We start from the raw sequence: 288,358 nt of genomic DNA, 5'->3' as shown, positions 1-288,358 counted from the left end.
TACAACATTCTGTTCTTATGTTACTCCCTGAGTGAATCATAGCTCACGGTCTTTCAAGACATAATGGTAAAGTTATTATTCACTTGCCGCAGAGTTTTCTTGTGAACTTCTGAGTGATTTATGATTTGCTCATCATTCAAGGCCTCCCAGAATATTTTCAAGCAAGGACAGAGAGTTAAATATTAAAACACTATTGTATGACCACAGAAAAAACTGTTTACTGTAACATTTCCTCATTTCAAGGATCGTGTATATAAATAAAAAGATATTAACATATTTGATTTAAGAGTCTAACTCTCTTTTTCTTCAGAATTGCTACTGAAACTTTATCAGTGAGCTAAATCTCATCTGAATACTTTTTAAAATTTATTTTCTTATTGACCTTGTCCAGTTAAGCAGAACCAAAGTTGCTCTCAAATGAACACTGAGGGCAGTTCTGTCTCTGAGAAATGATGATTATTGCCTCTCCTCTCTTTCCAGCAGCTGGCCTTGAGCCAAGCCAGACGGCTGCCGGTTAAAATGTTCACTGAAGTTATTGTGGTAATCACTGATTAAAATGTAGACACATGCTGCTGGCTTAGATTGTTGTCCATCTTTCTCATCCTCTGTCTCTTCCTGCCAGCACACACTGATTCTATTCCTGGCAGCGCAATTCTAGTTTGCACCTGTCTTCTCAGTGGGTGATGGCACATTTTTCTTAAGTAGAGATAACTGGGACCATTAAGCACAGTGCTGTTTATGTACTTTACTAAAAGCTCTTTCCCAATAAAATGCTGAACTCTCCTATAGCCTCCTAAAGCCGTCACACAAAGCTGCAGCTAGCAGACGACATAGAGTAAAGGCTGTTAAGTGTTTCCTACTATCTGAATGTCTAAATGTTTGGTGGTTGAATGCAGTGATGTATAACAGCTAAACACTTAACAGTATGTAGCCCTCTGTAATCCTCAACTCACAGATTTAATTTAATGTGTGTGCGTGCGTGCATGCGTGTATGTGTTTCTGCCGCCTGGTGTTTTATTTCCTCTCTGCCCACTGGCAGTGCAGTGGAACAGATTGTCAGCTTTGCATCCCCCTTTGATAATGCAGCATTTGCAGTATATTTTTATCAGTAACAGAACAGACTCTGGCACTGTAGCTCTCATGATGTCAGCAGAGCCTGACATGGCACCACTGGATATTTGAATGGTTTGAATAACAGCATGGGCGGGGGGGGGCACAACAGCAAGTGCAGAGCAACGTTCTGCAACCACAAGAATGAATGTTTATTCAAGACTTTTCTAAAAGCTTAACCTTCTTCTTCCTGGGTATTCTGATAATGTGGCCTTTGAAAATAGTCTTTTCATAACATACAGTCAAAAAAATAATCTGTTGAATGAATGTAATTTTATCATGCCACCATATTTCCATCGGAAAAGTGATGTATTCTTTATGTATCTTGGTTTAGTTGTATGAACATGACAGACATTTGCCAGTTAAATTTCATTCATTTAACCATGTTAAATGTTCTCGATTCATTTCCTTATCCATTCTCCACCACAAAGCAGCATATCAAACACATTACATCTGTGCAAATTAACTTTCTCTCAATACAAAGTCATTTGTTATACTACTCATTATATTATTTTTGCGTTTCTTTGTAAATAATTCCCATTAAACAATATAAACCTGTGGCTTCCATCCCACACACCGATGCAAATCCCTTTCCTAATGAGGACACACATATGATCTTTCTCTTAGCATTTAGATATGAGCACAAGCACCAGCACAACGCAAAGATAAAAACCAGCACATGCAGACTTAAAAGCAATCACCACAGTGATTCTACTTCGCTGTGGTGATCCTGTCCTGTCTGCCAGCTTTTGCAATCAGAATTGTGATCTGCATGCACTGTTGTGCCACACACACTGTTTTTCAAGATCAGCTCTTTCTCTCTATAGGCTCCTCTTGGTTATATGTTTATTTCTTCATTTCTATTTGTGTTATTTCAGTTATTATATGTAGTAGACTGTATGACGACGTGTAAGGCAGGACAGGCAGGAGAAAAAAGGGGGGGGAGAAAATAGGGAAGAATGTAATAAAAGGATACAAACAGAAATGCACACCACAAGAAAGACTTTGCAAATGATGACACACGTGCAGACACACACACACACACACACCTAATATATGTTATTCTGTTTTATCTTATTTTATTCTATTGCTTTTTTCTTAATTTCTGCGGCTCTTAACTTGGATTTTCTGCCATGACCAAAAAAATTTCCCACGTGTGGGACTAATAAAGGTTTATCTTATCTTATATTACCAACTGACAGACCTACAAAAAAAAACATACAGCACCTGGAACACAAAAATTTGAGAATGCACAAGTACATATACCAACAGTCTCCTTGTGGTGCATGTGTGCATGCGTGTGTGCATGCGTGTGCATGTGCGTGTGCATGTATGCATGCGTGGTGGAGCCTGAGTCTGAGGCCTGCTGAGCCTTGGGCCAAGAAGCCTCCCTGCCACTCCCTGCTGGACGCTGCTGCCCTGGGATGAAGGTACTTGTTGGTTCGGGGCATGTGGCTGGATGTTCTAGTGTGTAAGTAACCCGCTCCCATGGGGGGCTGTGGTCCAGGGTGGCTTGGGCCTCGTCCATGTCAGGTGGGGATTCTGCTTGGACGCGATTCTCAGGCGCTTGTGACCCTAGGGCGCTGCTCTTGGCTCGTGCCAGGGTGGCCGGCCTCTGTCCGTTGCCTCAGGTTTTCTGGGACTCTCATTAATCGACATCCCATGTGGACCCCAACTCCTCCTGCCGGGATTGATGTGCAGTTGTTGCCCGAATGGCCCAAATCGCTGGGATCTGTCATGATCTGCAGTTGCAGACTGTGTGGAGGTTGAAGTGTGGACCCAAAAGCAGAGTGAGGCATATATTAGAAACTGGTGAACAATACAAAAAAAGGCAGGAGAAAACCAAAGCAAAACTAACTAAGACTAAACTGGGAAAACTGAACTAAACTAAACACTGGAAACATGTAACATGAAACCTGGACATGGAAACTTGAACATGGAATAGCCGAGTATGACACATGATGAACAGACCATCTGACGACAAACAAAAGGATACTCAACACTATGTACACATAGGGCCAGGGCCTTGGAGTAGGTCTATGCTTCCCTCCAAGTGTTTGTCACAACACAGAGATTATGTAGTCGTTTTTAAAGGCTACAGTTTGTTGAAATGGCTTCGTGTAGTTTGGTAATGTTGGGGTTAGTGGTCCTGACTAGCACTTGCTGATCTTTCCGCTGTGTCTTAAAGGCTACAAGAAGCACCAACAGGTTACCTTCTGGTAGATCAGACTGTGCTAGGTTGATTGACACTGCTTGTGAGAAGATAGTCAGTTATTCACAATAGTCTGTGCCAAACATGTGTAAGTGCACGTCTTGTCTTGGAAGGTAAATGCAACCAAAATTGGCTATCTGGATGCACAGGTATTGAGAAGAAGGCATTTCCTAAGTCTATTTGAATCTGGTCACAAATCATTTAGGAAGTGTGTGGATCAGGTACACGGGGAGCTCTTGGGAGTATCATGTTCTTTACTGCTTGGAGCTCATGCACTGTCCTCCATCCTTCGGGTTGGCTTCTCTACTAAAACAGAGGGGTTTTACACAATGAGTCTGGGCACTCCCATATAACCCCTGCCTCTAACAGATCATTTATGACTGATCCAATTCCCAGTTCACCTTCCTTCTTCAATGTGTATTTCTTTTGCCATTTAAGCAGACATTACACTGTGTTTGCATCCTCACAGCACACTAATTTAACATCACCTATGAACTTAGTCTCAGTTTCTCTCTCCCATTTGCTGCAGCAACTATCCATTTTAATTACATTAATCCATAGTTTTATTTTATAATAGGATTTTTACTTTTATGCTTTAATCCTGTAGGTTTACTTTTAGGCGTTTGTTTTACTGGACCTCTCAAAATAATATTTCATGATTTCATCTTTTTTTATAACTCTTGTCTTTTGCTGCTATGTCTAGTCCCTGCCTAGCGTAGGGACAGAGAAAAATCTGTCCTACCTTTACAGCATAGATCATGTGATACCTGATCACCTTCTCTGCCCACCACTTGTTTTTTTTTTACAAATGGACTTCATCACTCCTCTCTTCTTCATACCTCTGACACGGTGTACTGGGGAGTCTGGGAGTCCTGAGAGAAAGCCCTCCGCCACTGAGTGATTAATGCCTGTTAAAGGAAATAGGGAGGCCAGTGGGAAATGAGAGACCTGGGAGCGATGTTCAGATCTGCCTCACAGGACCAAGCTGTAGGAGAAATACTAAAAATACACTATGATACCTGAGGGAGCTTTCATATGCTCCTCCAGTATTGCTCCGTCTCCAACATTGGTCGGGCTGTTCTCATATTGTTCCCCTGGCACTGCATGTACACTTTGGATGGCCCTGTAGAGAACATCTGTGTCATTTAAATTGAAAGCCCTGCTTGCAACTTCTGGTGTCACTACTGATGGATCAGGAGGCTCACATTTTCCAAGCCCTCACAGACTCCAGTGCCAAACAGAGTTTAATTGGCAGCGAGTAAGCCAGGCAACTTAACATCCCTCTCCTAGAACTAGATCCACCCATTGCAAAAGTGGGAATGGGTGGCTAATTAGGGCCCGAGCACAAAAGTGCGAAGGCCCTATTGTATCTGCTCTGTTTCTTATTATTATTATTATTATTATTATTATTATTATTATTATTATTATTTCGGCAAATGAATCGGCCTTTTGAGGGCCTAAACATGCTTGAAAACTCATGAAATTTTGCAGACGCGTCAGGTCTGGTGAAAATTTACGTATTTTAATGTCCGTAGACATGTCCAGGGAAAATTGGCTCAGTAGCGCCACCTAGAAAAATGAGAAACGCGAGCCCCCGAGATGGGTATGACCTACATGTATAAAACTCGGAACACATATCTAACGTTCGGAGACGCACAAAAAAGTCTATTATGGCCATGTCCTAAACCCAACAGGAAGTCCGCCATTTGGAAGTGAAGGTGACATTTTGGCTCTAATTTTGCCATTTCCATGCCTCGAACTTTTGCGAACTCCTCATTGGAATTTCATCGTACAAGCTTCATATTTGGTCAGTCTCAACTACACACCTGGGCCATGTTAAATTGCGGAGCGTTTGAGTTTTCGGGTTACTGTGAGGCCGTGGCGCCACGGCGAATTTCGATGATTCGCCATGAAAATCTTATTGCCTCTCGTTCTGTCATACATTGTCCGACCTTGACCAAAGTGGACACATATGATAAGGCTCCACCCCTGAACATATTTCAACTGCCATATTTGACATCAGGGACAGCGCCACCTAGTGGGAACAGGAAATGTCATGTTTTACACTTTGGGGTACAGTATTGTAATGGGTGACATCTGCAGCCTCAAATTTCTCCAGGAAAGCCTTAAGGAGTTGGTCTTGGGTTACAGAGAAAACTGTGAGTTTTCGCTGAAGGGTGTGACCCCAGCAGCATGGCGAACATTGAGGTCTCGCCATGAAGAAACAAATTAGTGTAACTCAATGAAATCCAATCTGATCAGTACCAGATTTTACAGGGATGATGTCAGACCCGCCCTGAACAGATTGATATGCCCATTGTCAGGAATACGTAGAGCGCCACCTAGTGGCACCAGGAAATGTCATGTCTTACATTTTGTTGTACTGATTTTCACAGGTTCATCGTGGCCACCTCAAAAGCGGTGAATATCACCATCAGTCCCTCTTGATGCTTCAGTGAGAAAATTGTGACTATAAACTGAACGGCGCACCCTGGTGGCAACGCAGTTCACCATGAAAGATGAAGTGGCTTTTGAGGGGCTTGAAAAGTTTAAAAAGTCTTGAAATTTGGCGCACACCTCTAATGTGATGAGGGATTTCTTTTTATATGTTCCTTTTCCTTGAACAGCGCAAAATGGCTCCACAGCGCCCTCTACAAAATTTCAAAACAACAGCCCCTGCTCTGTGTTTTATGTATGAGTTTGAAACCTGGCAAGCTTATTGGAGATATCAAGATGTACAAAAAAGTCTCTTGGAGCAATATCCCAAATCCAACAGGAAGTCAGCCATTTTAAAATTAATGTGTAAATTTGGCGACATTTTCCCCTCTTTTCAGGCCTCATACTTTGACGAACTCCTCCAAGGGATTTCATTAGATTTACGCGATCTCCTGTGTGTGGAATCTAAAGACCTTTGTGATGTTAAATTGCGAAGCTTTTTACGTTCAGGGAAACGGGGTGGTCATGGCGGCACGTGGAGTTTCAATCACTCGCCAAAAAGCAGTAACCTGCTGTCGCTCAAAAACACAATGTCCAATCTCTCCCAAAGGTCGCAGGCGTGATGAGACTCGAGCTCGGAAATGTTTGTTATGCCATTTGTCAGTAATGGTTAGAGCGCCACCTAGTGGGACGACTATAATAATGGTTGAATGAGATGAAATTTTAGCTGGTGGTTAAATGCATGAATTCCATCAATGTGACATCAGATCGGAAGCGCTGGTTTTAGGTGTTGGGCTTGGCTCGACGCGCCGGGGGTGCGAGGGCCCTCATATCGCTGCTTGCAGCTTTAATTAGCTTTAGAGTTGATTCTCTACTGTATCAGGCACAATGCATTGGCAGTAGGAGAGCATGCATGTATATATTTCCCCTGTTTGCTATTTATTCCTGCAGTCTATTATTGGTGTGGAGCACCCACAATTTTGTGTACAGTGCCTGTTTAGAAATGGTATTACTGGCTGAAGAAAGTAAAAAAAATAACATTCACTTAATTAAAAGTTTTGGGGTTTTTTTGAATAGACATATTTATAAGCTGTATCACCAGGGCTGGACTGGAACAAAAAACTGTCCCTGAGATCTTTTTAGTCAAGGCGGCCAGCGTTTGTACAGCCGGCACTTCAGGCCAGTCCATCGGCCCAAAAGTGCGTCGGCCTACTGGGAAAATGCCCAGTATTCCAGATTACCAGTCCAACCCTGCGTACTAGAAACAACAATTGTTATACCTATGTAAAACAAATGTACCATATACACACTTCTGTTAATTGCCCCTTGGGGATAAATAAAGTCTTCTGATTCTGATTCTCACACACAGATTGGAAGACAGAAGCTAACAAAGCAATAATGGTTCAAAGAGCTGGGTTGCAGACACTGTATCATGCCTTATTGCCCACTGAAGGCAGTCATATTCAGGGGAACTACAGTCATAGCTTTATACTGTCGCTGTAATGAATTAAAGGTATTTTTAGTGGATTGAAATATGTGTGTGTTAATGTGATATGCACCTAGGCCTCCTGAATATGCGGTCCTATGAGGTTGCTGGTTGTGGCAGTTTGGATTTTTCTTTTTGTCTGCTTGAATTGTATTCATCTTTCCCCTATGCTACTTTTCTGCTTTTCTTGCTTGAAATGAATTGGCTCTGAAAAGGCTTTTATCAAACCTCACCTGACTCAGACTTTGTAATGAACCCTCCTCTTGAATTTACAGGTAAATGGGACAGAACAGACCTTGCGGCTGTTGAGGGAAACATCTGGATTGTCTAGATTTTGTTTTTTACATTATTAGAGTTCAACTGCAGCTTTTCGCTCTATGAAAATAAATCATTTGCCTGTCTTATTTCATTAAAGAGTCACAGCTGTCTTCCATGTGTTCCACTGAGAGCAAGCTCCATGTAAAAGCTAAATACCAGGACAGCTACTTTCACAGCTGCCTTTCAAATGTTTAAAGCAGAAATTACTCAGTCTTTTGGCTCCACTCTAAGCACAGACCTTATGACTGCGCTATCGACCTTTTACCTGGTGCTCCGCTGCCTTCTAGTTGGCTATTCAACATCTCCAGACCCAAAAGAGAGTCCATGGAAAAATATATCCATGAGTCACTAGCCGCAGGTATCATCCGCCCATCCTCCTCTCCGGTGGGCACCAGCTTCTTTTTTGTGGAAAAGAAAGATAAATCACTCCGTCCATTAATTGACTACAGAGGGATAAATGACATCACCATTAAAAACAAATTGTCACGGCCAGGCGGATCAGCTGCACGCTGATCAGCACTCTCTCTCTTCCTCTCTCTCTCCTCTTCTCTCTCGCCGGGGCGGAACTCACTGTGGGTTCACGCCCTCGGCCCACGCCCTCGGGAGATGAGACACCTGGGTCTCGTTAAGGTGATCAGCACTTAAGCCAGGAGGTGACTGCTGTTCGTCGCTGGATCGTTGTCTACCAAGCGTTAGTGAAGCCAAGCTACAGCAAGTTAGTTAAGAGTGTTTTCCTGTGTGCGTCGTACTTACCCTGTCTCCCTGTCTACAGAGCTCCCTGGATTTTCCCCCCGTGTGATTCCCGTGTGGCAGTGTCGGAGTGTGAGCCTGTGATCGTGTGAGTGGATATTCTGAAGAACGCGTGCTTTCCCCTGGACTTCCCTGGAGACCCCTTCTCCCCTCACTCAGCTGTATATAGCACCCCCCCCCCCCCGCACATTCTTGTATATACACCTGGTGCATTGTAAATAAACCCTTCTTGTGAGCATCAGAACCGGAGTCCTGCGCTTGAGTCCTCCTCCAAACCGTAACACAAATATCCATTACCCCTTATCAGTTCAGCCTTTGAAGCCCTCCATGGAGCCACCATATTCACCAAACTGGATCTCCGCAATGCCTACCACCTGGTCCGCATTAGGGAGGGGGATGAGTGGAAAACTGCTTTCAATACGCCCCTAGGTCATTTTGAGTATTTGATCATGCCTTTTGGGTTAACCAATGCCCGCACTGTCTTTCAGAACCTGGTCAACGATGTGCTCCATGATTTCCTGAACCAATTTGTGTTTGTTTATCTTGATGACATACTCATTTTCTCCAAAACCCCCCAGAAACACCATTTCCACGTCCGAGCAGTCCTCCAAAGCCTCCTGGAAAACAGACTTTACATCAAAGCCGAGAAATCTGAGTTTCATGTACAATCTGTCACTTTTCTTGGCTATGTACTTCCAGGGGGGCAAGAGAAGACTGATCCAGCCAAGATCCGCATGATTCTGGAATGGCCCACACCCACATCACGCAAGCCCTTATGCTTCCTCGGCTTCACCAACTTCTACCGGAAGTTTATTCACAACTACAGTCAGGTAGCCACTCCTTTCACCGCACTCACATCCACCAAGAGACAGTTCATCTGGACACCTGAAGCCGAGGCGGCATTTAATAGACTCAAACAATTATTCACCTCAGCTCCAGTGTTGTGTCACCCAGACCATTCCAAGCCATTCATTCTGGAGGTGGACGCATCCAACGTTGGCATCGGAGCGGTCTTCTCACAGCATTCAGGACCCAAGTCCAACTTACGCCCGTGTGCTTTTTTTTCACATCGACTCTCACCAGCTGAACGCAACTATGATGTAGGAGACAGGGAGTTGCTCGTTATTAAATTGGCCTTAGAGGAGTGGCGCCACCTATTAGAAGGAGCTGAACACCCATTCAACGTCTTCACTAGGGATGGGTACCGGTGTCGGTTCTGACATAAACGGTAGTAACCAGACCGAAAAGCAGCCCACATTTCGGTGCTTTATTTCGGTGCTTTTTTTTCCTGAGCCAATTCTAGCCAATCATTTTACGTTTCCGAGGATAGTAGGCGGGGCCAGGTACGTACGTTCTTTTAGAGCAGAGCTACAGATTAAAAATGCCGAAGGCGAAGCGATCAAAAGTCTGGCTGTACTTCACAGCAAAAGATGCAAACTCAGCAGCCTGCAACAAGTGCTTTAAGCTGATACTGTGATACTGTCAAAGGAGGTAACACCTCAAATCTGATGGAACACCTGGCCACGCATAGCGGTTTTTTTGTTTTTTTAAAAAGCCGAGAAATGCGCCGTGTTTGATAGCTTGCTGCAGACCTCACACCATGCACATCTACTGCGGGTGTGGTGCCTGTTATCGGACCCGGAGTTAGCAACATCCCCCAAAAACCCAAAGAGTAGAGTCCTGGCCCCTAGCCCTGTCAGCGTAGCAGAAATGATGAGGATGATGATGGCAGCAGCAGCCGTTCTCCTCTGCGTGAGTAGCTTCATGTTGTTCGTGTGTAATTAACATTGAGTACACTAACCACATTATTACATTAATGCATGTAAGGTGAACTAGCAAACACCGTCGTAGTTACATGCGGCTGTCTTCTTGTTTGATGGCAGATACTCCCTTCACCCTGGCCAAAAAGGCTAAAATGACCAAAGAAAAAGTGGAAAACAGTTAAACATGAGAGGTTTTTGGACAAAGTTTGTGTTTTTTCCATTGATTAAGCACTGCTTCCAGCCAAGAGTGAGACCATATATGCCCTATAGCTGCAGAAAAGGCTAACATTGTTATCTTTTCACAAAAAACAGCTAAACATGAGAGGTTTTTGGACCAATTTTGTGTTCTCCATTCTTTAAGCACCAGTTTGAGCACCGTTTAAGCACCGGCACCATTTCAAAAGTACCGGTTTGGCACCGGTATCGGATAAAACCTAAACGATACCCATCCCTAGTCTTCACTGACCATAATAACCTTACTTATCTCAAAACAGGTAAGAGACTAAGTGCCCGCCATGTCCTTTCGTCTCTGTTCTTTGATCATTTCAAGTTTGCCATCTCCTTCCGTCCAGGTTCCAAAAACACCAAGGCCTATTCCCTGTCTCATCTTTACGACCCGGACAAAGAACCCACTGAACCAGCTCCTGTGCTTCCTGCCGCCTGGCGTTTTTATCCTGGGGCATAGAGGAAACCATCTAGCGGATATTACAGGACGAACCAGACCCTGGCATGGGTCCTCCAGAACGCCGCTTCTTACCCGCAGCAGCCCGGTCTGCTGTGATCAAGTCAGTAATAACTATCTCATAACTCCAGGTTTTCCTGCCATCCCAGAATCGGCCACATCATCACATTACTACGGCACAGCGACTCTCTGGCCTTCTACAACCTCTGGCCATACCTCCTTTGTAAATCTTTCTGCTCTGCCTTAGGTGCACAAGTCAACCTCAGTTCCGGTTACCACCCTCAAACCAATGGACAGACTGAGAGACTCAACCAGGAACTGGAATCCACACTCGGCTGCGTGGTTTCCCATAACCTGGCTACGTGGTCAGCACATCTCTCATGGGTAGAGTATGCACACAATTCACTTGTTTCTGCATCCACTGGTCTCTCTCCATTTGAGGTGTCCCTAGGCTATCAGCCTCCCCTGTTCCATGAGGAAGAGGCTGATTTGGTGGTGTCTTCCATCCAACACCATCTCCGGCGCTGCCACCATGTCTGGACTCTGGAGGCACTGCAGAAAGGACTCTTGGTGGAGCTGTCACGTGGTGTTCGCTCGCTCTGCGGTAGAGTATCACTTCCTGTTCCTGCTCAAACACAGTGGTGTTTCTGAGTAGCTTTTCTGCTTAGCAATTTAATTTAAATCTTTTGATACATCCCTTCTTCATAGTATAATCTTCGCGTGCTTCATCTGAATCACCCTTTCTGTGTACTCACTACCTAATTTATAGCCAAAGTATTCACTCACTGTCTCTGTACTGTTTCGCTAGCTTAGCTTAGCTCGTAGCCGACTCGTTAGCACCATGGCTACTTCACCTGTCCCTCCTGCACTTTCCTGCTCATTGTGTCAGATGTTTAGCTACTCCTCGGCCTCCTTTAGCAGTAATGATACCTGTAACAAATGTAGCATATTTGCAGCTCTGGAGGCCAGGATTACTGAATTGGAGACTCGGCTTCGCACCCTTCATTCACCCGTAGCTAGCCAGGCCCCTGTAGCTGGTGCAGCCGAAGATAGCGTAGGCCCCGCTAGCTGTTCCCCGGCAGACCCCAAGCAGCTGGGGAAAGAGGGCGGCTGGGTGACGGTGAGGAGGAAGCATAGTCCTAAACAGAAGCCCCAGGTACACCACCAACCTGTTCATGTGTCTAACCGTTTTTCCCCACTCGGCGACACACCCGCCGGGGGTCAAACTCTGGTAATTGGTGATTCTGTTCTCAGACATGTGAAGCTAGAGACACCGGCAACCATAGTCAATTGTCTTCCAGGGGCCAGAGCAGGCGACATTGAAGGAAATTTAAAACTGCTGGCTAAGGGTAAACGTAAATACAGTAAGATCATAATTCACGTCGGCAGTAATGACACCCGGTTACGCCAATCGGAGGTCACTAAAATCAATATTGAATCGGTGTGTAACTTTGCCAAAACAATGTCGGACTCTGTAGTTTTCTCTGGTCCCCTCCCCAATCAGACCAGGAGTGACATGTTTAGCCGCATGTTCTCCTTAAATTGCTGGCTGTCTGAGTGGTGTCCCAGAAACGATGTGGGCTTCATAGATAATTGGCAAACCTTCTGGAGGAAACCTGGTCTTGTTAGGAGAGACGGCATCCATCCCACTTTGGATGGAGCCGCTCTCATTTCTAGAAATATGGACCAATTTATTAAACCCCCCAAAATATGACTATCCAGAGTTGGGACCAGGAAGCAGAGTTGCAGTCTTACACGCCTCTCTGCAGCTTCTCTCCTCCTGCTACCCCCCCCCCCAAAAAAAACCCCATCTCCATTGATTATGTTAGTTTAAATGAATCAACACCCCCGAGTCATTCTAACTACCAGAAACCTCGAAGCACAGGCCGAGGGGGCAGTGTGGCAGCAATTTTTCACACCAGCCTATTAATTAACGAAAGACCAAGACAGACTTTTAATTCATTTGAAAGCCTGATGCTTAGCCTCGTCCACCCCAGCTGTAAAACTCAGAAACCAGTCTTACTTGTTATCATCTATCGTCCACCTGGGCCTTACACAGAGTTCCTCTCTGATTTCTCAGACTTTTTATCTGATTTAGTGCTCAGCTCAGATAAAATAATTATTGTGGGTGATTTTAACATCCATGTAGATGCTAAAAATGACAGCCTCAACATGGCATTTAATCTGTTATTAGACTCAATTGGCTTCTCTCAAAATGTAAAAGAACCCACCCACCACTTTAATCACACTCTAGATCTTGTTTTAACGTATGGCATAGAAACTGAACATTTAACAGTGTTTCCTGAAAACCCTCTGCTGTCTGATCATTTCCTGATAACATTTACATTTACAATAACTGATTACACAGCAGTGGAGAGTAGACTTTATCACAGTAGATGTCTTTCTGAAAGTGCTGTAACTAAGTTTAAGAATATAATCCACCCACTGTTATCATCTTCAATGCCCTGTACCAACATAGAGCAGAGCAGCTATCTGAACGCTACTCCAACAGAGGTCCTTTTTTTTTACCTCCTCACTACGTACGACTCTGGATACTGTAGCTCCTGTGAAAACTAAGGCCTCAAATCCGAAGTACCTGACTCTGTGGTATAATTCTCAAACACGTAGCCTAAAGCGGATAACTCGTAAGCTGGAGAGGAAATGGCGTGTCACAAATTTAGAGGATCATCATTTAGCCTGGAGAAATAGTTTGCTGCTTTATAAGAAAGCCCTCCGCAAAGCCAGAACATCTTACTATTCGTCACTGATTGAAGAAAATAAGAACAACCCCAGGTTTCTCTTCAGCACTGTAGCCAGGCTGACAAACAGTCAGAGCTCTACTGAGCCAACAATCCCTTTAACGTTAACTAGTAATGACTTCATGAACTTCTTCACAAATAAAATTTTACTCATTAGAGAAAAAATTACCAATAATCATCCCACAGATGTAATATTATCTACAGCTACTTTTAGTACCATCGATGTTAAGTTAGACTCTTTTTCTCCAATTGATCTTTCTGAGTTAACTTCAATAATTAATTCCTCCAAACCATCAACGTGTCTTTGAGACCCCATTCCTACAAAACTGCTCAAAGAAGTCCTGCCATTAATTAATGCTTCAATCTTAAATATGATCAACCTATCTCTAATAATCAGCTATGTACCACAGGCCTTCAAGGTGGCTGTAGTTAAACCTTTATTCAAAAAGCATCTCTAGACCCAGCTATCTTAGCTAATTATAGGCCAATCTCCAACCTTTCTTTCATATCAAACATCCTTGAAAGAGTAGTTGTCAAACAGCTAACTGATCATCTGCAGAGGAATGGCTTATTTGAAGAGTTTCAGTCAGGTTTCAGAGCTCATCACAGCACAGAAACAGCTTTAGTGAAGGTTACAAATGATCTTCTTATGGCCTCTGACAGTGGACTCATCTCTGTGCTTGTCCTGCTAGACCTCAGTGCAGCGTTTGATACTGTTGACCATAATATCCTATTAGAGCAATTAGAACATGCTGTAGGTATTACAGGTACTGCACTGCAGTGGTTTGTATCATATCTATTTAACAGACTCCAATTTGTGCATGCAAATGGAGAGTCCTCTTCACACACTGAGGTCAATTATGGAGTTCCACAGGGTTCAGTGCTGGGACCAATTCTATTTACATTATACATGCTTCCCTTAGGCAGCATCATTAGAAGAATTTTCACTGCTATGCAGATGACACGCAGCTCTATCTATCCATGAAGCCAGGTAACACACACCAATTAGTTAAACTGCAGGAATGTCTTAAAGACATAAAGACCTGGATGGCCGCTAACTTTCTGCTTCTTAATTCAGATCAAACTGAGGTTATTGTACTCGGCCCTGAAAATCTTAGAAATATGGTATCTAAGCAGATTCTTACTCTGGATGGCATTACCTTGGCCTCCAGTAATGCTGTGAGGAACCTTGGAGTCATTTTTGACCAGGACATGTCCTTCAATGCACATATTAAACAAATATGTAAGACTGCTTTCTTCCATTTGTGCAACATCTCTAAAATTAGAAATATCCTGTCTCAGAGTGATGCTGAAAAACTAGTTCATGCATTTATTACTTCCAGGCTGGACTACTGTAATTCTTTATTATCAGGATGTCCTAAAAACTCCCTGAAAAGCCTTCAGCTGATCCAAAATGCTGCAGCAAGAGTCCTGACAGGGACTAGAAAGAGAGAGCGGATTTCTCCTGTTTTGGCTTCCCTTCATTGGCTTCCTGTTAAATCCAGAATTGAATTCAAAATCCTGCTCCTCACATACAAGGTCTTAAATAATCAGGCCCCATCTTATCTTAATGACCTTGTAGTACCATATCACCCTATTAGAGCACTTCGCTCTCACACTGCAGGCCTACTTGTTGTTCCTAGAGTATTTAAAAGTAGAATGGGAGGCAGAGCCTTCAGTTTTCAGGCCCCTCTTCTGTGGAACCAGCTTCCAGTTTGGATTCGGGAGACAGACACTATCTCTACTTTCAAGATTAGGCTTCAAACTTTCCTTTTTGCTAAAGCATATAGTTAGGGCTGGACCAGGTGACCCTGAATCCTCCCTTAGTTATGCTGCAATAGACGTAGGCCACCGGGGATTCCCATGATGCATTGAGTTTTTCCTTTCCAGTCACCTTTCTCACTCACTATGTGTTAATAGACCTCTCTGCATCGAATCATATCTGTTATTAATCTCTGTCTCTCTTCCACAGCATGTCTTTATCCTGTCTTCCTTCTCTCATCCCAACCAATCGCAGCAGATGGCCCCGCCCCTCCCTGAGCCTGGTTCTGCCGGAGGTTTCTTCCTGTTAAAAGGGAGTTTTTCCTTCCCACTGTCGCCAAAGTACTTGCTCATAGGGGGTCATATGATTGTTGGGTTTTTCTCTGTATTTATTATTGTCCGATCTACTGTACAATATAAAGTGCCTTGAGGCGACTTTTGTTGTGATTTGGCGCTATATAAATAAAATTGAATTGAATTGAATTGAATAGAAAGCTGCTGCCCGTCATCGCCATTATGCGGACTGTCTACGATCACCAGCTCCTCAGTACACTCCTGGGCAGAAGGTATGGGTGTCGGCTAAAGACATTCCCCTTAAGGTTTCCTCCCGCAAGCTGGCTCCTCGGTTTATTGGGGCTTATGTCATCCACTCTATCGTCTCACCCACTGCTTTGAAACTCAAGCTTCCCCCTAGTCTACGGATCCACCCGGATTTTCACATTTCCCAAGTCTGACCAGTACGGTCACAGCTCATCGATGGTCATCCAGCCTATACGGTTCGGAGAGTCGTTGACGTCCGCCGGAGTGGTAGGGGTCGCCAGTTTTTGGTCGCCTGGGAGGGGTATGGGCCTGAGGAATGTGTCTGTGCTCTCATCGCTAGCTTTTACAGGTCATGTCGCAGGCTGGGGACCAATCGGCCGCCAGGAGGTGTCCCTTGAGGGGGGGTACTGCCATGGTCCGCGGTGGGTGGCTGGAATTTCCATGAGGCTCCTGAACCTACCTGGGATCCTGGGCAGGGCCACCTCCTCCAGCTCTTGCACACCTGGAGCCAATTGGGGACAATCAAGCCAGAGTGATTTGACCCTCACGCTGACGGTCATCAACCAATTTTCTGGATTCACCTTGGCTCAAACCTTTGGCTCACGCTTTACCCTCGGACTCAGGATACCAAGCAATCATTCTGGAAATCACTCTGTGCCTCTTCTTGTTTTTTTGCCGCCTGTCCCGTTTGGTTTTTTTGCCATCAGAATTATTGCGTAAGTGGTTCTTCATTCTTGGCTAGCTGCTGTTAGCTGTAATGTTCAGGTTCGTAGAGCACTTGAGTAATATAACCCCCAATTATCTCAGGGTTAAGACTTCTAACCCAAAGCAAACCCAAACAGTTGCAAATGCACATCACACAGCAAACATAACTAAGTTTCTTACTGAAGTATGATCAATACATCAACGTTCACAAGAGTCCTGATCGAATCTTGTGAACATTTATTCAGCCAACCCACCTAGTGACATCACATTCTGTATAAGATGGCGCTCCACAAGCTCTAAAAACTGTTTAAGCTTTGATTTTTTTTAATCCAGCTTCACTGTCAGAGTTAAATCTGTAACTGTTTTTTGATATATGGGCTCAATAGTGTAAATCAACATTAGTGTGTGTAGTGTTTCATGTCTTATTTAATTCTATGTTCTTCTCTGACTGTCAGGTTTTTCTTCACAGAAAGATCAGTATGTCGCCACAGTCATAATAAGCAGGCTGGATTCAAACACAGCACTCAAAGCATTCAGTGAGTTTATTTACAGTGCACGTTGAAATATAACTATTTATATAATCATGCAGGGATTAATGCAGTCTCTATTTACATAAGTGTTCTTCAGCATAACAACAGGGAACCAGACCTACAGATTAGCAGTGATTCACTAATGCAGACTGAAGGTTTGTTATCAGTTTAAGTAGCAGCCAGCTGATCAGCCGATGACAAACAGGTGAGATTGATTGTGCCCAGCAGGAGGGCTGAGATCCTGGAAGGATCCTGCCGCTGCAAGGTAAGCTGTGGTTACCAGATGTACACACATCACACATCCATACAGGAAGAGAGAGAAACCAAAGTGAGAAAAGAACAAGAGAAATGGCAGAGATGCACAGGAGGACCATGACATCCTGCTAGGCTGAAGCAGTCTATTGCTCTGTAGTGATAACCATATATTGTGGTGTTCTGTTTTTTCTATCCTAACATACACCAACAAAAAAATATCTCACAGTTTTACAGCCTTTGTTTTTGCTGTGGACCAATGTAAAGTTAAATTCGTTCCCACAGAAATATATTGCCTTATCAATTATGTTAAGAGGTAGAAATGTTTTTTTCCTGTTAAACACAGGGGTAGTGTGGGCAGTCACCCTAGGTGTAATTCTGGTGTGAGACCAATAATTTTTTTTCGTTTCTTTATATATTTTTTTCTTGTTAAAAAAGGCCCTTTCACAACATTAACCATGTTAAACGTTTCTCCATCATTTTCTGAATTCCAGGAGTGGACCCGTGCACCCGAGATGGGTGTTTTTTTTAATATATATATATATATATATATATATATAGATAGATAGATAGATAGATAGATAGATAGATAAAAACACCCAGCACACCCCTACGGGCGGTTTATCCTTCAAGCTCAGGTCCTCTACCAGAGGCCTGGGAGCTTGAGGGTCCTGCGCAGTATCTTAGCTGTTCCCAGGACTGCGCTCTTCTGGACAGAGATCTCCGATGTTGTTCCCGGGATCTGCTGGAGCCACTCGCCTAGCTTGGGAGTCACCGCACCTACTGCTCCAATTACCACGGGGACCACTGTTACCTTCACCCTCCACATCCTCTCGAGCTCTTCTCTGAGCCCTTGGTATTTCTCCAGCTTCTCGTGTTCCTGCTTCCTGATATTGCTGTCATTCGGAACCGCTACATCGATCACTACAGCCGTCTTCTTCTGTTTGTCTACCACCACTATGTCCGGTTGGTTAGCCACCACCATTTTGTCCGTCTGTATCTGGAAGTCCCACAGGATCTTAGCTCGGTCATTCTCCATCGCCCTTGGGGGCATCTCCCATTTTGACCTCGGGACTTCCAGGTTATACTCGGCACAGATGTTCCTGTACACTATGCCGGCCACTTGGTTATGGCGTTCCATGTATGCCTTGCCTGCTAGCATCTTGCACTCTGCTGTTATGTGCTGGATTGTCTCAGGGGCATCTTTACACAGCCTGCACCTGGGGTCTTGCCTGGTGTGATAGACCCCAGCCTCTATGGATCTTGTACTCAGAGCTTGTTCTTGTGCTGCCATGATTAGTGCCTCCGTGCTGTCTTTCAGTCCAGCTTTGTCCAGCCACTGGTAGGATTCCTGGATATCAGCCACCTCCTCTATCTGCCGGTGGTACATACCGTGCAGGGGCCTGTCCTTCCATGATGGTTCCTCGTCTCCCTCCTCTTTCTTGGGTTTCTGCTGCCTGAGGTATTCACTGAGCACTCGGTCAGTTGGGGCCATCTTCCCAATGTATTCTTGGATGTTCGTTGTCTCATCCTGGACTGTGGTGCTGACACTCACCAGTCCCCGGCCCCCTTCTTTCCGCTTAGCGTACACCCTCAGGGTGCTGGACTTGGGGTGAAACCCTCCATGCATGGTAAGGAGCTTTCTTGTCTTGATGTCAGTGGCTTCTATCTCCTCCTTTGGCCAGCCTATTACCCCAGCAGGGTACCTGATCACGGGCAGGGCGTAGGTGTTGATAGCCCGGATCTGGTTCTTACCGTTCAGCTGACTCCTCAGGACTTGCCTGACCCTCTGCAGGTATTTGGTGGTTGCAGCCTTTCTAGCGGCCTCTTCATGGTTCACATTCGCCTGCGGGATCCCCAGGTACTTGTAACTGTCCTCTATGTCTGCAATGTTGCCTTCTGGTAGTTCAATCCCCTCAGTTCTGACTACCTTCCCTCTCTTTGTTACCATCCGACTACACTTCTCCAGTCCGAACGACATTCCAATGTCATTGCTGTATATCCTGGTAGTGTGGATCAGTGAATCGATGTCTCGTTCACTCTTGGCATACAGCTTGATGTCATCCATGTACAGGAGGTGGCTGACAACTGCTCCATTCTGTAATCGGTATCCGTAGCCAGTCTTGTTAATGATCTCACTGAGGGGGTTCAGGCCTATGCAGAACAGCAGTGGGGACAGAGCATCTCCTTGGTGGATCCCGCACTTGATGGTGCGGGATATATATATATATATATATATATATATATATATATATAGAGAGAGAGAGAGAGAGAGAGAGAGAGAGAGAGAGATGGCATGCCGGCTCGGGCGTTGCCCGGATCAACAAGGTCCGTGTCAGGTGTTGAGGAACCAGGACACCCTGACGACAAGTGGGCTACTGGAACAAGAAGGCATCGGTGGGCAAGAGACGAATGGAATGCTACTACGCAAGTAACCCTGGCGGAAGGGGCTACATGAATATGATGAGGGACCTATGGATTCTTCGATACCCAACATCCACAATGTCGGCGAAACAACTAGTAGCTTAGTGTTCCAACATTTGAAAGAAGGGACTGCTCTCACAGCTAGAGATTGACGAGGTACAACATAAATGCTACAGCAAGGAGGAGTCAGGACGCCAGGTCAGGGGGGAGATATCATCACCCCCACCCGAGATTGGGTACATAGCCCCAAGTGCGATAGGAGAAGCACTACGGATGATACCTACAACCACGATTACCGACACTAACAAGCTGATCTACACTACGGCAGCAGTGATCAGTGAGATGCTTGGCTACAAGTTGAACAGCCACAAGGGGCAGTACCCTCCATGGAGAAGGAGGCTAGAGGGCAAGATCAAAGTAGCACGGAGGGAGGTTAGCCAACTAACGGAGTTGCAGAAAGGTGCGACAAAGAAGGTGCATAAGAAATACAGCAAGCTGTCCATACCTGAGGCCTTGGAAACTGCCAAGCAACGACTCACAGCCTTGGCCAGCCACTTGAGGAGGTACACCAGAGAGATAGAAGGCAGGAGAATAAACCAGCTGTTCTCCACAGAACCAGAAAAGGTGTACTCTCAGTGGCACGGGAACAATAAGAGAACAGCACCACCAAGGCTGGACATGGAGCAATACTGGAAGAGCATATGGGAGAAGGACGCAACCCATAACGGCAATGCTCAGTGGCTAGTGGATCTGAGGGTAGACCATAGCAACCTCCCTGAACAGGGTCCAGTAACCATCACAGTGGCAGATATCCAAGAAAGGGTCTCCAGTATGAAGAGTTGGACAGCACCAGGGCCTGACATGGTTCATGCCTACTGGCTGAAGAAGCTGACTGCACTCCACGAGTGTCTGGCAGCACAAATGAACCAGCTGCTAGTTAACGAGAGACACCCGGAATGGCTAACCGAAGGTCGGACGGTCCTGATCCCCAAGGACCCCAAGAAGGGACCGGTCCCATCCAACTACCGACCAATAACCTGCCTCAGTACTACATGGAAGCTCCTGTCAGGCATCATATCGGCTAAGATGAACAGGCACATGGGTCAATACATGAGCAGGGCACAGAAAGGGATTGGCAAGAATACCAGAGGTTCAAAACACCAGCTACTGGTAGACAGAACAGTCTGCCGAGACTGCAAGACCAGACTCACCAACCTGTGCACTGCCTGGATTGATTACAAGAAGGCCTATGACTCAATGCCCCACAGCTGGATACTGGAATGCCTAGAATTGTACAAGATCAACAAGACCCTAAGAGCTTTCATCAGGAACTCAATGGGGATGTGGCGTACAACACTAGAGGCCAACTCCAAGCCCATAGCACAAGTCACCATCAAGTGCAGGATCTACCAAGGAGATGCTCTGTCCCCACTGCTGTTCTGCATAGGCCTGAACCCCCTCAGTGAGATCATTAACAAGACTGGCTACGGATACCAACTACGGAACGGAGCAGTTGTCAGCCACCTCCTGTACATGGATGACATCAAGCTGTATGCCAAGAGTGAATGAGACATCAATTCACTGATCCACACTACCAGGATATACAGCAATGACATTGGAATGTCGTTTGGGCTGGAGAAGTATAGTCGGATGGTAACAAAGAGAGGGAAGGTAGTCAGAACTGAGAGGATTGAACTACCAGAAGGCAACATTGCAGACATAGAGGACAGTTACAAGTACCTGGGGATCCCGCAGGCCAATGTGAATCATGAAAAGGCTGCTAGAAAAGCTGCAACCACCAAGTACCTGCAGAGGGTCAGGCAAGTCCTGAGGAGTCAGCTGAACGGTAAGAACCAGATCCGGGCTATCAACACCTACGCCCTGCCCGTGATCAGGTACCCTGCTGGGGTAATAGGCTGGCCAAAGGAGGAGATAGAAGCCACTGACATCAAGACAAGGAAGCTCCTTACCAAGCATGGAGGGTTTCACCCCAAGTCCAGCACCCTGAGGCTGTACGCTAAGTGGAAGGAAGGGGGCCGGGGACTGGTGAGTGTCAGCACCACAGTCCAGGATGAGACAACGAACATCCAAGAATACATTGGGAAGATGGCCCCAACTGACCGAGTGCTCAGTGAATACCTCAGGCAGCAGAAACCCAAGAAAGAGGAGGGAGACGAGGAACCATCATGGAAGGACAGGCCCCTGCACGGTATGTACCACCGGCAGATAGAGGAGGTGGCTGATATCCAGAAATCCTACCAGTGGCTGGACAAAGCTGGACTGAAAGACAGCACGGAGGCACTAATCATGGCAGCACAAGAACAAGCTCTGAGTACAAGATCCATAGAGGCTGGGGTCTATCACACCAGGCAAGACCCCAGGTGCAGGCTGTGTAAAGATGCCCCTGAGACAATCCAGCACATAACAGCAGGGTGCAAGATGCTAGCAGGCAAGGCATACATGGAACGCCATAACCAAGTGGCCGGCATAGTGTACAGGAACATCTGTGCCGAGTATAACCTGGAAGTCCCGAGGTCAAAATGGGAGATGCCCCCAAGGGCGATGGAGAATGACCGAGCTAAGATCCTGTGGGACTTCCAGATGCAGACGGACAAAATGGTGGTGGCTAACCAACCGGACATAGTGGTGGTAGACAAACAGAAGAAGACGGCTGTAGTGATCGATGTAGCGGTCCCGAATGACAGCAATATCAGGAAGCAGGAACACGAGAAGCTGGAGAAATACCAAGGGCTCAGAGAAGAGCTCGAGAGGATGTGGAGGGTGAAGGTAACGGTGGTCCCCGTGGTAATCGGAGCAGTAGGTGCAGTGACTCCCAAGCTAGGCGAGTGGCTCCAGCAGATCCCGGGAACAACATCGGAGATCTCTGTCCAGAAGAGCGCAGTCCTGGGAACAGCTAAGATACTGCGCAGGACCCTCAAGCTCCCAGGCCTCTGGTAGAGGACCCGAGCTTGAAGGATAAACCGCCCGCAGGGGCGAGATGGGTGTATATCCAATTGTTTACAATCCCCCTGAACCATATCAGATGAATAACTACACAGCTCTCCTTCATCGGTTTTCCTCCAGGCAATCGAAAAAACCCAAACACTCTGAACGTCATGGCGGCTCTTCCATCCAGTTGATCCATCCAGTCATCTAATTCCTGCCACTCCCCACCACCGCAAAATTCAGGAAGATCACCCACCAGCAAAGCTCACAGCTCCACTGGCGAGTTAGCCAAAAAGCCCACAGAAGTCAGCGCCGGACTTTCGTAGCATCTGAACCTCTCTCTTTTAAATGTCAATCGAAAGTCTTCTCTGTGCAGAAGCAAAATTGCACCTCCAACAGCAAAAGCTACTGTGTAGCTCCACCCACCCGTCAGCGCCAGGTAGCATGGGCGAGCTCAGTTCTGTGCACTTGCCTCCGACCACCATTTAATGTGCAGCTGAAAATCAGTCCCTAGTGCCATGCTCTGCTGCTCCTCCATTGCCGTTTATCTCTGCTAGCCATAGGATGCCAGCTTTCATGTTTTCTATCCCTCCTTCCACAAAGTGCACAAGCAAGTTTGGCAATGGGATGCCAGGTTCTTCTTTAACTGTCATTCAAAAAATGCAGCAAGTTTCCTACTCCCAAGTTTCCAGTTTCTTTTAATCTATCGTTGCAAAAAGCAGCTGAGCCCTTCTGGCACTGCGATGCCAGGCTACTTCTCTTTCCCTCATTTGCAAATGCAGCAGCAAGCTCACAGAGATCCTAGTTTCTCTGCATCTGTCATTGGAAAAAGCAGCTGTGAACCCTTCTAGCACTGGGATGCCAGGTTCATTCTCTATCCTTCCTTGGCAAATGCAGCAGCAAATTTTTCTACCACTGGGATGCTTGTTTTTCTGCATTGATCTTTCATATGTAAAGCAGCAGTGAACCCTTCTGGCACTGCGATGGCAGGTTCTTTCTCTATCCTGCATTCTCAAAATGCAGCAACAAGCTTCTCTGCTCATATCATTGCGGAAAACCCCTCTGCCTTCATCATGTCAGTTCTCTACTGTCTATCGTTTGCCCCCACAAAAAAACAACAAAAAAACAACAACAAAAAAAACATTACAAACATTACAAATGTTGCAGTAAGCTTTCCCCACTGGGATGCCAGTTTCCCTGCATCAATCCATCTTTCACAAAATATAAGAGTGCACATTCCTGGAACCGTGTTGCCAGTCGTCTTCTCCATATCGGTCATTTGCAAACACAGCAGTAAACATTTCTTACACCGGGATGCCAGTTTCTCTGTTCTCTATCGCTCCTTTTAAGACATCTCATGTGCTTTCGCTAGCATCATCTAAACCCTCCCTCCTTGACACAGTCATTCAACATCCCAAATGGCAGTATCATCCTCTATGAGGCTCAGCCATCTTGCTTGGTGGAACTCTACTTGGCTCTCTGCTGGTTTTGGGGGTTTTCATTATGGAAGGCGCTTCTCCCTTAATCAGTGTTTCAATTCAATCAACCCTTTCAAAACTGCTCACCGTCACTTCTGTTCATTTCAGAAATGGGCACAGTAATCATTGCTACCTTACCCAAAGTAAATTAACCAGCCAGGTACCCTCTCCCCATCTTCTACTCCAAGACAAGCTCACATAAGAGTTTACAAGCCGTCAAGCCATCACCTCAAGTCTTAAAATCCCAGCATGAGTCACTGATCGAGGGTTTTCCACATCAATCTATCAAGGTCTTTCATTGTCCAAAATTTCCTATGTTCTCTTCTCCCGCCATTTCTTCCTAATTTTCTGAGCTAAGCCACTTCCTCTCTATGGAATCCTCGACCACATTATTTAGGCCATGGGCTACTTACCTTTGCCTGCTTTCCAGTTACATTACTGCAGAGGTCTTTGACCATTATAACGCACAGTTATTACTGCTCTAGGGGATGCCTTCTTTGGGGATCTGCCAGTTCCCTCTGAGGCATTCCCCAAACCGCAGCTCAATTCATGTTTAAGCCACTCACCTTTATCTACTAAAAAACACTGTGAAACCTAAAATGAGGACGTGGGCCAGATAGTGAATATTTGACTATTGGCAGCTAATCAGAGATTAGAGCAGCTTTAAGAGCAGCATTAGGAAATCGCATACATAAATGTGCTTTCCTACTGCTGATCTTAAAGTTACTCTTGCATCTCTGTTAAATACGACGATGGAGCTAGGAGACAGTTTAGCTCATCACAAATCAACAGAAGCAAATAGTCCCGAGTTTTATCAAAATCAAATAATTAAATAAAAGCATGCTGTCTTGGTAAATGGACTGGTTCTTAAAAAGCACTTTTCTACTTTACCTGAACACTGAAGGCACCTTATATAACATGCCTCATTCACACAAGCACTTTTTAAGTAACACTGACACTCCAGTGAATGCATTCGAGAGCAACTTGGGTTTAGTATCTTGCCTAAGGCGTGAAGAGTAGAGCAGCAGACCAGAGCTGCCATGGATCAAACTGCCAACCTTCCAGTTTGCTGATAACCTGCTGTACCTACAAATCAAAATACTGTTAACATAGAGAGGGAAAGAAGCAGCATCAGCATCATTAGAGGCAAATATCAGAAGAATATCTTTAGGCACCCACACACATTCATATGCACACAGTTAACAGCCCACACACACCATAAATCCACGAGCTTTACATTGCAAACTGTCATGTAAAGACTTTTAACTGCTTTAGAAACCAATAAGAAAAGTTGGTCTACAAAAATGTTTTTTGGTTTGATATAGAACATGTCATAGTACTTTGTGTTTCAGGTCCTGGACTAATATTCTTTGATTTAGTGTTATTCATGTTCTCCCTGTTTGTCTCTGTGTGTCATATTCTTAGTTTCTAGTCCAGGGGTGGGCAATCTCAGTCCACGAGGGCCGGTGTCCCTGCAGGTTTTAGATCTCACCTTGGGTCAACACACCTGAATCACATGATTAGTTCGTTGCCAGGCCTCTGGAGAACTTCAGGACATGTTGAGGAGCTAATTTAGCCATTTAAATCAGCTGTGTTGGTTTGAGGACACATCTAAAACCTGCAGGGACACCGGCCCTCGTGGACTGAGATTGCCCACCCCTGTTCTAGTCTCTAGTTTTCTGTCACTGTGCCTTCCCTGTGTTCCACGTTTAGCTACTCTTGTCTCCATGTTTCATGTTCCCTCTGTTCTCTGAGTCAGTCATGTCTCCATGTCACAGTGTTGAATCCACATCTTGGTGAAGGCCTCATGTTTCCTGTTTTATTTTAAAAGCTCCTCATCCTGTGTTCAGTGTATTCAGTTTTGCTTCCTCCCCGTCTCGTTATGTCTGATTAGTCCCAGCTGTGTTTCCCTCCTGTTTCCCATTCCCTCGTTACTCCCATGTGTATTTAAGCCCTGTGTTTTCCTCTGTCCGTTGTTGTGTCGTACCCCCTCATTGCTGTGGTTTTTCTTCGTGGCGCCTGAGAAGTCTTTGCTTTGTGTTTTCTAGTTTATTTTTCCTCATGTTTGGGTCATCATCCTGCCTGCCCCAGCATGACAGAACAACTCTCCGTTAGGTTTTACACTGATATGAAATCTGATTTAAGATTTTTAAGATACACATCACTGATATTTTGACTCTTTTAAATATGAATAATTTTTTTTATTTTAAATATTATTCACCCCCAAAAATGTTTAATGCCTTTATTATAAAAATGGACCTAAAAACAATAATAGAGACATGTTAAAGCCTACTTTCTCTTAATTTAGCTCAAAATAAAATAAGGTCAGTGTGCTCAAAAAGGTTAAGGCACTTCCTTTTACACTTGTTATCTGTCTCTGCAAGAACCAACTGCAGTCTCCCATCATGCTCTGATTAAAATTTACCTGACATCAGTTTTTCATCACTTTTAAATCTTGATGAAATCTTTCCCATGCTTGTCGCTGACAGTTGCCGAGATCTGGTGGGAAAAAAGTCGAGATGACAATTTCAAACTGCATCTTCAGTGACATTCTGCCACTCATTAGCTGCTATGCTTTCACCATGTTAACCGCAAACTCATCACAATTCTCTCCTCTGTGACTGCCAAGAAAATGCTGGACAGTCTGCACGAATGCGTCCCATGCTGCTGATTCAGTTGGCTTCAGTTTCCTTTTTGAACCCATCATCAAGAAACAGTTCACAGATTTCAGGACCAACAAAACCTTCCTGAATTTCAAAAATGCTTGTTGATCTGTATAATCTGAATAATAAGTCTGAAGTTTTAGGTTGAAACTAGGTAGAAGTTGAAGTGTTTTGGTAGGATTTCAATCGGTTTGTTTTTGTTAAAGTACGTACTACACCTCACATCTGGTGTGCATGATAGGCAGTCAAGTAGTAACACTGACCCTAGCCAAATGTAAAAGTAGGTCAAGGTCAAGTTTATTTATATAGCACATTACCAACAGTCCATGCTGCAGAAAGTGCTTAACAATGTAAAATGCCATTAAAATAAATGAAATGCACAATAATGATTTAGTAAAATATAGAAAATAAATAAATAAATAAAATAAGTAAACAATAAACTAGTGAAATAAACTGTCAAAAAAGATGAGGAGGGAAAAGATGTCAGTCGCCTCCACCAGTAAAACCATTTTTGTTTAGTCTCACTGTTACCCTGTTGTGCACCTGTTGCAAGTGCTGCTATTACACTAAGTGTCTGAGAATAGCTTCATGCTGTGATGGTGAAGTCAAGGTTTGGCACTAATGAGAATAAGTTGCTGTGCTTCTATAGGGTCTGTCAGCTCCTCTGAGTCATTTTCATGCCAGTGCTGATCCTCTTATTTGTCTATATACATGATGTTAGCAGCAAACAAGCAGCACTGTGTGATAGGCTGGCACAGTCACTACACACTCTGCTGTAAAGGCTCAGTGCTCTGGCACTGACACAGGGATTATGCTGGCACTGAGTTTTTAACAGCAGCAATATCAACATGTGTCATGGAACCAAATCAGAGTTTACTGCAGCTCATTTATTGTTGGACATCCAGAGCTGTTGCTGTTTTATATATTATTCTATTTTTCCTCAGCCTGTGCAGAGAAAGAATTTGCCCTTAAATTGTAACTGTTTAGATTTTCAGTTTTTCAAAAGCACCTGTGCAGCCGTGCACGCCACAGGGATTGTGCTGATTACTTCAAATATTACTCTAAAGTCTTCAACAGGAGCACCATAGTGATAATGATGGGATCTGCTGTTTCTTGACTGAACAGAAGATTTTGATAAAGGCTTGCTGTGTACAGCAGTTAGCTTTCTGGACAATAACCACAAGCAAAGCTTTCAAGCATGCATCTGAAGTGTGCTGAAGCAGTTATTAGGGGTACCCAGGTGCTCCTTTGCAGCACACAAAGCTATGGTGGGAGTCTACAACTAAGTGTCACGTTGTGATCATAAGTTGTTTTTAATTTAAGATGATCAACTCTACAGTACTAGGGATGGGAATTGTTAATAATTTAGCAATGGGTAGAATTATTAGAAAGAATAGGAATGATTTATTGACAAACAGAATTTAGACAGGTGATTAGACTCCGATGGCCCGTCTTGGAGGAACAGAACCGCAGCTGTGATGGAGTGATGAGAGGTGGAGATGGGAAGGAGGAGGTGGGTTGCACAAAGGTGTCTGCGAAGACAGATGTGAGACCCTAGATCTTCCTTATTGAACTCATTATGAAGATCACTTATCAACTAGAAAGTGCATTTTCTGAAGAAACTGCAGTGTGAATGCTTGAATCTGAATGTATGCACTGAAATGAATTAATTGCTGAATTTAAGTTAAAAATTTTGAATGAGATGAAAAATACAAATTTTCACCTGAAAACAAAAGTGCTGAACTGCTAAAAGCTGACATCCACACAGAAGAAGTTGGAAAATAGTTGAAAATGTTTTAAATGTAAATTAGAAAAACCTAAGAAATGAGAAAAAAAATTAGAGTCAGAAAACATCTGAATAAATATTAAATCATAATTTAATATTCAGATCGTAATTTTAATAATCCATAATTATGTGGATATACATCTTAAATAGTTTTTAGTGAACTATAAGCCCTGCAGGAAGGCAGGAAAAGCCCTGTAACTAACTTTAAAACTAAATATGTTCCCTAAAACAGTGGACAGAGCTACAGACCCATGACCCATGTTGCATCAGTCTGCGTCTCCCTCAATTTGTGTTTCCCCGACAGCGCCACATGGCCCAGGCGGCAAAATGTGCATGCTCTCACGAGTTTGTTCCCGGCTCGTAACCAGCACGTTCTGCCGTCAAGGGTGAGCATTGGTTAATGGTCATCATGTGACTGATGCAAGCCAAGGTCCTTTTATTCAGTAAAATTGTGATTAATAGTTAATGTTATTGTTGAGGGAACGACTACACATGCACACACAGACGAAACCAAAAAGAAAAAAAAATCCTCTGGTGAGACAGAGCAGGAACAGGTTGCACCACGATCCTGGAGTCTCCAGAGCCCCCAGTGCAGGCAGGTGGCTGGGATGGCTTTCCGGGGGTACAGAGTATTCTGAGACATCCAACTCAGTCTCTGGGTTAGGCCCAGGCAGTCACAGACACTGGGAAAACCAGATTTGTTGTGTCGCACACAGTTTCAAAAAACACAGCCTTACAGTTTGCTAGTCTGGGAGAATCAGCAGTGTTTAAAATCCCAAGCTAAAGTTAGCAGACTCTGAAGAGGTTAGCTCGGGGAACCTGAACACAACGTAACACACCAGACGACCCGACAACTAATGACAGAAAACTCACACACTAAATAGATGGAGAGGAGACGAAGGGAGTGGACACACATGGGGAGCACAGCTGGACACAGCCAAATGAACGTGATGCCACAGGGGAAGCAAAACTAAACACACCAAACATGGACCGCGAGACTATTAGAATAAAACAGGAAACACTGAGACGTAGGGCGTTTCTCAATATGCGTACTTGTGCGTACTTGCGTTCTCGTGTACTCGTGATACGTCATCAGTCGGAGACCAAGTACTGTTCCAATTCGAAGTACGCATCAAGCCGAGAACGTGAAAAAGTCCCGGATGTGTCCTCGATCCGCCCGTTTTATCGAGCATGCATCGGTGTGGACTTGGGACAGCTATATATCCCAGAATGCATTTCGTCCAAAACTCAACAGCGGACTCCCGGCACATCGTTTTCTACCCCCCCCCCGAGTGTCCACTAGAATAGAAATAAAAGCGTTCTAACATCTCACCTGCTTGTTTTTATTAAGGTATGTACACGTATGTACATGTACACTATTTTTATTAATAGAGGTTTCACTACTGAGGTTAAAAATGATATATAAGTCACTTAGATCACTTCTAAATGTTAATGTTTGGTTTATTTCAGTGTTTTATTTGTTCCTGAGTAAACCGGTTTGGCTGTGATTAAAGTTAAGCTTCATAACATGTTACTCACAGTTAAATTAGGAGGGGACGGCAGTAAAAACTCCGGACCTGTGACATCATCACGTACGCAGGTGTTCCAATTGTACATATCGCGACTCCGTGCTCGCGTTCTCGGCGGGTACGTACTCCCGTGCGTTCTCGGCAAGTACGTACTCGCGTACTTGGGCATTGATAAACGGCCGTAGACTAACACATGAGCTTGACACAAGAGGAAAGGCAGCTGAGAGAGGGAGCGAGGGAACAGGAGAGAGAGAGACATGACAGACAGGGGAGACATGGAATGACACACAGGAAGGGGAGACGAGACATCTTGACAAGACAACAGGGAAATGGAAATATTACAGAACAATAAAGAGAATTCAATACACAAAAAATAGAAAACCCAAATTTTACAACACACAAAACACGATAAACTCAAAAGGTTGGGTCAAATGACCCAGAACCATGACACAGTGTTTGTACTTCCTGTTTTATTTTGATAGTGTTATGTTCACTTTTGCTTCCCCTGTCTCAGCACTCAGTCAGATTAGTGTCAGCTGTTCCTTCCTGTGGCCTGTTCCCTCGTTATCCTCCTTGTGTGTATATTGTCTAGTGATGGTAAATTTGATTCTTTTTACTGAATCGAGTTTTAATGAGTCACTCACCAAAGTGAATCGGGTTTTTTGAGTCATTTGAGTCACTGAGTCAGTTGACCAGAGAGTGCAAAAAATGTACATTTTCACTCAAACTTAATTTGTTTCTCTTTTAATGTAAATCCTACTGCTAAGATGAGTGATTCTTAAAGAAAACAACTATTTTATAGAGCAAAAAAGAGCAAAAGAATTTCTAAAGGGAACATTTCTTTTGTTTATTTTTATTTTATTAGTATTTTCCTTACATGTGTCAAATATATATTTTCTCATCTAAATGTCCACTGAGCTGTGAGCAAGGGGGCGGTAATGCGCCTTAACATTGGTTGCCAACCAAGAAGAAGAAGAAGTAGCTGCGATCCAGGAGGGAGGGGGTGAGTGAGTGAGTGATTCGTTCGCTCTATGATTCAGCACAGGAGGGAGGGGGTTAGTGAGTCCTGAGTGATTTGCTTACCCTACGATTCAGCACAGGAAAGGAGGGGGTGAGTAGCTCAAATGTGCTGTTAGCATGTTAGCAGAGCGATGCTACTGTGAACCGAGGAGCTACTGTCTTGATGTGAGCTTCTACTCAGGGTTTTTTCTTCCAGTTCAGAGCAGAAATGTTTTTGTTAAGATACTGGATGTTGTGTTTTTCTCCACAATTTGAATTATAAGCTAGATATATTTCTACTAATGAAATTGGTTTGCTAACAGCAACAGGGATGAGTCAGTGAGTCAGTTGCGCTTGTGAATCATGATTCACGAGTCAGCAAAGTGATTCTCGAGTATTGAACGATTTGTTCATGATTCGCGCATCACTAATATTGTCTGGATTCCCTCTGTTCTCTGTCATGTTCACCCTCACTGTAGGTCGTGGTTCTGTCTGTTTGGGCTCCTGTCTGTCAGTTAATTTTATGTTTTGTGACAGTTCAGTTGGGACTTTTGTTGCCTGTTTTTCAGCATTAAAGCTGTGATTTTAGTTCAGTTGTGTGTTGCTACATGCTGTGTTTTTAGGTCCACAACTCTGCCTGCCACACACCTACACGTCCACATATGATACACAGGATTTGACATTTAGCACAGTGAAGTTTGCCAGTTTATCTACAGCTCTTATTTTGTACTGTGTATCAGTGGATGTACTACAAGCATACACATGCTTATTATTTTTATTATTATACATGTGATCTTTCCATCTTTGAACAGCAGTTATAAGCTAACATTATGCCAACTAATGTTAGGCTCAAGTGTCATAAAAATAAAATTTTCTCTCTAATAAAGTTTGAACACATTCTTACATGTACGATACGCCAGTAAGCAGTGCTTACTGGCAGAAAGGTTCACAATATTCATTATGTCGCAGGATATACTCATCACTGTCATGAAAACAGAAGAGAGCTTCACAGACTCATTGACAGATGTTTGGCCAGAGCTGTTTGCCCTACAGTGGCCACTATAGCAAGGATTAATCGTTTGACTTGGGAGGGGCAGGAAAAACACAATTTAGCTGACTGCAGTTTGCAATGACATCTACTGATGACTAGCAGAGAGATTTTTGACACTGTATCTTTAAAGCATGGTTGCAGATTTGTCAGTTATGGAAAAAAATTCAACTCCTTTTCCTTGATTTGGAATGCCTCCAACTCTCAGCAGCTTGTTGGTGTAGTGAAGGAGAATATTGCTTCCATGTTGTTTCCATGTAGACGGAGGTATGGATGCTTCCATTTTGTTGTTCTGAGATGGTCATATCCACTGACATGCTTATAATGTAGACTACCTGTATGGCATGCTGCTTATTAGAAAACTATAAAATGATATATGGCTGATTTCACTCAGCTGAGCTATTTAATAAACTCTACATAATAAATTAGTTTCCACACTTCAGACTGCAGCTAGCTGAGAACTCGAACAGCTTCTTGTGGAAGAACATGTAAAATGGTGACTGTAGCAGGAATGGCCCAACCATCGGCACTGTGACGGCAGTGTCCTTTTTTATTTGCTGCAGTCTGAGCCCACTGCTCCACCCCTCCCCTGCAGCCGACCACGCCCCGCCACAGAGACATTATTTATTCTTTACTTAAAATCTGTGACTCTAAGGAGGTTTAAGTTTCCTTCCCGAGAATAACTCTGAAACACTTTATAAATACCAACTCTGTTGCTATCTGTGCAGTATCTATGTAGAATTGATAGCCTTATGTAAGACGACTGAAGGAGAGGCTGTATGGTGCAAAGACAAAGTGTAGCTTGAAGGGCAGACAGTAGAGAGAGCCCACTTTATTATTCTCTTTGAAAGGTAAAAGTAACTGTCTCTCTGCTCTGTGTGGCTCCTGCATTCTGCCTTTGCAAAGCTGGGATAGATTTATGAACCCTGAGACAACTGGTAAACATGTCAGTGATTCTGTTGAGCCGCTCACTTCTTTTCAAACTGACCACACAACACTCACTAAAAACTATAAATGGAAAGATATGCTCAACTGTAAACATAACTCTAGCTCAACATAAACAACCATAAACAGAGCATAACACAGAACAAAACCTTCCTTTAATTCAGCTTCAGCGTGTTTAGAAGAACTCGGTGAGCACCACCAATCTGTTCACATTTATTTTTCTCCTGACTGTGTGATATTTCTACTGTATTCAGTGTGCCTCTGCCAATGGTTGGGATGCAACCTCAGAGCCTCAAAGCAGTAGAATAATTCAACAGCATGTGGACTGTTGTTTTACAAACAGCAGTCTTCTCATGAACGCTTCAAGCTCAGATTATACTTTGCAAACTTCAAACACTGACTTTTGCAATAAGATAAGATAAGATAGCTCTTTATTGTCATTGCACAGTCATACATAGTACAATGAAATTGGAAAACTGTCTCACGTCGGCACTACGTACAACACGACATGACACATCACCACACAGTAACTTAACTTAGTAATAAAATGAAGAAGTGTATTAAGGTGGAGTCACTCATTCTAATAACTATTTTGTTTAGACCATAGATTCAGTTGTCACGGTCAGTGGGTTTGAGACCTGGGGTTTCAAGATTTTGTCCATTTCTTTTGGTTCCGAGTGTTTTAAGTTTAAGTTCCTTGTTTCTTTAGTAAATAGTGCTGTCAGGGTTTTTTTTTTTGTTATTTATCAATACTTTTGGCTTATTATTTGAAGTCCTTCATTTTAGGTTATCCCTGGTGATGAGAGCCTATATTCTTTAGTTAGCCAATATTTAGTTTCCACATTAGTGAGTTGTGTTATTTTCACTTGTGTTTTGTTAATACTGGTTATTTAAGTCTTATCTTTTGTATATTCCATTGTTGTCAAGTCTTCAGTCATTGTTAGTCTTATTACTTTGAGGTTGTATTTTCATTCACTGTGTTCATTATTGTGGCATCTCTCATGAATGGGTACTCCTAGTTCTGTATCTCCCCGCTCCCAGTTTCTCAGCACAAGTCTCTCCAGGTGATTCCTCCTGTGCATGATTTTTCTGGTTCTTTCTCCTTAATTTTTGAGCATTTAATCAGTGTTAAATGCTATTTTTTATTTTGAGCTTTGAATTTGGTCCCACAAATAAAGTGCTCACAGAGTCACGTATGACAGTGATACCAAGTGCACAGAGCAACTTTGGTTGCAAAAAGAAATCTGTTTGTATCGAGTCATTAAAGGTGCAAAAGGTACAATTTCTTCTTTAATGAAAAAAGAATATTGTATCCATACATATACATTGATTAGTGTGAAATTACAATGTCTAAACTGGTACAATGTCACAAAGTTAGAATTAGTCAATTGAAGTGCAAAGAAGTGGGAGCCGGTTTGTGTTACCAGCCATGTTGCCCATCTTGAATACAGCGGCTGAGATGCACATTGTCGTTCTACCATCACATTTTACATTTTACATTACCGTCACACACATAGTATGCCATACCCACGTAGCAAGCAGGTCTGGCCCGGATCTGGTATCAAGCCAGCACTGCTGGCTGACTTCTGGCATGATAAGACGTATGTCATCCAGATATGGCCAAGGCCTGGCGTAGATGGCACTGTCTATGTGATGGCATGCCACATCTGTCCCGATTGTGGTTTGGTTTATGTGGCCCAGGCTCATAGAAAACAGGTCTGGCCCGGATCTGGCATCAAGCTGGCACTTCTGACTGACTGGTGTCATGGCAGGGTGTATGTCAACCAGATGTGGGCCAGGTCTGGCAATGATGGCACTATTTATGTTCCTATTTTCCTATTTTAGTTAGAACACCCAAATGCCATGTTGCAATACTATACTGCTATGGTAGCCAACGTTTCAAATGCAGGGTTGACAGGTTTGTGAGTGTACACTTTATCCAAAACCTAGTGAGGGTTTACTCATGTTTACCACCAGGTGGCTGTAGCTCAGGGGGTAGAGCGGGTCACCTACTGATCAGAAGGTTAGTGGTTCGATCCCTGGCTTCTCCAGTCTGCATGTCAAGAGTGTGAATGTGTATGAATGCAGTTAGGAAGCACTCAATTTAGAGAAAGTGTGTGAATGTGGCATGTTGTATATCGCACTTTGAGTAATCTGGGATAGTGAAAAGTATTATGTAAGAATCAGTCCATTCACTGTCTGAACAGAGTTTCTTCATGTTTCTTTTGCACTATTATGTTCCTGCACATGTTGTTATTACATGGCTTAATTAAGGTACACATTAGGCTGACATCTGGGGCCAGAGCTGAAACTGTTCTGCCAGCACAGGGCCAGCAGTGTGTCTGCAACTGGCCCATGTGTGGGCCACATCTGGCAAACCAGGTCTGGGCCACCAAAGGGCCGTCATTCTTTGCGGTATGTGGCCCATGTGTAAGCACATTGTGTGGGCCAGATCCGGACCATACCAATTTTGCTATGTACATGTCATGGTCCTGGATCTTCAACCCAGTTTTTGAATTTTGTTCTGGACTTGTAATTTATTTCAGATTTTAATTATTTTATATTTCATTCAAAATAACTATTACTTATTTTCTAGTGCCTCTGAGTTTATTTATAGTTCTTGATTTCTGGTTTGTTTATGTTTGTTCTCCTTCATTTCCGATCGGTCCTAGTCTGGTCTCCTTTTAGGCTACGTTCACACTGCAGGTCTTAATGCTCAATTCCGATGTTTTGATCAAATCCGATTTTTTTTTTTGTCTAGTTGTTCACACTACAAATAAAATGTGACAGCAAACGCGCTCTAGTGTGAACAGTTCACGGCTCTCAAAGTGGCCTGCATGCGCAAAAGAAGACGTCACACACAACACGCTCTGTTTACGGAAGTAAAAATAGCGGCTACAGAGCCAGTAGGTGTTGTTGCAGCAGTCTATCAATTTCTCCCCGTATGCTAATCAAGTCCAAAACCTCAGTTTCTGTCCATTAACTCGCTCCGTCTCCAGTTTCCGCCACCATGCTTTCTTGTTTGTCTTCTCCGGCGCTGATAATTGGCGTCTGTCTTGTGTCAGTGATGTAAAAGACGGATTTAATGCGACATGACCGTTCAAACAGCAGTTGCTTTCTAACACATCAGATATGTATCGTAGCACATACGAAAGTGACCTAGGTCGGATTTGAAAATATCGGACTTGTGCTGTTCAAACTGTCATATCATGATCGGATATGGGTCGCATAGGGTCAAAGAAGTCGGATTTGATGCGCTTTCGCCTGCAGTGTGAACGTAGCCTTAGTCTCCCTGGTCATGTACCCATGTCTGTCTGGTCTCTCTGTGGCTGTCTGCGTTTCCTGTCGCTCTCTGTGTTTCATCCCTTTGCCTCCCCAGGAAGTCATGTCTCAGTGTCTGTTTATTCCCAGTAGCGTTCTCAAGTTCACGTGTCTTAGTCATAGCCTCAGTGTTTGTGCTATTTCCTGTCTCCCATGGGTTGCTGTAGGTCAGGAGGTAAGCAGGTCATCTTCTAATTGGAAAGTTAGGTTGTGGTTATTTTGCAAGACTGATGAGATATGTGAAAGCTATTTTTAACATTTTAATATTAAAATGTAAATAAAATAAAAAGTTTAATATGTTGACCTCTGACCCCACATTACCTAGAAGCACTGGCACCTGTCATATCTTGAAATAAGGCCAGGGGCCCTGGTTCCTCCATGGGACCCGGACTTGGTCCTCTGCACTCTTCAGCATCCCTTTTTTGAGCTGTCCCTAAAAACATCTTTTTTGCTGGCTCTAACATCTGAAAGAAGGATCAGTGAACTCCATGCTCTTTCGGTCCAAGGAGCATTGCAGGTCGTTGCCAGACAGGAAAGGGGCGATCCTCCAACCCAACCCTACATTCCTGCCAAAGGTCCTGTCCAAATTCCACCTGTCCCAGGTGGTTGAGCTACAAACAGCTCCCATTGGGGGCTTGGACCACGAGGCAGCTCGGCACCAGGTTCCCTGTGCTCCGTCCATGCTTTGGCGGTGTACGTCAGGCGTACCCAGCTGATTAGGATCACAGACCAGATCACAGACCAGACCAGCACAGACCAAGACAGACTTTTAATTCATTTGAAAGCCTGATGCTTAGCCTCGTCCACCCCAGCTGTAAAACTCAGAAACCAGTCTTACTTGTTATCATCTATCGTCCACCTGGGCCTTACAGAGTTTCTGTCTGATTTCTCAGACTTTTTATCTGATTTAGTGCTCAGCTCAGATAAAATCATTATTGTGGGTGATTTTAACATCCATGTAGATGCTAAAAATGACAGCCTCAACATGGCATTTAATCTGTTATTAGACTCAATTGGCTTCTCTCAAACTGTAAAAGAACCCACCCACCACTTTAATCACACTCTAGATCTTGTGTTAACATATGGCATAGAAACTGAACATTTAACAGTGTTTCCTGAAAACCCTCTGCTGTCTGATCATTTCCTGATAACATTTACATTTACAATAATTGATTACACAGCAGTGGAGAGTAGACTTTATCACAGTAGATGTCTTTCTGAAAGTGCTGTAACTAAGTTTAAGAATATAATCCACCCACTGTTATCATCTTCAATGCCCTGTACCAACATAGAGCAGAGCAGCTATCTGAACGCTACTCCAACAGAGGTCGATCATCTTGTTAATAATTTTACCTCCTCACTACGTACGACTCTGGATACTGTAGCTCCTGTGAAAACTAAGGCCTCAAATCAGAAGTACCTGACTCCGTGGTATAATTCTCAAACACGTAGCCTAAAGCAGATAACTCGTAAGCTGGAGAGGAAGTGGCGTGTCACAAATTTAGAGGATCATCATTTAGCCTGGAGAAATAGTTTGTTGCTTTATATGAAAGCCCTCCGCAAAGCCAGAACATCTTACTATTCATCACTGATTGAAGAAAATAAGAACAACCCCAGGTTTCTCTTCAGCACTGTAGCCAGGCTGACAAACAGTCAGAGCTCTACTGAGCCAACCATCCCTTTAACGTTAACTAGTAATGACTTCATGAACTTCTTCACAAATAAAATTTTTATCATTAGAGAAAAAATTACCAATAATCATTCCACAGATGTAATATTATCTACAGCTACTTTTAGTACCATTGATGTTAAGTTAGAAAGATCAATTGGAGAAAAAGAGTCTGAGTTCACTTCAATAATTACTTCCTCCAAACCATCAACGTGTCTTTTAGACCCCATTCCTACAAAACTGCTCAAAGAAGTCCTGCCATTAATTAATGCTTCAATCTTAAATATGATCAACCTATCTCTAATAATAGGCTATGTACCAAGTCAAGTCAAGTCAAGTCATCTTTATTTATATAGCACATTTAAAAGACATCATGTGTCGGCCAAAGTGCTGAACAGGGAATAATATAATGAAAGAATTAAAATAGAAAGAAAACATTTTTTAAAAAAGAATTGTAAAACATGTAAAGGTATATGGCATATAATGTAAGTGCAAATATGCACATACATATACAAAACTGTACGCATTCACACACAGGCACACATATGTGAACACCACCATCCAGTAAACTAAGAGACCAGGTAGACAAATTAAAAAGGATATTAAAGAGATCCGAAAGCCTTGGAAAATAAGTAGGTCTTAAGATTCGATTTAAAGACTTCCAAGGATGAAGAGAATTTTATAAAGGGGGGAAGACTATTCCAGAATCTCGGGGCGGCAATGGAGAAAGCCCTGTCACCTCTAGATTTGAGCTGTGAGCGCGGAACTGATAAAACCAACTGACTAGGGGAGCGCAGAGATCGAGTGGGTAAGTGCAAGCTAAGAAGATCTGAAATGTACCCTGGAGCCAAACCATGGAGAGCTTTACAAACAAAACCACAGGCCTTCAAGCTGGCTGTAGTTAAACCTTTACTCAAAAAGCATCTCTAGACCCAGCTGTCTTAGCTAATTATAGGCCAATCTCCAACCTTCCTTTCATATCAAACATCCTTGAAAGAGTAGTTGTCAAACAGCTAACAGATCATCTGCAGAGGAATGGCTTATCTGAAGAGTTTCAGTCAGGTTTCAGAGCTCATCACAGCACAGAAACAGCTTTAGTGAAGGTTACAAATGATCTTCTTATGGCCTCTGACAGTGGACTCATCTCTGTGCTTGTCCTGCTAGACCTCAGTGCTGCGTTCGATACTGTTGACCATAATATCCTATTAGAGCGATTAGAACATGCTGTAGGTATTACAGGTACTGCACTGCAGTGGTTTGTATCATATCTATCTAATAGACTCCAATTTGTGCATGCAAATGGAGAGTCCTCTTCACACACTAAGGTCAATTATGGTGTTCCACAGGGTTCAGTGCTAGGACCAATTCTGTTTACATTATACATGCTTCCCTTAGGCAGCATCATTAGAAGACATAGCATACATTTTCACTGCTATGCAGATGACACGCAGCTCTATCTATCCATGAAGCCAGGTAACACACACCAATTAGTTAAACTGCAGGAATGTCTTAAAGACATAAAGACCTGGATGGCCGCTAACTTTCTGCTTCTTAATTCAGATCAAACTGAGGTTATTGTACTCGGCCCTGAAAATCTTAGAAATATGGTATCTAAGCAGATTCTTACTCTGGATGGCATTACCTTGGCCTCCAGTAATGCTGTGAGGAACCTTGGAGTCATTTTTGACCAGGACATGTCCTTCAACGCACATATTAAACAAATATGTAAGACTGCTTTCTTCCATTTGTGCAACATCTCTAAAGTTAGAAATATCCTGTCTCCAGTGTTGGGCAAGTTACTTTGGAAAAGTAATTAATTAGCGTTACTAGTTACTTCTTCAAAAAAGTAACTGAGTTACAAGAAAAGTAAATTGTTAGAGTGAATTGTTAAATATTTGTCATTTTTATGTTTACCATTTGTACATTGTTTTAACTCTGTGAAAGGAATTCTTTCTTTCCTCCCCTCCCCAGATTCTCGAGGTTCTGGGTGGGGGGCTGAAGTGTTTTTATCACAGGCAACATCCTTGTGAAGGTCTTTTTGATGTTTGGTAGAACTTCCTGCCCTTTGTATGGTTTCACTGTGTTATCTATGGTAAACCATACATTGGGTGTGGGGGAGACTACCCTCTTTATGACCAAGGATGTTCCTCCTGCTTTTATGTTTTATGACCCTTTGATCAGCAGGAGGACACACACACACATACACACACACATTCTTGCATACACATACATACAGTGCCTTGTCTTTGTAACCAAAGGGGGTTGCGAGGGGAGGTGTTTTGTAAACTATTGTTTGAAGTTTGTCAATAAAAGCCAGCGAGAGGAGGCCATCGTCGGGGTCATTTGTAATGAGCTGAGATACCGACGAGGCCTCCCTTGCAAGTAAACGATCGATCGCTGTTGCCTTGTTTTTCTTTCACGGGAATAAGTCCTGGATACAGCGGGGTCTGAGTTTAGACCCAACAGTAATTAATTACTTGAAAAGTAACTATAGTGTTACTTTCAAAAAAATGTTTAACCCTCTGGGGTCCAGGGTAGAATTGGCCATTTTTAACTACTTTTGATTTTCCGTCTACATTTCACCTTTAAAAAACTATTTACTTTGTCTTGTTTGGTATCATCCTTTTCAGCACAACCTCACGTGTCTGAATTTACAGTTATGTTTTCATTTTGACATACTGTATTAACACAATTGATCTAAAATCAGGCAAAAAAACATAAAATCCGATTAGAAAAAGTTATACTTTTTACTGTAACAACCACAAACATGTTTATTAAGTCATATTTCACAACTTTAAATGCAAATATAAATTGTCAATTTTAAAATCCTATGCACAAGTTTTGCAAACAACAAAGTTATTTGCAGCCATTTACCTTTTACCCTTTGTTAATAACCACTTCAAACTATTTACATATCAGGTGTTCTGCATTTAATAAGATGCCACACAAATTATTTGTGCCACTCCAAAAAAATAATTTCTGTCCAGGTCTCCCCTCTTTTCATTCAGCAGTCGCCTCATTGTTCTGACACACAACACAAAACTATCCACAACACTACACACTAACTACACAAGGCAACACATCAACTACACACAACAAACACGCTAAACGTCACAAAGCTCTCACATCTCAAAACTCTCTCTCTCTCTTTTTCTGCTGTCTTTCTTTCTCTCTCTCTCTCTCTCTCTCGCTGTCACTCCTAAAACTTCCCCCTCTTCCTAAACAACCAAATGTTGCCATATCATTTTTTGATTGGTCGACATGGTACATTTTTCCACCAACATGAACAACTAGGTGTTTTTGGTTTTGTTTTTTTATTTTTTGGTCATAGAGTGCTTGCTAGCGATGTCCTTAGACGTTAAACGTGACGAAACTATTCAGGAAAAACGCGTATATATTGTTTATCATCACTGGGGTTTTACTTGGCCCATCAACACAATTTAAAAACTGGTATATATCACCTTGTTGCTTTGTCATCTTGAAGTGGTCATGTGATTGGCTTACCACGACTACTTTATTCTTCCTCAGTCAAACAGCAGCACTCATGCGATTGTTTTGCCCCCTTAGCTCCAGGTGTTGTGCCGAAAAGTGATCGTCTGCCAGAAAGTGATTGCCGTCCACGGGAGCGCGCACAGCTGCTTAAAGCTGTAGCGCCCAGATTACTTACGTGCAGTAAACTGAACACAGCTTCAAACGTCTGTTTGTTGAAAAATAGTAACGCGACCGCATCGCATTTTCTTGTAAGTAACGGTAACGGCGTAACGATAGAAATAGTAATTAGTTAGATTACTCATTACTGAAAAAAGTAACGCCGTTAGTAACGCCGTTACTTGTAACGCCGTTATTCCCATCACTGCCTGTCTCAGAGTGACGCTGAAAAACTAGTTCATGCATTTATTATTTCCAGGCTACTGTAATTCATTATTATCAGGATGTCCTAAAACCTCCCTGAAAAGCCGTCAGTTAATCCAAAATGCTGCAGCAAGAGTCCTGACAGGGACTAGAAAGAGAGAGCAGATTTCTCCTGTTTTGGCTTCCCTTCATTGGCTTCCTGTTAAATCCAGAATTCAAAATCCTGCTCCTCACATACAAGGTCTTAAATAATCAGGCCCCATCTTATCTTAATGACCTTGTAGTACCATATCACCCTATTAGAGCACTTCGCTCTCACACTGCAGGCCTACTTGTTGTTCCCAGAGTATTTAAAAGTAGAATGGGAGGCAGAGCCTTCAGTTTTCAGGCCCCTCTTCTGTGGAACCAGCTTCCAGTTTGGATTCAGGAGACAGACACTATCTCTACTTTCAAGATTAGGCTTCAAACTTTCCTTTTTGCTAAAGCATATAGTTAGGGCTGGACCAGGTGACCCTGAATCCTCCCTTAGTTATGCTGCAATAGACGTAGGCTGCCAGGGATTCCCATGATGCATTGAGTTTTTCCTTTCCAGTCACCTTTCTCACTCACTATGTGTGAACAGACCTCTCTGCATTGAATTCAATTGTTGTGATTTGGCGCTATATAAATAAAATAAAATTGAATTGAATTGAATTGAATTGAATTGAATTGAATTGAATTGAAGTGAATTGAACTGAATTGAAGTGAATTGAATTGTTTGTGAGTTTCCACTCTGGGATACTGGGCCGACCCTTGTCCAAGTCCTAGCTGTCCCACTGGGTTGTGCAGCCCAACCAGCATATGTAAGAGAGTGGAGTGAAAACCAAAGTCCCTGTTCCTAGTTCTTAGTTCTGAGTTGTTATTGTATTTCTGTAATTTTTGAGAATCACTGATAAAGCTGCCTTCTTTAGTTTTCTCCTGCTCCTGGGTCCTACCCTGTCTGCCACACAGCCAAAATTGATATTAGAATTTATTTTTAATTCATGAGAGGGGCCACTAAATGACAAAACAAGATTTAAAAGTTAATAGTAGTTAATAATAATTTAAGTCTTTAAGGTTTTTATTGGGCAACAAACATGAATGTTAAAGAATTAAAACATTGTCAAAGTTTGATACGATTCCAGATAAATTAAAAAAAAGATAGAAATGTCCTGAATAGCATCCTTATTAAACGTGGGAAGCTGGTAAATACTTGCACATAAAACCAGAGAAGACAGATCCATGTGCCACAGCACACATTAGATACAGTGTTTTTATCATTTTTATAGTCTGTGCCGCCAGTGTCCTGAAATCAACAGAGAAATCAGCCATGCCCCACTTACCTTGCTTCAGGTTCATGAGGTGCAAGAAGTGCAGGATCCCTCCACACACCCAGAGGGCCAAGTCATCAGGCAGTCCAGTGCAATTTGGATTCTGCAATTTGCTGAGTCCGATGGGGGTAGAGGGAATACCGGCTACCACAGCAGTGTGTTCAGTGGGGGTATGTCAAAACACCCCTAAACCTGACACAGAGATTTTGGGCAGAAGCACTGCTACCCCTGATACAGAGACTTTACACAGAAACACTCATACTAATGTAGAAGCTACAACCAGAAGTGATGAGCCAGATGCATGAAGGGCCAGGAATTGCCTTAACTCAAATGTGATGGGAGCTTGTGCTTGTGTTCGAGGCTTGTGTATGCACTGCCTGACCTGACACCGCAGAGCGAATGCGCAGTACTAATTATTGTTGTGGCAATTAACCGGAGAGTGACTGAACAATGTTGTAAGCTACAGCTAAGCTAGGCCAGTCACTTCAATAACCTGGTGCTTTCGTGGTTTTTCTGTGGTGTGCCTCATTACATTTACACACCCTTTCCAAAAAAATTAGAATATCATGGAAAAGTTTATTTATTTCCATAATTCCATTCAAAACATTAAACTTTCATAGATTATAGATTCAGGGCCCACAACTTAAAGGATTTCAGGAACTTAGTTGTTTATTTGTACATAATTTGGGCTTCCAGCACATAAAACCCCCCAAAAAAGGAATTCAAAAAATCAGAATACTGTGAAGACATTACCATTTACTTCTCAGTTTTTGCAGGAAAAAAAAGAAGGAAATTAGGATCACATCGAATCAATCAAACTGTGGTACTTTCAAAACGATATGTCAATCTACAATATTTGGTTGGGAATCCCTTTGTCTTAATCACTGCTTCGATGCGCCGTGGCATTGAGGCAATCAGCCTGTGGCATTGCCTAGGAGTTATGGAAGCCCAGATTTCCTTGATAATTGCTCTCAGCTCTTCTTTGTTTTTGGGTCTGGTGGACCTCATTTTCCTCTTGATAATACCCCATAGATTCTCAGTGGGGTTTAGGTCCGACAAGTTGGCTGGCCAGTCAAGCACTATGATGGCATTGCCATCAAACCAGGTTTTGGTGCTTCTGGCGGTATGGGCAGGGGCCAGGTCTTGCTGGAAGATGAAATCTGCATCTCCATACAGATCCTCAGCAGAAGGAATGATGAAGTCCTCTAAACATTCTGGTAGAGAGTTCCAGTGGATTTAAGAAAGCAGAGTTTATCAACACCTGCACCGGACATTGCCCCCCAAAATGTGGTGGTTTTTGAAGCTGTGACTCCTGCCTGAGAGAGTGCTGCTGGCCTACATCCAGAGCAACATCACAGACACTCTGGAACCCCTGCAGTATGCCTACCGGCCCAACAGGTCCACGTCAAACACCATCGCTGCTGCCCTCACTATTCCCTCTCCCATCTGGAAAACAAAGACTCATACATCAGGGTAGTTTTTGTTGATTACAGCTCGGCCTTCAATATTGTCATCCCACACAAACTCACTCACAAGCTGGCAACACTCGGCCTACATCCCACCCTATGTGACTGGCTACAGGACGTTTTGACTGGCAGGCCTCAGTCCGTCAGGATCGGCAACAGGACTTCAGCCAGCATTAGTACAAACACTGGCGTTCCACAGTTCCATCCTCTACACCCACAACTGTGTCACCTCCAATAGGGATAACGCCATACTAAAGTTACTAAAGTACTAAAGTTCGCGGACGACACTGCAGTGATCGGTCGCATCACTGGAGGACACAAAGCGGCTTATAGGAGAGAGGTGGCCGGTCTGGTGTCATAGTGTGAGGACAACGACCTCACCCTCAACACTGACAAGACAAAAGAGATGATAGTGGACACGAGGAAGAAGAGGAGGCCTCACCAGCCGCTGTTTATCCAGGGGCTCGAAGTTTCATGAATTCATTCATTTTCATGAATGAGAAGTAAATGAGAAGACTTAAATTACTTTAACAGTTTTGCGAAAGCATATAGTTAGGGCTGGATCAGGTGACCCTGAATCCTCCCTTAGTTATACTGCAGTAGGTGTAGGCTGCTGGGGGATTCCCATGATGCACTGGGTGTTTCTTCTTCACTCACTATGTGTTAATAGACCTCTCTGCATTGTATCACACTTGTTATTAATCTCTGGCTCTCTTCCACAGCATGTCTTTATCCTGTCTTCCTTCTCTCACCCCAACCGGTCACAGCAGATGGCCCCGCCCCTCCCTGAGTCTGGTTGTGCCGGAGGTTTCTTCCTGTTAAAAGGGAGTTTTTCCTTCCCACTGTCGCCAAAGTGCTTGCTCATAGGGGGTCATATGATCTTTGGAGCTTTTTTTTTTCGTATTATTGTCTTTATCTTACAATATAAAGCACCTTAAGGCAACTGTTGCTGTGATTTGAATTTAATTGAATTTAATTTTTATCAGCATAATGCAAAAGCTGTTTTGACACAGTTTGATGGTTGACACAGAGGCAAACAATCATTTCCACCTATGGTAACCTAACATGCATAACTTTCAACTGACAGATGGAGTACCGAAACAGAAAACACATATATGGTGAATTTGAACCCAGAACCTTCTTGCTGTGGTTTACTGTCCTAACACCGCACAGTCATGCTGTCCCCATTCAGTTACAATGAATTTAGATCGACCAAACATCAGTAGTGTTTGGTTAAGTCAAGACAGTTGTACTTTACTGGTATCAGTTGTTATGCTAATAATCTGGTGTAACTAATGTCACTAGTTATATTATTATTATGGTTATTATATTGTAGCATCCCTCCGACAGAAGACACAGACGATCGGCGTTCCGGTTACTGGTGTTTATTCAGAATAGTAACACGGGCTACTGTGGGCCGTAGCCAACGCCAAAACAACAGGAAAAAAAGCACGCTCTCCAGCAACAAAAACAATCCCCCTCTCTCCTCCTTTCTCCCGCCACACACACACCCACCATTCTCTAACCCCCGCCCCCCGAATACTCTCAGCCAACCACACACATGCTCTCCTCCAGACTCTCTGTCATTGGTAGCTGATCTGATTGACAGGCCAACCGGCCTCTAGACTACTGCACATTCAAGGACACTCAGTAAATCACCATGCTGCGGGTGTGGTCCAACTATGCCATAAGTAGCTGGCAATTCTGAACACAAAACACTGATAACACAAAAGTCAACTAACTTGTAACCCAGTCCGTTACACTACCCCGACCCCTCAAAGTCCCTCGCCCACGAGGGCGGATAAAGTCTCTCAGATGGCCTGGTGGTCTATGGTGCCTCCTTGGGCGAAGGCGTCCTGATGGAGGTGGGGGAGGGGCCACGTCCGAAGTGGCTGTGGGCCCAGGGCTCACAGGGCTCACAGTAGGGGCTGTCACAATGGTGGTGGTAGCGTCTGCAGGGGTGGAGTCCAGGTGTGTCTGTGGCCCACCCTGTTGTGTCAGTGCAGTGGCTGCACCCCGATAGGGGGCCAGTCTGTCCCGGTGCAGGGCGACCCTCCGTCCCCTTGGGGGCAGTTGTACCCTATACACCACTTCCCCCAGACGTTCCAGAACCTTACAGGGTCCAACCCAGTCACTGCTCAGCTTAGGGCATCTGCCCTTTTTCCTCTGGGGGTTGTACACCCAGACCAGTTCCCCCACGTTAAAATGTCGGCCTCTGGAATAGACGTCGTAGTTCCTCTTCTGCCGCGCCCCCGCACTTATCAGTTTCCTCCTAGCAAAGTCATGAGTAGACTCCATGCGATCCTGGAGCTTCCTCGCATAGTCAGGACCTGGTTGGTCCCCATCAGCATCAGGGGGTCGGCCCATCATCATCTCCGCTGGAGTCCTGATCTCCCTGGCCAACATCAAGAGGGCAGGGGAGCACGAAGTGGAGTCTTGGACCGCCGAACGATATGCCATGAGGACCAGGGGAACATGACTGTCCCAGTCACGTTGGTGTTTAGCCGTCACTAGCGCCAGTTGCTCTGCCAGTGTACGGTTAAATCTCTCAACGAGTCCATCACTCTGTGGGTGGAGGGGTGTTGTACGGGTCTTATGGGAGCCTAGTTTCTCGCACATGGCCGCGAACACACAAGACTCAAAGTTCCTGCCCTGGTCCGTGTGGATTACTTCAGGCACCCCAAATCTGCTGAACATCCCCTCCACCAGAGCATCCACAATTGTCTTGGCCTCTTGGTCAGGTAAACTGTATGCCTCTGGCCACTTTGTGAAATAATCCATAGCTGTGAGGATATAGAGGTTTTCCCTTTCTGTGCGGGGAAAAGGACCCAGGATGTCCATCCCCACCCTCTCCATAGGGTACCCTGCCGGAAACTGTTGCAGTTGGGCATGGGATTTGGCTGTCGGTCCCTTCCGTGCTGTACAGCTGTCACAGCGGCGGCAAAAGTCCTCTACCTCCCATCTATGTTGGGCCCAATAGAACCCCTGCCGGAGGCGGCGGAGTGTTTTGGTGACACCAAAGTGGCCAGACCCTGGGGCCCCATGCACTGCGTGAAGCGCCATCTCCTGCAGGGCCCGCGGGACAACCAACTGCCACCTCATCTCGCCCGTAGTCGGTTCCTTCCAGCCCCTTTGCAGCACTCCATCGTGCCGCCGCAAGGCATTAAACATGGACCAGAGTCCCTTTGTGGCCCGTGACAACATGGCGATTCCCTCCCATTGGGGTTGTCGCTGTTCCTCAATCCACCCAAGCACTGGCTTGATGTAGCGTCCCTCTGACAGAAGACACAGACGATCGGCGTTCCGGTTACTGGTGTTTATTCAGAATAGTAACACGGGCTACTGTGGGCCGTAGCCAGCGCCAAAACAACAAGGAAAAAACGCGCTCTCCAGCAACAAAAACAATCCCCCTCTCTCCTCCTCTCTTCTGCTTGATGGAGGGGAGGGCATGAAGCAGCATGGGGTGCAGTTGAGGTCAGTGTAAGTGGATCCTTGGGGGCGGCCGGACTACCAGTCAGGTCTGGGGAGGAGTCGGCTGCCCGCACAGTAAGGGCATGGGCTGCAGGGTGATCAGGTTGGGGTGGCCGCCTCAACATCCGAACAACACCACCGTCAGGCAACGAGAGCGTCCCCCCCCTCGTGTCAATAACACAGTCCAGTGCCCCGAGTACATCCAGCCCCAGTATACAGTCTTCCAGGTCTGCAACCCATACAGAGCAGCGGACTGACTTCCTCCCCACACTCAGGGTGAGCAGTGCTTCCCCTAGCACGGGGGCCCGCTCTCCCATCACAGTCTGCAGCTTCACCATGGTAGGGAGGATGCGATCCCCCCTTCCCACCACATCAGGTCTTAAAACTGTCGCTGAAGACCTGGTATCCACCAGGGCTGAGCAGCATAGTCCATTCACAACTAATGGGGCATACCAGCAGCTGCCAACCCAAGTCCTGCCCAACAAAACAAGCCGCTCCACCTGTCCATCCACAGCTCCGCAGGGGCGCTGTGCACCCCCATGGGCCCTGAGCCTCTTCTCGGCCTTTGTTCCCCACGTAGCGTGACAGCTCTCACCAAGTGGGTCAATCCCTCCGCCCATGCGGGTTCTGCGGCACCCGGTGTCGTCCCTCCTGTAGCCCCCGTCTGCGGTGGCCTGGTCAGCTCAGTCAGGGGTTTAGCAGCCCCAGTGCACAGTAACTCTCTCTCTGTAGCCAGCTGCAGGGCCTCCTGAAGGGATTTAGGGTGAACTAACAGTGTCTGGATCCGCAGCTCATCAGGAAGCAGGGCCTGGAGGAAGTGGTCACAAGCTAATTCACCCTGGATGGTGGGAGGCATGTGGGCATAGGTGCGGTGGACCAGCCCCTCAATGTCATTAGCTAGGTCCCTAATGGATTCTCCTGGTCGGCGGTGGTGGCTGCACAGTTTGGAGCGCAGCACGCTCAGAGCAGAGCAAGAACCAAACCGCCTCTTCAGAGCCCCGACCAAAGCATCATAATCCCCCCTGCCCTCTGGGCTCAAAAGCAGCAAGCTAGACAGGGCATCGCCAGTAAGGCACATAGCTAGCTGCAGGGATTTCTCTTCAGCAGACCACCCACCAGCCCTGGCCAACAGTTCAAATTGTGCATGAAAAGCTTCCCAGTCAGCCTTGCCATCATACCTGGGGGTCTTCATGGAAGCGTGGAAAGTGCCTCTATGCGTCGGCGTGTCTCTCTCCACACTCTCAGCCGCTGCAGAAGTCCCCAAAGAGCTCCGTCGGCCACCCGAACGGTGAGAGGATGCAAAGCCGGCTTCTCTCGCCATATCCGCGGTCGTTTGTCTCACCCGCTCTCTGTGTTCCGCGAACCTCCGGTCCCCGGCGGAGTAGTTGTGTCCGTGAGCTTCTGCTGTAGGTTCACGCTTGATCTTGGAGTAATCCATCGGAAGCATTCCGCAAAGTCCCACAAAAATCTCCAGCGTCCACAGCCGATGCCGTGAGTCGGGGCGGCACGAGCGCAGATAACTCCGGAGGCGAAGCTTCACTTTCACTTCTGACACCAGTGTAGCGTCCCTCCGACAGAAGACACAGACGATCGGCGTTCCGGTTACTGGTGTTTATTCAGAATAGTAACACGGGCTACTGTGGGCCATAGCCAACGCCAAAACAACAGGGAAAAAAGCACGCTCTCCAGCAACAAAAACAATCCCCCTCTCTCCTCCTTTCTCCCGCCACACACACACCCACCATTCTCTAACCCCCGCCCCCCGAACACTCTCAGCCAACCACACACATGCTCTCCTCCAGACTCTCTGTCATTGGTAGCTGATCTGATTGACAGGCCAACCGGCCTCTAGACTACTGCACATTCAAGGACACTCAGTAAATCACCATGCTGCGGGTGTGGTCCAACTATGCCATAAGTAGCTGGCAATTCTGAACACAAAACACTGATAACACAAAAGTCAACTAACTTGTAACCCAGTCCGTTACAATATTATGCTTGTGTGCATAGTCCCATAACGATATATGGACTAAGGCAGTGGTTCCCAAACTTTTTTTTCCCAGGCCCCTCTTTTTTACAAGAAAAATGTTCGCGCCCCCCACCACCTAACACCCCCCCCCCAAACACACACACCCATATTTTGTTTACAAACTCCATTGCGGTTTATTTCACACCTCAAACATTTAGTAAACGATTAAGCAAATACAAGTAAACAGCAATAAATTACAGGTAGTAATAAAATATACTACTAACTCTTTTACGCTACGTCCACACCTACACGGGTATTTTTGAAAACGCAGCTGTTTCTATGCGTTTGGGCTTTTCGTCAACACATAAACGGCGTTGCGATTCACCGAAAACGGAGATTATTTAAAACTCCTTTTTTGCGTCACGCAACGTCAAAGGTATGTGCCTCTTTTCACGTCACGCTGTGCGCCACGTTATTGTTTACATGAGATGAATTGCAGAATGGCAGATAGAGACAAAATACTGTTACTGTTAATCTGACTATCTTCAGGTTTTACACGCTTACATACACACGCAGTCCCTCCATTTAGAAAGGCAGAGGCGTCACGGTGTGATTATTTTACGTGTAGTTGTTTTTTTCCTGTGTAATAATATTCAACATTGCTGTCAATACATTTTTCAAAAAATGTCTCTCTGTGCAAAATGGGTTTAAACACATAAACAGCTGTGGGATACTGTTAGTCCGTGATTTGAACCGGGGGAACAAATTACGGCAGGATCAGCCTGATATTATTTGTATCCCGCTGTAACTTTACTGCATAAAGAGCTAACATGTCCAAAATGTCAGGAGTAGTTAGTTATTACAAGAAGTGTTTGTGAACTAAAAATCAAGAATGTGGGATCCTGTTTGTCCGTGATTTGGAGAGCCCAGCGCTGCTCCCGACACAGGGAAACTAATTTTGCAGGGGAGACCTACCTTGGCACTTGTGCAGGTGAAGCCAAAGGGAAGATATGCTTCACCATATTTTCTAGTCTTTGGCTTGGAAGGAAGTTGGTTTGGAAACATATTTGGCGATGCTTCATCTCCTGCTTTGCGTTTGTGTGGGAGCTTCGTCAAAAACCTGTCCACAGTGTCCAAGCGCTCTTTTTCTTTTTTCTTTTCATACCGCGCCCCCCCTGCAATGGCTCTGCCAGCCCCACACTTTGGGAACCTCTGGACTAAGGAACTATGAAATTATGTCAACAGGTAACCTGGTAAAAGCCTGTGTCTTGCTGTGTGTGCGTAATCTGTTTTCTTTGGTTCTTTGTTGCATTGTACTGTTTGTAGTGTTCATTTGCCTCAGTGTCTTGGATTTATTTCACCTCTGATTTCATCTTCTCTGTGGATTTGCTGCTAACACCCAAATAAAGGTCAGCTTTCTGTTCTTCAAGTTTGCCTTAAAGTTTGCATCTTTGGGTCTGTTTCCTGCCTCATCATGACAAACTAATTGTTGTTGCTTTTTAATAGTATATTCCTGCGTAGATTAGTTAGATGGGACATTACCAAATTAGTCCGTCCTTCCTCAGTTTAAAGGATGTTACAATATTTTAGATATTTGTGTTAAAACAATTTTTAAACGCGTTATATGAAATTAAGAAAGGGGGAAAAAGATTATGGATTTATGAGATTTGCATTACATCCCATGCTATTCACAGTATAATATGGAAAATATATCACAAGCTTAAACTGAGACATTTTCTTCATCTAATGCAGTAGTTACACCCTTTGCACTCGCTCTACAGTAAAATAACAATGAGAACGTTTCACGGGTTAGAGTTAAATGTCAATCATACATATTTCACCTTTGTAATATTCTTGATATTTTTAATTGAGCATTTTGTATATATTAGAGCTATTTTTTAAATTTGTAAACTCTGTAATATATTGTATTATTTAACCCTAGAACACCCTCGCTATAAATAGTAACACAATCACTAATGCCGGGTGATTTTTAACCGATATAATATGACCAACAAAAAGTACTTGTCATCAAAATATGTCAAAATATGACAACACATGACAAATTAGAATGGTCTTCTTTTATTTTCAACTGTGCCATGTCTAACAAAATGAAAAAACTGTCATGGGTGGACCCTAAAATAATGCTCCAAAATTACTGAAAAATTAGGAATTCAAGAATAAAAAAATTCCTAAACAAAACAATAATGACACTGGAAAGTTGGTCTTTGGTCCACCCATTCCTGGGACATTTGAGACTTCCCTGGTGAAGGTACAGTCTCCTCGACACGCTAACAGCGACAGGAGAGAGAAATCATGTAAATGTATTTGCTCAGGTGAAAATCTCCCAGCGATAGTGTTCTAGGGTCTATTAGTTCAGTCTGTTACTGTCTTGGAGTGACTGTAACCCACATCATTTCCTTAGTATTCTGATTTATTATTTCATGAAAAATGAGCTCATTTTCAACTTGATTTCATGTTTCAACATTTCTCAAACATTTTGGAAAATTAGCAACAAAAGGCTGGAAACTCAGTGTTGCCTGAAAGAAAAAGCTGGATGAACGAGTGGCATCTGACTGAGTTATTTAGCAGTAGGCCACTAATATACCCGCGCAGAAGAAGAGCATCTTATAGAGTACGTTTCTCAGAAGCAAAGATGGGCAGCAGTTCAACAGTCTGTGAACAAATTGTAGAACAATTACAGAATAATTCTCCTTCAGATAAAATTGTGAAGACTTTGACTATCATCTACAGTACATATCATCATAAGATCCTGATAGTCTGGAGGAATCTCTGTGCACAAGGGACCAGGACAAAAAATAATATTGGATGTCTGCGATCTCTGAGCATTAATCCATCAAAAACAGGCATGACTGTGTCATGAAAATCCCTGCAAGGGCTCAGGAACACTTAAAGACATCAATGTCTGTCTGAATGCAGCTCCTCATGCTGTGCACAAATGTGGGTTAAAGCCTGCATCTGAAGACCCTCAATGTAAACGTGATCCAGAAACATGGCTGTCTACTCTGAGCCAAAGTTCATTTACTGTACTCTGAGGCAAAGTGGAAAACTGTTTTGTTTAGAAAAACGATGGACCCTCCTCCACACTAAAGAGGACCTTTAGTTTCTTGACCTCTTAACCACATCAAAGAGTAACGCAGATTCCACACTGTACTCCAGGTTATGTACAAATCCTCCTCAGATGAATAGGATGTTCCCATGAATATCCCATGTATAATTTGGGAAACAGGCATGGTGACTTCCATAAAGAAGCAAGTATGTTACAAAGAAGCCACAGGTAAACATGATTCAGAAACCATGCAGCTTGTTTTCAGGGCTCAGCTACAAAGCCTGTCTGGATCAACAGCATCAATGCTCAGGTGCACATACAGGTGTTAGAGCAGCATATGTTCCTTCAGACATCTTTCTCAGGTTAGGCCTTGCATATTTCAACAAGCCAGTCCTAAACTGCATACTGCAACTATTACAACAGCATGGCTTCATAGAAGACCTAGGACTGCAGCTAGAATCTCATATTGGACAATCTTAAAACCTTATGTTTTTCTCAGTTTAAACATTTGATGTTTTCTGTGCTCTATTGTGAATACAATGTGTTGACCTATCCACCATTTGTTATTCACATTTAGAGTGTCCCAGCCTATTTGAAACCAAGCTTGTACTTGGCTTTTTTCCACAGCTTTCACTGCAGCAGAAAGTTGCAGCTTGCAATCTTGTGTAGTAAAAATCATTTTTGTTTTTAGTTTTTTTTCTTTTTTTTTATTGCTCTCCTCCTAATTGATAGCTGCAAATGCTGATTTAACAGCTTGGTCACAAAATCACAGAGGGGGGAAAATCCTAAGTGCTAAGTGCCACATTCACTGTAAAACACCTGTAGTTGCTTGGTTATGGGATAGCAGAAACATGATTTGCAAGAAACTGCAGCAAAAAAAACCTTCAATTCCGTTGCATTTATACAGCACCAAATCACAACAACAGTCGCCTCAAGGTGTTTTATATCGTAAGGCAGACCCTACAATAACACATACAGAGAAAAACCCAACAATCATATGACCCCCTATCAGCAAGCACTTTGGCGACAGTGGGAAGGCAAAACTCCCTTTTAACAGGAAGAAACCTCTGGCAGAACCAGGCTCAGCGAGGGGCGGGGCCATCTGCTGTGATTGGTTGGGGTGAAAGAAGGAAGACAGGATAAAGACATGCTGTGGAAGAGAGACAGAGATTAATAACAGATATGATTCAATGCAGAGAGGTCTATTAACACATAGTGAGTGAAGAAGAAACACCCAGTGCATCATGGGAATCCCCGGCAGCCTACGTCTATTGCAGCATAACTAAGGGAGGATTCAGGGTCACCTGATCCAGCCCTAACTATATGCTTTAGCAAAAAGGAAAGGTTGAAGCCTAATCTTGAAAGTAGAGATAGTGTCTGTCTCCCGAATCCAAACTGGAAGCTGGTTCCACAGAAGAGGGGCCTGAAAACTGAAGGCTCTGCCTCCCATTCTACTTTTAAATACTCTAGGAACAGCAAGTAGGCCTGCAGTGTGAGAGCGAAGTGCTCTAATAGGGTGATATGGTACTACAAGGTCATTAAGATAAGATGGGGTCTGATTATTTAAGACCTTGTATGTGAGGAGCAGGATTTTGAATTCTGGATTCAACAGGGAGCCAATGAAGGGAAGCCAGTATAATGACAACTGACATCAGCTGGTGTGGTAATAATTACTCGGCTCTTGTGCACATGCTGCTATTCAGTGCTTCCCAGATACTAATGTATTTGGCTACATTAGCTAATGGACAGTAACGATTATGTGCAAATGACTGTGGCCGAATGCTGAATTAACAAAGCCATTCACTCCAGAAGTCTCTTCCCTAATCTCATTGCTTTGGTTGGCAGTGTATAGACAGCTTAGAGAGACCAGCCGAGCAAATGACAACAAGACCTGATGTCTGGCACAAAAGTTCTAAATTATGATCTCATTTTTTACATCTACACCTTCTTGCAGTTCTGTAATTTTCTACTTTCCTTTACTTTTGCCACAGGGAACAGGAGGTCCTGCCTGCTAGCTTTATGAGCTGTTAGAAACCCAGAGGCCATCTTGTAAACGACCAATTAAATAAGAGGCGATCACGAGGGACTGCATACCTGCCCTGAAGGAACTATAAAAGCTAAGGAAGGGGGAGGGATATGGAGCTATACATCAGGCTTTGCGGAGGATAACTGCAACTGGGGAATTTCTCCCTCCCAAACCACCCCAGTCCTGCTAGAAAATACCAAACCTGTGCTGTGGAACAAGAACTTCTCACATTTCCATTCAGTTGATAAAGTGAGCATGGATTTCAAAAGTCCAGATCCCAGTTGTATGTTTTTAATATTCAAAGTCTCCTTCAGAGTGAAGAATTGGATTGTCAGTGATATGTGTAGAGAGGACAGTGTGAATAAATGAGATGACTGCAAAGATGTTACTTTTGCTTTGCCTTATATTTGTAACAAAGGAATGGCAATGTTGTATAATTTGGTGTCCAGTACAGGGCAAGGCAGTCATTGATTGTTCTGCCAGACCGCACATATTGCTTGGTATACATGTAGACATGTGGCATACAGAACAGGCAGCACAGACAAAAAGAAAACCAGAGTAGTGTTGATTCAAATATGGAGCACGGAGCGATGGCCCCTGCACATCTGCACATAAGGAGGCCCAGGAGACTGTAATTCATCGTCTTCTTCCTCTATGACACACACCCAGCTGTATGCAGTAACAGCAACCTTACTAAATCTAAGTGGAGTCACAGGGTTGCCTTGTCCGCACAATCCATTCAGTCCATTGATCATAGGATGATGTGACGAGAGTGGAAGATGTGTGGGGACTCGGTCACCCTCCTCATAAATACTGGGCACACTATGAAAGAGTCGACTGGACACCAGAAGAAGAGGGCATCCCTGTATTCATTACAAGATGATACTGCATTCACCAGGAGAAGCACAAGAAACAATTCTTCCTTCATTAATCTTTTTGTTATCTTGGATCTTATTGTCATAGGTTTGGTCACCATTTTTAGTCATGACAAAAACACTCACCAAATGCTCAGACAGGCTAGTTACTAAATTAACAGCACTTTGCTTTCATACACAATCATTTAACACAATATCTTATAGTCCCAAGCAGCCATAGATAAATGTTAACGTGGTTTAACATGCATCATAAACCATTATTAAATGTCTGTGAACTGCTCTAAAAGGTAAATAACGAGACATCAAACTGATGTACTTTTCCTTAATGAAGACACGTGTAATTAAAGTGTCATGTTTTGTATTTTATGGAGCAGCTAAAATAACAGAAAATTAGTCAAGAGTCATCAGCTGCAGCTGCAGGATTTGGATCGGGCGTTGATGACTTACGTCTGTCTCTTTGTTGCTGCTTTTTACCATTAAAGGTCCATTTTGAAGCTATCAGTGATGTGCTTAATGCAACACACTAGAACAGCAAACATGGAGTACAGGCTGACACTGCTGGTCTGATATTTGGTACAATGTTATCATGACTGATTCTGTAGGAAAATGGGTATACATCTATCTACACACACACACACACGAGAATAAGATCCAAGATGTTCTAAATCAGAATAACCATTTGTTACTATTTGTGCATATAAAACCAACAATGACATCACTTGCATAAGAATTGAGATGCAACATATTGCATATTGTACATCACTGCCATGCATTGCATTTGGAATAGGGAAAAAAAAGTCCCATGTTTATACACTGGTTGCATTTCTCTTTATGGACTCGGGAGTCCGAGTAGTTTGGTTCTGAACTGACTGCACAGTGTAAACAGTCTCTCGTCCTGCTCTCTCTCCTTTTACTGGGCCGTGCAAGCTGTGTTCCAGAAACAGGCAAACACATTTTGGCAACATACAACTTGATTTATTGCAATGCTGCCAACCCAAACAGCATAAGTAAACACTGTGATCCACTCAGCTGCAGCAGTGTAGGAGATGTATATTGTTCATCTCCTTGAATGATAGAAAACATCTGCCACATCCAGCCAAGCAAACGCTGTGTATCAATACGCCTCTGAAGCTTGGGAAAGAGCTCAACAAATCCTTCATAGAAATGCTGTACTCCAAATATTCCGGGGCTTGGTTATTCTCTGCCCTGCACAGAAGTGAAAGCTAAAATCAAAACATCAAATCGAGATATCAGTATTCCATGCTGGGTTTGCAGCCATCACTGGAAAGGCCCAGATCCAAAACTTGTATCTCCCTGAGAGCACTGGTGCTCCAACTGGTCCAGCAGTTTTTCCACCGAGTCTTCTTTGTTCTCCAGTTTCAGGTATCGTCTGCCGTTGCCCAGATCTAGCCGAGGCCAGCTTTGGTGAGTCTGCTCTGCAGAATCGGCAACCTGTCCAAGAACGTTTACACAAACCTGTGAGCTTGCCTCCATACGAGTGACTTCGAGCTGATTTGCCTGAATCTGCTCTCTCTCCATACACCTACCCGTTCGCTTTGTATAAGGGTTAGTCCTGTAGCTCATACTGTGGCAGCGCCTTGGTTGAGCAGCTGTGACAGCCACTTCATCCACCCCTAAGGTGGACATGGAGCCTGCAGATACCAGGCACACATTGGTCTTAACAAGTGGGCCAGTGTGTGAACTGCAGCTGGCTCTCTCTTCACATTTAGCACCCAGCTGTGCATTAAAGTCAGTCTGACTGGAATTACATGAGCTGGAGTGGGAAGCTTTGGCGGAAGACGGAGGCTTTGACTCCTGGTGGTGGAGGCCTTCCATCTGAAGAACAGCTTGCTGGTAGAAGCCCTCCATGCTGTGCTCCTGGTCCACGGTGCTTCTGCTCTGGAGCAGAGGCTCAGAGGTGGCCAGCTGCTGCAGACAGAGAATGTTGAGATGGGCAGCCGGTAGACTGCTAACCCACTGGTAGTGTTTGGCCATTGAATTGGCTGCTGCTATTTCTTTAAGGTCAGCTGAAGGCACAGCCGCAGACACGGAGCAAATAACACTACGCATCTGGGCCAGCAGCATCTGAGTCTCTCTGTCCCTGTTCTCGTACAGGACAGTGTTGGCACATATGAGGATGAAGAGACCCACCCCCATGATGACTGGTCCCAACAGCTTCATCCTCTCACTGTGAATGAGACTGGCTGTGGACAGGAAGCCCTTGGGTCCCAGACTCCAGCCAGAAGTCTGTGATTCAGAGGCGCTTTCCCCTTCTGCAGCTCCCAGGATGGACGACCTTGATATCTGATAGGGCCAGTATCCTGCCACAGCCAGAGCAGTGCCAACAACCACCACAACCACGCCAAGCACTAGGAACGCTCCAGGCATGGAGCGGATGCGAAGCTTGCCTCGGATCAACCTCTCCTTCTTCTTTCTACTTCGTAAGGTGAAGCGAGACTTTGGTTGACAGGCAGGTGAGCTTGGCCTAACTGCTTGAGATTTCTTGGTCTTCATGGCACAGATTAGTCCAGAGCTCTTGGTTTGAGTCACAACGTGTCAGAGTGCTTTAGGAAGAAGGAAATGTAAAGAGTTAATGTCTCTGTTCATTCAAACACATCCAATGCCTGCAACTATGTTCACAGTACAGAGATGTCTGAACTGTTTCATGGCAGCTGAGGTGACAGTGAACACATTCATTGTGGCTGTCTGAGTGGAGCTCAGTCTGGATCTCCCTGGTAATACTGTTAAACTGCAGCAGAGAGTGATACACACCACTAACCCACCTTTGTCACGCTCTCAGTCCTCGGGCTACAAAGGCTAATGCCAAAATTAATGCTAATCTAAACCTTCATGTTATCACTGCACAAGAAAACCAGAGACGGCAGCCTGAGGACAGACACGTGGGCAAATGTTTGAAATGAATAATATTTGAAGAGGCCTTCAAAAATACTTTGTAATGGGAGTATTGTTCAGTTTTAATATTATAACTTCTTCATATGTTTAGACCTGCTAGAGCTCACTGTAGTTACTCATTACTGGCTAACTGACAGTGGGTTTTTCCCCAGTGTTAATCACCAAAACCTTCCGATGTCCACATCTGTGGAGAGGTTGTAAATTAAATGAGGTACAAACAAAAGTACAGAAGCACTCACATACATGCTGTTCTTCCTATGTTCCTGTACAGTAATGAACAAAGAAAAGTGAAATGGAAAAGCCACCTCCAGTAGCAGTGACTGCAGCATGCACCAAAGAGCGTAAAATGTTCCCTTTGTCCTTCTGTGAATGTTTATGAAGAGTGCCAAATATACAAAGTAATAATGCACTCAGCTCTGAATCTTAAAGACATATGAGGGTGCCTGCTCTTAATAAAATATAAGACTGGGTACCTTAACCCATCTTTAAGTACATTATTGCTACAGTTCTTTTCTGAAACCACTGCACATGTCTTGTGTTGGTACTGCAAATTCTTTTTACTTGACCTGCCTGTTGTCTGTTGATACATTTCTTGGGTTTTTAAACTTTCTTGACCTCTGAAACACCTTAAATATGTTTTATTGTGAATAAAATATGGGTTTATCAGACAACATCCAGCTTTTTTTGGAAAGACTTGTATATAAAACATAAAATAGAGCAAACCAGCTTGTTGTTTACGTTTTACAGAAACAACTTTAATGTCCGACATCAGCCTCAGTGTTCTCATTGAACTTGTTTTATCAGGCAGCTGATTTCATCATAAAAGCTCAGATGAGGCATCTACGATAGACTGACAACCGCCTGCTGGGAGAATATGAGGAAAGGATGGATATCAGGAGGACCATAAACCTTTCTGTTCACGAAGAAGAACCTGTGTATATTTTTAGTCAAGTAATAAAGAGTACATGCATTAAACACATATTTCTGTGCTTTGGATTTTAAGCATGGTTACATGGATACTGTCCCAGTGATATTAAATTCTTTAACAACTGTATTATATATTAGATATTATATCAACAATCCCTACAATGGCTTCCTACATGAAAACGCAATGAATTCATTCATGCAAACAATCAGGAAAGTATTTTATTAGTACAGACGCCTTAATGTGAGATGTATGCAGGCTGTCAGTGTTAAAGAATCTCACTGTGGGAAAAAGTCATGTCACCATTTTATCCAAGGCCACAAACACGAGGAAGTCATGAAGAAGTTAATCATGAGGACGACATTCAGAATGCAACACAACAACATCCAGTGCCACGAGTTAGTGGCTGACGTCAGGCCGGGCCTTTGATTTCACACAGGGTAAATATTACACACAGTTACTGGTAGATTTCTGTTTATGAAATCAAACATTAAAAGTTTGAACAAATCATTTTATCTTAATGATCAAAGCCTGGATTTTTGACATCACAGCTATCCCCTGGTCATGTGATGACCAAATGTCGTTAAATCTCCATATATTAAATAAATGTGCTGACCAGTACACACACACACACACACACACACATATCTGTATTCCCCTCTGCCGTGGGATTAACGCTGCAGTAACAAAAATGAGAGGAGCAGCAGACTGCATTCAGCAGCTGTGGCACAAGTTTGTGTCGATGAGGGTGTGACATGCAGCATGGTTGCACATGACGGTAAATGCACGTCTGATCCTTATGATGCTCTGAACTCCGATTACCCTGCTGTCATGTAATTACGCAGGAACGACACAGACAGGAGCGCAGCGTCTGCTGGAAAGGACTTTCTCTACAGTGTGGCTCTGGAAGCCCGCACTCAGTGTGTCATTGACCCAGTCATACTGTGCATCTGCAGTTTACAGCCAGCAGAGGAAGCTGGTCTGGAGCCAATTCAATTCCCGAGAAGCCACAAGTTGTGATACATGACGAAAATGAACAAATGAGAAAGCGTTTGCTGGTGCACACGGGTGGAACCGTGTCTGTCAAATGCACCAGCTTGTTGAGCCCGTGGAGCCCAGACGGAGGGAAATGAAGCAGCTGCAAGAATGCTGTGGTGAAAATCAGCACAGCGTTATCAACTGACTGGGATAAGGCGTCCCTCAACTACGGATAGCCATGGACTGTCGTGCCGTGCCGTGCCGGACTATCTGCACTGACACTGTGCAGACATGGAATGTGTCTGATGACCGAGCTGCTGCATTCCTCTCCGACAACACAGCAGCTCACGGCACCGTTAACGACCCACAGAATGAAAGAGTTCATGTCACCCAGCTGCTCCGACTGCACCACCGCAGACACACAATCTCACATTCACACACTCCCACACTTCTGTGAACTTGCCTGGATTTCGGAGTTCCTGTTGCAGCCCGGTGGTAGTTTGAAGACACCTAACGTCCACATGACTCCGAATAAGCAGCCAAGGGCTGAATCGAGCCCAGCCCTAAACCCGTTCCCACATATCCGCCGCAGGATGGCAACTGTGAGGGACACCGCGCTGACTCCGTCAACTCCGCCGGACACAAGCCGAGCAGAGCCCAGCCCAGCCGCCTCCATGCACCAGCACCGCGGAGTGAGCAGGAAGCAGCCCTGCTGCACGCGCGCGCACGCATGCACGCGGCTTTGAAAATAAAGGTACGCGCGGGTGCTTCGTGTGACAGCAGCAGCGTCCCTCAACAAGTAGCGGAGGTATGAGTCACAGGGAGCTGTTTGGGGTGCACCTACAACACGAACCTCTGCACTAACCCTCTCCGCGACTCCTCTCTGTGCTGTCCTGGACTCTTGGGCTTGTTTCACCTTCACCCTCCTAACAGAGCTGTCACAGCACACAGTTACAGTACGCTCACAGAGGTGCTGGATACTTTACCATCAAAAAATGAGATGTTACAGACAGGGGCGATTCTAGGATAAGAGCTTTGGGGGTGCTGAGCACCCAGAGAGCTGCCCAGCCAGGCAAGATAAACTTTACACGTCACGATGAGACTTCTTCCCCGTCTCTGTCAGTCCCTGCATCCTTAAATGTCTCTAGTTGTCCCGAGTTCCCTCTGACTGTCTCCTTGGTGCATTTACACCCCTGTTCCTCCCTGTTCTCATCGTCTGTTGTCTTCATCTCCGCTATCAGTCATCATAATTTTACCCTCTCTGTGCAAGTCTGCAAATTTCTTTATTAAGTCATAAGATTCTTAAATTCATCAAGTCTCTCTCTGTGCCTGGGTCCTCGTCACAAAACATGACATCACTGTTTTGTACATTTTAACACAATTGAATCCCCACATTTGTGAAAGAAAAGCAAAACACTTTTTTGAGAAGTCTGTAACAAAACCATCAAATCTGATAAAGGTTATTTAAATGATGCTCATAGTGAGTAAGAAGTAAACTGAGTGCATGTTTTGGACAGAGATTCACTTTTAATGTGTATGTATAATATAATACAGATACATAAAAAACACTCCCAAAACAGAATAAATTATTACAAAATATTAATAAAAAACTATAAAAATGGAGGCAACTCTGCCTGTGGTAGAATGTATACAATGTATGAAAAAATCTTTACTGCAGATACTAATTTAACTAATTTAATAATACTAATCTTGTGTTGTAAGTTTTATGAGTTTCATGCTTTCATAGTGGTACTTGGGAGAGCTTGATATTTTTCTCAGGTGGTACACACTGTAAAAAGTTTGAGAAACACTGATAAGTGTTTCTCTGCCGCATAAGTCTGTATGCGGCAGTCATACAGACAACTGGACAGTCCAAAAGTTGGCCTACCTATTATTGGCTGAGGTTTTAGTAGAGTTGTGGCTGAACCACATAAAAATATATCATTAATTTTAATCTCCCCAATCAATGACAATGTTATGTTGGAATGTTGTTAAAGAGGGTCAAAAATGTTTCAACCCAGTTTGTTTTGCAGATTCTGTATAGCAGCTTTAATATAGGGAGGACAAAACTTCCAGACTGTGTGAGTAAAATCAGGTTTTTTCTCTTTGTCAGTTTAACAGTTTCTGTTTTGCCTGTCACTGTTCCCTGTCTGTTTCCTTACCTGGTTCTTCCTGACCTTGTACTTTCTCCACACATTCCCCTCTTTCCTCTCTCCCTCTTTGGACTGACAATCATACACAAATAGATTGTATTCAATTAGATGAAAAAATTACATTAATATGAAAAAACAAATTATTAAGATCACTAACGAAAAGTCCTCTCTCAGTGTACTTTCAACCAAAAGGCAAATAACCAAACCACATGAACATCTAATAAAAGATATAAATATTGAAACACTGATCCAACATTATCCTTTATTGATGGATCATTTGTTCTTACACTTTTACCTGAATGTGGCTCCTGTTTTTGAAAAAACTTCCTTATATCCATTATGAACCTGGCTGTCTCTCTCTCTACACACACACACACACACACACACACACAACAGGAGTTATAAGGTTAATGGGCATTCAGTCAGTCAGCTAGTTAGTATCCATTTCAAACAGGACAGTGGTAACAACAGCAGGCTACGGACAATTTTAAGTTTTAGATTTTAAATAGGCTGTATACATTTCAGTGGGAGCAACAGGACGGTCAAATGTCGCTGAATTTACTACAGAGCAGGACGGATTGTAGGGTAGCAAACATCGTCGGAAAACATGTTTTCAACACTGCAGGTTACCTGGTGTAAGGTTTTTCAGCTAAAAAGAAACATGACTCCTATCTAACTACATAAAGAGTAACTGAAGGTTAAATGCTGCTAATATGTCCTGTTTTAATCCGGGCACTCCACCTCCGCTCCGCTGCATCTCAGCTACCATCGCTCTGGCAGCAACGACCCTAGAGCCAGAGTGGGGGCGAGCTGGAACAAACCATTTGGGGGGGGGGGGTATCTATACTTTTGTTGTTAAAATGTTCCGTCTCAACCAAGTACTGTATGCTTTTTATATTTTTAGTAGTGTGTCACACAAACAGCAAATATTGTCATAAAAAGTAAGAAATCTTTGGGGGTGCTTTGATTCATTTTGGGGGTGCTGAAGCACCCCCAAAATGGGCTAAAATCGCCCCTGGTTACAGATTAAACACCTCAGCACCGAGTTAAGAGCCCAACTTCACCAGGTGATGGATTAGATTTTTGGATCAAATAATCTAAAGACTAAAGCATAGTCCTGGGACTCTGTGATGCATTGATAAACCTTTGTAGTCTGAGTCCTGTGCTAGACAGCACATTAGCAGAACATCAGAATGTGGAATAGCTTAAAAACATCAGCTCCACTGCTTGGTGGCGCTGCATTTATGTGACAGCACAGTGAAGAGTTATTAGTTAATGCATGAGGACCGATGGCTCCGAGTAAACTGTAAGGACTATCAAAGCACGTTTGTGTGTTTCATGTCTATGCACATAATAAACTTATTGCTGTTAATTACATTTAAGATACATAATGATCCCTGACTGCCGAGGGACATCTTGTGGGTCAGACCTCACGGGGGAATTTCCTTCAGCTGGCAGCCACAGCTCATCAGCTTCGTCTTTGTCCTCTGCAGGCAGTGTCAGTGAGCTACACGGAGTTTCAGCATGTGCCTGTATCTGTACCATTCTTCCACATGTCCTGGTGTCTTATTACACTGTTCTTCTCTTCACATGTGATCTGTTATTGTTCAACACATCTCAGTCTCAACAGAGTTAATATTTTTAGCTGTAGAACTTTTGAGGCCTTCCACATTATTCTTCTGCTCAAACTATTAGGGTTAGGGTCAGGTAAAGATCGTATTAAACTATACAGCCATAGCCATTACTCACCTAATCATCTGTTAGAAAACTTGGACTCATTGTTTATTTTAGCAATTGAACCGTTTGCCATTGCGGTGCGGTCCCATAAGAGTATAACTGGTCTATCGGTAAACCAACAGGAACACAGAATTGCTTTGTTTGCAGATGATGTTATTCTTTTCTTGAAAATGCTGAAGGAGTCTATCCCAGCCTTGCTGGATCTATTACATATATTTGGACGGATATCAGGATATAAAGTGAACAAAGAAAAATCTTCACTAATGATACTTAACTCAGGAGAGAGGGAGGGTGCTGGAAATCCTTTCCAATTCAAAATGGTAGACTGTTTTACTTATCTGGGGATTAAGATAGTGCCCTGTTTGAGAGATATTGTTGGAGTTAACTACACCCCTATGGTAGACTCAATCACCTCATCCCTAGATAGATGGAAGCCCTTGCCCTTGTCACTTATAGCGAGAATTAATGTTCTCAAATTAAACATAATGCCCAAACTTTTGTACCTGTTCCAGAACATCCCATTGTCACCCCCTGCTAACTTATTTTCACACCTGAAGACAATTTTTGTACGTTTTTTGTGGAATGATAGACGACCAAGGCTCCGTTTATCACTCTTGTACTTACCGTATGACAGAGGAGGCCTCAAATGTCCCAATCCACTTTGGTACTATTGGGCAGCCCAATTGAGGACTATGATGTATTATTTTACAGATAAATCTCCCCCGCCTTGGACAAATATGGAAAACAGTTCGGTACCTCTTCCCCTTCCCCAGTACCTATACTCAGCGAAAGTCAAAATGTTGAAAAAACAGACAAAAAATCCTATAATCAGAAATATGATTATGATTTGGTATCAGGTTAAAAAATACCTGGGTGAACCCACCTCCCTCGCACGCTTTAGCCCAATATGGGGTAATCAATTTTTCCCTCCAGGCAGAGCAGATCCTGGTTTTAGGAAGTGGGCTGACAAAGGCTTGAAGACAATAGGGGATCTCGCGGGATCAGAGGGTGAGATTTTGATGTCATTTGAGGAGTTGATTTCCAAGTATGATATCCCATGCAAACATCGGTTTAAATATCTACAAGTGAGAAACTTTATTAGATCATCTCAAAATCAGTGTTTGTCAATCCCTCCGTTTTCCACTTTGGAAACAGAAATGAAAAGAGATTGCTTTGGAAAAGGAATAATCTCCAAATTATATAATATGTTAGTAGAGGGATCCCCTGAATCTTCTTTAGGAAAACTTAATGCCTGGAGGGAAGATTTACAGGAGGACTTATCCTCCGAAGACTGGGAGAAGGCATGTGCTGAAGCACAAACACAAACTACCAGTACTCGTCTCAAAGTATTGCAATATAATTGGCTAATGAGGACGTATGTGACTCCAGAAAAGCTTAATAAGTATAATGGTGATACCCCAGACTTGTGTTTCAGGTGCGGTGAGGAGAAAGGGACGTTTTTCCACTGTGTCTGGGAATGCAATAAAGTACAACGGTTTTGGAAAGAGATTAAACAAGCTCTGGATACTATATTGGGTACACGACTAGTTCTTGACCCTAAACTTTTTATCTTAGGGTTATATCCTGATGGACATCTTATGTCTAGAAAGGTAATTACCGCCTTGGACCTATGTCTACTGCTGGCAAAAAGAGTCATAGCACTCTCATGGAGGAAGTCCAGTAAACCAAGATACATTGACTGGATTAAGGAATTGTCCACAACTTTACCTATGGAAAAAATTACTTACATTATCAAGGGGAAACTACCACTTTTTCAAAACATCTGGGGTTCCTTTATGCAATATATGGGAAATATGGATCTTGGCAGTATGGTGGATGGGGCAGATGGGGTGTAAATGTTGGTGGTCCTCTGCAGTTTCCTAAATTAATCTCTTTTATACTTGATCTTTAATGCTGTGTGATTTATACATTTGAGTTTGTAACTTTGAACCATGCACAATAGTGTAACCAAGTTGGTGTTGAGCAACCCCTGAAAATAGAGAAGCTTATTATTATTATTATTATTATTGTATGTTTGGTTTTTTTTTGGGGGGGGGGGGGTTGTTTTTCCTTTTCCTTTGTTTGACTAAGTTGTTATTTACGGGTCATATAGTTTGTACTTCCACTTAACTGTTGCTCTCTAACATCTTATAAGTGTTGGATTTGCCAGGGAGGGCGAGTGACTGTTGTACAATAATTTAGCTGCCCTGGATGTCCCCTTTGCTTTGGAAGCACTTCAATTTCTGTATGTAATTTTGAAACGCAATAAAGATATTGTTGGAAAAAAAAAAGAAAACTTGGACTCGCAAAGTAAAATTATTTCCAAATTATATAATAGCATCCTACGGTGTAAAAATGACAGCACTCTGTATATTAAAGCGAAGTGGGAAAAGGAGGGTAATTTGTCAATTACAGAGAAGTGTTGGGCTCACGCATGCAAGATACAATGGGCTACCACTGGATCTAATGTTTGGCGTGAATTTTGCTGGAAAAGCATTATGAGATTTTTCATTACCCCTGCTCAACAAAGATATCGAGGAATTGGTGATAAATGTTGGAGACACATAATTATGTGTCTGGATGTCTCCTTAAAAAAATATCTATACAAATAAAGTTATTATTATTAATCTGTTGAGTGATTGACAAAAAAAAACTTTGATAATCATTTAGTGGACTGTTGATAGGGTTTTTCACCATTCATTACAAATCAATCAATCAATGAAGGAAATAATGAGCAGATTCATCCATAATTCAGCTATAAACTGTAGTGAATGTAGTTATAAAGTGCGTTTGGCTACTCTAACTGAACACTACATCAGCCCACATTCACAGAGCGTTTTATTCTGTGCCTTTAAGCACCGTTTTCACTGTCACACTCTAGCTGAGGGATCGGGGCAGTGATACGTGGGGTCAAACGCCTGTTTCCTCTGGAAACTCCACCCTTTGGCACCCCAGCCGGGGCCTCCCTGCTTCTCCTGCTGGGGTGGGAGTGCGGATGTTGCAGAGATGTCTGCCCCCAGGCTTCTGGGAGTCATTGCTGCAGCTTCCCTCATTATCTCTCATTATCAAGTACACTGGTGACAAAGACACAGGCATTCTCACACACACACACACACACACACACACACACACCTTACAGGAAGATTTCTGATTTATGTATCTGTGCGTGTGTTTCAGGTGCTGTATGTTGGTTTTGTTTTGGTCTCTTGCCTTCATCATACTATTGTTACATCTGAAGTAACACAAAAACAATACATAGACAGATTTAAAAAATGCACCACTATGCATCCAGATCATAATTCTGACTGCAAAGCTGCCAGACAGGGCAGGGTTTTTACAAAGAAGAAAAAAAGAGGATACACTGATATGCTGGCTGGAGGATCAAACCTTTGGTACACAACCTGCTTTGCCTCTGAGCCACAACTGACAGTTTCAGCTTCTCATTATTACTCCCTGAATGATCTGTAGTCAGAGCTGGCATCAATAAATAAAGGCCCTGCCACAGAACAAAGGTGGTTTAGGAATCGTTGGAGGAGCACGACGGTGCGTCTTAAGGGTTGATGTGGCCTCCAGACCTCCCAGATCTCAATTCAATCAAGCATGTGTGGGATGTGTTGGACAAACAGGCTGTTCTTCACAGCTTACAGGATGTAAAGAGTTTGCTGTTGCTAACATCTTGGTGCAGACACTCTGGCACACCTTATTATCAGGGCATGGACTTCAGTGGTGTCCGTCCCTGATTGGTCAGGGCTGTTTTGGCAGCAACACAATATTAGGCAGGTGGTCATAACATTATTTCTGATGGGTGTACATGTTCATCATTATACTTACATTTATATTTTTTATAGTACTTTAAGTCAAACATTTACTTATATAATGTGAATACTTGCTTCACGATGGTCTGAACAGATTTTTTTTACGATTCAAAAAAATGACATGTGCTGAGTGTGATGTTGTTTTTACATGTTTGCTTATGCAGTACGGAGCACTGGGAGGAGTTCATATGTCCACTGGTATCTGTGAGCTTTGTCTGTGTTCTAAAAATACTATACAACTAAGAGTACCTCCTCAGTCTTTGAGAGCGATCACATCAAAATCAGTAATTATTTTTTATTGTTTTTTTCTCCTGCCTGTTATTCCACAGGCTGAAAATGCTCTTGTACTTTTTACTGTAAGTCATAGTAATGTTGTGCTGACTCTTTAGGACTCGTGCAGAATAAAGACACTCTTTTTAAAAAAAAAATATTATTTGTGTCACTTTTGCCAGTTTTGTGATCTTTTTGTTTTTACGCCTTCCATAATGATTGGCACTTTTCATATCTGCCTCTGTATTTTGTTTTATACAGTTTTATATAAAGTACAGTGGTACTGCATATAGTCTGAGAAAATATAAATGAAATTCATAATGAAGTTAAATTTATTAAAGCTCTGAACATTTCAACATTTGTGACCAACGACTTGTAGGAGAGATGATTCCACCTAGTGGACAGGAAGTGACATTACACCGTGCTAATATAGTTCATGGTCAATACACACGTTTGAACAGTCCAACAAACAAACCAGCAGTGGTGAGTGTTGCTACCTTTCCTTTTTCTGTTTTTTTATTTTCGCATGCAGGCGGCAAAGAAGAAGAAAATCGCTTTTTTAAATGGTTGGAGGCAAATATCAGCAGGTACCAATAAAAAAATTAGTAAAACTTTATTAATATGCCAAATTACAGTTATTTACTGCATTTCTCTGCAGACAAATGAGTTTCAAGTGGTTTCATGTTACGCTTGATTAATGTCAGAATTCTCAGAAAAGTCCAGTGTGCCAGCTAAAAACAGGGGTTTAGTATTTATTTATTTAAATGCATTTTGGAGCTTTCTGTTTCAAATATCTTTTATTAGGAGCAAATATCATGGTTGTTACAAATTAACAAAACTTATGCCCCTTTTTTCTCTAAACTAACAAAACGGGTAATTAAACAACAACAACAACAAAAAAAAAACAAAACAAAACAAACAAAAAAACAAAACAAAAAAAACACCCACAACCGCCCATTATGGGTCCCGATCCCCCGACTGCCAGAAAAGAAAAGTTTATATTTTCCCAAGGTATGCAAGTAAAGGGTGCCAGATTAATTCAAAATCTTTTACATTGTCATTCATAATATATCTTATTTTTTCAAGATGAAGAGTATTTGTAAGTTCTGTAAGCCACATCTTTAATACAGGAATCTCGTTGCCTTTCCAAAGCTGCAGGATCAGTTTCTTTGCAATAATCAATGCATATGACATAAACCTTTTTTGAGAGTGTTGTAAATTTTGTGTTTCTTTGGAAATCCCAAAGATAATTACTATCGGATTTGGCTCAATCTTACTCTTAAAAATATTAGACAAGTAGGTAAAAATGTCACACCAAAAACCCTGAAGCCTTGGACAAAGTGCAAAACAATGTAACAGATTTCCATAATATATCGTGCATTTTTCACAGAGGGGGGAGCAGTCTGGGTACATTTTGTGAAGTCTTTCCCTTGAGTAGTGTAATCTGTGTATAATTTTGTACTGAATTAAACAGTGACGGGAATTAATAAAAGGCGTGTTTATGTTGCGTAAGACCTCCTGCCAAAAATCTTCTGATAGGGGGATCCCAAATTCCTTTTCCCACTCCTCTTTAATTGAGAAAGTTGAGGGTATACTCATCTCCTGTATTGAGTTATAGAGTAATGAAATTCTCTGTTCAGACCCCCTTCTATCACTAAGGCATCTATCCAGAAAGTCAGACGGCATGTTTTCAAACTGCGGCAGATATGTACGGATATAGTTTCGTAATTGAAGATATCTAAAAAAGTGGCTATGCGGTAATCCAAATCTATCTTTTAATTGTTGAAATGACATGAAGGTGTCGTTTAAGTATAAGTCTTTTAGTTTACAAATTCCCAATTCCTGCCACACGTTGAAAGCTCCGTCTGCACATGATGGAAGGAAAGAGGGGTTAGCTGTAACAGGTGTACACATTGATAGTGTTTTCAGTTTAAAGTGCTTAATTATTTGTCTCCAGATTTGTAAGGTGATATGAATCACTGGGTTCGAATTATAATGTGCATTTGTCAAAGGAGTAGGAGAGAGTAATATTCCACCAACACAATAAGGAAGGCAATCCTCCCGCTCCATTTGCAGGCCATGAGGGAGTAGCGCTGTATCTTCCAGTAGAAGGGAAATTATTCTTAAATTTGACGCCAAGTAGTAATGCATGAAATTGGGTAGTGTAAGTCCTCCAAGGGATCCGTGTTTACATAGGTGGTCTTTTTTTATTCTATGTGTTTTATAGTTCCATATAAACGGCATAATGATGGCGTCCAACCTAAAAAAGATTTGGGCAAGAAAATTGGAATATTTTGGACCAAATACAAATACTGCGGGAGAAATACCATTCTTATTGAGTTCACTCTCCCTATCAATGAGATAGGGAGTGTCCTCCAATACTGGATGTTATTTTTAAGTTTCTCCAGTAGAGGGAGAAAATTTTCTTTCATTAGGGAACTGTATCTTTTTGTTATTGTGATGCCCAAATATGTAATTTTTTCATAAGTTATTTTAAATGGGAGGGATGTAAGCCATTCTTTGTGTTCTAATTTGATGGGCAATATTTCACTTTTTCCCCAATTGATCTTGTAGCCAGCGAAGGTACTAAATTTGTCAATAACGGAGAGGATTGCTGGAAGGGAAGTTAGGGGTTTTGTTATGTATAGTAAAATGTCGTCAGCATAAAGCGATATAGTATTAGAAGTGTATGCTGTGTCATAACCATGTATATCAGTATGAGTTCGAATTGTCTGTGCCAGGGGTTCAAGAGCCAGAGCAAATAATAATGGGCTAAGAACACATCCCTGTCTTGTCCCTCTGCTGAGCTTAAACTGGGTTGATAATGTTTGATTTGTAAGAATTCTGGCTGTGGGGTTCTTGTAGAGTAGTTTTATCCAAGAAATGAAATCTTGTCCCAGTTGAAATTTCTCTAAAACTGCAAAGAGATAGGACCACTCCACATGATCAAATGCCTTTTCGGCATCTAAGCTAAGTACAAGTAGGTCCTGTTGCACCTTGGGGGAATAGATTATATTAAATAAACGTCTGAGATTATTAAAAGAACTCCTATTTGGTATGAAACCTGTTTGATCTGGGTGTACCAGTTTATCTATTACTGTATTAAGTCTACTCGCTAGTATTTTAGCCAGGATTTTTTGATCTGAGTTTAGTAAAGAAATAGGTCTGTATGATCCCACTTCCTCCAAGACTTTACCTTTTTTTGGGAGTACTGTAATAATAATAATTGCTTCATTCAATGTTGGTGGTAGGGTGCCCATTTTATATGCATGGTTGTACAGTTTAGATAGATATGGACCAAGTTTAATCTTGAAGTGTTTGTAGAACTCATTCCCTAACCCATCTGGGCCTGGACTCTTGTTATTTTTTAATAAACCAATAGATTTAGTGATTTCTTCAGTTGTAATCTTGGCATTCAAAATATTGCGATTCGCCTGATCTAACACAGGAAGATCACACTTATCTAAAAAATCCTGCATATCATTAGGCCCTGCAGTGGGATGAGAAGTATAGAGAGATTCATAAAACTGTCTAAAATTATCATTAATATCTTTATGTGATGTGACCAGGTTTCCATTACGTGATCTAATTTTATGAATCGTTCTGTCATTTTCTAACTTCTTTAGTTGTCTAGCTAACAACTTGTGTGGTTTATCCCCAAATTCAAAATACTTCTGTCTTACAAAAATGAAAGTTCTATTAATATTGCTAGTTAATATCTGGTTTAGTTTATATTTTAATGCGCAAATAGTGTTGTACTTATCTAAAGAGGGAGCCTTTGCATTGTTAGCGTCCAAGTCATGGATTATTTTTTCTAATTTTAATTGTTCTAGTTTATTATTTTTATTCCGTGAAGCTTGATATGATATTATGGAACCCCTAATATAAGCTTTAAACGTTTCCCATAATATGTCCGGTGAGGTCTCGGCATTATCGTTTATATCGAAGAATAAAGACGTCTGAGAACTTATATACTGTTTAAATTTTAAGTCGTTCAGTAATTGTGGGTCAAATCTCCAATTCCTGTATGCTTTAGTGAGATTACTAAGTGCGAAGGAGCAGGTGACAGGACAATGATCGGAAATAATAATATTGTGGTAGGTTACATTACGAACTAGGGAAAGCATTTTTCCATCCACCAAAAAATAGTCAATCCTTGAATAACTGTTATGTGCAGGAGAATGGAAGGAGTACTCTCTACCTGATGGATTTAAAGTTCTCCACACATCACAGATGTTCATATTGCTCATGTATGTTTTAATAAAGTTGCTACCTTTACACGATGTAGTTTTTTTGGACAGGGATTTATCTAAGTATGGATCTAACACTAAGTTGAAATCACCTCCAATTATTAAATTACCATTAGGTATATCCGGAATTAAACTGAAAACCTTTCTGTAGAATTCTGGATCATCATGGTTAGGCCCATAAATGTTCAGTAGGGTAATCGGAGTAGCGTGCAGCTCCCCGGTCACTAATACATATCTACCATTCTTGTCAGCTATGGTGGAGGTATGCTTGAACGGGGTATCTTTCTTGATTAATATAGCTACCCCTCTAGTTTTAGCGGAAAATGTTGAATAATACACCTGTTTAATCCATCTACACCTAAGTTTATTGTGAGCCGCATTTTTCAGATGAGTTTCTTGTAAAAAAATAATATCCGCTTTAAGAGATTTCAAGTGTGATAACACTTTGCCTCTCTTAACAGGCTCATTTACACCTTTCACATTCCATGTACAAAAAGTTAAGTCCACATTCTTTACATTTCCATTGTCTTGCATAAATGCATTTTGGAGCTTTCTTGATGCATGCTCAATCATCCAGGTAAATAAATCTCCAAAAGTTGAATCTGTTCATCTGGACGTTTTCAGTGGGCGAAACGTTTCGTCACTCATCCAAGTGACTTCTTCAGTCTCAGCTGACTACAGGTTTCCACAATCTTATAAACAGTACATTTGCATAATGACTGAAACCAGCACCACTGAAGGAACAATGGGCTGGGAGGTCAGTTCCTTCATCATAATTATACAAATTCTCATGACCATTGGTCAGCAACCATTGATCAAACGCCACTGATCAATGTCCACGAGTCCCATTCACAGAGTGTTGGGGAATGGCTGCAATCACAGCATTGTAAGATGGCGAAAGATGTACCCTTAGGCCCCCTCCTCGATTCAGAGATGGTCTTTCCCTTTTCACGTAAATGGCCTCCTTGACTCCACACTCAAACCAGCGTTCTTCCCTGTCCAGGATGTGTACATCCTCATCGTTGAAAGAGTGTCCACTGGCCTGTAGGTGTAAATAAACTGCAGAGTCCTGGCCTGACGAGGTGGCTCTGCTGTGCTGTGCCATCCGCTTCGCTAGAGGTTGTTTGGTTTCCCCGATGTATAAATCCTGGCAATCCTCCTGGCACTTAACAGCGTACACTATGTTACTCTGTTTGTGTCGGGGGACCCGATCCTTGGGGTGGACCAGTTTTTGGCGCGGACCAGTTTTTGGCGCAGCGTATTTTGGGGTTTAAAAGCCACAGAGACCTGGTGTTTAGAAAAAATGCGTCTCAACTGTTCCGATACTCCTGACACGTATGGGATCACTACAGGTTTTCGCCTGGGCAGCGGTTGTCCTTCTCTCCTGGATCGGCTGGAGCTTTCTTTAGGTGCCTTTCCAGCTTTGACAAAAGTCCAGCTGGGATAACCACATTTACTCAGGGCCTTCTTGATGTGCTGTCCTTCTGCCTCCCTGGCCGCTGTGTCAGTGGGGATGGTGTTCGCTCTGTGTTGTAGCGTCCTGATGACACCCAGTTTGTGCTCCAGTGGATGATGAGAGTCAAACCTTAGATACTGATCTGTATGCGTAGGTTTACGGTACACGTCAGCTTTTAGATGTCCCCCATTACTGATGGAAATCTCACAGTCTAAGAAGGCCAACCTGCCACTTTTCATATCCTCCCTGGTGAATTTGATGTGTCGGTCCACCGAGTTAATGTGATCCGTGAAATGTAGTACGTCCTGAGATTTGATTTTCACCCAGGTGTCATCCACATATCTGAACCAATGGCTTGGTGGTGTTCCAGGGTAGGATAGCAAAGCCCTCTTTTCCACTTCTTCCATGTACAAATTGGCCACAATGGGTGAAACTGGGGAGCCCATGGCACACCCATGTTTCTGCCTGTAGAACTGACCCTTGTATGTGAAGTAGGTGGAATGAAGACACAGTTCCAAAAGCAAACACACTTGGTCGATGCTGAGAGTGGTCCTGTTGCTGAGGTTGGTGTCATCCTGTAATCTCTTACGGACTACCTCCAACGCTTCCGTGACTGGGATGCAAGTGAAGAGAGATGTAACGTCGTACGAGACCATGGTTTCATCTGCCTCCATAATGACATCTCTCACCTTCTCAACAAAATCCAGGGTGTTCTGGATGTGGTGTTCAGACCTGTTTACTAGATTGGGGAAACCTGAGACTGAAGAAGTGACTTGGATGAGTGACGAAACGTTTCTCCCACTGAAAACGTCCAGATGAACAGAATCAACCTTTGGAGCTTTCTAAAATATTTGTTTTCTCGTTTGATGGTCTAATAAATCTGACCTAAACAGGGAAAAGGCTCTCAGGGCACACATACCAATGTGACAGAGGCTTCATGTTTATTAAGAGGAGAAATGATATTAAAGCCGTCACAGTTTCTTACAGCATCATCCACCAACTCAAGAGTTTACTCAACTTTTCTATTCTGCTGGAATCCTGTTGACTTCTGCACTAAACGACATTTAACCTGCTCCTTCAGCTTTGGCCTGACAGAAATGTCGATCACACCAACAGAGCCCTGACTCTACAAAGTCTGAAACAAACAATCCAAAGCACAGTCAGGTATGAAAGTGACTCATAAGGCAGGTTGTGTACCAATGGTCGTGTTTAATTTTACACAGGATTACACACAAATAAAAACCATTAACTTATTTTTATTATCTTAAAAAAAACAAACAAACAAAAAAACGGGAAAAAAACCCCCAAACACACACACACACACACACACAATCCATATGGACTGGGAGAAAACAGTGGAAAGGTAAACTCCACAGAGGACGTGATGTCCCGGTTCAGCAGTAGATGGGCTCTGGCAGACTGGATGTCACATAGTCCTGCTGTAACTCTGTGGACTGCCAGTGACACTCTATCAGTGCATCGTACAGTTCCTCACTGTGCTCCATGAACTTCCTGTTAGCCTCCACCACGTCCACCTCCACACTTGGATCTAAGACACACAAACATCCACTTAGAAGGTATACAGGGAGTGCAGAATTATTAGGCAAATGAGTATTTTGTCCACATCATCCTCTTCATGCATGTTGTCTTACTCCAAGCTGTATAGGCTCGAAAGCCTACTACCAATTAAGCATATTAGGTGATGTGCATCTCTGTAATGAGAAGGGGTGTGGTCTAATGACATCAACACCCTATATCAGGTTTGCATAATTATTAGGCAACTTCCTTTCCTTTGGCAAAATGTGTCAAAAGAAGGACTTGACAGACTCAGAAAAGTCAAAAATAGTGAGATATCTTGCAGAGGGATGCAGCAGTCTTAAAATTGCAAAGCTTCTGAAGCGTGATCATCGAACAATCAAGCGTTTCATTCAAAATAGTCAACAGGGTCGCAAGAAGCGTGTGGAAAAACCAAGGCGCAAAATAACTGCCCATGAACTGAGAAAAGTCAAGCGTGCAGCTGCCAAGATGCCACTTGCCACCAGTTTGGCCATATTTCAGAGCTGCAACATCACTGGAGTGCCCAAAAGCACAAGGTGTGCAATACTCAGAGACATGGCCAAGGTAAGAAAGGCTGAAAGACGACCACCACTGAACAAGACACAAGCTGAAACGTCAAGACTGGGCCAAGAAATATCTCAAGACTGATTTTTCTAAGGTTTTATGGACTGATGAAATGAGAGTGAGTCTTGATGGGCCAGATGGATGGGCCCGTGGCTGGATTGGTAAAGGGCAGAGAGCTCCAGTCCGACTCAGACGCCAGCAAGGTGGAGGTGGAGTACTGGTTTGGGCTGGTATCATCAAAGATGAGCTTGTGGGGCCTTTTCGGGTTGAGGATGGAGTCAAGCTCAACTCCCAGTCCTACTGCCAGTTTCTGGAAGACACCTTCTTCAAGCAGTGGTACAGGAAGAAGTCTGCATCCTTCAAGAAAAACATGATTTTCATGCAGGACAATGCTCCATCACACGCGTCCAAGTACTCCACAGCGTGGCTGGCAAGAAAGGGTATAAAAGAAGAAAAACTAATGACATGGCCTCCTTGTTCACCTGATCTGAACCCCATTGAGAACCTGTGGTCCATCATCAAATGTGAGATTTACAAGGAGGGAAAACAGTACACCTCTCTGAACAGTGTCTGGGAGGCTGTGGTTGCTGCTGCACGCAATGTTGATGGTGAACAGATCAAAACACTGACAGAATCCATGGATGGCAGGCTTTTGAGTGTCCTTGCAAAGAAAGGTGGCTATATTGGTCGCTGATTTGTTTTTGTTTTGTTTTTGAATGTCAGAAATGTATATTTGTGAATGTGGAGATGTTATATTGGTTTCACTGGTAAAAATAAATAATTGAAATGGGTATATATTTGTTTTTTGTTAAGTTGCCTAATAATTATGCACAGTAATAGTCACCTGCACACACAGATATCCCCCTAAAATAGCTAAAACTAAAAACAAACTAAAAACTACTTCCAAAAACATTCAGCTTTGATATTAATGAGTTTTTTGGGTTCATTGAGAACATGGTTGTTGTTCAATAATAAAATTATTCCTCAAAAATACAACTTGCCTAATAATTCTGCACTCCCTGTATGCACTGCAATTACACACAAGGATCTTTATTAGGTACACCTACAACAAACATGCCCCCTTAAAAAGATTTACTGTTAAAAAGAACTACGCACCTTGGCTAGATAATGAACTTAAGGCTGCAATGTCAGAAAGGGATATAGCAAAAGCAAAAGCACATAAGTCTGTCAGTCCACAAGAGTGGGCAAGATTTTGCGAGTTAAGAAATCAAGTAACTAAATTGAATAGGTGCAAGAAGAAAGAATATTATCAACTTAAGCTCAAGGAGGCCAACAAGGACAGCAAGAAGGTGTGGAAAGTTTTAAATAATATAATGGGTAGAGATCTTGCTCTGGTGGTGTCTCACATCTACACGGGTGGTACGTTTATAAGTAAAGCTAAGGACATAGCCAATTATTTTGTGAATTACTACAGCAATAAAATATTGCTTTAATTTAAAATCTAATATGAGCAGAGGCGATCCCACCTTGTTATACAGGATGTTATCATGAATAATAAGCAATGCCAATTTAAGTTTGAGGCAGTGAGATGGTAGAGCGCTTATTGATATCACTTCCTGACGATACATCCTCTGGCTCTGATAACACAGACAGTAAACTGCTCAAAGTTGCAGCCAAGTTTGTGTCCCTTCCTATATGTCACATATTTAATAGATCTTTGGCATGCAGCTCATTTTCATTGCAGTGGAAAGAATCAAAAATAATTCCCATTCCTAAAAACAAGAATGACGTTTTTAATGGTGTCAATAGCAGACTATTAGTCTACTCCCCGTTCTAAGTAAAATTATGGAGGATTGTCTATGAACAAATTCAACATTACCTAACAGAAAATCAGTTACTCACTCAGTTTCAACATGCTTACAAACCTGGTTATTCCACCAGTTCAGCTCTTATTCACATGACAGATAACTGGTATAAATATCTAGATAATGGGAATTTGGCCGGGGTGGTATTTTTGGACTTTAGTGCTGCATTTGATTTGATAAATCATGATCTTTTGATAGATAAACTAAAATGTTATAGATTTTCACCAGCTGCTTTGTGCTGGATGGAAAGTTATTTGTCTGGAAGAAGGCAAAAGGTTTATTATAATGGTTATTTCTCGGAGGGCTGTGAAATGAACTGTGGTCTACCCCAAGGCAGCTGCCTCGGTCCACTTCTCTATTCAGTCTTCACGAACGATCTGCTGTACGTCCTGGATAAATCCCATCTTGTAATGTACGCTGATGATTCCACCATGTTTTATTCAGCCAGTAGCTACTCTGAATTGACCAGTGTATTACAACAAGATTTGCTGAACGTGTTTGACTGGATAAGTAAAAACAACATGATTTTAAACGTGTCTAAATCAAACTCCATGTTAATAGGATGTAGAGTACGTTTAGTCAACAGCCCACAACTAAATCTTTCCATAGCTGGATCGGTATTTGAACAGGTCACCCAGATTAAACTACTTGGTGTTACCATAAACCACCACCTTTCATGGTCTCAGCACATCAACTCTGTTATTAAGAAAATGGGACAGGGCATAGCTATAGCTAGGAAATGCTCCTTTTATATTACTTCAATTATGAAAGGTGTCATTAATGCACTAGTATTATCTCATCTAGAGTATTGTTCAATCATTTGGTCAGCAGCTAATAAGACAGATCTGAACAGACTTCAGTTAGTCCAAAACAGGGCGGCCAGATTAGTGTTAAGGTGTTCATATTATACAAATATTGATAAAATGCACGATAAACCTTCTTGGCTTTCTGTACAAGCTAAATTATATTATGGCTTACTTGTATTATTAAAGAAAGCAATACTGGCAAACACACCACACTTTTTTTTATGCTCAGTTGCAGTATCCAGATGAAATACATAATCATGCTACACGATTCTCAACCAACCACAATTTAGTAACTCCTCGAGTTAAAAGTAACTTTTTGAAAAACTCTGTTATATTTAGAGCATCTTTTCAGTGGAATAAGTTGCCTTATGCAATTAGAGAATTGGCTTCTATTCATAATTTTAAAAATCACCTAAAAGCCTATTTAGGCAGTTTTTAATTTATTTGTAAATATTGTAAGAGGGTAATGTCACTTGTAATGGAAATTGTGTATTTTGTTTGAGTGTTTTCTATATTTATATGCTTATATTTTCAGAATTGTAAAACCTTACTGTGGATGTAAGAGCCAAAGTATGTGGATATTTTGCATCCACTTCATTGTGTAACATTTTATTCGATGGTATTTGATGGTTTGGGCCCCAGGAAGACTAGCAACCACTGTTGTGGAAGCTAATGGGGTTCCGTATAAATAAGCAAATAAATAAACCTCCACCACTCCATAAAGCAAATATTTGTTTTGCCAAATCACATGGCAGCAGGATGACCTGTTGAAGACCACAACACCGCACCAGCTTTATCTGTAAAGCACCTTAAAACAGCAGCAATGGGCCAAACTGCATACAAAAGAATAAATAAGTAAGAATACTGCTAGTGCTACCCCTCAGCCTCCTAGGAGACACACCTATAATCTGTAATCTATAATCAATGTCAATGTTGTGTTATCACATTCACAAGACTTTCAGAAAACGTGACCTCTGACCTTTAGTTTGAGGTCAGTGACATTCAAACTTGTCTGACATTGTTAGTAGACGAAACGTTTCTCCCACTGTAAATGTCTAGATCAACAGAACCAACCTTTTGAAATTTCCGTACCCGGATGATTAAGCATGCATCGAGAAATTTTAACCCACTTTGACCAGAACTGCTTGAAGCTTGTACGTGAGCACGAGCAAGTAAGGACCAGTAAATGTGGTTACCCCAGCTGGACATTTGTCGAAGCTGGGAAGGCACCTACAGAATGCTCCAAACCCGTAGTGATCCCGTATGTGTCAGGAGTATCTAAACACAGAGTCTCTGTGGCTTTTAAACCCCAAAACACGCTGCGCCAAAAACTGGTCCACCCCAAAGATCAGGTGCCCCGACACAAACAGAGTAACATAGTGTACGCTGTTCAGTGCCAGGATTTATACATCGGTGAAACCAAACAACCTCTGGCTACAACACAGAAGAACTAACTTGTCAGCAGGACTGAAGACACGAGGGAAATCTAATATCACAATATTTTCTTCAATCACGAAACACGATACATATCACCATGTTTAAATAACCTCCAAATGTTATTTTCAACCATATAAACCTAAAATTTCACTGCTATACTCATACAAATCGACCATTCAATGATTTTTTTCTACTTTGAATACAAAAGATCTGAATGAACTGAGATGTTTAATTTTAGCCGTTCTTTAACCATCAGGTGCGCACAGAGGATACTGCCACAGTACATCTGTGGTCAACACCTTTAACAAAGGAATTTAAAGATTTCTTTGGTGTGTGGGGAGACGTTCACATGCAAAGTTTAAAACTGTCTTCATTTTGACTTTTCATCTGGTGGAATAATTTCGTGTTGCTGCTCCCTTTTGCAGCAATAGTTTTACAGCATGTTTGCGAATTGTCTCATTTTGTTCGACATCCTCTTTGTAAAATCCAAACGGAGAAACTCCCGCTGTCGCCATACTGTTCCCTGTCTGGTAGGATGTAAACATGCATGCTCAGCGCAGTGTGGAAAATCTTCCAGTTGGGAGGGGGGATTAATGATGCATTCACAGCATGTAGGAGAAAAATTACATCCAGACAGCTTAATATTGCCATGGCAACTTCAGGGCTCACAAAATCGCTAGCCCGACGTCCCGGGGCTAGCGATTTTTCCAGTCGGGCTACCAAAATCCATCTCAGCCCTGCCCGTCGGGCTATCATAGGAAGGAAAAATATATGTCAATGCTTTTGCATTCTCTCGCAAATGTAGCTGAGTATTTATGTCATTGGCATCGATGAGCCTCTGTCAATATGTGACATATTGAAATCGCATTTGAATTTGCGCTTGTTTTTTGCTTTCACTTTGGGATCGCGCGAACTGTGTGTAGAGAGCGGCAGCACTGATTGGTGAGTGACGATTAATTGCGCACCAATTCCTCTGACATCGTCTTATCACTCATTAGCTTACTATTCAAACGTGACAAGTGAAATCTCCCACAGCAAGCTTAAACGTGAGAGGTTGATTGCGCAGAGAATCGCTGACCGTTATGTGAGTACGTGTGTAAAAGCAGCAGGATTTACGCCGGTATTTTAGTTCTGCTGAGCCAAATAAGACAGGTCAGGGTGAAGAAGGGGCAGCCAAATAAAAGCCGACCACAAAACGGAAAAGTTATGACAAATCAGACTATGAGGCAAAAAGAAAGCTCAGCTTTTTTGGTTTCATGGACAAAAGAATTTATGTGGCTGGAATATGACAAGCTAAAAACAATGTTCTGCCAGGTGTGTCATGAGTTTCCCTCGATATTTGAGTCGACAAATGCCTTTGTTACTGGGACCAGTAATTTTAATAAAGACCCCATCAGAACCCATGAGAAATGCAAGAAATGCATTATTGCTCAGTCTGCAGCAGCTTTCCCAGAACAAACACCAATGGCAAAAACATACTAAAAATAAACCAAGCACAAGAAGAAGTCCTGAAAAAAATGTTGCAAAGAGTAACATTGCTACATTTTGCCTACTACCATTGGCAAAATGTAGCAGTCTTTGCAAACTTCAAAACGCAAATGGCCTCGATCTTGGTTCCACTTGCCTCTTACCTGTGACTTGCGTGGAAATTTCAGATTCAGGATCTGACACAGACTGATTCATGTTCTACAGTTCTTACAAGTTCATAGAAATTTCTGTTCAATTAGAAACAAGTATTTGAGTTGATGATTGTAATTTTTATACAGTTGTTGTGATTTGTCTTTTAACAATTTTTTGATTGATGTTTTTTTTCCTTTACAATATTATACTTTAATGTATAATATACTTAAATGTACTAAATTGCAAAAGAAACAAAACATCAATCAAAAAATTGTTTTCTTTTTTAAAGAAAATTTATTTTGGGCTACCAAAAACTGAAGAATGCCTGCCCGAAGGGCTCCCAGGGATTTTGAAATGTTGCGAGCCCTGAACTTATACTCGATGGTTAGGATTAGGGCTGCCACGATTAGTCGACAATATCAAAATAGTCGACGACTAATTTAATAGTCGACGCGTCGTTTGAAGCTTTGTAAGATCCCAAAGACGCAGGAGTAAGTAGTAGGATTTAAGAGTGTAATGACAGACTGAAACAGAAGATGGCAGCACTGCATGTACAAGGATGCCAGCTGCCGTTAAACCCCGAAGAAGAAGAAGCCGTGTCCCAGAATTCATAGCGCGGCCCTGCTCAGTTTCCAACAATGGCGGCAGGTAGTTAGTTTTAATATCACTCTTATTATTCTTTCTGGGTCACAAAATAAACGTTTAACATATTTTCAGGCGAGAATGTAGCTGTGTAAACTTCAAATTTCTGCTTGGTTTATCAAGACATCACATATTTTCAAAAGCGCTCCAACGTTTTCGGAGACGTCTGTTACCCACCAGCTCGATAGCTAGCTGGGGTTGACGGCTCACTAGAGCCGGTGAGAACACCGGACTCCCGGCAAATTGTTTTCAAACCCACCGCGGTCTTTCGCTACTCAGGTTAAACATGATATATAAGTCACTTAGATAACTTAAAAATGTTATTGTTTGGCTTTTTTTCAGTATTTTATTTGTTCCTGAGTAAATCGGGTTGGCTGAGATTAAAGTTATAGTTTTTACACAGCTGAATAAACGTCAAGCAGACAGCTGATTAAACAGTGTGAGATGCTCGAGAAAATACTCCAGTGTCCTGTTATATTTTAGATAGCAAGGAGCAGACGGCTGAGTTTATTAAACTCCACCAAACAAACTACAAATGTCATTAAAATTTAATAAACTATCATCTTGTCTTTAATTTTAGTTAGCACATACCTTAAACACTTAAAGCTGTAAGCTAATGATAGTTATATAAGAGCAGATGCATGCTGGTGAAATAAGCTGTACATTTTACGTCCAATGGATGCATGATCTGATTAGTCGACTAATCGCAAAAATAATCGGTGACTAGTTGACTATCAAAATAATCGTTTGTGGCAGCCCTAGTTAGGATAAAGCCATTTTAACCATTGTACGTGGAGAAACTCGCGATACATCGAATATGTTCGATATCGCCCAGCCCTACTCGTCAGGCCAGGACTCTGCAGTCTATTTACACCTACAGGCCAGTGGACACTCTTTCAATGATGAGGATGTATACATCCTGGACAGGGAGGAACGCTGGTTTGAGCGCGGAGTCAAGGAGGCCATTTACGTGAAAAGGGAAAGACCATCTCTGAATCGAGGAGGGGGCCTAAGGGTACATCTGTCACCATCTTACAATGCTGTGATTGCAGCCATTCCCCAACTCTCTGTGAATGGGACTCATGGCCATTGATCAGTGGTTTTGATCAATGGCCATGACCTCACAGCCCATTGTTCGTTGGAAACCTGCAGTCAGCTGAGACTGACGAAGTCACCTGATGATGATGATGAAATGTTTCTCCTGAAAACGCTGCAGCCAGGTGAACAGAATCAACCTTTTTAGGAACTGTGGCATGTGAAAATAACGACAAGCAACAAGTAGCTGCCACCCAGGCTAAATGCTTACCTTCCAGGCCTTCGTCCTCCTGAACAGTTTCGCTCTCCTAAAAAAAGAAAGAAAGAAGTTAGAATGATTCCCATCTGTGTAACAATTACTGATATCTGCACCGCTGGTTTAACAGAGACAGCAGTTACCTGTGCAGCAGAATACTGTGAGTAATCATATTGTGGATAGTTGTAGCCATACATTCCTCCAGTCTGGTCATAGCCCCAGGAAGAATAAAAGCCAGGATAGGTCTGCTGCTGGTACTGGGTGTACTGGTCATAGTTTTGTCTGTATCCAGAGGTGGACTGCCATGATTTGTTCTCGGACTGCTGCTGCTGCTTGTTCTTTAAGCTTAGAGAGGGAAGCACAGAAACACTTGTGAACTGAGCCAGTCCTTGGGGCTGTACTACAGGCACAAATACAGCAGCATGCTGACAAAGGGAGATAAGACCCTGAGAAGAACTCACTTGTTAGCAGCAAGGCTCAATCGCAGAGGCTTGCCACCCAGCCCCACAGCACCCTGACACTCCTCTAACGCCCGCTTCTGCAGCCGCTCATCAGGGAACTGAACGAAGCCACAGCCCCTGCAGAGAAACACTGCAATGTTAAACTCACGAGGGAGCAACTCGTCATCTTAAGACCACCAGAAAACCTTTCTTACATTTACACCACATTTTAAAACAGAGACTAAGAAAACGCTCTAGATTCAGTTTAGTTTGGATACTCCGGGATCATGTTTGAGTCTGGATAGGCACAGATAAAGACCAACACTTGCCGCAAACACTTAATTATACATTAGTGGTGCTGTTGATTTTGGCTGCCAGTTAAATTCACAGGCAGTATGGTCAGTGTGGAAAAAGGCTTTTTATACACAGTTACACAAAATACTGCAGAAAAATCATGGTTAGACAGACTGTGAAGTTAGCAGCACAGGTAGCAGAACATATAATCACAGCTATGGGGAGGAGCAGCAGGCTCTAGACTAACTTCTTGACATGGGCGCACCGGTGCGCCTAACTTTAAAAATTTAGGCGTACCGGCACAAAAGTTAGGCGCACTCAAATTTTTCAACCGCATCGCTTAACACCGCAGTCTTACATGTGCACTTTCTTTGGGGGGAAGTCCATACAGACAATATTCATTTCTAAATTATTAACTAACAAACTTGTGCTTAAATTGCTTTGTCAATATTGTAGAAAATGTTAAACTTAATCATCATCTTGGCTCCTCTGACGACCTGTTTGCTGCTGCCTGCTGCTGAAAGGCAGTGGGGGGAGGGGACACTTGGGCAGTGCATTTATTGCAGCATATAATGTGTTTTCTGGATACACTGCTGCTTTTTCAGCATTCAAAGATTGATGGCACCGTGTCAGAGCTGGCTATGAATTTCAGACAGATCAGGCCTTAACTTAACAGAAAAGTTATCAATAGTTCTTCTCATCTTTTCTTATTACCCACAGCTACATCCACTTCTGTCAGGCCTAGGCTGCTCACTAGGGCTGGGTATCATCACTGATTTCTATAATCCATTCGATTCTGGTTCTCAAAGTCCTGATTCGATTCAATTTAGCCTCAGACAGTCAGAAATTTTATCATTCTGATCATTTATCAGTACTGATACACATGAGACTTCATCAGAATTGTGAACATCACAGCAGATGCCTTTGTGTCAAAGTAACTGAGAATAAAACATGAAGGAGATTTTCCTGGTCTGGCGTTTTATAGCAGATAACCTTAAAAATATTCTGCAATTTTGCATAATTTTAAGAAGTTTAAATTTCTTCAGTATTGAACAGCAGAAATTAGGCTTTCTTGTCCGAGGACATTTAAGTGGAAAAAGAAAAAGAAAAGAAAAAGACAGCGGCCAACAGCGCTGTAAACAACGGTAGACTGGTGGGTAATAAGTGAATGAATAATGCAGAAAACAGAGATTTGAGACGGGAAACTGTTCTTGAAGTACACAGAGAGAGAGAGAGAGAGAGAGAGAGAGAGAGAGAGAGAGAGCGAGCTGTGCATGAAGTGGGATTTTTATCGTGGTGGAAGCAAAACAGCAAAGCTCAGAGGGAATTCATGACGATGTTTATCAAATGTGAAGCGTAGTTTGCTGCTTCTTTTGCTGCTGTATCAGCGAATTTTGGTTGAAGAGAGAAAACCTGCAGCTCAGAATCAGCGCAAAAAGACGGAAACACAGCGCGGACCCGACGCATCAGAATCGCTGAGCTCCGACAGCGTGTCCGTGTTCGGGCCGTGGGGTGAGAAAGCCGAGAAAGACAAAGTGTCTGTGAAGGTTCTCAGTCATCCAGGTCATCGTAGTCAAAGGAGTTTGCAAAGAAAAGCGTCTGGACTTCTTTAAGTTGCTTGAAGACGTTTCACCTCTCATCCGAGAAGCTTCTTCAGTTCTAAGGTCAAATGGCCGAGAGTCCCAGATTTAAACCCAGTGGGAGTATCCCCCCAAGGAGGGACAAAGGACCCCCTGGTGATCCTCTAATCACATGCGCCAAGGTGTGAAAGCGGGTGTGGGACCTAATCAGCCAAGGTTTCGGGTGAGCTCATTGTGAAACCTGGCCCCACCTTGTCATGTGAATTCCTGAGGTCAGATGGCCCAGGATGTGAGTGGGCGTTAAGGCGTCTGGGGAGGGAACTCAAAACTGGATTATAGATGGCAGACAGTTGGTGTCGTAAACCACCACCTCTGTTCAAAGATGGTCGCTCACAGTGGACATAGATGGCCTCTTTCACTCCTCTTTCAAACCATCTGTCCTCTCTGTCTAATATGTGAACATTGGCATCCTCAAAAGAGTGACCTTAAGATGCAGATGGACTGCTGAGTCTTGTCCTGTGGAGGTAGCTCTTCTATAGACTCTTCTATGGACTCAGCAGTCCATCTGCATCTTAAGGATAAAGGTCACTCTTTTGAGGATGCCAATGTTCACATTTTGGACAGAGAGACAGATGGTTTGAAAGAGGAGTGAAAGAGGCCATCTATGTCCACTGTGAGCGACCATCTTTGAACAGAGGCGGTGGTTTACGACACCAACTGTCTGCCATCTATAATCCAGTTTTGAGTTCCCTCCCCAGACGCCTTAACACCCACTCACATCCTGGGCCATCTGACCTCAGGAATTCACATGACAAGGTGGGGCCAGGTTTCACAATGGGCTCACCCGAAACCCTGGCTGATTAGGTCCCACACCCGCTTTCACACCTTGGCGCATGTGATTAGAGGATCACCAGGGGGTCCTTTGTCCCTCCTTGGGGGGATACTCCCACTGGGTTTAAATCTGGGACTCTCGGCCATTTGACCTTAGAACTGAAGAAGCTTCTCGGATGAGAGGTGAAACGTCTTCAAGCAACTTAAAGAAGTCCAGACGCTTTTCTTTGCAAACTCCTTTGACCCGAGAAAGACAAAGCTGATTCTGATGCGTCGGGTCCGCTCTGTGTTTACGTCTTTGTGTGGAATCCGTTAATGAATTGATATCGCTTTATTCAAGCTACTCACCTCTCTCTTCCACCTGCACTTTCAACTGGACCACGGCCAATCAGAGAGGTCCCGCCCCTGACTATCTCTGATTGGTTTAGTCCACGATAGGGGCATAATGTGTGTCTGTTGTTGACCACACGGAGAGTTGCAGAGATTTTTTTTTTTTGTCACCTGAAAATATTTGGTCGCACCGGTGCGACCAAATTTTTTTTTTTTTTTTTAGTCGCACCACTGAAAAATTTGGTTGCATTTGCGACCAAATTGGTCGCACTCTAGAGACCTGAGCAGTGTCTGTAACATGGGTTCATACACTGTCTGTCAAATTCATCACTTCAAAGTTCATCAACAGCGAGTCAATAATTGTCGCTTTTACGATAATAAATATGTGTGTAGGTCCCTGTCAGTGAATCACTGCCTTATCATGGTGGAGGGGTCTGATTGTTTGTTTGCTGTCAGGGGCTTTTTGCCCCCTGGAAGGGCTTCCTGTGGCAGACTGGTCCTAGGTGAAGGACCAGAGAAAGGGCGATTCAGAAAACCCCTATGACTACAACATCAAGGGAACAGTTCACCCTGCCGGGGATACCGGGGACCGGGAACCAGTCTCCTTAATAGGGGCTGGACTGGTCCCAGTCTGGAGTTGCCCTTGAGAGGCAGTGGGCTGCAGTGGGTATCCTGGTATCCACTTGCCTTGAGGTTTTTCTCAGTGGACGAGAGGGTTTGCTCCCTGAACGGGTCCTGACTGTCATCTGCATGCACCAAAGGACAGTTCAGAGTATCCAGCCTTCTTGGGAGTCCCTGGGTGGGGACTCTGTCATCCTACTGTGGGACTTCAAGACTTCGGAGTTTTGTTTGTCAGTTTGTCCATAACAAACACCACGTTTGAACATAAGGGTGTCCATAAGTGATCGTAGCACCAGGTTACCCAAGGCCACAGGCTGATGATTGATTGTGTAATCGTATCATCAGATTCGCGGCTGTATGTTCTGGACACTCTGAGAAGAGAAGGGCTGAGTTGTCAGCTAATCACCACCTGGTGGGTGAGTTGGACCAGGTGGCGGGGGAGGACACACCAACACGTATAGTGAGGGTGAAAATATGACTGGATGATGTGAGTCCAGCAATGCCATTCTGTAGATCCAAATGTGTTCTGACATGTTAATACTTACTTGGAGTTGCCCATGCTGTCCAGTACCACTTTTCCACCACGACAGGAAGGGTAACGATTGTAAAAAAACTCATAAAGCATCCCATCATCCACATCTGGAGTGAGATCTCCGACAAACAAAGAATACATCTGTCTACAACAAGAAGAGACAAAGTCAGAGCAGCACTCTGTGATGGTTTTGTCACGAAGACAGTTCCTGTCATCTTGGATAATTCTGCTTGTCCACCTGGACTCACCCGCTTTCCTGTTTTCCAAAGGTCGCTCGGTTTAACTTGAATCTTGTGGGCTATGAGAAAATAAAGTCCAATCAATCAATAAATGAATAAAATCTCTGTAATGATAAATGACGAGAAAAATCTAAAGATAAGGCTGCTGTTAGCAACAGCTGTTCTCCATACCGGGTTGGCTCCCGGTAAAGGTTTTCCATTGATTTTGCGGAGACACCTCTCGGCTGTGGCCTCGTCTGTCATCTCCACAAAACAGTAACCCAGAGCACCCCTGGGGGACGACACACTATTTAACGTCATTATAGAATAACTGCAAATAAGAAGACTGCATGTGAATTCAGCTCTTACCCTGTCATCTTGTTGCGGATGATCCTGACATTAACCACCTGCTCGCCCATGGTGGAAAAAGCTCTGGTGATGAACTTCTCATCCATGTAGGTCTCCAGCTGCAGAGCAGCAAAAACAGTTAGCTATGTGATCACTGTAGTGATTACTATTAGGAACGAGTCGGGTTTCAGCTAAATGTATGGGCTCAAAATGTGGTCATAAATATTTTGTACTTGTAAATCAGTTTTGTATGTGTAAAAAGAATTTGTGTGTGCGTAAAAAAGATTTGTGTGTGTAAAAAAGATTTGTGTGTGGACTTAGCCCCAAAAAAACCTGCAAGTTACAAGTACGCATTTTGACCCTATTTTTCTTCCTTTCATCTGATTGGTCAATGTCATGTCAATCACAAATGTAACAATCCAATCAGAGAACAGATGGGTTTGGCTGTCGGAGGGGCACTTTTTTGAACTGCAGGTCCTTGAAGGGAATAAATGCCCTTTTACATGCCAACCCAGCGTTTTCCTTCATCACCACGAAGGAAAACAGTCTGTGGTCGTCCGAGTTTGGTGATTTTTGTGTCACAGGTCTACGTGTTTAATACAGCGCTGCGGACCGCGGGGGGGGGGGGGACAGTATTTTGGAAATGACAGTCTTCGTTACAAAGCTTTCTTCGTTATGAATTAGCATACATGTTTTTATTCAACATTTGAAGAACCAGCAAAAAGACAGAAACTCTTGTAGAGGACATAAAGTCAGAGATAGAAACGACAAGGAGCAGGTGCATCTAGTACAGGTAGAGCTGCTGCAAAAACCCACAGAGCTCAGCAGCCAGCGCAACAAATTCTGGATCCTTTGCTTTTAGTTAGCAGTTAGCATTAGCAGCACATCCTGCGTCCGATGTGAAAGGACTTTTATGCTGCGCACTGTGACTCACAGCAATGGTCCCGGGTCAGCCCTGACTTTGTGTTAAACTAATCCTAAAGTAATAATGGTATTTCTAACCACTGATATGCCACAACTTTATCCTTTCAACAGCTGCTGAAAGTAAGGGGACCTAGCTGCTATCGGATATTTATATAGAGATCCTCCAGCTTCAAACTGTATTACCCTTCAAGGACCTGCAGTTCAAAAAAGCCCCTCCAACAGCCAAACCCATCTGTTCTCTGATTGGATTGTTACATTTGTGATTGACATGACATTGACCAATCAGATGAAAGGAAGAAAAATGGGGTCAAAATTCGTACTTGTAACTTGCAGGGGATTTTTTTGGCTAAGTCCACACACAAATTCTTTTTACACACACAAATTCTTTTTACACATACAAAACTGATTTACAAGTACAAAATATTTATGACCACATTTTGAGCCCATATAAATGCTTCTAGCAAGAGAGGGAACATAAATCTCCTTTGGTCCATAGAACTGTACAGTGCAGCCGGACTGGAAAGAGAAATAAAAATGTGAAATTCCCCTTTTTCTAATGAATCTGTCACAAATCTGGGCTCAAGGTAATGCTGGTCTAGTCAAAATCTGACTTATATTTACAATCACCAGTCACTTTATTCAGTAAACCCATTCAACTGCTCATTAACTCAAATATCTACTCAGGCCATCACATCACAGCTGCTCACACATAATCATCTCTACAGTTTATGAAGAGTGGGCAACAGTCAGACATGCCAGACAGGAAGGAAACTCAAACAGCCAATCATTTCGACTAAGGTACGCAGAAGAGCATCTCACATTGCACAACACATTGAAACTTAAAGCAGATGGGCTGCAACAGCAGGAGAGCACACCAGGTGCCACTCCTATCACAGAAGGAAACTGAGGGTACAGTTTGCACAGGCTCACCCACCGCAATTGGAAATATGCTGCCTGGTCTGACAAGTCTCGATTGCTGCTGCAACATTTGGAGGGGTAGGGTCCCAATTTGGCATAAACAGCATGAAAGCTGGGATGGATCATGCCATAGAGTTTAAACGCCACAATCTGCCTGAGTGTTGCTGCTGACCGTGTCCGTTTCTTTATAACCACCCTGTGGCATCTCTTGATGGCTGCTGACAGCAGGACAACACTCCATGTCACAAAACTAATTTCCGTTTTCTATGGAACCAGCTTCCAGTTTGGATTCAGGAGACAGACACTATCTCTACTTTCAAGATTAGGCTTCAAACTTTCCTTTTTGCTAAAGCATATAGTTAGGGCTGGACCAGGTGACCCCGAATCCTCCCTTAGTTATGCTGCAATAGGTGTAGGCTGCCGGGGATTCCCATGATGCACTGGGTGTTTCTTCTTCACTTACTATGTGTTAATAGTAGAGCTGGGCGATATAAGATTTTTTCATATCACGATATGTTTTTTCATTTCAGGCGATAACGATATATATCACGATATAAGCCAAATAACTATATTTGTAAGATTTAAATGTGCTGTTGCTCACAAGTAAAATGTGAAATAATCAGCAGCTTGTTTTGATTTAAATATTTATTTCCCATAATAAGTTCAACAGGGCAGATGTACTTAAGGAACATGAGACTTCAGTTTCAAATAAATAAAGGCAAATATTGCAAACTACACAAAAGGCAGCCGCTAAAGCGTTTAAGTTTCAAAACAGAAAAAACAAAACAGACTAAATTGTCAATCCCACTTAGAAACAAAATTTTAATTCTAAAAATAAATCTTAGTTTGTTTTACAGAAGAACAGACAAAATTGACTAACTTCTGTCAATATCAAATAAACTGAGAACTAAAAGGAAATTCTCAATCTCTCCTTGTTGTATAGCTTAGCTTTTCAAACAGTTTTAACAGTTACTTTAGTCCAGAGGTTCCCAAAGTGTGGGGCCCGCCCCCTAGGGGGGCGCGGTATGAAAAGGATAAAAAAAAAAAAAAAGAAGAGCGCTTGGACACTGTGGACAGGTTTTTGACGGGGCTCCCACACAAACGCAAAGCAGGAGATGAAGCATCGCCAAATATGTTTCCAAACCAACTTCCTTCCAAGCCAAAGACAGGAAAATATGGTGAAGCATATCTTCCCTTTGGCTTCACCTGCACAAGTGCCAAGGTAGGTCTCCCCTGCAGAATTAGTTTCCCTGTGTCGGGAGCAGCACTGGGCTCTCCAAATCACGGACAAACAGGATCCCACATTCTTGATTTTTAGTTCACAAACACTTCTTGTAATAACTAACTACTCCTGACATTTTGGACATGTTAGCTCTTTATGCAGTAAAGTTACAGCGGGATACAAATAATATCAGGCTGATCCTGCCGTAATTTGTTCCCCCGGTTCAAATCACGGACAAACAGTATCCCACAGCTGTTTATGTGTTTAAATCCATTTTGCACAGAGAGACATTTTTTGAAAAATGTATTGACAGCAATGTTGAAAATTATTACACAGGAAAAAAACAACTACACGTAAAATAATCACACCGTGACGCCTCTGCCTTTCTAAATGGAGGGACAGTAACTGCGTGTGTATATGTAAGCGTGTAAAACCTGAAGATAGTCAGATTAACAGTAACAGTATTTTGTCTCTATCTGCCATTCTGCAATTCATCTCATGTAAACAATAACGTGGCGCACAGCGTGACGTGGAAAGAGGCACATACCTTTGACGTTGCGTGATGAACTCTGTAATCCTCGTCCACACGTAAACGCAAAAAAAGGAGTTTTAAATAATCTCCGTTTTCGGTGAATCGCAACGCCGTTTACGTGTTGACGAAAGGCCCAAACGCATAGAAACAGCTGAGTTTTCAAAAATACCCGTGTAGGTGTGGACGCAGCGTAAAAGAGTTAGTAGTATATTTTATTACTACCTGTAATTTATTGCCGTTTACTTGTATTTGCTTAATTGTTTACTAAATGTTTGAGGTGTGAAATAAACCGCAATGGAGCAAAATATGGGTGTGTGTGTTTGGAGGATGTGCGAACATTTTTCTTGTAAAACAAAGGGGGGCCTGGCAAAAAAAGTTTGGGAACCACTGCTTTAGTCTGACAAAAGCCGAATGACGAATCAGCGCTTTCAGTCAGAGATTGAGCATGCACCGCTTTATTGTATTTCCAGACTTGCTTTCGGCACAATTTACAGTGCGCGCTACTCTGTTTTTCGTCAGACTTGAAATACCTGAAATACCTTCACACTACGGAACTTCTGTGGCCCTTCCGTTCGACAAGCTCTCCAGCATTGGAACCATCATCTGTTTTTTCTTCGGTAACATTCGCTCACGCTCTCGGTTGATTTTTCTCTGGTCGGCACACTCATTTCCTCTATTACCTGGGCAGCCCGGCTGGCTGCTTCCCAAACAAACACACATGTGCGCCTTGGCGCTTGTGCTGTACGTAACAAGTCACGTGACGTGACGCTGCGGCTGTGATTGGTTCGGCTCTGCGCTACTTAATTTGGATTGGCTGTTCTTTTTTTTTCTTTTAAGAGGACAAGAGAGATGAGGCCTATCGCAATAGTTTAATTTTTCTATCGAGAAAAAGTTATTTCGCAATACGTATCGTTATCGTTCTATCGCCCAGCTCTAGTTAATAGACTTCTCTGCACTGAATCATACTTGTTATTAATCTCTAGTCGTGTCCAAATTCATGGGCTGCATCCTCCTGAGGACCCGGCCTTTGCGGTCTACGTGGGCCGGGTCCTCAGAAGGTCGGGTAGGCCGGAAGTAAACAGCTGTGAAATTGGACCATCTAGCCTTCAGATTAACGTCACCGCTGTCTCGGTGGAGTTTAATAAACTCGGCCATCTGCTCCTTGCTATCTAAAATATAACACGACACTGGCGTAAATTCTCGACCGTCTCACACTTCTGTTTAATCAGTTTTCTGTTTGACGTTTATTCAGCTGTGTGAAAACCACCCGGGGGATTAATAAAGTTTTATTATATCTAATCTAATCTAATAACTTTAATCTCAGCCAAACCGATTTACTCACTAACAAATAAAACAATGACAAAAGCCAAACAATTACATTTTTAAGTTGTCTAAGTGACTTATATATTACGTTTAACCTGAGTAGCGAAAGTCCGCGGTGATCTGAAAATGATGTGCCAGGAGACTGCCGTTCTCGGCGGCTCTAGTGACCCTCGAGCTCTCGGCTAGCTATCAAGCTGGAAGGTAACAGACATCTCCGTAATGTCGAAGCACTTTTCTAAATATGTGACATCTCGATAAACCGAGCAGATATTTGAAGTTTACACAGCTACATTCTCGCCTGAAAATATGTCAAAAGTTTATTTTGTGACCCAGAAAGAATAATAACAGTAATTTTAAAACTTAGTAGCAGCCTCCATTGCCGGAAACTGGAGTTTGGCTGGGCTGCGCTATGAATTCTGGGATATGGTGGGCCACGAAGGACACACCCGACCCATCCTTCAAATTCGGGGAAAAGGAGGACGCATTTGTCGGCTGCATTCGGAGGAATCTAGGAATTTGGACAGCCTTCAGCGCGTCGCTGTGACGTAATCGGTCTACAAATGCGTCCTCAGGAGGATGCAGCCAATGAATTTGGACACCCCCTCTGTCTCTCTTCCACAGTATCTCTTTATCCTGTCTTCCTTCTCTCACCCCAACCGGTCGCAGCAGATGGCCCCGCCCCTCCCTGAGCCTGGTTCTGCCGGAGGTTTCTTCCTGTTAAAAGGGAGTTTTTCCTTCCCCCTGCCGCCAAAGTGCTTGCGCATAGGGGTCATATGATTGTTGGGTTTTTCTCTGCATTTATTATTGTAGGGTTTTTAACCAGATCTGTAAGATCCCGGATTTTTGACTGAGGATTTGAGCTCATGGTTTTATTCCACCTGTCGGACTGCTTTGGACACTGTCGCTCCATTAAAAACCAGACTGCCTAAAACTAAATCTGAGCCCTGGCTGAACGACATGACCCGAGCTGTCAGACGCGACTGCCGTCGAGCTGAGCGCAAGTGGAAAAAGGACTACAAGAACTACAAGTGTCATTCCTGATGCTAAAGAACTGTTGGCGTCAACATCAAAAAACTGTAAAAGATGGCAAAAGAAAACACTTATCTGACATTATTCTGTCAGACTGTCACAACGTGTTTTATTTAAAACTATTAACTCTGTTCTTAGTGCACCACATACTGACTGTATCGATCCCTCGTCTGAAGCCTGTGAAAATGTTTTACACTTTTTTATTGAGAAGCCCACAAGGGCTCAAATCTCTCCTTGTGCTCATGACCCCTCAGTCTCTGCTTCCTGATCTGCTGTCTTTGACAGGTTTGAGCCAGTGACTCTGTCCTTTTTAAAGGAGACTGTTGGTCGTTTTAAGCCTGAAGGGTCTCCAAATGATGCTGTCCCTCCTCAACTCTTAAAAGAGGTGTTACCTACAGTTGGACCTTTGGTTCTTGAGCTGGTAAACCATAGTTTGATGTCAGGTGTAGTCCCTAAGGATTTTAAACATCCAGTAGTCAAACCCCTGATTAAAAAAAACCTGCTCTTGATCCTACGGTTCTTGCAAATTATAGGCCTATCTCCAAACTGCCTTTTCTTTCCAAAATTCTTGAAAAGGTAGTTTACAGTCAAATAATGGCCTTCCTGGAAAAGCAAAATGTTTTAGAGGTTTTCCAATCTTGGTTCATTTTACTCTCTCGTTTGGAGCACTGGGTGGGCATTAGGGGCACGGTACTGGAGTGGTTTAGGTCCTACTTGACTGGGCGAACTTTCTGTGTCAGTCTCTGTGACCATGTGTTGTCCCCCGCTCCTCTCTTGTGTGGTGTCCCACAGGGCTCAGTTCTAGGCCCCCTCCTGTTCTCTATATATCTGCTACCTCTTGGTTCTGTACTGAGAAAACATGGCATTGCATTCCACTTTTATGCTGGTGACTGTCAGATCTATGTCCCTCTAAAGAAAAAAAGGCACATACTCCACACAGCCATTACTTCAGTGTTTCGATGACATTAAGGCTTGGATGTCTGTTAACTTTTTAAAATTCAATGATAAAAAGACAGAGGTGATGGTTTTTGGTAGCCCCACTGAGACCCCCAATGTGTATTTAGATACGTTGGCCCAGCTGTCACAAACCTGGGGGTCAAAGTGCACTGTGATCTGAAGTTTGAAAATCAGATTAAGGCAGTGGTAAAATCAAGCTTCTTTCAGCTCAGGCAGCTGGCAAAAATAAAGCCAATTCTTTCACGGCAGCACTTTGAGACGGTGATCCACGCCTTTGTTAGCACTCGGCTGGATTACTGTAATGCACTTTATATTGGGGTCAGTGCATCATATATTACCCATCTACAGAGGGTGCAAAATGCTGCAGCTCGTCTTTTAACTGGCACTTGAAAGTTTGAGCACATTTTCCCATTTTAGCTTCACTTCACTGGCTGCCCTTTTTTTTTTTTGATTCATTTTAAAATTCTTGTATTTGCTTTTAAAGCCCTCCATGGCCTAGCCCCATCTTATCTCTCTGAGCTGCTACAGCCTTATACACCCACCCGCTCTCTCAGGTCAGCTGATCAGCTGCTCCTGCATGTAGCCAGGACTGGGCGTAAACTAAGAGGAGATGGTGCTTTTGCTGTAGCAGCTCCCAAACTGTGGAACGAGCTTCCTTTAGAGATTAGACAGGCCACTTCCCTGCCTGTTTTTAAGTCACCCCTGAAAACCCACCTCTTTACCCTGGCCTTTGACACCACGTGAGATGTTGGTTTTTACTTTTTAGTTTTATTTTAGTTGATTCTATGCTGTTTTATCTTGTTTTCTTTTTTAATAAAGGGCTGTTTTAATTTTTATGTATTGTGTGTTTTATTTATTTATTTTTGCTGTTTTCTGTTATTCTATTGTTTTTAACTTATTTTCTGTACAGCACTTTGGTCCTGTGCTGGGTATTTTCAAGTGGTTTATAAATAAAATTGGATTGGATCGGATAGGGTCTACCTTACAATATAAAGCGCTTTGAGGCGACTGATGTTGTGATTTGGCGCTTAGGACTGGGCGATATATCGAGTTTTAAAAAAATACCGATATACTTTTATATGAGACATAAGATGTGACAATATCGTTTATATCAATATGTCTATGTTGCGTTATAGTTACACTTATGGAGCCGCTATTTTGCCTCTCTCTCATCTGGGTTTGTCTGCCCTGCCTCTCTCCCTCACTGAACACAACACTGCCTCCCCCATCACTACACCTGCAGTTGCCGACAAGATGGACACGGGAGCTAGCGGAGAGGAGCTCGTTGGCAAAAAGAAAACCAATGGCTCAATTATTTGGAGACAGTTCGGGTTCAAAGTGTCAGATGAGCAGCAGAATAATGTATTCTGTAGAGAATGTCAAAAAAGCGTCCCGACAAAAAGTTTGAGCACTACTAATCTTTTCCGATATTTACAACAGCGCCATAAAGTGGAGTATGAAGAGTGTGTGAAACTGCGTGCTGTATCCCAGACCACGAAGTCTTCCCAGGTTCCTGCCGCGAAACAGACCACCTTACAAAACTCATATACTCGTGCTGTGCCACATGATAGAAAAAGTGAGAAGTGGGAGGGTACTAAAGCAGTGGCCTATCATATCGCTAAAGACATGGTTCCCATCTCAACTGTGGAACAAGAGGGCTTTATACAGCTGCTAAAAACCCTTGACCGAAGATACCAGTTACCTAGCCGGAAATACTTCACCAGAGAAGCACTGCCAAAAATGTATACTGAAGTTAGAGAGACTCTCACTGCCCAGCTCACCAAAGTGTCTCACTTCACACTGACCACCGACATGTGGTCCAGGAGGCCATACATGAGTGTGACTATGCAATTCATGGAAGACTGGGAACTGAAAATTGCCTGTCTCCAGACCAGCTACTTCTTCAAGACCACACCGGAGAACATACAGCTGAAGCCCTACAGGATGTCCTCAAAACCTGGAAGCTCAACCCAACGGGACTGGTTGCTATAACAACTGACAAAGGGGCTAATATTGTCAAGGCGGTTCAACTGAACAAGTGGCTGAGGATCCAGTGTTTTGGTCACAGGCTTCATCTGGCCATTGGTGAGTGCAATACTGAATCTGCTGATTTGAAAAAAATTGCTAATAAATGAAAAGTTTATAGTCACTTGCAGAGCTAAACATGCCTATGCGTAAGTCATAGCCAGCATATACATCTATCACTTAGAAATTGAAAGTTTATTTATTTATTCAACTAACTATCCCTATTAAATCCAATAAACTTATTGGAGTGTATTTGTGCTTGTATTTTAGGATTGTGACACTAAACGAGGACCCCAGCTGAGACAAGACAGGGATATATTTTTAAATACATAGTGAGATTGAAAAGATGTAAAAATATACCCGCACAGCACAGCCACCAACAGTGGTTTCACAAAGAGGGAGGCAATCGAAAATGAATTTTCTAGCTACCTGTTGTCAGTTTGTTTAGAGAGTGATGCTGACCCTCTCAAATGGTGAAAGGAACATTAAGTTGCCAATCCAGCACTGAGCTGCCTGGCCAAGAAATACCTTTGTGTGCCAGCTACCAGCTCCCCTTCTGAAAGGATTTTTAGTTGCAGAGGAAACATTGTAACCTGCCACAGGGAATCCTTGAAGCCTGATACTGTTGACAGATTAGTTTTCCTGCCACAAAATCTGTAAGCTGTACAGCAGTTGGCCTTGCCAATTGTTTGTGTTCTTTCTATATGTTTATTGTCATTTGAGATTTTCAGGAATACACACAAAGAAGCACTTTAGAAAACTTTACTTCAGTGTAAGCCCTTTTTAAAGAGCAAGTCGCCTTTGTTATTTTTGCTCTGCATCTTTTTAGTTTACAGTTTAATTTACAATTGTGAGCTTTTTGTTATGCATGAAAAGAAAATTAGTTTTATTTTATTCATAGAGCATTATTATTAAATGCTGACAATTTATTTTTGACTATTTTTTTATGTACATCTAAAGTTGTATGTTAATAAAAGTGTCTGTGTGACATCTGGGACAAGCAGCTTTGACTAAAAACTCTCTTTTTATTCTTACTTTATGGGATTAAAAAAAATATTGAGATATGAATTTTGGTCCATATCGCCCAGTCCTATTGGCGCTGTATAAATAAAACTGAATTGAAATTGCTTGTATTAATAAATAGTGTAGTCAGCATGATCTGTGACAGTGTTAAATACAAAATAAAAACATTTCCTGTTTTGTACCCACAGTATAATTACCAACCTAGTCCACTTTACCCACTTTATAGAGCTGTTATATTTGTTGCTGCCCTCTTGCCCAGATCAATCTCAGAAAAAACAAAAAAAAGCATTTTTACTGTCATTGAAACTCTTTAGCTGCATTAAGGATATAAAATAACTTGAGATGATTCATGAGAGATTTGTCTCTTTGCCAGCAAGATATTTACAACAAAGACCGGAAATAGCTTTTTGGTACAACACTGGTATTAGCCAGCGACAGCGAGTTGCAGGAGTTTGTTGCAGTAGATGTGGTCTGATAAGGAAAAGTCACTGTTATGAGTAAAGACTGGTTAAAACGGTTTCCTGGGTTAATGCACATCTATGCTGTGGAACGCGGATGTATGCTAAATGTATGCTACACGAGAAAGCGTGTTTTGGTCTGTCCACGGTTGTTGTTGACCCCTGACTGCCACAGTAAACACAAAGTAACCGTCTTACAGGAACTCCTTACAAAGTTTTGTGCGCCAACGGAACATTACATAAAGTGACGTTGCATTCATTTGGCGTGTGCGCCTCGTTTACAGCTAGCTAACACTCACGGTCAGACCAAACAAGTTACCGCGACAACAAGCTGGAAGTAACTCACGTTTCCCATCCATAGCGTACTCATGGCGCTGCCGCGGTGAAGATCCAACCACGAATGCTGTTCACGGTCCAACTGCTAAACCGCACCGAAGCTTCCTGTACGCATTAGCCTAACGCGGAGCACGCGCCACCACTACGTCCTACGTCACTCTTCTTCTTCTTGTAAGTATTATTGGCGGTTGGCAAACAACTTCAGGTGCATTACCGCCCCCTTCTGGACTGGAGAGTGGATCGGAACAGCTTTACACCTATATTCTCTTAAAAACACCTGTTGCTCTTAAAAACCCAAATATCGCCCTGTAAACTACGTCACCTGGACTCCTCTGTAATATTTATTTGACACTTAATTGAATTTTACTTTTCTGTAACTCAAATTGGAGTATTTATTGACCACATTCTAACATTACACGTTCAAATGTTTCACACTTCCCTCTCTCATGCTTATTCATCTTTTTTAGAGTGTTATTTAAACCTGTATGACCAAATTTTACTCTTGAGATTACATCGTCTTCTCTTTTACTGCTATGACTTCTACAGTGTCCAGCTGCTCTCTGTATACAATAATAATATCTACATTTTCCTTCTCTGTCCCATGGTGCCTGACACGTGTCCTTTAGCATCATCTTTACTGTATTTTACATCCATATCTACATGACTTCTTCTCGTTGCACCTTGTGCAAATTTAGCGGCCCGTTGGTTTCCATCTACACCGATATGTTCAGGAATCCATAAAAATGTATTTCCATTCCTCTGTGTTTGATTCTACAGATTAAACTAATTGCTACATTAAAAAACAATATCGTGTCTAGAATCCAAACACATATGACATATACTCAATGGTGCTCTACTAGAGTCCGAGCAAATCAAATACTTCCTACTGGTGCCTCCTCCACCCAGTTTGCAGTGATTAAAACTGCTACAGTTCTTCAGTATGAACTGTTAAATCATCAGTAATTCTTTTATTAATCACAAAGCTTCTTTCTGGAATAACAAACAAAACACCCGCTTTATTATCTAACAATTATGATGCATCAGTATATTTTCCCACATGTTCTGAATAATTTTCCCTTATATGATCATATACCTGGTTCTTCCTTTGTGTAATGAATAAAATCAGGAGTTGTTTGGTCATATATCCATGACAGTAAATTTGAAAATGGTTCTGCTGGACTAATAAGTTTGTTAATTCCTGTCTTATTTATTTTTCCCCTATAATCCAACCAAAACTTCTTATTCGTTCACTTTTTTACTTTTTCTTAAACACGGTTTGATTATCTCCGAAAGTTGAATCTGTTCATCTGGACGTAGCATTTGGTGGGAGAAACGTTTCGTCACTCATCCAAGTGACTTCTTCAGTCTCAGCTGACTGCAGGTTTCCCCAAACCTTATAAACAGTACATTTGCATAATGACTGAAACCAGCCCACTGAAGGAACAATGGGCTGTGAGGTCAGTTCCTTAATCATAATTATGCAAATTCCCATGACCATTGATCAACAATCACTGACCAAAACCCACTGATCAAAGAACACTGATCAATGGCCATGAGTCCCATTCACAGAGAGTTGGGGAATGGCTGCAATCACAGCATTGTAAGATGGTGACAGATGTACCCTTAGGCCCCCTCCTCGATTCAGAGATGGTCTTTCCCTTTTCACGTAAATGGCCTCCTTGACTCCACGCTCAAACCAGCGTTCCTCCCTGTCCAGGATGTGTACATCCTCATCATTGAAAGAGTGTCCACTGGCCTGTAGGTGTAAATAAACTGCAGAGTCCTGGCCTGATGAGGTTGCTCTTCTGTGTTGTGCCATCCGCTTCGCTAGAGGTTGTTTGGTTTCCCCGATGTATAAATCCTGGCAATCCTCCTGCACTTAACAGCGTACACTATGTTACTCTGTTTGTGTCGGGGGACCCGATCCTTGGGGTGGACCAGTTTTTGGCGCAGCGTATTTTGGGGTTTAAAAGCCACAGAGACCCGGTGTTTAGAAAAAATGCGTCTCAACTGTTCCGATACTCCTGACACATATGGGATCACTACAGGTTTTCGCCTGGGCAGCGGTTGTCCTTCTCTCCTGGATCGGCTGGAGCTTTCTTTAGGTGCCTTTCCAGCTTTGACAAAAGTGCAGCTGGGATAACCACATTTACTCAGGGCCTTCTTGATGTGCTGTTCTTCTGCCTCCCTGGCCGCTGTGTCAGTGGGGATGGTGTTCGCTCTGTGTTGTAGCGTCCTGATGACACCCAGTTTGTGCTCCAGTGGATGATGAGAGTCAAACCTTAGATACTGATCCGTATGTGTAGGTTTACGGTACACGTCAGCTTTTAGATGTCCCCCATTACTGATGGAAATCTCACAGTCTAAGAAGGCCAACCTGCCACTTTTCATATCCTCCCTGGTGAATTTGATGTGTCGGTCCACCGAGTTAATGTGATCCGTGAAATGTAGTACGTCCTGAGATTTGATTTTCACCCAGGTGTCATCCACATATCTGAACCAATGGCTTGGTGGTGTTCCAGGGTAGGATAGCAACGCCCTCTTTTCCACTTCTTCCATGTACAAATTGGCCACGATGGGTGAAACTGGGGAGCCCATGGCACACCCATGTTTCTGCCTGTAGAACTGACCCTTGTATGTGAAGTAGGTGGAATGAAGACACAGTTTCAAAAGCAAACACACTTGGTCGATGCTGAGAGTGGTCCTGTTGCTGAGGTTGGTGTCATCCTGTAATCTCTTACGGACTACCTCCAACGCTTCCGTGACTGGGATGCAAGTGAAGAGAGATGTAACGTCGTACGAGACCATGGTTTCATCTGCCTCCATAATGACATCTCTCACCTTCTCAACAAAATCCAGGGTGTTCTGGATGTGGTGTTCAGAGCTGCCCACCAGCGGGTTGAGGATCGAAGCCAGAAACTTGGAGATGTTATAGGTGACCGAGTTGATCATGCAGACAATTGGTCTTAAAGGTGCACCCTGCTTATGTATTTTCGGTAAACCATACAGACTTGGTGTAGACTCCCCTGGGTACAGCCTGTGGTATGAGGTCCGGTCGATAGCCTTGTCTTGTTCTAACTGCTTCAGACAGTCTATGACCCTCTTCCTGTAGCCACTTCCTGGGTTTTGTTTCAAGGGCTCATAAGTATTTTCATCACTGAGTAGTGACAAAATCTTCTCATGATAGTCTTTCTGGTTAAGCAATACTGTGCGCCTACCCTTGTCTGCCGGAAGGATGATAATGTTGTTGTCATCACTAAGTGATGTGAGTGCCTTCCTCTCCTCCATGGTGATGTTGGATGCTGGGGGCTTTGCGTTGCTGAGACAGGCCGAAACTTTCGTCCGTAGTTGCTCTGCTTCCACTTCTGCAATATTGTTGTTACGAATTGCTGTTTCTGTGGCTGTGATCAGCTCCACTAGAGGGATTTGTCTCGGTGTGACGGCAAAATTCAACCCTTTAGCAAGGATGTTTTTCTCTGTTTGGGTGAGCTGTCTGTCAGACAAATTCTTCACCCACTTGTCCACATCCTCCATGTCGCATCCTTGTCTCTTCTGGCCACTGAGGACACTCTCCGTATTTTGTGGTGGTTTCCGACGTACAAAAAGTAAGTCAAACTTCCTTTGTTGCCTGGTCTTAGACTTCTTGTGCTGTACTAGACGAGCCTTCTCAGTGAAGTCAAACACCTTTTTAAGAGTATTCTCATCTAAAAGCATAGTCAGTCTCCGTCGGATCCGCTCCTCTTGAGATTTTAGCATGTCGATGGTAAAATTTGTCTGCCTCACCCGTTCATTAAGCAACTGATGCTGTGCCTTCTGGAGGATTTTTGTTGCCCGGAAGCCTTTAACTGAAGAGCTCATTTGCAGACTTTTAGGAGTAATCCTGTTTTGTCGGCATCTGAGGCTGAATCTCAGGTGGTTCCTGTAGTCCGTCATCTTACGTGCTGTTTGCTCATACTGACGTACAAGCTTTAGGCAGTCCTTGCCAAAGTGGGTTAAAACGTCTTGATTCAACTTTTGGAGATTTACTTTCCTGGATGATTGAGAATGCATCAAGAAGGTTTAATTATATTCTGAGCTTTATGATTTTCACTGTGTCCCTTTAACTTTGCCCAATAAGTTAAAGCTATTTCATGTCTTCTGATTTCTAGAGGTTGTTCACCCATTTCAACTTGCAGTGTGGACACTGGTGTAGTTTTAATGGCCCCACAACACAACCTCAGCGCTTGATACTGAATTTTATCCAAGTTATTTAACAATGTTTTATCCGCTGAACCATAAAGCAGAACTGATCTAATGGGATCTTTATATAAAGCTTTTAATGCTGTCCTATCTGCACCCCACTCGCTGCCTTTTAAACATCTTAAAATATTCAAAACCTTTTTACATTTCTCAGTTATTTCCCCAATATGTGTTTTCCATGTAAGCCTTTTATCAAACCAAATACCTAAATATTTAAAGCAATCAACCTTTTCCCATTTCATTTACATACAATTTGAGATTAAACTGCTAATCTACTCTCTGTAAGAAATATCCAAATGACTCCATCATCAGCAAACAATGATTGATCTATATTATTAAATACCTCATTAGGGTTCAGGGTTAGCCTAACCCTACAACAGGAGATGCTGGACTAGAGCAGCTCAGGTATTGAAGGACCCGTCCCTCATGGCAACAAACTGTTCCAACTTCTGCAATCTGGCAGAAGGTTCTGGACCATCCGGGCAAGGACAGAGAGACTTCTATTCCATCCCCAAGCCATCCGAGCCCTAAACCATGGCTAAGACTCACATGATCAATAGTGTGCCAGTGATCCCTCAGAATCACATGCAAAGGACGTTATTTTGTTATTGACTGTTATTTTTATCAGATTGTGTGAAAATGGCCTGATATTGTTTATAAAGAGATCCATAAAATCATATCTTCTTTATATTTTTCGTCAGCATGTTAAATGCCGTCTCACAGTACCTCCACACTACATGTAATTCTGTTCAAACACAGCGTTCCCACAGAGTCATCGGCCTTCAAGGCCCATGGACTACATTTCTGTTGCTGGTGGTTCCAAACGTAGAACCTTTTTAGAGGCTGCTGATGTCATCTTCAATCATTTGTGTACTCCATGTTTAAAAGATGGAAGCCCCACAAACATAAATGGAGCCTCTAAATGAACCATAAAGGTTGTTTTTGTAGTTTTTTTAAACAAACACCGAGTGAGTCTGTTCCTAAAACCCTCAGTAAGAAGTACTTTCACCTGATCTGATGTTAATGTGGAAAAGAGCAGGACACCAGCTCAGCTCCCATACAAAGCGTCCCACATGTCTGTCCCCGCTTTCCTTTCTATTTCACAAAGAAAAGAAACGATAAATGAAACTCCAGAAGCACAAGGGTGCTGTAACGTCTGTGTGTTCAGTTTATTAACAAAGATAAAGTCTGGTCCTGGAAGGAGAGTGCTGAAGAAGCACGAGATCATTTTCCACCACAAAACAGAGACAGGACGTGTTGTTTATAGCCGTACAATCCCAGTGTTCCTAATATGTGACGATTATCAGCAACAGTCAGACATAAAAACACCAAAGTCAGCTGTACTTCACAGAGATCATCGTCTGTGTGGAGAGACGATGTGCGTACTACTCAGAGAGCTTACAGAGTATTAAAGATCATAAAAGAGAGAATCTTGTTATTACTTCCTAACATGACAAATGTTTCTGAAATGTGTTTGTTGCATTTTTCTAAAACCACAACAGGAAAGAAAGAAAACGAGTGTGACTCGCCGCCTTCGCTGCTGAGCCGTGAAAACACATGAACCACATATTGAGCTCCTGTCACTGGCTCCACTGTTGGACAGAAGAAAGTACGGACCCATCAGATCGCTTTGAACCCGGGGCTGCATGTGGTCAGAGGAAAGACAGAGAGCTGCAGCGTCCAGATCAAACCATCACTCAGTCTTTTCTGCAAATACAAATGTCCTTTTCAAAATATACAAGGATGTGTTCAGAGTTCACAGCTGATTGCATACTGTATAAGCTGGTGAAGAAGTAGCTAGACCGGACATTGGAGCTCACTGGCAGCTCCACGGGAACGAGTACTCTCGGGTTGTGGACACACGATGAGGCGCGATCCTGTGCCTCATCTCGAACGAACGAGGGCCATAACCAAGGTAACGACTGGTTTAAGACGGTGTCCTGGGTTAATGACCAAGAAAGCTGCACCTTAAGAATAAATCCACAGAATGTTTTAACAATTAAATTATTTGGTATTCTCAAACTACAGTAAGAACGTTACTCTGTCTGTCACACCTGACTGTATTGGGGAAAAGGACCAAGGTTGTTATTTTTCCCGCTACATCCAGCACCAACTCTGAAAACCTGCAACAGTGATGCAGACATGCTGCTGCAGGCCAACCTGAAACCACTGCAGGTGAAGAAAACAACATAACCGCCTGGTTACCGTCGAACGTTCTGCCAGAAACTTTGGTTCCTGGCATTCATTTAAGCCAGCGAAACATGCACAAAGACCGAGGGCAAGGTTTGATCACCAAGGCAAGCCTCAGCCATGGAGGCCCAAAACCCACTGGACTCAACCCAATGATGATATCGTGCCATACAGATAAAGCAGAACGCTGTAGTGTGCTGTGCTGTGGTCACCTGCAGGTGGCTCAGATGAGACCCTCATTCTTAACCCTGTATAATGCTGAAATGGAGCAAATCAAAGATCAGGCTGAGATGTAGGAGCCTGTAACACCGAAGCCAAACGTTTACCACTGACGGCTCTGTCAGTTACAGGTGTGTGTGGCCGCAGTTTGTGCTTCTACAAAGAACAAGGTCACCGACGCTTTTCTGAGGTCGCTTCATAGGAAGACAGATTGGCCACATAGTTATATAATTAATACACAAGTAAGGCTCATTACATTCAAAACTCCCAGAGTGCATACTTTTCATTGCAATACAACATAGGTTTTAATATGTGCATGTTTCATCGCCACGACTGTTGAAGCTAACGTACGAGGAAAGAAAGCACAAACAAGCCCAACCAAAGGGAAACACAGTGGTAGTGTAGTCATGGAAACAACCAACACCAACAAAACCAAGCTAGCTAAACCAACGGCAAACTAAAGCCTGGGGACCAAGGGAAACGAAATTAAATGAAAAGCACGGTACGCAGTGTGTGCAGTACAACTGAAGGTGGTCAAATGTGCTGCAGACAGAAGACAGAGAGACTGTTTTGTATGAGAAAGTCCAGAGGGCAACACGGAGGCGGCAGGTCAACCCGGACTCCAGACCTGCCGAAGGTGAAGATGATGAGGTATACGAGCCCGCCGGACCCAGCTCATCCTCACATACACAAGCGCACACTTAGTCCATCTTCTCCTTGTGAACCAACTTGGGGGCGTCCACAAAGTCTTGGCCATTAAACAGGATGATAGTGGCTGTAATTGCACTTGCAGCCCCCCAGAACATCACATAAGCCAGGGTCTCTGTCCATGTATCACCTGGAAGGCAGACAGCAGACATCAAGTATCATCATCATCATCATCATCATCATCGGGAGCTAGGGAGCACTTTTAGGCTGTTACTCTGTAAACAAAGCAGCGGCTAACGAGCTGCTTTCACTACACAACTTTGATCCCTTTGGCCAAGTGTGCGGTTGGATTCTCACCCTGAAATGTTTTGCAGAACAAATTCAAAGTAAAGAATAAAATGATATTAATTATTAACAAATATCAAGAATATTCTTTAAACTCTTCTTTAAAATTATGATGCAATTAGTGCAATCTAGAAAAAGAAGACAAAAAAAAAGGAGGCAGTGACGAGACTTTATCCAGACAGAAACGGAACCTGAAGCTCCAGAAGTCTGGTCCATGTTTTACATGAAGGCTGTAATTGTTGCTTCAACGTGTAGTTTGGGGACTACTTTTACCAAACAACAGCAACACAAAGCTTGTGAAGCTGTTCTGGCTGAACTCAAAAAGACCTGAGATAAAGTTACCAAAATCCTGAAGATATTCATTTCACACGAGGCCTGTTTGATATTCATATTACACAGTGGAGGGCTGACAAACACTTTCCTAAACAAGCACGATGGCTGTCTCTGATGTATAAAACTCTGTTTGATAAGAACTGGATGTTGCACCATCAACACTCCTGCGTGCATGTTTCAGTGCTGACTGGTTGTGCTTCTTCCCAGTTGTATCGAGACACGTTGGTCCTTTAACAACTTAGGAATCACAAAGAAACTCAGCTTATAGACTTTGCCAGGATATTTAAGGTCAGTAGGATTTTTTACTGCCTATGATAAATCCATAGGCAGTAAAAAAAGATGGCTGTAGCTAGTGTGACATCACCTGAGTATAATTTTGAAGGCTCATGGTGAGTGTTTACATTGTTGAAAGCAGCTGTGAGGAGGGCAGATGTGACTGAGGCTGACACCAGCATGATGATGGTGTCCTTAGATCACAGGTGTCGAACTCCAGGCCTGGAGGGCCGGTGTCCTGCAGGTTTTAGATGCGTCCTTGATCCAACACAGCTGATTTAAATGGCTAAATGACATCATCAACATGTCTTGAAGTTCTCCAGAGGCCTGGTAATGAACTAATCATTTGATTCAGGTGTGTTGACCCAGGGTGAGATCTAAAACCTGCAGGACACCGGCCCTCGAGGCCTGGAGTTTGACACCCCTGCCTTAGATCATTGAACTTTATCTGTTTACTTAGTCAGGGTGCTGTTTTCCTAAAGAAGTCTTTTTGCAACCACGGGCCAGCTGTGGCTCAGGATGTGGACGACCATTCAGTACATGAGCAGCTTTTGCCTGCATGTCAAAGTATCCTTGGGCACCCTTTGGAGTGCCTCAGTGTCAGGTTAGAAGTGAAGGGCTTGTTGTTAAAGTGCTGCAAGTGCAAAACGCCCATGCATTTACCAGAGCACATACATCACCCCTTGATAGCCATTAAAATAATGCAAGTTTGGGGCAAGCTGCATGACGATCTGAAAACTACATCCACCTTTTATACCATCTATAGTTAAACCCTGGATTCATCTCTATAGCCTGGGAATCACACCAAGTTCTCAGTGAGCTCAGTCACTCACTTCATTTCATACTGAATAAAACATAAGTGTTCCAATGGAGGAACTGGACAGTGCTCGTCTATGCCAAACTAAACAGGATTAAGGATCAGCAGTTGTACATACCAGCCATGAGAAGACAGACAATGCACATGGAAAATGCCACCAGCATAATGATGGGCAGCTGCAAAAATAAAAACATGAGTTAGTCACAATGTCCTGCTGCTGGTGACGACAGGAAACGGTGCTGATAGTACTGACTGTGAGGAACTTCCAGTCCTTTTGCACACGAAGCGGAGTGGGTCCATCCGACTCATCGACTGCAAAGTTACCCAGGAACAGGTCGATGGAGTCCTGAAACCAGCAACAACGCACATGCATAAATCTGAACGTGGCTGCATTACACCTAATTTCTGCAACAATTAAGACCAAAGCAGAGCCAGTGAATGTGGGCTTTATGTGGACCCAGTTGTATTTGAGAAGGCAAGTCTGTCATTAACCAGTGGGACCATCCATCCATCCAGGGTCACGGGGGGTGGAGCCTATCTCAGCAGTCTCAGGGCGCCGTTACCAGTCTGTTGCAGGGCTAACAGATAACCATTCACGCCTATGGGCACCTTAGAGTTTCCAGTTAACCTGTCCCCACTAACTGCATGTCTGTGGACTGTGGGAGTAAGCTGGAGAGAACCCACGCAAACACGGGGAAAACATGCAAACTCCACACAGAAAGACCTGATGGAGGAACTGAACTCAGGACCTTCCTGCTGTGAGGCAACAGTCAATTATGTGTTTCCATAGAGCACTTTCTGCTCATCTCCTAAAACTTCGGGTTCAGAGTTAGCGATGTCTCAGATGATGACCATTAATATTCTACACCGAGTCCAAACTTTATCAGAATCAAGACTAAAATGGTCTGTTGTTCTGACACTAAACTTATTTCTTAAGTGACAAAGTGTGTAATAGTTTTCACACCTGTCTGAATCCATCAGAGAAGTTGTTTTTGTAATAGCGGATCATCGAGTTCCAGCCATCCATCATCAGCCCCCACCTGGTCCGCTTCCCTGTCCTGAAAGAGATGAACTCTGGTTAAACAGCAGTCATCAGAGCAGTATAACCAAGGGCTGAGTACATGTTAGTCAGTGTGGATGCTCCTGTACGTTACCTTGTGAAGTCTGTTTTTAAGGCTCCAGTTCCTGCATACTGTACAGCGCATGCATTGGCATTGTCAGCCCATGCTGGTTAGAGAGCACACACACAAAAACAACATGAGGCTACAGTTTCTACCAATCACACTGCACATGCAGCTGTGCTAACAGAGTATCCTACCATTCTTGTAGATCTTTTCAAACTCGGCCTGCTCTTCAATGCGCTGCCCCACATTCAGAACCCCCATCCTCTGTGGAGACACAGGAACAACACCTGTACGACTCTTCTAAAACTGCACCTTCCCAAGCTGGCCCAGTCAACCAGCTTATTTCATTTACATGTACATACAGTCTGCTCTCTATGCTAAAAGCATTACAAACCAACAGGGCAGAAGTGTTACCACTGCAGCATTACACCACACAGTACGACTGACAGCTGTGACCTTAAATACCTGGAGCTGAGACTGCAGCGAGCGTCGAGCCAGCAGGCTCTGGATGACATTGGTCCTGTCCAGGCAGTCCATGCAGTTACTGCGGAACACGCCTTTCTGCTGGGCCACCGTCTTTCCCTCCAAGTTCACCATGAAGTACCTACACACACACACACACACACACACACACACACACACACATACACACACACACACACACACGAGTCCATCATCACAGTGGACTGCTCGACATTAGCAAAGAACAGCTGCTCGTTTTATTACCCGTATTCATCTTGTTTGTCAGCAACAGCATCCACTAGGATCTGGAGACGGTCCCACCTCATGTGACTGCACTCTTTGTGGAAGTCGAAGGCTATGTATCTGTGGACAGAGGAGCAGGTCACACTGTAGGTTATAAAGGAGACAACTGGAGGGCAGACTGCTTAAAAAAAACAAAACAAAACGAAGACTAAATCTTTGAAAGCTTGTCACAGCACACTGACTGAAAAGGTTTGTAGAACAACTAAAACTGATGTAACACCAGTGTCGTTCTTATTTCTGTAAATATAAAGATGAATCAATAAAACAATAGTTTATAGAAGGCAGCCTCTTCTTATCAAACACTTTTGATGAGGAAGGTCAAACTGCTGAACCTGATTGATTAAGGTAACACTGACTCAGTGACCAGTAAAAAACACAGGGTGACACTTACTTGAGCATATCATTATTCATGCCAGACACCATCCTAGCAAAGGCCTGCTCCAGTGGCTTCTCTGAGCCCTTCTGATTCACCTGAGCAGGAAGAAGACAAACACAAACTGGTCAGACTGGTCTCCTGAGTGCTTCCATTTACCAGTAAGTGACTAAGGAAAGGAGGACGGCTCACCAGGTTCAGAATCGTTTGCTTCCCATAGATGAGGAGCTGAGAGTCGAAATGCCTCTGGAAGCCGTCCATCTGTACAACATTTCCATTAGGTTAGCCTAAGATTTCCATTTCACACGTTTGAAACGAACATGCAGATGTGCAGAAAGATCAGCTTACGTGATTTGTGGTTTTGCTGATTATAGGTTTGGGTTTGTATCTGAGGTTGGGTCTCTGACTCCAGTAAAAGGGCATCGAGCCTCGTGTCTGGTTGTTTCAAAGAAAAAAAAAGACAGCTGTGAAATACCATCCATCCGTTTTCTTCAGCTGGTCCTCATCAGGGTCGCAGGGGGCGGGACTCTGTCCCAGCCACCATAGGAGGCAGCACAGCGTGTGACGCAGGGCTAACACATCTTAAACCATAAATGATCCTCAATGCAAACAGTAAAAACATCGATGATATGATGAACCCTTAAACTTACCTGCACAAATGAAGCCTTTGCTCCCTCATACAAAACGATCTGCTCAGTCTCCACAAAGTTAGCAGCATGGCCTTCAGAGTCGATGCCTGCAGACACAGACACCATCAGTCAGCACCGTCTGCTACTGTACAGTGGAGCATGGTGATACTGCCACACAGCAGTGGACACAGGGTGCTCTTCATTACCATCCGCCGCTCAGTACAGACTTTTACACTGGTGCATGGTCACATTAAACAAGGCAGCAGTTTGAAATAATGAGGTCAGGAGGTATGTGCAAGTAATCCTTGTGAGCTGCAAGCTCCGGGTTTAAGCTGCACAAAGGTTTCATTCTTCGTACTGACGGTTTATAAGGAACAGCCAAGCAGCTAACATTAGACAGAGGATGATGCACCAGTGCTCAGTATATGACAAAGAAGGATTAGTTTGAACTGGTTATGCAAAGCCCCTCTAGGTCACCCAGAGAATAAAATGATGGGTGTGTGTCAAGAGATTTATTCTAAATAACACTTCTTCAGCTGAGAGTCAGAGAGGAGAAACACACACTGCAGTTAGTTTACTTGCAAGCAAGGGCAGCCACAGCGCCCGCACAGAAGTGAGGGCTCTGAGACTCGCGCCATGCCACTGCCCTGGTCTTTATTTATACATCATTGTGTGTGTGTGTGTGTGTGTGTGTGTGTGTGTGTGTGTGTGTCCCCATAAATGACTTCCCTAAACCTGCTGGTCTGGAAGTCCAACAGTTCATCTAAATAAAAGGCACTTAGCCTAAAACAGACATAGATACGTTTATCCTATCATAAAACAATAAGAGAAGGTACGACCTCTCCCATGCTCCCAGGATGTGGGTGTGAAAGCCAGAACACTCTGGAATGCACATAAAAGTCCTTGCAGCCTTCTACAGATCACACATCCTATCACTACACAATCGATTATACACCTCTAAGCATATCTGGAAACTTATATCATTAAAAGATTATACTGACTACTAAGTACAATTTTCCATTGACAGTGTGAAAATTAGCAGAACAGGCGCTCTTTAAGAAAAGTCTCGGCTGTCAGCCAAAACGTAACAGCACACTGCACTGAGACGACGCTTCAGCGCCACGCTCTGAGGTTTTTACCTCTCACGTAGTATCTGACGCCAGCCCGGAAGCAGCTTCTCCTCGATATGAGGATCCACTCAAAGATCTTCCCATTTATACGGCACGGTTTCATGACGATGACTGAACCGGGTCGGTCAAAGAAAAAAAGGCTTCGCTTACGATTTTAGGAAGAAAAAAAAACCTTTCACATTCAATGCAAAGGATACATCCATGGATGACGGGAAGGGCAAACTTGTGAAGCTATGGAGAGACAGTGAAGGTCAGTAATTAAGCACAACAAGTACAAACACATGCATCAGTGTAAGTGAGGCTCAGGTCACCTCGGGCTGCCCAGCCAGCTCTCTCAGCAGGTTCCCGTTCCACACAAACCTCTGATCAGCCTGAAAATAATCACAAGCATCGACACATGATCATTGGGCAAGACTTTACATTAATGTTGCATTTAAGTTTAAAACAAATGTCAAATTAAGGATGTGCGATTTAAAAATAAATAACTAAAATACTACTGTGAATACTTTACACATAAATGAATACCTCGAGCAATAAATACAGCAAAAAAACACAAAAGAAATATTTTATTTTGAGAAATCTTCTTTCAGCTGCTCCCTTTAGGGGTCTCCACGTCTGCCTCCATCTCCTCCTATCCCAGCACCCTCCTGTCACTCCACCCTTCACTACATCCACGAAGCTCCTGAGGTCTTCCTCTGTTCCTCCTGCCTGGCAGCTGCATCTTCATCCTCCTTCATCCGATATATCTGCCATCACGGCAGGTCGTAAACCTTCCCTTTCACAAACCACCCCGACACTCGACTTCAGCCGCTCCACCCTGCCTGTACTCTGTTCTTCACCTCTCTTGTGCAGCCTCTGTTGCAGTGGATGGTGTCCCAGGTATTTAAACTCGCCTGCCTTCACTACCGCTGCTCCTTGCATGTTCACCTTCCCACCTGTCTCACTCACACACTCTGTCATGCTTTTACTCATTTTATCTCCACCTCTCCTCCACCTGCTCCCTCAAAGCAAACGTCACATCTGTAGAGCTGCATATCGTTCCCTAGACCAGTTCAAAGTCACCTGTCTGTGTTTACACTGAGTGCATCGGCTGCTAACAGCTATTAAGACGACATGTTTCACCCTCTCAAGCAGACTCATCTCCTGGAAGTCGGGGCTGGTGTTGGCGAGCCGCTGCAGTGTGTGCGTCAGGTCGAAGTCTGTGCAGAAGTAGAAGCCGTCTGTGGTCAGCACGTTGTTCAGCATAGAGAGGAAGGTCTTATTCTCCTGAGACTAGACAAGGAAAGGAAACACACGTTTAGATGGCAGGAAAACTCATGACAGGTCACTTTGCTGCATGTCACAAATTCTACATTGTTAGGCGATTCACCAACTGTGTACCAAACGTGACAGTCTGTCAGGTACGGACATTTCAGTTCTCTGTTTTAAAAACAGCATGCATATCTGTCTCTCTTACAGGTCAGGTCATCGAATCAGGCCAGATTAGGCTCTGCTTTAGCCTGACGGCGTATGGGGCGCCTCCAGTTTAGCTTTTCTGAATCGCTGCATCACAGCTGGGCTGATGTCAGCACAGAGCAAAGCCTCACAACTACTTACTCACTGAAACAAAGACAGTGTTACTGGCTTACCACCGTCTGTCCCTGTTGCTATTCCTACACTGACTAACAAAGTTGATTTGTTTTGTTTCAAAACAAGGTGTCCTATTAAAATGAGCAGACTACAGCGACAGCAGCACAGGCTGCGTGCACTGGAAACCTCAGCATGAGGTCTGATGCATGTCAGACAGAGATGGTCTTAGTGTGACAGTCTGTCAGCATTACCAGCCGTGTGTGTGGATTAATCTCACTCAAAGCGAGTGAGCACACACACAAGAAAAACACAAGAAACAAAAAAAAAACAAAAAAAACCACGGAACATGCTAAATGTTTGCTGCACACGAGCATACCACGTATACTTTTTAAATATGAATGAGCTTTCCTCTTTTTTCCACAAATAATACTTAATACCTTTGAATTTTTGAATTTCCTTTGGGATCAGTGATGCAGTCTTACTGACCTGTATCTCAGACAGATGCAGCACTGTCTTCTTATAAGAGATCACATCAAAGTCCACAGCCTTCCACACAGCGTGGCCCAGAAGGCTGCCGACATTTCTCTTCCTGGTGATGACAACGAGGTACATCCCTGCGGTGGAAGCAGCAGTGTTTTACTGCACAGGTTCAAAGAGCAGCTCGGACAGCAGTGATGTGTGTGTGCTACATACCAGCTACCAAGCGGATAGTTCCCATGATGCCACAGATAGGCCTGGTAACTGCAGAGGGAGGAATGTCCTTTTTACCTGTGACAGGAACAAAAGTTTGGTTTTTATTCCTCTGAATTCTCCGTCTCAGTTACACACAAGGCTTCAGCTTCACTGCAACATATCGTTCATATTTAATCATATTTGTGGACGAATACACAGAAGGGCCAGCTGCTTTTGTCTGAAGAGAGAACCTCTTCATCACAAAGAAGTGACGGCCATTTGTGAAGCATCAGGGGCCTTTAAATTAAAACAAAGTACACCTGTCCTGGATGCTGTACTCGAGTCACCACAACATACAAGTTCAGAGGGTTGGTCTACAAAGCTGACCTGAACCTTTAGAAGCAGTGTGTGTGTGTGTGTGTGTGTGTGTGTGTGTGTGTGTGTGTGTGTGTGTGTGTGTGTGTGTCTGGAGTTTGAGCCCCGACTTAATCAGAGAATGAACAAAACAAAAAGGAAGTATTCAAAAAACTCCTGTGAAAGTACGAAGACGCTTTAAAGGAAACTATTTCAAAAGCAGGTCTACAGTATAACTGAAAACAAACAGTAATAATGTCGGCTGCTGGTGCCACTCCCACACATGGTATCGCCCTCACGCTCCAATGTCGCCTCATTCTCGACGTATCACATTGATAAACTTGCGTGTCCAACAGCACTCAGTAATGTACAGCTCAGGGGTAACAAGGAAAGCACAGAGCGTCATGTAACATTCATTTGAAATTTTTTCCTGATTTCACTAATCATTCACTTTGATGTGTGTATGTGCTCATATAACAAAACTACTTTACCTTTAAACCGTCCTGTGGAGAAACATTGAAATACAACTGGAAGAAAGAACGAGTGCCATTTCTCACAGGGAGTGCACAGGTGGGGGAACAGGGACAGGTGAGCAGGGACCTGCTTGGACCCGGGTGATTAAACAACAACCATCTGGAGAGCCAAGATGGCAAAAACCTCCAACACTCATTTGGTTCAGTGCTCGGTAATTTAGCACGAACTATCTTTAGCACTCTGATAATACAGAATCTTTAATCGTCTCCACTCTGAAGTCTTTTCTAGAAAAAGACGACTTGAGCTTGAACCAGAGTTTAAATGAGCCGGAGCAGAATCAAGAATGTTTGTGGACAGCAGCGTTGTTGTAGTGTTCAGGAATCAACTCAAAGTTTGTTTCTGCATTTCCACTTTCACCTGCCGTCCTGCTTCAAACTGAGAGCGCAGAGTTCTGGAAAATCCTGGAATCATTAGTTGAACCTTTTCAACACAGTACACAGTGGGAGCGTGCACACTTTTGTGGAAATCCACGTTTACTATTCCTTCTGCACTGATATGATCCATGTTAAGGCCAACAGGCTCTGACCAGGTTTATCTTAAGTCCTCAGGTGGACCTGATTTAGCTCAAGACTTCACTCACGAGAGGAGATACAGAACTCCAAACTAGGACAAATCTGAGATGACTTTGATCCATGACCGAGAAGGACAATTCAGTGAGGTCCCGGGTTAAAGTGCAGTTTACACTGGAACCAGCCCTGCACGGGAAACCAGGCCATGATGTTTAAATGGATCCAGTTTAAAGTTTTAGAGCAGAAATAAACAACAGCACTGAGAGCTCAACTCAAGTGGTTATATAATTATATTCAATCCAAATTCAAATGCTTACTTAACTGCTCTGTGTACTAATCTCTGATGCTTTGTAACTTTGTTGCATTTTACTGTTAATTTACTGAGAACTGATAACTGTTTTTGTTGAGTCAGCTAGAGCGAAGAAAGCCCAGCTGTGTTGAACTTGCTTCATAGTATAAGTGGGTGCTAAATGCAAACAATTAAAAAGCATATTTAAACATCCATAATGAAAACATCAGACGAGAGTTTGGAAAGATAAAACATAAAATCCCAAAAAGCAGCTTATTTAACATAATCTGCAAAAAATGTGCAGCACAGTCTTGTTTTTATGAGATAAAACATCATGACATGTAAATGCAGGTAGACAGGGCTTTACTAATTTTAACATCACCTTGTTTGCTTTATCTTCCCATATGGGGACGAGTGAGATGGACAGATCGCACAGAGCGTGTCAAAAGAGTTCATCTTATCCAGTAGACTATCTACTTCCTCTGAGGATGGGCTCAGGAGTGTGACTGAGCTTAGCTTGGACAGCAGTCCTGATGTACACATGCATACACACACTTAGCAGCTCTGTTTAAAATGACTTAAGACTTTTACAAGCAGCACAGAGCAGTAGGGCTCACAGTGGACGGTCTAAGCTTCTTATATCCCTGTAACAGTGACATGTAGTTACCGCATGCAGGCTAACACTCTTGAATGTGTTGTAAACATTTTCATGTATATCATGTGTCAGGCCACCTGGCTTTTTATTCTCATATAGTCTGAGAATGTCAGAAAGTTCTTTAGATGTGATTAGCTGACAAAGTCCAAACTGAGGCGCGTCTCAACAACAGCGATCATAAGCGATGCTCAGCACTTTCAAACACAGCCTACCTGTGAGGGTCATCTCATTCGAGACCCTGTCGATTGCCAGCACAGCATCGGCACCCTCATCGCAGGCCTCGATGAAGAACTTCTCAGGGGTCGTGTGCCTGAGAGAGGGAAATGGGAGGAAAGAGGAAATTTTCAGATACACATGAAAATATAGCCGGGAGGTGTTTAGTCAACAAATAATGTCAATTGTTCGACAGCATCAACTGTCAATGCTTATTATACTTCAACCAATCACTCAACTACAACCAAAGATCAGTGAAATGCCAAAAACAACCCCTTTGGTTCTTTATTGCTAATTTTCTTTGTCACATGTCCCTGGAAACACAATATTTCTGCCTTTGTTGGCTGAAAACAAACAAACAACTTGTCTGAAGTCATCTTTCACTCTACAAAGCTCCAATGCTCGTTTTTGTGACAGACACTTTCCCACTTGTTATTAATTAAACAATGACAAACACGCTGGCAGAGGAACTCCAGCCATCTTCCTCTTAAACAAAAGCTCAACTGTTACCAAAACCTACGATGCCAGGAGCAAGATGTTGTGATAAACCAGTGTTAAACACAAATATCAAAACTAAATATTTAATTCACGCTGCGTATTAGGAAATGTTTCAGTGAACTTTCAAATTGAGGCTTTTATTTAAAGTCAAAGTGCAGACTGTCAGCACGTACACTCTGTATGATGGAAATCTGAGAGAAGAGCACATCTGTAGTCTCATGTTTGCTTTGTGACCCCAGGTAGCCTCCAGAGCAGCACACAGGTTCAGAGTGGACGCTGCTCTGGGTTGTTCTGCTGACAGAACAGGCCACAGTTTAAACACAGCATATCTACGCCTACACACATTTAAGAAAGTTTCAGGGTCACTTAATGCTGCCATAAGCAGAGATATGCTTTGTGATTGACAGTCAGTGTAAAAACGAGAACAATGAAGGAGAACAAAGAGAACAAAAGAGACCAAATAAGGTCCCACAGCCAGGAGCCACAGCGTGGACAACAGGCAAGTGCGAATCAGGACAGGTTTCATCTGCAGTCCTTGAAAACTATGGCATCAAAAGCACAATAACACACACACACACACACACACACACACACACACACACACACAAAATAATCAGGTGGTGAACGTGACCCCCATGGTGGAAAACACAGAAAATAGACAGAGTTCTGTTTAACTGTGGGAGGGTGTACTCTGACCCCACACCACAGTGTGGACCAAACAGGGAACACGTTTTCAAACAGCCGGTTTTGTTCTGAGGTAACCTTTGTCAGTGTTAAAATGACCAGTCGTGTGAAGAGTAACACATGACTGTAGACTGGTCTAAATCACACTTCTAGGCCCACAGTGCTGGGATGCATCAGGTTAAGGTGTACCCAACACTATCTTTGTACACAGAGGCATCTTAAACACGTGGGGCCCCAAATTCTCCAGTGTTAAATGAAAGACTGGCATTATTGTCAATAATAACTGGACAATTATTTACAAATTACCAAGAAATGTTAGGTCTGTACTTTATTTGAAAACGTTCTTAGTCAAAAGTTTTTGTTTGTTTGGCATTTCCCCCAGTTAGATAATGCCAGTGCTCACTGTACAGTCAATGGTCCAAACTCGGAGGGTCCATTTACCTAACCTAACATGTATGACATACTACAGAGGTATGCCTCATTACATGCTCCGTGTTGGGAAAGGCTGAGGAACACCCAAAACCTTCACTCATGTAAGTAAAACACGCTGCAGGTAGAGGCAGGACCGGTAGGGCTGGGTACTTTAAATAAAGGGCATGATCGAGGGTGTGCCGGGGCTGAGCTGCCAGCTGCCGCACAGCTAATGTCACATGTCCGCGTTTATCAGTGTTAGGCTCAGTTACAGCTGAGTGACATTCACAAGTAAATATAAAACCTGCACGTCTAAAAACGCATCGCGGAACTGCCAGCCGTGAAGTGCCATTAAAGCCGGAGGGAGCAGCTGTGCAGCAGCTAGCTGGGTGAATGAAGCCTCCCTGAACAACAAAGGCGCCCGTCGGCGCTCTCACCCACGGCCACACTCGCTGCTGCCGGCTCCACACGGCGACACTGGCTAAGTGTTCATAATGAATGAGAGTGGAGAGAAACTTGGCTGGTTCCTGCTCCGCCGGCCGAGCCTGTCAGCAAACTTCAGCTGCTGTGTCATCTACCCCACCAGCACCGCTGAGCCCCCGCAGCTGCTTCACCTCTCACGGACAGCCACTCGTCTTATGTGCCTTTAACCGGAGCTGTGAGCAGAAGAGCCGCAGACAGAAACACTAAGCTGTTCCGTATGAACACTACTTACAAATTGTATCTCTCGTAGCAAGTCGCCATCTTCGCTCCTTCTGTCCGACCTCAGTGACGACAGCAATGCGAGGACCTGCAGGCGTTGCCAGATACGAGGTGTAAAGCACAGAGCAGGCGCGGGGCCTGAAGTGCACGTTTTTCCTGCCAAGCCCAGTGAACCTGGCACCCTGAGACAGACGTGGTGATGGGTGGTACTTGTAGTTTAATCCGGTTCGGTCGCTGCAACTGTCACTGGCTGTGTGAACAATTGCGCAGCCGCACGTCACATGGTTAAGGGTTAGTCGGACTTTTGCAAATGAGTCTTTTTTTCTTCTGTAAAAGTCTGCATTATGCACTAAATGAATAACTTGTTTCTACTTCACGGTTTAGATTTAAGTGCAGACAGCTGAATACACAAATACATACAAACCATGGCTCAAACTTCCTGTTTCTAACTTAATTCTTAGTCTGTGGGTATCAGATGAAGTCACAGTGTCACTGTAGTTTGCCGTTTTCATTAAGAAAAATAGGTGTGGTGCAGCAGGCCATCTGACCTCCTCCTTTCACCAGTAAAAGCCCTTTCAAAGAGCTTTATTGGTGGCCTAAGAAATTCGCTTATAATGAACATCTCGCCTTTTACACATTATTGACTTTACAATGAAATCAGATAGAACTTATTTGAAGGAGTAGGAGGTGGAAAAAAAGCTCAGAGTGCACCCGGCGTGGACTAACTCACCCATCGTGATTATTTATTTGTTCGTTTTTAAGTTTATTTATTTCGTGTGTGTGTGAGAGAGAGAGGGGGGGGAGCGAGAGAGAGAGACTTAGTGTATTGTTTTAATATCGTTGCTCTCTTGTGTATAGTATTTTAAATATATCGTATCTGTGTATTATAGCTTGTTTACACAAACTGACAGCGCTATGAAGTGTTCACATTTTCTTTGGGGCCTGACTTCCAAAAAGGCATTATTCAGGCCCAAACAGGCATTATTCGGGCCTCCAAAAGTCCGGTAGCGGTGAAGGACCCGGGTATATAAGCTGTGGGCGCGCTCCTGCTCAGCCTTTGGGTCCTGGCTGTGGAGGAAGGAGGAGCTGGTGTTTAAGACTTTAGCATTTACACAGATTAACGCTCTGAATTGATAATGGAGGGTTTATTTGGAGAGCTCTGTGGTCAGAGTCATGATGCAGAGCGTGAGGGACGAGCGGCACGTGATCCGCGGGTCAGGTGCTCAGCACGTGGCCAGGAGCTTGGCCTCGTTGCGGTCCTGTTCGTCTCCGTGCAGAAAACGTGGGGTTAGGTAGTGAATCTACAGAGCCTACCACCGGAGAAGCTGTTAGAAGAGGAGTGTGAGTATTACATCAAAGGTTCTGTTTTCGGTGGCGATTTTAATTTAAATTACTAGTAGGAATGAGTAATCATCTAGTATTAATCAGATACTTTACCGTAGTTTTAGGCTATGCTGCAGTAAGGCGTTATAATGGGACAGTATTAAAATGCTAAATTGTCCGGCTAACAGCTGATGGCCGCATCCACACAACTTGGTGCAAAGCAGGTGAAATATGCGTTTTTCCCACCTAAATTGTAATCAGTGCAAATGTGTAGAAGTTAACTGGGATATGGTAATACCATTTTACAAAGCAAGCCAATTAGAACAGTACATAGTAATGCTGGTGAGGTGCGGCTACCTACCCTAGCACAGTGAAGCTGTTATATTTAGAAATGGGTTAAAGCCCTGGGAATAAATATTGTTGGGATGTAAGGCCTTGTTGTGAAGTAGATCTTTCTGAAGATGGACTATGGCTCTAAAGGGAACGTTTACCATATAAAAACTTCACTGACCAGATATTGCATCCTCTTTTCCAGAAAGCTGCAAAGAGCAGATGCAGAACAGTGTGTGTCACAGGGACATAAGAGTGAGTCTGCAGCTGCGAGCTGACGGTGAGTGTTAAAAAGATCCTCTAATGTGATGGAGAAAATAGTATGCTGATATGATGATTCATAAGACTAGAGTCTCTGAATACACAATGAAGCTCTTTCACAGTGCACTGAACAGCATTTTACTTTTTAAAATGTGAATGCTACAATCAGAGCAGTTCTAAAACTCTCCTTTGTACTCTGCAGGCACTCCAGCACAGTCTTTCTGCTGGACATGGCTCTTCTGGGTAAGCCTGGACTCTAAACATTGTTCTGTGCCTTAATGTGGGATGATGATTGCATAGACTAGAGTCTCTGAGAAGCATGAAGTTGTTTTCACAGTGCACTGACCACAAAACCCACAGCAGCCCATTTACTGCACATTACACAGACATTAAGTCATGGCTGGGCTTTCTTCAAATCTGTCCAACAAAGAGAACGCACTTAAAGCTCTTGTGCTTCATTGCTTTGAGTAAAGGTAGTCATACTCAGGTATGCACTTGATTAACAGTCTCCAAACCTTAGCACATGTAAAAGATAAAAACACATTTACCATTTTAATACTTCAGATGTTTGAAACAAGTGTCCCAGTCATCTGGGCCCTTACTGATAGTTTCTCATGGGGAGAAGTTGTACAGTCATGTAACAGGTCTGAAGTGTTTGCAGTAAATGGGTAACGCATCCATATACATGGTTTCTGTGAATATGTTCACTGGTACAAATTAGGTGCTAATGGTGCTTTCTTTTGTCTTGTAGCTCGTCTGCACACAGCTGGTCTCCATGTCTGTAAGTAAGAAACGCATGTTCATTTTCGGGTGTTACATCACCTCTGTGACCATACTTGATCACGAACAGATTATACTAAGATATCGGAGCTAAGCCTGTGTATTCAAATTATCCAGGCTTGCTGAAATGGAGCTGCTGTTTTGTCTGAGTCGATGATGATTCAGTTATTCGGTTCTACTGATGTTAACTGAAGTCTACTCGCAGCGCACTGAGACACTCAGACTGGAGTGTTTGCTGAATATATGGATGAGGAAGCGCTTGTGATTTCATCACTGTTATCTTGTCAGGCATGACTGTAGCAGCCCCAGCTGGATGACCTTCATGAACAGAAAGCAGGTTGGTGTGAGTATGTGGATTATTCAAATGATCATTGCTGCAGTAGGAAAATGCAGTGTGTGTGCTGTAAGTTGGAGATGTACTACAATGTGTGACAATGAGTTTCCCCACCCTCTTAAATGTCTCAACTCATTTCTGTCCTTTGACAGGTGTGTAACTGCAGAGGTGGCACTCCCAGCACTGAAGATGCTCGTCTGTCATCTGATGGAAGCATCAAGCCAGAGCAGTGCAAGTCTTCCATCGCTTTAAGCAACTTGTCTTCATCAGTGTGAATGTTGAACTTTTTTTTTTTTTTAAACCACTGTATTTAAGGACAATAAAGGTTGACCACACATGACCAATGGCTCTTTTCTTCAGTGGATTGATCACAGTAAACTCTGAGCAGTGTGCTTTGGAGGCTAATCTCAGTGGGTGACAGTTATGCCATAAATTCTTCTCCTGCACTGATCAGATGGTTGTAACTATAATCCCCAAGCAGCTTTTAGGTTTAGGGTCTCTTACACATCAGTACAACATCATTTTACATGTCTAAATGTGTGAAACTTTACTGATGGGTGGCTGTGAATATTGCATTCTTAAAGTGCTGCACATGGCTAAACTGGAATTAAATGTTAGTGATGTGGCAAAATTATCAAACCCCATTAAACTATCTCATGCAAAGGAATAAAAGGCCGAGCTCAAAGCTGCTTGGTCAAGTTTTCTACACAGCTGCGATCAAAACAAAGTGTGTCCAGAACCTGAGACATTATGTAGTTTGACATGTGTTTTACAAACATCTCCCTCCGTGAAATTGACTGAATTGCGAAGCTACATTTACACATTGGCAACATATCACTGAAGAGGACGAGTGTCACGTGAGCCTGACCCGCTGACGGTAACCATGGTTTTATTTTGAAGGCTGAAAGCGACCCGGTAGTCCGTCGTCTTTGTTCTCGTAATGAGCGGGGAAACTGTTCAGTCGACCTTTTTGTGCTTGCTAGGAGTGTTGTTAGTGGTACCAGCCTTCCCTTAGCTTTAAGTGGACACGGACTTTCCTCCCCGCAGAAGACATTTGAGCCACGACGTCCTGAAGCAGAGCAACTTGTCTGTTTATACAGTAATCTCATGCTAACGAGTAGCGCTAGCTGGGTTCTGACAAAGCAGCTAACAGCGGCGAAGGTGAGCTTTTAGCTACTGACTTTTATCACTGACACGTTTGTTCACACCGAAAAATCATATGTGAGGTAAAGTTTAAACAGCTCGCTCAGTGGTGAGTAACCTGTAGGGCAGCTGATTGCTGTATGTTAGCAAAGCTGCATGATGTTGACGTGGAGCTGGATACCGGACTGCACGCGCAAACCAACGTTTCTACTTGTTTAAGGAGTTAACAAATGTGTTTCGAGAGACTGAAAAAAAGTTTTTGTTTTTTGTTAGGAAGGGCTGGTCAAAGAATAAGCTAACTGTTGGCTAACACTGAGCTGAAGCTTTCGTCAACTTTCCCAGTTCCTCTATGCTAAGGTGTCGCCGAAATACTGAAAGCACCCTCGAAGGTTGTCAGCTGAAACCGAACATGTAGCCTGTTCTTCTGGACTTTCAATGGTGGAGTCTCGTTAAGAGCAGAGCCCTGTAACTAATGTAGGGTGGGGGCGAGTGTAACCTTTTGTCTGCTGAACTGCTCGAACACACCCACAGGTGTGGCGATGACCCGAGGACGTCTCGTTGCTCAGGCCTGAGGCCTCCTGAACAAGTATTTCAACTTTATAGCTACACCGACAGCACGTGCATGCTTTTCTCTGAAGCTCAGGAAGCCAACAGGACGTGAGAACTGACGATTTTAACCGAGCTCCAACAAGTGCCGCGAGCAGACATGACAGCTGTGGTGGGCAAAGCGTGGGGGTGGGTGCGCTCATGGGGCAGCAGCGGTGCCAGGTCAAAGGACACTAACGTTTTGACAGCTGAGCAACAAAAGCTGCGTGGCAGTGGTGGTTGGGGCATCAAGGCTTGGAGCGCTTGGATCTGGGGTGCATGGGGACGTCAGCATGAATTAAGCAGTCCAGTAGAGGAGTACTGGGAGGCACAGGAGAAGCTTCAGCCTATTAAAATTGAAGATCTGGCAGCAGGGAAGCAAGAGACTGAAACTGTACTGGTTCCTAGGTGGTGGGATAGATATCTTCCAACTTCTTATCTGTGGCCAAGGAAAACTGAGCTAAGTGGACTACGACACAGGAAACGTGACGGTGGGACTGGAGATCCATGGGAACGTGATACTGATGGAGACTTTTCTGATTATGGAACCCCCCCTCCGTCCCCCACCCCTTCTCCCTCTCAGCTGACTTCTCCTTTTCGACTGTTTGCTCACAGCTGGAACGTGGAGATTGTACCAGAGCACTACGAGATCTGCTTCAACTTCCTACGCCACTTGTTTGACCTGTTTGTTGTTGGCTTCCTGTGGACTGTGTCACCTCCTGCCAAGCTTATCCTGGAGGTGCTGGGTGTCCAGGGAGCACTGAGATTGTGGTTTCATGGTATGGCTATGTTTTTTGTTGCCACAGTTGGAATGGCAGGATTACTCTGGTTGATCCAGGAGTATCTCCTGCAGTTTGCTCTGATCTATGGCATCATTCAGGCGTTGGTGATCTCTGTCAGTGTTCGACAGAGTGTGATGCTAGGTGTGGAGGAAGAGAATGACCAGACAAGAAAGGACACCGATGACATGAGAGACACTAAGGAACACAAAGACAAGCCTGTGTCTGTCATAGACAAGGTAAAGACAAATTAAAGGTGAGTCCCTTTATTCTTGTTATATTTGTCAAAGTTATCAGATTTAATTTTCTTCTGTAACATTATTGTGTTGTTTTTTGTCAAAGCTTCAGAATAATACAACTGTTTACTGAAGGCGTTTTAGTCTAGGGGCTAGCAGTTGTTACATAGTTAAACACTACGAGTCTGTGTAAGTTGATCAACTACTGTAAGAAGAAGAGAAAAATGCTCAGTGCTCTTTCATTGGGCATCCAACACAAACACAGCAGGGACATCCTGGATCTATTTTAACCCTGTTACCAAGTGAAACACAAAAAAACATTCTCTGAGTGGTGTGAAACCAGCTCAGAGCTCAGACCTGCTCTGGGAGGAACCATTTCCCTGTAAAGATTGAATGATTGTGTGTTGTGAGTAAGATCCACTATCAGCTGCTGGGCTTCACACAGCTTTAACAAACTTAACTGAGTGTGAACTCTGCAGCTAAGCTAACACAGCCAGAGCTGTGGTTATTTGTATGGAGTTTACCTTCTGCAAACACCTGGAGGATCAAACTACATGCACTCTGTCAGCTCGAGCAAAATAGAAAAAGGGCGCCAACTTGTTTACTTTCACTTTTAGTTGAAATAACTAAAATATGTTTGGGGCATTCTGTGACCAGTGGTAAGAAAAGCTGGTGTTGTCTGTGAAACAAAGCCTCGACACATTCGGTACAAGTTTCTCTCCTAACTGTGATGGAGTATTAGGGCCCCATTAAGAATAAAAATATATGTATTATTCAAAATGTGGAGATTAAAGTTGTTATTGACTCAAAGCAGGCACCAAAATAGCATTTCGAGATTAATCTCAAGCTTCTGACTTTATTCTCAACGTGGCCCTAATATTCCCTCATAGTTAAGTCTAACTGTGAAGCACCTATTAGCTGAGATAGTTAGTGCTGGAAAACTAACTTTAATAAACACTGGATGTGTCAGCTGCACATTTTGTTACACACTTATTACAGACTTCCAAAAAAACGTTAAAATCCAGCACTGAAGCTCTTTATGCTGCACTGAGGCGTGTCAGTCTTCTACTCTGAGATCAGCATTGGGCTACTGCACATGCTCACATCCAAGCCTTTCAATGCAAGTCAGGAAAGCTGACGGAGTTTACAATGTGTGAATATAATGAATAACTCGAGACTACGTTAAAAAATGATGGAACCGAAGTTTGGTTAATTAATAATTTTACACTGGTTATGTCCTCATGTTGGGATCTGCCTTTAGGATGGTTGTTGATTAAATGATTAAATTAGGATTAGTGGATGTTCTACTTCCTGAGTATATCTGCCATTCTGTGCTGTGTGTGCTCCACATAGGAAAGAATAAAGACTGAAAAGGATAAAGGAATGCCGGTGACCAGCCAAAACAAACCACAGAGCTGCAGCAGTAATCAGGAGATGTACAACAAGCTAAAGTGGCTTTTCTAAAATAAGCCCATGCTACCTCCACAGTCCAGCCCTGAAAACATACATGGGAAAATCTAGCAGTTATTACTGAGAGTTCATTCAGTGAGGAAGACATTGCATAACAGCAACTATGGATTGCATCCAAAGGAAAAAACGACTTGCTTTTCCATCCATCCATCCATCCATCCATTCGCTTCCGCTTATCCTTTCCAGGGTCACGGGGGGCGCTGGAGCCTATCCCAGCTGTTCTGGTGATTCTGGTGTTTCTGATAAAACACATTTATATTTAAAAATCGATTCAGGATTTAATGAATCAATATCACTTTATTCAAACTAAAATCGTTAAACCCAGCCCTAGTTGCTAGTGATGTGTCGGTCGCGAACGAAACAGCTCTTAGAGCCGGGTCTTTGAAGTGAACGACGCGAGCCGGCTCCTTATTGGGAGCCATGGGTTTTTTTTCTTTCTCTCACCCTCTCTCTCGCACTTTTTTTCCGCTTCACTCCGCACGCGAGCCTTGTGCTTTGCGCTGGGAAGAGGGGGGAGGGGTGGTAGTTACACTCGCAGTAGCACAGGAACAGAGCGGGAGGGAAAGGGAGAGAAAGAGTTTAAATTTGTTTAAAAGGAAAAAGCTGAAAATTTAAATAGTTAAAAGTTGAAATGTAAATAGTTGGTTTTTGTATTATATGATTTATTTATTACATTTTATGTGGAGTGAATAAATAAATACATTTACGGTGGCCGCTAGAGAGAAAGCACGTACAAACCCCGAAGCACGTACAAACTCCAAAACACGCAGTGTTGAGCTTTTGTTACCTAGTGGCTACACAAGCCAGGAAGTACCAACGACTGGATTTGGTGTGTGGTAGTAAAAGGTAAATTAACATTTTAGACACAATTCAACATATTTCTTTATTTTTATTTACTTACATAATAGTCAGACCACAGCCTTCAGTACCCAAACCAATGCTAAACATAATAGATCATAAAAAAACCGAGACCGCAAAGACTGGTGTAACCCAGTTTTTACTTTGAAGATGATTGATTATAATGTGTTGAACCAAAATATAAAAATTAACAGTGGCACTGATGGAATACCCTAAAGACATGCATCCCCTGCTAGGTGTAGGTGAACTGAAATCTATTAGCCCCAACTGTGCACAACCACAATAGGAAGTCTTTCCTTCTGGAACATTGTCCCGTTTTTGTTTTTTGGTTTTTTTTGATTATTTGAATATATATGAGTGCTTGTGTATAAATACACAAACAATACACATATGCTTTCAGTTGTGTAATTTAAGTGATCTAGTTAGCTCTGTTTTGGAAGTTCGGTTAACGCTAGAAATGTGTTTTGGAGTTTGTACGTGCTTTGTCTCTAGGGGCCACCGTATATATTTTTATATAAACATATATAAATAAAACGGTTTTTGTTTTTTACATTAGTAATTCGTTTTGTGCATAATTTTATATTGTTGTTAATAATAAATTAATTAAAGCAACAAAACAAGCTGAAGAGCCGGTTGGGAGCCGAAAGAGCCGGCTCTTTTTAGTGAGCCGAGCCGAAAGAGCCGGTTCTCTAAAAAGAACCGGAAATCCCATCACTACTAGTTGCAGCCTATTGGTGATTTAACTACATGTTTTTATGTGAACCAAAAGTGTGTTACTCTGTATGTAAGGTGCCTGATGTTGTTTTGTGTGAGACATACGTTTAAACGTTTGCTATTGAGACCATGTATTCCCCCCCAAGTAGGAAGGCCTCCAAAGGGAGGATTAAACTCCAACAAAGGAAGAACATCATCATCTTATGTTTACTGTGACATGGGAAAGTACTGAATACATCCGCCTGTTTCACAAATCAGGTTTAGCAAACTTTCATGTTTGACGAGATACGGATCTTTGACATGTTTGGCTCATGCCCGGTCTTGAATGAAGCAAAGTAAAAGAAAAACATGCACTATAAGAAGCATTTTAAACCTTACTTTGGGGAAAAGACATCTAACTTTTTAAGTGTCTTTATCAGATTTGACTGTACTTCTCAACATGGAGTTTTTATGTCCTGCTGACAGTGAAGTAAAAGTACCAGCATTCTTCTCATTCATGTAGATTGGAACTTTAAATTAAATTCTCAAATGACTACCAGAGGCAACATTAAGTAACAGTGATAAGCAGTGGTAGCATTGACAAGGCCTTTGGTTTAACTTTCACCTCTGAGATGGAAACATGTTCCAGGGCTCGCAAAATCGCTAGCCCGACGTCCCGGGGCTAGCGATTTTTCCAGTCGGGCTACCAAAGTCTATCTCAGCCCTGCCCGTCGGGCTATCATAGGAAGGAAAAATATGTGTCAATGCTTTTGCATTTTCTTTCGCAAATGTAGCTGGGTAATTATGTCATTGGCATCGATGAGCCTCTGTCAATATGTGACATATTGAAATCGCGTTTGAATTTGCGCTTGTTTGTTGCTTTCACTTTCATTTTGCGATCGCGCGAACTGTGTGTAGAGAGCGGCAGCACTGATTTGTGAGTGACGATTAGTTGCGCACCAATTCCTCTGACATCGTCTTATCACTCATTAGCTTACTATTCAAACGTGACAAGTGAAATCTCCCACAGCAAGCTTAAACATGTGAGAGGTTGATTGCGCAGAGAATCGCTGACCGTTATGTAAGTACGTGTGTAAAAGCAGCAGGATTTACGCTGGTATTTTAGTTCTGCTGAGCCAAATAATAAAGGTCAGGGTGACGAAGGGGCAGCCAAATAAAAGCCGACCACAAAACGGAAAAGTTATGACAAATCAGACTATGAGGCAAAAAGAAAGCTCAGCTTTTTTGGTTTCATGGACAAAAGAATTTATGTGGCTGGAATATGACGAGCTAAATAACATGATGTTCTGCCGGGTGTGTCGTGAGTTTCATTTCATTTGAGTCAACAAACGCCTTTGTAACTGGGACCAGTAATTTTAAGAAAGACCCCATCAGAACCCATGAGAAATGCAAGAAATGTATTATTGCCCAGTCTGCAATATCTTTCCCAGAACAAACAGCAATTGCAAAAAACATACTAAAAATAAACCAAGCACAAGAAGAAGTCCTGAAAAATCTTTCAAAAGCGTACTATGTTGCAAAGAGCGAACTACCATTGTCAAAGTTTACCATTGACTTCAGTGGAAATTTCAGATTCAGGATCTGACACAGACTGATTCATGTTCTACACCAGGGGTGCCCAATCCTAGTCCTCGAGAGCTACTTTCCTGCAGCTTTTAGATTCATCCTTGTTCCAACACACCTGAATCAAATGAATGTCTTGTTATCAGGCCTTTGCCAAACTTGATGGCATGCTGAAGAGGTCATCAAACCATTTGATTCAGCTGTGTTGGAGTAGGGATGCATCTAAAAGCTGCAGGACAGTAGCTCTCGAGGACTAGGATTGGGCACCCCTGTTCTACACAGTTCTTACAAGTTCATAGAAATTTCTGTTCAATTAGAAACAAGTATTTGAGTTGATGACTGTGATATTTATACAGTTGTTGTGATTTGTATTTTAACAATTTTCTGATTAATTTTTGTTTCCGTTACAATATTATACTTTAATGTATAATATTGTAAAGGAAACAAAACATTAAAAAATTGCTCTTTTTTATTCGGGCTACTTACATTTATTTTGGGCTACCAAAAACTGAAGAGTGCCTGCCCGAAGGGCTACCAGAGACTTTGAAATTTTCCGAGCCCTGTGTTCAGTTGTAGAACAGCTGAACAGGACACTGGTGGGACTGTCACTCAGAGCGTGCAGTTCCACCAGATGTGCCAATGCTTATTTCAGATGCGCCTCTACTGGTAAAAATGGCATCGGGTCTTTTGTTTTTAATGGAAGCCACGTCAGGCTGCACAGAGCAAATGAGGAAAGTATGAGGTTAGACACTGGAACAACAAAGAGAAGCGCTTACCTCTTCAAAATAAAAGACCCATACAGACTAAAGATTATGCTTCCTAAACACTGCTGGCTTGATTTTTCTTTTAAAAAAGCAATAATCAGTACAGGGGATCCGACTGACGGCATAACAGGTACTTCAGTGTCCACAGAGCCAGTTTTGGAAAGAAATGCTGCAAACTATGAAGAAATCTCTACAGATAGTTGTCTCTGTCCTGCAATTATAGGCTGAAAACACTTGTTGTGTATCAGACTGATTATTTTGGATTTCATTATTTCTAAAGACATGAACTGAGAGCTCAGAAAAGGAAGTTGTTTTAAACAAACTGTCAGCAGGTTGGTTTCACAGGCAGTTTCTTTAGGTTGGCTCTGTTTTTGGAACAAAAATCTCAAGTGTTTTCTTCATGTCACAGTTAACAGGATTTCATTAAACCTGTCCTCTTGAACAGAGTTTAGTTTTTGGTCATTTTAAAACAGCGGCAACAACCACCATGTTACAGTTGCCTCTTAGCTAATTGTTGAGACATACCAGGCAGCATGCACACACGTGCAGTGATCGCTGTAGTCTCCTGACTGGCTGTTTATTCGGTGTGTGTCTTCCACAGATGGAGAGAATTTGCTGGCATCACCAGTATTCCAGCTGTATCACACCTCCTCCAGCCCTCTGACATCACAGCGGTGGGACTGACACAGACTGTGGACTGCAGCGTGTGTTCTGCAGCGTAACTTAAGAATTGTATTGCACATTAATTTCATATTCAGAGAAATGATACTTGTGTCACTTTATGTCCAGCACTACAGATCTGCATCTGTGTTCAGCTGATCTCACTGTTGTCACCAGAATGTTCTCACTGGTAACTATGTTACTGTTGTAATCTACAATAGAAGAGCTCATGAATGTTCGGAGAATGCTTAAGTGAAAGGGGAAAACACCAGCAGGTACCTGTTTCTATTTTCTTCTTGTTTGTGGGACTACTGTTCCCATGAGACAGTCACTTGGTTTGAGACCAGCTGATTGCCTCCAGTGTGGTGAGTAGAACTTGGAACAGCAAATCTTAGAGAGGACAGATGCAGCATTTATGAAGAGAGCATCACTGAGACACTTGAGGTGAAGCAGAAAGATCTTTGGGTCTCTTGAACACAGCGAGGAGCAGGAATAAACTCTGAACAGAAGTCTTACTGAACAGACACCACCAAACACCAACAGTTTGCTCCTGCATCCACTGGCCAGTTTTAGTGTGCCTCCTAATGTTTAGCTCTTCTGACCATGTTCATTGTGTGTGAGAGGCAAATTTAAATCTGCCTTATGGCCCCATTCAGTTTGAACTCAGTTGAAGCTTGGCCTTGTAAATTTGCTTGACTTTAACCTTTGTTCCCTGTTCAGCAGTCTATCACTGCAAATCTGACCGGCTGCTGGGAAATCAGGAAGTTATTCCTGCATCATCCATGTCAGCAGAGTTCAGGAGTGGGGACCTCCAGGCTTTGAGGGCTGGTTCCTGCAGGTTTTAGATGTGCCCTTGATCCAGCACAGCTGATTTAAATGGCTAAATGACCTCCTCAACATGTCTTAAAGTTCTCCAGAGGCCTGCTAATGAACTAATCATGCTGAACCAGGGTGACATCTAAAACCTGCAGGACACCGGTCATCGAGGCCTGGAGGTCCCCACCCCTGTTTGGAGTCTGTGATGGTACTGACCTGTGACTTTGAGTTTGTATCCAGGACACAGTACTGGCTCACTCAGTTGGACAGAGAGCTAATGTGAATGTTTGTGTAGCCTGGACAAGGGCTGAGCTAGTAGCAAACACCACTGGTGAGCTATACCTACTCAAGCACATGCACACTACAGCATAGACTGTATTAAAGCCATGAGAGCTCCTAAAGCCAAGAGTAGTCTGCAATTTAAATTTCTTTTTTTAGGCAAAGAGCAAAAGATTAATGAAATCTAATTCAGATCTTTCATTTCAAGTCATAACGGAAGTAGCTTCAGCACGGAGATGGTTGCCGTTCATTTATAAGTGAGCAGATGTTCGGTGAATCAAACAGCAGATCTATCTGAGCTGTAGAGTCTTCTGAAACCTTGACATCCATTTGCAGCCGATGCTACATTCAAACTATGAACTCGTTGAAGGAGCACTACACTCATTGTTGCTTTCTGTGAGGGATATGTGAGATTTTAGGAACTGGCACAATACCAGCAGCTGACTTTAAAGTATTTTCTGTGTACACTTAGATTCTGCCTTTTGTTGTTTTCTGTGCCATGATATTGCTTTTTTGAAACTTAACTCACAACATAGGTCGCACTTTTCCTCCACAGAAATGTCACGGAGGGCTTTTCCATTTACCACTACTCTCGTATATATTACCGCTGAACCATTTATTCCAATAACACTTATGGACTTTGGGCAAAATGAACTGAAATATTCGTGTCTTATTTTTGCATGACATATAACAAAACTACAGAATTTATGTTGATGAAAATATAGCGTAAAATCAAACCCTTACTGACACTGCACTTCATGGCACAACAGAGTTCAGAGTTTGCTGATAGTTTAAGGTAAGAGATGTAAATCTGCTGCTTTTCTAACGTAGAAGAGTCCTCAGAGGATGCAGCTTTAAAGGGCATCATTGGATCCTTTGGCCATGCTATATTTGTCCATCACAATTCAAATAATGATATGGTATTTTTTTTCTATAATCTTACAATCTTAATTTTGCGTTTTTCCTGTTTTTGGCCACATAATGAAATATTTAAGTGTTTGAAAATGTTTGATTATATAATATTGTTCAAGTAAACAGGTTACACCAAATCTTACTCTGTGTATACTTCTTATTGTATTAATCACTTGCCTGTTGCTGATCCCTTGTATTAACCTGGAAGAAACAAAGCGGGGAAAGATTCCTAGCTGCCATCCGCCGCGACTGGTAGAGCCGTCTTTGTTTTTGATTTCCTTCTCAGCGTAAATCTTCAAACTCTGGTGGTCAGTTATGTGGATTGTGCTGGAATGACCTTTTGTAGCCAGAGTCCAGTACCACACTGAAGTCTTTGCATGTAATAGCCAGCTAAACTTGATTGTTTTAAATGGTTGATGCATTTGTTGTTTTACTTCCATTTGTTTCCATTCATGCTGGGAAATGTACTTGCACACAGCTGATGACCTTTTTTAACTGTCAGAATTAATTAAGTGGTCAGCGCGTTCTTCAAATCAGATGCGTAACACTCATGGTACTCTGACAAGTGGCCTAAAAGCATCTTAGGCTGTGTGAACATCTGTAGCCTGTAGTTAGTTTCAACAGATCACTGATACCTGCCACATCACGCTGTAAAATCACCAGGAGCCATCATATGAAATTAAATCTGCATTAAAAAAGACCTGAGTATTTTCAAACTATAAATTCTAAGGTATATTTTACCTTGGGATGTTGGCCAAAGTTAGCTGTGTTTAGTAGATCATGAAGAATGGAAGACGTCTGTTTTAAATGTCAGCTTTGATTTTGACTGTAGTCTGACAAACTAAGGCAGGGCTCACATGAAGGAGCAATCCTTATTTGTCCCATTTCCTGCGAGACACATCTTACTCTTTATCTGGTTGGTATTACACACACACACACACACACACACACACACGAGTTTGGGTTTTTTTTTGTTTTTTACACACTTTTACGAGTCCCATTTCTGTCTCTAGGGTCTAGACCTAGGAAAGGTACTCCCCTGTACTGTGATTGGTCAAAATACATAAATACTGCAGAGAGAGGGCCATTCAAAAACCTTTCATTAACATTTCAAATGTTAGTGCACATATCTCTTAATCTAGAGGTTCCCAAAGTGTGGGGCCCGCCCCCTAGGGGGGCGCGGTATGAAAAGAAAAAAAAAAAAAAGAGCGCTTGGACACTGTGGACAGGTTTTTGACGGGGCTCCCACACAAACGCAAAGCAGGAGATGAAGCATCGCCAAATATGTTTCCAAACCAACTTCCTTCCAAGCCAAAGACAGGAAAATATGGTGAAGAATTGAATTTTTTGAAAAATGTATTGACAGCAATGTTGAATATTATTACACAGGAAAAAAACAACTACACATAAAATAATTACACCATGACGCCTCTGCCTTTCTAAATGCAGGGACAGTAACTGCGTGTAAAACCTGCAGATAGTCAGATTAACAGTATTTTGTCTCTATCTGCCATTCTGCAATTCATCTCATGTAAACAATAACGTGGTGCACAGCGTGACGTGAAAAGAGGCACATACCTTTGATACTGCGTGACGAACTCTGTAATCCTCGTCCACACGTAAACGCAAAAAAGGAGTTTTAAATAATCTCCGTTTTCGGTGAATCGCAACGCCGTTTACGTGTTGACGAAAGGCCCAAACGCATAGAAACAGCTGCGTTTTCAAAAATACCCGTGTAGGTGTGGACGCAGCGTAAAAGAGTTAGTAGTATATTTTATTACTACCTGTAATTTATTGCCGTTTACTTGTATTTGCTTAATCGTTTACTAAATGTTTGAGGTGTGAAATAAACCGCAATGGAGCAAAATATGGGTGTGTGTGGTTGGAGGATGTGTTTGTGCGGGGGGGGGGCGCGAACATTTTTCTTGTAAAAAAGGGGGGCATGGCAAAAAAAAAAGTTTGGGAACCACTGTCTTAATCGTACCCTTCAAATGGAACAAATCATGGAGTCGTGGACAAAGACTTCACAGTGAAAAGTTGGCTTTTACACCAACCACTAGGTGGCGCTTGTGTCACTTGAGTGTTCACAATCATTGGGCCTTTAAAGGCCTAAAAAACAGAGCAGCCAGGAAACAGCTGCTTGCTTCTACTGGAAAGAAATAATGATGGCAACAGAACAGTGAAGCAATGTAGGAAGTCACAGTACTGAAAGTGCAAAGTTGCAAATAACTTGAAGCTGTAATGTTTTTGTCAGTTGATGTTGGACATATCTCCACCATCCACCAACAGGAAACTCCAGTCAGTCAGCTGTCAGCACAAACTACTGGCCAACCTTTAAACCTTAAGCCATTTCAAGGTGAGGCTCAGGAAGTGACTGAGAAGCATGACAACCATTTGTTTTCACAGTGGAAGCTACAATTTAGGTGTTTTTATCTTTGTCTGTTACTGTGGGGTCTTTGCCTGCTGTTGTGATTTGGTGCTGTATAAATGAAAGTGGATTTTACCTTGTCTGAGAGTTTATACACAGATTTGTTCTTTAGTCCATTGGGGAGACCTGATGGGGCATGACTAAACATTTATTCCTGTGTCACACAGAGCACACATCAGTAAGACAGTTTTAATCACAGTTCAAAACTTTAATTCACATTAAATCTGATCTCAGTGTATTCATTGTATATGTACAGACAGCTGCAATACTGTTACAAGAACAATGTACATATGTAACAATGTGTGTGGACAGTACAGGAAATGTTGGTGGAGATGATGTGAATATAACCCACGGTCTGAACCCATCCTGGATGAGGATGATGACGATGATGGAGTGTGTATTCGCCACATCTGGTCACAGCAGAGACGTCAGAAAAATAAGCCTGGGCCAGTATTCACGCAGCTTCACCCCCCTGTTCTCTGTGCCACGTTAGACAGTTACATATGTACACTCTGGTCAGCAATGAACCTCAAATCATATAAAGCTCTGTCTTTATTGATTTAGCTCACAGCGAGGAAACTGTAGCGCGCGCAGCAGGAAAAGCACAAACACCCCTCAACCTCACTGAGGCTTTGTTTATCTGGCTGACATGCAGCTCAGGAACGTGAACACTGTAGTGAATCAGTGCACACACACAACTTCTTACTTTTCCACGCTGCTGCTGACAACCACTGCTGAGCCTGTGAACACCACGCCTACCAAAGGAAAAGAAAAATGAAAAAGCAGTTGAACTCAAATCTCAAGTTGGCAGACTGGTTTTATCCAGTGGACACGAAGAATTTAAACAATCAAAAAAAACTAAACCCATGAAAGTGTTTAAAGGTTAAACAGACCCCCGCCTCCTTCTGTGTTAATGAGCTTTGGTCAGAATACAGAGTGATTGTAAATAAGAGTCGGAGAGCTAAACCTTTCAAGTAAGGCGACCGTGTATCTCCTCTCATTGAACCACACAAACAGCTAAACTACCCAGGACTCCATTCTTCAGATCTAGTCTGACTAATCCAGGTTTACATGATCCTGACCAAATCAGCTTTTTAATTCAGTTCATCCAACATAAACATCCTCATCACACATGAAACTGTCTTCAAGAATCCAACTAGTTAAAAGAATACCGATTTTCAAAGTGACTCCCAATGACATTAAAGGTTTTTTAAAAAGAAAAAAAGCCTATAATCAGCCAATTCTGTTAGAAATATATAAGCTTAGTTAATATTTGTATTTATAACCAGCTCACTGCCAAAGTCTCTGATAAAAATCAGACAATGGGACACAAAACAAGATGAATTTGTGTGACTAATCTGCAAACTCTAGTTATACAACAGTAGTTAGAAACTCATTTAAAACAGTTTTGTATGTAAATTAAAACATTTTTAGCATGCGTATGTACTCGTGATTAAACTGTGTTTATTTACTACATTTCAATAGGCTAAATGTTTGACTTTATTCTATTTTCCCATCACTTTGTTTTCGTAGAGCTACTTCCTAATACAGTAAAAGGTGGTACTGATTGTGGGGAACACTTTACAGAAAGGCACTAATCCTGCAAAATACTTATGTTTTGAATATGGGTCCATTTGAATGGGATACACTAATTCGTATCTGCTGCCTCCATTGGTTAGTTTGTGTTATTGTGAGCATGTCTTCCACAGCCCAATGATATGGAGAGAAATTTACCTGATAAGGGTTGCCAATGTGTACAATATTATCCACAAGAGAAAACTAACATTTACAAATCTGTACAATAATTTGTGTGCAACTTTTCATTAGCACATGCTTCAATCCACACACAAATATGAAGCAATCTGACCACATGTAAAACTACTTCACAAACTTTATACATTCTGATCATTTACACACAGTTCATTAACTTCAGCTTCACGAATTCTATAATTCCACCTTTCAAAAACCTTTGTGTGTAAAAATGTAAAAAAAAGTGTTTCTTTTTCTAAATAAATAGAACAGCTTATAACCCCTTTACCAGAAAACATAGATTAAGCAATTACAGACACTACACAGTAGCCTATGAAGGTTAATATATGGTTTAAATAATCTGCTGGGAAAAGTCAGCCAGTGCTCATCTGCAGACATAGTAACACCAGAGCTGTACATCACTGTGGATCATTCTCTGCAGTGAGTATATGCTAAGTAATTGCTGTATGTTCTGAATATAGATGTATTTCTCCTGTTTTGGCTTCCCTTCATTGGCTTCCTGTTAAATCCAGAATTGAATTCAAAATCCTGCTCCTCACATACAAGGTCTTAAATAATCAGGCCCCATCTTATCTTAATGACCTTGTAGTACCATATCACCCTATTAGAGCACTTCGCTCTCACACTGCAGGCCTACTTGTTGTTCCTAGAGTATTTAAAAGTAGAATGGGAGGCAGAGCCTTCAGTTTTCAGGCCCCTCTTCTGTGGAACCAGCTTCCAGTTTGGATTCAGGAGACAGACACTATCTCTACTTTCAAGATTAGGCTTCAAACTTTCCTTTTTGCTAAAGCATATAGTTAGGGCTGGACCAGGTGACCCTGAATCCTCCCTTAGTTATGCTGCAATAGACGTAGGCTGCCGGGGATTCCCATGATGCATTGAGTTTTTCCCTTCCAGTCACCTTTCTCACTCACTATGTGTTAACAGACCTCTCTGCATTGAATCATATCTGTTATTAATCTCTGTCTCTCTTCCACAGCATGTCTTTATCCTGTCTTCCTTCTCTCACTCCAACCGGTCGCAGCAGAGGCCCCGCCCCTCCCTGAGCCTGGTTCTGCCGGAGGTTTCTTCCTGTTAAAAGGGAGTTTTTCCTTCCCACTGTCGCCAAAGTGCTTGCTCATAGGGGGTCATATGATTGTTGGGTTTTTCTCAGTATGTATTACTGTATTGTGCACAATAAAGCGCCTTGAGGCGACTTTTGTTGTGATTTGGTGCTGTGTAAATAAAACTGAACTGAACTGAATGAGCTGTTCTGTTTATTTAGAAAAAGAAATGCAGGTATACACTTGAAGCAGTTTTACACTGGGAGCTGGGTGCATCTCATATTTGTGGATCTGTGCCAAGCTGGCACGGCTAAATCTGTCTCAAAACCACACGTTGGCATGCGAGGTGATCTGTGTGTATCAGGCGATTCCACACATATGTAATGTTTTTAAATGAGTGAGAGAGATGTTACATGCAGTTTTAGACGTGTACACACAAAGGTTTTTGAAAAGTAAAATTACTGGATTCGTGAAGCTGAACTTAATAAACTCTGCATAAATAATCAGTATTTATTCAGGTCTGGGTCTACGCATTTGTAAAATGGTTTTACATGTGGTCAGATTGCTTCATATTTGTGTGTGGACTGAAGCATGTGCTCCTGAAAAGTTGCACATAAATGATTGTACACATTTGTAAATGTTAGTTTACGCTTGTGAATCATATCATACACAGAGGCAAATTTCTCTCCATACAGTGAAGATATAGAAAAGCAGCTCACAAAAGCCCACCTCAGTGAACCAAACTGTATTCAGAGCCTTGGCTCATATGTTCAGCATTCACTGTAAATCTGGTGAACAGCTCAGAAACGACAAATATGAAGCTAATCTAAATGTCCAGTATTTAACCCGCTGGGCTCAGGTACATGTCAAATATGGACGATTTCAGAATTAAGAGCAGCAAATAAATTAGAAAACTACATTTTAAAAAAACAATATGCTGTATTATATACATTTAACTCTGCCAGCAGACAGCAGTTGATGGCCTCTCTCTGCTGTCACCTTTTCCAAACTGATGCCTTGCAGTCAGAAAGTCCCACATGCTGCTGGGGAGAGTCAGCACTCATCTGATGTAGTCAGAACCAATCACATTGCTGCTGATGACCACTTCTGGAATGATTTAAAGTTCTAGGAAGTAACAGGAAGTAATCCGTTTAGACTGTTACAGAGCTGTGAAGCTCTTCTGGGTGCACTGTGGAATCTGCAGAAATAACATTTCTGGAAAAAGGAAAATCGATTTTAAAAGTTTTATTTTTCTTTTCTAAATAATCATTTCAAACCTCCACATCATGGGGTTTATACGTGTCACCTAGGTGATGATCATAAAGGAACCCAACCTGACAGCACAACTCAATAAAACCAAATAAAGGAAAGAATAAAGTTCAAAGCTCAGTGCTTATTTTCCTAGTGTGTTAGGTCGACAGATCAGGCTGAGCAGTGATGTCATGCACACTGCGTGGAGCTGATTGGAAAAACGCTGAAACTGTTATTTGATTTCAATTAGAATCACAATGCGATTTGAACGAGTTGCCAGTCTATGCTTCATATTTAAGTTGGCACAATAGCAAGCACACTTTGAGGTCGGCAAAGTATCTTCCACGAGTCCGTGACGTGGCTATGACTTTCCCCGAGAGGAGCAGCAGCACAGAGGCTGCCGTCGTGCGGCAGCAGCTGGGACTTTCAGACTCTGGGCAGAAGCCCAGTCGTCAGGCCTGAACCTCAGTGATGAAACTAAACTAAAACAAGAGTGCAGTTTGTTTGTTTTTAATGTGTCATTGTCGTGGCACCAAAGAGCCCTCAGACCACACAATCAGCCCTGCTTTTTGTTAGTGCGAGTGCGATCCCCCAGAGTTTGGGGGTACTGTTGTCCCCCCACCCCCCGTCTGTCCATGGCCTCTCCTGCCGTGGCCCAGGATACAGTGAGCGCTGCCGCAGCCTTCATCGTCATCATCTCCCTCGCTCTCGGAGGAAGATTCTCCAAACTGTCGGGGCTTCTCGTAAATGCAGCAGCCTGAAACACAACAAGCAGCTCATGATGCTGCTGGCTCAGATGAAGCTCCAAGTTCATCATTTGAAAATTAAAAATACTTTCACTTCAGAAACAGTAACTGCAGGAGCATGGGATTAAACAGATATTGTGTCTTTGATGTAGTAAGCGTGCAGAAGGATGATGCTGAGGCAGGAGTCCATGGTCTACTCAGGGTCTTAGCTCCATTTTAGTGCACGTTACACATGTGCACGGTACTGAGAAAGATTAAGGCTATTAAAATGAATTAGTTGAGCCTCGATTATGTCATGGGGAAAATTAATGACATGCAATGCATCATGACACGCTGAAGCACGTTCGGTACAGCTACTACATGTTGTAATTACTTCATGCATGTCAGTTAAACAGGAAAACCACGTGTACCGTACAGTCACTCATTATATACACCTGCATACAGTCCAGGCTTTATAAATAAGTGTGCATCATTTGACTGAGAACAGTCTCTGCTGTAGACACACCGTTTCAACCATGCTGAGGAGGAAAATTTATGATGCAAAAAAAAAAATCATATGGAAAGCACTGATTCCAGGGGTGCAGCGCGGCAGTACAAACGGTGCTGGGCAGCATAGCCAGTGCACTTTATTGTCATTTCAAACTAGTTTTTGTTTTTCTTGTTTTTTTTTCCTGATAATAAAATCACAGAGTTTCTTTCAAGGACAAACTTCATGAAACATCAGAACAAGCAGCTTTTTCAGGACTGACTCTACAGCCCTGTGCCAAATATTCCATTGTTCCAAACTCAGCATAAGAGCAGAATATCAGTTGTTTTGTTTTTGTGATTTAGTTTTCATTTTTTTATGATGACTTTCAATTATTTCATAATCTGCAGAATCCCAACAGACGAGCCACTGGACGCCCACAGAAAATCCCACTGATAACAACAACCCCACTGCGAAACCACCAGCATCTTAAAACATACCACAGTGCTTGCCTGCTCTGCAGGCCTACTTGTTGTTCCTAGAGTATTTAAAAGTAGAATGGGAGGCAGAGCCTTCAGTTTTCAGGCCCCTCTTCTGTGGAACCAGCTTCCAGTTTGGATTCAGGAGACAGACACTATCTCTACTTTCAAGATTAGGCTTCAACCTTTCCTTTTTGCTAAAGCATATAGTTAGGGCTGGACCAGGTGACCCTGAATCCTCCCTTAGTTATGCTGCAATAGACGTAGGCTGCCGGGGATTCCCATGATGCATTGAGTTTTTCCCTTCCAGTCACCTTTCTCACTCACTATGTGTTAATAGACCTCTCTGCATCGAATCATATCTGTTATTAATCTCTGTCTCTCTTCCACAGCATGTCTTTATCCTGTCTTCCTTCTTTCACCCCAACCAATCACAGCAGATGGCCCCGCCCCTCCCTGAGCCTGGTTCTGCCGGAGGTTTCTTCCTGTTAAAAGGGAGTTTTTCCTTCCCACTGTGGCCAAAGTGCTTGCTCATAGGGGGTCATATGATTGTTGGGTTTTTCTCTGTATTTATTATTGTGCGATCTACTGTACAATATAAAGCGCCTTGAGGCGACTTTTGTTGTGATTTGGCGCTATATAAATAAAATTGAATTGAATTGTAAGTTTTGGCACTGAACCTAAACAGTAAAAGAAAAAGTAAAAGTCAACAGGCCATCTAAAAACACTGAAAACTGGTGGTGGCCATATTTGCTTAATTATGTTTCTCAGCCTGTGTGCTGGAAGAAAGATAAACTCACACTTTGAAGACCTTCTTCCCAAATGCTCGTTGTCAACAGTGTCACTGGACCACTCCACCTTCTTCTCAGTCTTCCTCTTCCTCAACTTGATTGTCAAGCTTCGTCCCTCCTGTAACATGTAAGAGGTCTACTGTGAGACATCACAAACAAACCACAGTATGAACTGTGAATCCTGCACTCACACTCCATGACATCTATCATTTGTAGGACCTTCTTGTTCTCTCTATGGCGTCATGGGCATGCTATTGTTTCTTGCTCTCTAAAACATGTCCTCACTCAGGTGATAGAGCAGGTCACCTACTAATCAGAAGGTTGGTGGTTTGATCCCTGTTTGCTCCAGATACTAACCCCAAGGACTTATTCCTCTGATGTATCAGACTCTAAATGTGTATGAATGTTAGACAGATACAAGCGCTAATGGGTTAAGTTGTGGAAAGTGCTTTGAATGCTCAGAGCAGAAACGTGCTATATAAGAACCAGTTTACATACCATGACCATCAGTCTGACAATATTTTAAAGGCCTAACTTAAAATAAATTGCAAACACTGAAATCAGAATCAGAATACTTTATTGATCCCTAGGCGAAATTATTTCCCCTATAAGTATTGAAATACTTCTAATTATGACAACATCTGCAGTAAACAGTCTGTATCAGTAGGACTACGAAGATTTGTGTAAAATGATACACAAAGTATGTTGTAGCCAAACACGAGTATGCCTCTTAATATCCTTTAAGACTTCTTCTTATTTAAAAGTCAAACAGGACTATGCACATATTTAAAAAGAAAAAAATGTGCAACAATTTTAAAAAAAAAAAAAAGTCAAGCCGTGAGGGTTGGGAGGGGTGAGGGGGTTTAAGGTACAAACTATTAAAGAGCACCTGCCTCAGAAATGACACAAAGCTGGGGTTACCGGGTATGTATGCTAGCAGAGACCAATCCCTTTGCCCCATGGTGCCAACAGATGGGCCTGTCTGCGCTACATCTTTTTCCCACTCTAACTGACTATGGGAATTTCAGGTAATGGAGGTCTGACTGTGTTTATCTGAGCAGTACAACTTGAAATACGATTTGAACAGAGTGTATTTAACATGTAAACCGGATGCTCCTGCTGCTTTAGACATTATGCAACAATACTACAGATTCGGGTTGTTAATTGAAAGCTGTTTAACTTTCACACAGCAACGCTGAGATATTCAGCACTTAGCCCGCTATCGGCTTTCCATAATGCTACCGCGCTACTAGCAGCCCTGTCATTTAAATAAGCCTAACGTAACTAACATATCAGGCCTCACGAAGCTTCCCGTGTAATAACATGAACGCTGATCTCTTTAATGTACACTGTCACTGGCTGCCAGAGCAGTCCAACTGTCTCACGAACAGCTGTCCATCGTTTACCTGCTGGGGCGGCGGCGGTGTGCTCGTCTGAACTGTCTCAGTTATGGTCTCACTGGATGTTCCTGGAACCTCCGCCATCCCTGCCGCTGCTTTGCTAACGCTACCGTTAACTAGCTTAAAGATGCAAAAGAAACGAAGCAGAGCGTCAACAATGAGCGACACCGCGTTAGTCGACAGCTAACCGACTAACCTTCCGCTCTTTAACTCCAAAAATCGCACTGAATGGAAAAAATGTCAACCCACAGTTACTAGGTGTGGGGCAGCGGTGGCTACAGTCAAAGCACAAAACGCGTTAGCCAGGGTCGGAACGGAAACGCACGGCTCCTCGTTAAAACTATCAGCTCTGGGAACCATCACCACACACAAAAATAATCACATGACAGTAGTCGCTGGGCTATATCATTATATAATGTGTGGAATTAAATGGTTTAGATAGTTAATTGGATAGAAAACTCTGTTTCCACAATTTATTTTATTTTTAAACTCAGGAAGGATGTTCCGGTTCCTCTTAGCTTTAACTTGAAACCAGTGACTGTAGAAAACACTACAGTCATTGCTAGAAACGCTGTGTGGGGAAGATATTTCCAGACGGACCAAGTGTGTTTCCTGTTGTCCGTGAAGATTTAATAGCCCGTCAACAAACAGCACAAAATCATACTGGAACATCGTTTCGTCACGGGTTTAATTTTGTGTAAAGCTTCCATACAAACGTCTGTCCTCAGGTTGGCAGGGACAAAGTAGTTAAGTTACACGGCTGTGGCTGGCATGTGTGGGCATTCTAGCGTGTAAAGTTACCGAGGATGTGGAGGACAGGTACTGGTCCGAGTCTGGGGAGGGCAGCCAGACTCTGTTCCAGCACCCCACCAAAAGCTTCTCACACAAACTTCACTGCACGGCCCCACGCCGAGAAGCAGAGGCGCAGACGAGTGCGGGAGGAGGGCATCCTATCGAGTCAGCATGGTGTAAGTTAGAGGGAGGCAAAGCACGAAGGCTAAAGCTCTCTGTCAAATCCTCCAAGGAAAGAGTACTAGTGCGTTTGTGTGTATTTTTACGGATATACTGGCATCGTTGTATTAATAATAGCAATAATAATGTAATAGTTTAATGCTGCACTCATTAGTTACCTCTGCCTCCCATTCTACTTTTAAATACTCTAGGAACAACAAGTAGGCCTGCAGTGTGAGAGCGAAGTGCTCTAATAGGGTGATATGGTACTACAAGGTCATTAAGATAAGATGGGGCCTGATTATTTAAGACCTTGTATGTGAGGAGCAGGATTTTGAATTCTGGATTTAACAGGAAGCCAATGAAGGGAAGCCAAAACAGGAGAAATCTGCTCTCTCTTTCTAGTCCCTGTCAGGACTCTTGCTGCAGCATTTTGGATTAACTGAAGGCTTTTCAGGGAGTTTTTAGGACATCCTGATAATAAAGAATTACAGTAGTCCAGCCTGGAAGTAATGAATGCATGAACTAGTTTTTCAGCGTCACTCTGAGACAGGATATTTCTAATTTTAGAGATGTTGCACAAATGGAAGAAAGCAGTCTTACATATTTGTTTAATATGTGCATTGAAGGACATGTCCTGGTCAAAAATGACTCCAAGGTTCCTCACAGTGTTACTGGAGGCCAAGGTAATGCCATCCAGAGTAAGAATCTGGTTAGATACCATATTTCTAAGATTTTCAGGGCCGAGTACAATAACCTCAGTTTGATCTGAATTAAGAAGCAGAAAGTTAGCGGCCATCCAGGTCTTTGTGTCTTTAATTGATGCTTTCATTTAATAAAATTATTCAAACCTACACAGCCATCTGTGAAAATCAGTTGCTGTTCGTGCTGGAAAATCTGTCCAATGTGTCTAACTGGAAACAATCGTGCAAAGCAGAGTGGGCTAAAATTCCTCCACAGTGATGTGAAAGAGTCATTGGTTGTTAACTCAAACACTTGATTGGACGTCTTGAGGGTAGCACTACCAGTTATTGGGTTTAGGGGACAATTACTTTACACACTTTTGTGTTTGAACCGTGTTGACTTGTGACTTGTTCAGTGCTGTTTTAATGGACTCTGTCCATTATGGTGTCATAAATACAGTTATGAGAGAATAAATACATAGCTGAAGCTGCCAGTTAGACCAGCTCTGATGTTTCTGTTTGCAGAGTGCTGAAGGTAAAGCAGTAAAGTGGAGTGAGAAGCAGAAGATTGCTTATACCGGTCCTACACCTCCTGGGGCAAAGAAAGGTGACTCTCCTGTAACCCCCGTTGGCTTGGCTCTCTCTTCTCCTTGCAGGCTCTGAAAGTCCTTTTTCTTTTTCCCTACAGACACTAGCTTACCGTTCCCGTCTTGTTACAGTCCAGAGTATGTGGAGTCCAGCTGGTATCAGTGGTGGGAGAAAGAGGGATTCTTCAGTCCTGAGCAACACGTAAACATGTGATCTTGTTAAATCAAATTATTACCATTGCAGTTAGAAATGAATTCACTTTAATGCAGTTTTTTGCAGTTTCTATGAAACAAACTAAGTGATTAATCAGCTAAGCTTTCATATGTGATTTCCCTGCAACGTGCACGCTTTTTATTAAGTGATGCAGAAAATGGATGAACAGTTTTAGAGCACTGATCAGAAAACATACATCTGTATTTGTCACAGACAGTTTTCAATACATACAATTACTTCTACTTTGGTCATATTTTCAGGCATCAAAAGTGAACTTTATGTACTTTCTGACCATTGTCCTGCCAGCAGTGCTCTCTTTATTTGCTGTACAGCAGTTTGTTTTTTCTACAATAATTATTTTTATTGTAGAAAAAATATTGCTTTGCTTCTCCTGTTCATTTGACAGGAGAAGGCAGGTTTCTGTGGTTTCCTCCTGTGTTGTTTTTGCTTTGCTTTTTCTTTTTCTCTCACCAGGTGATGAAGCAGATTTTCAGTGTTTGTTTTTTTTTCTCCCTCCCTCTTCATCTCGAGTTTTTCCTCCTCTTCTCCCCAACTTCTCTGTCCCTCGTCTTTCCTGTCCCCTGGTCCTGTCCATTCTGATTGTAATAATTCAAAATAAATAAAAATAAATAAATAATAATAATAAAGGTTGAATAAAATATGACAATCACGTGGACCGGTATGGCAAAAAGCCATAATGATCTATTTGGGAAGGCCTATTTTTCTGGGCCTTCAGACAATCATTGTGATTGTAAGAACAGAAAAGTGCATCTTCCTCAGATGTGATCACGCTGCAAGCCTGACCACCTCAGAGTTGGTCAGAGCAATCTGATTGTATTTCATTTTTAATGTATTCAAGTTATCCAGGTAAAGGTGGCACGACAAGGAGCAAAAAAGTCTTCACTCAGTCTCAAAAGTCCACCTTAATGTTCCATTTCATTTGAATCTGAACGTGTGTTTTTTTTTTTTTTTTTTTTTTTTTTTTTTAAATCATTTCATTTTATTTGGGTTTAGAAGTCAAGTTAATATTTTCAATTATTAGAAAATATACGTTACTAAAGCACGAGCAACAGTACTACGATATATTACGATATATTTGATTACAGCAAAGGAAAAAGTTGCTCTTCAGAGCGAGTGTGCACACACACAAGTCATGTGTTTCCCTTCCTGCTCTCAGGAACGGCTGCCCCACGCTGTGGATCAGACCTTCTCTCTGTGTATTCCTCCACCAAACGTGACTGGGACTCTGCACCTGGGCCACGCTCTGACAGTAGCTGTAGAGGATGCACTGGTTCGATGGTAACTATCAACAGCAGAGCAGCATGTTTTCTTTGTTCTCTAAGCTCATCTGTTGATGGTTTGTATCCACCAGGAGAAGGATGCAGGGCTGCAGAGTGCTGTGGGTGCCTGGATGTGACCATGCAGGTATCGCAACGCAGGTACGCGTAATGACGGTTTGGCTCACATGTTCTCAGGTGTCTCTCAGAGTAACATCAAAGTATGGAAACTGCTAAAAATCACACATTTATATCAAATTCCATTTTTAAGGCTGAAGATTGTCGTTGCAACGCTTGTGGCACATGCTCAGTGCTGTAGAGTGTCGATGTGCTCGTGTTTTAGACGGTGGTGGAGAGGAGACTGCTGAGGCAAACAGGGAGGCACAGACGAGACTTTAAGAGGGACGAGTTTCTGGAGGAGGTGTGGAAGTGGAAGAATGAGTGAGTCCTCACATCTGGACTTCTGAGCACATCTGCTGTGTGGCCTACACAGTGTTTGCTGAGTTTTGAGCTTCTGTTGCAGGAAAGGAGACGAGATCTACCACCAGCTGAGGAAGCTTGGAGCTTCTCTGGACTGGAGCAGAGCCTGTTTCACTATGGACCCAGTAAGACTCGAGTCACACATGTTCCTGCTCTGGTTCCTTACTCTACGATTCAACGTGTTGATGGAGATTTACATATGAAGCCATCCCAGGAAGATAATCTCAACCATCCTAATGAGCTGATTTATGAAACTGTACAAATAACTGCAGCGGTACAAAGGGAGATGAATATGAAACTCTAGTGCGATGTAAGCACATACACCACATATACACGATGGGTAGAGATGATAAGTCATTCCTAGCGTCCCTGCTTCCAGTAAGGCAGATTTATTTATTTTTAGCCATCTCTGCCTCCTCACCACGGCGCACACACAGGCTCGTCTAAATGATTCAGAGAAATCTCACCATCCCGTGGCCATTAGAATTGCAGAGTGAAACACTGAAGTTGAGCTGTACAATTGGCTGTAGTGCTGAATGGGGGAAACATGAGCACCTTTAACTGTTTATCCTGCTTTTGTGATTTGATTTCAGGGTTTTAGCAGAGCTGTAACAGCAGCGTTTGTTCGTCTGTGTGACTCTGGTCTAATTTATCGCTCAGAGGGTTTGGTCAGCTGGAGCTGTGCCCTGGAATCTGCCATCTCTGACATAGAGGTGAGACAGCTTTACATAAATGGATAGCAAATTCAACAAGTGGACAGAATAATAGAGACAGTAATGTGTCTTCTCCCCAACCTAAAGTTACTCGTATCCATGGATCCAGACAGCTTTCATATTTATTAATAACTTGTATGTAAGTGGCTTTTTTATATAAGAAAGTGTATAAGGTTTTATTTTGCTTGGTGTTCCTTAGCACATGGACATTAATGTCGTCATATCTAAAACTAAAAGTTATGGGAAGAATTCCACTCAGAGAGACCATCTCTGTGCTGAAAACAGTACAAAATCTGCTCTTTGCCTCCATGTGAGCAATAAAACCTTCAGCATGTGTTTGCATGTCTAATGCTACAGTCTGATAATGTGACCCGATACAGGTGAAGCTCACACATGAGCACTCACTGTACGTTTTTTAGATTAGCTACAGAGCAGAGCGTCCCTCTGATGTAATATCACTTGAACTCATCATCAGGTAGACTCGAAGGAGCTCTCTGGCCGGACCATGTTGTCTGTTCCTGGCTATGAAAACAAGATTGAGTTTGGAACGATGCTGAGCTTTGCGTATCCCGTAGAAGGCCACGGTGCGTATCCGGGACCATCCTGGGATGTGGTGCATCTTATATTTTGTACATTGATCCTCTTCTCTGTATTTTAGACACCGAGGTGGTGGTCTCCACCACCCGTCCAGAGACTATGCTGGGAGACGTGGCCATAGCTGTTCACCCTGATGATCCTCGATACCAGGCCAGTAGTTTGAGATACTGTGGGAGTGTCTCAGTGGGAGTGGAAGTGTTTAAAATATTGCAGGACAAGCAACAATAAACAGTACAGATCTCCTACACCGCTTAGTGTATTGTAACTAGAGATGGACCGATCCGATATTACGTATCGGTATCGGTCCGATACTGACGTAAATTACTGGATCAGATATCAGCGAGAAATAAAAAATGTAATCCGATCCATTAAATATCAAAAAAACGCCTCACAAAACTTGCGACACGGCGTAACTCGGCTCATAACCGTAGCACGTCGGAGCAGTATGCCTCATGTGATAGAGCGGCTGTGTGTGTTTGTAGCCTCGCTAGCAAACCAGCATTTCATCTCCGAGGAAGTGATCCCAGAGAGAAGTAAAGCAAGTGTGTAAGTTCATCTCTGAATGTTTGTAAAGCGTTCCCATGTTAAGCTTAACAACCGATATATGGAGCGACTGCCTCTCTCTCTCTCCCTCTCCTGCTGCTACTTCAATCATGAAACTGATCAGCGATCAGCTGATCGGCTTTTCTGTGGCGAGTCCGTCTCTCTTCTTTGTTTTTGGCCCACTTTGCACCAGTAAGAGGAAACCAGCGGCTGAACAACAGCAGCACGTTTAAGCTTGATAAGCTGTTGTTAGAATGTATTTAATATTACTTTCTACACCAGGATCCTTTTCTACGCAGCTGACGGCTGGTAACTGTGCAGGGGCGGATCTAGCAAAGTTTAGCCAGGGGGGCCGATAGGGCATGAACAGGGAAAAGGGGGCACAAAGACATACTTTTCTTTCTTATTCTCATTTAAAATGTCTAGCTTTTAATAAATAATTATCTGAATCTTACACCCAAAGTTTTAATCTGATGTAAATGTATAGAAGTCCATTACTGTATATAGTAACTATAAAGTCTAATATACCCTAGTAAGCTATAGTACTTTTTCCTTTGGGAAGGTACGATCTGTGCAGTCTGCAATTCTGTAGAAGAAAGATGTTGAATCCATTTAACTATTCTTGAAAAATAATTTATTTCTGTGCATTTTTTTTCACCCTGCATCAAATTAAAGTTGATTACGTCGATTAAGCATCATGAGGTGGAGGGTGGGGGGTGGTTCCCTATTTTCTTTTGCTGGGAGTTTGCAACCCTATTAGTTAGGTTGCTTAATATTTCTGCTAAGTACTCTTTAAAATACCAGAATAGGGAGGATGGAGCAGGTTTAAGTTTATTAGATTGATCAGTGTTGCTGAACTATGAAATATTTTGGGTGCAGTGTATTTTTTACATACAGGTATAACAGAATAGCTTTAGTGTTGTTGTTTATTTAAACTTGAGGATGAACTTATACAAAATGCAGCAAGATATTAAAAAAACAGTTTTATTGATTAAAAAACACACTATATCGGATTCATATCGGTATCGGCAGATATCCAAATTTATGATATCGGTATCGGTATCGGACATAAAAAAGTGGTATCGTGCCATCTCTAATTGTAACATTAGTGAGCTGAAAACACAACGACTGTTCAGAGAAAACTTTAAAAGGGATGTGAGCAAGCACCGTAACACAATGGTGAGACACTACATCAGGCGTCCGTTCTTCGTACCTCGCTAAGTAAGTTAGCTGGATTTGATTGTTGACGATTTCGCGTGATCTTGGATCGTTCGGTTCTTCGAAGCTCATCTGGGACTTGCTGTCATAGCAACAGATCCGTAAGCGTAAACCTGCTTGGGAGCAGGTTTACTTTATGTAAACAGGATTAGATCGCGGCCACTCAGGTATGTCCGCTGCATTTATACGAAAGGAACAGCGATATTTCTCCACTGTTTTACCATAAATAAATATTATCAATGTAACTAAAGATAATGCAGTATTTGATTCTTTTATTGATTTCATACAGATACATACAGGTCATTTCCTAAAATAAGGGAAATGTACTATTAATCATTCTATTTCATGTATTTGATTATTTCAGATGTAATTCATATTTTAGAGTAGTAATAGTAAAACACTTCGTGTAATCAAGATGAGAGACCACGGCTATAAAAGCGAAGGTGGATTTGGGAAGTCTGTCGCAGCCATGTCCTGTCCGTTTGTACGCGAGCAAGGAAGGTGCAAGATTGATAAGGAGAGTTTACAGAATTCAGCGTATATTGCGGGATAGACAGGATCCTTTAGCTCAGCGCGACAGTGTGCTCATAGAGAGATACCGATTTTCCCGTCAGGGTATTATTTACTTAACCAACACACTCTCTCTCTCTCTCTCTCTCTCTCTCTCTCTCTCTCTCTCTCTCTCTCTCTCTATATATATATATATATATATATATATATATATATATATATATATATATATATATATATTATATATATATATATATATATATATATATATAGAGAGAGATAGAGATATAGAGATAGAGAGATAGAGAGATAGAGATATATATATAGAGAGATAGAGATATAGAGATAGAGATATATATAGAGATATATATATATAGAGATATATAGAGATATATATATATATAGAGATATATAGAGATATATATATATAGAGATATAGAGATATATAGAGATAGATATATAGAGATATAGAGATATAGAGATAGATATATAGATAGAGATATAGATATCGATATAGATAGATATCTATATATATATAGATAGATAGATGGATATCGATATATATATATATAGATAGATAGATAGATAGATAGATATCTCCCAACTTACTGTGCATGCTTCAGTCACCCCTTGCATGGGAACAGGTAAAAGTGATGGAGTGTTATGTAAAACTACACACAAAAAAACCCACAATGTCAATAAATGTCACAGTACAAAAAGCCGGGGTGTGACGAGGGGGTGCAGGACCACCACCTGTCTTTATTTGCTCTGCCCTTTTCTTGGTTGCTGTTATAAACAAACAAACAGATTATTTCAGGGTCTCTTTTCAGGAGACTAAAAGCAATATAAGTGATAAATATTACCATTCTGTAGAATATTCTTATATTTCACTTTTACTTGTTCCCATGTTCTAGAGGGTCAAAGTTGGCGCGATGATTTGATCTTGGATGTAGTAAGCGAGGTACGAAGAACGGACCCCAGGGGTGGGAATGTCCAGGCGTGGATGGCCGGCGTCCTGCAGGTTTTAGCTGTGTCCTCGATCCAACACAGCTGATTTAAATGACCTCCTCCACATGTCTTGAAGTTCTCCAGAGGCCTGGTAATGAACTAATCATGTGATTCAGGTGTGTTGACCCAGGGTGAGATCTAAAACCTGCAGGACACCGGCCCTCGAGGAGTTGGACACCCCTGCACTGCAGCATCAGGAAGCCTGGAGGCCAAACGAATGAACTGCAGGCTGGAAGAGTGGAAACTACATGAACAGCGTGACGCTTGTTTCACAGAGTGGTGTCTTTGCTTCTTCCAGACTGTTCACGGGAAGCACTGCAGACATCCTTTCACTGACAGACTGTTACCCATCATCACTGATTCAATGGTGGACGTGGAGCTTGGAACCGGTGAAGACCACACCTGACACCTGACGGGACACTGTTCCTGCGGATGTGTTCAGCCCTCTGATCCGTGGTATCCGCCCACTTCCTGTTTGTCTTTTGCAGGTGCAGTGAAGGTGACTCCTGCTCATGACCACACAGACTTCGTCCTCTCACAGAGACACTCCCTTCCACGCCTGACTGTGATTGCTGGCGATGGGACGATGACAGGGTCCTGTGGACAGTGGCTGGAGGTGCTGTGTTACCTGTTTGTATACATGTGTGAGTTTGTTGTGTGCTGCTGGTGCAGTTTGGTGTGTCTTTGGTTTTCACTTTTCTTTTTCTTTGTGAAGGGAGTGAAGCGTTTTGATGCCAGACAGCTCGTTGTGGAAGCTCTGGCTGAGAAAAGACTGTTCAGAGGAAGAAAAGATCATGCCATGAGTTTACCCATCTGCAGGTACAGCAGCGCGTGCACGCTCAACGTCTGAGTGTTTACTCTAAAGGAGCTGGATGGACTGTGTTGTGTGCAGCTTCTTTTCATTAGAGCGTTTTGTGCCAGCCGACACCACGGTACAGAGTTTGAACTGGTTTTTGTGTTGATGCATCGATTAACGGCAAATTAAAGGGAAAGCCTGAATGCTTGACCCTTGCAGTGACCAGCTCAGAGGGCTCTGCTTTGCTTTTGGGGAATTTTGCTGTCATGGGTTAGCTTCACTTGTCCCCCTGGAGCAGAGGTAAGTAATTATTTTCCTACAAAGCCACATGAGAAGCTGGGACTGCTGTGAGGGGCGCACAAATATATCCTGATCTCTTTATATGAAGCTTATTAGCCCTCATTAGTCTCTCATGTGGTCCCGGACCCCACATCAGTACAAAGCTGTCTATATGAGCACCATAAGGTGCTCATATAGACAGCTTTGTACAGTTAATTCATCCATAGGACAGCAGGGGGCACTGCAGGACTTGATGCAGAGTAAACTGTGGAAATCGTAATGGTCTACATTGGGGGTTTCCAACTCCAGGCCTGGAGGGCCGGTGTCCTGCAAGTTTTAGATGTGTCCTTGATCCAACACAGCTGATTTAAATAGCCTCCTCAACATGTCTTGAAGTTCTCCAGAGGCCTGCAGGACACCGGCCCTCGAGGCCACCTCTTGTCTACATAGTCACCAGATCTCACATATCAGGGATTTTGGACCAGTATAATAGCCACGACTCTTCATCACCATCTTCAAAACACCAAATCAGAGAATTTCTTTAATTTTTTTTAAAGGAGCGCTTCCACAGCTTTCCCGTGACTTGAAATAATGCCAAGATGCACTGAAGTAGTTCTTAAAGTATGTTTTTGCCATTTTATGCCTTTCTTTCCTTTAATTTGTCACCTGTCTATAGCTTCGCTCAGTCAACTCGATCAGCCAAGAAAAACATTCAGTCCTCTTCAAAATTAATTGTTTAAACAAGTGAAGCGTGCAGCTGTCTGCCTCTTTACTTTATATCCATCAACAGATTTTTGAATGCTTCGCTTGTTTCCATGTACAAATAGTCTTTTTTTTTTTTTTGTAATTCAGTTTTATTTATACAGTACCAGATGACAACAACAGTCTCCTCAAGGTGCTTTATATTGTAAGGTCGACCCTACAATAATAAATACAGAGAAAAACCCAACAATCATATGACCCCCTATGAGCAAGCACTTTGGCGACAGTGGGAAGGAAAAACTCCCTTTTAACAGGAAGAAACCTCCGGCAGAACCAGGCTCAGGGAGGGGCGGGGCCATCTGCTGTGATTGGTTGGGGTGAGAGAAGGAAGACAGGATAAAGACATGCTGTGGAAGAGAGACAGAGATTAATAACAGATATGATTCAGTGCAGAGAGGTCTATTAACAGATAGTGAGTGAAGAAGAAAAACTCAATGCATCATGGGAATCCCCGGCAGCCTACACCTATTGCAGCATAACTAAGGGAGGATTCAGGGTCACCTGGTCCAGCCCTAACTATATGCTTTAGCAAAAAGGAAAGTTTGAAGCCTAAGCTTGAAAGTAGAGATAGTGTCTGTCTCCCGAATCCAAACTGGAAGCTGGTTCCACAGAAGAGGGGCCTGAAAACTGAAGGCTCTGCCTCCCATTCTACTTTTAAATACTCTAGGAACAACAAGTAGGCCTGCAGTGTGAGAGCGAAGTGCTCTAATAGGGTGATATGGTACTACAAGGTCATTAAGATAAGATGGGGCCTGATTATTATTTATTTTTCCTGCTCATTTTCTTCTTTGTGGTTTCTCTTTCCTGATTCTTTTTCCCACTCTCCTCTCTGTTTTAGCCGCTCAGGAGACATCATTGAACCCCTTCTAAAAAACCAGTGGTTTGTCCGGTGTGATGAAATGGCAAAAAAAGCTGTGCAGGTCAGTTTACAGCTGTATCGATTCCATGACTTGCTTTCAAAAGTAAAATTGATGAAAAAGTTCCCGGGTCACTATCGTCACGGAGGTGTTGTCTTTCCCGGTCAGGCTGTCGAGGAAAGACGGCTGGAAATCATTCCTGAGTACTACACCAAGACGTGGAAGAACTGGCTGTCCAACATCAGGTAGTGTGGCAGCGTGTGTCGTCAGTGACATGTGTGAAATGACACCGCTCTAACAATAATGCAGCTCTTGTCACAGAACGTGTGGGTTGTGAACAATGTGCCTCTGTTTGCTGTGCAGTGACTGGTGCATATCCAGGCAGCTCTGGTGGGGTCATCAGATCCCTGCCTACAAAGTGATGCTTCCTAATTATGAGGGCCAACAAGAGGTTAGTGTGTGGGAAAACTTCCAAAAATAGCATGCTTGTGTTGCCTGAGATTGACAGATTCATGCAGAGGAACCTTGAACCAAAAGAAGGACTGCACAGAGTTTGTAGATTGTTTGGTGAATTATCTGATAATCCCTACATTGTACACCAGTGTCAGTCTGTTCCAGTCTGTAGTATAAGTGTGTGTGTGTGTGTGTGTGTGTGTGTGTAGGAGCAGTGGGTTTGGGGACACAGCGAGGACGAGGCCCGTCAGAAAGCTGCTGTCAAATATGGATTGAAGCCAGATGCCGTCACATTGACTCGGGGTGACTCACCTCCTTCCTGACCTTTAACCTGCTGCTGTATCTACACACTGTTACCTTATTATTTGTTCCTATTGTTATTTCTGTAAACCACTAATATGACTGTGCTACAGCCGGCTAAATGACGAGGCCAAGGATTCGCTGATCTAATGAGACACGATATGGACCTAAACATGTTCATGATTATTACACACTGCTGTGTAAAAGTATTTGTTGCCTACTTGATTGTTTGGTAGTTTTTTGGTGCATGTCTGTCACATGTTTCAGATTGTCAAACAGGTTTTAATGTCAGGCTAAAATAACCCAGTGGCAGCAGGCGTTTGGAGTCTGAAACCTGCTGCCACCCTCACAGTAAGAACTTGAGTGTTGTGTTGCTAATGAGTCTTTCACACTGAGCCAATCTTCGTTATAGAATTCTTTACATCGAGGGTGTTTTTGTGAGGCGACCCTTCCTGTTCTTGTCAGCAGTGGTTTCCTCTCACATGGAGGCCATGTTTGCCTGCTCTCATTCAGATTGTTGAATCATGAGCTCTGACCTTAACTGAGACCGAGGTCTTCTTTAGATGTTGTTCTAGGTTCTTCGGTCACCTCCTGGATGAGTTGTCAGTGCACTCTCTGAGTAATTTTGGCAGACCGGTTGCTCCTGTGAAGGTTCGCACTGTTTTCTCCATGTGTGGATGACTGATGGCTCTCACCGTGGTAAATGCCTGTGTACCCGTGTCAGACTCACAGATGTCAGTGATTGGATCGCGATGTGCTGGTGTTTGACATCTTTTGGCTTACTTCACTTTGTCTGCATTTCTTAATTCAACAGCTAGGTTTGGATAGCTTTTTTTTTTCCTGTAATAAATTTAAAAACAGTCTTTTTTTTTATTTACTCTGGTTACTTATGTCTAATATAAAACTGTGTTTGATGATCTGAAGCATGTGTGACAAAAATCCCAAAAACTAAGAAATCAGGAAAAAAGCCAAATGTGTCACATTAGAATTCAGTGTAATGGGTCCAGTTAGTGATTTACTGAGTTGGACAGTTGATGTTGAGATAAAATAAAAGAGTGTGAGGTGTGTCAGAATTCAGCTTCTACAGTTACACTGTTCCCTGTTTCAGACCCAGATGTCTTGGATACATGGTTTTCCTCTGCGCTCTTTCCCTTTGCCATGCTTGGCTGGCCAGATCAGGTACTGGACTTCCTCTGACTGAATGTGAAAAGAAGCAACCCTCATCCCTAACCTACCCACTCTTTCCACAGACCGCTGACCTGCAGCAGTTTTACCCTAACTCTGTTCTGGAGACGGGCAGTGACCTCATCTTTTTCTGGGTGGCCAGGATGGTGATGCTTGGAACAGAGCTGACCGGGCAGCTACCCTTTAAACAGGTTACTTATAATAATGAGAAAATGGACTACAGCCTCAGGATATCCTGTTATTTTATTTTTGTCTCTCATCCCGTTTCCTTCCTATCTCTTAGGTCCTGTTTCATTCACTAGTGAGAGATAAATATGGCAGAAAAATGAGTAAATCTCTGGGAAATGTCATCGACCCCTTAGACGTTATACACGGAGTCACTTTGGAGGTAATAAGGCCGTAATGACTGTCTGACATCCGCCTCACTCAGGGAAGAGCCTCGGCATCTTTAAACTAGTATCAGAAACATCATGTTAGCGTGCTTCAGCAACCTGTCTGTTTTTGCGCTCTGTTTTAAGGAAATGGTTACATTTTATTCACTTTTTTGCTCATTCTAGACATCTTAAAGAAAAGCAGTTATTCATTTGTCTTTACTGCTACAGCGCGGTGCAGCTCTGGAGCTAACAACAGCTGGCGAAAGGATGCATTTTCATTTTATCTCACAAACCTCTGAGTTGCTCCGAAGATGCATAGCAGAGTTGAATGCAGTACAGCTGTCACCGCGGCACAGAGACAGCCGTCTGTTCTTCACCTTAAACGTTGTGTTGTGAAAGTTTTGCTGTCCTCCGTCCTCTTAGACACTTCAAGGAAAAGTGAAGGAGGGGAACCTTGATCCGAGGGAGCAGCTGGTTGCCATGGAAGCACAGGTCAGCTCCCCTCCCTCCCGTCTCGTTCTTTCTCTTTATTCCCACTCTTATCTGTCTGCTACATCTGCTTCCCCACAGAGGAAGGACTTCCCCGTGGGGATCCCAGAGTGTGGGACCGATGCTCTGCGCTTTGCCCTTTGCTCTCACAAAATGCAGGGTGAGTGAGTCCCTCCTCTTATCTGACGGGAAACCCTTTGTCAGAGCGAATGAATGTGGAAGACAGTGTCAGGGGAAAGAAGATGTGATGCATATGTTCACTAGAGTTAAAAGTGACTGAATAACATATTATTGATCCCTATTTCACATAAAAGCCAGCCGTCATTACAACACAGAAGGTTAAAACCATGTCGGGTACCTTCAAGTAGCTTATGAGATGTTATCAGGGTGATAACCATATCATCTTTCATCACAGTCAGAGGTTCCTAACTAGTAACTAACTGCTGGAGAGCAGAACATTCAAACAAGTGATCCATGTTAGACCAGTGGGCTGCTTCTTTATCTTTTTACTGTGTGTAACATTTTCACTTTTGCCTCTTGTCAGGAGAAGACATCAGTCTGTCCGTCTCTCAGGTTCTGAGCTGCAGACACTTCTGTAATAAGATGTGGCAGACCTTAAGGTTCACATTGGGAGTGCTGAGTGAGAACAGAGCAACAGTGGAAACCATAGCAAAGGTACAGCAAGAACGATCTTAGACGGACATTTCGAGCGCTTCTTTTTACCTTATAGACTTGTTGTTGTTTGAAAAAGGCTTCTCTGACAGGATATTTTTGTTTGCATGTAGGAGCCTGTGTGTGCGTGCGTGAGTTTTTTTTTTAAAGGATGCACTGAGCCTACATGTCAAAGAGTGAGCACTGTGAGCTGTGTTGAATGTAACACGAGTGCAAAAATAGAGGAAAGTGTTTTTGTACAAAGACTGTCAGAGGTTCTCTATAGCAAGGGAAAGAAGTTGGTCCCTTATAAACACTACTTTAGCATTTTCTTTCTGAGAGCGACAGGAATATTTAAAGTTTACACGACGTCCTCCTCTGCACTCAGGGAAAAGAACAGTTTGTGTCGCTGAGCAGGAACCTGATATGTCCAAGAACAACTGCAGAGGCCCGGGCTGGAGTCCCGGGGCGTCTCCATGGTCCTGTCAAAAAATAAAGGCAGTCTAAGGCTACGTTCACACTGCAGGTCTTAATGCTCAATTCCAATTTTTTGATCAAATCCGATTTTTTTGTCTGCTTGTTCACACTACAAATAAAATGCGACAGCAAACGCGCTCTAGTGTGAACGCTCAAAGCGACCCGCATGCGCAAAAGAAGACGTCACACACAACGCGCTCTGTTTAGACCCAGAGCAAACAATATTGTTTGACTGATGGCCCTTAATATAAAGACTTCGGACTTTACGTTTCCCAATTTTGCTTTAAGTTATTTTGTTATTTACATAATAATGTAAATAACCTAATAATTATCCTTATTGCTGTTTTAGAGGAGCGGTGCTTCAAAGGATAGTTGCAGATTTCTGTCAGAATCTGCAGATTATACAGTACAAATAAAATGTTCACGTTTCTCCAACGTTGTCTTCCCAACAGTTTCACTAACATCTACACTGGATGGCCAGGAAGCGTTCACGATGTCTTCTCCGGCGCTGATAATTGGCGTCTGTCTTGTGTCAGTGACGTAAAAGACGGATTTAATGCGACATGACCGTTCAAACAGCAGTCGCTTTCTAAAACATCGGATATGTATCGGATTCAGTACCACATACGAAAGTGACCCAGATCGGATTTGTGCCGTTCACACTGTCATGATCGGAGATGGGTCGCATAGGGTCAGAAAAGTCGGATTTGATGCGCTTTCGCCTGCAGTGTGAACGTAGCCTAATACAACAACACTGACTGACTCACACAGAGTGATCAGGTCAGCTGACCAGTTACCATGGAGCTCTTTGACTCAATAAGCTATCTCGCTGATCCTAAAACATCATTTTTTTGTTTTTTCCGTTGAGTTGGACTCAAAGCTGGAGGGAACTCGCGTTGTTTTTCTTCACAACAGAGGGACCAAACATGCACACCACGAGAAATACACCAGGTTCAAATGAACTACAGTTCTCCTCAAATATCAAAATACATCAGTATTACAAAGTTGACAGCTCAACTTTGTTTTAACGGCGTGGACACTGAGCATGACACGCTGACAGGAACACTCCCACTTTACAAACAGCTGTGCAGTCTCTCAGAGGTTTGAGGTGTGTGAAATCTGACATGTGTGTTTGTGTCAAACTGTTTTACACACTGTTTGACAACGTGGAGTAAAAGACATGCGAATTCAACTGAAAAATGTTTACTTTTATCATCTTCTTCTAGTCTGTGGCATCATAAACTTGACTGTGTACACTGGAAGCACCTGTAGCCTTTTACAGTGTTTGCCTCTCTGCAGACAGCTCCTCTGAGCAGCATGGACCGCTGGATCTGCTCCAGACTCCACAGCACGGTTGGACAGTGTGAGCAGGCCTTTGACGCTTATGAGCTCCACACAGTCACGTCTGCCCTGTATTCCTTCTGGGTCCACAGCCTGTGTGATATTTACATGGTGAGGAGCACAACTGTCCCAGGACATGCGTAGACTTCGATCATCCCAACAGACCAGATAAGATCGTTACTGGTATCCTTTGTATCTCCACTGATCTTCTTACTGCTCTGTCTGAAAAAGACAATGTGATATATTTATTTGGTTTCTCCATGGAAACGTGGAGGCTCAAAGCTTAATGCAAAGAGATTAACCTAATTAAGACTAAAGTGTTAGAGCTAAGTCAGCAGTTAGCCCAGCACTGAATGAGCTGCTGTCACTTTGCTCTGTGTGTATTTGCAGGAGTATATAAAGCCTCTGCTGACCCAGCAGGACCAGGAAGCCGTCCTCACCACCGACGCAGAGCACAGTGGTGACGTGAGGCAGGCGGCCATCGCTGTTCTCTATCACTGTGTGTCTGTGTCCTTGGCCCTGCTCTCCCCCTTCATGCCGTTCATCACTGAGGAGCTGTGGCAGAGACTTCAGCCATTTGCACCCGAAGCTGCTGCACAAACCAGCCTGTGTTTACAGCCGTACCCCCACTCTGCTCAGTTGGTAGGACTTTCTGAGGTTTTCAAGTGTTTGTAGCCCTCAAGCAAAGCACCTTTTTGTCTTAAATAATGCTTAAAAAAAAAAACAAAAAAAAAACCCCTGCTAACATGCATTAATGTCTGGATTTTTGAAAATTCAGAGTTTCTACCAATCTCAAATTATTCCAGTCACAGTAAACCAAGTACAAGCTTGGCAGAAATCTCTCTCCTGTCAGAGATGAAGAGCAGAGACAGATCCAAACCATGTTCAGGCAAACTTTAGACACTAAAACTCACAGCAAGCAGAAGGAAACAGAACGTGACTGTTGGTGCTTATTAGGTGAGCTTCACCCAGATAAATTTACTGTAATTATACTGTAATTCAAGATTTTAATAACATTTCAGTGACAAATATCACCGGAGAAGCAGATAATATTGATCACACTGCCCAGTTTGTACACCCACAGACTGAGGGACAGTAAATAAAGTCCAGCTGACAGCAGCAGTAATCTTAAGTCTAGAATTCTAATTAGCCACTGAGCCTCCTCCCAGAACAGCTCACCTAAGCCTGGTGTGGCCAAACACTTCATCTGGCTCTTCTGCATGTGGAAGAGCAGCAGCTCGACTCTGAGCCCCTCACCGAGCCCCTCACCCTCTCTCTAAGGCTGAACCCAGGATTGCTCTCATCTCATTATTTCAGTCATGACCCAAAGCTCATGATCCTAGGTGAGGGTATGAATGTAGATGGACCAGCGACACCTTTGCTTTCACATTTGGCTCTTTCTGAATGTGAGTGTGTCACCACAATACAACAGACCAGTTCAGAGTGTGCACTGTCACTCCTGCTCTCCTTACTTAAATCGTTACAGTGAGCACTCCACCCTTCTCTGACTAAGGACCGTGGTCTTGGACTTGCAGCTAATTTTCAGCCAAGCTGCTTCGATTTCAGCTGCAAACTCTGAGAAGCCAACAACACCACATGAAAAAAGCGAAGACGAGATTCTGAGGCCACTGAGTGAGGTCCCCTCTGTCCCACCTCAGAATTCAGTAAATAAAAATGCTGAACAGAAAGAATAAATCTGACTTATTACCAACAATGTGGACCAAGCTCTAGCAACACTTGTACAGAGCCTGGATAACTCTTAACATCGAGCCCAATACAACGTATTCCTCAGCAATTCCCCACAGGATACCCAGAGGGATGCGGTTGAATGCCTTCTCCAAATCCACAAAGCACATGTAAACTAGTTCGGCAAACTACCATGAAATCTCGAATATCCATGAGAGGAGGAAGAGTCGGTCCAGCATTCCACAACCACAATGAAAAGATGGACTCACACCTCCAGTACCCTGGCATAGGCCTTCCCAAAGCCTGAGGAGTGTGATCCTCGACTTCTGTGGAATGTTGCAGAGGCGTGTCAACCAAGACAGTCCTACAACATGACCTGAAAAAGAAAAGATGAAAACTTGCACAAAGCAAACAATAAAAAACTTATTTGTGGGACGAGCAAACGCAAATCAGTGGAGTCAGACGTGCCTGCAGAAAGGCACAGAGAGAAAGAGCCAAAGAAGTGGAAGCACAAACCGGGGAAAAGAGAAGGTGCAAACTTGGTAACATCCAGTAGTTGCAAATGAATGCATGCTGATAAAAGAGAGAAAAAGCTCTACTGTGGCATAACTAAGGTCACATGATCCAGCCCGAATAATAAGCTTCATCAAAACTTTTATTTTTTACTGAGGGTTTTCTCCCCACTAACCTGCACACTGAGATGCTTTCTTAGTCCAGGACTGAAAACTGGCCCAGAGTTATTAAAAGTAGCTTACACAGAGGAATGCACAGGATCCTATACAACACTGTCCATGTACTTCAGCTGATGTGTTAGTTTTCTAACCTCCCTGTCCTTTCCATTCTCACAGGCACACTGGCATTTTGCCGAAGAGGAAAGAGGTTTCCTGCTGGTACAGGAAGTGATCCGAGTGGCCCGTTCTTTACGAGCACAGTGTGGCATAACCAAAGCAAAACCTGACAGTAAGTCAACACAAGAAGACATAACCATTATCACACTGGCACTTCCACTGGCAAATGCTTGAAAGCAAATATAGCAACCCAGTTAAGTTTTGTTACTATGCAAAAGTCTTGAGTCACCCGTGATTTCTTCACTTTTTGCCAGGAAAATGGGGAAATGGCTGCAGCGATTTTTTTTTTTTAATTTATTTTTTTTAATATCTGCAAACCTTTATGGAGATACAGCACAGAAGTCAAAGTCAGAGTTTGTGCAATATTAACAGGCTTGAAAGTCGATATTCAGTAAGACCAGCTTTACTCTTCACAGCCTGAGCTCTCTGAGACAGGTCTCTTTAAAAGTATCTTCAGGAATAGTTCTCCAGGCTTCTTGAAGAACATTCAGAGTTTTTCCTTGGATATTTCTGCCTCTTGTTCTGTTATCTGTCAGGATGATCCCACACTGCTTCGGGATCTGAGGAGGCTAGTCCACGACCGATGATGTCCGATTGTATTCCATTTCATTTTTTTTCTATTCGTTAGACTTTCACTGCCTCACCAGTCTTTTGGGGATCACTGTCAGGCTGAAATGAAGCTCTTGCCAATTGGATGCTTTCAGGATGACGTTATATAATGGATCAAACTCTGATGGTACTTTTCTGCCTTTGCAATTCCATTAATTTTGATGTCCACACCCACTGGCTGAAACGCAGCCCCAGAGGTCGAGGGCCATGTTTTACAGATGGCTGTAGACCTGCACTGTTCACCTCTACCTGATGTTCTCTGAACAATTCAGTGATTTGAACCAAAAAGTTTCAGATTTGGATTTCTCTCCATCAGACACGTTTTGATTGTCAGTACACGTCTTGCATAATTTTCATGCCTTAGTTTTGTTTTGTTTTTCTCCGCTTCATTAAGAATGACTTCTTGACAGCTACACTTCCACTGAGACCATTTCTGGCAGTAGATGGACCAGTAAATGCATGATTTTTCAGGTTTTGTTTCAGCTCTTTGCTAGCGCAGTATGTTTTGCATACTAATATATGCCAAGTTTTTAACTTACAGCTTTTTAGGAGTCATCTTGTTTGTGTAAAAATACCAGTTGGACGTGTATTAAATAGTATCTTTGGTATTTTTCTTAGACTCGGCTCAAAAATTGGAACAAATTGTGTTTTTGGCACGCTGCTTGTAACAAAGTGCCAAAGGCCTCACTTAAAATTGGTTCTTTGCTAAGTTGCCTGTTATGTGTAGACACAACACTGGTTCTTAACTTTGGAGTCTTTTTTTGTTTTTGTTTTTTAATGCGTGAATTATTCAGAGGTCAGAGGTTCAACAAACAAACATAAAACATTCCTTTGAAAATGGTCAGGTATGAAGACTGAGTATGAATATGTGTAACAAAGTAGCCAAACTCTGAACGTCTTCTGAAAGCTGGAGAGCTTTTGTTCCAAACCATTTCAAACTTACAGCTGAGTCTAGCTCCTTGGGAGCAAATTATAGAGCAATGAGTTGTGGCTCGAGACTTGAGCACTACAGTCTAAAAATATTAAGAAAATAATAAAAAGGATTATTTAATTTATTTAAATCTTGATTGTTTCAGTGTGGGCAGTGTGTTCGCCCAGCCAGGCCGAGGTCCTCCTTCGCTTCGGGTCAGCGATTAGGACTTTAAGCCGAATCTCCGACCTTCACATCTGCTGTTCTGACACAGACGGTATCCCCCTGTCTGTTCACTCCACTTCTCCGCCCAAAACAAGCCTCGTTGGTGTGGTGGACCACACATGTCAGCTACATCTTCACTTTCAAGTATGTGTCGGGCTTCTTCTGCATGAAGCATAACTTCATTGTTAATGAAATAACTTTGTGTGTTGGACTGACTGACAGTTTAGTCTTTCATTTCTTAAAACAAACTTTTAGAAATGAGAGTATTGGGATTATCATCTGACATACTGTGAATGAAATTATATGAACCCAATCTGTAATGCATAGGATTTAATAAGTTAGGAGCAGTCAGGTTACGCTAATAACTTGATTGGTTGATCATCACCAAGTGTGCAGTTTTGGCAGTTTGCTGGCATGAACACCATGATCAGTAGTGGGTCAACTACCCTCTTACGCAGTACAGATTATAATATTAATATCTGGAACCCTCCACCTTTGGCCTTAAAACTGAGGAAGCTTCTCAGACGAGAGGTGAAATGTCTTCAAGAAACTTAGAGAAGTTTCTCTCCAAGCTTTTTAGATCATCAGGAGAGCTTTCAGATGAAACCACTGAAGACCATGAGCTCCTCTGTACACAGACGAGTCAGAGGTGAGGGCATCTGTCCCACAGCCAAGCCTGGAGTCATGCATCGGGACAATGTACCCAAACACAGTCAAGGTGCTGCAATATCCCAGTCACGGTGTGGACCTGAACTCCATTGAAATGCTGTGGCAGGACCTTATGAGAGCTGTGTTTAAATACATGCACGCACGTAATCTATGAGTATTAAATGTCATGTGACCTTTGCTTAAGCAAATCTAATAACTCTTCAGAGAAGCACACATTGTTAAAGTCATGTTTGCATTGTGATGAGAATCCCATCCTGTTCCTGTTGAATGTTTTTGCAGTGGTGGTGAGGATGTTGGTCATGTCTAACGTACTGTGTTGTGTCTCTCAGAGTGGAATGAACATTGAGAAACAGATTGTGCAGCTCTCTCAGCGCAGAGACAGGCTCGGCCCAAAGCTGGATGAAATCCTTGCCAGAGTCCAGTCTCCAAGCTACCTCACCAAGGTTCCTTCTCATATCAGAGAGCAGATGGACAGTAAGGTGGGCACTGTGCAGTAAGGTGAATGAGACCTGCAGCGGCTCTGTTTATAACTTCTTCACTATATCTGAGTCAGGTTTATGTTTTGGAGAGGGAGAATCAAAGCTCGGGGAATGGCACTGCTGCTGTGTCACACTCTAACCAACGGATGGTTGTAGAGTGGTGCACTGAACATTTCAAAGACTGATGCTGAGATTTGGCTGATAAAATAAAAATTACAATTTAAAATAGTAGATTATATCAAAACCACGTACATATACGTACATTCTTCCACTCTTTCCACACAAAAACCTCGAATCCTGCTGTGGCAGAATGAGGAGCCACACACCAGCTTTGCACGTTCTGGTGCTTTTTATTCGTTTCCTCCTTCAAAGCACGAGCAGCTGTTCAGCTGCCCTGCACACACCTCCGCCCTCCAGTCCCGGCACCATCCTTAAAGGGGGGGGCGTGGTTTGGTGATGGAGATCAGGTGCGTATGACACCACACTCTGAACCCACTGCTCCACCCGCCCACTGCAGCTGAGCCACACACACCCCTTACCTGCTAGGACAAAACAGCCCCCAACCCCCTTTTTGAGGCATCAGTCTGCAGAACAAAAGGGAGAAAAAGGCTAGGCGTGTCGAGCAGGGGTTCTCCACAGAGAGCTTTCTTTACCTGCAATAAACAGGCCGCGGCAGGATGCGATGGCTGCCGTTTTATCCACCTGTGCCCTCCCCACAAGTGGTTCCTCAGATACTGTACCTCCCTCCGTCCAACTTCACACACATCTGAATTTTTGTGTGGGCTTAGACCAGTTTTCTTTAATCATGTCCAACGCCTCCAGCAGCTTTCTCCCAAACAGTGAATCAAAGGGAGAAGACGTTCATGGCCAAACCAACAGCCACATCCAGACTGGTTGGGTGGTGGCAGCAGACCCACTCCGCGGCTTCTGCGGAAAGCCCTGCGATGAACTGTTCCTTATACCACCAGCTCTACGATGCAGGCCTCAGCGGGTAACCAGCCAGCTACCAGGTTCTCCAGTATTTTTGTCTGGGTCTAAGACTGGTCCCGCAGCTTCTCCCACTGGTGGTGAAACACTGCCACTTGCTCCCTCTGCTCTCTCTAGCCACGATCTCAGCCATCATCCGGGCCAGCGTCTCAGTTGGCTGGGCTGGTTGTGGTTCCGTCGTGCTGCGGCTGGGTTTTGGCATCACTGTGACAGGATGAGGACCCACACACCAGCTTTGCACGTTCTGGTAGCTTTTATTTCTAAGATTTTTCCTCCTTCAGAAAGCACAAGCAGGTATTCATCTGCTCTGCACACACTTGCATACACACCTCGCCCCTCCGGTCTCAGCACAATCCTTAAAGGGGAGGCTGGCTCACTGATGGAGATCAGGTGCATGTCAGCCTCCCCTGACACCACTCCTCCACCCCTCCCCTGCAGCTGAGCCACACCCCACCACACATACACGGTGGATCTCCTCCTAAGCCTAGGCCACACTCAATTTTAAAATGCACAGTCATCTTAAGCTAATATGTGGCTTCCTGCTGTGGTTATGCAATCCTGTGAGATTTTGCACAGTGAAAGCAAGGAAACACATGTAAATGCTAATGGTGTCATCAAGCTGTTGCTGTAACATTGTGCAGAACATTGTACATTCACTTTGTGAGTTCATACTAGCACTGTATCTGTGTATTTTCATATGTTTTACTCTGTGTGTGCAGGTGTCTGCTTTGGAGCAGGAACTGAAAACTGTTGAGGATCAACTGAAATTGCTGCAAGAGATGCAAACAGCAGAATAACTGAAGCCTTTACAGTAGCTGTGTGGACTGCTCGAGGAAAAAAACTGCTGTTTCATTATTTATAATATTATCTGAGTCAAAAATATGAACTTTATATTACTGTAATGGAGTTATACACTGTATAAGTACCAGTCCTGTCTGACTCCAGGTGTTTTGAGCATAGTGGAAGCATCTGCATTTGATCTGTTGCTCTTATTCCAAAAATATTGTCTTCTGTTCTGGCCTTTTAAAAACTCTGATTATAAAATAATTTTTATGATCAACCTTTCATTTTCATTGTGTTACCATGAATGTATTTCAAATCTGAATATTGCTGTGGGAAAGCACTTTTTGAGTATATCATCATTTAGACCCCAGAAGAATCATGGAGCGAATTTAGGAGGCTAAATAACTAACATGCAAACTAAAACAGCAGTTAATCTATTGATAGAAAATAATTATATCCTTTAAATTCCATTTTTTTTAAAAATACACTGATTAGAGACGAAATGTAGAAAGCTAACTTTGAGTGTTCATACAGAAATTCATCCTCTTACTTTGCTATAACCAGTAGGAACCAAGTCAGCACTCGTATCTAATGACAGAATGAAGGTTTTCCTGCACAGCTTCACCTTCTCACAAAGAGCATGGACAAGAAGAGCGGTCTGAGATCAAAGCTCAAGCAACACTTGGTATAAAGATCAGCTTTATTACTTCACCGACATGTTTCAGCCTGTGGGTTTCATCGGGGTCGTCAAGAACTGCCCATATTTCACAGCCATGCTTTCCACAGGTTAACAGTCCTAGTTATGGTGGTTTTGTGTAGCTGCAGACGTTCCCTGTTTGTCTGTCATGCAGGCGGTCAGTAGCTGTGACAGTTTGCCAGAAAACAGCTTTTACCCAAATTCTGAAAACAGACTATCCAAAAGTTATTAACCTCAACAGCTCACAACTTCAACAAGAAAAGTAAAAACACTCCCAGGGATTCTACCCATTCATGAGCAGGTTGCACCGTTGTTAAGAAGTGCTCAGCCAAACACCCTGAGTGAGTGTTGGAAGACCTTTCCAAGCTTCTCCCCCAGTTGCAGCTGGGACAGGCTGCGCACACTCAGATGTACATACTTCCTGGCACATTTGTGATTGTGCCGAGCAGCGAGCCTTAATTTTAGCTGGAACGTATCAGCTTTCCTAGAAAAAAAGAAAGAAGCTCGAGATTATGCCATAGTCCTAGTTCCAAACATATGCTGTTTGGAACTAGGTATTTGGTTATCTTGTTTAACCACTGAAGTGAGGAAACTTTTTTTTCACATTTATTCAAACGGTGTTTTAACTTAAAAGCTTTAGGGTTACATCTAGGTTACAGCTTGGCGCAGTAGTAGTGATGATTTAGCTTTGGAGTTGGACTACTGGGAATAATTGCAGTCTGTGGAAGTTGATAACAAAAGGAAACCGCTGTTGGCCAAGGAGAAGTCAAGAAGGTAACTGGAGGTCCATGACTTCCTGGATGAACACCACTGCCAGTACATGAAGTGAGTAAGTCTCCTCGTGCCCATGACCTTGCATAAACCCAGTCTTGTTTTGATTTGAAGGCTATGCTGTAACTACCATGTGATGGCCTACGTTCAGCTCTACAATCTAGTAAACAACTTCAAAGTTACTGACATGAGTTAAAGTCATCCACCTGATGACAAAGGCAGCAATGTAACCTTTGTTACCTTTGTAACTTTAGTTCATTACCTGCTGACAATCAGTGTAGTAAACAAATGTAATGATTCATACAAGCATGAGGAACACCAAACTACTGAACTAAGCAGTTCCTGGATCGCTGACAGTGTGGGTCCAAATTAGGGCAGTACAACCTTGCAGCTGTGCTATGTTCCATTGGACAGATCTACTGTAGTGACAGTCCCATCAGCGCTGCCTTGATGACACTACACCCTTACAGAATGACAAAAGAACTTCTGATAGGGCAAGACTTGTGTTTTTGTGTCTGTGGAGGTGAACCATCCTCCTGGAGTGATAAAGCTTTTCTCCTTTCTCTTAATTTGTGCGCCAAGGAAATGCCACTAAACCGCTCATATTAAAATAAAATATACATACAAACACAAAAACTGTAAGGAAAAAAAAGTGCAATGATTTACTGTGACAGTATGTCATGGTGAAGGATGCCTTCGCTCCTAAAATACATCTTCAGGAAAGAGGAGGCCTGCCAGGAGTTAGAGGAAAGGATGCACGTTTTTACTTTCTGTGTATAACAGAGGTACAGCACACAGCTGGAAAAACAAACCATGGTTGGGAGGACTTACAAACAATTGTCTGTATGCCTCAACCAATACTTATGCACATTAGTGCTTTTCACTGTGGTCACACTATCTTACAAATATCTAAGACTCTGTTCAACATCCACGGAGTCTTTTATCTCAAACACATATGCTTCTGCCGTGCCTCTAACACATCCCACATCTGGGGTGAAGCCCTCCAACCACAGACTCTTCTGTACTGCACATATAAAATACCCATTCCACAGTCTTTCTGTCAGGTCCTGAAGATATTTGAAAAAGGAATATATTTCAGTGGAAAAGTGGGAAAAAAAAGTTAGGACTGGGCTTTGGGTGAGTTTGCTTAGCTCCAAAACCGCTGTTTGTAACATGCCATCTGTGTCATCACAGTGCTGAATAGTGAGGTCCTGGGGCTGCTTCTCAGCAGATGGAGGCTCGGGGATCCATGGGCTTTCAGTGCTGATGGCCCACAACTCTGTGGACCCAGCTGAGCCCTGCTGGCTCTCAGATGTCGGTACAGAAGTTCATGATACAGACTAAATAAAAAGAGGTGCTACACCAAAAACAAATCGGTAAGTCCACAAATTATGAATAGGGATTCTTTTCAGCTATAGAGGGAGAGGTAACATACACTTTTCACCGGCTAGCTCCTTCAAGTATCATTAGTTTCCTCTTGTTTTGGACATGTGTGCTTGTATTTGTCCTCATTTCTAACTTTTATATTTCTAAAAATATTCAGCTTTATTCAACAAACATAATGTATTTAAGTGGAGAGACTCTTCAAATCTGGAAGACTTACTCTTCTTTTAACTCTAACTACTTCCACATATATTCACCTACAGACACCATTCAATCTTTAAAATGAAGCCAAGACATTTAACTATTCAGCTTGTCTTTTTGATATCTTGCATAGTTTTTCTTCAGTTCCAGTTTAGGTTTCATGCTTTTTTTCAACCATTTCAGTGTTTATAATGGTGTCTGTGGTTTCAGTGAGAAGATCAACAGGGTTATAGTGACAGGTTTTTGTTTTTCAACTGCTCCTGTGTCTACAGTGTTTGCCCTACAGCACAGGTGTCGAACTCCAGGCCTCGAGGGCCGGTGTCCTGCAGACTTTAGATGTGTCCTTGATCCAACACAGCTGATTTAAATGGCTACATGACCTCCCCAACATGTCTTGAGGTTCTCCAGAAGCCTGTTAATGAACTAATCATTTGATTCAGGTGTGTTGACCTGGGTGAGATCCAAAACCTGCAGGACACCGGCCCTCGAGGCCTAGAGTTCGACACCCCTGCCCTACCTACAGCCATCATTTTACAATCATAGCATAGCCACATTTGTCCTCTTTCATCCAGTGTTATTGTTATTGTGACGGATATTACCGTTCTCTCATAAATATCACCAAAGTGCAGCCTCCTCCCAATCCAACTCTTTCATCGAGAACTATTAAAGCTGTTAAAACGGCTCCCAAATTTGGTCTGCAAATCAGAGTCGTAGGTTGTCTTTACACTGTCACCGTGTCCAGATAATAAACTCTACAGATGTTTTTTTCAGACTGGATGATCAACCCCAGAGGTATAAAATACCATGTTATACCCGGTGAAATGCTGTGCTATGCTGCAGTTAATATACCAAGCTATCCTCAACCTACAAGAGCTACACACCAGCACTCTCATTCCCAATAGGGACCAAAGTGGAAAATTCGAGTGGTTTGACTAACTGTTCATAACTATAATATTTAACATTTAGAGAGGACCGTCGGTATAACTGGTGAGATGAACATTTGTTAAGATGAAGAACAGAGATTCCTAGTTTTATTAGTCGGTAACTTCAGAGGCTTTTGACCTAAACATGCCACCACACAATGCATCTGTGCTAATAAGAGCTGTTTGTTTGTGTTATCCCTGTGATAGACTGGTGACCTGTGCAAGTGGACCCTTCTTGCCCCGTGGCAGCTGGGATGGACCCTGAATTGGATAAGCAGTTATGAAAATGAAATGATGGCTTCATCACAGTTTATCCTTTAGCTGTTTCTGTCGGCAATCACATCATCAGTTAGGGTGACCATATTTTGATTTCCAAAAAAGAGGACACTTGGCCCAGTCATGAAGAACTTTAACAATACTGTTTGCTTAAAGAAACATATTTAATATGTTTAAACAATGCCTACTCTTTTCTTTTCCATAATCTTCTCTTCCCATGTTTCTTGGGGGACTATAAAAATGTTGTCATTCACAGAGCTGCAACATTTTGTTAAACTTATTGATTTAAAGCTGAGAGCCTGCACTTCAGTCATACATAGACTGATTGGGATACACGGGTCAAATGAAAAAAGTGCCCCCCTTCCTTCCAAAACATAGATAATGATTTGCTCTTGGGTAGAGAAATACGAAAGCAAGAACTATATCTTTACCTTTTGTGCCTCACTTAACATTTATGAAAGCAGTGTCTAAGAAAACCTGCGGCAACAAGTGAAGATTGGAATGATCAGAGAAAAGTGATTTTGTGAGCTGGAAAGATGTGACTTTGTCAGGGATTAGACTTCGGCTCGGTTCGGGTCAACTCGGTTCTAAACCAGTCGACAATCCGGAAGTGTAGTTTTGTGCAATCAAAAGAAAAATGCCATCAACACACATGGGAGGTAGTAGTCTGTGGAGTAAGTGAAGTCCCTGGCTGCAGGGACACGGAGAAGCGCTTCCCTCTGCAAAGTTTCACCGTGGAGCACAGACCGCCAGCAGTCTGCCCCCTGCTGCGGAGCAGACACTGTAGCCGGCTAACATAGGCAGCTGCTGGCGCTGGATACGGGAACGAAGCCGGGAAGATGACGGTACAGGAGGCGGATAAGGTGCAGAAGGTGATACTGGGGCCTCTGTGAACCCACTCAGAAATGTGCTGCTAATGTCACACCGTACAAATTAGAGGGGCTCGAAAAGCTAACGTCAGCTAGCTAGCCAGCTAGCCGGTTAGTGCTGCAGCTCGATGAGCCTCAGTTCATTTGGAAATGCAAGCCTCATTTAGCGGACCAGCACGGGATGAGAGAGGTGAGTGACCCTGGATCCTGCCGCTGCATCCTGTCGTTGACTGGGGCAGCTGTTCAGCTAAAACGCTATCATTTTGGCTATTTGGCGTTAGCCGGCTTGCTAACAGCACGTCAGCGCAAGTGAAGTGGTTAGCCGGCCGTGAGGATGATCGGTATGTGTGTGATGCACAGAGACCGCTGTAGAGGGGACAGACACTGGGCACGGCCCTGCTGCATTTAACACATACCGTGTCCTGTGCTTGAACTCAGCTTCAGCGACACTTGGCATATGAAGCGAACAGTTCAGCGACACAGACAGCTGCTGTGTGCAGAGTGGACGAGTCAGCTGAAAGCAGAACAACAAGCTTGTAGTGTTGGCAAACTAAGAGGCGTCGGCTGCCCTCTCAGTCCTTCCCTGCCAGTCCCCAGTTCACAGGAATCATGTGAGCCGGACACCGGTAAGCCCGGTCCGTGTCCGGTACTTCAGTAGGTTCGTGCCGCAGGCTGCTCTCTGTCATCCTACCAGTCAGCTCCACGTCGGCTGGCGGAGGGAGGAGGGGATTCACCGAGACTTTCAGCTGGTACACTTTGTGACGGGAGCAACAGTTTCTTCTTCTGCTCGGCTCCTCTTGCCAGCTTAAAGCCCTGCATGACTGAACAGGACCACGACTTCAGGTACAGTTGGCAGTGAGTTTAACTTGCTGGGCTTAGTCTCTCTGACCAGTTTGTGTCTGTCTGTTCTCTCAAATTTGAGGCTTTTTTAATTTCATTTGAGCTGATGATGTCTGACACTGTCCGGGACTGTTGACCCTTTCTTTAATAAGCTGTCTTTTGCAAATATTTAAGCTGCTTGATATATTAAACACACAGAGAGAGTCATCTGAGAAGTAGTCTCAGGAATATTTAGCACAGAGAAACTTACAGAGATCATTATTATAGGAATCAAAAATACTCATAGCTATCTAATGTCACAGTGCTGTTAGAAGTACCTAGAGGGCATGATTGAAAGCTTCAGATTGCAATGGTGAAGAGTCAAAGAGACAAACCTTACCTCTAACCCCATTATCAAGTCCAGACAGCATTGAACTCTAAATTGGTTTGTTTTGCAGATAGGTGGGCGTCTTTGATCGAGTTTTCCTTAGCAAACTGTTTTCATACACGAGTTCTTGACAGTATTGCAAAAATGAGGCAGAGACATGTCTTGATACATGTTCAAATCCCCCAAAATGCATTCTGTTCATCTGGACTTTTCAGTAGGAAAAATGTTTCGTCACTCATCCAAGAAGACTGGTAGTTCAGTCCAGGGCTGCTTTAGTCTTCAGTCTGCATGTCAAATGTCCCCGGGCAAGATACTGAACCCCAAGTGGCTCTCTGATGAAGTCAATGTTTGTAAAAAAAAAAAAAAAAAAAAAAAAATAGAAAGTGCTTGTGTGCAATAGGTGAATGAGGACTGTTGTATAAAGTACTTTGACTGCTCGAGTGTAGTAGAAAAGCACTGTATAAGAACCAGTCTAGTCCATTACAGGCTGGTTTTCAGCTCTAGTCCCAGGCAGATGGACAACTTTTTAAAAAGCTATAAACACAAATGTATTTAACAGTGACTTAATCACTACTACAGAAAATCACAACATATATACAATACAATACAATACAATTTTATTTATATAGCACATTTAAAACCAGGGGGTATACCAAAGTGCTTCACAATTTAAAAAAAAAAAAGGGCAAATGATTACACTGAACAGTAAGTCATTAAAACAAGGTAAAATAGAGAAAGTAGAAAAAACAAACAAAAAGCATTAGTAAGTGGGGATGGGGAGAGATCATGATTATCCGGAGAAATGAGTAGCGATACAGCAATTGATGAGCGGTGAGAATTAGCGAGTCGGGAAAGCCAGGTTGAATAGGTAAGTTTTCAAGCGTGCTTTAAAGGATTGAATAGAGTCAGAGGCACGAATGGTAGCAGGAAGACTATTCCAGAGGTTTGGTGCTACAGAGGCAAAAGCACGATCACCCTTAGTCTTCAGGCGGTGCCTGGGCTGGGCCAGAAGTAACGGACCGGAAGATCGTAAAGAACGGCTGGGAGTATAGAGACTGAGGAGGTCGGTGAGATAGTCAGGGGCAAGGTTGTTTAGGCATTTGAAAGTAAGCAGCAGAACTTTAAAATCAATACAAAATTGAATAGGCAGCCAATGTAAGTCAGAGAGGTGAGCAAGTTGGAGTCCAAAGTAGAGCGAGTTACAATAATCTAATATGGAGGTCACAAAGGCATGTAGCACTTTTTCAAGATCTTTGTGCGGAATTAAGTGTTTGACCTTTGAAATTTGGCACAATTGGAAGAAGATTTAACCACAGATGAAACCTGTTTATCCAGCTTTAATGAACTATCCAGGCAAACACCCTGATTACTTACAGTATCTGTAAGAAAGCAAGCAAAGGGACCAAATCGGGCAGCTAGCTGGTCTCGAGGAGTGTGACTATCAAACACCATAATCTCAGTTTTCTTCTCATTTAAAATGAGAGAATTGGCTGACAGCCACTCTGTGACCTCTTTCAAGCAGTCAGACAAACGATTCAATGAAGTTGGCAGGTCATCAGACAACTGGAAAAAGATTTGAATGTCGTCAGCATAACAGTGGTAGGAGATCTGATATTTGTCAAAGATAGAACCCAGGGGTAGCATGTACAAGGCAAACAGTAGAGGGCTCAGCACAGAGCCCTGTGGTACTCCACAACGAAGAGGGGCAGCGCCGGATGAGTAGCAGCCCATCCTGACAGAGAAAGTCCTACCCGAGAGGTAGGATTTAAACCAGTTAAGGGCAGAATCCTTGATGCCTATAACATGTTCCAGTCTCTCTAAAAGAATTTTATGGTCTTCCATATCAAAAGCAGCGGAGAGATCCAATAAAATTAAAATGGCAGGGCAACCTGAGTCGGTAATTAAAAGAAGATTGTTGATTACCCTCAGCAATGCCGTTTCAGTGCTGTGGTGAGGTTTAAAACCAGACTGAAATTTGTCACTAATGTTATTTGCGTTTAAGTAGGCCTGTAGTTGGGAGAGGACAATTCTCTCTAATATTTTAGATAAAAATGGAAGTTTAGAGATTGGCCTATAATTCGCAAGGTCAGTATTGCTGTACAATGTTAAGATTTAAAAGATTAAAATGCAGTTTGAAAGAGAATTAGTACTAACTAGCTGGCAGCCAAAATAGACTCTAAATCTTGATCCAGCTGTCTCCAGCTGTTGTTCTCACGTTCACCTTGGTTATAAAAAGTTAGGGTTGCTGTGCATGTTTGAAAATTGTTGTAGTGCTTTATACAGTTAAAGCAAAACTAAATTGAAATGAAATAAATATAAATGTTACTGAAGGAAATAAGATAAATGAAACATGAGAGAAGTTTACATTAGTCAATTAATACACTCATTTTCTAATTTCATGAGAGATTTACAGGAATAGTTTATATATTTCCAGAACATGTTTCCAGAACAAAAACCCTACAGTACTGTAAAGTATAATCCCCGAATATTGTGACAGTATTTTAAGCTCTATAGAGGGTTGTCACTGCATTCTGTCATGTCTTTACATGCCACGTAGCTGAAAGTCCTCCAATACAATTCTTTTAATAGGTAATTTTAACATTTAGACAAAACACATATAGACATATCTGAGCTCTTGGTACTTCTCCAGCTTCTCGTGTTCCTTTATCCCGATGTTGCTGTCATTCGGTATCGCTACATCTATCACTATAGCAGTCTTACTCTGCTTGTCCACCGCTACTGTGTCTGGTTGGTTAGCCACCACCAGTTTGTCCATCTGTATCTGGAAGTCCCACAGGATCTTAGCTCGGTCATTCTCGACCACCCTAGAGGGCGTCTCCCATTTTGACACTTCTGACACTGACTAGTCCCCAGCATACCTTCCTTCCGCTTAGCACACAGTATCCGGGTTCTGGACTTGGGGTGAAACCCTCCATGTATGGAGGAAGAGCTTTCTGTCTTGATGTCAGTAGCTTCTATCTTCTCCTTTGGCCAGCATATTATCCAAAAGGGGTGTCTGATCATGGGCAGGGCGTAGGTGTTGATAGCCCGGATCTTGTCCTTCCCATTCAGCTGACTCCTCAGGACTTTGCTTACTCTCTGCCTGTGAGATTCACAGGTACTTGTAGCTGTCCTCAATGTCTGCAACGTTGCCTTCTGGTAATGTGGTCCACTTACTTCTGATTACCTTCCCTCTCTTTGTTACCATCTTCTCCAGTCTGAATGACATTCGGATGTCATTGCTGTAGATCCTGGTGGTGTGGATCACTGATCATTTACTCCTTGCATACATATTGATGTCATCCATGTAGACGAGGTGGCTAATGATGGTGGCATGCTCCATTCCGTAGTTGGTATCCTTAGCCAGTCTTGTCAATTATCTCACTGAGGGGGTTCAGGCCTAGCATTTGACAGGACAAAGCATTTGATGGTGACTTGTGCTATTGGCTTGAAGTTGGCTTCTAGTGTTGTTCGCGACATCTCCATTGAGTTCCTGATGAAGCATCCTGTCATAGACTTTCCCGGGGAGGCTAATGAGCGTGATCCCCACCATAGTTGGAGCACACCCTCAGGTCCCCCTTCTTGACGATGGTAACCACTACCCCAGTCTGCCAATCCAAAGGTACCAGCCCAGATCTCCATGCAATATTGCAAAGACATGTCAACCAAGACAGCCCTATAACATCCAGAGCCATGAGGACCACAGGGTAAACCTCATCCACCCCAGGGGCCATGCCACCATGGTGGTGTTTAACTGCCTCAGTGACCTCACCCCCAGTAATGCGTAGGTCATCCCCAGACTCTGCTTCCTCTACGGAAGACGTCTCAGTGGGATTAAGGAGGTCCTCCGAGTATTCCAACCCCCGACAATATCATCAGTTGAAGTCAGCAGCACTTCACCTGCACTGTACACATTGTCGGTAGAGCACCGCTTTCCAAAGTCGTTTTTCCATGGCTTCACCAAACTCCCACCTGAATTTTTGTTTCATGCTGTGCGTTGAAGTAAACTCGACTGTATCTAGCCAGTACCTCTCAACGTCATGCACTAACTCAGGCTCCTTCCCCATCAGACAGGTGACGTCCCCATTTCCAGCCTCGGTAGCCGGGGATCGGTCCTCCAGGGGCCCTGCCCTTGGTTGCTGCTTGACAGACAATACACCCAACCTCTACGGTGCCTCCTGCATTTTGCCTGTTAGAAAATATTACAACCGTTCAATCATAAAGAATCAAACGATAAATGACAGTTTAAGAAACTGGTCTTCAGTAACTATAGTTTTTTCATCTTGAAAATCAATATTGCTCACTAAAGGGGGAAAATCCAGTATAATATAAAGTGAATAGAAGAGTCTGTTGTGTTGTACTGTAGTAAGTTTGGATCTGTTGACGGAGTGCACGTGGCCAATAACCATAACCATTTCTCACTCTGCAGGTATGGCGCTGCACTTTAACTTGTTTGGCTGGAACAAATGTGGGGTAAACTGAGAATGTGACAGTAATGGGTAGCACCTTTACCTACCCACCTCTTTGCTACCTTGGAGAACTGGCTTCATCCTGTTAGAGCACAGGTCTATGTTTGTCAGCGCTAATTGGTTTAGGTGTTTCTAATGCTAAGAAGTGACCTTCATCCGCTCACTCACTTACTAAATGTATCCCTCTGTTACTTTGAAATAACAGAAAAAGCTTGTCAACATTCAGGTTTATTGGACTGGACATTTAGTTTTAGATGTCTTTAATTTATGAATACTGTTTGTTTGTGTCCAATTGAACTTGTGTACAGGTCAGTTTCACATGTTGACAGCCCCTAAAACATCAGTTTAGCCAACTACATGATTGTGTCTTTTGCTCATATTACAAGAATCTAAAAGAAGAGCTTGTTTTGAAGGGTTTTTTCCCCACTAGGGCAGGGCAATATGGCCAAAAATATTTATCACGATATATATATTTTTGAAAATTTGTGATAACGATATAACTGACGATATAACTGATGCGAGACAAAATACTTTACAACTTCACAACTTTATTAGTGCAAAAAAACCCCATCAATGTATTTTCACTTAAACAAGCAGCTGTTTTTTATGTGCATTAAAGCTATATAAACATTTAACAGTTTAACCAAAAGGCATTTCCAGTGGAAACTGGCCGACATATCCTGAGCATAACCATGTATAATATCCACTAGGGCTGTGCGATATGACCAAAATCTCATATCCCGATATAAGAATTCTATCGTCCGATAACGATATAAATCACAAAAATGTAACATTTTCTGTAAATTCTGTGAATCTCGGGCAGCTCGACTTGCGGGAAGTGTTTCCAGCTGCGCGTCATGTAGCTGGAGTCCAGTATTTTAACAGATGCATGAAACTATACATTTTTAGACATAAGTTGTAACGGCCGCCGTTTTCTTTGTATTTATTACACAGCGTGCTGCGGGGAAAGCCTGTTCTAACGTTTGAGTCTAAGGTTTATTTTTTTAGCACCTGGTGACTCTTGTTTTGCTTCTCATCCGTAAATAATCTGCTCTTTCACGTGATTGAGTTTATTTTGAAAAGTCTCAACAGGATCTTGAGCTTTATTGTGAAAGGTTTATGTGGAACATAAACAAGCGGACACGCGATGGTGTTACCGTCGTTGTTGCTAACCGCAACGCATAAAAACAAGCACTTGTCCATCCGTAGTGTGGTTATATTAAATATAAGAGAAAGAGAGAACTTTAGGAAATTAATATAGCCACTACAGTGACCATCAAAACGATGAAAAAATATTGCCGTAAACAGTTTATTTTGCGACACCACGAAACAAACGATAGCGTAAAATGAAACGATAGATGTTTTTATATCGTCATCCGATATATATCGTTATATCGAACAGCCCTAATATCCACAAAACTTAGAAAGAGGTTATACACACACAATACGGTAATATTATGTTGAAGCACAGTACGTATCACTCCGCGAGGCTCCTGACTACGGTAGTCGTAATGCTCCGACAATCCATCAAGCGGTGCGGCTTTGTAGCTTTACCAAAGTCATACTAAAACATTTGACATTTGACAGATTTTTGAGCCCCGTGTACCACATAAAATCGGTTTGGTAATAACAACAGCCTGCTTGTATGCTCTACCAAAAATTGTGCTTTGGTCTGTATCTGACGGACGAAAGCCAAACCAGTTCCACAGCACTGAAGTTGCATCATTTTTACAAACCAATTCTGGTTCATCAGCTTCATTCAACGATCCGCTTTCGACCTTCTCATTCTCCGTCGCCGCCATGCTTTTTCCGCCATGTGCGTATGAAAACAAAGGCACTGTGCATGTGCGTTTTACCCACATTCTATCGCAATATTTCATTTTCTTATCATTGCCTAACGTTATACCGGTATTACCGTGAACGGTATGATATGGCTCAGCCCTATTTCCCACCATCTTCCTGTATCCTCAGCAGTGACACCAACCCTCTGCATCCCTAGTTGTCTCTTCCGCAGGACGAGGAATTGTCTTGATCTTGTTGAGGGTTTAACTGACAGTATAGCTGCTTTTGGTTTACAGAGGAGACACATAAATAGTACATTTATGAAATTCTTAAATGACCTACAGTCACCAAGCTGAATGTTTCCCTTCTCTCTTTTCAGGATGATGGTGGAAGGATAACATTCAAGGAGTTGCACTCCCTCCACCCAAAGTGACCTGTCTTCTCCTTTTGTCCACTTTCACCTGCAGTCCGTTTTGCTAGCTGCAAGCTTGCTGACCTGACCTTATGGGATTTCATAGACTGCATGTATTCCACAGTAACATCATGTAAATTCCTTTTAAATTAGACATTCTTATAGCAGACACCCCCCTGACTAAAGGACAGAATGAAATAAGTACAGAGTAGTGGCATATTAAGTCCCTGCACATCCAAAATAGTCACCTTGGTCTGTAGGATTCATACTGCTATCGCTTGTTCCTTATCAACCCCACCCCTTTTCTAGTGTTATTGGGCCATGGTTCGCAAGAAAAGCTCTTTTATACTATGCGGTGCTTTCCTGTTTGTCGCCTGGAATGCTTTGCTTCTACTTTACCTTTGGGGTCGCCCTCCCATGGGCCACCTAGGAGAAGGCGGTGGAACTGAACCAGGAGGAAAGGAGGAGTGGGGCATGGTCAGAGGTAAAGGAGGTCGAGTTAACCTTGCTGGGGAGGTCATCCGACTGGCCGAGGAGGTTGAAATTCAACTTGACACCCAGAAAAAGCTATTAAAGCAAATTGAAAGTCACAGGGCAGTGTGGGCTCGGCAGAAGGAGATTGGGAAGAAGCAAACTGATAATATCAAAGAAGTAAATCAGATTGTTCACCAGCAGCAGAATAATCCAGTTCCTCTCATAAATGACGTGTATGTTGGGGACCAAGTTGAAATAAAGCACACACAGAGGTCTGTTGCTACAGTAGCTGCAGGCTCCAATATAGAACGGCATCAGGCCACTGATGTAAAGGAAGAGGTTGCTGAGGACAAAGTGACAGCTTCTGTTTCCGGTCCACAAGTCATCATTCCCATTCTGGTTATTGCCTGTGACAGAGTGACAGTAAAACGGAGTCTTGATAAACTGATACAGTACCGCCCTTCTCAAGAACTATATCCAATCATCGTCAGCCAAGACTGTGGCCATGCTGAGACGGCTCGTGTGATTGGCTCATACGGAGAAAAAGTAACGCACATAAGCCAACCAGACCTGTCGGACATCAGAGTCCGGCCAGAACACAGGAAGTTCCAGGGGTACTACAAAATCGCCCGACATTACCGCTGGGCACTCAACCAAGTATTCCACACATTCTCGCAGTCTACTGTGGTCATTGTGGAGGATGACTTGGAGGTGAGTGCTCTCAGACATCCACATTATTATCATGGTATTGATGATGTGTGTTATTTTGCTGTCATTGTATCATTTTAGCAGCAAAGACTTCAGTAGACTTGTCATCCTCTGTCTCCATTTCAACCTATGCCTGCATCTCCCACTGTCACACCAACCCTATGCATGTCCTTTTGAGTTGACGCTTAAGACAGCATATGCTAGTTATAACCATGGTCGCACCCCAAAACCCATATCTATTGTATTTATCCAATAGTAAGGCTTGCTAAGAACTTTTTTCTTAATAATTGACCGCTTAAAAAGCTTCATGTGACACAGAAAAGTTGTGGTAAAAAGAGGCTCTGCAGTTACAGCAGTATAAAGTAATTTCAACCAGCAGCTCTGGAGAAACTGAGCCCTGGGGAAAAATCTGGCTTTACTTATTTAATTGGTATCTACCAGCTACATAAGTTTTGCTCTTTTCATGTTTCTGGCAGGTTGTGGAATGAGTCTGTGTTTTGCTAAATGCTTTGTCTTTAAGAATAAAGAGTTTAAGTAAATGGATCTTTTACACTTGCTGTAACACACCACTGGATTACTACACACTGTATGTGCGGCAGGTATTGTTCAGATTTTAGTGTTTTGTGGAATTTTGTGTTTAATAATAGACCGCAGAGGTGAATATGAATGATCAGGAATGATGCTGTGGTCCCAGGCTGGTCTCAAAGCAGAGACCCTTGTTCCTCTAGGACACCCCCCCCCACAAATCTGCTTTAGCTGTTTTGTGGGGCAGGGAAACTATTTACATAACAAGCATGTGATGTCTGAGGCAGCCCAGTTACTGATCTTTGTACATGGGATAGGGAAAGAGTTGGAGATTAAGGTGGAACTGGGACTGGAAGATCACAGATGCTTTTTGCTGCATGCTCAGATAGGTTGGGGCTGAAATGGGACAAAAAGGGAATGTTTATTCACTGATTAATTAAATTGTTGGTGTTTTTACTTTTATTTTTTTAATTTTCATTGTCTAACTGCAACATCTACCAGTAACACCAGTAGAGATAAAATTATTATTGAACTATTAATGCTGAGTTTAACTTACTGGTGCAGCCCTCCACAACAGTTTGTTTTCCTCTCATGTAGCCCCTTGGGAAAATTAATTACCCAGTCCTCTAAATTAATAGTTGGTAATTAATAACCGCTAGTGTGTTTGATCCCTAACTAGTTCAAGTCAAGTCAAGTGGCTTTGTCATTTCAACCATGTACAGTGGTACAGTACAGAGTGAGGCGACACAGCGTTCCTCTAAGATGAAGGTGCTATATATAACAGACAATCAGCACATGACTACAGAAAGTGCAATTGTCAAAAATGACAAAACCAGTGCAACACCAGACAGAACAGAACGATGCAGACACACAACAGTGCAACAGGACCAGGAGAGGTTCTCTGCCAGGTGGACACCAAGGAATTTGGTACTCTTGATGACCTCCACAGAGGATCCATTGATGTTAAGTGCACAGTGATCTCTCCGTGCTCTCCTGAAGTCAACAATCATCTCCTTTGTTTTGTCCACGTTCAGAGACAGGTTGTTGACTCTACACCAGTCCGTTAGCTGTTGCACCTCCTCTCTGTATGCTGACTCGTCGTTCTTGGTTCAGTTTTCCAATCAGGTGCTGAGGAATGATCGTGCTGAATGCTAAGCTGAAGTCTACGAACAGCATTTGTACATATGTGTCCTTATTGTCTCCATGGTGTGCATTATACACATATCAACCCAACAGACAGGTACACCTCTACTGCATGAATATCACGAAAGTGACCAGAGCAGTATAGGCAAGGTACATCATGACAGGATCAAGTCTTCTGTCATGGAGCAATCAAACCTTTGTTAGTCTGCTGCAGGTAGCCTCGTTCTCCTAAACAGTAATCAGAATGCTTTACCTTGAATAAATTGAAGGCTAATCAGTTTTGTTTTGTTTTTAGTTTTTTGTAGAATTAATAAGGTCCTTATGTAGGACATTCAAGCATGAGAAATTATGCAAGAATTACAATCAAAAAGTTGTAGGACTGCAACCATGAAAATCAACTGATTTAAGAAGTCTCAGAAATCAGTCTAGAAGTGAACATCAAGAACATCAAGATCTTCTCAGATGGCAAAGCAAAAAGTGAATGCTCGACTTCTAGAAGGGCAGAAGGAGGAAAACACAGAGCTCTCTGACAGCAGCTGGATTTTTCCCTCTGTTCTTTCCCCCCAAAAAAACAATTAACATGGAGGAAGGGAAACCAATAACAGCATTTGTAGGGTAATGCTGGGAATGAAAATGATGGGACTCAGCTCTCTGTGCTTCAGCTTTTGTCTGCTGTATTAGTTGGCTTGTTTATGCTACAGTACTTCCACAAATATGAATCTACAAAGCCAGAACATACGCTGTCATACACTAGAATACTCTTTTCAGGCCCGTTCGTTTTGTGGTGAGCAAACATTTAAATGGTTTCAGGTTGAACAGTAGTAGTTGTTGTCGGCTAACAAACTAGAAGAACAAAGGATATTTGGATTTGCATCTCGTCTGTGACCATCAGAGAAGAACAGATAGTAAAACAAATAAAGTATAATAAATAGGTAAATAATACCTGGATCGTTACACTTGAGGCAGTGATTATGTTCAATTCAATTTTATTTATATAGCGCCAAATCACAACAGCAGTCGCCTCAAGGCGCTTTATATTGTACAGTAGATTATGTGTTTGAAGCAGCAAAATTACTCTTCATCTGTTTCCTCTCTTTCAGGTCGCACCTGACTTCTTTGAGTATTTCCGAGCCCTGTACCCGATCTTGCGTTCTGACCCAACCCTGTGGTGCGTTTCTGCCTGGAACGATAATGGCAGAGACGCCTTGGTGGATTCGTCCAAAGCTGATCTCCTCTACAGAACAGACTTCTTCCCTGGTCTGGGCTGGATGCTGCTGAAAGAGATGTGGGATGAACTGGAGCCCAAATGGCCATCGGCCTTCTGGGACGACTGGATGCGTCAGCCGGAACAGCGCAAGGGCCGCTCCTGCATTCGGCCAGAAATCTCTCGGACTATCACCTTTGGCCGGAAAGGTGTGAGCTTAGGTCAATTCTTTGACCAGTACCTTCGTTATATTAAGCTAAACACTGAATTTGTGCCTTTTACCAAACTGGATTTGTCTTATTTGCTGAAAGAGAAGTATGAGGAAAATTTTATTAAAGAGGTTTATAGTGCCCCACTGGTAAAGATTGAGGATCTGCAACAAGGGGGCAGTTTAAGAGGACCCGGGCCGTACAGGGTGCAGTACTCCACCAGGGACAGCTTTAAAGTCTTTGCTCGAAATCTGGGAGTAATGGATGACTTAAAATCAGGAGTTCCTCGTACAGGTTATAGAGGTGTGGTCAACTTCCTGTACCGTGGTCGAAGGGTGTTCTTAGCTCCACCAGAGGGCTGGTCGCAGTATGACACCAGCTGGAGCTGAGAGACCCAGACGCGGTCCGAATGGTGTTGAAGAGGGGACAGAGCCTTAATCAGAGGAACACCCTCTCAGACCAAAGAATACGGTGGACGCAGGAGTTCAAAGTTGAACGTGGAGCTGGAAGGCCGAGCTTCTAAAACTGACGCTCATTGAGGATCGGCACATGTGGGCCACACAGACTTCAGAGCGGTCCCACTTTGGCTGAAGTCATACCATCCTTAAACTAAACGGCTGCTGTCGGCGTGCCTTGCTTTCTGGGCTCATTTTGTTTGGTGTATTTTCTCTTCTTGTGGCAAACTGGCCAAATATAGACTTGACATCACTTTCACATGTTTGCAGCAGCTACTGGTAATCATGTCATTATCAACAGTATGAGTGATGGTACACTGCAGTGGAGCCTGACAGGTATTAGATCAATGCAATTTTGTTTTTTTGGAGGGTTCTTAGTTTTGGCTAGTCTGTGATCCAGAAGAGTAAGCACCACTCTGCTAGATAAACTACGGTAACACATTTGTAATGACTCCCCAAGCATTTTGCTATGAACATTATCAATTTGCACATACTAGACAAAAAGTAAGCAGATACTGTGAAATCCTAGAATCGGTCAGACTCTGCGTTGAAAGCAAGCACACTAATCACCTTTCACACCTGGGAGAAATGAGTGTCCTATGTAACACCTTCTTATCCACCTCTTGGCTTCTGTAACACTTCTAGAAGGCATCACGCATTAGATTGTATATAAAAGATGGACACACTGAAGCCTTGAGCTGACCATTTTAAACATAAGCTGAACAAAATGAGGGGTCAGCCTGACTGTGCAGGGTTTTACGTCCACCTTCCTCCAGCTCACAGATGTGACTACAGAGACAAAAGCAGGGAAAAATGATTTGTGACCATGAACCGATTGAAGTAAATAAACAAAACTTCAATTGTTTTTACTTCTTTCCCCTTGATTTCCAGGCTGGAGATCTTGCTGCGTAACTGAGAACCAGTGCAGGCTCATGTGAAAATCAAAAGGTAGCCCAACAAGTAAAGCATGCTGTGATTTATCCTCCTCAGAATCATCAGGAAGGTTTTACTGAGTCCTTAAATCAAGAAACAGGTTTTTCAAGTTTTTGTGCAGCTGTCCCCTGCTGCCCTTTGGAAAGAATGCAGGCAACACGTGCATCTTTTATATACAGTCTGTGGTAGTAAACAGGCCATTTTAAGAGTTTAGGGAGATCAAAACAGTAGCTTGGATTGAGGACTAACTGACAACGGTGCAGTACTTGCTTTACTGTCTCTCAGTCATGAGGCTCAACATTTCTTACTGATCAGTGCTACAAATACAGAGGTGTGGATGCCAAATAACAAGATTTAGTCTGAAAAAGGTCTGAAGTCTAATAACAGTAATAATAGGTTTCAGATATAAAACAAGAGAGTACGCCTAAATATTGTTTCCACAAAGAATGAAGCTTTGGTGAGAAACCGCTGTTTTAATGAGGAGGTGACATTGTTAGAAGCATTTACACGGGACAAACAGCAGGTGTGTAAGTGCACGAAGTCTTCACTATCAAACCAACATAGGGTAACGAGACTCCTCAGAGGCCGTCATGCTGTCGAACTCTGATGAACTTCTGTGAATAATGTTAAAGTGTAGTTTGACAAGAAAGCCCCTGTGATACCTGCCCACAAACCCTCACGTAGGTCAGTCTGTGGGGATGGTTAGTGGCTTTCCTGGTTCAGAAAGCTGCTTAAAATTGGAGCTCTAATCCTGCTCAAGCAGAAGTCTAATCTTAAAAAGAAAAAGACAACTTTGAGTAGACCACCTGTCACTCCGGTGTGAATTACAGCCATGCTTTACTGGAAAAACACTAAATTTCAAAGGGTTACAGTGTTTTTCCACCACGCTTCCTTCAGGTGTGTCAATCTGTAGAAGGTTAATGAAGGATGTAAAGCTGCAAATTAACTTCAAATTTCACTGACATCATGATCGCCCTGAAACAGCTTCAAAGTGCAGTTTGTAGAAAAACCAACCAGTGTTTGATAGTTTCTGCAACAGGAAGTCTGTGAGGTAGCTACAGATGGTTATCACTGTACTGTAATTAGCTTTGGGAGATTATCTACATGATTGACTGATACCCATTTCTGTATGGTGATGTGTAAAACCACTGCCTGATGTGTTTATAACTTTATTACATTACAAATAAAATCCACTATTTTGATATTTGTCCACATATTGAAGGAAATTTTCAGTTCTCATATCCATGCGTGTCCACAGTGATCATTCTTCATTTGGAGCGTAATAGCGGCACTGACTGAAGATCACACTCAAAAGCACACAGGGCACTACACCCTATGTGACCAGACCACATCTAAAGAATGGAAAAAAATACAGACATTATTCTGTGTTGTGCCAAATGAGCTGTGATGAGACGTCTTCGTTCAGCTCCGTCAGTTATTTGGTTGATTCATAGAGTTAAGGTGGCCGACGCGCTGTGAAAAAACCTCTGTATGCAAGACTACCAGATACGATCGGGGCTCAAATTTAAAAGGCGCTGTTCACAAGTATACCTGGTCCAAGATGCTGTCTTCAACAAGGCTTGGATTTAAAAACAAACAAATATACAACAGATCGTACTAAAAGGTTGAAAGTAAAATCACAATGACTCACAAATCTAACCTAATTTTAACTCCAAATAATGATATTAAACATAAGAGATTCCTTTTGGAAACGATGGATGGGTGTGTGCTCTAGAGAAGGAATCAAACTTCCTGTCAGCAGTTAAAAATCCCACATGCATGATATTATGACGTTCAATTTACACCTATGCCGTAAATATTGGTGAAAGCACCATTAATGATATGTAGAGGTTTTAAAGAAAACTGTGCTGCCATCCTGACAAGTCAGTGTCAGACAATAACAAACACACTGTGCACGTATCCCAACAGCACGAGTGTGGATGTTGATTTAAAAAAAGAGGATGAAGAATAAAGGAGACCTTACCAGACAAACTTTATTCATCCACAGCAGTAAACAGTGCCTTTCTACTGTCAGTACTAAACTACCTCTGGTACTTCCACTCACACCTAAAAAAACAGATAACTTGAATTATATATTAACAAATACCGACATTAGAAACTTAAATATTATCATACAAAGTCTATTCTGAATCATTCCTGCAGAGGGAGCTGTGCCCCTGCTTTCTTCCTTTCAATAAGCACAGGCTTGGGTAAATATCTGCTGTTGGACATGCCAGGGTTTATACGAACAAAGTCTGCATCTTCCATCAGAGTAAAACTGCAAAGTGAATGGAAGTCCAACTGGAGCGTCCAGCTCATTTATCGTGCTGATTCAACTGCAGGAGCACACACACACACACAGTCAGTGTTGTTAGTTTGGATGAACCTTAAAATAATTCAAGAAACGAAAGAAGACTTACTGTACGAGGAGATGTCTATCTCTTCTGGCAGCTCGCCGATGTTCACCTCGAAGCGGTCCTGGACATCGTTGAGCGTGCGGGCGTCACCTTCATCAGACACAAATGTGATGGCCAGGCCTTTCGTTCCAAACCTGCCTGCTCGAGCAACCTACACCAACACACACCAGTGCAGCTGACCACTTTACCAACCAACCCTTCACTCCAGTGGCATCACAGTGCCCATACCACAGTATAAGACAATGTCGTATGGATTTGATAGAAGCCCTCTCCATGTTTTTCTTTCATCATTCTGGTACAGGTTAATGTTAGTGCTTTCCCAGAGTATTTGACCTGCCTTTTCTATTCTGAACCCGTGTTTGTCTTATGAAGTCCTATTTTAACAGAAGACTTCCTTCCAGCCTGGGTGCAGGACAGAGACCCTCCTTGCCACTCTTGGAATAAGCTACTGCCTGCTCAGCTGATTACAACATTAATAAATGCTTCACAACTGTGTCTATCTAATAAAGAGCTCAGATTCCTCAGTATCTCCTTAAATATGTATTTGTACATCCTCCAATAAGTCACAAATATGACCTTGTGCAGCTTTCACATATATTTCTATTATTCTTGTAGCCTGTCAGGTGAACAACACATGGATTGTCTCACCCTGTGAAGGTAAGTGTCAGAGTCTTCTGGCATGTCATAATTGAAGGCAATGTTGACTCTCTCAATGTCCATCCCTCGTCCAAACAGGTTGGTGGCCACCAGGATTCGCCTCTGGAAGTCCTTGAACTGCTGGTAGCGAGACAAACTACAGAGGACAATAAGTGAAGCTTGGTCTGTGTGCCACATATCCTCACATTGAAAAGTTTCATTATGTGTGTATTGGGCTGCTGAGTGCTGATCAACATCCCCACAGTACTGTGCAAATGTCCCCACACTGTTATCATCTTCAATGCCCTGTACCAACATAGAGCAGAGCAGCTATCTGAACGCTACTCCAACAGAGGTCGATTATCTTGTTAATAATTTTACCTCCTCACTACGTACGACTCTGGATACTGTAGCTCCTGTGAAAACTAAGGCCTCAAATCCGAAGTACCTGACTCCGTGGTATAATTCTCAAACACGTAGCCTAAAGCAGATAACTCGTAAGCTGGAGAGGAAATGGCGTGTCACAAATTTAGAGGATCATCATTTAGCCTGGAGAAATAGTTTGCTGCTTTATAAGAAAGCCCTCCGCAAAGCCAGAACATCTTACTATTCGTCACTGATTGAAGAAAATAAGAACAACCCCAGGTTTCTCTTCAGCACTGTAGCCAGGCTGACAAACAGTCAGAGCTCTACTGAGCCAACAATCCCTTTAACGTTAACTAGTAATGACTTCATGAACTTCTTCACAAATAAAATTTTTATCATTAGAGAAAAAATTACCAATAATCATCCCACAGATGTAATATTATCTACAGCTACTCTTAGTACCATCGATGTTAAGTTAGACTCTTTTTCTCCAATTGATCTTTCTGAGTTAACTTCAATAATTACTTCCTCCAAACCATCAACGTGTCTTTTAGACCCCATTCCTACAAAACTGCTCAAAGAAGTCCTGCCATTAATTAATGCTTCAATCTTAAATATGATCAACCTCTCTCTAATAATCGGCTATGTACCACAGGCCTTCAAGCTGGCTGTAGTTAAACCTTTACTTAAAAAGCATCTCTAGACCCAGCTGTCTTAGCTAATTATAGGCCAATCTCCAACCTTCCTTTCATATCAAACATCCTTGAAAGAGTAGTTGTCAAACAGCTAACAGATCATCTGCAGAGGAATGGCTTATTTGAAGAGTTTCAGTCAGGTTTCAGAGCTCATCACAGCACAGAAACAGCTTTAGTGAAGGTTACAAATGATCTTCTTATGGCCTCTGACAGTGGACTCATCTCTGTGCTTGTCCTGCTAGACCTCAGTGCAGCGTTCGATACTGTTGACCATAATATCCTATTAGAGCGATTAGAACATGCTGTAGGTATTACAGGTACTGCACTGCAGTGGTTTGTATCATATCTATCTAATAGACTCCAGTTTGTACATGTAAATGGAGAGTCCTCTTCACACACTGAGGTCAATTATGGTGTTCCACAGGGTTCAGTGCTAGGACCAATTCTGTTTACATTATACATGCTTCCCTTAGGCAGCATCATTAGAAGACATAGCATACATTTTCACTGCTATGCAGATGACACGCAGCTCTATCTATCCATGAAGCCAGGTAACACACACCAATTAGTTAAACTGCAGGAATGTCTTAAAGACATAAAGACCTGGATGGCCGCTAACTTTCTGCTTCTTAATTCAGATCAAACTGAGGTTATTGTACTCGGCCCTGAAAATCTTAGAAATATGGTATCTAAGCAGATCCTTACCCTGGATGGCATTACCTTGGCCTCCAGTAATGCTGTGAGGAACCTTGGAGTCATTTTTGACTCCACATGTCCTTCAATGCACATATTAAACAAATATGTAAGACTGCTTTCTTCCATTTGCGCAACATCTCTAAAATTAGAAATATCCTGTCTCAGAGTGACGCTGAAAAACTAGTTCATGCATTCATTACTTCCAGGCTGGACTACTGTAATTCATTATTATCAGGATGTCCTAAGAACTCCCTGAAAAGCCTTCAGCTAATCCAAAATGCTGCAGCAAGAGTCCTGACAGGGACTAGAAAGAGAGAGCATATTTCTCCTGTATTGGCTTCCTGTTAAATCCAGAATTGAATTCAAAATCCTGCTCCTCACATACAAGGTCTTAAATAATCAGGCCCCATCTTATCTTAATGACCTTGTAGTACCATATCACCCTATTAGAGCACTTCGCTCTCGCACTGCAGGCCTACTTGTTGTTCCTAGAGTATTTAAAAGTAGAATGGGAGGCAGAGCCTTCAGTTTTCAGGCCCCTCTTCTGTGGAACCAGCTTCCAGTTTGGATTTGGGAGACAGACACTATCTCTACTTTCAAGATTAGGCTTCAACCTTTCCTTTTTGCTAAAGCATATAGTTAGGGCTGGACCAGGTCACCCTGAATCCTCCCTTAGTTATGCTGCAATCCGGTTGTTCAGTCTGACGTCACTGGCCGTGTCTGGGCCTAAACTCCGCTGCAGGTCCATATATCAAACGATCACTGTGGCATTACTGAGAGTTGAAAAACTGTCTAAAGTCTTTCATCTTTAATAAAATGATCAGCGTTCTGCTCTACCAGGTGTAACAATTGAGTTTAACATCCAGGCATCCATGAAAACGGAATTTATGACATTTAACGGAGTTAGAAGTTAGCAGGAAGTTAGCTCGCTAGCTTCTATCTAAATACAATATAGCATGTCCTGACTGCGGGGTTTAGAAACAAATTCAAACGTACAGCTCTGCTATAACTTCCAACATAAATGAAGACAGAAAACTAAACAGCAGTGACGTTTGTAGGGTTACTGAAGTTGGGCTAGCTGGTATATAATGATGTGCTACGTGACCGCTAGCGACACAGCTATGTTAGCATAACATAAACAAGCTAACTTTTTTTTTTCCCACTCGATAAAAGTTAACGTGAGTGTTCTCGGTGGTCAGGAACAAATGTAATCGCATGGCAGGATGCTGTAAAAGGACTAAACTTCAGCCAGGAGAACAACTGAGATAATCCATCCACAATACCAGGTTAGTCATTCATATACTGCTGCATGGGCTGTGCTGTAGTTACATCGTAAGGTTTTAAAAACTGAGCTTAAATAAATGATTAGCAGTAATAAAAGCCGAGGGAAGTCAACAGTGATCACTGACTGTTTTAGGAGCTTTTTGAGATTAAATAGAAGAAAATACAAAACATTAAACATGTTAACAACACAAAAGCCATATTAAACGCAGACTACTTTAGGCCCGGAAGTAGGATTCGTCGCGTCATCACTGAACAACCGGATAGACGTAGGCTGCCGGGGATTCCCATGATGCATTGAGTTTTTCCTTTCCAGTCACCTTTCTCACTCACTATGTGTTAACAGACCTCTCTGCATCGAATCATATCTGTTATTAATCTCTGTCTCTCTTCCACAGCATGTCTTTATCCTGTCTTCCTTCTCTCACCCCAACAGGTCGCAGCAGATGGCCCCGCCCCTCCCTGAGCCTGGTTCTGCCGGAGGTTTCTTCCTGTTAAAAGGGAGTTTTTCCTTCCCACTGTCAAAGTGCTTGCTCATAGGGGGTCATATGATTGTTGGGTTTTTCTATGTACCTATGAAGCGCCTTGAGGCGACTTTTGTTGTGATTTGGCGCTATACAAATAAAATTGAATTGAATTGAACTCATGTCTTTACATTTTTCTTCCAATGACACACTTTCTTGGAATTTTTGAAGTGGTCTTGAGTAACAGCTCTCCAGCTTCCTGAAAGACTTTCAAAGTTTTTCTTGGACATCAGCTTTTTTCGAGTGTATTTATGGGATTTTTTCGTCACCGACATCAGTCAGACACTGATGCTGGATGAGAAGGACTGGCTCGTAAGTTTCCACATTAATTTTTGCCAAACAGAGTGTGGTTTCTGGCTCAGCTGCAGGAGAGGGGTGGAGCAGTGCTTAGAGGAGGCTGAAGGCCACCAGCTGTTCCTCATTGTTCCATCTTGTGTTTTGGTAGCACGCTAAGTCCATGAGTGTAGAGAGAGTGGAAGATGCAGAGACAGAGGAGGAGCTGAGTGTACAGTCATGTGTTCTGTCAGGCAGAGCTAAGAACTCTGTGCAGGCCAGTCAAGTTCTTCCACATCAAAGCTGCTTATTTATATGGACCTTGCTTTGTGCACTTGTTGATTATCTGACAGGAGGACCACAATATGTGTGTCTTCAACATTGTGTGTCTGACAAGGCGACGGGCACCACAAAGGACTGTCCTCTCCCCTTTCCTCTTCACCCTCTACACCACAGACCTTTTACTTTTAGATGATTCTGCGGTGGTTGGATGCATCAGTGAGGGTGATGAGTATCGGGCTGTGGTCGAGCAGAATCATCTGCAACTCAGCGTGGCAAAGACCAACGGATTTAGGAGAACCAGGAAACCTGTGACCCCTGTTTCAATCCAGGGGGTCGACGTGCAGGACTATAAATACCTCAGAGTACACCTGATAATAAATTGGAGTGGGTTAAAAACACCACTGCACTCTACAGGAAGGGCCAGAGTCGTCTCTGAGGTCTTTCAACATGTGTCGGACAACGCTCAGGTGTTTCTATGAGTCTGTTGTGGCCAGTGCCATCCTCTGTGCTGTTGCATGCTGGGACAGCAGGTTGAGGGTTTCAGATGCCAACAGACATGCTGTCACTCTACTTGTACAGTTTCCTCAAATTTTTGTGAAGGACCCAATGCACACTAGGCTAATATTTGTGGTCATCAATATTCAATTCAATTCAATTTTATTTATATAGCGCCAAATCACAACAACAGTCGCCTCAAGGCGCTTTATGTTGTACAGTAGATCGCACAATAATAAATACAGAGAAAAACCCAACAATCATATGACCCCCTATGAGCAAGCACTTTGGCGACAGTGGGAAGGAAAAACTCCCTTTTAACAGGAAGAAACCTCCGGCAGAACCAGGCTCAGGGAGGGGCGGGGCCATCTGCTGTGATTGGTTGGGGTGAGAGAAGGAAAACAGGATAAAGACATGCTGTGGAAGAGAGACAGAGATTAATAACAGATATGATTCGATGCAGAGAGGTCTGTTAACACATAGTGAGTGAGAAAGGTGACTGGAAGGGAAAAACTCAATGCATCATGGGAATCCCCGGCAGCCTACGTCTATTGCAGCATAACTAAGGGAGGATTCAGGGTCACCTGGTCCAGCCCTAACTATATGCTTTAGCAAAAAGGAGTGTTTGAAGCCTAATCTTGAAAGTAGAGATAGTGTCTGTCTCCCGAATCCAAACTGGAAGCTGGTTCCACAGAAGAGGGGCCTGAAAACTGAAGGCTCTGCCTCCCATTCTACTTTTAAATACTCTAGGAACAACAAGTAGGCCTGCAGTGTGAGAGCGAAGTGCTCTAATAGGGTGATATGGTACTACAAGGTCATTAAGATAAGATGGGGCCTGATTATTTAAGACCTTGTATGTGAGGAGCAGGATTTTGAATTCAATTCTGGATTTAACAGGAAGCCAATGAAGGGAAGCCAAAACAGGAGAAATCTGCTCTCTCTTTCTAGTCCCTGTCAGGACTCTTGCTGCAGCATTTTGGATCAGCTGAAGGCTTTTCAGGGAGGTTTTAGGACATCCTGATAATAAAGAATGTATGGAAAAGATCAGGAGGTCCAACAGTGAGTGCCTACAGCCATCGGTAAAACAAGGTAGCGACTCTGTCGTGGGCTGCAGTTCAGCCAGTGATGTTGGGGATCTTGTCAAAATTGATGGAATGATGAACGCAGGAAAGCACCATCATATTTTGATCCACCAGAAAGAGATTGCTTGGCAAGAGCTTCATGTTTCAGTTCGTCAATGATCCCAAACACCACGCCAATGCACTAAAACATACCTGGATATAAAAAACACACAATGGGACTATCAGTCATGGCCTCCCCAAACATTTGAATGTCCTTCAGGAAGCCTGGAGAACTGCTCCTGAATATTCTTAAAGGAAGCTGTCTCAGAGAGTTCAGACTGTGTTGAAGAATAAAGCTGGTCAGACTGTACAGACTCTGTGTTTTAATGTACTGTATTTCCTTTTATGGTATGTTTGCACGTTTCAATATATGCAATATAGACAGCACCATTGTCTTAACAAGTATGTAGAAACAATGGTTGGCTCAAGACTTTTGCACAGCACTGCATCTTAGAGCACATAAGACTATAAGAACTAATGCTTTACCCAATATAAAGAATGACCTCACTAACCAGTAAAAGTTATATTTGCTATGGTATAATCATCAGAACACATTAATTTAACAAAATAAAAGTGTCTGAGAGTGAAAAAAATAAAAGCCTCCTGCTTCCTTCTTCATAATATTATTATATAGTAGAAAGCATAAAGATGTGGGGTCCTTACTGTACAAAATAAAGTACCAACTGTTGTTGTGATTTGGTGCTATATAAATAAAACTGAATTGAATTGGCCACAAGAAAGAGACTGCAGCTGCATGGAGCTGTCAACTGAAAATGATTACATTTGAGCCATTTCCAAAAGGTTCACACTGAGCTTGTTATCCTCTGCCAAAAGAACAAGTAGAGTGAACACAATGAAAACATGGCAGTTCGGTGTTATCTGGAGAAATAAAATAGTAACAAACATTTATGGCGTCACCGCTCTCAGTTACCGTTCCTCCTGAGGCATCCCTCGATGGATGGCAATCGCTGGAAAGTTCTGCTCCACAAGCAGCTGAGCCAGAGCTACACACCGTTGGACGGACTTCACAAAGATCACCACCTGAGCGGCACAGCGACACAATCACTCAGCTACAGTGGACATTAAGTCCTGTCTGCTTCCTTTGTGTGTCTTTTTCACTGTGTGCGCCCCTCGTCAGCACTCAGAGACGATCGATCATTAACAGCTATTTATTACTTTACTACAAGTAGAATCAAAAAGTTTTCATGTAGAATAACACCAGGACAAAAGAGACAGAGAGAAACATGACAGGACAGCACCGTCAGCCATGCTTTTTGACACTCACTAGCGCTCGACTTGTTTCTTTGAAGTTCAGTGACAAGCTCGCAAACTGCGCGAGCAGAACTTGTTGATTAGTAGTTATGACACTGCTTTCCTGTTAGTTTCCTCCACATTCTGTTAGCTCTGCTGCTGATGTGGTAAAGACCTGTTGGCCCTGTTGTCAAATATACATGATTCAGGTATTAAAGTCACTACAGGGCTGATATCTAACATAAATACTGGGTGGGCGCACCTCTCACTCTAGTGGACCCTCACATACTCACATGACCAAAGTATATGGTTTCCCTCGCTCCCTCACACTGAAGCATAGTAAGGCCTTTAAGAGGACCATTATACTTTTCTGTCTGTACACACACATACTGTACATATCTTATTAAGTATTTCTTTAACTGTAAATGTGAGGAGATGTCTTCTGGCACACAGCCTAACCCTAACCCTTCTTTCTGAGAGGTGTAGCCAATCAGAAGAAGAATAGAGCCTGGTTTCAGGAAGTTGATGAGCTGAGGGGTTGCATACAAGTAACATTAATAACATTTATTATGATCTTTGAAATAACTAATGCTACTCTAGCAGGATCTGGAAGTGTGTACCACAGTAACATGCTTGTAAGACATGAACATAAAACGCAGCAATCTAATTCCCATCAACAGAAAAGCAAACAGACAAAACAAAAATGTCCACAGGGGGGTTAGGCTGTGGGGAAGGTATGGTGTGGGTACCTGATTGAACTCTAGTGCGTCCAGGAGGTCAAAGAGCTTTCTGTTTTTCTCATTATCCTTCAGCTTGACGTAGTACTGCTGCAGCCCATTCAGAGTTAGCTTGGTTTCATCATCTACAAAGATTTCCATCGGCTGGACCGGCAGGAGTTGGAAAGGGAGGTTGGCAAGATTCAGGGAAGAGCATAGTGTAAAAATAAGGAAATATGGAAGTGGGTTTATTTAAGGAGGTCAGACAGATTGTGGTAGCGTTACTGGAGAGTTTTAAAAGAGAGATAAGCAGTATACTGTATATATGTCTTACACTGCAAGACAGTACAATTATTTAAGGGCAGAAGGGAAACACATGAGACACCATGTGTCAGAGCGAAATCAGAGGGCACACAAAACATAATACAGTGGAAGTGAAAAGGAAGCAGTGAGGAGACAGAGGGAAGGCTTTGGTATAGGTAAGACACACACACACAGTTGTGTTTTCATATCTCTGTGGGGACATCTTATTGACATAATGCTTTCCCTAGCCCCTTACCCTAACCATGAAATATGAATGCCTGACCCTCAGCCTAAACCTAACCATGACCTAACTGTGACCCTGACACTAAAACAACATTTTGAGCCTCGAAAATCCCTTCAAATTTGTGGGGACGGGAACTTTGTCCCTATAAGAGCTGTTAGTCCCCACAAGTATAGTAAAACTCCACGTTTTGGTCTCCAGAAACATAAGTAAACACACACACACGCGCGAACACAAAGAGAACAGACTGGCTGGATCTCCCAGCTCAGTATATGAGCTGATTCTTAACTGGTTCTTTAAGCTACTCTACATCTAATATCACAGCAAGGGAACACAACCAGTGGTTGCTGCTGCTGCAACGAATCATTATTTCTATTATTGATTATCATTGATTAATCCTCATCTTTGCAGCTACAAGAAGATGACATTTACAGATAAGTACTGCTTACTAACTAGCCGAACCTTTCACAGTTACATTTGCATGGAAACATTAGTGAAGCACCAGGATTTCTGCAGGAATTGCTGGCAAATGTGGCTTAACTTCATCTTGTCACAATATGACTGCTATTAAAAGGGCTACCATATTTTCTATTGTAAGATCATTTGGTAAGTCATTCTGATTAAAGCATGTAAATGGCAAATGGACGGGTTCTCATATAACCCTTTTTTACTCTCCTAAAAACACAGCAGTGGTTTATTCAATGAGTCATCACTTTGAATGCTAAGGCTATGATCTACAAGCATCATACTATTGTTTCTTAGTTCATTTGCACTTCTTTGTCTTTATAAATCTTCTGTTTTCCTGCTCAGGATGAACAGGACACTGTGTAATATATATTTATTTTTTAAGTAGCTTTTCAGGTCGTATCAGTAGGAACCAGCAGTGAGTGTACGTTGTCAATTTGTATATGTGCTACATACATTTCGGCACTTACTGATGACATGGTGAACGTCATACAAAGTTGTTTTGATTTTTATTTTTGCATAAGATGAGTGAAAGCTACCACTGTTTCACTTTCATCTTACGCAAAAACTAACCAGGTTGGTTTTCAAATAAACTAGCTGAACTGCTTGAAGAGCCAGAAGATGAGTTCATTGGTGTCCTTGGCCCTTCTGAGTTATTGAGGTCTGATTTGAATCAATAAAACATCCAGCTATTGTGTTTTTCAATAGGACTGTTGAGGTCACTCAACAGTCCTATTGAAAGCCAATGTTGGGTTTTGAAGTACCTACACAACTGGAAATAAGAAGTCTAGTATCTTTGACCTGTAAAGGAGCTGCTAAAGTTAGGCTGCCCTCAGGCTTTAGATACCAGAATTCACAAGGTGTACTCACTCATATGATGATCCCAGTGTCTGAAATTTGGCTCTATTATGCAACATGTAACAGTTTAAAGCTACACTACCAGAATACATATCCCAGACAGGCCAGACAGTACTAGCTGAATAAAGTGAACTTGTTACAGGCATGTGGCTATTCCACAGCTGTTCATAAGCATGGCAATTTGGATATACACCCTCTGTCTAATCACCAGAAATTGTATGCCGCAGCTTTAAGCCAGGGTGAGCTACAGTTATGGTCATGTTTACAGGCTCTGTTGAAGGCTCAGTGCTGACCAGGTACAGCAGAAAAGAACTATCACTATGGCAGCAGACGTTTCCCCATGCAGTGAAAGGGATGTTTGGAGTAACACTTCTTTCTTGCTTGTGACTTGGACTCATGGAGGCTGAACATCGACTTGGACTTTGTTACCCACTGTTCCAGCAGGCGAAGGAGTAGTGGAGGTGTGGCGGGAACGGAAGATGCATGGCAGATGAAAGTGAAGGGGCGTATTTACATCTTGCATGAACTTTCTGCAGACTGGACGGATCTCTTTACTCAGGGTGGCGCTGAACATCATGACCTGCTTCTCGTGGGGAGTCATACGGAAAATCTCTTGGACATCTCGGCGCATGTCTAAGGAAGAGAACATTATTTACAGTGTATTACAAACTCATCTAGTTGCAGTGACGAAAGATTAAATAATGATGACTTAAGGCCCTTTCACATATGCACGCGCTGCACTCTGAAACCCATTTGTGTCTATTGTTTGCGCCACACAATAACGATTTCCCGCTGCACCGAGCAAAGTGCAGCGCAAGCACACTTGTGACGTATCTTTGTGTGAGGAACAGAAACGAAGCCTACTGCTGCGCTGAGTTCAACCACATGATGAAGGAGAACATTCTGTACGTATCAGAGTTCGGTGAACTGTTTGTCGCAGGTTCTGCAGACCTCAGAGGGAAGCAGTGTTGTGGAAACGACACACTCTTCAACAGTCGGGATAGTTACAAAGTTTCCTTTTTTATGAACCAGCGATACATGTTTTTATTAACATTTAAACATAATACAACACAAACTCTCTCGTACAGGATATAAAGTCAGAGAGACACATGTTTTGAAATGACAAGCAGTGAGTGCAGCGCATGGCCGATGTAAAAGGCCCTTCAAAAGAAAACGTTTTTGCTTCACTTCGCACCAAATGAATTGTCAAAAACACCAAGAAATCTATGACATCACATTTGAAAAACAATTAATTCCTAAAGTTTTTGTACAGTATTGAACAATCACATCACCCAACATCTAAAACTGCTGTTACACTGAGAAAAATAAACCCTAAGAGCTGCCAAGTCTAGGTTCTCGGTCATCCAGGTCATAGTAATCTAAGGAGCTTGGAAACAAATATGTAGGACTGCTTTCTTCCATTTGTGCAACATCTCTAAAATTAGAAATATCCTGTCTCCAGCTATTCGTATAGGGAAAAAAATTGTGTTTTGGAAATTGTGGCAGTCTCATGGCATAAATGTTATTAGTGACTTATTTAAAGATGGGGAAGTTATGTCCTATAAAGACCTTGTTCAAACATATATAAATTGGAAGGGAAGGAAAATTTCTGGAGATATTTGCAAATTAGACATTGAGTGATGTCGAAGTTCAGAAGGGGACATGAAAATCTTGTTCTAGATTTTATAAATATGCCTCAGAGCACCACACAGCATCATGTTTTTATAGGTTGGTAAACAATAATAGAAGTGGGCAATGTTTGAACATTAAAACCTTGTGGCAGATAGATTTAAATGCACCAATTTCAAATGAAAAATGGATGGGCATTTTGGCGGAAAATGGGAGTCATGTTAAGGAGGCGAAGAGCAAATGTATACAATATAAAATTTTGCATAGATATTATCATACTCCAACAAGATTACATTGTATGAAGCTTATGCCTGACTATCTCTGTTGGAAATGTAAAACTGAGGCAGGGACTTTCCTACATTGTTTTTGGGAATGTTCCCTTGTAGCTCCTTTTTGGAAGGAAGTCGTCACACTCTTAAAAGGTTGGTCAGGATTAGAAGTGCCCCTAACTGCCGAATTGTGTTTGTTGGGAGACCGTTCTCATATTCCAAGAATTCATAAAAATATTTTTACGGTTGTTATGGTCGGACTGGTAACTGCATCGAGGATTATCCTTAGGCACTGGAAGACTACAGTACGTCCTGAACTGAAAGATTGGATCAGAGCAATGGTAGCGACTGCTTCCTATGAGTCCATGCTGAATAAACTTAAAAATGATACAGAAGTCAGAGATGAACAGTGGGACTACTTCTGGAGCTATTTGGAGCAAACAGGAAATCATGACCATATCATAATTTGAAGGACTATTAACTGTGACCAATGTTATTTGCTTATTTCTGCGTTTCTTTTGTTGGAACTCATTGTTACTTACCCTTTTCTTTCTTTTAGACTTGTAAGGGCAGGGGTGAACACCAGCAGGTTTTTTTTTTGTTTTGTTTTGTTTTTGTCTTGTTTTGTTTTATTGTTGTTTTTTTTCTACTTCTCTTATATATATGTTTAAGTATGTGTTGCAAGATCAATAAAAAACTTAAATGTTAGAAATATCCTGTCTCAGAGTGACGCTGAAAAACTAGTTCATGCATTTATTACTTCCAGGCTGGACTACTGTAATTCTTTATTATCAGGATGTCCTAAAAACTCCCTGAAAAGCCTTCAGTTAATCCAAAATGCTGCAGCAAGAGTCCTGACAGGGACTAGAAAGAGAGAGCAGATTTCTCCTGTTTTGGCTTCCCTTCATTGGCTTCCTGTTAAATCCAGAATTGAATTCAAAATCCTGCTCCTCACATACAAGGTCTTAAATAATCAGGCCCCATCTTATCTTAATGACCTTGTAGTACCATATCACCCTATTAGAGCACTTCGCTCTCACACTGCAGGCCTACTTGTTGTTCCCAGAGTATTTAAAAGTAGAATGGGAGGCAGAGCCTTCAGTTTTCAGGCCCCTCTTCTGTGGAACCAGCTTCCAGTTTGGATTCAGGAGACAGACACTATCTCTACTTTCAAGATTAGGCTTCAAACTTTCCTTTTTGCTAAAGCATATAGTTAGGGCTGGACCAGGTGACCCTGAATCCTCCCTTAGTTATGCTGCAATAGACGTAGGCTGCCGGGGATTCCCATGATGCATTGAGTTTTTCCCTTCCAGTCACCTTTCTCACTCACTATGTGTTAACAGACCTCTCTGCATCGAATCATATCTGTTATTAATCTCTGTCTCTCTTCCACAGCATGTCTTTATCCTGTTTTCCTTCTCTCACCCCAACCAATCACAGCAGATGGCCCCGCCCCTCCCTGAGCCTGGTTCTGCCGGAGGTTTCTTCCTGTTAAAAGGGAGTTTTTCCTTCCCACTGTTGCCAAAGTGCTTGCTCATAGGGGGTCATATGATTGTTGGGTTTTTCTCTGTATGTATTATTGCAGGGTCTGCCTTACAATATAAAGCACCTTGAGGCGACTGTTGTTGTCATCTGGTACTGTATAAATAAAACTGAACTGAAAGCAACTAGATTTCATTAAGTTTCTTGAAGATGTTTCACGTCTCATCCGAGAAGCTTCTTCAGTTATGAAACAAAATGGTGGAGATTCCCAGGTATTAATCCCTAGTGGAAGTTATCCCTTAAGAGGGTTGTTGACCCATTATTGATCATGTCCCTCACCACATGCGCCATGGTGTGAAAAAAGGCGTGGATTATTATTGTCAGAGTTTTGATGCATGCTCAATCAACCAGGTAAGTAAATCCCAAAGGTTGATTCTGTTCACCTGGACGTTTTCAGTGGAAGAAATGTTTCATCATCATCCAGTTGACTTCTTCAGTCTCAGCTGACCTTATAAACAGGACATTTACACAATGAGTGAAACTATTGGTGGGTGAACAATGGGCTGGGAGGTCATGACCATTAATCAAAGACCATTAATCAAAGACCATTAATCAAAGAACACTGATCAATGGCCATGAGTCCCATTCACAGACAGTTGGGGAATGGCTGCAATCACAGATTGTAAGATGGTGACAGATGTACCCTTAGGCCCCCTCCTCGATTCAGAGATGGTCTTTCCCTTTTCACGTAAATGGCCTCCTTGACTCCGCGCTCAAACCAGCGTTCCTCCCTGTCCAGGATGTGTACATCCTCATCGTTGAAAGAGTGTCCACTGGCCTGTAGGTGTAAATAGACTGCAGAGTCCTGGCCTGATGAGGTGGCTCTTCTGTGTTGTGCCATCCTCTTACCCAGAGGTTGATTGGTGTCCCCGATGTAGAAATCCTGGCAATCCTCCTGGCACTTAACAGCGTACACTATATTACTCTAATTTTTATATTGGGGGACCCAATTTTTGGTGCAGCATGTTTTGGGATTTAAAACAGAGATGTGGTGTTTAGAAAAAATTTTCTGATACTCCGTACGGGATCACTACAGGTTTTCGCCTGGGCAGCAGTTGTCCTTCTCTCCTGGATCGGCTGGAGCTTTCTTTTGGCGCCTTCCCAGCTTTGACAAAAGTCCAGCTGGGATACCCACATTTACTCAGGGCCTTCTTGATGTGCTGTTCTTCTGTTTCCCCTGGCTGCTGTGTCTGTGGGGATGGTGTTCGCTCTGTGTTGTAGCGTCCTGATGACGCCCCGATTGTGCTCCAAATCACAACAGTCGCCTCATTGAACTTTATTAGGAAAAGACCTATCTCTCACAAACAACAGCAAAACTGCATTCACTTTCACACAAGTGGGTATGTATATTGAAAACATTCTGGAGACCACCACTGATAGCCCTCAGTGTTTTAGTAGATACTCTAGTGGTATCACACCCCATGTCCTCGAGTTATCACTTCACAAATTTGTCCAGGCCGCCCACCTAGCAGGGTTACGACAATAAAAGAAGCAGTTGTCATCAAAATAAAAGCAACAAAGTCATGCTGCATTTGTTTAGCTGCCCCCTCTGCCTTTACAAAGGTGGGAAGACACTGTTGCCATGATCTTTCACAATCCTCCAAATTTATCTTTAACCGAGAAATTTGTTTCTTAAGCTTTATGCTCTTTGTTGTCACACAAGCACAGCAGAGAAATCCACTGTGTACATTTAGATTTAGCTAGATATATGTCATGTATACGTTACTGTTTATTCTGTAATATCACACCAATCATGGTAAATGGACTGATTCTTATATAGCGCTTTTCTACTCTCCCGGAGTACTCAAAGCGCTGTATACAACACGCCTCATTCACCCATTCACACCCACTCATACAAGCACTTCTAAACTCAAGTGCAACTAATAAACATTCACACACATTCACACTCCGATGAACGCATCGTTCAATTGGGGTTAGTATCTTGCCCAAGGATATTTGGCATGCAGACTGGGGGAGCCAGGAATCAAACCACCAACCTTCCGATCAGTAGCTGATCTGCTCTACGACCTGAGCCACAGCCACCCGCAGTACACTGACTTCTACCACCAGCACCTTGGCCTTGAGTTGTCAGCTGTCAAACACTTTATTATCTCAGGAAAAGAAAAGATGGATAACTCATGATCCTTATAAAAATCACACAGAACAGGAAAACCACAGACTCATATTTACTGCTGCAAGCTCCCCAAGGGAGGCAGGAAACCTGGAAAGGAAACTGGACTGCATATATAAAAACCACAAGCTACCACAGTGAGACCACAAAGCTAATGAGACAGATGTTGGTTTGAATGTTATCTTATCCTTTTCTTTGTTTCTTGGTTTTAAACACTGGCACATATTTGGATCTGATTTTGCTTTAAAAAGTGGGTTGTGCCACTTACCAAGCTGCTCGAGCATCTTGTCACACTCATCCAGGATGAAATGTTTCATGTGACGCAAATTGAGCGTCTTGTTGCGCGTCAGTGCCAGGATTCTGCCTGGTGTTCCCACCACAATATGAGGAGAGTCTTTCTTCAGCACCTCTTCGTCCTTCTTTATAGGCAGCCCTCCAAAGAACACTGCCACCTGCAGGAAAACACAAGCATAGATCATACTGTTTGAGCCTGGGAGAAACTGATGTAGGAGTTCAAGCTGCTTTACCTTGACAGTGGGCATGTACTTTGAAAATCTCTCATATTCCTTGCTGATCTGAAACGCCAGCTCTCTGGTATGGCACATCACCAGTACAGAGACCTGCACATAAAAATGGCTAAGATTAAGATATAGTACCAACTTAATTCACTATGGGATGTTTTTACTGCACATGAACTTAAGTAGCACTATGGTCCTTGAAAACACGATGCATCTGTAAATCTGAATGTAAATGGTAAATGGCCTGTATTTGTATAGCGCTTTACTAGTCCCTAAGGACCCCAAAGCGCTTTACACTACATTCAGTCATCCACTCATTCACACATTCACACACTGGTGATGGCAAGCTACATTGTACACTGTTCTTTTTTCCCTGCACACTACTGCAAGTCTTTCGTTCACGCTCAAACAGCCCAAAACTCTTTACCAAGCATTCTGCCAAGTGGATGGTAATAATTAAGAGTGACTCGAACATTTTTTCTCTCATCTGGATGTTAGCAGTTGGTCAGTCAGGAGTTGTGCAAGAGCCCTAATCACAACATCATGGAGTCAACTGACTCTATGACTGTCAAGTAAAAGTCGGCACTTTACACAAAAGACACAACGCAATATCTCGAGTTTGCTTTCAGGTTTGTTTCTGAGCCTGTTAATCTAGATATGAAGGCGCCACAAGTACAGAACAAATGTGCTCATTAGCTAAAAATCACAATCAGCTGTAAGCAGAATCTAAAATAAAAATAAATGCAGAAAAGCAATTAAATGACAGCTGTTACAATATAATAAAACAACTTTTAGCTCTGACCTTTAATCCAGGCTGCTACACCTCACCTGTCCGGTGATGGGCTCTAGCTGCTGCAGGGTGGCAAGAACAAACACTGCAGTCTTCCCCATCCCAGACTTGGCCTGACAGAGCACATCCATACCCAGGATTGCCTGAGGGATGCATTCATGCTGAACTGGAAGGAGAACACATGAGCAGGAGAATTTCAGCTCATTCAGGATGCAGCAACCAGAAACCAGTACTCAAGTCACTTCTTTCACTCCCAGTTCAATACAAAGTTACCTTTATTACCGTTACCTTTAATTATTTCACAAAGCTTTCGGTGGTTTGTCCTCCAGTATACTTTCTCAGGGTCTTTAACAGAGTCAGACCTCTCAGGTCATCACATGCACATCTTTGAACTGTTCCCAGACTTAGATCTACGGGTGCTTTCAGTATCTGTAGTCCTGTTCTTTGGAGCAAGTTGCCTGCTGACCTGAGGTAAGTTATATCTATGACTACTAGGGATGGGTACCGGTGTCCGGTGCCATGATGGCACCGGTTCTGACATAAACGGTAGTAACCAGACCGAAAAGCAGCGCACATTTCGGTGCTTTATTTCCTGAGATGTCATACACTTTGGATTCTAGCCAATCATTTTACGTTTCCGAGGATAGTAGGCGGGCCCAGGTACTTTCTTTTAGAGCAGAGCTACAGATTAAAAATGCCCAAGGCGAAGCGGTCAAAGTCTGGCTGTACTTCACAGCAAAAGATGCAAACTCAGCAGCCTGCAACAAGTGCTTTAAGCTGATACTGTGATACTGTCAAAGGAGGTAACACCTCAAATCTGATGGAACACCTGGCGACGCAAAGCGGTTTTTTTAAAGCCGAGAAATGTGCCGTGTTTGACACCGTGCACATCTACTGCGGGTGTGGTGCCTGTTATCGGACCCGGAGTTAGCAACATCCCCCAAAAACCCGAAGAGTAGAGTCCTGGCCCCTAGCCCTGCCAGCGTAGCAGAATGATGAGGATGATGATGGCAGCAGCAGCCGTTCTCCTCTGCGTGAGTAGCTTCATGTTGTTCGTGTGTAATTAACGTTGAGTACGCTAACCACATTATTACATTAATGCATGTAAGGTGAACTAGCAAACACCGTCGTAGTTACATGCGGCTGTCTTCTTGTTTGATGGCAGATACTCCCTTCACCCTGGCCAAAAAGGCTAAAATGACCAAAGAAAAATTGGAAAACAGTTAAACATGAGAGGTTTTTGGACAAAGTTTGTGTTTTTTCCATTGTTTAAGCACTGCTTCCAGCCAAGAGTGAGACCATATATGCCCTATAGCTGCAGAAAAGGCTAACATTGTTATCTTTTTACAAAAAAACAGCTAAACATGAGAGGTTTTTGGACAAAGTGTGTGTTCTTCATTCTTTAAGCACCGGCACGTTTCAAAAGTACCGGTTTGGTACTGGTATCGGATAAAACCTAAACGATACCCATCCCTAATGACTACGTTCAAAAACAGGCTCAAAACCTTTTTATTCTGACTGACCTACAATGAGACTCAAAATGTGGTTTTAGCGTCAGGGTTACAATTAGGATAGAGTTAGGCATTCATTTGTCTTGATTAGGGTAAGCAGCTAATAATGATAATGTATACTTCTTTGATCCCCGTGGGGAAATTCCTCTCTGCATTTAACCCATTCACTCTTTGAAGCAGTGGGCAGCCATTGGGTGCCCGGGGAGCAGTGCGTAGGGACGGTACCTTGCTCAGGGGTACCCCCAACCTTCCGATGAGGGGGCCACCACTCTACCTACTGAGCCAGCCAAGCTAGGGAAAGCATTATGTCAGCTGTGCTATGTAAGCTATGAAAACAAGTCACCGGATCCCCCAAAAGGCTGCGTTCTCAGCCCCCTACTGTACACATATGACTGTGCACCAACCCAGCCACCCAACGTCATCGTCAAGTATCCTGACGACACCACTCTGATCTCTCTGATGGAGATGAAACAGCGTACAGGGCAGAAGTAAAGAACCTGTCCCGCTGCTGCTCAGAAAATAACCTGAAGCTGAATGTCCTTAAAAAAAAAGAACTCATAATGGACTTCAGGAGGAACAGACCGATAACAATGACCGCTTTTTATCATTTGAGGAAGATGATAACAAGGCTTTAAATGAATTGGCACCTTCATACCTCTCTGACCTTTTACACCTTTATGTTCCATCCTGTGCTCTCCGATCCCAGGACTCTGGCCTTTTAAAGGTTCCTAAAGCCAGAAAAAAGACAATTGGAGAGCGTGCCTTTTCGTTTCCTGCCCCATTTTTTTGGAACAACCTCCCTCAAGATATTAGGGAGGCATGCTCTGTGGAAGTTTTTAAAACTAAGTTGAAGACACATTTGTTCACCCTATCTTACATGTCTTAATTCTATGCCTTCTAGTTTTTAAATTCTTACTGTTTTTTACTTGTATTGCTATGTATCGCTTTTATTCATTTATCTTTTTAGTTTCAAATAGCTGTACAGCACTTTGTTTGAAAGCGCTTTATAAATAAAGTTATTATTATTATTATCATCATTATTATTATTATTAATGGACAGCGGGTGGAATCTGTCTCCACCTTCAGGTTCTTGGAAGAATAACCTTGATCACAAGCTGCTGCTGGCCTTCTACTGCTCCTCAGTGAAGCGCGTACTCTCCTACTGCCTGGCTGTTTGGTACGCAGACGCCACGACGGAGAACAGGAAGGCTGCACAGACTGTAATTAACACCGCCTAAAAAATCTGGCTGCCCTCTGCTATCCCTGGAAGCCATCGCCAGCTCCTCCTGTTTCAGAAAAACCAGGTCCATCAAAGGTGATGGTTACATCACCTCACTCACATCCCGTGAGTGTGAAGGTCCCAAACCTTCACACTCACAAACAGCTTCTTCCCCTTGATAGTTAACAAACACTATGCCCAAACCCCCCACGCCCTGCCAACCACCTCACCAATCTGAGCCATTATCTGAGCAACCCTCATCACTCAGGCCTCTCACATACATGCTCTACAGTCAGACCTTTGCACCACTTCCAAGCACTCCAATCTGTGCCTTAGTCTTTTTTTTTCACATTTTCCTCTAGATTGTACATATGGCTATGTTTGTCATTTATTCCTGCTGTCTATGGAGCACCTATACATTTGTTGTACATTTACAATGACAATAAATGGCATTCTATTCTATTTTGCTGTTTTCACGGTAGGTTTACAATGATTTAGATTGCAAACTGTGATGGGGCGTGGTCTGCGGTGCCGTGTGGACGCACCCCGCCGCGTCCTGGGTTTCGGCACCAGTGTGGTGGAATTAAGGCACGGCGGGACCGCAGATCTGTGTTTTGAGCCATCTTTATTCAACATTTGTCACACCACCACAACCCCACCAACCCCTGAGTCCCCATGTTTTAACACGGTGAGCGTGATTGCGGATGCTGTGCAGGTGCATCCGCACGGCACCGCAGTCCACGCCCCACCACATAAACCTACACAGATTTTCATGTTTTTATCTTCTGTGTTCAGCACATCGAGTTTGAGCATAATGAAATGTGCTATGTAACTAAAATTACCATTGCCAACACAAACCCACCACAGCTCTGTTAAAGGAGGAACTGACATTAATCTTTATCAGACACTTCAAATACAGAGAGAAGATAAAAAGGTGATTAAATTCAGCAATGGTTGTACCAGTTCCACATTTTCCTCCTGGCACCAATTACTTACCCTCAGACGGATGTTCAAACCCACAATCCACTATGGCTCTCAGCAGTTCAGGTTTCAATAGAAAGTCTCTGAATCCAGAGGAGTGAATGGACACATAAGAGCCCTTCACCCCCTCCTTTCTTATCGACACGTCACTTGCACCTCCAACATCTCCAGCCCCTCCGGCCTCCACCTCATCATCCTCGTAGTCCAACAGCTCGTTATCTACGTCGTTTTCTGTCATCCTGACCCTGCTGCGAAACGAGAAAAACAAATGTGGTGTATGAAACTTCAGGAACAAAGAGCTTTTAAACTTTCACAGTGCTAAAAGGATCAACATGGCCAAAGTTATAATTATTGGGGTCAGCATGTGTGCAAAAAGGAGCCAGCAGCTTAGACTTCAGGTTTTTTTTCACTCCTGGTTCGGAGACGTCAGTGAGAGCAAATGTCCTTAATCTAGCTATCTCAAGCTCATGCTCTGAGTGCAGCAGCCCAATCCCCCCTCCCAAAGTCAAGTCCTAATCAACTTCATTGTTATTATACTGACAATTAGACATACATCATTAACCCTGGTCTCCAAGTCCCTTGGAAACATGCAGGACATCGTTCCATACAATCCAGTGTATAAATGAATGACATACATGTGCAGCTCATCACTGTTTCAGAGAAGAACCATTTCTATTTTTACCAAACAAACTATAAACAGAGACCAAAATAGTGCAGAGAAGAATAAAAAAGATTCTTCACCCTCCTCAAAAAATACATAAAAATTAGAGAAAAAAGGGGAGAGAAAACAAATACACTGAAAAATGTCAACAATGTTGAGAAATGATGAATTGCTTTTTAGGCGTTTAGAGATAATTACTATGACCTGCTCCAGTTGAAACAGAGCTGTAGAATGGGGGAGAACGCTGATTTAAGTGACTTTGAACACACCTTGATTATTGGCGCCCTGTATCCTAATCTGAGTACTGCAGAAACGTCTCTGCTAAGGTTTTCCCACACAAATCCAGTGTAAACCCTTTGTAGGGTTTACAGAGAATTGTCCAATAAAAGAGAAAATATCCATGGAGTGCTTTGTTGATGTGTGAGGTCAGAGGAGAATGGCCAGACTGCTAAACTGCTTAGCTACTTGCAGACATGCATCATAACAAAACATAAGATAAATGAAGTGGGCTTACAGAGGCAGGAGAGCACACCAGGTGCCAGTCCTGTCCGCTAACAACACAACAGCAAGGCTACAACTTGAACAACATCATCACAACTGGACAACAGAAGCTTGGAAACCGTTGCCTGGTTTGATGAGTCTGCTACAACACTTGCATGGGAGGGTCAGAATTTAGCACAAACAACATGAGTGTAGATAAATACATATTTTATTGATCCCACATGTTTGTGTTACAGCAGCATGATAACAAATATGAGTAAAAATAGTACAGTCTACAATGGATGTGCAGCTGACAAATCTGCAGGAACTGTGTGATGTTATGATGTCCACATGGGCCACAATCTCTGAGAAAATGTTTTCTGCACTCTGTTAAATTGTTGGTACAAAGAATTCAATCAGAACTAAAAAGGTGTACAAAGGTTACAAAGTGTTTTGAGTGAAAGCAGAATACTTAACACCAGGTACTGTCACACTGGTGCCTATCCCAGCTTTCTTAGGGCAAGAGGCAGGGTACATCCTGGACAGGTCGTCAGTCTGTCACAGGGCTAACACATAGACACAGACAACCATTCACACCCATGGGCAATTTAGAGTTTCCAATTAACCTAACCCCACTAACTGCATGTCTTTGGAGTGTGGGAGGAAGCCGGAGTACTCATAGAAAACCCAGGGAGAACATGCAAACTCCACACATAAAGTGGAGTTGCCTGATGGTGGAACTGAATTCAGGACCTTCTTGCTGTGAGGCAACAGTGCTAACAACTGTGCCACCCTGCAAAATTAATTTATATTGCATAAATGCCAGAATAGTGGTGTGTCTAACATGAGGCACCAACTTGTACGGCAGGCTAGAATTTCTATAAGGACTCCAGTGATGTCCACCACCTCAGGTTGAAAACATGAACCAGTCCACTGTGCTAAAAAACAATTGCCTGGTTTCATTTTGAGCTTCTATTTTGAAGGAATATTCCGGAACTTTTATTTTTATTGTCGCTGAATATTAAATAGCTATAACCACACGCGCAGTTATGTTTTGACTTTTGAAAGTTCAAATCCAGCAGTACTGATATGTCTTTAAGATTTCTTCATCACACTGCAGATCATAACCGACATGAAACTACGGTCGCCATAAAACTGGGACCATCCCCGATGTCTGTTATTCACTCGGGCTCGTCTGATATTACGGCAGCTGACGTAAACACAGCGAGTGGCCTTTTTAGCAATAACCGTAAAAGCAAATTCCAAGTATTCTAAACAGCTAGCTGCAATTAGCTCAGCGGCTAACAAAGAACTCATCATATCCTCACTGGAACATCTCACGGCTCAACATTAAACTTCAGAGAGGTGACAGTCATGTTGCCGCAGGTACTGGTAACGTGCACTGCCTACAGTTCTTTTAATAATCGACATACCTTCACTACGAGAGAGAAAAGTCAACGGCTGTTTAAAGTAAAGCGCGACTGTTAGCGCGTCACAATGACGTGTAGAACGCGACAGACAACCAACCGCTGTAGGACCCGACGGTGTGTAACCATGCAGATGTCAGGCTGAAAGTAACAACAGAGAATCTTTGCTATAAACCGCGTCTTGTTTAGATTGCCAATCCTGTGAAGACATTAAACGGTAAATCATCAAAGTCTTTTGTTAAAGCCTAAGGCTGACGACGAAAGCTGAACACAGCGTTAGTTGACAGTTACAGATTTAATCGACTGCACTTCACGTGTTCAAGTGCCACGTGCGGTGTTTTGCTCCAGTGAGTGTTAGACAACAAAACAACATTACCGCTTTAACTTATTTTGGAAGGTAAGCTCTAAAATGTGAATCGACAAAGCAAAATAAGTCAGTCTAAATTTTTATTCGATACTATTTTACAGTTATTGATAATATCAAAATGTATAACAATAATACTTTACATGAAACAGAGATGTCGTGTTTTGGTGGTGGTCCCAACTTCTGCCCAGAGTGTGGGAATGTTCTTCCTCTCCCAGGAATACCGGACGTAGTGTGCTGCCCCGGCTGCTCTTTTAGGATCCCTGTATCAGGTAAATTCCATATCAGAGTTTATGCGAGTGTGAGCATGAGCAGCAGAGATTTTGCTGCTATCTCACTTTTTGTTTTTCTCATTTCACTTCCATCTTGATATTCCTGTGATATTTATACAGCTTGTACAAATGAAACGGCAAAGCAGAGTAGCTATCTGAGAGCTATCTGCTGTCCATCTTTGGATCATTTTAGTTTCTTGCAGCAAGTGATTGTATTTTCCTAAGCTCAATATACAGTATTGTGGCAAAAGAATTCACTCACTCATCCAAATCACTGAATTTGGTGTTTCAATCACTTCCATGGTCACAGGTGTATAAAATCAAGCACCCAGGCATGCAGACCGCCTCTACAAACATTTGTGAAAGTATGGGTTGTTCTCAGGAGCTCAGTGAGTTCCAGCATGGTAATGTGATAGGATGCCACCTGTGCAACAAGTCCAGTCAAGTCCTCAGTACTAAATATTCCAGAGTCAGCTGTTGGTAGTGGTAAGCAAAGCAGAAGTGATCGGAAACGGCAGCAACTCAGCCACAAAGAGGTGGGGCATGTAAAATCAGAGCAGGGTCAGCAGATGTTGAGGCGCACTGAGTGCAGAGGATGGCAACTTTCTCAGAGTCAATCACTACAGACCTCCAGACTTCATGTGGCCTTCAGATTAGATCAGAACAGTGTGTAAAGAGCTTCATGGGATGGGTTTCCATGACCACCAGCTGCATCCAAGCCTTACATCACCAAATGGAATGCAAAGTGCTGGATGCAGTGGTTTAAAGCAGTGGTGGACTCTACAGCAGTGGAGACCTGTTCTCTGGACTGATGAATCACGCCTCTTTTTCTGGCTATCCGATGGATGAGTCTGGGTTTGGTGGTAGCCAGGAGAGCAGTTCTTGTCTGACTGCATTGAGCCAAGTGTAAAGTTTGGTGGAGGGGGGATTATGGTGTGGGGTTGTTTTTAAGGAGTTATTTCCAGTAAAAGGAACTCTTAATGCTTCAGCAAGCCAGACAGACGATGCTGCACAAAGTGCTTAACAATATAAAAATGCCATTAAAAAGAGACAATGTAAAACAATAATAACAATATAAAACAATGATAGGACAATAAAATAATTAAAACAATAACTAAGACTATTAAAATAAGACAAAAATTTTTGGGTCATAGTGTGTTAAAAGCCAGGGCATAAAAAGTAGTGATTTAAATTGATCAAGTGTTTGTGCAGGTCTAATATTTAGGGGGAGACTATTCCAAAGTCTGGGACCTGCCACAGAGAAAGCTCTATCGCCACGAGATTTGAGATCAGTCCGTGGGATGGAAAGCATTAATTTTGAGCTAGACCTCATGGTTTTTCCTGGAGCATAAACAGAAAGGAGCTCAGACAGGTAAGAAGGGGCTCGGACGTTAAGTGACTTTAAAACAAAAAGTAAAAGTTTAAATTGGATCCTGTAGGAGACAGGAAGCCAGTGTAGAGAAGCTAAAACTGGGGTTATATGCTCTCTCCGTTTGGTCCCAGTTAGCAGGCGAGCAGCTGCATTTTGGACCATCTGAAGACAATGAATGGAGTTCTGGTCGAGACCAAAATACAATGAATTGCAGTAGTCCAACCTGCAAGTAAGGAAGAGGCGAATAACACGTTCAAAGACGTTAGCCGGGAAGTATGGCTTTACCTTGGCCAGCTGTCTTAACTGAAAGAATCAGAACTGGACTACTGCACTCACCTGCTTATTCAATTTAAAAGAACCATCAAGGTAGACACCAAGGTTTTTTACATGTGTTTTACAATAGGAGGAAAAGGGGCCTAGAGTGCTATCGATGTGATTATTGACAAAGTTGCCGAAAATGACAACTTAAGTTTTATTTTCATTTAGCTTTAGAAAATTTAACGACATCCACTGTTTGATGTCGTCAAGGCAGCGTAATAAGAGCTGGGGACGGTCAGACCCTGCTTTTAAAGGCAGATAAATCTGCAAATCATCAGCGAAACAGTGGAATGAAATGTTGTAACACGAGAAGATGGAACCCAATGGCAACAAATAGAGTGCAAACAGGGCAGGACCCAAAATAGAGCCTTGAGGTACACCGTATTTAAGAGGGGCTAGTTTGGAGTTATGGGGGCCATATTGACATAAAAAGACCTTCCTGACAAGTAGGACCGAAACCACTGTAGGGCAGATCCCTTTAGGCCAGCATGAAATTCTAGCCGTCATAACAGGATGTCATGGTCGACCGTGTCAAAAGCTGCTGACAGGTCCAACAATAAAAGGGCAGCAGGGCTACCAGAGTCCAGAGTTAAAAGAATATCATTAAAAATCCTTAAAAGTGCCGTCTCAGTGCTATGTAATGATTTAAAACCAGATTGAATTTTTTCAGAAATCACATTCAAATCAAGGTGGGCCTGCAACTGTAAGTAGACCACTTTCTCCAAAACTTTAGACAGTAAAGGAAGCTTTGAGATTGGCCTGTAATTGGACAGAACAGTTGGGTCCAGGTTATTTTTTTTTAAGAAGAGGCTGAACTATTGCTTGTTTAAAGCATGATGGAACACAGCAAGGGACAGATTAATTAATCTCAGGATAAAAGGCCCGACAGTATTAAAAGTGTTTTTAAGCAAACTTGGGGGGAGACAATCAGAGGGGCAGTATGATGATCTTAAGTTACAAACTACCGCACTCAAGTCATTCAGGGAGACAGGATCAAACTGCTCTAAGACAACTGAGCACATAGGAGAAAGACTAGGATCTGAGGCAGCAGTCGACGAGACAAGAGCCTAGGGGTGGGCGGTATAAACGGTATACGGTAGAAACAATATAAATTTGGCCAACAGTAGAGATTTTGACTATACCGCACTACCGCAATAGCGCATGTTGATGGTGTCATCAAGCTGCGTCTGTTTTGGTCGAAAGCATCGCAGCGGCTGCAAACAATATCATCTGCAAATTATGCCAACGACAGTAATAGCAAAGAGATGAAGCACTTTTGGAATATGGGGAAAGCCAAAAACTGCGCTTCCTCCACTTCCGTATCATTGAGTCATTAATGCTGAATTCCCTCGCAGCTGCTCTATTCCCATGTTGTTGCAGTATATTAATGACTAACCTCGTATTGTGGATGGATTATCTCAGTTGTTCTCCTGACTGAAGTTTGGTCCGTTTACAGCATCCTGCCATGGGATTGCATTTGTCCCTAACCATCAGGAACCTTCACGTTAACTTTTATCGAGTGGAAAAAAGTTAGCATTCATCCTTCAGCTTCACTGTGCTAATGTTATGCTAACGTAGCTGTGTTGCTAGCGATCACATAGAAGATCATTATATACCAGCTAGCCCAACTTCAGTAACCCTACAAAAGTCACTGCTGTTGAGTTTCCTGTCTCAACAGGAAATTTATGTCATTTATGTTGGAAGTGATAGCAGAGCTGTACGTTTGAATTTTTTCAGAAATCTCTCAGTCAGAACATGTTATATCATTTTTAGGTGGAAACTAGCGAGCTAACTTCCTGCTAACTTCTAACTCCGTTGAATTTAATAGATTCTGTTTTCATGGATGCCTGGATGTTAAGCTTAATTGTTACACCTGGTAAAGCAGCAACGCTGATCATTTTATTAAAGATGAAAGAATTTACACAGTTTTTAACTCTCAGTGATGCTGCAGTGTTCGTTTGACTTTGGGACCTGAAGGAGACGGAGTTTTGGACCCAGATTTCTCTGCAAGGCTCCTGACTACGGCAGCCATAAGGCTCCGGTGTTCTGGGAATTCATCAATCGGTGCGCCTTCATAGCTTACCAAAGTCTTACTAAAACATTTTTTGAGAGATTTCTGCGCGCCGTGTCCGACATAAAATCGGTTCGAGATCAGTGAGCACAACCAGAATTCATACATAAGGCACACTGTCGATTTTTGAGAAAATTAAAGGATTTTAAGTGTGCCTTATAGTGTGTAAAATGCGTTATACAGAAGAAAAGAATATATTGCGATATATATCGTTACCGCACATGCTTCAAATTATACCGTGATATGGATTTTAGGCCATATCGCCCAACCCTACAAGAGCCCTAATAAATAGAACCTTGTTGTTAAAAAATGCTAAAAAATCATCACAAATACTTGGTGAAGAAATGACTCCGGCATTATCACGTGAACTAAGAAAACTATTAAGGACATTAAAAAGTACCTGAGGCCTGTGACTGTTTACTGACACTAAGTTTGAGACAAACTGTGTCTTTGCAGTTTTTACAGCTTCTTGGTAAGCAGAAAGACGAGTCCTTAAAATCTGTAGAGAAACGTGCAATCTGTCCTTTTTCCATCTCCTTTCGGCGTGTCTGTAGTCATGTCTAAGGGAGCACGTATGTTCATTCAACCATGGCTCTGATAATTGCTTAGCGCGCACAGTCCTAAACGGAGCAATCGAGTCTAAAATATCAGTGCAGGTAGAATGAAGAATGTCTGAAAGGTCCTCAACACTTTTACAGTTGGAGTTCATTGTTCCAGAGTCCATAAAGGCAGCCGAAAAAGTGGTTGCTGTTAGAGAATTAAGCGCTCGCTTTTTGTGCGCTGGGGCACACGCTTATCTACCGAGCAGCGTTAGAGTGAACAACACAGGAAAGTGATCGGAGATGCGCAACTCAGATATTTCCGTGATGGACATATCCAGCCCGTGGGAAAGCTGTTGTGGCAAATCCACTTGGCCAAAAAAATGGATCGGACATCAGTTATAGAAACAATCGTCTTTATATAGGACTTCAAAAAAGGGGTGTACAGCACGTAAACTGACCGACATCAGAACAACATATAATGGCTTCCCGAAACTTTTCTTTGCTAGCTAAACATGAGTAACTTCCATCTCTGCACACGTATTAAATGCTCCCTTTTAGCAGAAAATTAAATCTATAATTAACAGCTCTCACTAAACATGTGGCTAGTAATTAAATCATTTACAAAATAACCAAAATGCTGTTATCAAGCAATAAACTGCAATAAAGTTACAGCAACATCCCCCCCCCGATGAACTAATTGTTCATCTAAAGCTCTAAGTTGTAGAACAGCTGAATCAGTCTTCTTAACAGAGTCCCTGTTGTCGTGCGAACTAAGCAAGATCTAACAAGACCATCTCGACCCGGAAACATTTCTTCAATTCTTCCAAGCTTCCACACTTGTCTGGAGAGGTTGTCGTGCCCAATGAGCACGACATCCCCTAGTTTTAGGGGTGTAGGCTTTAAAGTGTTATAGCAATGAGCTGACTTCAGCTCCAACAGATAGTCCTTTCTCCAGGTGTTCCAGAAGTTGGTCATGAGCTTCTGCCTGTATCTCGATCTCCGGGTAATGTCCTCTTTTTTTTAGGTGTTGGATGGTGTGTGTCCCTTGGGATTGACTTGGGTGGTAGAGATGTCAGTCATTTGTCCACCAGAAAGTGGGCTGGAGTAAGTGGTTGCGGTTCATTTACCTCGTTGTGCACAAAGGCCTAGAGTTCAGAGTAGCTTTGACTTCTGCCAACACAGTGCACATTTCTTCAAAGTGGAGTGAAGCTCTTCCTAACACCTTCTTGAGGCAGATTTTCACTGATCTGACCAGACGTTCCCAGAATCCACCCCACCAGGTTGCTCTTTCTGCAATGAACTTCCAAGTAATTCCTCTTTCCAAGAAAAACTCCAGCAACTGTGGGTCTTTGTCTTCCACAGCTCCTTCAAATCTTGGTCTGCTCTCTTAAATGTTCTGGCATTGTCAGAATAGATAACTCTGCATAGCCCTCTCCTGGCAATGAATCTCTTCAATGCTAGCAAAAATGTCTCAGTTGACTGATCTGACACAACCTCTAAATGGACCGCTCGTGTCACAGCAAAGGTAAATAGGGCAATGTAGGATCTTTTCACAGAATCCTCTGTTTTTACATAAAGTGGCCAAGCAAAATCCACCCCTGTAACCTCGAATGGTGGGGACTCGGATATATGGTCCCTAGGCAAAGGTGCAGTTAGATGCCCAGCCTTTGCCTTGAACATCTTACACACAGCGCATCTGGTCACAATGCTCTTAACCAGCTGCCGAGCACGGATGATCCAATATCTCTCTCTTATTTGCACAAGAGTGTCCCTCACTCCTGAATGCATCACCCTTCTGTGACGATCCTGTATCAGCAGTTCTGAGAATCTGTGTTTGTTTGGCAGAATCCAAGGATGCTGCTCTCTGAATGTGAAGTCTGACTGCTGCAGCCTCCCTCCAACACTAAGCAGCTCATCTTCATCAAGGAATGGTTTCAGTTCTTGAATCTTACTGTCATTCATCATAGGTTTTCCTGCTTTCAGTGTCTGGACCTCCTGGTGAAAACTCTGATGTTGCGTGACTTTGATCCAGTACTTCTCAGCATCAAGAAGCTCATTTGCTGTCAGCTCACCTTGCATCTTTGGTTGCATCATTGGTTTTGCATTAGTTATGAATCTCCTTATCCATGCTGTCACTCTGAGCACTCTCTTCAGTTTGCTGTACCTCTCAAGCTTCAGTATTGGTTCACAGATGTCAGTGTCATTAGCAGCAAACTGCATGGCTATTTGATAACTGGATTTAAGTTCTACATTCATTTCGTCTGAAATATTTTGATCTTCAGACTCATGTGTCTGATCCTCTGATACAAGAACACTGGGCCCATTCCACCATAGCTGGTTCTGTAGTAGGGCCTCCACTGATTGTCCTCTTGTGGGAAGGTCAGTGGGATTAACCTTCCATGGGTTGTGTGACCATGAAGATGGACTCGTAAGTGTCTGGATCTCAGTCACTCAGTTTGCAACAAACGGTTTCCATCTTTGTGCTGAACTGCAAATCCATTGCAAAGTGATCGTGGAGTCAGACCACATTTTTTTTTGGGCTTGCTCCATCTTCAGCGAGATGATCAAGTTGTTCGCCAGTCTGGCCTCAATCATGGCTCCCATGAGTTCCAGACATGGCAGCGTCATTTTCTTTAGGGGAGCCACCCTGACTTTAGATGCGACCAAGCTCATTGTTGTTTCTCCTTCTCGTGTTTTGCCTTGCAGATGGGCCACAGCACTGTATGCCCTTTCACTGGCATCACAGACCACATGTAGTTCCAATTCATCTTTGCTTTCTTGTTGCATATTAATTTGGTACCACCTTGGTATGGCGAACTCATGTAACTGAGTGAGTTCTGAACACCATTGTTGCCATTCTTGTGCCAGATCTGGTGGCAATTCTTCATCCCAGGAGAGCCCCCTCTCCCGCATTGCTTGGAGAACATGCACTTGACCCTAATGGTCTAGGGGTTCAGAAACCCAAGCGGATCATAAATTCGTGCTGAGGACTAGGGCTGGGCCATATTATACCGTTCACGGTAATAACGGTATAATGTTAGGCAATGATAAGAAAGTAAAATATCGCGATAGAATATGGGTAAAACACGCATGCGCAGTGCCTTTGTTTTCATACGCACATGGCCGAAAAAGCATGGGGCAACGGAGAATGAGAATGGGGGGGGGAAAAAGCAGATCGTTGAGTGAAACGGATGAACCAGAATTGGTTTGTAAAAATGGTGCAGCTTCAGTGATGTGGAACTGGTTTGTGTTTGTCCGTCAGATACACACCTAAGCTCATTTTTTGTAGAACATGCAAGCGGGCCGTCGTTATTGCCGTATTTGTCGGACTAAGGTGCTCGTAAATCTGGGCATAATCTGGGTCCTAAACTCCGTCCTTTAAGGTCCCAAAGTCAAATGAACACTGCGGCACATTGAGAGTTAAAAACTGTCTAAATTCTTTCATCTTTAATAAAACGATCAGCGTTGCTGCTTTACCAGGTGTAAGAATTAAGTTTAACATCCAGGCATCCATGAAAACAGGATTTATTACATTTAACAGAGTTAAAAGTTAGCAGGAAGTTAGCAGGAAGTTAGCTCGCTAGTTTCCACCTAAAAATGATATAACATGTTCTGACTGAGAGATTTCTGAAAAAATTCAAACGTACAGCTCTGCTATCACTTCCAACATAAATGAAGACAGGAAACTAAACAGCAGTGACGTTTGTAGGGTTACTGAAGTTGGGCTAGCTGGTATATAATGATGTGCTACGTGATTGCTAGCGACACAGCTATGTTAGCATAGCATAAACAGTGAAGCTGGAGGATGAACACTAACACTTTTCCACTCGATAAAAGTTAACGTGAAGGTTCCCGATGGTTAGAGACAAATGCAATCGCATGGCAGGATGCTGTAAACGGACCAAACTTCAGTCAGGAGAACAACTGAGATAATCCATCCACAATACGAGGTTAGTCATTAATATACTGCAACAACATGGGAATAGAGCAGCTGTGATAGAATACAGCATTAATGAATCAATGGTACAGAAGTGGAGGAAGCAAGAAGAATGAGTTGAATAAAGTTGGACTTATCTGACTGCTTTGTTTCGCTTAATGTGCCTTATAATCCCGTGCACCTTATGGTCCCAAAAATACATATTTGACTTTTTTATTTGGCACACTGCAGTTTCATGTTGCAAAGCACCTCTTTTTAGCTTTAGTGGATATTATACATGGTTATCCTCAGGATATGTCCTTTGCTTAAACTTTCAGCAAGGGATTTGCGTTTCCACTGCTGAATTTTTTTTATATAGCTTTAATGCACATAAAAAACAGCTGCTTGTTTAAGTGAAAATAAATGGATGGGTTTTTTGCGCTAGTAAAGTTTTGGAGTTGTATTTTGTATTTTGTCTTGCATCAATTTTATCGTCAGTTATATCGTTATCGTAAATTTTCAAATATATATCGTGATGAATATTTTTGGCCATATCGCCCTGCTCTACTGAGGACTGCAGCACGCTTCGTTTGGTTCTTTTCTTCTCTGTTAGAAGTCTCACTAGTGGCCTAAGGTCAAAGGCGAAATCATCAGTCTCTGGCCTCCACACTAATCCAAGTACCTTTAATGCTACTCCATTCATCTCAGGTGCCATCATGTAGTTTGTGGAGCTCTTCTGCCATTTCTGCCTCAGTTCAGCTGAGTTTGTCATCCATTTGCAGAGCTCCATACCAGCAACTGCCAGTATCTCTTTGGTGTTTGTTGTGATGTGATATGCCTCTTCCACTGAGCGTGTACTTGAAATGAAGTCATCTACGTAAAGTGACTCCCTTATTGTATTCACCACTTGTGGTTGGCTTGCTTCATATTGTTTTAGATGTCTTTGAATTGTCGCTGCAAGCAGAAATGAGCTTGGCGTAACTCCAAACACCATTCTCGTCATACTCAGAATGCGCGGGTGATCATTCACTTCTCCTTTCGGTGCACATGAGAACCACAAGAACCTGACTACATCTCTGTCCCTTTCTGCAAGACGTATTTGCAGGAATGCTTGTTTTATGTCTGCCAGAAAGGCGATTTTGTTTTCCCTAAATCTAATGAGAACACTGAGCAGATCTGGATTCAAGTTTGGCCCCGTAAATAAGCAGTCATTCAGCGACAGACGGCCTTCTTCATGGGACGATGCATCAAAAACCACTCTTAATTTCGTAGTTGCTTTGTCCTCTCAGCACTGCATGGTGAGGCATATAGTACATTACAGAGTCTGTGCCGCTGTTGTCTTGTGTCACTTCCTCTGCAATGTTCTGGTCCAAGTAGTCCTCCACCACTTGATTATACCAGCTGAAGAGTGTGACATCCTTCTTAAATCTTTTACTCAGACCTTCCAGCCGTTTTTTGGCAACTGTAGTTGTCTGAGAGCTCTACCCTTTCTGGCTACCTTGGCAACTCCACCTGGTATCGTCCATCTTTAAACATAGTCGTTCTCTCAAACATCTGCAGAGCCTCATCATCTTCTGGGTTCTTCTGGTTTAGCCATTTCGGAGTCAATTTGGTGTACAAGTCGTGTGGTAGCACCTCTTATCGTCCCACGTTTTCGTTTTGTTCTCTCTGATGCTTGTCATCTGCCACTCCCGCAGCTTCGGCGATGGCTCTGTGTGAATCCTGTTCGCTCATTTCTCCTGGGTTTTGGCACCAAAAAATGTTGTGGCAAATCCACTTGGCCAAAAAAATGGATCGGACATCAGTTATAGAAACGATCATCTTTATATAGGACTTCAAAAAAGCGGTGTACAGCACATAAACTGACCGACATCAGAACAACATATAATGGCTTCCCGAAACTTTTCTTTGCTAGCTAAACATGAGTAACTTCCATCTCTGCAACAAAGGATTCTGGGAAATGAAGTCTTCTAATGAAAATATGTATTAAATGCTCCCTTTTAGCAGAAAAGTAAATCTATAATTAACAGCTCTCACTAAACATGTGGCTAGTAATTAAATCCATCCATCCATCCATCCAGTAATTAAATCATTTACAAAATAACCAAAATGCTGTTATCAAGCAATAAATTGCAATAAAGTTACAACAAAAGCACCAAATCTAGTGTATGACCTTTTTCATGCGTGGGTCCGGCAACCCACTGGGTCAAGTTAAAAGAGTCAATAATATTTAAAAAGTCCTTGACCAGAAGTTTAGAGTCACAGCAGACATGGATGTTAAAATCACCAAGGATTAAAAAACTGTTGAATTTAAGAACAATTCCGGCCATAAAATCTGAAAACTCTTTGATAAAATCCTTATTAAACTTGGGAGGACGGTATAGGAGGGCACACAAGAAAGGCGCAGCAGAGCTCAGGTGTAATCAAACAGCTGGAGTTCAAAACTAGAAAATGAATCATGCTGTAGTGTTTGATGGCAATGAAATCGAGCATTGAAAACGATGGCTAAGCCTCCCCCCTACCAGTGGATCGAGGGAGGCTGAAGAATGAGCAATCAGGAGGAACCAGTTCCGAAAAAGCTACAGACTCACCGGGTTGAAGCCATGTTTCTGTCAGAAACAGAAAGTCCAGCTGTTGTGACTTTAGGAAGTCGTTTAATACAAACGTCTTGTTTGCTAAACATCTTACATTTAGTAGAGCCATTTGAAGGATGTAGATCCTAACATCTGATGCTCCGGCTCAGTTAAGCGTGTGAAGATTTCTGTGATCCACACCGCATCCACGGGTCCGAGGCCGCTTAGGGAAGTAAAATGCTGAGAGCGGGGGATCAAGTGTCGTGGGTGCTCCAGGGACAACAGGCAGGATCCATCTAAAGATGCACTCTGCTGGTCCAGTAGTTCCACGGGAAGCACAGAGAAGAGCTCTGACTTTGATGAGTGTACCAGCCCACTTTCCTCGTTTCCTCGGGCGCTTCTTCCAGGAAGTAGTGTAGGAGTGTCGGCACAGATGGGCCGGAATACAGGGCTCAAAAAGTGGTGGAGGAGGCCTATAATCATCTCCTGTCGCTGTTTGTTTAAGAGCCAGATCATAGGATGCTTTGATTTCTAAAAGTAGCTGGCGATTGTACACACGCAGACCAAGGGCATTTTGGGATAATATAGAAAAGGATAAAGCAAGCCAAAGCCAAAGCAAAGCTACAAGAGTTGACGGACGCAATGTCGACAGATGTGTCGCCATGCATACTGCTGGCGCCATCTTGTCACACACACAAAAATCTAGAAGGCTACAGCTGTTAAACTACACCGCGTTCCAAATTATTATGCAAATGATATTTTTCTGTTTTTCCTAAATAGTCGATTCAAATGACAGTCGGCATAATTTTCGAGTCATCGACAAATAGAGTATTATTCAAATGTTACTGAACAGAACTCCCAGTGAAAACAGTATGTTTTTCAAAAATAAAAACCTTAAAAGGCACTGTTCCAAATTATTACGCACACAGAGTTTCAAAACATTTTATAGATTGTAGAGAATTGAAAATGGTCATTTGTTGAATTTGCAGCATTAGTAGATCAATTTCACTGAAATCAAAAGCTATTTCAATCAAAAACATCTTTACGGCGCGTTCACACCAAACGCAATAGAAGCGACCGGAAATGTGTGAGGAAGTAGTGCCAGGCGGTATGTTTGCAAGATGGCAGCTGTCGATCTAGCGTTTGAAGAGAGAGTCTCCCTCCTCTATTTACTGTGGAGAGCAGAGCAGCGGTGCAAAGGACGTCCTCACCGTACCTGAGTCCATCAAGTCCTCCACAAGTGTGAGCAGTTTGGTGAGTTTCACCACTTGCTCCAGGAGCTGCGTCTGGATGAGGGTCGCTTTCAGCAGTACCACCGTCTGTCCCTCGCCCAGTTTGAGGAGCTGCTGTCCCACGTCGCTCCAAGCACCGCCCGCCTAGACACCAGCTACAGGTGCTCAATCCCACCTGCAGAGTGCCTGTCCATCTGTCTGCGGTTAGTAAAAGTTTATAATATGTGAGCGGCGTGGGACGTGCTGTGGTGGAGCCATCAGGCCTGGGTGTCCGGGTGAGGAAGCTGTTCATGGCTCACTTCTCGACAGAGAGAGCAGGGCCTTGGCAGCCACAACAGCTCTTTTAAGAGCCACCCACAAACCTCTTAAGAGCTTTCCTGTCTAAATAGTTTAACCTCTTTGTAATGTTTATTTTTTTTATTCCTGTCTCTGTATAGAAAACAGCTGGTGTCATGTAGCTCGGGGTGATTAGCCACGGTGTTTATCAGTACCCATGTCCTGCTGATGCTGTTACTCCATTCACTCAGTCACAGCATCACTGACACCCGTCACCTGATTGGTTGTCATGGCGCAACTTGACACTGGAAGTTCAGATTTTTCCAACTTGAGCGGCAGATGTGATAAGTGCAAATGCACAAAATACATCACATAAAATGCAGTGCGTATTTTACTTCGCGCTTCAAATGCATCAGTCGCGCTAATTGTTCGTGCGAATCAGGCGGAAAAGCGTTTTCGCGACGCAAATCTGCTTCTGAAGCTTCGCGGGATCCCCAGTCGCGCTTCATCGCGCTCCTCCATTGACTTTACATGTAAACCTGACTCTTTGGTCGCTTCTATCGCGTTCGGTGTGTACGCACCGTAACAGGTCAAGTTGCATATTAACATAGGCCCCTTATTTGATAGCAGTTTTACAATTCTTGCATCCATGGAACTTGTACGTTTTTGGAAAGTTTCTACTTGAATGTCTTTGCAGGATGTCAGAATAGCCTCCCACAGCTGCTGTTTGGATGTGAACTGCCTCACACCCTCATATTTTTTTGCTTGAGGATGCTCCAAAGGTTCTCAATAGGATTGAAGTCAGGGAAGAATCGGGGCCACACTATGAGTTCCTCTCCTTTTACGCCGATAGCAGCCAATGATGCAGAGGTGTTCATTGTAGCATGAGATGGTGCATTGTCTTGCATGAAGATGGTTGTGTTGCGGAAGGCACAGTTCTTCTCTTTCTACCATGGAAGAAAGTGGTCAGTCAGAAACTCCACGTACTTTGCAGAGGTCATTTTCACACCTTCAGGGACCCTAAAGGGGCCGACCAGCTCTCTCCCCGTGATTCCGGCTCAAAACATGACTCCACCACCTCCTTGCTGACGACACAGCCTTGTTGGGACATGGTGGCCGTTCACCCACCATCCACCACTGCATCCATCTGGACCATCCAGGGTTGCACTGCACTCATCAGTGAACAGGACTGTTTGAAAATTAGTTTTCATGTAGTTCTGGGCTCACTGCAGCAGTTTCTGCTTGTGAGCATTGGTTAGTGGTGGCGGAATAGAAGGTTTATTCACAACTGCAAGTCTCTGGAGGATCCTGTACCTTGATGTTCGCAGGGCTCCTGAGGCACCAGCAGCTTCAAATATGTGTTTGCTGCTTTGTAATGGCCTTTCAGCAGCTGCTCTCTTAATCTGATGTATTTGTCTGGCAGAAACCATCATTGTGCCTTTATCTGCACGAACCCATGTGTGCTCTGACTCAGCCACAAATCTCTTAACATTATGGTGATCACACTTACATTTTCGTGAAATATCCAAGGTTTTCATTATGTGTCCAAGGCATTCAACTATTTCACGCTTTTCAGCAGCAGAGATCATTTTTCCTTCCTATATTGCTTGAAAATGGTGGTCTGCTTAATAATGTGGAACATCCTTCTTTAGTAGTTTTTCCTTTAATTGGGCTCACCTGGCAAACTAATGATCACAGGTGTCCGAGATTGTTTTCAGTGATACAAAGAGTCCCAAGACACAATTCCATCCATGTGTTTAATTGAAAAACAACTTATTTAATCTTTATGACACTTCAACACAATTTCCATAATAATTTGGAACGCGGTGTAGTGTGTCAGATACATCAATACATGAATTAGTTGTATGAAGCACTTTGAGTGCTCAGACAGAGTAGAAAAGCGCTATATAAGAAGCAGTCCATTTACCATTTACATGGATGAACGAGTTTGGTGTGGAAGTACTCGAGTGTCGTACACAGAGTTCTGACCTAAAACTGAATGGAAACCGTTGGGATGAATTAGAATGGAGACTGTGAGCCAGACCGTCATCAGTGTCTGACCTCATAAATGTTATTGTTGTAGTAGCAAGGGTTTTAGATATAAACATTTGACAATAAGCATACTGCACTGATAACACATTCGTGAGTGATAAGTACACAGATGAGTTCTTCTCTGCTTATTCAGAGTTTTCAGGTCAGGAGATCCGTTCTGCCGTGGTGTTTAACCCTGTGGAGCAGGCGCCTGTGTCTCAGGATGAGGAGGACTCTGAAATGAAGGGTCCTGTGGTAAGTGCTGCCTGTCTGGTGCCTGCTAAGTGTACTGCATGATGCCAACAGCTCTATGTGCTGCTAATAAGCTCTTTGCTTCCTGTAGATTGACAGGCGCTGCTCTCATTGCAACAAAGAGGGTATGATTTACCATACCAGGCAGATGAGGTCTGCAGATGAAGGACAGACAGTCTTTTTCACCTGCATACACTGCAGGTAATCATCATGAGGTCACCATATGTTGCTGCTGTTGTGATTGTTTGCTCATCATTTCATTTTGTCATTGTAGGTATCAAGAGAAGGAGGACTCCTAAGAAGAGGGTCCTTTGCATCCCCCCCCCCTCCGCTTACTCAGATATTGCTCAAGACTGCACAAAAGTGATTTTAAACAGAGCTTAGACTAACCTTTATTTTAAACTTGAGTTTGTACAGTTAGGATTGAACATCATTTAAGTTTATGTGACTGTTGTACGGCTGACCGTGTCAAAAAAAAAAAAAAAAAACGTATTAAAGGAGCATTCCTGTTTTTCTCTGTGGCTGCTTGGATGCACAGCGCTGACATATAGTCAGCAGAAAGTTGTCACAGTGAATAAAATCATCCAGCAGGAGTTCAGCAACACCATATTCTTGTCCTGATGGAGCCCCCACTGATTCATGTAACTGAATCAGAACAGGTGAAACAATATTGTATGTATCAGCTTTATTTTGTATAGGGTTTTTTTCTTTGCTAAATAAACTTTGCTGAATAAAGTTTGTATATTGTTTACGTGATCAAAACAAATGTGTGTTTACAGCTAAATGTATCCGTATTTAATGCCTTCTAGGCTTTCTAGTATTAAACCTCTGTCTATGAGCTGACACAGCAGAATTGCTAACCTGACCCGTTTTGTTCAAGGTTGCAACAGATACAGGAATAATGTCCATAACCAAAGACATCAGTAACAACTCTGACTGAGGCCACTTAGGCTACGTTCACACTGCAGGTCTTAATGCTCAATTCAGATTTTTTGATCAAATCCGATTTTTTTGTCTGCTTGTTCACACTACAAATAAAATGCGACAGCAAACGCGCTCTAGTGTGAACGCTCAAAGCGGCCCGCATGCGCAAAAGAAGACGTCACACACAACGCGCTCTGTTTAGACCCAGAGCAAACAGTATTGTTTGACTGATGGCGACTTGTTTTGGACTTTACGTTTCCCAATTTTGCTTTAAGTTATTTTGTTATTTACATAATAATGTAAATAACCTAATAATGATCCTTATTGCTGTTTTAGAGGAGCGGTGCTTCAAAGGATAGTTGCAGATTTCTGTCAGAATCTGCAGATTATACAGTACAAATAAAATGTTCACGTTTCTCCAACGTTGTCTTCCCAACAGTTTCACTAACATCTACACTGGATGGCCAGGAAGCATTCGCGATGTCTTCTCTGGCGCTGATAATTGGCGTCTGTCTTGTGTCAGTGATGTAAAAGACGGATTTAATGCGACATGACCGTTCAAACAGCAGTCGCTTTCTAACACATTAGATATGTATCGGATTCAGTACCACATACGAAAGTGACCCAGATCAGATTTGAAAATATCGGATTTGTGCCGTTCACACTGTCATACCATGATCGGATATGGGTCGCATAGGGTCAGAAAAGTCGGATTTGCTGCGCTTTCGCCTGCAGTGTGAACGTAGCCTTAGGGCACTGATTGAAGGAATTAATAAAGATAACATGACCAGATAATGTGCGATTGAATACAAGGAGTCTTTTCACCTGGTTTCAAATATGAAAGTTTGTCACATTGTTTATCAAATATATAACGTGCCCTTCTAATTTTCTTCTATAATTAATGATTTTTCTCCATCTGCTGATCACAAATCAGGATTGTATGTAGGTGATTAACAGAATTGTAGGACAAAATACCCCCACGTAAACTCACCCTGGTTTGTCAGAAAAGGTGTCAAATAAAAGGAAAATAAGGTCACAATATCTTTTATTTGCAATAATATTTTGTTCTTGAAACCTTTGTTTACAGTTGTCACTCTGTGAAGGTATTCAGAGGACAACTGAAGAGCATTGTTGCCTTGAGACACTGGTGCGTCTTTCTGCAGTTTGTTTTGCTCAGCAGGACGTTTCTTCTTTGTAAGAATGTACCAGCTCTCTGATAGGTTTATTTTGTTGGCCTTCTTCACTTGTGTTGACATTGAAGACTTTAAATGAGTTAGCTCTTTATTACAAAAATGACTTGTGTTGGGCATCAGACAGTAATATTTGCTTTGATTCTGGCCTAGCTCAGGTTGGACGACGGAGGAGCTTTGAAAGGTATAAGTGCAGATTGGATTATCTATGGATTATATCTTTGTAAGACCTGTATCAGCTGCTTTACAGCCACAGCTAAGCCTCAAGTTCCTAGGGGTTTATCAGCATATGCGAGCGCTTGTTCCAGTAAATAAAGTATTAAAATAAAAATTAAAAACAGAGATAGTATGGAGAGATATTACCTTTACCCTACCCTGAGTATTAGATGACCCATTCTCTCATGCTAGAGTACTAGCATACGCATAGTGCACTCACTTACCGGATATTTGAACACTTTGGAATAAGTTGCTCACTAGTAATACTAATAATAATAAATTTTATTTATAAAGCGCCTTTCAAGACACTTAACAATAGAATAAAATATGTAATAGAACAAAGACAAAATGAAGAACAATAAAAACAAGCACAAGATAAAATAACAAACAAACTAAATCTACAAGGATGGGCGTAATTACCAGTTCATATTCCAGGTCCTTGTCTAACTGTACTTTAATATACAGAGAGTGATTTTATTATACAGCCTGCCTTCATTTGTATAACTGGGTTGTGAAAAAGAAGAAAACCCCCCCAACATAACACAACACAGTTGAACAGAACAGCAGACTGTAAAATATCCAACATTTTGACTCGAGTCTTCCGTAAAATACAGGTTTTACTTAGTTCTTCAGCAGTTTACCACAATACAAATCCACTTTGTAATTTTACAGCATCTTTTTTAAAATTTTCTCCCGGATGTCAGCGTTTCCAAACTAAATACAGCAGGCGGCGACATAGCACTTTTCTAATAGTACGACCTCAATTAAAAGCAACAGAAGAAGAAAACGACCAACGAGAACGTTCCTGTTCAGGTCACATGACCTGGAAACATGGCTGCTTCAGAAAGCTGAGAAAGCTATCAGGCAATAACAATTAAATTACTTTGAACAGCATAAGTACTTATCTATAGGAAGGCGTCGGTTTACCTTTACGGTAAAATACCTTTTTATATTTTTATTCACGTGGTAGCTTTATGTGGCTCAGCTGTCCTGGTTATAGTCCGGTTATACACGCAGAATATACATGTGCAGAAATAAAGCTGGAGCCACAGAATACGGAGTCTTCGCCAGATACTGTCAGATCCCCGTGTCTGGTAAAACGGCTGAAGGAAATCTGGGAGCCTCGTGGGTATGAAGTAGCTTTACCGTGTTTGCTGAAGTTCCTCTTTGCTGCTGGAGACCATGAAACTGCGTGTCCAGCTGCAATGCAAGAACCTGCATGAATATCTGAAGGAGCTGAGTCCGGAGATTTTGGACAGACTCTACAACCACCCAGCGACATGCCTGGCTGTGTACAGGTGCTTAACTGTGACTGGTTCTGCATCATCACCGTCAGAAGCCAAAAGCATTTCATGCCTTTCACACTTTAATCGTTTTTTTTGCAATATAACAAGTGTTGAGTGAATTTTCTTCCCTGTTTTTTATGTATTTTGATATTTTACAGGGAACTCCCCTCTCTGGCAAAGAATTATGTGATGCGCATGCTGTTCCTGGATCAGCCTCTCCCCCAGGCAGCTGTGGCATTGTGGGTAAAGAAAGACAGTCAGAAGTAAGTCGCCTCTGTTGTTCTGTTTGTCCTCTGTGTGTCGGTTTGTCAGTCAAGTACAAAACTACTCTGCTGATTCTCATGAAAATAGAAGAGGTAGAGCATGGGTAAAATAAGAACCTGCTAAACTTTGGTGCACATCACTGGTGGCTGATGCACAACAAACTCAAAATGTTTGTTTTTTTCCATTTAAATCACAGTAAATTTCTAAATAGCTCTGTTACACACTGGTCCTGTCAGCTGATGACCCCAGCCTGGTAGGTCTGAGCAGGAGAGCCCCTGTTTTTATGCCTCAAATATCAGTCTTGTGTCAGTGCGCTTGTTTTCTACTTTTAAACTATTTTCCTCATTGTTTAAAACTCAGTTGTCGTAAACTAAAATGAGAGCAGGATTTGTTGCCAAAGGGTCAGCAGTCTGTTTGGTTTGTGAAGCAATTAACAGCTTAGCAGAAGATATTAAAAACAAAGATAATGGTGCCTGCCATGAATGCTGAATTTATTAGAAGTTTGTTACAGTTTTATGTTCCTCATGTGTGGCTTAGAGGTGTTTCCTAAATGGTTGAATGTAGATTTAAATTTATTCTCTTCATTGTGCTCTTTGTCCCCTTTGTATGTTTGGTTCTGGACCGGCAGGTGACCAGGATAACACATGGTGCAGATCATTTAACTGCATGACTCGCTGTTCAATCCTGTGTCTGCCTCATGAAGTTATTGATAACTGTCAGAACTGTCAGTTGTGCTCTGTCCTTGGATGGCAGAGCATCCCTGTGTCTCTGAAACAGGAAATAAGTTTTCTTCAGTGTTTCCAGTTTTTCTTTGACGTCTTCAGGGGACTGCACATTTCAAAGTGATAACCAGTTCTGTTCATTGTTTTTTGTCTTTGCCTTCCTCCTGCAGGGACCACGATGAATGTATCTCAGTGTTGGCAGGTCTCCGCCTCTGGCACAGTCAGCAGCTGCAGGGTGGTCTGCAGGGATACATTTTAAATCCGGTGTTTAAAGACAACCTGAAGACAGCTTTGCTCGGGGGGTACGTCTGCCACAGCTTCTCTGTCTCTCTTTTAGGAACTGTTCCCTGAAAAGTGAAAACATGGTTACTGGGCCCAAAACTAAGTCAGTGAGGTCACCTGTTACCTGCTTGGTTTCACTTTCTTTCATTCCTGCAGAACCAGTATTAACCAAGAGAACCAAATCATTGTTGTTTCAACACACAGGGGGCGAGCTTGGGCTGATGAGGGGAGCACGCTCGGCCCTGACCGCCATGCACGAGACATTGAGAGTCTTGACCGCTACGCTATGGAGCGCTGGGAGATCATCCTGCAGTTTATGGTAGGTTCTCCCAGCGCTGTCAGCCAGGACCTGGCACAGCTTTTGGTTCAAGCAGGCCTCATGAAAAGGTATGCAGTAGTATTTATGTCACATTCACATTTTACATGTAATGCATATGAAAGTAAGAAGATTCAAGATCGTTTATTTGCCACATGCATAGTCGTACAAGTACAAAACACAGTGAAATGTGTCCTGAGCGGCTCCTTGACTGTGCAAACATAAACAATAAGTACATTTAAATTAAAAATCAGGAAATTTTAAATTAAAAATCTGCAAATGTACTTTGTGCCATATGAGCACTGCAGAGCAATGCAAGCAGAGTAAACAGAATGACCAGAGTAATGTAACAGTAAAAACAGGTAAAAACCTCTAAAACAGTTAAATCTGCATTTACGGCTCATGTGATATAAATGAAATTCAGCATTGTAATGTGCTCCAGTCAAAAACATCTGCATTCTTGCCAGTGATGGTTGTTACTGTGAGATATTGTTGGTTTTCTCTATAAAGAAGCGTTCATGTTTTTATTTGTAGCCCTGTGGCTTTTGTTTTGGCTGCAGTCGATGAAACAGTCAGTGTTACAGAAAATGAAACATGGCTTGAATCCACTGGCTGTTGTCTGATGGTGATTGGACTATTTAATACGGGGAAAAGAATTGGCACTCATATCCTTTAGAAGCTCCAAGGGATGGGGGAACGTAATAAAAAAGAGACATGAAGGCAAAATTGTTAAAATAGGTTTTTATTATTATTTTCCATCCATCCATCCATCCATCCATCCATCTTCATCCGCTTTATCCGAGGCCGGGTCGCGGGGGCAGCAGCCTAAGCAGAGAAGCCCAGACCTCCCTCTCCCCAGCCACCTTCTCCAGCTTATCCGGGGGAACACCAAGGCGTTCCCAGGCCAGCCGAGAGATATAATCTCTCCAGCGTGTCCTGGGTCTGCCCCGGGGCCTCCTCCCAGTGGGACATGCCCGGAACACCTCACCCAGGAGGCGCCCAGGAGGCATCCTTGTCAGATGCCCGAACCACCTCAACTGGCTCCTTTCGATGTGGAGGAGCAGCGGCTCTACTCTGAGCCCCTCTCGGATGGCCGAACTTCTCACCCTATCTCTAAGGGAGAGGCCAGCCACCCTTCGGAGGAAGCTCATTTCTGCCGCTTGTATCCGCGATCTCGTTCTTTCGGTCACTACCCACAGCTCGTGGCCATAGGTGAGGGTAGGGACGTAGATCAACCGGTAAATTGAGAGCTTCGCTTTTACACTCAGCTCCCTCTTCACCACGACGGACCGGTGCAGCGTCCGCATCACTGCAGCCACAGCACCAATCCGTCTGTCGATCTCCGGCTCCCTTCTCCCATCACTCGCGAACAAGACCCCGAGATACTTGAACTCCTCCACTTGGGGCAGGAACTCATCCCCAACCCGGAGTGGGCACTCCACCCTTTTCTGGCTGAGAACCATGGCCTCAGATTTGGAGGTGCTGATCCTCATTCCCACTGCTTCACACTCGGCTGCGAACCGTTCCAGTGCGAGCTGGAGGCCTTCACCTGATGAAGCCAACAGAACCACATCATCCGCAAAAGGCAGAGATGAGATTCTGAGGCCACCGAAGCGAAAGCCCTCCGCCACTTGGCTGCGCCTAGAAATCCTGTCCATAAAAATTATGAACAGAACCGGTGACAAAGGGCAGCCCTGGCGGAGCCCATCACCCACCGGGAACGAGTCCGACTTATTGCCGGCAATGTGAACCAAACTCTTGCAACGGTTGTATAGGGATTATTATTTTTTTCATACTAATTAAACTGAAAGAGACAACAAGCCACTGTCACCTTCAAAAGAAAGGAAACACTAAAAGTTGGTCACTAAACAGAAAGGCCAGTCACACACTCCTCTTCACAGACCAGCCCTAAGCAGCCACCACACACAGCTCACTAGCTGAAAACCAAAAAGGCTCTCTGGCAGCTCTCCTTTCTCTGGCCTCAAGTACTCTAGCTTAATTGCTGGGTAGAGTCAGGCGGCACCTAAAGCTAGACACACCCATGCAGTGTAAATGCATTCTACGATTAGTAACCACTGACGCCGTAGATTGGTACTGTAACCGTACAAGACCAGGAAGGCCAGGTCAGACTTTTCCAGAAAACATCAAAGAAAGCCTTCACAGTTGTGGAAAAAAACCCAGTTAAAACATGATGTTTATACCAGAGTGATGGGAAGAGAAAAGAGAAAACATTTCATGATCTGATGAGTCACAAACAAGCAACAACTGAAGGTGGCCGCGTAAAGGCCTGGCAGGAAATGTTGGGATGGTGAAGCACCTTACAACTCGGCACCTCTCCTCACCCAAGTGTTCCAGATTTTCCAGGTTTAGAATCCTTTTTGTTGGTGTCCAAAAGCAATATTACAAAAATTGTGCTATGGTCCAAATAGTTTTTACTGTACGCTGTGACATCACGTAGTTATGAGATGACTCCTCTGAAAAGAATAACCATGTTTCGATTTGGCTGTCATATTAACTTATTGTTATGTTATTATTAGTTTACATTGTTAGACTTCCTACGGTCACTGTAAACCTTAGCAGTAAAATAAAGGATAATGAGGTTTCTGTGACACTCTCTGTGGGCTGGAGGGGAATGATGCGTGCAGCCTGTGAACTCAGGTGAAATGTAAATAACATGTTGGGTGCGCCTGAGTAAGAGGAAATCCAAAGTGGACAGCTGTAACATTGTATGAAAGAAGTCTAATAATAGAATTTGTATTGGTAATAGTAAAGAGCAGGCTATGCTAAAATACATTTTCTTTCATCTCCATGGCATTATGGGAAACCCGCCATGGGGAGGGTTTGTTGGCGGGTGATGTTGGCGCTGTATCTCATGTTGTCCTGATTTATTCTCCGACTGTCAGTGAAGCAGGAGAGGCGCCCTACATCACCTCAGCTGGCTTCCAGTTCCTCCTTCTGGACACAGCCTCTCAGCTATGGTACTTCACCTTGCAGTACCTCAAAACTGCTCAGGTATGCCTTTCTACTATTTCAACCTGATTAGGTTTAAACAGGTTTGACGAGCAGGTCGTTGAGGCTCTAGAGTCTATAGTCTGTTATTACTCTGACTAACACGTGTTCAGGCAGACAGGGCTCTAGTCCTCGATGTGAGCTGCTGCAGACGCTGGCTGGACCTACTTTGGTTCACAGAAATCTTTACTAAGGATACCTGCTTTATGTAGTGCACGTACTGGCCTGTTAGAGCTGAGCTCTGTGTGGGAATGGAAATCTATTAGTGAAACAAAGTGAAACTTGGCAGCTGTGAATAACAATGAAAACTGGGCAGCATCTTTACTCAGCGTGTAAATTCATGTTGTTCCCACTCTGAATCAGCCATCATTTCCCTGTGAAGTAAGAAAAACAGCTTCAACTGAACCAATCAGGCTCTTCGTGTCACCAGACCCATTTAATCAAAATCATTAATCATCCTGTCACGCTCCAGGTTGATTAAAGTGAATAATGAATCCTGATGTAACATAATTAAAAGTATAATTATGGATAGAAATACATTTGTAAAGCTTGTTGACAGACTGTCCTCGAGGTATTTATTCACCAATCATTTTGGTTGTCAGTTGCCTAGCAACTAAAGCTAGACCTGAGGACATATATCCATACTCGATCCGTGCTGATGAACAGTTAACCAAACACACTCAGAAAGCTGCAGAGTGTGCAGAACTGTACTTGTTTCCTGTTGATGTCCAACAAGAAACACTACTCTGCTGGTAAGTTTGCTGTAAAAGACAATAATTTATGGTTACATTAGACTAATATTAATGACTACAAATAGTCATTAATTAATTAATTTTTTTAATTTAACCTTTATATAAACAGGAAGATCCCACTGAGATTAAAAACCTCTTTTTAAGGGAGACCTGGGCCAGACAGGCATACAGAAATACAAATTATGTCAATTATATAAAAACACTATGAGCCACATCTTAATTGTGGATCAATGTTGAATGCATCATTAATATCAATTTAAAAAGAGGAGATCAAATCTGTGCCCATAATTCAAGATCCTCCTCTTCTTTCAGCTGCTCCCTTTAGTGCTCTCCACAGTGGATCATCTTCCTCTATCTCCTCCTATCCCAGCATCCTCGTCTATCACACCAGCCCTCTGCATGTCCTACATGCATGAACCTCCTCTGAGGCTTCCTCTTTTCTTGCCTGGCAGCTCCATCTTCATCATCCTTTGTCCACTATATCCACTCTCCCTCCTCTCCTACTATGAGCTGTTCCTTATTTCTCATCCTGTCCATCCTGCTCACTCCCAAAGAAAACACCTTCAGCTCTCCATTTTTTGTCAGTGCTGCATCATACGTGTCTCGGTGTCCTCTGTGTTGAATTAAAAATGTTAGAGCTGAAGCCCCAGCCTGAAACGGACCAAAAGTGCTGATCTCACCAAAGTCCTGGTGAAAAGAAACTGTCCATTCAGGATCAAGGAGGTTGTAGAAATGACTCCGTATCAGAGAATGTTTATCTCACTGCTGTTGTAAGACCTCAGCCCTGCTGTGTAAAGTGCCATGTGGTGCATGCAATGATCCAAGATGGAGTTTGTTTGTTTTCCTTTACTTGTTATTAAATGCTTAAATGTGTAACTGAACCGATCTACTCATATCTCATACTTTGTGTCTTGTAGTCCAGAGGGATGGACCTGGTGGAGATCTTGTCATTCTTATTCCAGCTCAGTTTCTCTAGTCTGGGCAGAGTGAGTGCAAAGCAGTTAGAATCTGTTTGACTTATTTATTCATTTTTTTAAATTGATTATTTTTACTGGGGTGTGTGCAAAAAGCAATATAACTTTGCTGTGATACGGTGGTCTCAGGTCTTCCTTTAACGTGCTGCCTGTGTGCCGTAGGATTACTCGGTGGAGGGTATGAGCGAGTCATTACTTACTTTTCTGCAGCACCTGCGAGAGTTTGGACTGGTGTTCCAAAGAAAGGTGAGCTACTGAGAAGAGTATTTCTATAGAAACGTGTGTGTGATATGTTTTGTTTTTTAAATTTTGTGTTAAAAAATCTTACTTTGTGTGCAACAAACAACCCAACTAGCTGTTCAAATGGTTCTAGGTTTAATGGTTGTGGCTTGATTTTACTTAACCAGTCGTTGTTCTCCTTTGGATTGGTTTTCTTTCTTTTGTAAATAAGAAAGTGTAGAATTATTAAAAACAGTAGAATCGTTCCTACTGTTTGACAAATGTGGGCATTTAGAGGGAAAAGGTTAAATACAGCTTACAATAAACACTTCAAACTGAAACTCGTGTGTTCTGGACTAGAGTATGTAAATATCAACACTTCACCGAGTTCATTTGATTCCTCAGAGGCATCCGACGGAAGACAAAACTGCTCAGTAGACCATTTAACACTTTATTACTTCTAGAAGGGAAATGCATCCTGCATGACACGTTGCCGTTGATCTCAAAATGGTGGTGTGCCCCTAACAGTTTTATTACAGAAGCTCTCTCATTCTAGTCTAAACAACAGTGTCTCAGTAAATTTCCACTAGAGATGGTCCCCTCTTATCTACATTTTCTACTCCCCAAGGACACACGGTCTCATGCCTTTATTTTTCAGGGCTGTGTCCACTTAATACTACACTATATAACTTTATAACACTTATTATTAATAAAAAGCATAGCATTATTGAAGCACTGCAAATTATTTAATCCCAACAAGTATAACATTGACAGAGCATTGCATGTGAGACGTATTTTGCTAGCTGCTACCGCAGTGCAAGTTAGTGCAGTTACGTAGTAGGGTTGGACTGGTTTGATTACGCTGTCACCACAAAGAGCTGTGGAAGGGAAATGACCTAAATGGTTGAAATCTGTATAGAGTTAGTTACTAGAACACTATCAGTAGTTAGAAGTCTGTTTTTGGTTGTTGTTTTTTTAATGCTTCCATCTTCTGCCATTTAGAGGAAGTCCAGGAGATATTATCCCACCAGGCTGGCAATCACTCTGGCTGCAGGAGTCACCAGCAGCTCCTCCGTCTCCAACCTGTCTTCCAGTCCTGGCACTGGAGATGCAGGTTTCATTGTGGTGGAAACCAATTATCGTATCTATGCCTACACAAGTATGTGTGAACACCTCAAGACATCTAGTCACTATGTAACTATTAATTAAGAGGGTGTCAGGATGGTTGAAGCTCAGTTGTGAACTGCATAGAATTTGATCCTGACTTCCTTTAACTGTTTTAATACACATTACGCAGCTATAGTCAGCACTAAAACCTACCAGCATTGTTCTGACTGTACAACGTTCAGACAGATGTGTCTGAGCTGGAGCCCAGATGTGGGATAAAGAGTGGAAGCAGGGCCCAGCAGCTAGTCTGGTTCTGTTCATAAACACAGAAGCATCTCTAATTGTTCATGTGATTTGCCCCTTTGTTTCATTTGAAAGGATGCACAGCTATCATACAAAACCTGTCCAGACTTGTGTTTGTGTGATTCTCACAGATTCAGAACTTCAGATTGCTCTGGTGGCTCTCTTCAGTGAAATGCTCTACCGCTTCCCCAATGTAGTTGTTGCTCAGCTGACAAGGGAGTCTGTGCAACAGGCTATCGCCAACGGGATCACTGCACAGCAGGTACTGCTGCACTGAGCTCACTTATACACTAAAAATTCAGTTCTCATCTTTTCCATCCTCTTTCAGTCCCCTGTTGTGATGGAGCCACAGCAAAAACACAAACTGTGAACATTAGACAGATTGGAACAAAAACAGAAAGTAACTAGAAAGTGCATTTTCTGAAGAAACTGCAGTGTGAATGCTTGAATCTGAATATATGAACTGAAAAGAATTAATTGCTGAATTTTAAGTTAAAAATGTTGAATGAGATGAAAAATACAGAAATTTTCACCTGAAAACAAAAGTGCTGAACTGCTAAAAGCTGACAAGCACAGAGAAGAAGTTGGAAAATAGCTAAAAATGTTTTAAATGTAAATTAGAAAAACCTAAAAAATGAGAAAAGACTATTTAGAGTCAGAAAACATCTGAATGAATATTAAAAGTTCATATTCTTTGAATCACTGAATGACTAAAATATGATCACTCCACTTGGATCCACACAGTTTTAAAGGTTTACATCTCTGAGCTTTGAAAGACACGCTGTTGGAAAGAGAAGAACGATGGCTTCATTTTGAGGGTAAAATGATGGCTGTAGGGCAAATACTGTGGACACAGCAGTTGTTGAAAGAGAAGTGTTCAAGATGAATCTTGGCAGAGTGAGAGAGAGCTCGTTAGGCAGGCAGGTGTGAGCCTGGTTGCTATAGTGACTGAGCCAGGGGCTCCATACACACACACACAGACATGCACCTCACTTTTGCTGCTTAAAATGAACAGAAAAGTTAGGCCGAAACAAATCGTTCCCAAATGAAAAGTACAGGTCCTATTGACGAAATTCCTTCACCGTGAGCGGCAGCAATGTCCAGTCTACCTAATTCTCAGTTTTCATGCCTGTGGAGTTTATTATATGGACGTGGTGACAGTGTAAAAACACCATGCTCTTCTGATTTTCAAACGAACCTTCTGAGCTATTTTAACATTAGAGTCTATGGAGGAGTTGGAGGGAGGAGGCTGTGCTTTGGTGACATTTATGAAAGAACCATAACACCTAGTACAATAGTAAACACATTGGATGAAAGAGGACAGCGATGGCTACGTTTTGAGGGTAAAATCATACCTGTAGAGCAAACACCGTGGACACAGCAGCAGTTTTAAAAAATATTTTCAGATTAATTTTTTTGCTCCTCTCACTCTAGCAGTTCAGCTGTCTCACTCTAGCCCCAACATTCCGTCCCATACACACCCATTATAAACTCTGAAACGGCTGAAAAAACATCATGAAACTTAAACTGGAACTGAAGAAAAAGTATAACAGATATTGAAAAGATAAATACAAGTTGAATAGTTGAATGTCTTGTCTTCGTTTTAAAGTTTGAATGGTGGCTCTATGTCAACGTATGTTGAAGTAGATACAGTTTGAAAATGAGTAAGTTGAATGAGGATTTGAAGGGTCTCCCCATTGAAATACATGGGAAATTTTTGTTGAAAAAAGTTGATTAAAATTAAAAATATAAATGTTAAAAATGAGAAAAATAGAAGCAGTCATGTCCAAAAGAAGAGGAATCTAACGGTGTTTGAATGGTTTTTCTAAGTTGAACGGTTTTGAAGGAGATAGACTACAAAAAACGTACGGAATATATAATAAAATATAACTAGAAAGTGCATTTTCTGAAGAAACTGCAGTGTGAATGCTTGAATCTGAATGTATGCACTGAAATGAATTAATTGCTGAATATTAAGCCAAAAATATTGAATGAGATGGAAAATACAGAGTTTTTAACCTGAAAACAAAAGTGCAGAACTTTTGAAAGCTTATGTTCACACAGAAGAAGCAGGAAAATAGCTGAAAATGTTTTAAATGTAAATTAGAAAAACCTAAGTAATGAGAAAAGAAAATTTAGAGTCAGAAAACATCTGAATGAATATTAAAAGTTCATATTCTTTGAATGACTGAATGACTAAAATGTGATCCCTCCACTTGGATCCACACAGTTTAAAAACTTTACATCTCTGAGCTTTGAAAGACACAGTGTTGGAAAGAGAAGAACGATGGCGACGTTTTGAGGGTAAAATGATGGCTGTAGACCAAACACTGTGGACACAGCAGCAGTTTAAAGAGAAGTGTTTAAGATGAATCTTGGCACAGTGAGAGACAGAGCTCGTTAGGCAGGCAGGTGTGAGCCTGGTTGCTATAGTGACTGCACCCATTGGCTCCATACACACGCACACAGACATGCACCTCACTTTTGCTGCTTAAAATGAACAGAAAAGTCAGGCCCAAACAAATCCTTCCCAAATGAAAAGTACAGGTCCTATTGATGAAATTCTTTCACCGTGAGCGGCAGCAATGTCCAGTCTACCTAATTCTCAGTTTTCATGCCTGTGGAGTTTATTATATGGACGTGGTGACAGTGTAAATACAACATGCTCTTCTGATTTTCAAACGAACCTTCTGAGCCATTTTAACATTAGAGTCTATGGAAGAGTTGGAGGGAGGAGGCTGTGCTTTGGTGACATTTATGAAAGAACCATAACACCTAGTACAATAGTAAACACATTGGATGAAAGAGGACAGCGATGGCTACGTTTTGAGGGTAAAATCATACATGTAGAGCAAACGCTGCTGACACAGCAGCAGTTTTAAAAAAGATTTTAAGATTAATTTTTTTGCTCCTCTCACTCTAGCAGTTGAGCTGTCTCACTCTAGCCCCAACATTCCGTCCCATACACACCCATTATAAACTCTGAAACGGGTGAAAAAACATCATGAAACTTAAACTGGAACTGAAGAAAAAGTATAATAGATATTGAAAAGATAAATACAAGTTGAATAGTTGAATGTCTTGTCTTCATTTTAAAGTTTGAATGGTGACTCTACGCCAATGTATGTGGAAGTAGATACAGTTTAAAGAGGAGTAAGTTGAAGGAGAATTTGAAGGGTCTCCCCATTGAAATACATGGGAAATTTTTGCTGAAAAAAGTTGAATAATTTTAAAAATATAAATGTTATAAATGAGAAAAATAGAAGCAGTCATGTCCAAAAGAAGAGGAATCTAACGGTGTTTGAATGGTTTTTCTAAGTTGAACGGTTTTGAAGGAGATAGCGTACAAAAAACGTACAGAATAGATAATAATAAAATAGAACTAGAAAGTGCATTTTCTGAAGAAACTGCAGTGTGAATGCTTGAATCTGAATGTATGCACTGAAATGAATTAATTGCTGAATATTAAGTCAAAAATATTGAATGAGATGGAAAATACACAGTTTTTAACCTGAAAACAAAAGTGCAGAACTTTTGAAAGCTGATGTTCACACAGAAGAAGCTGGAAAATAGCTGAAAATGTTTTAAATGTAAATTAGAAAAACCTAAGTAATGAGAAAAGAAAATTAGAGTTAGAAAATATCTGAATGAATATTAAAAGTTCATATTCTTTGAATCACTGAATGACTAGAATGTGATCCCTCCACTTGGATCCACACAGTTTAAAAAGTTTAAATCTCTGAGCTTTGAAAGACACTGTGTTGTAAAGAGAACAACGATGGCTTCGTTTTGAGGGTAAAATGATGGCTGTAGAGCAAACACTGTGGACACAGCAGCAGTTGAAAGAGAAGTGTTTAAGATGATTCTTGGCAGAGTGAGAGACAGAGCTCGTTAGGCAGGCAGGTGTGAGCCTGGTTGCTATAGTGACTGCACCCATTGGCTCCATACACACGCACACAGACATGCACCTCACTTTTGCTGCTTAAAATGAACAGAAAAGTCAGGCCGAAACAAATCACTCCCAAATGAAAAGTACAGGTCCTATTGACAAAATTCTTTCACCGTGAGCGACAGCAATGTCCAGTCTACCTAATTCTCAGTTTTCATGCTTGTGGAGTTTATTATATGGACGTGGTGACAGTGGAAAGACAGCCTGTACTTCTGATTTTCAAACGAACCTTCTGAGCCATTTTAACATTAGAGTCTATGGAGGAGTTGGAGGGAGGAGGCTGTGCATTGGTGACATTTATGAAAGAACCATAACACCTAGTACAATAGTAAACACATTGGATGAAAGAGGACAGCGATGGCTACGTTTTGAGGGTAAAATCAGACCTGTAGACCAAACACCGTGGACACAGCAGCAGTTTTAAAAAATATTTTAAGATTAATTTTTTTCGCTCCTCTCACTCTAGCAGTTGAGCTGTCTCACTCTAGCCCCAACATTCCGTCCCATACACACCCATTATAAACTCTGAAACGGCTGAAAAAACATCATGAAACTTAAACTGGAACTGAAGAAAAAGTATAACAGATATTGAAAAGATAAATACAAGTTGAATAGTTGAATGTCTTGTCTTCGTTTTAAAGTTTGAATGGTGGCTCTATGTCAACGTATGTTAAAGTAGATACAGTTTAAAAATGAGTAAGTTGAATGAGGATTTGAAGGGTCTCCCCATTGAAATACATGGGAAATTTTTGTTGAAAAAAGTTAAATAAAATTAAAAATATAAATGTTAAAAATAAGAAAAATAGAAGCAGTCATGTCCAAAAGAAGAGGAATCTAATGGCGTTTGAATGGTTTTTCTAAGTTGATCGGTTTTGAAGGAGTAGTAGTACAAAAAACGTACGGAATATATAAAAATAATAAAATAGAAGAACTAGAAAGTGCATTTTCTGAAGAAACTGCAGTGTGAATGCTTGAATCTGAATATATGCACTGAAATGAATTAATTGCTGAATTTTAAGTTAAAAATGTTGAATGAGATGAAAAATACAGAAATTTGTACCTGAAAACAAAAAAGCTGAACTGTTAAAAGCTGACAACCACAGAGAAGAAGTTGGAAAAGAGCTGAAAATGTTTTAAATGTAAATTAGAAAAACATAAGAAATGACAAAAGACTATTTAGAGTCAGAAAACATCTGAATGAATATTAAAAGTTCATATTCTTTGAATCACTGAATGACTAAAATGTGATCCCTCCACTTGGATCCACACAGTTTAAAAACTTTACATATCTGAGCTTTGAAAGACACTCTGTTGGAAAGAGAACAACGATGGTGACGTTTTGAGGGTAAAATGATGGCTGTAGACCAAACACTGTGGACACAGCAGCAGTTGAAAGAGAAGTGTTTAAGATGAATCTTGGCACAGTGAGAGACAGAGCTCATTAGGCAGGCAGGTGTGAGCCTGGTTGCTATAGTAACTGCACCCAGTGGCTCCATACACACGCGCACAGACATGCACCTCACTTTTGCTGCTTAAAATGAATAGAAAAGTCAGGTCGAAACAAATCGCTCCCAAATGAAAAGTACAGGTCCTATTGACAAAATTCTTTCACCGTGAGCGACAGCAATGTCCAGTCTACCTAATTCTCAGTTTTCATGCTTGTGGAGTTTATTATATGGACGTGGTGACAGTGTAAAGACAGCCTGTACTTCTGGTTTTCAAACGAACCTTCTGAGCCATTTTAACATTAGAGTCTATGGAGGAGTTGGAGGGAGGAGGCTGTGCATTGGTGACATTTATGAAAGAACCATAACACCTAGTACAATAGTAAACACATTGGATGAAAGAGGACAGCGATGGCTACGTTTTGAGGGTAAAATCATACCTGTAGACCAAACACCGTGGACACAGCAGCAGTTTTAAAAAATATTTTAAGATTAATTTTTTTGCTCCTCTCACTCTAGCAGTTGAGCTGTCTCACTCTAGCCCCAACATTCCGTCCCATACACACCCATTATAAACTCTGAAACGGCTGAAAAAACATCATGAAACTTAAACTGGAACTGAAGAAAAAGTATAATAGATATTGAAAAGATAAATACAAGTTGAATAGTTGAATGTCTTGTCTTCGTTTTAAAGTTTGAATGGTGGCTCTATGTCAATGTATGTGGAAGTAGATACAGTTTAAAGAGGAGTAAGTTGAATGAGGATTTGAAGGGTCTCCCCATTGAAATACATGGGAAATTTTTGTTGAAAAAAGTTGAATAAAATTAAAAATATAAATGTTAAAAATGAGAAAAATACAAGCAGTCATGTCCAAAAGAAGAGGAATCTAACGGTGTTTGAATGGTTTTTCTAAGTTGAACGGTTTTGAAGGAGATATAGTACAAAAAACGTACGGAATATATAATAAAATATAATAATAACTAGAAAGTGCATTTTCTGAAGAAACTGCAGTGTGAATGCTTGAATCTGAATGTATGCGCTGAAATGAATTAATTGCTGAATTTTAAGTTAAAAATGTTGAATGAGATGAAAAATACAGAAATTTGCACCTGAAAACAAAAAAGCTGAACTGCTAAAAGCTGACAAGCACAGAGAAGAAGTTGGAAAAGAGCTGAAAATGTTTTAAATGTAAATTAGAAAAACATAAGAAATGACAAAAGACTATTTAGAGTCAGAAAACATCTGAATGAATATTAAAAGTTCATATTCTTTGAATCACTGAATGACTAAAATGTGATCCCTCCACTTGGATCCACACAGTTTTAAGGGTTTACATCTCTGAGCTTTGAAAGACACTGTGTTGGAAAGAGAAGAACGATGGCGACGTTTTGAGGGTAAAATGATGGCTGTAGAGCAAACACTGTGGACACAGCAGCAGTTGAAAGAGAAGTGTTTAAGATGAATCTTGGCAGAGTGAGAGACAGAGCTCGTTAGGCAGGCAGATGTGAGCCTGGTTGCTATAGTGACTGCACCCAATGGCTCCATACACACGCACAGACATGCACCTCACTTTTGCTGCTTAAAATGAACAGAAAAGTCAGGTCGAAACAAATCGTTCCCAAATGAAAAGTACAGGTCCTATTGACGAAATTCTTTCACCGTGAGCGGCAGCAATGTCCAGTCTACCTAATTCTCAGTTTTCATGCCTGTGGAGTTTATTATATGGACGTGGTGACAGTGTAAAAACACCATGCTCTTCTGATTTTCAAACGAACCTTCTGAGCCATTTTAACATTAGAGTCTATGGAGGAGTTGGAGGGAGGAGGCTGTGCTTTGGTGACATTTATGAAAGAACCATAACACCTAGTACAATAGTAAACACATTGGATGAAAGAGGACAGCGATGGCTACGTTTTGAGGGTAAAATCAGACCAGTAGAGCAAACGCTGCGGACACAGCAGCAGTTTTAAAAAATATTTTAAGATTAATTTTTTCACTCCTCTCACTCTGGCAGTTGAGCTGTCTCACTCTAGCCCCAACATTCCGTCCCATACACACCCATTATAAACTCTGAAACGGGTGAAAAAACATCATGAAACTTAAACTGGAACTGAAGAAAAAGTATAACAGATATTGAAAAGATAAATACAAGTTGAATAGTTGAATGTCTTGTCTTCGTTTTAAAGTTTGAATGGTGGCTCTAGGTCAATGTATGTGGAAGTAGTAGAAGTTTAAAAATGAGTAAGTTGAATGATGATTTGAAGGGTCTCCCCATTGAAATACATGGGAAATTTTTGGTGAAAAAAGTTGAATAAAATTAAAAATATAAATGTTAAAAATGAGAAAAATAGAAGCAGTCATGTCCAAAAGAAGAGGAATCTAACGGTGTTTAAATGGTTTTTCTAAGTTGAGCGGTTTTGAAAGAGTAGGAGTACAAAAAACGTACGGAATAGATAATAATAAAATAGAATAATAAAGATTAGAAGAACAATACTGTGAATGCTTTTACAAGCATTCACACTAACTAGAAAGTGCATTTTCTGAAGAAACTGCAGTGTGAATGCTTGAATCTGAATGTATGCACTGAAATGAATTAATTGCTGAATTTTGAGTTAAAAATAAAAATGTTGAATCAGCTGGAAAATGCAGATTTATTAAACTGAAAACAAAAGTGCAGAACTTTTGAAAGCTGATGTTCACACAGAAGAAGTTGGAAAATAGCTGAAAAGTTTTTAAATTAAAATTTGGAAAACCTAAGAAATGAGAACAGAAAATTTAGAGTCAGAAAACACCTGAATGAATATTAAAAGTTCATATTCTTTGAATCACTGAATGACTAAAGTGTAATCCCTACACTTGGATCCACACACTTTTAAAGGTTTACATCTCTGAGCTTTGAAAGACATGCTGTTGGAAAGAGAAGAACGATGGCTTCGTTTTGAGGGTAAAATGATGGCTGTAGAGCAAACACTGTGGACACAGCAGCAGTTGAAAGAGAAGTGTTTAAGATGAATCTTGGCACAGTGAGAGACAGAGCTCGTTAGGCAGGCAGGTGTGAGCCTGGTTGCTATAGTGACTGAGCCAGGGGCTCCATACACACGCACACAGACATGCACCTCACTTTTGCTGCTTAAAATGAACAGAAAAGTCAGGTCGAAACAAATTCCTCCCAAATGAAAAGTACAGGTCCTATTGACGAAATTCTTTCACCGTGAGCAACAGCAATGTCCAGTCTACCTAATTCTCAGTTTTCATGCCTGTGGAGTTTATTATATGGACGTGGTGACAGTGTAAAAACACCATGCTCTTCCGATTTTCAAACGAACCTTCTGAGCCATTTTAACATTAGAGTCTATGGAGGAGTTGGAGGGAGGAGGCTGTGCTTTGGTGACATTTATGAAAGAACCATAACACCTAGTACAATAGTAAACACATTGGATGAAAGAGGACAGCGATGGCTACGTTTTGAGGGTAAAATCATACCTGTAGAGCAAACGCTGCTGACACAGCAGCAGTTTTAAAAAATATTTTAAGATTAATTTTTTTGCTCCTCTCACTCTAGCAGTTCAGCTGTCTCACTCTAGCCCCAACATTCCGTCCCATACACACCCATTATAAACTCTGAAACGGCTGAAAAAACATCATGAAACTTAAACTGGAACTGAAGAAAAAGTATAACAGATATTGAAAAGATAAATACAAGTTGAATAGTTGAATGTCTTGTCTTCGTTTTAAAGTTTGAATGGTAGCTCTATGTCAACGTATGTTGAAGTAGATACAGTTTGAAAATGAGTAAGTTGAATGAGGATTTGAAGGGTCTCCCCATTGAAATACATGGGAAATTTTTGTTGAAAAAAGTTGAATAAAATTAAAAATATAAATGTTAAAAATGAGAAAAGTAGAAGCAGTCATGTCCTAAAGAAGAGGAATCTAACGGTGTTTGAATGGTTTTTCTAAGTTGAACGGTTTTGAAGGAGATACAGTACAAAAAACGTACGGAATATATAATAAAATATAATAATAATAATAACTAGAAAGTGCATTTTCTGAAGAAACTGCAGTGTGAATGCTTGAATCTGAATATATGCACTGAAAAGAATTAATTGCTGAATTTTAAGTTAAAAATGTTGAATGAGATGAAAAATACAGAAATTTTCACCTGAAAACAAAAGTGCTGAACTGCTAAAAGCTGAAATCCACACAGAAGAAGTTGGAAAAGAGCTGAAAATGTTTTAAATGTAAATTAGAAAAACCTAAGTAATGAGAAAAGACTATTTAGAGTCAGAAAACATCTGAATGAATATTAAAAGTTCATATTCTTTGAATCACTGAATGACTAAAATATGATCACTCCACTTGGATCCACACAGTTTTAAAGGTTTACATCTCTGAGCTTTGAAAGACACGCTGTTGGAAAGAGAAGAACGATGGCTTCATTTTGAGGGTAAAATGATGGCTGTAGGGCAAATACTGTGGACACAGCAGCTGTTGAAAGAGAAGTGTTCAAGATGAATCTTGGCAGAGTGAGAGAGAGCTCGTTAGGCAGGCAGGTGTGAGCCTGGTTGCTATAGTGACTGAGCCAGGGGCTCCATACACACGCACACAGACATGCACCTCACTTTTGCTGCTTAAAATGAACAGAAAAGTCAGGCCGAAACAAATCGCTCCCAAATGAAAAGTACAGGTCCTATTGACGAAATTCCTTCACCGTGAGCGGCAGCAATGTCCAGTCTACCTAATTCTCAGTTTTCATGCCTGTGGAGTTTATTATATGGACGTGGTGACAGTGTAAAAACACCATGCTCTTCTGATTTTCAAACGAACCTTCTGAGCCATTTTAACATTAGAGTCTATGGAGGAGTTGGAGGGAGGAGGCTGTGCTTTGGTGACATTTATGAAAGAACCATAACACCTAGTACAATAGTAAACACATTGGATGAAAGAGGACAGCGATGGCTACGTTTTGAGGGTAAAATCATACCTGTAGACCAAACACCGTGGACACAGCAGCAGTTTTAAAAAATATTTTCAGATTAATTTTTTCGCTCCTCTCACTCTAGCAGTTGAGCCTTCTCACTCTAGCCCCAACATTCCGTCCCATACACACCCATTATAAACTCTGAAACGGCTGAAAAAACATCATGAAACTTAAACTGGAACTGAAGAAAAAGTATAACAGATATTGAAAAGATAAATACAAGTTGAATAGTTGAATGTCTTGTCTTCGTTTTAAAGTTTGAATGGTGGCTCTATGTCAACCTATGTTGAAGTAGATACAGTTTGAAAATGAGTAAGTTGAATGAGGATTTGAAGGTTCTCCCCATTGAAATACATGGGAAATTTTTGTTGAAAAAAGTTGAATAAAATTAAAAATATAAATGTTAAAAATGAGAAAAATAGAAGCAGTCATGTCCAAAAGAAGAGGAATCTAACGGTGTTTGAATGGTTTTTCTAAGTTGAACGGTTTTGAAGGAGATACAGTACAAAAAACGTACGGAATATATAATAAAATATAATAATAATAATAAAGATTAGAAGAACAATACTGTGAATGCTTTTACAAGCATTCACACTAATAAAGATTAGAAGAACAATACTGTGAATGCTTTTACAAGCATTCACACTAATAAAGATTAGAAGAACAATACTGTGAATGCTTTTACAAGCATTCACACTAATAATAACTAGAAAGTGCATTTTCTGAAGAAACTGCAGTGTGAATGCTTGAATCTGAATGTATGCACTGAAATGAATTAATTGCTGAATATTAAGCCAAAAATATTGAATGAGATGGAAAATACAGAGTTTTTAACCTGAAAACAAAAGTGCAGAACTTTTGAAAGCTTATGTTCACACAGAAGAAGCTGGAAAATAGCTGAAAATGTTTTAAATGTAAATTAGAAAAACCTAAGTAATGAGAAAAGAAAATTAGAGTTAGAAAATATCTGAATGAATATTAAAAGTTCATATTCTTTGAATCACTGAATAACTAGAATGTGATCCCTCCACTTGGATCCACACAGTTTAAAAAGTTTAAATCTCTGAGCTTTGACAGACACTGTGTTGTAAAGAGAACAACGATGGCTTCGTTTTGAGGGTAAAATGATGGCTGTTGAGCAAACACTGTGTACACAGCAGCAGTTGAAAGAGAAGTGTTTAAGATGATTCTTGGCACAGTGAGAGACAGAGCTCATTAGGCAGGCAGGTGTGAGCCTGGTTGCTATAGTGACTGCACCCATTGGCTCCATACACACGCACACAGACATGCACCTCACTTTTGCTGCTTAAAATGAACAGAAAAGTCAGCCCCAAACAAATCGTTCCCAAATGAAAAGTACAAGTCCTTTTGACGAAATTCTTTCACCGTGAGCGGCAGCAATGTCCAGTCTACCTAATTCTCAGTTTTCATGCCTGTGGAGTTTATTATATGGACGTGGTGACAGTGTAAAAACACCATGCTCTTCTGATTTTCAAACAAACCTTCTGAGCCATTTTAACATTGGAGTCTATGGAGGAGTTGGAGGGAGGAGGCTGTGCTTTGGTGACATTTATGAAAGAACCATAACACCTAGTACAATAGTAAACACATTGGATGAAAGAGGACAGCGATGGCTACGTTTTGGGGGTAAAATCAGACCAGTAGAGCAAACGCTGCGGACACAGCAGCAGTTTTAAAAAATATTTTAAGATTAATTTTTTTGCTCCTCTCACTCTAGCAGTTGAGCTGTCTCACTCTAGCCCCAACATTCCGTCCCATACACACCCATTATAAACTCTGAAATGGCTGAAAAAACATCATGAAACTTAAACTGGAACTGAAGAAAAAGTATAACAGATATTGAAAAGATAAATACAAGTTGAATAGTTGAATGTCTTGTCTTCGTTTTAAAGTTTGAATGGTGGCTCTATGTCAACGTATGTTGAAGTAGATACAGTTTGAAAATGAGTAAGTTGAATGAGGATTTGAAGGGTCTCCCCATTGAAATACATGGGAAATTTTTGTTGAAAAAAGTTGAATAAAATTAAAAATATAAATGTTATAAATGAGAAAAATAGAAGCAGTCATGTCCAAAAGAAGTGGAATCTAACGGTGTTTGAATGGTTTTTCTAAGTTGAACGGTTTTGAAGGAGTAGGACTACAAAAAACGTACGGAAGAATAAAATATAATAACTAGAAAGTGCATTTTCTGAAGAAACTGCAGTGTGAATGCTTGAATCTGAATATATGCACTGAAAAGAATTAATTGCTGAATTTTAAGTTAAAAATGTTGAATGAGATGAAAAATACAGAAATTTGCACCTGAAAACAAAAGTGCTGAACTGCTAAAAGCTGACAAGCACAGAGAAGAAGTTGGAAAATAGCTGAAAAGTTTTTAAATTAAAATTTGGAAAACCTAAGAAATGAGAACAGAAAATTTAGAGTCAGAAAACATCTGAATGAATATTAAAAGTTCATATTCTTTGAATCACTGAATGACTAAAGTGTAATCCCTCCACTTGGATCCACACACTTTTAAAGGTTTACATCTCTGAGCTTTGAAAGACATGCTGTTGGAAAGAGAAGAACGATGGCTTCGTTTTGAGGGTAAAATGATGGCTGTAGAGCAAACACTGTGGACACAGCAGCAGTTTAAAGAGAAGTGTTTAAGATGAATCTTGGCACAGTGAGAGAGAGAGAGCTCGTTAGGCAGGCAGGTGTGAGCCTGGTTGCTATAGTGACTGCACCCAGTGGCTCCATACACACGCACACAGACATGCACCTCACTTTTGCTGCTTAAAATGAACAGAAAAGTCAGGTCGAAACAAATCGCTCCCAAATGAAAAGTACAGGTCCTATTGACGAAATTCTTTCACCGTGAGCGACAGCAATGTCCAGTCTACCTAATTCTCAGTTTTCATGCCTGTGGAGTTTATTATATGGACGTGGTGACAGTGTAAAAACACCATGCTCTTCTGCTTTTCAAACGAACCTTCTGAGCCATTTTAACATTAGAGTCTATGGAGGAGTTGGAGGGAGGAGGCTGTGCATTGGTGACATTTATGAAAGAACCATAACACCTAGTACAATAGTAAACACATTGGATGAAAGAGGACAGCGATGGCTACGTTTTGAGGGTAAAATCATACCTGTAGAGCAGACGCTGTGGACACAGCGGCAGTTTTAAAAAATATTTTAAGATTAATTTTTTCGCTCCTCTCACTCTAGCAGTTCAGCTGTCTCACTCTAGCCCCAACATTCCGTCCCATACACACCCATTATAAACTCTGAAACGGGTGAAAAAACATCATGAAACTTAAACTGGAACTGAAGAAAAAGTATAAGAGATATTGAAAAGATAAATACAAGTTGAATAGTTGAATGTCTTGTCTTCGATTTAAAGTTTGAATGGTGGCTCTACGTCAATGTATGTCGAAGTAGTAGGAGTTTAAAATGAGTAAGTTGAATGATGATTTGAAGGGTCTCCCCATTGAAATACATGGGAAATTTTTGTTGAAAAAAGTTGAATAAAATTAAAAATATAAATGTTAAAAATGAGAAAAATAGAAGCAGTCATGTCCAAAAGAAGAGGAATCTAACGGTGTTTGAATGGTTTTTCTAAGTTGAACGGTTTTGAAGGAGTAGGAGTACAAAAAACGTACGGAATAGATAATAATAAAATAGAATAATAAAGATTAGAAGAACAATACTGTGAATGCTTTTACAAGCATTCACACTAATAATAAAGACTAGAAAGTGCATTTTCTGAAGAAACTGCAGTGTGAATGCTTGAATCTGAATGTATGCGCTGAAATGAATTAATTGCTGAATTTTAAGTTAAAAATGTTGAATGAGATGAAAAATACAGAAATTTGCACCTGAAAACAAAAAAGCTGAACTGCTAAAAGCTGACAAGCACAGAGAAGAAGTTGGAAAAGAGCTGAAAATGTTTTAAATGTAAATTAGAAAAACATAAGAAATGACAAAAGACTATTTAGAGTCAGAAAACATCTGAATGAATATTAAAAGTTCATATTCTTTGAATCACTGAATGACTAAAATGTGATCCCTCCACTTGGATCCACACAGTTTTAAGGGTTTACATCTCTGAGCTTTGAAAGACACTGTGTTGGAAAGAGAAGAACGATGGCGACGTTTTGAGGGTAAAATGATGGCTGTAGAGCAAACACTGTGGACACAGCAGCAGTTGAAAGAGAAGTGTTTAAGATGAATCTTGGCAGAGTGAGAGACAGAGCTCGTTAGGCAGGCAGATGTGAGCCTGGTTGCTATAGTGACTGCACCCAATGGCTCCATACACACGCACAGACATGCACCTCACTTTTGCTGCTTAAAATGAACAGAAAAGTCAGGTCGAAACAAATCGTTCCCAAATGAAAAGTACAGGTCCTATTGACGAAATTCTTTCACCGTGAGCGGCAGCAATGTCCAGTCTACCTAATTCTCAGTTTTCATGCCTGTGGAGTTTATTATATGGACGTGGTGACAGTGTAAAAACACCATGCTCTTCTGATTTTCAAACGAACCTTCTGAGCCATTTTAACATTAGAGTCTATGGAGGAGTTGGAGGGAGGAGGCTGTGCTTTGGTGACATTTATGAAAGAACCATAACACCTAGTACAATAGTAAACACATTGGATGAAAGAGGACAGCGATGGCTACGTTTTGAGGGTAAAATCAGACCAGTAGAGCAAACGCTGCGGACACAGCAGCAGTTTTAAAAAATATTTTAAGATTAATTTTTTCACTCCTCTCACTCTGGCAGTTGAGCTGTCTCACTCTAGCCCCAACATTCCGTCCCATACACACCCATTATAAACTCTGAAACGGGTGAAAAAACATCATGAAACTTAAACTGGAACTGAAGAAAAAGTATAACAGATATTGAAAAGATAAATACAAGTTGAATAGTTGAATGTCTTGTCTTCGTTTTAAAGTTTGAATGGTGGCTCTAGGTCAATGTATGTGGAAGTAGTAGAAGTTTAAAAATGAGTAAGTTGAATGATGATTTGAAGGGTCTCCCCATTGAAATACATGGGAAATTTTTGGTGAAAAAAGTTGAATAAAATTAAAAATATAAATGTTAAAAATGAGAAAAATAGAAGCAGTCATGTCCAAAAGAAGAGGAATCTAACGGTGTTTAAATGGTTTTTCTAAGTTGAGCGGTTTTGAAAGAGTAGGAGTACAAAAAACGTACGGAATAGATAATAATAAAATAGAATAATAAAGATTAGAAGAACAATACTGTGAATGCTTTTACAAGCATTCACACTAATTAGAAGAACAATACTGTGAATGCTTTTACAAGCATTCACACTAACTAGAAAGTGCATTTTCTGAAGAAACTGCAGTGTGAATGCTTGAATCTGAATGTATGCACTGAAATGAATTAATTGCTGAATTTTAAGTTAAAAATAAAAAGTGCTGAATGAGCTGGAAAATGCAGAGTTTTTAACCTGAAAACAAAAGTGCAGAACTTTTGAAAGCTGATGTTCACACAGAAGAAGTTGGAAAACAGCTGAAAAGTTTTTAAATTAAAATTTGGAAAACCTAAGAAATGAGAACAGAAAATTTAGAGTCAGAAAACATCTGAATGAATATTAAAAGTTCATATTCTTTGAATCACTGAATGACTAAAGTGTAATCCCTCCACTTGGATCCACACACTTTTAAAGGTTTACATCTCTGAGCTTTGAAAGACATGCTGTTGGAAAGAGAACAACGATGGCTTCGTTTTGAGGGTAAAATGATGGCTGTAGAGCAAACACTGTGGACACAGCAGCAGTTGAAAGAGAAGTGTTTAAGATGAATATTGGCAGAGTGAGAGAGAGCTCGTTAGGCAGGCAGGCAGGTGTGAGCCTGGTTGCTATAGTGACTGCACCCACTGGCTCCATACACACGCGCACAGACATGCACCTCACTTTTGCTGCTTAAAATGAACAGAAAAGTCAGGTCGAAACAAATCGCTCCCAAATGAAAAGTACAGGTCCTATTGACAAAATTCTTTCACCGTGAGCGACAGCAATGTCCAGTCTACCTAATTCTCAGTTTTCATGCTTGTGGAGTTTATTATATGGACGTGGTGACAGTGTAAAGACAGCCTGTACTTCTGGTTTTCAAACGAACCTTCTGAGCCATTTTAACATTAGAGTCTATGGAGGAGTTGGAGGGAGGAGGCTGTGCATTGGTGACATTTATGAAAGAACCATAACACCTAGTACAATAGTAAACACATTGGATGAAAGAGGACAGCGATGGCTACGTTTTGAGGGTAAAATCAGACCTGTAGAGCAAACACCGTGGACACAGCAGCAGTTTTAAAAAAGATTTTCAGATTAATTTTTTTGCTCCTCTCACTCTAGCAGTTGAGCTGTCTCACTCTAGCCCCAACATTCCGTCCCATACACACCCATTATAAACTCTGAAACGGCTGAAAAAACATCATAAAACTTAAACTGGAACTGAAGAAAAAGTATAACAGATATTGAAAAGATAAATACAAGTTGAATAGTTGAATGTCTTGTCTTCGTTTTAAAGTTTGAATGGTGGCTCTATGTCAATGTATGTGGAAGTAGATACAGTTTAAAAAGGAGTAAGTTGAAGGAGAATTTGAAGGGTCTCCCCATTGAAATACATGGGAAATTTTTGTTGAAAAAAGTTGAATAATTTTAAAAATATAAATGTTATAAATGAGAAAAATAGAAGCAGTCATGTCCAAAAGAAGAGGAATCTAACGGTGTTTGAATGGTTTTTCTAAGTTGAACGGTTTTGAAGGAGATACAGTACAAAAAACGTACGGAATCTATAATAATAATAAAATAGAATAAAGATTACAACAACAATACTGTGAATGCTTTTACAAGCATTCACACTAATAATAAAGATTAGAAGAACAATACTGTGAATGCTTTTACAAGCATTCACACTAAATAGAAGAATAAAGATTAGAAGAACAATACTGTGAATGCTTTTACACGCATTCACACTAATTATTATAGAACATACATTCGATTTTCACTCCCATATGCATTACCACCACAGTGCTGTAACCTTCGTCACATGGCCTGATGTTACAGTAGAAGGTGAACACTCTCAGTAAATGTGTGAAAGAATTAGCTCACATAAACTTTTCATTTCCTCTTTGAAAACTTTTAGTAATACTTTTCACCAACAACTACTTCTTCAGGATCACTGCTCATGTCTTTCCTACTTGGTTTTGTGTTAACACACACCTGAATCCAGAGCAGTGAATTGTCGAACTGTATATTCATTTGTTTTTTTTTATGAGCAATGGCACATAGTTTTGTGATTCATCTAATTGAAGCCCTATTAAGGAACATTTTATTTTTAGAACGTCGTGATGTGTAAAAGCTTAAAAGAGGGTGCACTTGTTTTGACATTGATGCGTAGGGCACGAGGTGGCGCACACCCCGGACAGGCCACAGAGAAAACGGATATTTACAATCACGGGCAATTTATTTAAATCCAAAATGCCACAGCAAACTGGGCAGGTGCTCCAGACTGGGACAGAGTCTAGTCCCTCTGAAGGAGACTGGCTCCAGAGCTCCAGAACTGAGTTTTTACATTTTGTGTTTCTCTTCTGTTCAGATTATCCATTTTCTGAGGACCAGAGCTCACCCTGTCATGCTCACTCAGGTACAGCATTGATTCTTTTTGCAGTTCAGTCTAGTAAAATGAATAATGAACAGGTTAATTGCTCTGCAAAGTATCCTCATCCTCTGTTGTGCTTTTAGACCCCAGTACTGCCTCCAACTATAACAGACCAGATCAGACTGTGGGAGCTGGAGAGAGATCGCCTGCAGTTCACAGAGGGTGAGCATGTTTATCAAGTGTGTGTGTGCAAAACAACACTTAACACTTCATGTTTATTTCTTGTCTTCATAAATTTGTTGTAATGTACATATCCACTGTGCTAATTACAGGAGTGCATTGGTAATCGTGCCATGCTAACAAGTAGTCTGCTGCTCTTACATATTGTTTTCAGTTTCACATTAAAACCTGTGGTAAAGGTGAAAAATACCCACCCTACCTGTTAGATGTGAAACATCTCCCTGCAAACTGTTGCTCACTCTGTTTTCTCCTTTTTGGACTGCTCTTTGTAAATAAGATTGCTTGTGTAGGACAATCCCAACAGTCAGGCTATTTTAATCCACTGTTCTTTCTCCTCCTCCTTCTTTCTGATGATGCCCAGGTTACACTTCAGCAGGTCATCTTGATGATGTCTAGTTGCCTAAATGCATTGTGTTGCTGCCATGTGATTCAGTGATTAGTCATGTGCCTTAACAAGAAACAGGTGTATCTAATGAAGTGGCAATAAATAACAGACTGTTAGAATTAATGCTGTGGAAATGCAGATGTGTACATGTACTTTTATCAGTGAGTGGTTCCTCGGTGCTCTGTGTAACGTCGGTAAACCATCATTTTATTCTTCCTGCCTGGTGGCACTGGACTCACTGCTGACAGAGACCAGTCAAAATAGCTGAGCTGTAACTCTCATTGCATGAAATCTTGTACACTATGATAGAGAGGATGAGAACTGATGTTGTGCTGACCTTTAAACTCATTCCTTGTGTGTGTGTGTGTGTGTGTGTGTGTGTGTGTGTGTGTGTGTTGTCCATGTTTCCTTCAGGTGTGCTCTATAACCAGTTCCTCTCCCAGGCTGACTTTGAGGTTCTGCGAGACAGAGCTCAGGTTGGATTTTGTTTCCTAACTAAATATTAATACCAGAATAATAACAGATTAATATATTGTGTAATAATTTTAAGGATCCTCAGTTAGGATATGCTGCTTTGATTTTGAGGTCTCCAGCATTGCTTGTACCTGCTGCTCATAATGTCTTCATAATGGAACGTCCTGGTGTACAACAAAACGTTGTAACAAATTGTAATAGTACAGATTTTCTTAAACATAACTCCTGTATTGGTGTTATAGCACAAGAGCCAGTGAAGTTGTGCCATATTTTCACTGTATGCATTCATATCATTACATGCGATTGACATGTTGTAGTTACAGCAGATGGACATCTTTTTAATGACTTTTCTGTTCATCAAATGCCAAGACTGTCTTTGTAGCCTACTGGTGTCTAACGGAGGTGTTCTGGTGCAGGGCCTGGGCTGTCTGGTGTGGCAGGATGTGGCCCACAGAGTGATGGTGGTGACACCACAGGGACACAGCGAGGTCAAGAGGTTCTGGAAACGACAGCGATCTCACACGTAAACGGAGGAGGAGAAATGAGGCTTTTCTTGCTTTCCACTACCATCACCGTTGTCAGTACGATAGGAAAGTGAAGATGACTTTGTATTTTTTATAACATGCTAGCATCTGAGTATTAAACTGAACAGTTTCTGCTCATGGTTTCCTTTTTGAGTAGCTGCGTGTATCCTATACTCAGAATCAGGTTTTGATTACTGAGTTCTTGAAGACACCCTTTGGACTCTAAATACTACAAAGTACTGTGGAACATCCACTGTAAGAAGGATTGTGGCCTTTTATATTTTTGGGTTCAGAATAAAAGTTGTTGAATTATATTTTCACAATAATGTTTTGAATTAACTTCACATAATACCTGCTTGAAACAACAGACACTTATCTTTATGTTGATATTGCCACTAGAGCAGCTTTTTTTGTGACTGTGGAAGTCTAACCGGGACAGTATGGTGTCTTTTAAGTAATTGCTGTTTGAAGTACTCATCCATATTCAGTAAAATATAGTGGATGACAGTAGAGGTAGCTCCCAGTTTGAAGTATCAGATAGGATTAACTAGAATTTCGCTAGACCAGGCCATGGACCAGTTGGAAAGTTGATGGATTGAGCCCTGATGCCTCCAACTCGCCTCGCTGGGGAGGATAGCAACTCCTGAGTTTCCTTCAATGTGTTCACCATAGTGCCAGTGAGTGAGTGTGCTTGAATGAAAATGTTAGAGGAGCCTAGGCATAGATAAAAACACTGTGTAGATATATATATGTGTATGAGTAAATGAAACTCATGAGAAGTGAAAATGCACTCCTCATGAGCAAGAATATCATGGAAACGTTTGGCTTTTAATAGTTTCTTTTGCGGTGTGGGAATGATTGTACAGCACACATCTTCAGTGACTCAAAAACAAGAATGAGGTGCACAAGTTTGAATTTTCTCTCATCCACACAGTCAAAAGTATACATACAGGCACCTCTGGATATTGGACAACCCGTCTTGGCAGAATTGGTTGAGTTCTTTAAATTAGTTGGTTTCCTCTCTACTTTAAAACTTAGCCCACAAATTTTCTATGGGGTCAAAGTCTGGGGGTTTGGGAAGGGCAATCCAGAAGCTTAATGTTAACCTCCTGTATACGCTCCAAAACGGGTTTGGGATTGAAAGCATCACCTTTGCTTCTTCCAAACATACCTCGTCATTGTGGCCAATTAGCTCAATCTTTTTCTTGTCTGTCCGTAAACTTTTCTCCAGAAGGCATTTAGCTTGTCCGTGTGGCCATCTGTAAATTTCAGTTTGAAGGTGTGTTCTTGATTGGTAGCCTCTCAGTCCATGTTGATGCAAAACTGACTTCACTATAGAAAGTGATGCTGATGTTCAGCAGTTTCCAGTTCATGGCAGGATTGAGCCTTAGTGGTTCCTGAGTTGCTCTTGAGCATCCAAACTATTTCCTTCTCATCTGAGGATGACAATTTAGGTCTTCTTCTTGAGCTTGGCAAAGTGGTGACATACCAGAATAAGTTGTTCTTGTGTACAGTTGCTTGAACTGATAATCTCAGAATCTGCAGTTGATTAGAAATGGTTCCAAGAGACCTTCCCAACTTCTCTGCAGTTCTCCTTCAGGGAACACTGGGAAAGTTCAAGGAACTCGGTGAAGATCAGAGTATTGCTCAATCTAATGAGTGCTTTTAAACATATCATTTTATGAAACTACCAGTTTTAGTCAATCATGATCACTAACGAGAAGTTAATAGGCCTCGGCTTGTCAATTTAAATTACATTGCAAAACCACATATTAAAATATTTAAGTGAGTGTACTGTATCCAAATATTGGCTATGTATACTCTAGAGTCAATGTGGATTAGAGGAAATAAATAATAACTTAAAGTTTCTGCAATTCTTGTTTTTAAAGTCATTAAAAATGTATGTTGTACAATCATTTCAGCCTGGGAAAAGAAAAAACCTAAAAGGACCCTAACAGGGCTGTCCATGATGACTGTATGTAAACGCTATATTTATTCTACCAACAAACAGATGTTCTGCTACACACAATAACACAAACTGACTGTGGTTCAAAAGCAAATTTCCATGTTCTGAGGTAAAGGTGATATTTGACAAAGAGGGCTGTGATGGCCCCAATCTGATCTAAAGGTTTAGGTTTGTTCAGGGAGAATCTGATGATTACGTTGCATATATAAGGGCCCATGGATGGTTTTCGTTCATGTATAATCTGATATTACATTAGATTGGTATTTTTTTTCTTTATTCTTTATTTTTCGCTCTTTCCAGACACAGTTTGTCTTATTGGACCCCTGTATGTTTGAGCTACAATGGAAACTTAAAAAGATCTATAAAAGCATGTACAGTTATATGACATCTGATTTAACTCCACATGAACACGTGAGTAATAAACATCATGTGTTATAAATATAATGCAGCCCACCATCTGCAGTATTCACTGCAGGTTCTGAACCCGCAAAAGATTGTTAGCCAAATTAGCTACATTTAACCCAGTATTATATCTATGTATATTAAATATCATGATATGAATGTAATTTTTTTTTTAAAAAATTACTGCGATTGTGAAAAGAATTAAACCAGGAGGAGGAAGAGTGGGCTGTAGTGGGGTGCCATAGTCGGTGCAATGTGACTGGCTGGGCTGGGGTTAGCCAGGCGCTATTTTGTACACATACTCGTACTCCAAGTATGAGTATACGCGGGGCGACTTTCCACTGCCTTAAAAACTGACACATTATTGTACCGGGAGGTTAAAGAAATAACACAGCAGCCGAACGATTGGGCCGCCCATGGAGCCTGGGACCTCGCGTGAAACTCTGAAGCGTGCAGGAAGCCCCAACCCGGCCGGTCTGCGGGAGGAGACGCCGGGAGAAGAGGCGAAAGGCGGAGACGGCAGAACCGCGATGAGAAAGCAAGTGGGAGCGGACTGTGGGAATGATGGAGAGTCTAACAGCCAGATTAAAAACGGAGAGGAATACGAGGAGGAATTAGACCCAAGAATTCAGGTATGTTGCTAAATAACAGTTTCCCTCCCCGCATTAGCAAATGCGTCATATTTCCTGAGCCAAACAAAACTACGATAAACGCAGACATGGCAACGATGTGCTCCTGACACAGACCGACGCCTGGGTCAAGCCCATCCCCTGTCTAACAATTTCCAGCTGTCTGATTGTATTCTGCTTTTAAAACACATCGTCTTTCCTTTGTGTTTCCAGGAGGAGCTGGAGCACCTCAACCAAGCTAGCGAAGAGATCAACAAGCTGGAGCTGCAGCTGGATGTGAGGAAGTCACAGTAAACCTGCGGACACGCCAGCCCCCACGTAGTTTTGCGTTTTGTTCATATAGATATATTACGGTAACAAAACCCGAGACCCCATTGCAAAGTAAACGCGATCTTAAGGTGAATGTAATTTCAACATTACCCAATATTAAAGACATAATATATCATGAAATAAATAATAAATATGAAGAATACATTTCACTTTAAATCAACAGTATACGTGCTCAAAGAGTCACTCAGTCTGTGGATATATTAACACGGTGAATCACGACGAAACATTCATTTTTCCTCAGCTTCCAGCATTTATTCCTTGCCTCTAACTTCACACGCTTCCACTTCTTGATGACCAAAGTCATCCTGCAGACTAACATCTGATGATCCCTAGGTACATTCTCCATCTAGCAATCTTCTCTTTCAGATTGCACCTTCTCCACAGGATGTAGTCCAATGTGTAGTATTCTCCACTCTTATAAATCATCCTGTGTTCCTCCCTCTTCTTGAAATATGTGTTCACCGCAGCCATTATTTCCATCCTTTTGGCAAAATCCACTGCCATCTGTCCTTCTCCATTACTCTCCAATCCAACACCTCCTCATCAATTGTGTTACCTTCATCTACCAGTCCACTCAAGTCTGCTTCAATCACCAATCTCTCAGTCTTGGGGACACACTCCACCCCTTCATCCATCTCACTTCCAAATTCCTTTCTCTTCTAACTCAGTGGTTCCCAAACTTTTTTTGCCAGGCCCCCCTTTGTTTTACAAGAAAAATGTTCGCGCCCCCCGCACAAACACATCCTCCAAACACACACACCCATATTTTGTTTACAAACTCCATTGCGGTTTATTTCACACCTCAAACATTTAGTAAACGATTAAGCAAATACAAGTAAACGGCAATAAATTACAGGTAGTAATAAAATATACTACTAACTCTTTTACGCTGCGTCCACACCTACACGGGTATTTTTGAAAACTCAGCTGTTTCTATGCGTTTGGGCCTTTCGTCAACACGTAAATGGCGTTGCGATTCACCGAAAACGGAGATTATTTAAAACTCCTTTTTTGCGTTTACGTATGGACGAGGATTACAGAGTTTGTCACGCAACGTCAAAGGTATGTGCCTCTTTTCACGTCACGCTGTGCGCCACGTTATTGTTTACATGACATGAATTGCAGAATGGCAGATAGTCAGATTAACAGTAACAGTATTTTGTCTCTATCTTCAGGTTTTACACGCAGTTACTGTCCCTCCATTTAGAAAGGCAGAGGCGTCACGGTGTGATTATTTTACGTGTAGTTGTTTTTTTCCTGTGTAATAATTTTCAACATTGCTGTCAATACATTTTTCAAAAAATGTCTCTCTGTGCAAAATGGTTTCAAAAACATAAACAGCTGTGGGATACTGTTAGTCCGTGATTTGAACCGGGGGAACAAATTACGGCAGGATCAGCCTGATATTATTTGTATCCCGCTGTAACTTTACTGCATAAAGAGCTAACATGTCCAAAATGTCAGGAGTAGTTAGTTATTACAAGAAGTGTTTGTGAACTAAAAATCAAGAATGTGGGATCCTGTTTGTCCGTGATTTGGAGAGCCCAGCGCTGCTCCCGACGCAGGGAAACTAATTCTGCAGGGGAGACCTACCTTGGCACTTGTGCAGGTGAAGCCAAAGGGAAGATATGCTTCACCATATTTTCCTGTCTTTGGCTTGGAAGGAAGTTGGTTTGGAAACATATTTGGCGATGCTTCATCTCCTGCTTTGCGTTTGTGTGGGAGCCCCGTCAAAAACCTGTCCACAGTGTCCAAGCGCTCTTTTTTTTTTTTTTTCTTTTCATACCGCGCCCCCCCTGCAATGGCTCTGCGTCCCCCCTAGGGGGCGGGCCCCACACTTTGGGAACCTCTGTTCTAACTGAAATCCAACCTGTTGGACATACACACTGAAAACATTCAACATGACCCCTTTGACTTCCAGCTTCAAACTCATGATGCTGTCTGACACGCTCTTCATATCCACAGCACTGCTTTTATGCACTTCTTCCAGACTAACCCTTCCTATATCCACCATAGGAGAGCAGTTTAAATCTCTTGTCCTTGCTTCCATTCCATCTGGTCTCCTGCACACACACAATATATGGTGAATGGACTGGTTATAACGCTTTTCTAACCTACTCGAGCACTCAAAGTGCTTTATGCAACATGTCATATTCACACTCATTCATACAGGCACCGAAGATCGCTTTTACAGGACTTTGGTCTCAGTTTCTGTTACTGTAATGCCTATTATATAGTGAGGGCTGGCTTTACTGTGTTTCTTGAAGTGGGGAACATTTTGGTTCCCTTGGCCAGGACACCCGCTCCAGGATGTTGGATCTTCAGGAGTATGAGATCCAAAAGTGGCCAATGGTATGCTGCTCCCATAGTAATGGCAGCAGCCTGCTGCTATTCTCAGAAGGTTGCCTGCTGCTTTTGACTGGCGGTAAGCCAGTGCTGGCCTGAGGTTTGGTTTTTGACCGTGCCCACAGCTAAACCCATCACCAACCACCCACCTCAGCATGTATTAACCAGGTCTGAACTATGGTGTTACAGACTGCTGGTCCCCCAACCATCTTTGTTATGTAGTTATTATTATATATTATATGTAGTCATTTTTTCTACATCTGTGTAGGCCAAATTTAAAAAAAAAAAATTAAATTAAATATCCAGTTTTGTGTATTCAAATTTGTGTAAGGAAATAGAGGGCATGTACTGTACACGCTTCATTATGAAGAGTGCATTATGCCTCGCTTAAAAATAAAAAGTCTGAACTGAGAGTAACAATCATAATACTGCTTGAAATAGCTAATGATAAATGGAAGATATAAAAACCCGAAACAGCTCTATGTTTTTGCTTTCACTGGGGCATATTCAGACTGTCCTCACACAAACACACACCTGCTGCTGTCTCTATTATGACTGTCTTCTGTTTTCCTCCACTGCTCTTTGAGCATTGTCTGTCTGTCTGTCTGTCTGTCAAGGCCGAGCAGCTGCTGTGTGCAGGTTGGACCTGAAAGTTGACGTTTCATTTTTTAAAAAACTTAATTTAACACAGGTATCACTAAGGTCAAAGTGAGCGAGAGCTACTGGAACAGAGAGAGAGATGTGTTATTCACAGAGCGTGAAGGTGAGTAAAGAAGGTTTGCTTACTGGTTTGCAGGACGAAGCAAGGCAAGAGGGCAGGGTGGTTCTCAGGGTGAGTGGCTGAGTGATGCAATGAGTTGAATAGGATGTCCGACCTGTCTGCTCCTTTTCCAGAGTGGAGGTATGTGGTAGCGAATAGGAGGCCAGGCAGGTGAGATCCATAGTACTCCAGGAGGCCAAGAGGTAAGGGCAGCAGCAACTGACAGGTAAGTTGCAGGCAAGCAGTGAGGGAGGGAGGAGGACCAGCGTCAGAGAAAGTCGGTTCCTAATAGAGCTTAGCCAATGATGATCCAAGTGTGCAAACTGGAAACACAGAGAGCGCAATGTTCTGGACTGCACCGGCTTGATTTGTGAGACACGAAAAGTGGGATGACTGCATAGTGTCGGGGGCGACCTGAGTCTGACAGTTGATCACTGAGTCCATCTCGTATGGACCTATGTAACGAGGAGCCAGTTTTCTGGTTACCTGAGTGAGAATCAGAATACTTTATTAATGCCTGCGGAAATGATGTGGTCACAGTTGCTCCAAAACAGTAAGAAAAGTAACTGAATTAAGTAATAAAATATATTAAAAAGTGAAAAAAAAAAAAAAAAATGTAATATATACAAATAGCACAATTAGAAATAACCTAGTATATTATACAAATTAAATGTATATGGCTTCCGCTGCACCCAGCCGGAAGCCAGTGCAAGCACTTTAACAATGGACTGATACGAGAGAATTTATGACTGTGGGTTAAAAGCCTTGGTGCAGCATTTTGGACCGCTTGAAGGTGATTTAAAGAAAACTTTGACAGACAGGAGAAGAAAACATTACAATAATCTAATCAGGAGGAGATGGAGGCACGAACAGGCATCTCCATTTCACCTTTGGAGACAATAGTCCTGGGTTTAGCAATATTTCTTAAATGAAAAAAGCAGGAGCGGGTCACAGACTTGATATGAGCATCAAAAAACAGAAAATTATCAAAAATTAACCCAAGAAGTATCTTTTACCATGGATGAGAAAGGACCCGGATGTTGTCTAATATGGGGCCTGATACTCTCTGGAGCAAGAATTGATTTCCTCCGACTTTCAGGGTAATGTATCACTGATCGTGCTCCTGTGACTAGCCAGCACGCCATGGAGTGGGTGGGAGGTATCTTGGACAACATCACCGTCTTAAGGTCCAACTCCATTCCCAGGATATTACTGGCCTTGTCCATCACTTAATTGAGATTTTTGGCTGACACTCGTCGAGTGCTACGTTTGCTCCAGAGGTGGCACATGCTACAACATACTGCCTGATGTCCTTCTCCAACGTGTCCCTCCAGAAACGGCGTCTGAGGAGAGATATGGTTCTGCTCACCCCGAGGTGGCATTCAAAGCTTGAAGAAAAACAGCTGAGACATTTATTTGGGCCACCCTGGTTTGGCTGCGACAGTCCGGAACTCGACCACAAATTCTGCTGCGTTGCGGTTACCTTGGCGGAGATTTAATAATTTCCTTGTGGAAGTGTCCTCAGACATGGGGTGAGTGAAAGTCCTCTTCAACTCATTCTAAAAAACATCATTTGGTTCAGAACGTGAAAAAGACTTAAGTCCACGCCAGCGCTTTCCCCCCCAGTAAGCTAACCACATAGGAAGCTTTGTGGTGTCCTTGGGGAAGGAGGGCGACGAGCGACCGAAAGCTAACAAGCATTGTAGCAGTAAACCCCTACACTGTCCCAGCTCACCGGTGAATGGTTCCAGTGAGGGGGAAACGGCGTCCAGAAACATGGCTGTGACCCCACGACTGTCGGCATTACCATGCCCTCTTTTACCCTCTTTTTCTCTTCTGGACACCTCTTTCTTTCTTTCTGGATATGAAAAGAAGTTACAAGTAGCCTAGGTCAGCGAAACAAGAACTAGAAAAAAGTCATTTTATAATTCAGTGTGTGTGTGCTAGGGGTGGGTTTTGATTATCGATTTTCAGATTAAAATCGATTTTAGCTTGAATAATGTGATATCAATTCATTAAAATCCTGAATCGATTTTTAATCTGTGAAAATCTTTAAAAGCATTATTTGCATACCGTGTTTCAATAAAATGAGACTTATTTACTGTGAAGAAAGCATCAAACTGGGTTATGTCAGTTCTGCTGTTAATCACTGGGGTAGTATTGCATTAGCAGGTTTATGAACAGTGTTCACAGCCTGAGATTTAATGTTCAATAAGTTTCTAAACTTTTCATGATTGCTGTGCAGCCAGTCTGTCGTCTAAGCAGCCAAGTGACTTTGTGCTCTGTGTCTTTATCTGCAAACACTTTGCACCTCTTGGTATCCTGTAGTTGATCTTTCTATGAAGAGCACACACTCACTGCAGATTTTTCAAAGTGCTCAAATTGATCTCAGAGTGTCGAAGAAATGAATATCAATCTGTAGATCCATGCAGGCCTTTTGTAATGATTCAGTGGTGGCTTTGAATCTGCTTAAACATAGTGCCAAAACTGCACCACGAATGCCATTTCAGGACTCCCAGTTTAAAAAACAGTGCAGCTGCCTCCTGTGGTTAGCCAACCCTAAGCAACAGATGATGCATTGTTTAAACAATGTTTTAATTGTTTGAAATTTGCACAAGGGCAGAACAGTCACACAGTTTAACACAGACAATAGAGGACCCTGAGAGGCACGACATGTGAGAACACAGTGGCATTATTACACATACGGAGAAATTAAACTGCCCACACAGTCTGTGCTTATTTAAATGAGTGAATAAACAAAGTGTTGCAAAAGTAACTCTAGCAAAATAGCCTTTGAACTTAAAAGCACAAGAAGGATAAACTTAAGTGATCCTGACTCTTGAGATATTTGTGTGGCTGTAAATCATGCACAGTGTAAAAACAGATCATTGAACGTGCAGTGTGACAGCTTACATAAACTCGTTTCCTAAGTTGTTTACAGGTCAGTAGTAATGAGACTGACCTTCTAACAGCACTGGCTTAAGATCTGAGAACAGTGCTGACCAGCTGAACAGCTTCCTGTCAAAGCCCTTAGATAAATCAGCTGACTACTGAGGCATCGCAGTACACCACAACTGCAGGAATAGCATATCACTGGCCACTTATGGATCTCATATTTGTCTCATATTTTGCGTATTTGTCACGTTTACTTAGATGGTCGTTGCAATGGTGAAGAAAACATTAAAGATCAGGAGACAGAAGTCTTGCATGGTTGAGTGGCTGAAACTCCACATACCCTTTGCACACCATAACCTTTGTAACACTCATTTAAAACTGTTTTGTCTGTCTCGTTTTCCCTTGCCAAGTAATTTAATACGTTTTTTGTCCCGTAGGCATAATTTTAATCTCCAGCTGCATTCCATTTATGAAGCTGTGATCACTGCTTGATTAAACACTAATTAGAAACATTTAAAGAAGTGCTAAAATGAAGCGTGCTATGATTACTGCTGGATGTTGTTTTTTCATAAGAAACTATAAATTCTCTTATTTTAAGGTAGGAAAAGCTCTACTACAGAACTTTTTAGACCACATATTTCTTTTTTGCTTCCACAATGTCTTAATCTGAATTCTGTGGGTGCACATGCTGATATATTCCAGTAACGTATCCAAAGAAAATCTATGAGCATAGCAGAAGTACATTGAAAATGCTCATGGTTCAAAAGCAAGTGCATCTTTGACCATTATCTGTGATGTGTTACATGTACGCTAGCTGCTATGCTGTGTTTCTAAACTGAGGTGAAGTTTTTAGTAAAGTGGTGTTTGTTTAAGCAATATATTGAATGTCACTCACAGAACTTAGAATGTAGGTCATGAATATAACAATAACCCCTTTTTCCCTTCTCCGGTGCCTACTTAACCTACTTAAAGTGTTTGTACACTTGACTCCTGTCTTCCTGTCACAGCTTCAGATGCCACAGTGAGTCGTGTCAAGACTCACAGTATGTAATGTAATGTGCAATCTTATGTGTGTGCTACTCAGGACGCCAGGTCGAGCTACAGGAGGATTCTGACTGATTCTGCCAGGAAGCTCAATGCCCAGGGCTCCCAGCTCGGTGCGTGCATTGACAAAGCAAGGCCTTATTATGAAGCTCGCAGACTTGCCAAAGAGGTATGTGTTTCTACTGCTCACAAGTCAGCAGAGTGAGATATGTGCAATCAGTTAGCAGTTCATTAGAGCTGCCAAGCACAAAATATGCAGTCCTTGTTTAAAATTTTATTTTATGGTGTTTAAGTTGATAAAAATCGATGACGTGGGCAAAATATTCAAAAGGTGGGTACAGGTTACCCAATCTGGAACACGGTTGCCGAGGCTTGGAGTTCAAGAGGTGGTTGGGCTGGTTGGGCTTGAGGCCATGGGGCTGGGCTCAGTCAAGAAGAGCTACAACGACCTGCCCACAGGATGGTGAAGGACACTGCCAGTCCAGGTCCCAGTTGAAAAACAGGCTGTAGGAACAGGTTGGGAAAAAAATGCAGCTGTGCCCTGGAGGGAGCTAGAGTTCGATGCAGTTCTTTATTTCTTCAAAGAGATAATTGTGCGTCAGTGTGTTGATAGCTGCTGTATTTCCAAGGAGGGAAAAGAGTGTAAGAACTTTGAGATGGAGAAAGATGTAAGAAAAGACAGGAAGGGAAGCAGAGAGGTTAGATTTAAAGGCAGGCCAGCTCAGTAAAGCCTGAAAATCTGATTTGCAATGTACATGTATTTTTAATCTCATATTGGACATTACTTCAAAACCAACCAGGTTATACTAACTTTGTGTTATTCAAATGTTGCATGAAAATACTCTGTACTCTGTATGGGATAAAGACGTTAGCTTGTCAAACTGCAGTGAAGTTACTGTAAAGCTGGAGTGGTGCACAGTGTCAGTGGTCAGTGTTGGTTTTACATCAAGTGTAGTAGACTGATTTACAATTAAGATGATGATGGTTGGATTAACTCACTGAATTCTGACTTTATACCAACTGTATTCAGTCTAATATAAAGACATTGTACAGCATAATGTCAGTGTAGGAAATGGAAACCAGCGAAGATAGCTGTAAAAGATCTGCTTACATTGTTGTGTACATCCACAACGAGCAGCAGCTCAGCTGATCAAAGCCTGTACACTAAATCTACTGAAGCTCATGTTAGAAATTTCTTTGAGTTGTGATTTTTGTCCCCGTGCTGAGTAGGGATGGGTATTGATAAGATTTTCACGATTGCGATTCCATTTTCGATTCTGTTTAACGATTCGATTCTTTATCGATTCTCTTATCGATTCTTATTAAAAAAGGAGAACACTAAGGTCGATTAGCTTAGAACTTTGTTTTATATCTTCTCTTTGAACAAGATAGAAATTTAGGAGTAACATGGCCTTACAAACCCAACAGTGAGATCTTAAGCGATCCACAGCCTACGGCTCTTCAATGGGGTGTCACAGGGTCCCCAGGAAAAAAAATTGTAAATGTAAAATGATAAAATAAATATTCTTCTGTAGCAATAACAAAGTATAACATAAATTATTCTGTAGCAATTACACAAGAATATCCAGTAATGTCACTGCCTACAATTAAACACATTCACTTACTGAAAATCGGGTGCATCTGCTGTGGCAAATGTGTGCAAGCCTTTGACCACAAACTTAGTCACTGCTCAGTGACATTCGTCTATCCTGGCCTGAAAGGAGACGCTACCGGTAGACTGTAGCGAGAACTGCCAGCCAGACTCTGTCTGTCTCATCATGGTCACCTAAATGCACAGTAATGGCAGGTTTTGTACTAAGGCAGATCGCGCTAACATAATATGCACTGTTAGCTGATTATTTACCTGCCGCATTAACGGGAGAGGACGTGCAAACGTTACCGCTGCTGCTGGGTTGAGATTCACGAGTCCGGAGCGGAATTTAAAACACGACATTCATTTAAGGTCATCGCGTGTTTTGTGAGCAAATGCTTTTGCATATTCGTAGTGTTTCCTCCTTTAAATGAAATATCTACTTTGCAAGTATTGCAGGTTCCCCTGTTGTCATCCGTTCTCGTAAAGTATAACCAAACCTTTGAGCGTTTGAGCCGCTTAGGCGCCCTGCCAGGTAAATGACGCTCCGCAACGTGGTGACGTCATTCGGGGCGACTGGGATCGATACGGGAATCGTTTGCAAAAATGGCAAACAATTCCAAGGAACTGAAACAGTGGGAACCGGTTCTCAACAAGAACCGGGTTTCGATACCCATCCCTAGTGCTGAGACACAACACAGATGTTAGGGTTCCCCCACCTGCTGAATCCCACTGTAACCCCTGACTGTGCTAGTTTTACTGTTTAGGTCAGGAGGTGAAGTCCCCCTCTACAATGTAGGCAACACAACGTTTTTTCAAATGATCCTTCACCGCATGTGTCCTACGGCAGATTAAAACTCAGTACTTCAGAATTTTGATTCAAGAATTTGTATTCTCATGTACTAATATTATTTTATTATAGTATTAATGTTGCACAATGTTCAGGTACCTTTGTGTAAAACCGGTTTTCAAGAAGCTACTTTTTACTTACTTACTTTGAGTACATTTCAGAGCCTGTTCTTTCTCAGTTTTACTTGAGTAAAAACGTTGCTTCAGTACTTTTATTTATTTTTCAACACAGGCATCTGTACTTGTACTTAAGAAAAGAAGTCTGTACTTTTGCCACCTCTGCTTAAAAGTCATCAGATACCAAGCTGGAATAATACACACAGGAGGAGACAGATTCCACAGTGAGGACAGGTACCAAGAACAACTCACTGAGGTCTCCACTGAAGTCCAGCACCCTGAGATCTGTGAGCTATGGAGGGTGAGGATTAGTGAGTGTCAGGAAAATGGCCCCAGAGTTGAGCTGCTCCAGAGTTCCTTGGGCAGCTGAAGACAGATGATGAGGAAGTATCACGGACCAGGCCCCTGCATCGGATTTACCATCGACACATGGAGGAAGTGGCTGACATCAATAAAAATCCACTTTTGTAGTACAGTGGGGTCCCTCGTTTATCGCGGGAGTTACGTTCTAAAAATAACCCGCGACAAGTGAAATCCGCGAGGTAGCCAACTTTATTTTTTACAATTATTATAGATGTTTTAAGGCTGTAAAACCCCTCACTACACACTTTATACACTTTTCTCAGACAGGCATGAACATTTTCACACTTTTCATTCTCTTGTTTAAACACTCTCAAAGTTCAAACCTTCGAAGAAGAATAAGTTCAGCATTATAGAATGAAACCAAAGTCACCCGCAGGTGACGACGTCTCGTCGACATTGTTGTTTGTTGGGGAGAAAACTTACAAACATACAGTGCAGCACTTCAGAGTCACACTGCTAGGATAGAAGATTTATGTGAATTTGACAAGCTGAACACTTTCTGTACTGTACAGGAGACACAGCATGAGATTTATTGACAGTGGTCTACAGCCAATCAGGACGCAGAACACAATGCGTTGTAAAGAAAAAAAAGGGAAAAAAAAAAGAAAAATTGCACACAAAAAAATCTGCGAAAGAGCGAGGCCGCGAAAGGTGAACCACGTTATAGTGAGGGACCACTGGAATCATATTGTAATCAAATCTCACAACTAAGAAAATACTCAGCTTTTCCCACATGATAAAAATTAGACTTTAGGTCTGAGGAATAATTGGAAGCTTCATTTCAACCAGAAATCTGTTATTTGATATCTGTTATCTGTTATTGTCAAATTGAGCTCTCAATGGTTCTGGGACATTTTCACCCCAAAGTCCACTAAAACAGAAGAAACTTTGTTTACAGCTGTAGCTATAAATAGGGAAGGATACGATGCTGACTATGTCTTTTTCAGCTTTAATTTGGATTCCGATGAGCACTGTGGAGCTCTGCGCGTCTACTGGGGATCTATGGATGGAAGTTAGATGTATGTCCAGCACTCCACATCAAGTCGCAGAGTGGAAACACGACACAAAGTTACAGAGTCGGGTCACTGAGCGCAGAGGGGCATTTTACTGCACACTCTACTCCCGAGGGTTAAAAAAAATATTCTCAAATAACTTATTTTTTCTATTATGTACTCTCTGCCTACCTTGCTGCACATATTTTGGCAACATCCATAATTATCCTTTTTTAATTTCTGTTTTTGAAAACTAAAAAGTAAAAGTAAAAAAAAAAGTAAAAACTGAACACTCAAAAGTACTGTGCAGGGTCCAAAGCCATTTAAATTGATGTGGTATCTGTCTACAGTAATGAAATTATATGAATTGATGTAAACAGAGTCTCTAAGTTACTAATATGGAAAAAATCAAATCATAGCTCGAATGCTGAAAAGACTATCTCTATGCATGTATGTTCGAATATGCATCTCTTTTCTGTGTTTTAATAGCTGCTGTCTATTCCTTTAGGCCCAACAGGAGACCCAGAAGGCAGCTCTGAGATATGAGAGGGCTGTGTCCATGCACACTGCTGCCAGAGAGATGGTGTATGTGGCAGAGCAAGGTCTTTTGGCTGACAAGAACACCATGGACCCAACCTGGCAGGAGATGCTTAACCATGCCACCGCCAAGGTACACACTTCTGCCTCTTGCTGATGGTAGTGTTGTTGTGCCGTTTATACAATTAAAATCAGTGCGCTATAGATAATTCTTTCTGAACAAAAGGTCACCAAAAATAAATCTCCAATACAGGAACCTTCCCAAGGGACTAGAAACCTTACTACATTACTACAGACCAAAACAGCTACAACAGTTCAGGGAGCTGAGACTGTGGCTGCATCCCTATTTCCACATATATGAAAACGTTCAGGTGGTTGTTTGTCTGTTGTTCTTTATAAAAAACAAATACACAATCATTAATAGTAATGGTTACAAATATATCTTTGTTTTGTCTCATTTCCCATTAAATAAAGGCCTCCAGATTATTTACATTTACACCCCAACTTTTTCTGACTAGAGTTATAATTTGATGGTCGCTGAATATTTAAATACAAACCATTTTAATGTTATTAGTCAAAACTTTTATAACTGTGACAACTGAAAATGAAGCATGTCTGCTTATATCAGTGCCAAGTTGGGATCTGGGCAGAAGTTAAAGTGTGATCTAAGTGTCCATCCAGTGTTCCTACTCTTAGTCATGGTTTTTGTGCTGTCAGGTGAATGAGGCGGAGGAAGAGCGCCTTCGCAGTGAGCGAGAGCACCAGCGAGTCACCCAACTGTGCCAGGATGCTGAAGCTCGAGTCCAGACTCTCCAGAAAGCCCTGAAGAAAGTAATTCTCAAGTCCAAGCCTTACTTTGAACTCAAGGCTCAGTTCAATCACATTTTGGAGGTATGTACCGTCATTAATTTAAACATATCTTTTGAGTTATTCGTTAGTCATGAATGATCTCAGTGATTTGCCAGTCAGCTGTAATACACTTTATCAAAGCAGACAAGAAATGTTATTCCAGTTACTCCAAAAATCCCTGTGTCAGTCACTGAGAATGCAGGAGCTGATTTTGCATTGCAAGTTTACCTTTTCAGTTAAACACAAACAGATAATACTCGCTGTTGTAGAAGCAGCAAATCCTTTATATGAATGTGGTTGCCGTACATATTACAAATTTAACAAAAAATAATTGCATTAGAAGTGTTAGCAGTTCCTCACCCCCAGTCCTTGCAGTTAAAAATCTGAACTTTTTGAAATCAAGATAGTGCCCACAACAGTATCAGAATGCAGTTTGCAGTTATTTATGTATTGTCTGTAAAAGTAGTCTGTGTGAGGCATACTAACCCCATGTTGCTCTCCGACGCATCCATTGGAGTATGAATGCGTGTGAACGTTAGATAGGAAGCACTTAGAAACAGTGTGGGAAAAAGTGCTTGTGCAAATGGGTGAATGTACAAGTTGTGTAAAGCGCTTTGAGTGCTCAAAGTAGAAAAGCGCTATATAAGAACCAATTGATTTACCATCTGTGCTATACTTTTCACATCTTAAGCCAGTTCTACTTCAAATACAAAAGATCAACCTATTGTGTACCTGTTTGTCTAGGTGTAAATAACCTTCAAAGTAGTAAATTCGTATAACGACGTCTTTTCTGTTTGGTCCACTGCACCCAGGCGGTCACAAAATTATTTACTGTGTAAAATATCACTGACAAAATGTCCAGTGAATAGTGAAATTCTTTATACTGGAAAATTACTAACTAATGATAAGGCTTGCATTCATGGTATAAGAAGCTGCATTTATGTAATATCTCATTGTTTTAACCCAGGTGTAATTAATTGGAGTGTAGAGATGTTTGAATGTGTCATCGTGAGCCTTCCAAACTTGCTGTAACCTTTTTTGCAGGAGCATAAGGCTAAAGTCGTACAGCTAGAGGAGCAAGTGGCAAAAGTAAAAATGCGTTACTCCGTGGCCCTGCGGAACCTGGAGCAGATCAGTGAGCAGATCCATGCACAGAGGGGGCGAACCAGAGCTAGCAGGGGGCATCCTGCCATCTGTGGGGGTCGGAGCTCCCCTGTAGGTGCTGAAGCTGAGGTCAGAACTGCCGCTGGAATTCGTGACAGTAGCTGTGTGGGAGTCGACACTATTGAAAGCGATTGGGCAGATGGTGAGAAAACCAGACTGTGGGTAGAGAGGCACCGAGAGAGTGGCTGGGGCCAGAGGGAGCAACTGGAGGCAGAGCAGGTTGGCTCAGACTGCATGTCGGTTATCAGCCTTCAAACCATCGCCTCTGACCTGGAAAAGTGTGACTCGGTGGAGCATTTGGGTGACCTGAGTGATGCTGGGAGTGTGCTGGGTGAAGAGTGGGACCACCACAGCAAGTCTAATGACAAGCCAGTCAGCAGGGAGATGGTGACTGAAGGGCCTCAGCAGGAGCTTGTTCACCAGGAGAAAGGAGCTGTTAATAAAGAGAAACAGGAGAGTTTTGTTAAGCAGCACCACAGAAGTGTTAGTCTATGATATCAAGCAGGAGGAGGAACGTTGTGATGGTGATGATCGTGGTGATTAGGCTGAGGGATCATAGAAGAACTTGAGAGAATCTGAAATATCTCTGACTGAAAGGTGCCAAACAAGCTGACAAGAATGTGAAATGCAGGCGCTGACAGTGATTGACAAAGTTAGGAAAAGGTGGGTTGATTAACAAGTACATCAGCTGCACACTAATTAATCTTTGTGTGACAACATTAATCCAGTGGAGCAGCCCTGCACAGTGAGTCTGATCCAATCTGTTGCTAAACAGTTGAGGAAAAAAAGTTATTGCAAAGTACAAACAGGCTTTTAACAACAGTTTAAACACATACTTGTATTTAATTTGTGCACCTGGTTTTGGCATTCCCATTGTTAGCATGCTATCAGCTCGTATTTGCTCTAAGGATGGTCTGAAGCACCTGTTATACTTTCTGCATTTACAAGTTTGCAAGGGTGCCCTTGGGTCTGGGTAACATAAATTTGTGCCATCAGAGGATGAATGCAAGGCTTTGTAAAGACATACGCATATGTACCCTCCAATTTGACCACTCTACAATGATTATGCTGCAAGGGAAAAAAGCTGTACATGCATCTTCCAAGTGCCTCCAAGCAGACCAGGAAATAATCATAACAACTTGCCTGTGGTGTCCACCAGTTGCTGTGCCTGCTTCTGCAAGTGAGTATGGTCTTTAAGAGCAATAAAAGTGAATTCACTCTGCAAACTTTCCTGATGTAGAATCATGCAGAGTGTGATAAGAAACATGAGCAGTCACACATGGGTTGGACACAAACTGGCAGCATGACGTGAACCAACCTATCTGGAAAAATGGAAACTGTAATAATCCTCAATTCTGAAGAAAGAAAGTGGACACAAAACTGCATTGTCTGTGGAAGACAAAATAAGTCTGTAAACTATGGGTCTTTTTTGAGCCACATGCTCTGATATGGCATTTGTATGGACATATGTATTCTATCTTAAAACTGATTTCAGCTACTCCCTTATTCACAATGGTCACCATAGCAGGCGGTGCTACATATTTGAGTTTACAGATTTGTATCTTCTCATGAGACTGAAAGAGAATCTTTCACTTCTATTTTTGAAGTGCTGCCAAAGTAAGAGCAACATCAACCACACTGAAGCAAGCAGTGGTTTCAGGGCAAAGAGGCACACTGTAGGGTGCAGTTAGGGTCAGCGTTCCGTAAAAATATTTATAAAATATATCATAGCATAATTTCATAGGGTGGAACATTTAGCGCTATTGTATATGGAATACGTCCTCCATCTGTGCCGTGAACTTTGTGAATTGTACATTAACCAATCCAGTATCCTAACCCTAACCCAGTGCTGCTAAAATAAACATCTAATTTTAAAAAGATAATGAGCCTCATTCTGTCCTTGAGTTCAGCAACTGCCAGAGGTGGGAAGTACAAACACTTTGTCACCTGAAAAATCTTCTTAAGTACAGTATCTGTATTTTACTCGAGTATTTTTCTGACAACTTTTTACTTTTAATCGCTGCATTTTTAAACAAATATCTGTTACTTTCTATTCATTGCATTTTCAAGACATTTGAGGGGAGTTATTATTTCATGTCACTGCGGGCCTTTAAACATCAAACCAATTTGAGGCTAAAAAGGCAGTCTTGTATGTGTGTTAATCACCCGCGGATATCGCATAAAAAGAGATGAAAGAGCCTAAACTGTTACTGTACTCCAGTATCTAGCCAGCTCTATAGAAGATAAGCGAGCATAAAGGAAATAATGTGTATTTTCAAATGCAGCATTTCTATCATCCGTGGTTTAGGGGGTTGGGAAGCTCATCTTGTAGCTCTATAAATGCAATCCATTATTATCAGTTCCTCAATTATTAGCACACACATTTGCATACAGTCTAGCTAGCAGCACAATGTGCAACAAAGATCCAGCAGTTTTCTGGGACTGGGACTCACATTGGGCTGCCCATCTGGTCCACTGACCCAGGGATTCATCTTTCCTCCCAAGCTCAAACCAGTAAAAAAAAATCAAAAAGTACCCCCCCCCCCCCCCCCCCCCCCTTCCAAAAACCAAGCAAACAAACAAACCCCAAAACATCTCATATCATGTCATAGGTCCAATTAGAAAACGGAATATGGTCTGACATCTTTGCTTCTTGAGTTTATTTGCAGTATATCAGTAAGATCCTGTTTAACTTCTATTTTACTGAAGGTTTGAATCATTCACTTCAAACTACAGCTTCGTATTTCTGAGAGCATAATAAAAGATATTCTGTTTTCATATTTTCCACAAAAGCCACATTTTCCTGTATGATGTTTCCTTATTATAAATAACATGCCAGTAAACATGTGGGCCCACACTGGGCAGAAAACCACACTGGGCGCCCTTACTTTGTGCCCCACATGGGCTAGCCTACACTGAACCCACATCCCAACCCTGGGCTTGCCTGTAGAAAACCCAAAATGGAGCCTAAAACAAAACTGTGATAGTCTTGCACTGGTTTGTTTTTGCTTTAATACTCTGATTCCAGTTTAAGTCAGACAGGTTGTGGAGCTACCTATGGGTGAAGTCTTGGGTTCCTGCTCTTCAGCTAGCTCACCTGTTGCTCATCAGCCTCTTTAACCATTTTAAGGACCAGCTTCAGCACCCAGTTGCCACCAGATTGTCTGCCTCAACTGAATAGTACTGAGGCTCTTTCATGCCTCTCCCATCTTCCCAAAGACTCTCAACTCTAGATTCTTTGTTTTTCAGATATATTGTATCTTGACTCCATCTGTGTATCCAGCGTATAGCCATGAAATATCTGAAAATATTTCATGGCTATCCATGGCTTCATGGGTAGCTCTATCTGTCCATGAAGCCAGGTAACACACACCAATTAGTTAAACTGCAGGAATGTCTTAAAGACATAAAGACCTGGATGGCCGCTAACTTTCTGCTTCTTAATTCAGATCAAACTGAGGTTATTGTACTCGGCCCTGAAAATCTTAGAAATATGGTATCTAAGCAGATTCTTACTCTGGATGGCATTACCTTGGCCTCCAGTAACACTGTGAGGAACCTTGGAGTCATTTTTGACCAGGACATGTCCTTCAATGCACATATTAAACAAATATGTAAGACTGCTTTCTTCCATTTGCGCAACATCTCTAAAGTTAGAAATATCCTGTCTCAGAGTGACGCTGAAAAACTAGTTCATGCATTCATTACTTCCAGGCTGGACTACTGTAATTCATTATTATCAGGATGTCCTAAAAACTCGCTGAAAAGCCTTCAGCTAATCCAAAATGCTGCAGCAAGAGTCCTGACAGGGACTAGAAAGAGAGAGCAGATTTCTCCTGTTTTGGCTTCCCTTCATTGGCTCCCTGTTAAATCCAGAATTCAAAATCCTGCTCCTCACATACAAGGTCTTAAATAATCAGGCCCCATCTTATCTTAATGACCTTGTAGTACCATATCACCCTATTAGAGCACTTCACTCTCACTCTGCAGGCCTACTTGTTGTTCCCAGAGTATTTAAAAGTAGAATGGGAGGCAGAGCCTTCAGTTTTCAGGCCCCTCTTCTGTGGAACCAGCTTCCAGTTTGGATTCAGGAGACAGACACTATCTCTACTTTCAAGATTAGGCTTCAAACTTTCCTTTTTGCTAAAGCATATAGTTAGGGCTGGACCAGGTGACCCTGAATCCTCCCTTAGTTATGCTGCAATAGGTGTAGGCTGCCGGGGATTCCCATGATGCATTGAGTTTTTCCTTTCCAGTCACCTTTCTCACTCACTATGTGTTAATAGACCTCTCTGCATCGAATCATATCTGTTATTAATCTCTGTCTCTCTTCCACAGCATGTCTTATCCTGTCTTCCTTCTCTCATCCCAACCAATCGCAGCAGATGGCCCCGCCCCTCACTGAGCCTGGTTCTGCCGGAGGTTTCTTCCTGTTAAAAGGGAGTTTTTCCTTCCCACTGTTGCCAAAGTGCTTGCTCATAGGGGGTCATATGATTGTTGGGTTTTTCTCTGTACCTATGAAGCGCCTTGAGGCGACTTTTGTTATGATTTGGCGCTATATAAATAAAATTGAATTGAATTGAATTGAATTATCTCTTAAAAACAAACAATGTGTGCTTCCAAGTGAGATTCACACAAAGTCAACTAAGCCTGGGCTTTTTGGGAGATCTGAGTGTCAAATTTTACGTATTTGCCCACATAGAAATCTGAAATTATTCAGACGTTTCTCTGTACCATATATAAACTTTTGTTTTTAAAATAATTTGTTAACAGGAGTGTAGGGCTTTAGTAACAGTACTTTTTTTGCCACATCTCTGCTAGTATCCAACAGTCAAATAGTCAGCCAATCTTCGCTTCCCTTAAATGAAACAGATGGTGAGCTGCTGCAGCTGCCCAATGTAGCACTCTGCCTTGCATGAGATTTCTCATAAATGTTATTTTTGTGAAGTTGGAGGTTTTGCAGAGCTGTTTAAACACCAACAAGCCTTGGGCTTTTTCCAACATGGATGTTACTTCTATGTAGAACTATTTTCCTTCCCTCAAGCAGAGCTGTATACTTATTCTGCTAGCACATGCTAGTGTCATGTTCAGAATTTTTTGGAAGGAATCTCAGGAGAAAGGTCTGTCTTTTAAAAAAGATTTAATTTGCTTTGGCAGTTGAAATTACAAGTTTACACAGCGCTGTGGACCTCTATGTGAACCAGCAGCATGTTTCACAAAAAGGATGACCCTCAAGCGGGCTGCACAACATTATACAGTGAGACAAAAACAGATTATAGCAGCTATCTTCCTCCCGCATGGACGTGGCAGTCTTGGTGTCTGCTGCAAAGCATCCTTGTTTCTCCGTGACTTCGTCTGGTATCTACTCCGTCCTCTGTAAGAGACAAAAAAGGAAAACACTTCTCTGCCTAGCCTTGATAATCTAATGTTATCATCCATTGTTCTTCTAGTGATTCAAAGTTGGTTTAGAATATCATGTTCAGAACTCTGACCCAGAGACTTATTCTAATCATTATCCATGTGTGTAAGCATGTTTGCAATTACCTCTCTGCACTCTAAGTCATTTCCTACAATATATCAGTCCGGTCAGTCACGCCGAACGAAGCTTCTGACCTTCAAAAGACTGAGTGCTAACTCAGTCAGTGGTGAAGATGGCGCCAATGTGTATGGCTTGCCGTCTGTTCCTCCAAATCTCTGTTTTAATGTTATTATTCTGCTATGATGTCGACTTCCTGCTGGTCTATGATCGCCAAGTTTTACTTGATCTTCGGCTATCTCCCAATACAAATGCACACACAATACCGCCTCCACTCCTGTTGTTAGTTTCTACTCACCAGCTCCGTGTACCTGTGCCGTCTCCCTGGAAGCGACAAACGGAGTGGGAGATTGGTGAAGCTGAAGGCCTGTCTGGTGTTTGGTTCTGCTGTCCCTGGCGTTGCCTGTCGCCCCCGTTTTCCCTGGCTCCTTCGTAAGCCATCCTATGTGTATCTGGTGCCGCTTGCTGGCTCTGAGCTGTTCCCGCCCGGCCTCTCCCTGCCTCCCTGTCCACGGCAGCGCGGAGTGAATCTGCAAAACCTGCGGTATGTTGCACAAGCTTCTAAGTCTGGTGACTATTCAACTCCAGCCAAATTTGGCCTGGTAAACGCCAGATCGGTATCGAATAAGACTTTCATCCTTAAGGAATATTTTTTGTCACACTATTTGGACTTTCTCTGCCTAACTGAGATGTGGACAACTGCTGGTGATACCAGCACGTTTGCAGAACTTTTGCCTTCAGACTGCCGCTATTTTAATGTCCCATGCACATCTAGTCAAGGTGGAGGAGTTGCTACCATCTTCAGAAATCGCAACAGGTGTAAACAGGTTTCATTAGAATTGTATTTTTCCAGTTTTGAACTGTTACTGTTTGAAATAGCATGTTCTCCCCCTGTACTGTGCACAATAATGTATACGGCCCCAAAATACAGTAAGGACTTTATAAAGGAATTTGCTGCATTTCTAACCGAAGTCACGATAAAATATGACTCCTTTCTTATTGTCGGGGATTTTAATATTCTTGTGTGCTGGGTCCTCTGGATGTCTGGAGCCTGGATCTCCTCCATGCCTGCTTCATGCCCTGGGGGACGGGGCTATGGGCCTCCACACCCTCTAGCAGACCGTTACATGGGAAAACCTTTTGTATACAAGCGCGTTGATCCACACAGGTGTGCACACGGGTGTTCACTGTTCGTAGACATAAACTACACCTTTCTTAGCTGCTACTTCAAAGCACATTGTGCGCTGTCTGTCCTGCGTGCTGCACAACAACTTTCAATATTTAGTATTTACTGCTGTTCACACTCAGCTAGATTAACGTGATGGTGTTGTGTTTAGTATGTTGCTTTGTTTTTGTTTGGTTTTTTTTTTGCTTGTCTTCTCTTCTTTTTCTCTCAACAGGTGATCCAGGAGATTTTTTTTTTCTTTCTCTTTGTCTTTGTAAGTGCCCTTTCTCACTGTCCCTTTTCCCTTCTGTTTTTCTTTTCCTTCCTCTCTTTCTTTCTCCCTTTCCTATCCCCCAGTCATGTCTGTCCCATCTGTAACAACTGAAAATAAAGTAAATAATAATAACAAAGTTTGATCAAATGGACCAATACGGCAATGCCATGATGATCCATTTGGCAAAATAAATCCATTTGGTATCCTTGTTGGTCTTCAGACAACAATTCTGACGGCTTTCTATAGATGTCTTGGGCATTTACGCAATATATCTGTAAATGATGTTCATCGACTTGTCGATATTTTTCCCCCACGCCTCAGAGCAAAAGAGAAAAGGGATTCAAATGTTATATTTCTCAGCTGTCCCTCGTTTATTGCGGGTGTTATGTTCTAAAAATAACCAGCGATAGGTGAAATCAAGTAGCCAATTTTATTTTTTGATGCGTGGACATCGTGGACATCCAGTACTGCACTTCAGAGTCACACTGCTAGCAATAGATGCAGCGATTCTGTACTGTACAGGAGAGACGTCACGGAGGAGATCGTCTGCAGCGATCAGGACGCAGGACACAATGTGACGTAAAAATAAGCATGAAAACTTGCACTAAAAAATCCGCAAAACAGTGAGGTGAAAGGTGAACCACGTTATAACGAGGGACCACTGTAATTTTGAAGGTAAGTCACAACATACCCGTCATACATAATAATGTATAGAAACCCTCACCAGCAATCGTTCATTTTTTGTGTGGCTTTTTTCACGGTTTGTTAACATGCTGTGTAGGTGTGGACATAACGGGAAACATCTGTGACTGTTGTTCATCTGTAGTTTGAATGCTGAACATTTGCCTGTTTAAAGAATAAGACCAGTCACTATACAGAGATGTGCTTCTGAATGTGGACGATGTGTCTTATGCTGCAGTGATGCAGTTCTGCTTGTGTTGAGTGATGCAAACAACCGATCGATCTAAACTCTTTAAACGTCAATCACGTGGTTACCGGCTACCGGCGAAAATAATGGAGGAAATCGGGACGGTAAGCCAATTTCTGTCTTAGCGCATTTGCGCCGCTGTGTGTTTTTGTGGTCTTCTTTTGCGGCTAATTCAGTGAATTTTGGTCTGATCATGGTGAAACTTGGTGTGTGGAGTCAGTGATAGCTCTGGGAGCTAACCAGCCTATCTTTAACCGGTTACATGAAGTCTGAAGAATTTCTGGTTCGGTTTTGTTTGTTTAGCGGACTTCTGCGCATTTACGTAACTGCTCGTTTAATCGCGGCTTATTTTCGGTGTGTTTGGTGGTTGTAGGAATGGTTTATATGACATTTTAGCTGAGATTCTGAGGTTTCTGTGGATACCACACATGTCTGGACTTATATTTCTCAACCCGCGTTATAACCGATTAAACGTGATCTCCTCCTTTTTGCCCCCGGTATCAGGGGCGTGGGGCTTAAGTGGTTAAATGTCAAAATCTATCATTAGATTTTTTGTGACACAACAGTGGTGAGTGTTCCCACCTTCTGCTCTTTGGAACTTAACGCAATCTTTCCGTTTTCGAGTTTTGGACATGATTTTGGAGTATATCTTCGCAGTAGCGATTTACCGCAAAGTAAAGCTACCGGAAATGTACAACCCCACATCCGGCCTCAAACCAGGAAGTTAGCATTTTCTCGTGCACATAGTCAATTGTGTTAGAGAAAATCTCATATGCTCTTCATGCAGCTGAGTACATCAAGTGTTTAAAACGGAAGCTGTGCAGGTCTGAGATCAGCAGCTTTGTGAAACACCAAACTGAGGTCCTGTTAATGCTGATATATAGTGACACAGTTACATGAGTGATTAATCCTTTTGTTTTTTGTCTTTAACTTTATCAATAAAGCTGCAGCTTTCACTACAGCACATGTGGTACTTTAACCTTTGCACTGTTTTCATCTGTTCATTTTGCAGTTAACATGTGAACATGTTGGATGATCTGTCTGCTGTCACTGGGTGGTGCTGAGGTCTGAATCTGAGGGCAGCTCCTGTAATCACAAAGAGAACAGAACCATCAAACTCAGATATATATTTTATCCCTCAAAATTGAAATAAAGCTGATTCTTCTGTCCTCACACACTCAGGATCTGAAGTTCTTCTCTTACATTTTTTTCAGTATTACAGTACACTACAGTACTTTAATCCATAGTTCCTGATTAATGAGGAGTTACTGAAGTACAAGCTTTTAAAAAAGATGTTACTGTCTTTACAGATGTGGCAAGAGACTGAAAACATGCTGTTGTTTGCACATATTTAATATTCAGTTCTGCACAGGAGCTGCAGCAGGGTGCAGCCTGTTGCTTTTACAGTATAATACTTGTAATAAAAGTACAGTAACAGTAATTAGTGACTGAGTAGCCTGGGGCGTTTCTCTTGATTTCACCTGCACAGATTAGCTAAACGAACCCCGACAGCCGAGTGCTCATTTTAGCTAGCTAGGTCTCAGGACATAGCTAAGGATGGGAGTTACGGATTAGCTTACAAACACGTTTAACTTACCGAAAAAGTGCAGCGGGGCCTCGGGTCCTTCTGTCGGGTAGTCCAGTTTACTGAAGAACACCTCAGGCTGTCAGGTTAAAACACTCGGTCGTGTTTTCGTAGCGTAAATGCTGGCCCTCCTCTCAGAGCCTACGCTCTATCTGCTATTCCCGAACAGAGATACGCAAGTTTCTCCGTGACTGCAGCTGCCAGTCAAAGCTGCTATGATGACCTTTCACCCCAATTTAACATCGCCGCCATTAGAATCAAACTTATGGGAAAGGAGACCCCTTGGACATCAATCAGCATGATGAGAACTATTGATAACAAAAGAATCTTTGGAAAAAAATGATCTAAGGAGAATAAATTTATTTTAGTCTGACCCCAGTCCCATCCGCTAACATGGAGGAGGCGGGGTTTATGACCTATACTGCAGCCAGACACCAGGGGGCGATAGAGACGTTTTGGCTTCATTTTTGGGGAGCTGTCGCGTCGTCCATGTTTTCTACAGTCAATGGTCTGCACCCACGCAACAGTGTGGCCACACTCTTGATCTGGTTTTAGCGCACGCATTTCCTGTTTTTAATCTAAAAGACTCTGACCCTGTTTTCTCTGATCATATGCCAGTTCTGTTTGACATCTCTTTTTTCTAGAAATGAATTCAGGGAGCATGTCCCTGCTCAGCCATCTCGTTTGTTAAATTCTTTCACTGCAGCACGGTTCTCCACCTACTATAATCAGTTCTTCATTCCTGAGACACTCCAAAACGTAAAGGAACTCAGTTTTTGGTTTCATACCACTTGTCAGACTGCCTTGGATATTGTTGCCCCTCTAAAGTCCAGGCATCCTACGACTAAGTTTGAACCCTGGTTGAACAATGAAACCCGTGCTGTGAGGTGTGAATGTTGTAGGGCTGTGCGGAGATGGAAAAAAGATAACTTAATGGTCGCTTTACAAAATTTAAGAGAGCACTGGGCCTTATATCAGCTTACAGTAAAAGAAGCAAAGTGGAAATACTTTGCAAACATTATTATGGTGAATTACCAGAAACCACATATATTGTTTAAGTCAATTGAGACTATTTTAAGCCCTCCTTCTGCTTTCAGTTTTGAACCTTCACATGAAATGTGTTGTACGGTCTAGTTTCTTTCATCTGAGGCAGCTGGCCAAAATTAAGCACTTTCTTGCACGACAGCAATTTGAAACAGTAATCCATGCCTTTGTAACCGTTCGGCTGGAATACTGTACTAATTATCTTTACTATGGGGTGAGTCGATCTTCTGTTTTTCGACTGCAGCTAGTTCAGAATGCTGCTGCACGTCTTTTAACTGGCACTCGTAGATGCAAGCATATCACCCCAGTTTTATATTCACTTAATTGGCTGCCCATGCATTTTAGGATAATTTTAAGCTGCTTTTATTTGTTTTTAAATGTTTGTCAAATGCTGCTCCACTGTACCTCTCTGAGTTTCTTCATCCATACATACCTTCCCGGTCCCTCGGGTCGGCAGACCAGTTCCTCCTGAGTGTACCCAGGACAAATCGTAAGCTCAGAGGGGATCGGGCGTTTGCTGTGGCAGCACCAAAATTGTGGAATGAGTTGCCTTTACATGTTAGACAGGCTCCTTCCTTATCTGTTTTTAAATCAAGTCTTAAAACATATTTATTTACCTTGGCTTTCAGCACAGCAGGACTTGTTGATGTCTCTTAATATGTTTCTTATTAATTATATTATTTTTAATTTTAAGATATTCTATATGTCTTTTTTAAACTGTTTTCTCTTTGTTTTATATTTGTAGCACTTTGGCCAACATTGTTGGATGTAAAGTGCATTATAAATAAAGATCCTATGCTATATGAGCACATTTGCAGTAAATTATGAAAATGAATATAACCGCTTATTTTAGTAAAAGAAATCAAACATTTTCAATCCTAACAGTAGCCACCTAGTAACTACTAAATCAGTCAGTTTGTGTGTGTGTTTCTCCTTTTAAAGTGTATGTAAATCTCTATGAATCCCTGAAGTCTCAACTTTCATCTCAACTTTCACCCGAGTGTCCAGAACATACGGCTGCAGATCTCATGATACAATTACACAATCAATCATGGACCTGCGGCCTAGATTGTCCGGGTGCCACCTGCACTTATGAACATCCTTATGTTCGAACATTGTGTTCCTAATGGACAAACGGTGGTTTGCACCCAAGTCCAGTAACATAACACCACTCGAGTGTTATGTTACTCAGATCTGGAAGGCCATTCCTCTCAATCAGGCCCCTCCAGGGTAGAGTGCGTAGAGCCATACATGCTGTCGACTAAACTTAAACCTACTTGACCTACCAGGTGCCAGATCCACAGTACATAATCCAAAGAATTGCACAGATGCACAGGAAAGAAATGGGATTTTAACCACATAGGATATAAGGGGACCATGACATGCAGATGCTTTAACATTATCTTAAGATACTTTTAAGAAAAAATGCATTTAAGCCTTTGACATACGATACCAAGAATGCAACTTTCCTCCAAAGAAAAGGGCCCAAAATGTCTTGAT

The 288,358-nt window shown here is 42.3% G+C and overlaps 10 protein-coding genes, 1 long non-coding RNA gene and 1 other non-coding gene across 31 annotated transcripts; 7 read left to right on the top strand and 5 right to left on the bottom strand.

Moving 5' to 3' along the window:
* Nucleotides 1-55,587: 55,587 nt before the first annotated feature.
* On the bottom strand, nucleotides 55,588-62,136 carry tmem200b (transmembrane protein 200B). Its single transcript, XM_005463601.3, has 2 exons — nucleotides 61,467-62,136; nucleotides 55,588-58,751 (listed from the first exon to the last, which is right to left on the bottom strand). The coding sequence occupies exon 2, from the start codon at nucleotides 58,699-58,701 to the stop codon at nucleotides 57,466-57,468; it is 1,236 nt and encodes a 411-aa protein (XP_005463658.1). The 5' UTR covers nucleotides 58,702-58,751; nucleotides 61,467-62,136; the 3' UTR covers nucleotides 55,588-57,465.
* Nucleotides 62,137-75,869: 13,733 nt separating this feature from the next.
* LOC100691150 (tRNA selenocysteine 1-associated protein 1) lies at nucleotides 75,870-100,536 on the bottom strand. 2 transcript variants are annotated; one of them, XM_019351022.2, is made up of 9 exons: nucleotides 100,379-100,536; nucleotides 89,643-89,740; nucleotides 89,466-89,580; nucleotides 89,304-89,353; nucleotides 89,069-89,200; nucleotides 84,889-85,005; nucleotides 84,571-84,772; nucleotides 84,443-84,479; nucleotides 75,870-76,233 (listed from the first exon to the last, which is right to left on the bottom strand). In XM_019351022.2, the coding sequence occupies exons 1-9, from the start codon at nucleotides 100,400-100,402 to the stop codon at nucleotides 76,079-76,081; spliced, it is 930 nt and encodes a 309-aa protein (XP_019206567.1). In that variant the 5' UTR covers nucleotides 100,403-100,536; the 3' UTR covers nucleotides 75,870-76,078. The 2 variants fall into 2 exon arrangements, with proteins under 2 accessions (XP_019206567.1, XP_019206569.1); XM_019351024.2 differs by having other exon boundaries at nucleotides 89,466-89,565.
* Nucleotides 100,537-105,752: 5,216 nt separating this feature from the next.
* On the bottom strand, nucleotides 105,753-120,739 carry sacm1la (SAC1 like phosphatidylinositide phosphatase a). The gene is made up of 20 exons (XM_003458513.5): nucleotides 120,557-120,739; nucleotides 118,248-118,345; nucleotides 115,716-115,790; nucleotides 115,509-115,636; nucleotides 114,576-114,725; nucleotides 113,765-113,824; nucleotides 113,651-113,684; nucleotides 113,463-113,564; nucleotides 112,345-112,430; nucleotides 112,043-112,129; nucleotides 111,887-111,955; nucleotides 111,713-111,792; nucleotides 111,283-111,381; nucleotides 111,022-111,160; nucleotides 110,751-110,820; nucleotides 110,587-110,659; nucleotides 110,397-110,490; nucleotides 109,686-109,778; nucleotides 109,551-109,608; nucleotides 105,753-107,854 (listed from the first exon to the last, which is right to left on the bottom strand). The coding sequence occupies exons 1-20, from the start codon at nucleotides 120,583-120,585 to the stop codon at nucleotides 107,718-107,720; spliced, it is 1,761 nt and encodes a 586-aa protein (XP_003458561.1). The 5' UTR covers nucleotides 120,586-120,739; the 3' UTR covers nucleotides 105,753-107,717.
* A 379-nt stretch (nucleotides 120,740-121,118) lies between these two features.
* On the top strand, nucleotides 121,119-134,238 carry LOC100710365 (uncharacterized). Of its 6 annotated transcripts, none has more exons than XR_003215907.1 (8): nucleotides 121,119-121,884; nucleotides 122,402-122,476; nucleotides 122,660-122,700; nucleotides 123,209-123,238; nucleotides 123,526-123,574; nucleotides 123,724-124,732; nucleotides 126,200-126,334; nucleotides 132,285-134,205. It is a non-coding gene; the product is annotated as an uncharacterized LOC100710365 (long non-coding RNA). The 6 variants fall into 6 exon arrangements; XR_003215906.1 differs by having other exon boundaries at nucleotides 126,106-126,334; XR_267787.4 differs by having other exon boundaries at nucleotides 125,915-126,334.
* LOC112843650 (small nucleolar RNA SNORD52) lies at nucleotides 122,739-122,805 on the top strand. The gene has a single exon (XR_003216118.1). It is a non-coding gene; the product is annotated as a small nucleolar RNA SNORD52 (small nucleolar RNA).
* Nucleotides 134,239-139,787: 5,549 nt separating the features above from the next.
* Nucleotides 139,788-145,228, bottom strand: ppp1r11 (protein phosphatase 1, regulatory (inhibitor) subunit 11). Its single transcript, XM_003458516.5, has 4 exons — nucleotides 144,974-145,228; nucleotides 144,731-144,844; nucleotides 143,334-143,442; nucleotides 139,788-141,599 (listed from the first exon to the last, which is right to left on the bottom strand). Exons 1-4 carry the CDS (start codon nucleotides 145,082-145,084, stop codon nucleotides 141,415-141,417), a joined length of 519 nt encoding a protein of 172 aa, XP_003458564.2. The 5' UTR covers nucleotides 145,085-145,228; the 3' UTR covers nucleotides 139,788-141,414.
* Nucleotides 145,229-145,327: 99 nt separating this feature from the next.
* vars2 (valyl-tRNA synthetase 2, mitochondrial) lies at nucleotides 145,328-168,949 on the top strand. Of its 6 annotated transcripts, none has more exons than XR_002057960.2 (29): nucleotides 145,328-145,692; nucleotides 146,884-146,965; nucleotides 147,047-147,147; nucleotides 148,337-148,458; nucleotides 148,532-148,598; nucleotides 148,780-148,877; nucleotides 148,960-149,041; nucleotides 149,510-149,629; nucleotides 150,105-150,213; nucleotides 150,288-150,376; nucleotides 153,804-153,894; nucleotides 153,994-154,121; nucleotides 154,221-154,324; nucleotides 156,181-156,262; nucleotides 156,368-156,444; nucleotides 156,563-156,650; nucleotides 156,862-156,955; nucleotides 158,061-158,131; nucleotides 158,203-158,328; nucleotides 158,421-158,525; nucleotides 158,935-159,003; nucleotides 159,082-159,160; nucleotides 159,545-159,675; nucleotides 161,428-161,580; nucleotides 161,860-162,111; nucleotides 164,004-164,115; nucleotides 165,689-165,891; nucleotides 166,320-166,895; nucleotides 168,602-168,762. XR_002057960.2 is itself a non-coding variant. In XM_019350571.2 (29 exons), the coding sequence occupies exons 1-28, from the start codon at nucleotides 145,531-145,533 to the stop codon at nucleotides 166,911-166,913; spliced, it is 3,165 nt and encodes a 1,054-aa protein (XP_019206116.1). In that variant the 5' UTR covers nucleotides 145,328-145,530; the 3' UTR covers nucleotide 166,914; nucleotides 168,602-168,949. The 6 variants fall into 6 exon arrangements, 3 of the variants coding, with proteins under 3 accessions (XP_019206116.1, XP_019206115.1, XP_019206117.1); XR_002057962.2 differs by lacking the exon at nucleotides 168,602-168,762 and having other exon boundaries at nucleotides 166,320-166,465; nucleotides 166,746-166,885; XR_002057961.2 differs by lacking the exon at nucleotides 168,602-168,762 and having other exon boundaries at nucleotides 166,320-166,487; nucleotides 166,746-166,878.
* A 3,273-nt stretch (nucleotides 168,950-172,222) lies between these two features.
* mgat1b (alpha-1,3-mannosyl-glycoprotein 2-beta-N-acetylglucosaminyltransferase b) lies at nucleotides 172,223-187,907 on the top strand. 2 transcript variants are annotated; one of them, XM_003458517.5, is made up of 3 exons: nucleotides 172,223-173,975; nucleotides 181,623-182,840; nucleotides 185,606-187,907. In XM_003458517.5, exons 2-3 carry the CDS (start codon nucleotides 181,977-181,979, stop codon nucleotides 186,305-186,307), a joined length of 1,566 nt encoding a protein of 521 aa, XP_003458565.1. In that variant the 5' UTR covers nucleotides 172,223-173,975; nucleotides 181,623-181,976; the 3' UTR covers nucleotides 186,308-187,907. The 2 variants fall into 2 exon arrangements, with proteins under 2 accessions (XP_003458565.1, XP_005463666.1); XM_005463609.4 differs by having other exon boundaries at nucleotides 172,223-174,628.
* ddx39b (DEAD (Asp-Glu-Ala-Asp) box polypeptide 39B) lies at nucleotides 187,660-213,224 on the bottom strand. 7 transcript variants are annotated; one of them, XR_001223327.3, is made up of 12 exons: nucleotides 213,091-213,224; nucleotides 210,532-210,764; nucleotides 206,844-206,971; nucleotides 206,025-206,117; nucleotides 205,766-205,949; nucleotides 200,441-200,559; nucleotides 198,093-198,224; nucleotides 197,024-197,133; nucleotides 190,372-190,516; nucleotides 189,727-189,874; nucleotides 189,291-189,642; nucleotides 187,688-188,658 (listed from the first exon to the last, which is right to left on the bottom strand). XR_001223327.3 is itself a non-coding variant. In XM_019350777.2 (11 exons), the coding sequence occupies exons 2-11, from the start codon at nucleotides 210,752-210,754 to the stop codon at nucleotides 188,633-188,635; spliced, it is 1,308 nt and encodes a 435-aa protein (XP_019206322.1). In that variant the 5' UTR covers nucleotides 210,755-210,764; nucleotides 213,091-213,224; the 3' UTR covers nucleotides 187,660-188,632. The 7 variants fall into 7 exon arrangements, 6 of the variants coding, with proteins under 6 accessions (XP_019206322.1, XP_019206325.1, XP_019206327.1 ...); XM_019350777.2 differs by lacking the exon at nucleotides 189,291-189,642 and having other exon boundaries at nucleotides 187,660-188,658; XM_019350780.2 differs by lacking the exon at nucleotides 189,291-189,642 and having other exon boundaries at nucleotides 187,660-188,658; nucleotides 189,727-189,813.
* Nucleotides 213,179-229,038, top strand: polr1h (RNA polymerase I subunit H). The gene is made up of 5 exons (XM_003458519.5): nucleotides 213,179-213,481; nucleotides 213,601-213,720; nucleotides 228,206-228,306; nucleotides 228,395-228,504; nucleotides 228,578-229,038. Exons 2-5 carry the CDS (start codon nucleotides 213,603-213,605, stop codon nucleotides 228,600-228,602), a joined length of 354 nt encoding a protein of 117 aa, XP_003458567.1. The 5' UTR covers nucleotides 213,179-213,481; nucleotides 213,601-213,602; the 3' UTR covers nucleotides 228,603-229,038.
* Nucleotides 229,039-231,415: 2,377 nt separating this feature from the next.
* Nucleotides 231,416-261,361, top strand: gtf2h4 (general transcription factor IIH, polypeptide 4). The gene is made up of 14 exons (XM_005463611.4): nucleotides 231,416-231,567; nucleotides 231,666-231,931; nucleotides 232,078-232,182; nucleotides 233,076-233,207; nucleotides 233,392-233,574; nucleotides 236,407-236,515; nucleotides 238,182-238,250; nucleotides 238,401-238,484; nucleotides 239,460-239,616; nucleotides 239,999-240,129; nucleotides 257,867-257,914; nucleotides 258,013-258,091; nucleotides 258,909-258,970; nucleotides 259,385-261,361. Exons 2-14 carry the CDS (start codon nucleotides 231,816-231,818, stop codon nucleotides 259,493-259,495), a joined length of 1,386 nt encoding a protein of 461 aa, XP_005463668.1. The 5' UTR covers nucleotides 231,416-231,567; nucleotides 231,666-231,815; the 3' UTR covers nucleotides 259,496-261,361.
* A 568-nt stretch (nucleotides 261,362-261,929) lies between these two features.
* On the top strand, nucleotides 261,930-278,883 carry sh3bp5lb (SH3-binding domain protein 5-like, b). Of its 2 annotated transcripts, XM_005463610.3 has the most exons (6): nucleotides 261,930-262,492; nucleotides 262,703-262,765; nucleotides 269,905-270,033; nucleotides 274,285-274,446; nucleotides 275,031-275,204; nucleotides 276,207-278,883. In XM_005463610.3, the coding sequence occupies exons 1-6, from the start codon at nucleotides 262,277-262,279 to the stop codon at nucleotides 276,819-276,821; spliced, it is 1,359 nt and encodes a 452-aa protein (XP_005463667.1). In that variant the 5' UTR covers nucleotides 261,930-262,276; the 3' UTR covers nucleotides 276,822-278,883. The 2 variants fall into 2 exon arrangements, with proteins under 2 accessions (XP_005463667.1, XP_025757889.1); XM_025902104.1 differs by lacking the exons at nucleotides 261,930-262,492; nucleotides 262,703-262,765 and adding an exon at nucleotides 264,552-265,171.
* The last annotated feature ends 9,475 nt before the right edge of the window (nucleotides 278,884-288,358 follow it).

Source organism: Oreochromis niloticus, linkage group LG22, assembly GCF_001858045.2.
Source record: "Oreochromis niloticus isolate F11D_XX linkage group LG22, O_niloticus_UMD_NMBU, whole genome shotgun sequence".
Taxonomy (NCBI): domain Eukaryota; kingdom Metazoa; phylum Chordata; class Actinopteri; order Cichliformes; family Cichlidae; genus Oreochromis; species Oreochromis niloticus.
This window is presented reverse-complemented; position numbering and strand designations above follow the sequence as displayed.

Coding starts and splice junctions, on each gene's coding strand:
- tmem200b (XM_005463601.3), bottom strand. CDS start 58,701: ATGAAGACCAAGAAATCTCAAGCAGTTAGGCCAAGCTCACCTGCCTGT.
- LOC100691150 (XM_019351022.2), bottom strand. CDS start 100,402: ATGAGTACGCTATGGATGGGAAAC. Junction 89,354..89,465: donor CTTTACCGGGAGCCAACCCG/GTATGGAGAACA, acceptor ATTTTCTCATAG/CCCACAAGATTCAAGTTAAA. Junction 84,480..84,570: donor CACAGTATTCTGCTGCACAG/GTAACTGCTGTC, acceptor TTCTTTTTTTAG/GAGAGCGAAACTGTTCAGGA.
- sacm1la (XM_003458513.5), bottom strand. CDS start 120,585: ATGGCGACTTGCTACGAGAGATACAATTT. Junction 111,793..111,886: donor AGCAAACGATTCTGAACCTG/GTGAGCCGTCCT, acceptor CTTCCTGCTCAG/GTGAATCAGAAGGGCTCAGA. Junction 107,855..109,550: donor TGTCTGTCTTCTCATGGCTG/GTATGTACAACT, acceptor TCTGCCTTCCAG/GTGATACATGGACAGAGACC.
- ppp1r11 (XM_003458516.5), bottom strand. CDS start 145,084: ATGGTTCCCAGAGCTGATAGTTTTAACGAGGAGCCGTGCGTTTCCGTT. Junction 144,845..144,973: donor CTGCCCCACACCTAGTAACT/GTGGGTTGACAT, acceptor TGCATCTTTAAG/CTAGTTAACGGTAGCGTTAG. Junction 143,443..144,730: donor CACCGCCGCCGCCCCAGCAG/GTAAACGATGGA, acceptor TACATGTTACAG/GAGGGACGAAGCTTGACAAT.
- vars2 (XM_019350570.2), top strand. CDS start 145,531: ATGTGGAGGACAGGTACTGGTCCGAGTCTGGGGAGGGCAGCCAGACTC. Junction 149,630..150,104: donor CTGCCATCTCTGACATAGAG/GTGAGACAGCTT, acceptor ACTCATCATCAG/GTAGACTCGAAGGAGCTCTC. Junction 166,896..168,601: donor GAGAGCAGATGGACAGTAAG/GTGGGCACTGTG, acceptor CTGTGTGTGCAG/GTGTCTGCTTTGGAGCAGGA.
- mgat1b (XM_003458517.5), top strand. CDS start 181,977: ATGGTTCGCAAGAAAAGCTCTTTTATACTATGCGGTGCTTTCCTGTTT. Junction 182,841..185,605: donor TTGTGGAGGATGACTTGGAG/GTGAGTGCTCTC, acceptor CCTCTCTTTCAG/GTCGCACCTGACTTCTTTGA.
- ddx39b (XM_019350777.2), bottom strand. CDS start 210,754: ATGACAGAAAACGACGTAGATAACGAGCTGTTGGACTACGAGGATGAT. Junction 189,875..190,371: donor CTGACACTTACCTTCACAGG/GTGAGACAATCC, acceptor GTGTTGGTGTAG/GTTGCTCGAGCAGGCAGGTT. Junction 188,659..189,726: donor GATAGACATCTCCTCGTACA/GTAAGTCTTCTT, acceptor TCCATTCTTTAG/ATGTGGTCTGGTCACATAGG.
- polr1h (XM_003458519.5), top strand. CDS start 213,603: ATGTCGTGTTTTGGTGGTGGTCCCAACTTCTGCCCAGAGTGTGGGAAT. Junction 213,721..228,205: donor TTTTAGGATCCCTGTATCAG/GTAAATTCCATA, acceptor CTGCTTATTCAG/AGTTTTCAGGTCAGGAGATC. Junction 228,505..228,577: donor TTCACCTGCATACACTGCAG/GTAATCATCATG, acceptor TTGTCATTGTAG/GTATCAAGAGAAGGAGGACT.
- gtf2h4 (XM_005463611.4), top strand. CDS start 231,816: ATGAAACTGCGTGTCCAGCTGCAATGCAAGAACCTGCATGAATATCTG. Junction 238,485..239,459: donor GACTGGTGTTCCAAAGAAAG/GTGAGCTACTGA, acceptor TCTGCCATTTAG/AGGAAGTCCAGGAGATATTA. Junction 257,915..258,012: donor ACCCTGTCATGCTCACTCAG/GTACAGCATTGA, acceptor TTGTGCTTTTAG/ACCCCAGTACTGCCTCCAAC.
- sh3bp5lb (XM_005463610.3), top strand. CDS start 262,277: ATGGAGCCTGGGACCTCGCGTGAAACTCTGAAGCGTGCAGGAAGCCCC. Junction 262,766..269,904: donor AGCTGGAGCTGCAGCTGGAT/GTGAGGAAGTCA, acceptor TGTGCTACTCAG/GACGCCAGGTCGAGCTACAG. Junction 270,034..274,284: donor CTCGCAGACTTGCCAAAGAG/GTATGTGTTTCT, acceptor CTATTCCTTTAG/GCCCAACAGGAGACCCAGAA.